The sequence below is a fragment of the Pongo abelii genome, chromosome 1, assembly GCF_028885655.2.
Source record: "Pongo abelii isolate AG06213 chromosome 1, NHGRI_mPonAbe1-v2.0_pri, whole genome shotgun sequence".
Taxonomy (NCBI): domain Eukaryota; kingdom Metazoa; phylum Chordata; class Mammalia; order Primates; family Hominidae; genus Pongo; species Pongo abelii.
This window is the reverse complement of record NC_071985.2, coordinates 82218739-82507096: the sequence shown is the minus strand read 5'-3', so window position 1 is coordinate 82507096 and position 288358 is coordinate 82218739. Positions and strand designations below refer to the sequence as shown.

The 288358-nt window shown below is 43.5% G+C and overlaps 4 protein-coding genes and 2 non-coding genes across 8 annotated transcripts; 3 read left to right on the top strand and 3 right to left on the bottom strand.

Moving 5' to 3' along the window:
- The first annotated feature begins 2789 nt into the window (after positions 1-2789).
- Positions 2790-78291, top strand: RCSD1 (RCSD domain containing 1). Of its 2 annotated transcripts, XM_002809832.6 has the most exons (7): positions 2790-3629; positions 57137-57238; positions 58665-58754; positions 62203-62274; positions 66237-66440; positions 69264-70007; positions 76719-78291. In XM_002809832.6, exons 1-7 carry the CDS (start codon positions 3624-3626, stop codon positions 76749-76751), a joined length of 1251 nt encoding a protein of 416 aa, XP_002809878.1. In that variant the 5' UTR covers positions 2790-3623; the 3' UTR covers positions 76752-78291. The 2 variants fall into 2 exon arrangements, with proteins under 2 accessions (XP_002809878.1, XP_009239566.1); XM_009241291.3 differs by lacking the exons at positions 57137-57238; positions 58665-58754 and having other exon boundaries at positions 3432-3629.
- An 8469-nt stretch (positions 78292-86760) lies between these two features.
- Positions 86761-86832, top strand: TRNAP-CGG (transfer RNA proline (anticodon CGG)). The gene has a single exon. It is a non-coding gene; the product is annotated as a tRNA-Pro (tRNA).
- A 685-nt stretch (positions 86833-87517) lies between these two features.
- TRNAP-AGG (transfer RNA proline (anticodon AGG)) lies at positions 87518-87589 on the bottom strand. The gene has a single exon. It is a non-coding gene; the product is annotated as a tRNA-Pro (tRNA).
- A 5274-nt stretch (positions 87590-92863) lies between these two features.
- Positions 92864-163155, top strand: MPZL1 (myelin protein zero like 1). Of its 2 annotated transcripts, XM_002809830.5 has the most exons (6): positions 92864-94263; positions 138987-139153; positions 144564-144777; positions 145525-145657; positions 148356-148458; positions 160127-163155. In XM_002809830.5, exons 1-6 carry the CDS (start codon positions 94173-94175, stop codon positions 160226-160228), a joined length of 810 nt encoding a protein of 269 aa, XP_002809876.1. In that variant the 5' UTR covers positions 92864-94172; the 3' UTR covers positions 160229-163155. The 2 variants fall into 2 exon arrangements, with proteins under 2 accessions (XP_002809876.1, XP_024105073.1); XM_024249305.3 differs by lacking the exon at positions 148356-148458.
- A 15358-nt stretch (positions 163156-178513) lies between these two features.
- Positions 178514-287187, bottom strand: ADCY10 (adenylate cyclase 10). The gene is made up of 33 exons (XM_024253687.3): positions 286031-287187; positions 277068-277273; positions 275962-276066; positions 274069-274107; positions 273715-273858; positions 271469-271674; positions 268940-269036; positions 266178-266266; positions 255811-256002; positions 252903-253021; positions 252527-252603; positions 250850-251039; positions 247542-247597; positions 242605-242758; positions 233148-233340; positions 232081-232167; positions 228434-228708; positions 222160-222296; positions 216321-216449; positions 213930-214208; positions 213508-213798; positions 204948-205017; positions 204013-204244; positions 201680-201787; positions 200701-200876; positions 196978-197134; positions 192368-192572; positions 192193-192289; positions 190718-190833; positions 189735-189852; positions 187132-187327; positions 179812-180000; positions 178514-178896 (listed from the first exon to the last, which is right to left on the bottom strand). Exons 2-33 carry the CDS (start codon positions 277213-277215, stop codon positions 178735-178737), a joined length of 4833 nt encoding a protein of 1610 aa, XP_024109455.2. The 5' UTR covers positions 277216-277273; positions 286031-287187; the 3' UTR covers positions 178514-178734.
- On the bottom strand, positions 223035-227264 carry LOC134760803 (collagen, type I, alpha 1a-like). Its single transcript, XM_063720705.1, has 3 exons — positions 226415-227264; positions 224447-224773; positions 223035-223558 (listed from the first exon to the last, which is right to left on the bottom strand). The coding sequence occupies exons 1-3, from the start codon at positions 226771-226773 to the stop codon at positions 223318-223320; spliced, it is 927 nt and encodes a 308-aa protein (XP_063576775.1). The 5' UTR covers positions 226774-227264; the 3' UTR covers positions 223035-223317.
- Positions 287188-288358: the final 1171 nt, after the last annotated feature.

Below are 288358 nucleotides of genomic sequence, written 5' to 3'. Positions count from 1 at the left end.
ATTTTACTTTATTTTTTTAGAGACAAGGTCTTGTTCTGTTGCCAAGGCTAGAGGGCTCACTGCAGCCTTGAACTCCTGGGCTCAAACCATCCTCCACCTCCCAAAGCACTGGGATTACAGGTGTGAGCTACCACCTGGCCTCATTCACTAAATATTTATTGAGGGCCTTCTATATGCCTGGCTCCTCCTCATACGCCCCTCCCCTGGCTGAGCTGTATCTCTGGTGTTCTTGTTCTTGTTTTTTTGTTGTTTTTTTTTTTTTAGATGGAGTCTCACTGTGTTGCCCAGGCTGGAGTGCAGCTGCACGATCTCGGCTCACTGCAACCTCTGCCTGATGGGTTCAAGCAATTCACTTGCCTCAGCCTCCTAAGTAGCTGGGATTACAGGCACATGCCACCACGCCCGGCTAATTTTTGTATTTTTAGTAGAGACGGGGGTTTGCCATGTTGGCCAGGCTGGTCTCAAACTCCTGACCTCGTGATCTGCCTGCCTCGGCCTCCCAAAGTGCTGGGATTATAGGCGTGAGCTACCGCACCTGGCCCCTTTTTTTTTTTTTTTTTTTGTCGGAGTCTTGGCTCTGTCACCCAGGCTGGAGTGCAGTGGCAAGAATTTGGCTCACTGCAACCTCTGCCTCCTGGGTTCAAGCAATTCTCCTGCCTCAACCTCCCGAGTAGCTGAGATTACAGGCACAAGCCACCATGCCCGGCTAATTTTTGTATTTTTTTAGTAGAGATGGAGTTTCACTATGTTGGCCAGGCTGGTCCCTAACTCCTGACCTTGTGATCCACCTGCCTCACCTCCCAAAGTTCTGGGATTACAGGCATGAGCCACCACGCCCAGCCTGGTGTTTTTATTGTTAGTTACCTGATGATCTCTACTTATTGCGTGGCTGGTGCTGGCTGTCAGGATATATGAAGGGGAAGGCCCAGGGTAGAGTGAAGGGAGTGGTTCCGTGTTAGCCAGCCAGACCTCCAGAGACAGAGGGGAACCAACAACTCCTCGGAAAGTCACTTTCCCTTCCCCTTGGGCTGTTGTTTCCTCCCAGCCCCCAGAGCAGCCAGTTACAATCCCAGATAACCCAGCAAACCCCGGTGTTTATCAGCAGAGTTACTGCTATTCTGGCTCCTGGAGATCTTCTGTAGGGACAGAAGAAGAAGATAAGGGGAGCACACACACCACACCTACTCATGGCTGCCTAAACACAGCTCGGGGCTACCTCTTGGTCCCTCCCTCCCCGTTTTCCACCCCCTCACTCAGGAGAAGTCCCAGTCTGGGGCCCAAATAGCTCTGGAGCAGCATTAAACTCTGCACTGGGGACCCAGGAGCATGGTGGAGGCCAAGCTTGTTTGCTTTGTGGTCATCTGTTCTCAGCCAAGGGAGGCCTGAGCAGGGCGTGGGGAGCAGCTGCAAGTCACCTTGGGTGACTGTGATGTTATCTAGGCCTAACGGTTTCCTCTGGGTAAGCACTTCCGCCCTCCTGTTTGTGAAGCCAGAAACCTGTGCTGGGGCAGCCCCATTCTGAGCACAAAGGAGGAATAGGTAGAGGGAGAAAGGAAAAGGCCCTGTGGAACAGACTTAGAAGACCTGGTAGTACACTATGCAGTCATCACTATGTCCTGTACCTTTAAAAAGAAGAAAGGAAAAAAGCACAAGCAAAAGTGTGCCTTGCAGGTTACCAGTAAATACCCTTCCTTACTGCCGACTCTGCTCTAGAGTCTTCACCTGAGCAGCCATGTGGCTGGACTGGGAGGGGCCTCACTATTAATTCCTGGGAGTGAGGGCTCTTTTCACTGGGTCCCCGAGTGCCTGTCTCTAAATAAAAGAAATATCAGTCTAGGCTCTTATTCATCTGAAGCTTGTACATGGGGCTAAGCATGATAAAAACAGCCACTCTTTGCAGAGTGCCTACTACATTGTATAGGTGAGGAAAATGAGAATCAGAGCAGTTAAGTGACTTGTCTAAAAAATACAGCTAGAAAGTAGCAGAGCTGGAATTCAGCCCTCAATCTCTCTGTTCCTAAAACCAGGGGTCTTCCTCTATGCTTAGCTAAGCTAAAGAACTAGAAGCCACTCTGGCATTAGGGCTGCCAGTGTTTTAGAAAGTTGGGTCTTAGAAAGTTCTAGGACAGGAAGGAGGCCATATTTCTAAGACTGGTACCCAAAGCAGCAATCTAAGTGCCTGAAAGTGCAAAGATGGTGCCAGGATAAGCAGAATCAGGGTAGTCTTTGTAGCAGGAGCAGACTCAGCCTTTTTTCTCTACTGTTTCTCCCCGTGTCTCTTCACAGGGCTCACCATCACCTGTCCCATTGCCCACCTCTGATGGGGCTCCCCTCCCCTGGTTGAGCTCGGGTTGGGCGGGTGAGAATGCTGTGGAATAACCCAGAGGTGTCATATACCCAGCCAATACCCTGGCACTCACAGGTCTCTGAAGGCATTTTCCTGTTTCTCTCTGCCAAAGGGTCCGAGGAGGGCCGGGATCCGGGTAGCAGGGAGCGACCCTGGTGCAGATTCCAGTCCCCGCATCCCTCCCACGCGGTCTCTTTGCTGCCCAGCCGGGATGGCCCTAAAGGAAGGTTGCTATGCTGGGCCCTATGGGAATCAGATGTTGAGCATCTTGCCCTTTACTATATTTAACAGGAATGGAGACGAGGACCTTTAGCAAGCAGCTTGTGGGAGCCAAAATTCCCACAAAACCGAATGCATCAGTCAAAGCAAGCTTTGAAGAAAAGATTTACCACTTCAGGGAGCTTGGAAAACTTTGCGTGGATTCCTGATTTTCCTCCTCCTCCTCCTTCTCCTCGTATACAGATGATAGATGGATAGATGGATAGATAGTGGTTTCCTGGAAGGTGGAGAGGAAAAAAGGTGAGAAGGGAAAGGTGGTCCCGTCGGCGCCACGCTGAGCTCTGAAGCCTCCGTCTGAAGGGCTCCTCTTTTGGGAGAACACAAACGCCTTCCACCAGGGAGGGTCCTCGAACTCCACCCAAGAACTGCAGGGAAACCAGGTATGACAGTAATGCAATTTTGAAAAGAGGAAGAGGAAGAAGGAAAGCAGGAAGGATGGACACAAAAGAAGGAAATCGAAAAGAGAGGAAATAAAAAGAATTAAAGGACCACTCTAATTCTTGAAGGGCACGAAAAAGAAAAAAGGCGCATTAAGGGAGAGAGACGTTGAGAAGGACTGAGACCGTGGCAAAGCCCAGGGTCCTGAGAAACTTCGCGAGACAGAGGGGCCCGGCGGCTGCCCATCCCCATGTTTGGGCACATGGAGTCGTGGCTCCCGCTCTTGAGTCCTGCCCTGGGAGGGACAGTATCTGTTTAGATTTGCGTCTAAATTTAAACCCTGATCGTCGGCCTCCCTCCCCGCTCCCCACCCTCCCCTCCCCTTCCCTCCCCTTCCTCCCTCCCTCCCTCCTCCTCCTTCCTCGTTCTCTCGCGCAGGGCCCCCGCGGCCGGGGCAGTCCCGCAGCCGAGCGCAGCCGGGCGCGCGCCGCCGCCCACTCGCCCTGTGCCCGCCGCAGCCCGAAACTGGCCACGGCCGGGAGCGGAGGGGACAGCGGGGATCGTGAGCTCCGGCCCGAGCGAGCGGGTGCGTCTGCCGCGGAGTCGGCACCTGAAGGACATGGAGGTAAAGGACCCCGGAGGGAGACGCGGGGCTGAGCGGTGAGCGGTGTATCGGGCGCCCCTTCCCCGGGCGGCTGCTCCTGCCCTGAGCATGGAGCACGCGGCTCATCGCTGCTGCCAACTAGAAGGGCAAATGCCTGCTGTTCCGACGCCTCCTTGACCAACTCCGAAGGATCATCCCTGGTCCCACCTAGGACACCCGGGTTGGGAGGCTGGGGTTGGTAAGGAAAGACCTCAGAGGGAGAGAAAAGGGCTTTCCTAGAGGCCCGGGTATTTTGGTTAGGAACTTAAATGCTAAAAAAAAAAAAAAAAAAAAAAAAAAAAAAAAAAAAAAAAAAAGTTAGGTGCAGCCAAGGTTTGTAAATGGGTAAACGTGTCAGCAAAAACTCTGCAAGAAGGCAGAAGCCCTTGAATCTGAAGAGATGGGTATTGAAAGAGAAACAGAACTGGCAACACGAGGCCAGCACGTCTTCGTGGGTCTGTGGGCTTCCCTTTTCGCTTTCGGAGTGGCATTTTAGAGAGTCCAGTTGTCCTCTTGCTTCTGAAGTCCTTCCTGTGTCTGTCGCATCTTCTTCCATAACTTTCTGAAAGCTCCCCTTACCGGTCAGTCGAATGACATTATTTCTGATAAAACTTAAGACTCCCTTGGACACCCCTGCCTCTGAAGCTGTGTGTATGGAGGTATGCTGGCCACATCTGCAGGCTGTGCCAGAGGGAGGCCCCGCACTTCTCTGCCTGCTGAGAGGAGGTCTGGGGACTTTCCTTGTTCTGTTCCAACTTCAGCAGAGGAGTGGTTGGGTGTATTCCCCACATCCCTCTCTTCTGCACATCTTGAGGCTTCCCTATGTTTCCTCCTTGAAAATGAGACCTGATATGTTGCCCTAAGTCAATCTTAGTAGGACCTGGGGATTTTGAGAAGATGCAAATGTTATATAGTTTTAAAGGTGATTCCCACTCATATTCAAAAGGAAACCTGTGTTGCTCACTAGACTGTGATCAGTGCAGTCAGGATTCACCGTTAACTCCGCTATCTCTTCCCCATTCCAGGCTCTGTGCCTGGGCCCTGGTGGTCTTTTTATTTTTTTCTTTTGAGACAGGGTCTCATTCTGCTACCCAGGCTGGAGTGCAGTGGCACAATCTCAGCTCACTGCAACCTCTGCCTCCCAGGCTCGAAGGATCCTCCCAACTCAGCCTCCCAAGTGGCTGGGACTACAGGTGTGTACCACCATGCCTGGCTAGTTTTAAAATTTTTTGTAGAGACAAGTTCTCACTATATTGCCCATGTTGGTCTTGAACTCCTGGGCTCAAGTGATCCTCTAAGCCTTGGCCTCCCAAAGTGCTGGGTTTGCAGGCATGAGCCACACCACTCCTGGCCCTGGTTGTGTTTTCTAAGCTAGACTCTGCTTGCCGGCAAAGCTTCATGACTTCTCTAAAGGGGCAATAAGTTTGTCCTTTAGAGAAGTCAGGGAGCTGTATTTAGGCATCCAGCCCAACCAGTTGTCTTCAAGAAACAGGGAATCACCTTCAAGGAGACTTTGTAGACTGCAAGAACCACTGGAGTCTAAGATGGACCCTCCACAGAAACATTTGCAAGGCCAGGAAGCTCCGGCAGATTAGGGCTGGCGGTGAGGCACGCACACAGCAAAGCTCAGCAGGTGGTATGCACACATCCACCCAAAGATCACACAAACACAAAACGACAGGGTTCTCTCTGAGCTGGCCAGTGCTTCAGGTCAGAGGAGGGAAATGGCCCAGGCAACACCCAGCTTCTTGGGTTGGGTGAAGGCTCCTCAAGAAATTGTTTTAGAAATGGCTTCCCTCTTCTGGAATTGTACAAAGTGCCTTAGGCCCCAGGCTGCAGATTCACTATGATGGATGGCCTAACCTCTTGAAGAAACGGATTGGAGATAAGAGGAAAGCAACTCTTAGACTTCAAGCAGGTTGCTACTGGGGGGCCAAATGCAAGTGTCAAGTTTGTTCTAGGAAAACAAGGAGGGTCTCCTTCCACAGAGGCAGTTTCTCCCCCCTCAGTTGAGGAAGGAATAGTGTGTGGCAGAGGCCCTGAAACTATCAGCTGAGCAACTTCCTGTGTGGCTTGGGAGGTGGAGGGGATTGCAGTAAAAGAGAAGGCCCTCCCTTATTGAGATGTGTAGTAACTTATGCAGGATTCCACCAAGATACCAAAATCACTCCCATGCTAGGGTTTGGGAGGGATGCAGGGAGGGAATCGCTCAGCCAGCCAGAAGCCTGACAAATCACCCTGCATCTATTGCAGGGCGTCAATTTGCTGGTTGGACAGTGGCGGTTTTTGAAGTTTCTTTGTCTAAATGCCTGGAAAACAAAAAACAACAAAAACAAAACAAACAAAAAAATCAACATGCAACTGCTAGTGAAGAAAGTAAAGAGGAAACCTAGGGGCCAGGGAAGTGACCATTCTTAGCTAGGAAGTAAACTTTTCATGGTGAAGCATGATATGCAGGAGTTGGATTTGGGGGTTTCTGAAAATCTCAGAGTAAAACCCTCTTTTGAGAGGTGAAACTCAGTTTTGGGACATGAAAGGCCTACTGTATCTGGAAAGAAATTAAGTTATATTACTTCTCAGTACTAGGAATCCAAACCAGACCAACGAGGGTTACTCAATATTCATTTTCTAAAGCTCATGTACCTATTGGAAGTCTTTGAGAGATCTTTTTTTAAAGTCACTGTTACCATTATCAACAACATCAATCTTCATCCCTCATAAAGCCCTGTGGAATAAACAAAGTATAGATGCCATGTCATCCCTGCCTTTTAAAAGCTCACAACCCAATAAAGGGACTATATCCTGTCATATATATAATCTTCAAATGCATAAATGCCAGTTGAATACTGCTGCAGATCATGAGTTCTGCAGGAGTTCAGACTAGATTAGGTTCAGAAGAAGCCTTGGAAGAAAGATGTGGGTAAGGAGGAGAAGGTATAAGGAATGGGCACAGGGAGAACATGCCAGCTTTGTCCAGCTGGCTGGGAAGGAAGGTAGGAAAGCAGTAACAGAAAAAAACGAAAGTAATAAGATAAATCCAAGGTCACTGAGTATAGTAGATGCCCAGCTAAGTGGGTGAGTGGGAGCTGAAATCCAAGTCACTTGGAGGAAAAGGTTACTTTTTGTTCATACAAAATCTCCTTGCCTAGTTGAGCCTCAAACGGGTGGCTTTTTCTAATTCATGCAGAGGCCATCTGCAACCCTTGAAGGCCAGAGTTGTATGGCCCTGGATTCTGCTCCATGGACAGTAGGAAACTCTGAGAGGTGTTGAGGCAGCTGGCAGCAGTGATGTAGCAAGGATGATACAGCAAAAATGCCACTTCATGGAGTGAGCAAGGGAACCAGGTGAGAAAGCATCTTTTCCAGTACAGGTATATTCTGACTTCAGGATACGATAAGAATGGAGAAGATGGAAAAGAGTAAAGACCATGCGCTGGAAGGGAAGTCAGAAATCACCAAGCTGCCCAGAAGAGTGAAGTTCTCTATGGTGCCAGTGAAAATGGCAGTACCAACTTTTACAGCTCCATACAAAGCCTTTTGCAGGCAGATTGTCTCATTGGTCTCTGAGTCTCCAGAATGAGCACAGTACCCAGCATATAGTCATATAATTTCTCAATAAAAGTTTGCTTGATAAATGATTAGCAGAAATAGGGAACTCCTTCCCCCTCTCGGTCTGCAGCTCAAACGTCTCCACCTCTGGAAGGCTTCTGTGAAGCCCCCAGACTCTACAGCACTCTCAGAGCACTTTGTTCAAGCCACTATTAGAACACTAGGCAGAACTGGAACTGTCAGCCTCCCTAACTGTCACCCCGGAAGGCTCCTTGAGGGTAGGGGCCATGTCTTATATATTTAGAGCCTAATGGGCACCAAGAAAGGCTTGTTGCATGAGCAAATATTGAAGAGGGAAGAAAGATCAGGGTTTTTTTTAACAAGCAGTGTTTAGATATGTTGGTTTTGATTGTTCTAAGCAGAATGTCCACCACTCCCTAAGAAATACAAACTTGTTATGATACAAATGTGATTCTCCTCTAGAAGAGATAATAGGTAATGCTATTGTGGATAGGAACCCAGAGGACAGAGGTGTGTAAAGAAGGAGCTGGAGGCGTAGGATGTCACATATAAATTAATATTCTTAGTCACTTAAATATAAATTGTGTGCACTGCCAATAGCCTGAGGGCACTTGAAAAAAAGTATAATTTTCACTGACTAAATCCTTTGTTTGTTCAACTAAATTGTAGGCACATCATGGCACTGAAAAAATCATGAATTTCTAACTTAGGTGGAGTCAATAAATGAATCCTTTTCTCTGGAGTAACTGCAAATCTTTCCCAGGTATTATTTATCATTCATGGACCTACTCAGTATTTATTAGGCCCTTATTACATACCAGATCTTGTATTTTAAATGTTACTTAAAAATTATGGAGCTCTCATGTCTTTACATTCTCACAGACTGTCAGTATTACTATGATGAGAGTGTGTGTGTGTGTGCATGCGTGTGTGTGTGTGTGTGTGTACACATTGGTGTATATAATGTGTTTGTTTTGTGACCTACTTTTTCATCCATATCTTTTTACTTCAGTAAACATTTTCTACCACATTTTTTAAAATTATGGGACTAGGAGATAGAAGAGAAACATGTAACGAATCCAAGTCTTAAAAAGATTATTTTGATATTTCACCGTGAAACACTAGGAGAAACACCCACAGCCTCGCTGTTTTTTGACCCACCCACCCTCTCCCTGAGCCATATGTTGGCTGCTGGTTGGAGCTGATGGGCCGTAATTAGGAATTGCACAGCCTGTGAAGCTAGAGTTTGGCTCGGTGGACTTGTGGCATGCCCAAATACCCCACATTCCTCTCTGGCTCCCACGTGCTCTGTGGGACCCTCGCCATCACACTGGCCCCCACTCAGCAGACATCTTCCATTTGTTGGACTGCGACGACAGGGGGAATTTAGGGAGTGAGACTCTAAGGGCCCAGCCCAGGCCCTATCACAGGAGGGGGTGAGTGTGCATTCCTGGAAAGGAGTCGGGTTTCAGAGCCTGATCCGCAGCGTGGCTCCTCAGAGCACTGCGAGCCAGAGCTTGGCGCGCGCGGTTCCGTGGGAAATCTGAACACTGGCGGCTCAGCAGCCCGGTAATCTTATCAGGGCCGCAAGAGAAAGCATTTTGGTTCCAGAGAAATCTGAAGACAGCTCCGCTTTTCTCCAGTAATAATATTTAAGTCTGTGGAGCCAGCCTGACCACCCCTATTCAACTCATTAGAATCTAAAAATCTCAGAGCTCTGGGTGAAATAAAACAATCTTTAACTGCCGTCTGCCATATGGTAAAGGAATAAACCAACTTACCAAGAGGTATCTTGAGGATTTAGGCACTATTGGACTTTTGGAAAGCCAACAGCTTGCAATTTTTCTCTTACCTGGGGAGTAGTTCAACCCAAGCCTTCAGAAGTAAGACAGAAGAATGGTTCTTGTAGTAGCAAAGTTTCAGTAATGCTTCGGACACAGGATGAACACTGAGTTGGCACCATCAACAGGATTGCCCTAGGAATCTCCTGAAGCTCATCACCAGAGCCAGACCCGAATGAACACTGTCCTGGTTCTTTGGTCTTCTGGGCAGTCAGCCTCCCATTTTTTTCCTTTGGGGCTTCCTGAATACCCATCTCCTGGGAATTGTGGAAACAGATGGCTAAACCCATGAGGCTCACCCTGTAGAGCCATTTATTTGGATGGATCAAATCCTATTCCATGGGAAGGGCCTCCAGTCAGTGCAATTCCAAGTCCCAATTAGTCCCTAAGAGAGGTGCACGGCCCTTACCTCTGTAAGAGACTCCTCTGAGATCCCATTAGAGCCTATGCTTAATGAATAGTATTAGAAGCCTCCAAGCTAGAGCAGTCAGGTGGGGGCACTGAGAAATTCTGGACATCGGAACAGACATTATCCCCAGCCAAAAATTCGAGTCAGCATCATAGATGTCTCCAGCCCTTTGTTTTGAACCTGTTTGTACCATGTCAGGGCCAACCTCCTGGCCTCAGGGTAGCAATCACTACTCTTTCCCAGGCTGAATCTTTTATAATTAATCATTAATGATTCACAGCATGCCATGCACTAGCTTCTTTTTTTTTTTTTTTTTTAAATGGAGTTTTGCTCTTGTTGCCCAGGCTAGAGTGCAATGGCACAATCTCAGCTCACTGCAACCTCCTCCCAGGTTCAGGCAATTCTCTTGCCTCAGCCTCCCAAGTAGCTGGGATTACAGGCATGCACCACCACACTCGGCTAATTTTGTGTTTTTAGTAGAGATGAGGTTTCACCATGTTGGTCATGCTGGTCTTGAACTCCTGACCTCAGGTAATCCACCTACCTCAGCCTCCCAAAGTGCTGGGATTACAGGCCACCATGCCTGGCCCATGCACTAGTTTTTTAGTTAGATTCAGTAAGCACACACTGAGCCCTTACTGCCTGCCAGGTACTGCAGATCTAAAGGGGTACATATCTACCAGCTTGCTGACCCCTGAAGAACTTGCAGTCTAAGAGGGGAGACAAACACCTAAACAGACTATTGCAGAGCAGGGATGAGAGCTTACACCCACAGAGGAGGGGCATCAGCCTGGGGCTCAGGGAGGGCTTCCTGCTAAAAATAATTTCTGAGTTGAATCTTGAGGGGTGAGTAAGAGTTAACCAAGGGCAGAAAATTGGGAAGAGCATTCCAATCAGAAAGAGTGACAAGAGCAAACCTACTGGTGCAAGAAACAGCATGGTGTGCATGGGAAATAATAAGTAGTTCATTCCTGGAGGATAAAGCAAGATAAAGATATTTGAGGACTAGATGGGGAGTACAGGAAATGTAAGTTGCAGTTCCTGCCCTAAAAGGAACTCTATTCTATTTGGGGAAACAAGATATACCCAAATGACATGACATAAAAACATGCAAGATAGAACCTTGATAAGTCCTAAGGTATGTGGGCGTTCAAAAGCTCCTCTAATACAAGGTAGAGAAAACTGGCTTCCTGTGCTGGGGATTCCTCCACAAGTGCTGCTCTTCCCCCACCTCCTGGCAGCCCTAGGGTGCAGAACACACAGGAGACCTCAATCTAACGGCAGCACGTGCCTGCCTGGGGCCTGCCCCAAAGGCTCCTTCTAGAGAAGTTGATTTGAAATAGGCTCCAGATCCCAAGGGAATGCCTTTAGTCAAGCTCACCAAAAGCCACCCCAAGTCCTCCTGCCTTCTCTGACAGAAAGAGGACTCTAGGAATAGACTACACACACACACACACACACACACACACACACACACACACACACACACACACACACACCTTCTGTTCCCACTCTCACTTCCACCTGCAGCCCCGCTCATTCCTTCCACTATCACCACACATCCTGTACACCCCCTGAAAAGTCAGCATTTCTCCTGCTTGCCCAGAGGCAGACAAGGGACGCACCAGGGTGGACTGTAGAGCAGCAGCCAACCATATGCATCAGCCCAAACCCAGTAAGCAGTGCCGCTGGGCCTTGTGGCTGCTTTGCACAATCCAGGCACCCACGCCACAGGTCACAGAGAATTTGCATCTCACAATGTGCCGCAGCAGGCTTTGGGCCTCCTCTGAGCCTCCCTGCTAGGCCCTCCACCTTCAATAGTTCATTCACAATGCATGAGCTAAATGTACGCTTTTCCCACCCTGCTGGGCTGCCCACCACGACCTCCATCTCTGAAGCACATTCCCAGGCTTCAGGTTCCTGGCTTGTCATCCTTTACAGATATGTTTTGATGAATAATGGGAAATTCATTTCTGAGCAGCCACACTGATGTCAGTGTGGGAGAGACCTAAAGCTTGTTGTCATGGTAATTACTACCACTTGTTGAACGCCTACTATATATAGATGCTGTGCACAAATTTATTTCTTTTAATCTTCATAAAGTCGTATTATGTCAGTCTTCTAGGAAAGGATGCTGAGGCTTTGAGATGCTTAAATGATGTGCCCAGGGTCTAGAAGATAATTACCAACCTTCTAACATTTGAACCTACCCTATCGGGTGAGATCCTGTCCCTGTTCTTCCTCTTGCTCTGGAGAAACTCTGGCTTCCCCCACAGCACCTGTATGGGCTCTCAGGGAGGCAACATGCCCCTCAGCCTGGCCAGTCTTCCACCAGCTCAGGCCAGGCAGCGGTGGAGGCCAGCCAGCTCAAGGCTTGGCGCTTGTAAGGCCTGGCACAGGTTTACTCTGAGCCCTCCTCTGCACAGCTAAAAGACTTCTGAAAGGCCCCAGTTGTGTCTCTGGTTGAAACTGGTGCCCACACCTAAAACAAAACAGGAAGATTTTTCCAAATTCATTTTTAGGACTTTGGAGTTTTGAGAGCAAGAAAGAACCATAGCAATTTCTTCCATCCCCTTCATTTTAAAGACGACGAAATTGAACATAAGTGATTTACCAATGGTCGTACTTAAAGTCAGTTAGTAGCCAAGTCAAGAGTTAAAACCAAGGTCCTGGTCGGGGGCGGTGGCTCATGCCTGTAATCCCAGCACTTTGGGAGGCCAAGGCGGGCGGATCACGAGGTCAGGAGATTGAGACCATCGTGGCTAACATGGTAAAACCCCGTCTCTACTAAAAATACAAAAAATTAGCCAGGCGTGGTGGCAGGCACCTGTAGTCCCAGCTACTTGGGAGGCTGAGGCAGGAGAATGGCGTGAACCCGGGAAACGGAGGTTGCAGTGAGCGGAGATCGCGCCACTGCACTCCAGCCTGGGCGACACAGGGAGACTCCGTCTCAAAACAAACAAACAAACAAAAAGCAAAAACAAAAACAAAAAAACAAGGTCCTCTGACTCCCAGCACACTAGGGCGCCTTTGATCCGCATGTTCAAATGAACTCATAATGACTTTATTGATTTCACATTTTTGTGTATTGTCTTCTTGGCTCTCTGAAATCCTCCACACAGTGGTGCTCAGCTCTCTAGGTCTTCCCTAGCAAGCACCACTATCTGTGGGGATAGGGTGGGTAGGGAGAAGAACCATTTTCATTCTCATTGTTTTTTTTTTTCTTTGTTTGTTTGTTTTGAGACGGCGTCTTGCTCTGTCTCCCAGGCTGGAGTGCAATGGTGCAATCTTGGCTCACTGCAACCTCCACCTCCCAGGTTCAAACGATTCTCCTGCCTCAGCCTCCCAAGTAGCTGGAATTACAGGCACCTGCCACTGCGCTCAGCTAATTTTTGTATTTTTTAATAGAGACGGGGTTTCACCATGTTGGCCAGGCTGGTCTTGAACTCCTGACCTCAGGTGATCCACCTGCCTTGGCCTCCCAAAGTGCTGGGATTACAGGCATGAGCCACCATGCCCAGCCCATTCTCATTGTTTTAACAAATGCCAAGAGACCCAGAGCTGAGGCTAAGAGGGCCCAGCTACCCTAGCTGCAGCGCCACACCTTGTTCTACTAGGCTTACTTTCTCCGATGCCCTCAAGGGGTCTTTCTGGGGGAGCCCCTTGGCCCCTGTTGTCCAGTCATGCCTGAATCCCCTCACAAAGGCCTGAATTTAAGTACTGGAGAGGAGAAAAACAAGGATGATTCCAAATGCTTGTTTTCCTTGGGGAAACAAATGGGAGACTCAGAGATGCCTGGCACTCCAGGCTGCTATACAGTGCGGAAGTGCTGCCCAGGTGGAGAATCTGATGCCAGTGGAGTTGGCAGGTGTGTGAGTTTGCGAGGGCTGCTGCTGTAACAGATTACCACAAACTGGGTGGCTCAAAACAACAGAAACGTCTTCTTTCACGGTTCTGGAGGCCGGATGTCTAAAAGCAGAGTGTCAGCAGGACCTCATGCCCCACTAAGGCTCTAGGGGTGGCTCCATTCCATGTTTCTTTTGGCTCCTGGTGGTTGCCAGCTTCCTTGACTTGTGGCCACATCACTCCAGTCTTTGCCTCATCTTTGCCACACCTTCTCCTCTGTGTGTCTCTTATAAGGACCTGTGTCATTGAATCAGGACCTACATTGATAATCCAGGATGATCTCTTCATCTCAAAATTGGTAACTACCTCTGCTAAGACTGTTTTTGCACATAAGGTAACATTCACAGGTTCCAGGGATTAGGAAGTGAGCGTATCTTTTTTTTCCCCCCTCAAGACAGGGTCTTGCTCTGTTGCCCAGGCTGGAGTGCAGTGGCACAATCATGTCTCACTGCAGCCTCAACCTTCCAGGGCTTAAGTGATCCTCTCACCTCATCCTCCTGAGTAGCTGGGACTATAGGCGTGCACCACCACGCCCAGGTAATTTTTGTATTTGTAGTAGAGACGAGGTCTCACTATGTTGCCCAGACTGGTCTTGAACTCTTGGGCTCAAGGGATCCTCCCACCACAGCCTCCTGAAGCGCTGGGATTACAGGCGTGAAACACTGTGCCTGTCCAGGAAGTTATCATATCTTTTAGGGGGTCACCATTCACCCCACTATCACAGGCAACATGCTATCCATATAAAGGTAAAGGACTTGGGGATTGGAGGAGTGAATCCTGGGTTATTGTTAAGCTATATTATAACCACCCCCCTGAGCCCCTACTAGTGCCTTGGGTGCAAATTACCAAGGAATATTTATTGACACCTGTTGTGTGACTAATTTCCTGCCTCTTAGGTAGCCCGTATATACAGCTGTGTCATCCATACCCCTAGTGCGTGGGTCTCAGCTATAATTCTCTGTTCAGAGAGCTGCAATTGGGAGGGGAAGTCTATCTCCAGGCCGCTATGGAGCATTTCCATGAAGCCATGAGGATTACCCCCAACTCATCTGGTCACTTTTCAGGGAGATAACTATGGTGTAAGCAGGCTGGGAAGAACCACTCAAGATTATCTAGGATCACCCACCACCATTGTAAAGGATCACGCGTAGCAAGATTATAAAATCCTATTCTTAAATATCTTATTCTTTCATTAATCCCTTCATTCATTTATTTAGAGACATGTACCAAGACGCTACCAAATGCAAATTAATAAGACCAATCCTGGCCGGGTGCAATGGCTCACTCCTGTAATCTCAGCACTTTGGGAGGCCGAGGCAGGTGGATCACTGAAGGTCGGGAGTTTGAGACCACCCTGACCAACATGAAGAAACTCCGTCTCTACTAAAAATACAAAATTAGCCGGGCGTAGTGGTGCATGCCTGTAATCCCAGATACTCAGGAGGCTGAGGCAGGAGAATCGCTTGAACCTGGGAGGCAAAGGTTGCTGTGAGCCGAGATCACGCCATTGCACTCCAGCCTGGTCAACAAGAGTGAAACTCCGTCTCAAAAAAATAACAATAAGACACAATCCTTGCCCTCAAGATTCATACAGTCTGAAGGTAAAGAGGGGACATAAATGAAAGAAGTAATTACAAAACAGTGTGATTGGTTCCGAAAAGGCAGTGAGTAAACAGTCCTGTTGCATAAATAACAGGACAGGCTAGTGTTGCTGTAACCATGCCACAATCTTAGTGGCTGAAAACAACAAAGGTTTACTTTTCACACCTGCTGCAAGTCCATTGAGGGTTGACTAGGGGCTCTGCTCTGGGTCATTTCTTGTCCTCCCTCTGAGACCTAAGCTGAGGGAGCAGCTACCCCTTTGCTTGTTGTCATGGCAGAAGGAAGGAAAGTTCTGGAAGACTTGCGCTGGCCATCAAATGCTCTCTTTTGGAAGGTTCCTAACTATCCACGTGGCTCCACTTAACCATAGGGGCAGGAAGTACCATCCTCTCATGGCGTCCAAATGATGAGAGCTGGAAGTACTTCACAAACATTGTTAGTGGCCTGATAGAGTCTTAGAAGCCTTCACAAAGCAGACGATCTTTGAGCTGTGTCTGGAAGTAAGACTGTGTCTTTCAGGCTGACAAGAGGGGGAAAGCCGAGGGAGAAAGCGTTTATCTGCACCACTCAGGGCTCATTCGCTCAAGTCTTACACAGCTTTTGTGGTCGGAGATGTTCTTGCAGATTGAAATGAAAACTGCTTCACAAGCACAAATAATGTTTTCAATGGTGTCAACTGTTCTTCATGCTTTGGGGGTGATTGAGAGAGGCAAGTAGGTTTGAACAAGAAGCTGAGGGTGCAGATATGCAGGCAAATGTATCAGAGAAATATAAACATAAGCATTAAGGGCATCTGTTTAGACTGTTTCTCAAGCCTCTTAGCCCTGGAACAGCCAATTCCCTGGAGCATGCCACTGGGAGTTGCAACTTATAGCCTAAGTGGCTCCTGGGAGGTGGACTTCTTTGTTGCTATGTGAGCAGCATAGCAACATAGTCCATGCCTTTGGATTGGAATGCGCTCCCCCTTGGTGAAAGGGAATCTATGCCTTTTTTCTACATGCAGTTACATAACACTTAGAATCACCATTCTTTCCCATAAGCCTTGTACATAAGCCCTACCTTTTGTCCCTAAGGAAGGAGTTGGTGAAAGTCAGCCTGTGAGTAACATTGGAATTAGGCAGTAGAATTTGAAGAAATGGTAGCAACAGACTGCCCTCTGCTCCCTTAAGGCTTTCTTTGCCTGATTATTGAATTTGTAATAGATCAAGGGGGATGCCATGCAGAGAAAGACCATCAATCCTGGGTTTTAGGTTCAGGGTCAGTTACCAGCCTCAGGGTCCCGATCAGTTCCCCACTCTGTAAAACCGATACCTGCTTTACCTACCTTCCAGGATTATTTTGAAAAGGAAGTAAGATCATGCATGTAATAAATATCTTATGAAAGTACCTTGAAGGGTTCAATTATTTCACAAATGCATGGTGGTGGTGTTATTAGTATTTATTAAACTGATATTGTGAAAAATTGTAACAACCCTGAGTGTGTCTTCTGTAAGAAAGCACTGGTCCTCTCTGTGCCTAGTGGAAGATGGCAGAAGGGAAGGCAAAGAGGGTGACATTGGTGCATATGAGCAAAGTGAACCTTTCCAATATAGGACAAAGAGGCTTTTTATAGCATAAAGGAGGTTCTAAGCTGTGCAACAATAATAGGAAAAATACTTTACAATTCTACCACACTTTATTTTCAAAGTACTTTCCCGTATCTGTTCAGCTAAACTGTAAGCTCTGCAAATCCCCATCATAGGTCCTAACATCCAATGATGAGCATAATGTATGTTCAACACATCCTGTGAGTAGATGCAGGAATGCAGGCTTCATATGCCGCATGGGGAGGCAGTGCAATGGCTTAAGGGCTAAGAGCACAGAGAGCCATATGGCTGGGTTTGGGTTTGACTTTGCCATTTACTAGCTTGTGACCTCTCCACGGCTTGATTTTTCCATTTGTAAAATGGAAATAATGATAACACCTACCTGATAGGGTTGTTATGAGGTGTAAATGAGTTAGTGGTTGTGTAAAGTGCTTAGTGCGTCGCACATATTAGGTGTGATGTAATTGTTTGATTAAGGAAAGAGGCTTTTGTAATCATTTAGAAGAGAACAGCCTCCTGCGCTTTTGGCGCAGCTCTGACTGGGACACAGGATGGACAAGAGGACATCTGAAGTTCTCCTCCAGCCTGAGAGTTTGACAGAGGGGTGGTTACTGCATCCTACATGCAAAACTGCCGCTAAATCTCTCTGGGCTTCTGTAGGAGGCTGGGTCTTGGGGGCAATGCTGGAACAGTATCCCACATAAATCCACGCTAGAACCTGGGAGACTAGGGGAGCCTTGGCCATAGAATAGCAAATCCAAGTGTCAGGCTCATGGGCAGCCAAGACCTGCAAGAAAAAGGGAGTCTCCTTGGCTCAAGAAATACATTTTGGCTGGGCGCGGTGGCTCATGTCTGTAATTTCAGCACTTTGGGAGGCCGAGACAGGCCGATCACCTGAGATCAGGAGTTTGAGACCAGCCTGACCAATATGGAGAAACCCTGTCTCTACTGAAAATACAAAATTAGCTGGGTGTGGTGGCATGCGCCTATAATCCCAGCTACTCGGGAGGCTGAGACAGGAGAATTGCTTGAACCCGGGAGGCAGAAGTTGCAGTGAGCCAAGATCGCACCATTGCACTCCAGCCTGGGCAACAAGAGTGAAACTCCGTTTCAAAAAATAAATAAATACATACATACATACATACATTTCAAAGAAAGGGAGGGAAGGAGAGCATATGGCAAGTGTATTTTTTGGGTTCACCCTGGTAGATCAATGAAACGAGGAGGTAGGAAATGGGAAGGAGAGCAGTCTGGAGTAGAGCTTCTCTTCCACTTCCTCCCCCCACATACCTGGGTTGCCTGTACCCTGACAATTCCTTACCTTTCACACCTCTGTGGGGAGGCCCCTGCCTAGGGAGCTGAACAGGGCGGGATTCGGAGACTGCTAAAACAGCTGCAGGGATTGGACAGTAAGAGCCTAAGCATTCAAACCAGAGCCTCTCTCCCTATCTAAGCTGACCTCAGTCCTGGTCTTTCCAACTGGGCTTAAGGAATTGAGTGCTTTCCTATGCCAACAAGGGTATTCTGATTTCTCACGTGGTCACATTACTTGTATTACAAAGGATTTTTTGACAAGATGTATTCAGTGCAGGTTGAACTACCTTGCCCAAAGTATTTTGATTAAGGACCCCAGGTCTTTTCTGAAGAAAGTCTCCAGTGGCAGGCCACGGGGCTCTATCCTTGGCCCTGATTATTAAACATTTTTGTTAATGACTTGGATGAAAAATAGAAAGAATCCAGTTGACCCACAGCTGGGATAGTTAATATGCTACGTGACATATTCAAGTTCAAAATGATTTATATAGGATGGGATGCTGGGCCAAAACCAACATAATAAAATTAAACAGGGATGAATGTAAAATCCTCTGCTTAACTTTAGGAAGATTTCATGCACCAGCATAGGACAGACCTGGCTTGGAAATATTCATGCATTTGTTCCACAAATATTTATTGGGCCTACTGTATGAAAGATGCTGTCTGGATTCCTGGAGGGAGTAAAATATAAAGACAGTATCTCAATAAGCTGGAGGTTTAGTAGTGGTGGTGCCAAGAGATAAGATGTGTCCCCAGATAAAGCAGGGCACAGGGTATGCTAAAGTGTTATATAAGCAACAAGACCATGAGGCTGGGGAATTTCACAGAGAAAGAACATTCTCAACTTGTTCAATTGAAGAAGGCTTATTGGGAGAGGGTGACATCAGAGTGGCCACCAAAAACTAGGAAGAATTTTTTTAAACAGGTGGTAATAATGAAGAGGCAAAGAAGGGGATGGTGGTAAGAAGCTAGTGTGATGAGAAGAAATGAAGGATGCCCACGGGGAACTGTGAGTGCCCTAAGTGACTAGGGTGGAAGACCTCTTAACCCACATGTGTGGGTGTGGGTGCACATGTGTGTGCATAGCAGATGGGGAGAGGGTGGGTAAACACTGTTGGAAGGACTGGATGCAGTGAGGTGGTGCACACATTAGGGAGACAGCACTGATGCTGCCTGCTTCCCTCAGTCTGTCATGAAGGTCCTTGCAGAGTGGGGCTCACGGGATGGAAGGAATGGAAGGAGCACTGGAGGGCCATTAATTAATCTAGAAGCTGAAATACCAGTTGAGAGGCCAAGGCACCAGTGAGAGGTGGCCTTGAGAATGGAAAGGCAATGAAGCTGCAAAACCAACTGCGGGAAGAATCCACAGTGCAGATTTGGTATTTGGTTGGAGACTGTCACAGGGGCAGAATTAGAGAGAAAGTGATCAGAATGACTGCGTTTTCCATCTAGGAGCATAGAGAATTTTACTCGTTGGGGGTGCGGAAGAGGCTGAGTTTTGGTTGAGGCATTGACAGGACACCCTGTTGGAAATTCAGAAGTGGAGTTTGGAGGGCTTTGGGCCAAGGCACAGCTGGGTGGTCATTCCCGCAGCAGTGGTTCACCGCAGGCCTGGGTGGTGAGCAGCGGCTATAAGGAGAGAAGCAGGCCAAAGACAGCTCGGGACAGCCCTCACATTTAAGGAATGCCAGGAAGACTAAGGACAGTGAAAGAGGGCTTGGGAGTTATAGCCGACCATAAGCTAACACTTTTCTAAAAAAAAAAAAAAAAGAAGAAGAAGAAAAAAAAGAAGTAGAAAGACTCAATTTTGTGTGAGACTTAGAGATTTTTTTCTTTTTCTTTTTCTTTTTATATTACTTTAAGTTCCAGGATACATGCGTGCAGGTTTGTTACATAGGTATACATGTGCCATGGTGGTTTGCTGCATCTATCAACCCATCATCTAGGTTTTAAGCCCCACATGCATTAGCTATTTGTCCTGATGCTCGAGTTTCTAATCCTGCCTAGGCATCCTCCCCAGGACTCTCCTTTGTGTGACCCCCTCCTTTCCAGAGCTCTTTCTCAAGCTCAGGGAATGGACGCCTCAAGAGAAACAGGATCCTCGGAACTTCCGAGGCATCACCCAAAAGCTGGGGTAGTGGAGCCAGGTAGAGAAGCGGGTAGAGGCCGCTGTGGTGGCTCATGCCTGTAATCCCAGCACTTTGGGAGGACAAAGAGGGTGGATCACCTGAGGCCAGGAGTTCGAGACCAGCCTGACCAACATGGTGAAACCCCATCTCTACTAAAAATACAAAAGTTAGCCGGGCATGGTGGTGCATGCCTGTAATCCCAGCTACTTGGGAGGCTGTGGCAGGAGAATCGCTTGAACCCGGGAGGCAGAGGTTGCAGTGAGCCGAGATCGCACCATTGCATTCCAGCCTGGGCAAAAAGAGTGAAACTCCATCTCAAAAAAAAAAAAAAAGAGAGAGAAGGGGGTAGAGGCAACAGAATTACTTGTCCATTAGGGACATGTCTTTAAGTGCTTTTAGTGATACTCGGGCTGCAGTTTCCACAGCAAGCAATTTATAACCCACAGCCATGCATTGGGAAGGCCTGCATGAGGCATGTTCTTATTTTTAAAACAAGGGGCCAAGCACGGTGGCTCACACCTGTAATCTCAGCACTTTGGAGGCTGAGGCAGGGTGGACTACTTGAGCCCAGGAGTTCAAGGTCAGCCCGGGCAACATAGTGAGACCCCATCGCTAAAAAAAAAAAAAAAAATAGCAGTGCATGGTGGTCTACCTGTAGTCCCAGTTATTCAGGAGGCTAAGGCAGGAGAATTGCTTGAGCTTAGAAGTTCAAGACCAGCCTGGGCAACATAGTGAGACCTCATCTATAAAATAACTAACTAAATTAATTAATTAATTAATTAATTAAAATAAAAGCAGTGCACGGTGGTGCACCTGTAGTCCCAGCTATTCAGGAGGCTGAGGCAGGAAGATTGCTTGAGCCTGGGAGATGGAGGCTGCAGTGAGCTGTGATCATACCACTGCACTCCAGCCTGGGTGACAGTAAGACCCTATCTCAAAAATAAAATAAAACAAAACAACGATAAGAGTACAACCAATAAAAATTCTTTCTAGAAAACCGTAGGACTGTTCAGGACATTTTCTCTAGTTTCTAGTCACTTTGTTTTAAAATATTAATTGGCTAAAATTAAGCTAATCTTAAATATTTTAAGATTTGAAATTCATCATCTTAACACAACTATTTTCTTTTTCTTTTTTTTGCTTCCTTGAAATCCTCAATTATATCCCTTTTATTGTTTTTTAAAGTTGGAATAAAAAGACAATCCTGCATAATATAACTACTTCGAATTTTCCACATCTTTATTATTTTTAGCCAAATACATAATTCTTACATAATTGTAATCAGTGTATATACAACTCTGTACTCTATCTTTTCTCTTAACATTATTTCCAGGTCAGTATTCTTGTTCCTCATAGTCATATTTTCATTGTAAATGTCTTCATGACACTCTGTTATACAAATATATCATAATTATTTAATCATTTTTCTATTTTGGAACACGGCATTTGCTTTTACTTTCTCCTTATTACAAATAACATAGCTATAAACAGTACATGTATCCTTTTTCTTCTTTTGAATTATTTCTCTAGAAGCAATTCCCAGGAGTGGAATTATTAGGTCAAAGGATATGAATGTCTCTGGACGAGCATTGCCAAATCGGCCCTGGCCTTCCTTCCTTTTGCAAAGACTCACTGTGTGTATCTGGTGTGTACAATTGTAGGCTCAGCGAGATGTGCCAGGTAGGAGACATGAGGTGAGAGCCCTCCACTAAGCCTGTTTAGCAAAGAGCCCTTTCCTCCCAGTGCCTTCCAGCAAGTTCTGTGGTTCCCCCTCCACCAGCAGGGAGCGGACAGGAGGGGAGCACAGGAAAGGGGTGTGGACACCCTGGAAATGAAGCAATCATATGGTAGTTCCCGCTGGAGCAGCTGCAGATAGGAGGAAGTTACATACCAGTGACGGGGTGCAGGCAACAGTGAGCCCAGGGACACCGGGACACCAAGAATCTCACCCACCAGTCAGGGATGGAGGTAGAACACCAGAGGGTTTGGGCTGAACTCTAGAGAGTGATGGGCTTGTCCTCTAGGAAATCCCTTGAAGTCCTGAGCAAGAGTGGCCTGAGTTTGGGAGGAGAAGCAATCACTCACTCGCTTGCTTAATAAGTATTTAATAAGTGCCCACTGTGTCAGGTTCTGTGCTGGGAATTCTGGACACAAAAGGTAATAAAACTTGGATCCTGCCCTCAGGGAGCTTGCAGTCTAGTAAGACAGTCAGAATGATAACAAGTGATTGAAACAGTTTGGTTAAGTATTCTAAGAGATCTGTGCTCAGAACACAGATCTGAGTATGACCTGGGTATCTTGCCCAGAGTGGGGAGGGGCTGGGGGAAAGAAAGGCTTCTTAAAGGCAGTGAAACCTGAGCTCAATCCAGAAGGACAAAGAGGGAATGGATAGTTGAAGGGTGAGGAGGAGGGTGTTCTAGCTGGAGGAAGTAGCGTGAAAGAGGACAGTGTGCGGGATCCAACCAGATGGAGTTGGTAAGCCAGGCAAGACCTCGAGAACCTCTTCAGGGCTTGATCTGGGAGGTGCCAGGATTTCTACACAGAAGGCGCTTGGGGCTACAGTCTAATTGCAAGGGGAGAGTCCAAGGGGCTAGCCTTGACACTGTTATTTGTATAACAAGCATACTTTTCACCTAAAACGGAATATGTATTTGGTGTGGCTGATGATATTATGGGGTGTTACAGCTCTCAAAAACCACAGCTTGGCCTCACCACTTGTTTTATTCCCAGAGTGATGGGGGGGGCAGAAAGTTACATAACCAGGCTTGAATTTCAGGAAGTTGGCTCTGGCCGTGGTTCAAGGAATGGATTGGAGAGAGCACGGTATGAGGCCTTTAGGAGACTGGTCATTCATATGGACTAAAGACCAGGAGAGCTGGGCTTCAGAAGGGACTGTGGGGGCAGAGAAAGAGAAAAGGAGTTTAAGAGGAGGATTCTTCCTCACAGGGACAAGAATTTTCTATTTAAGGCCTAGCTGACGACTAAGGGAGGGGACAGCATTGTTCCAAGGGACCTGTGTGTTAATGGGGATGCCTAGGTGTAGGCATAACATTTAAAGGACAGACAGACCAGGGCCCTGGTGTCTTGTGTCCATAATAATAAACAGCTCACCTGTGCCTCTGGGGCACCTGTAAAGATGCACTGTGTGTGTCCCTGTGTGTGCCAGAGGGGAACCAAGCAAGTGTTAACACGTTGCAGGAGGAAGCTAGGCAGAGTGGCCAACAGGAGTTCAAGGCTCTGGACCAAATCCCATCACTAAATTGCTGTGGGATCTTGAATCAGTGGCACAAGATTTGGGGGCCTCACCAGGATGATCATCTCATCCCTGCCTGGTTTATTGGGAGGATTAAATGAGATAATGAATTCAGAGTTAAGGATTTGGAAAGAGTATAAAAGACTCCACAGATGCAAGGTGTTGTCTCCACTGTGTTTTGGAAAACACGGGGAAATGTCTGCAAACAGCTTGGTCCCTCAAAGAGAAGCAGGTGCTCTGGAGCCTGGATGTGCATGTGTTGGGGTGGGGGCAGGGTCAAACTGTGAGGCGTTCACCTCCCCTCTGGCCTCTGCTTCCTCCTCTTCTTGTGGCTTCCCTTTGAAGCTCTGAGCAGCTGCTACAGATGAGAGGCCAGGCTGGGCCAGGCCCAGACCACTCACTCAGAAGCAGAGGCTGTGTTTGAAGCCACCAGCCAGAGGGTAGGCAGGATTTCCTGACTCTCGAGTGTTTGGGTCCAGCTCTGGCCTAGTACCCTAGAGGCCTACCAGGACGCCTGTGCTCTCTAACCAGAAGGACCACCGCCCATCCCTTCAGCCAAGATCTCTGTTCCAGCCACAGCCAAAGCCAAAGTCCGGGAGCTGTAGGGATTGCCCTCTGTCTGGTTAAGCATTTTGAGTTTCAGAAACAAAAGCACCAATCAAGCACAAAGCAGGGAGTGGAGCCAATGGCTCTGCTTGTGTGAGGTTAGCAATGGAGTAGGGAGAGGGGTGAGAGGAGTGTGCATGGTACGATGGGGTAAGGAGGGGATAAGGAGGGGGACAGCCCCAGAAGCAGCTTCCCTGAGGCCAAGTTCAATGCCTTTATTAGTTCGGTAGCGCTGCTGTAACAAAGTGCCATGGACTGGATGGCTTAGACAGCAGAACTTTATTTCCTTGCAATTCTAGAGGCTAGAAATGTGAGACGGAGGTGTCAGCAGGGCCTCTGAGGCCTCTCTGCATCTTCTCCCTGTGTCTTCACGTGGTCTTATCTCTGTGCGTGTCTGTGTCCTCATCTCTTCTCATAAGGACACCAGTCAGGTGGGACCAAGGCCCATCGTAATGACCTTATTTTAACTTAATTTCCTCTGTGAAGACCCTACCTCCAAATACAGTCTCATTCTGTGGTACTAGGGGTTAGGGCTTCAACATGGGAATTTCAGGAGACGTTTCAGCCCAGGACAATGCCGCCAGCCTGGAGCTTCACTTCCAGCTGTGGGTGAGAATGGAAAAGTCACAGCAGAGGTTACCACTCCCAACCACAGGATGCCGCAGGCTCTGAACACCTGATCTGTACTGGAGTTCTGGGTCCCACCTTTCCCTTCATGCCTGGCTCCTTCTGTCATGCCTGCCCTGGGCCACATCCTAGAAAGAGCGTCCCAGGCACCAGGGCACACTGCATTCCGCCCTGGCACTGTTGCTATGCAGCTCTCCTCACACGCCGACCTGGGCCCAGCTTCCCTTATGTCACCTCCTTCTGAGTCGATAAATTCGTGTCACCCCTTTCTAACACAGAGTGCAATGCTGTGGACTGTGACCAGGTGTCTTCCTGCCCTTCCATCTTCTTGGCCTGTTGCTCCTGCTGGTCCCTCTACCTGCAACACCTCCCTGCCTCTTCCCTGCCATCCTGCAAGTAATTTTGTTCCTGTTGAGCTCTCACCCTCCCAGGATTATTCCATTTGGGGTGCTAGGTCTTCCCAGCCAAGACAGAGGAAAAGAGGGTATAGATACAGGGAAAGCACGGCAGGGAACAGGGTGGGATGAGCCTCTGATAGGCCTTCTCCCCGCTGTTCTTGAGGGGGGCTGCATTCCTCCCCGACCTCCACCATTATCTGGGGGTTGGATCCAGATGTTTCTTCTCACCCAAACAGTCAACAGTGCCTTTTCCCACAGAAGGGCAGAAGCCCTGTTTCCAGGCCTGAGATGGGAGGAGGTTCCCCCAGCCCAGGCTCCTGCCTCTGTTCATTTTTTTTTTTTTTTTTTTGAGATGGAGTCTTGCTCTGTCACCCAGGCTAGAGTGCAGTGGCACGATCTCAGCTCACTGCAATCTCTGCCACCGGGGTTCAAGCGATTCTCCTGCCTCAGCCTCCTGAGTAGCTGGGATTACAGGCATGCACCACCATGCCCGGCTAATTTTTGTATTTTTAGTAGAGATGGGGTTTCACCATGTTGGCCAGGGTGGTCTCAAACTCCTGGCCTCAGGTGATCTGCCGGCCTCAGCCTCCCAAAGTGCTGGGATTACAGGCATGAGCCACCACGCCTGGCCTCTGTTCACTTTTCATTCCTCCTGGAGCCATGATTCCCCTCTTAGCATCTAGCCTGAGAGGATTTAAGTTTAAAAGGAACTGGGCCCTTTAAAGATGAAACCTCACCGGCCCCAGATACTTGAGTGTATTTTCAGCCAGAGGCCTAGGTAAAGATACAAGCAGTTGTCAGGCTGGAAACAGGCCTGCTGCTCCCTCGAGACAGACCAACAGTTGCTGCCCCAGCAGAGGACACACATTTTCTGAATACTATTTTCTAATTACGAGAAAGTCAAACAACTTTAAAGCTAATGAACAGTACCTTTTTTGCCTGTCAGATGTACCTCCAGTCTTTGTGAATTTATATTGATTTGCTGTTATGTGACTCATCGCGGGGCACAAAGCATGGGGGATTTTTTTTTAGCCTTTTTCTTGTTTCATACACATCTCCATGTGTGAGAAATGTTGGATATTCATCATTTATAGTGGGAGAATAATGTTTTATTATGCTCCAGAATTTACTTTGTGATCCATAATTTACTTCAACTAGTCTTCAAAATTCAGTATTTAGATGGCTTCTAATTTTTCACTTTTATGTCATGCCACTGCTACAGACAATTTTGAATAAACTGCATTCTTCTCCTTTATTTTCTTAGTGTAAATTCTAAAAATGGAACAAAGACTTCTCGACCTTTGGTTACACAGTCGCAGATTATTGTCCCAAAACAGAGTAGAATTAATCAAAGTGTAATGCTAACAGCAGTTTTTAAGGGAACAATTTTCGCCATAATCCTGGCAGCCTTTTATCATTATTACATATTTCTGCCCATCTCACAGTTGTGCAACGATACCTTAGAGTTACTTTGCATTTTATTAACGACTGTCAATGTCATGTGTCTTCCTAAAACCATAATTTTGGGTTGGTATTTTCTCCTATGCTTTGGAAGTTTATCTCCTTTAGTTGCTTTCTGGTGTTTATTTTACACAGATTTCGCATGTATAAACATGTTGTGTAATTTTCCTTAGCAAGCTTCTACCCTGGCAGCCCTTGCCTCCACAAAATCTGCTTTAGATGAAGGCAGTGGTTCTCAACCCTGGATTCCTGTTAGAGTCCTGTGGGGAGAGTTTCTAAAATTTCAACACCTGAGGAATTGAGCAGACTGCTAATCTTATTTAACAGATGGAGATCCGCCTAGGCATAGTAGCCCAGTTACTTGATCCAGAAGACAGAGCCTCAGTCTTTATCCAGCGGCTGATGTCTTTAAACCCACAAATATTGCACACCTATTACGTGTTGGCCACTCTGCTAGGAATATGGGGATGTCAAGGTAAAGGCTAGGGTACCTGCCTTCAAGGCGGGCTCACACTCTGTTAGAGAGACAGACAGTTCAATGTAGCAAGATAAGTGCTATGAGAGAGAATTGCATGGAGTAGCTATGATGGCATAGCCCAGGGGAGAGGTCCATGAAGGCTTCTTAAAGAAGGCAGGAAGGAGCTGGATCTTGGATGATGAAGAAGAACTGTCCAGGTGAAGGGAATAAGGATCAAGGCATTTGAGGTAGAAGAACAGCATCTGCAGACACAGAGGCAGGAAAATGCATAATAGGTTCGGAAGGCTGCAGGAAGTCCCTGGTGGGAAGAGCAGGGGCCTGGAATTGGACTGCCAGGGTTGAAACCCCAGTTCTGCTGCAGCTTTGTCACTTTTGTCATTTTGCTTCTCTGAGCTCCAGTTCCACCATCCACAGCATACGGATCATAATGCTTGGCTGGTTCAAAAGGTAGTTTTGAGGATCAAATGAAATAATCTTCATTAAGCACTAAGCATGGTACTGGGCACATGATAAATGTTTAATAAGTGTTGGCCATTATTGAGGAAGTGTTACTGTTTGGTGAAAGGGCCATGTACACAAAGTGGCTCCCAAATGCAGAAGGAGCTGAGCGACAAAGAAGTCCAGCTTGCCATTGGAGGGTGATTTTACTGGGGAACGTATGGACAGAAGTATAGTCTTGGGTGGCTGCACCATTACCCCTCAGACTAGGGATTATATACCATAGGGAAAGGGTACACGTGCTTCAGAGGGAATGGGTAGGAATTTGATCTAAGGTCAGGATTTAAGTCAGTACAAGTTTATCAAGGATGATTTTATGTAAGGGCAGGATTTACAGTAAGTTTGTGCTCTTACGCAAGGAACAATACTTAAACTGGAAATTTCAGAGGCATTCCTGTAGCCAGGGTTAAGCAGAAGTCAACATAGTGCTGTGTTAGCCTCCATAGTTACCTTTCAGGAAGGAGAGATTGACAGGGGCCTTATATTCTCTACTAAGATGTTTTGATTATTTAGTAGGTAGTATATAAACCGAGAAAAGTCGTGATGAGACTTATATGTGAGAAAGGTTATGTGGGCAGGAGAGGGCAGAATAGACAAGAGGAAGGAGAGCAGAAAGAAATCAGTTAGGTAACCATAATCTCTCCCCACAGTCAAGAGAGAGATGATGGCAGCCTGAAGTTCAGTAACTACAGTGAGGATGAAGAGTCTAGACCAGAAATATATATACAGAAGACAGGACTAGGCTTAGTGACCTACTGGATGTGAGAAGGCAGGGGAGACAGAATCCGACGTTACCTGATTGCCATCCCCAAATCTGCTCCTGTGTTCAGCTGGGTCCTGTAGACCCAGCCGTCATGTCTTCTCCAGATGGGCCTGTCATTGCTGCTCTTCATGGCTCCCAGAGACTGACTTCCTGAGGTTGAGAAGGCTGTGGAGGAAGAGCACAAGGGCCTCTTGTTTCCGAAGCTGGATGGAGGCTGCACCTCTCCCGAAGGAAATGAGCTCAGCTTCCCCAAACCTCCCTCCTGCAAAAGAAATCTTAAGTTTGGACACTTGGAACCTGCCCCAAGACCCTCACTGACGATCACCCTTAGGCATCCGGATAGCTTGTTAAAGCGTCTGGTCCAGGCCCATCTCTGCCTGGGGAGGGTTGGCCCACAGGAGAGATGTGCTTTGCAGAGAGGAAATGGCTCAAACCAGATATCGCTTTGTTTGTTTTCCCTGTGAAGAAAAGAGAGCATTTTTTCTCTCCTCTTTTATTTTTTAGGGATCGGGGTGTATTTTTAATTCCTCTAGTTTCCTGCTGTCTACAGGTGTTTCCTGTGGTGTTGCTGTCAGAAAGGTCAGAGCTCGTCACATCATCAGCTTTGTTCCTGAGATTATCAAAAAGTCTCCCTGCTATGACCTGCGTGTGCCATCCCAAAACCCCTCTGGGCAAGGTGAAGGGAACACACCACTGCTGCATAACCTGCTCTGTGCCCTCCACCAGTCACCCTGGGGTGCAAGGCAGGGCTCTCTCTTAATATCAGCTGATAAGAGGTACAAAAGCAGAGATTAGGAGAGCAGGAAGCCTTTGGTCTCCAACAATACAACAATGGTTGTTGAGTTCCTAGCTACTGCTAGGCAGCTCCAATAGAATCTTCTTTGCTTCTCATACATAAGACAACTCTCCCATCCCAACCAGAGATGACAGCCCTATAGAACAGGTGAGGATGCCTTCGCTATTGAAAAGGCAGAATACTTGTTCATTTAGGCAAGAAAAAATGTTATACATAAACTAAAACTTTGGGAAAAACACCATGTTCTCCTTGCACTAGAGAAGCCCATTATGGGAAATCCTCTTATAAAGTGAAGAAACTATTAGTTAAACAACATAATCTTTCGAAATGTATCTGTTTACAATATACATGGATTTATGGAGCCTCACATCTGTCTTTTAGAAGCAACAGAACAAATATTTATTGAATATTTTAATTATACAGCCTATCTTTTAAAACCCTCACAGACATTCTGTGAGGTGGATATTGTGGACTCGTTTAAGAAACTACGGCTCATGATGGTTAAGGGGTTGAGTAGCTGCTGAGGTGCAAGCGGAGGACTTGAACCCAGGTCTTTTCATCCTGTCTCCAGTTCTGTGTCACAATCCTCCCTAGAATTCAGTGAGGAGGTAATGATACCTTTGATATTATTTCATAGTAAGAACAATGGTATAATGATATGCATATAATAATTAAAAAGAAATTAATATATTAAACCAAGAGACACCTCCTGTCCAGGCAAATGGAATGCTTTTATTGGGATAAAATGCAGCAGGCAAACATTTTCTCCACTGTTGAGGTTCTTCTTTGTTTTTCTTTTTTAATTGAGCAAATTTTAAAAATCAACAGATTGCACCTTATCTGAATTTTAATCTTGTTTTGAAAAATCAGATCATTTGGTGACACTGGGCCTTGAATGATCTTTTGAAAAATGACCTAATGTAACACAGGCAGAGAGTGGGCTAGAGCTGAAGAACAGCAGCTCCATTCATTTGGGTGGGGACAGGACAGGACGCCTTCCACATACTCATTTACGTTGCCTGCCCGCCATCTAAAGGCACTGGAGTTAGCAACGCCTCCTCTAAATGATGGGAGAGGGAGGCATGGAAACAAGCTACAAAGCTGGGCCTGGATGAAAATGGGTCTTGCACATTGGGAAGCTCTCCCTTTTCCGTCTGCTCTAAAGGGGGTCATTGCTCCCAAGAGTCAAGCTGCAGTCTCAAAATAGGAGCTGCTGTTCAGAATTTACATCACTGACATAGAGTAGAAAGAGAGTTGATAGAAGGGAGGATAGCTGTGTCTTGTTAAGAGCCATTCTGGGACACATTTTGAACCCACCTTCACTATGCCAGCATGTGACCCTGGTTGGGAAAGCCACTTTACCTCTATGCTTCCCTGTTAGATGGGACTGATAATACAATAATATCTACTTCATAGGGCAAGTAAGAGGATTAAGTGAGCCAGTGTCCATGATGTGCCTTGCACATAGTAAGCACTCAATCTATAGATGTTGATTCCTGTCCTCCTGGTTTTTTTCGAAACTGGTGAATACATGACTCCTTTGGAGATACAATCTGTTTATCACCAGGGATATAGATGGATCTATGCTGGTTTGTCCAAGACCTACAGAAAATCAGGGGTGTGGGGCCTAAAGAAAATCACCTGTGTTCCCTTTCTCTTTCTTTTGTCTTGTGATGTGGATTTTTAAGAGTATATGCTGAAATGACAGGGCCCATTTTGGCTTCAGATTGATCATTTGCTTGAGCAGAAAGCAGTTGCCAATAGCAAAGGGACAGCATTTTAAAAAATACGTTTAGGGCTGGCTGCAAATGGGGCAAATTGACCTAAATTTTAGTAAGCCTCATACTTCCTAAAAACAACTTCAAGGTGCATACATTTAAATTTAGTAATGAAATATCCTTATGGGATTATTAGTAATTTCACCTCCTTCCTCCCCTCCCCTCTGGGCATCTGTGCCCAGTCCCCAGACACCCAGGACTTGGTTTTGATATTCTGAGAAGACTGACTGCTCACTGCAGCATTGTTTTCCAGGTATTTGTTCCCCTGCTCAAATCAGACGTCCTGGAGAGCAGAGCTTAAAATTCTCATTTCAGCATTAAAATTTTTTTTCTTTATTTGATGTTTTCCATATTATATATCTTGACAACTTGCTTCCTTTTCCTTGAAAATATATCATGGACAGCCCTATAAAATCAGTTCTAGTTTACTCATGCACACACACACACACACACACATGCACATTTTATTTTTGTTTTAATTTTTTAGAGACAGAGTCTCACTCTGTCACCCAGGCTGGAGTGCAGTGGTGTGATCCTAGCTCACTGCAGCCTCAAGCTCCCAAGCTCAAGTGATCCTCCTGCCTCAGTCTCTTGAGTAACTGGGACTACAGGTGTGCACCACCACACCTGGCTACACACACTTTTACATAACTGAGATGGTATGAGACACACTGGGTTTATGCAGCGGTGCTTTTCTTTTGGTTTGCTTCCACCAGATCAGCCCCCCTCCCTGTGTCCAGCCTCCAGAAACTTCACATATACCTTCCTGTAGGATACTTTATATTCACATAACTATATAAATAATTACATATACATTGTGAGCATATGTGTACATAGAGATACACACACATAAGGGGTAAGTTTTTTGTTGTTGATTTATAAAACTAGTGTTATATTATATAAACTTATCTGCATCTTACAATTCTCACTTTACAATTTTTCCTGGAAGTTTGGAGTTTTTTGTTGTTGTTGTTGTTTGTTTGTTTGTTTTTTGAGATGAAGTCTCGCTCTGTTGCCCAGGCTATAGTGCAATGGTGCAACCTTGGCTCTCTGCAACCTCCGCCTCCCAGGTTCAAGCAATTCTCCTGCCTCAGCCTCCCGAGTAGCTGGGATTACAGGCGTGTGCCACCACGCCTGGTTAATTTTTTTTTTTCTTTTTTTTGGAGAGACAGGGTTTCACCATGTTGGCCAGGCTGGCCTAGAACTCCTGACCTCAAATGATCCACCCTCCTCAGCCTCCCAAAGTGCTGGGATTACAAGCATGAGTCACCATGCCTGGCCTAGTTCATTCTTTTTAATGGTTTCCTAATAACCTGTTATGTGGATGGGCCATAAACCATTTCCCTTTTTATGGTATTTTTTTTTTTTTTTTTTGTCTCTAGTGTTTTGCTGCTGTAAACAGTACTACAGTTAGCCCCCATGGCTGTGTACGCTGGCATTTATGTCTATGGGGTAGATTCTCAGGAGTGTAGGGTGAGCTGAAGGGTTTGTGTAATCTAATTTAATCGATGTTGCCAGATTACTTTCCCAAAAGGCTGTAACAAGTCACATTTACTCCAGCAATATATCAATATATGAGGTTCCTTATCTCCATATCCCCAACCGCAATTGCTATTTTCCCTCCTCTCTCTCTCCCTCTCCTTCCCACCGCCCATCATCTGATAAGCATAAAAAGAAATCTTAGTGTTAATTTAACTTGCATTTCGCTGACAAGTACTGTAGTAAGTTTGAGCATCTTTTTATGTTGATTGGCGTTTTGAATTTGCTTTTCTATGAATTGCCTATTTATATCCTTTGTTATGTATTTTTCCTGTCATTATGCGAGAGTGCTTTATATAACAGACATTACCTCATTTTCATCTGTGTTAGAATACTTTTCCAGGTCTCTAGTTTTCTCTTTACTTCTTTGATAGTATTTCTGTATGTAAATAAGTTTTACATTTTCCTTTATAATCAGGAGGTTTTGTTTCCTGGGGTTTTAAAATTGTAAGTTTCTGGGAGTTTTCCCTTAGTTAAAAAAGGGAAACATTTATTTTAACACCTTTTTGGGCACACTCTACACTCTGCCGCTGCATCCTATGTTTCAACTAAGTAATCTCAATTTGCCTTCAGAATGCCATGAACTGCAGAGCCAGGCGTGGGAATCCAGCAAAGCATGCTGGGAACTGTGATCACAGGCTCCCCTTGGACCACGTGTCCATTCCCTGGCCAGATGTTATAGCTGATACCAGTCTGGAATTTTTCTAGCTCCAGCTTTTAGCTTCTGTCATCTCTTTCCTCCCTTGTCAGCCCCCTCCCCCATTTGCTCCTTAAATGGAAGTTTTACTTCCATTTTCTCAGCTTTCTTCTATATTTTACCCTTCTCTCTGGTGGGATAGATGCGGAATGTCCCTGAACTCACCATGCCCCTGCTCTAGGGCCTCCCAGGGTTACAGGGTCTTTTCCTGCCATCTTAGCCAGGTCACTCACCCTTCCCTGGACATTGAACTCTCTCTCCAAAAGGATGTCTGCATCACTGTGGGGGCTGCCCACGTGCCTCTTTTGCAATCTTGGTTTGCACGTAAGAATTCAGGGCAAGTGTTTTCTCTTAAACTCCTCGTCATATTTACCCCTTCAGGATAGATTCCAAATACCTTGGCTCCATGCTTAATAGCCTGCATTTGTTGAACACTTGTTTGTGTGCCAAGCTCTGTGTTAAGCATTTTACATGTGCTCTCTTGTTTGATTCTTATGTGAGCCTATGACATTAAGTGTTCCTATCCTCACTTTTAGATGAGGCCCCTGATGCTTACAGAGGTTGTTACTTGCCCAAGGTCACATAAGGAACAGAGTGGAGATGTCAATCAGACACTCCATCTCCAGAACACTGTCTGTATCATGTTTTGATCACATCTGACCCCCATCCTTACCCCATCACTTCTCCTTCCTGGGCCCATAGCCACAGCCACAATTACAGCCTGTGCTGCTCCTTGGGCTGTGAATCATGCCCCCTACAGTTACAACTTCTATACCATTGGCTCCTTAATTCACTATTTTTTTTGTTTTGTTTTTTGTTTTTTGTTTTTTTAGAAACAGGGTCTTACTCTGTTGCAGGCTGGAGTGCAGTCATAGCTCTCCGCAGCCTTGAAGTCTTGGGCTCAAGTGATCTTCCCACCTCAGCCTCTTGAATACCTCTTGAATACGTAGGACTATAGGTGCATGCCAGCATGCTGGGCTAATTTCTCTATTTTTGTGTAGCAATGGAGTCTCATTTTGTTGTCCAAGGTGTTCTTGAAGTCCTGGCTTCAAGCAGTCCTTCTGACTTGGCCTCCCAAAGTGCTGGGATTTCAGGTGTGAGCCGCCGTGCCCAGCTTTAATTCACTCTTGCATTTGATATACCCTGGTTTCATATTTCCCTAACTGGTCTGTCAGCTTCAATACAGAGGAACTTAATTTCTCTATAAACTCCTCCCCACCACCAAATTGTTGGTTGATTGTTTCTTATTTTTCAGGAACTTCCTTTGGCCTCCACCAAAATGAGGTTTAGCTAAGAATTCTGTAGGGAGACTGAATCTTCTTAAATCTCATTGCTTTCAACTAGGGGCCTACAGAAGTCCCTGCTCGATCTTGACTATCAAGCAGGTTCTATCCCCAACATGGGCCAGCCCCCAACCAAGTAAAATCAGTTGAAAATAGGAATAATACATGTTGGGATTTCCTTATTTTTAAATAAACATTGGTTTATAAGGCACTTACCATACACATTGTGACTTATCTTCATTATGATCCTATGTAGTAGATATCATCCCCATTTTATAGAGGAAGCAAATGAAGTCGAGAAAAGATAGGTAGCTTGTCCAGGGTCCCTGCTGTGAAGTGCAGGTCTGGGACTAGACCCTGTAGTTCTAACTCCACATCCTCCCCTGGTGGAGTCCCAAGTTCAGGGCCTAGTTCTGGATCTTTCATGCCAGCCTGTGCTTGGATGTTAGGCTGATCGCAGACAGACCAGCATGGGCCAGTCTGACCTCACTGCCAGCACTGTGCTGACCCTGGGGTGGAAATGAACACCATTTCTGCTCTCTGCTTTCTGTGGGGATCCAGAAGGTCCTTTTGCAATCCTGGATCCTCTCTGGGTATAGTGGCTGGAAGCCACTAAGAGTGGAGCCACCTCTCCTGCAAAAGCCACAGCAGCCACCATCCTGGGCTCCTGGAGGCCACTAGGAAGTAGATGTGGATGTGCTGAGGTGGTGAGATAAAGTACTGCCTGGGCTGTCCACAGTTCTGCTGTCGATTAATATATATAAAATCTTGTGAGTCATCTGCCCAAATAACTACACAAGAAGCAGATTGGCCAGTATCCAAAAAGAGATTCCTCATGCATTTGGTGGAGGATAGTACAGATGCTGATAGGAGTGTAGCAAGAGGAGATTGGCTTATATGTATCTTAGATCTTGTATGCATTGCTTCTTGGGCTGGGTGGCCATTATATTTCTGTGCTCACTATAAGGAGGACCCTTCTTGGGTTTCCCATGAGGAATATAATGCACCGATTGATCTGTGCAGCAACCTTGTATGTTAACCTCTGCTTAGAGGCTGGGAGCCCCCTGAGGGAGGGAGGAGGGCCCCAGTCACTCACCCTAGGGGATTAGTGAAAAGCCCTGTCTGTATCTATTCCAAAAGCTTCCCTAGATGACCCATTCTATTCTTAGAGCCCCTGCTTCCTGCCTTGACCCTTCCTGCTTCAGAACCATGAGGCTCTCAAGCTGGCCAAGGGGCTGGGCCTGTGCCCTTGGTGTAGCAGATGGCAAAAAAAGTAACAGGAAAGAAAACAAAATCTTCATTCCATCTTTTATGACTTTTCTGATGAAACCAAAGTGAAGGTTATTTTTTCCCTAGCTGGGTAGCAGCAATCCCCTGGGGTGTTGGGGGATTGGGGTGTGCAGGCAGCACACTCGTGTGTGTATGTGTGTATATGCAGGCTCTCTTGATCTCACTCTCTCTCTTTCTCTCTTTCTCTTTCTGCCTCCTCATTTCTTTTTTTCTTTTTCCTGTTCACAATTATACTTCTTCTGGCCTTGTGTCCCTTGATCATCTTGGTCACTGTTCTTCATTACCAGTTTTTCATCCACTTTCCTCTATACTTGCTTGTGGACACCTCCTAGGCTATTTGAGCCATGCCATCTGCTTTCCGGAAACTCTCCTTTTTGAAAGAACGGCTGGCCTCAGCTTGCTAACTTGGAATAAAAAGACCGTATCATATTGTGCATTTTATTCCTGATTTAAGAAAGGCAGGGAGTTCCACTCCTAAAATCTTCTTAGGAAGGAAGAGGAGGAGGAGGGATAGGATTCTTTACTTGGAAGAGCTGAGTGTGAAGATGTCGGGGCTGTAGCAAGCACTGGGTTTGCTTGGCATCCCTGAGTTTCCTGGCAGAGTTTCTTCCGATTCTGCCTGAACTTAATTAGGTTATCCATTATCCACCTCTATTTTCATCTACATAAGAAAGATAACCCAAGTTTTCCCAATTTCCTTCTTACGTTATGTTAAAAATGAAGAGCGAGCCAGCAGTGTGGGTCTTAGGAAGCGTGCTTTGCAAGCCCCTCATCTCACAGATGAAGCGGAAGGTCATGGGGGCCAGTGAGTTCACGCTGCTCCTCTGACTGCTGGGTCAGTGGCCTCGCCTGCCTCCCAGCTGCTCAGCTCTTGAAATGACTCATCTGGATCTTCCCTTCTAACTCTGCAGGACAGGGCTTGTCTGCTCAGAGACTTAACCCCGTAGTCCCACTCCCCAGACCATTGCGTTCCCTGGAGAATTACTCAGGCTATTCACCCACAGAAGCCTTTGAGAGCCCCTGCCCTCACTTGAGAAGTTATCCCCATCAGGCCTAGACCTGCAGGGACAGGCACAGCCCTCAAACTGTGGCCACACCCCTGAGGCCAGCTGCACTGGCCAGCTGCACTAGAGTTGCCCTTTATGGCCCCTTCATACCATACGCCTGGGTAACGGCAAGACCCTCCCCAACCTGCAGAAGCCAGAGCAGTCTTCCCTCTGAAGGCTGATCCTGACCCATTACCCTACCCCACAGCCTGGAGACATCCAAATGACCCCAGCACACGAATGGCCCTTCTCTGAGTGAGTGTCTTCGTGGCTGGAGGCCAGAATCACACTCCAGCTAGCTCTTGTGGTTCCAAAGACTCCCATTTGTAAATTCCTCTGACATGAAGATGCAATACCAGCCCATCTGCTCTGCCAACCTATTCTGCAAGATGGGAATGAAAATGACTTGGCAATAGCAGATCCCTGCCACCCCCTACAATTCTTCAGGGCCAAACTGGCAACAGCCTGGTATCTCTACAAGGAGTGCGAGGGAGCCCACATTTTGACTAACACCTACTGTGTGTCAGTTGGTGTCTTAGGTGACAACAACATTAGCTAAAATGAGGGGAGAGCTTATTATGTGCCAGGCACTGTGCTGGGGCTTTATATGCAATATCTCATTTGGGCTTTATCACAATTCTAAAAAATAAGTGCTATTATAAATGTTTATTTTACAAGTGGGGAAACTAAGGCTCAGTAAAGTCAAGTGTCTTGCCTAAGATCACACATCTAGTAAAAGGCAAGGTCTGGATGTGAACCCAAACTGTCTAATCAAACACCATCTCCTAGTATCCCCATGACCTTGTAGGGGGTGTTATTATCCTCATTTTACAGATGAGAGTCTGAACAGTAAAGTCAATTGCCTAGTATCCCACAACTCATCAATTATAGAGTGGGATCCAAACCTGGTCTTGTCAAGCTCCAAGTTCTGTGCTGTCTCCACTATCTTGCTGCATGAGTCCTGGCAGCCGCCCTGGGCTGGAGAGGAGTGGCTGGATGTGGCCTGCTCCCAGCAGCTGCCAGAGGCTGCCAGCCTCCTGCAGCCACAGCACATTCCTGCTCACGCCCTGAGGCACACAGAGCTGGCATCCTGAGACTAAGCCAGGTTCCTAGCCTTAGGGCAAATGAAAGACCTCCTGCAGGCTGAGTGCACCTCAGCTTTTGTATTTGAACTATCATGAGCACTTTAAAATGTTTTAATCACCTTTTTCAGGTAAAACATATGTACAATAAAATTCACCCATTTTAAGTGTATACATTGATGAGTGTTGACAAATGTATACAGTCATATAGCCACCACCACGAGATGTAGACCATGATCAAGGTATAGAGCATTTCTGGCTGGGTGTTATGGTTCATGCCTGTAATCCTTGCACTTTGGGAGGCTGGCAGATCACTTGAGGTCAGGAGTTTGAGACCAGCCTGGCCAACATGGCAAAACTCTGTCTCTACTACAAATACAAAAATTGGCCCGGTGCAGTGGCTCACGCTTATAATCCCAGCACTTTGGGAGGCCGAGGCGGGTGGATCACCTGAGGTTGGGAATTCAAGACCAGCCTGACCAACCTGGAGAAACCTTGTCTCTGCTAAAAATACAAATTAGCCAGGCGTGGTGGCGCATGCCTGTAATCTGAGCTACTCAGGAGACTGAGGCACGAGAATCTCTTGAACTCAGGAGGTGGAGGTTGCAGTGAGCAGAGATCGTGCCACTGCACTCCAGCCTGGGTGACGAAGTGAGACTCTGTGTCACAAAAAAAAAAAAAAAAAAAAAAGAAGAAGATATAGAGCATTTCTATCACCCCAAAAGACCCTTCACACTCTTTACAGTCAATTCCCTGCCCCCACCGCTGGTCCCACGCAATCAGTGATCTTCTTTCTGTTATTATAGTTTTGCCTTTTAAAGAATGTTTTGTAAATAGAATCATACGGGAAGTCATTTCTATCTGACCTCTTTCACTTAGCACAATGCTTTTCAGATTCATGCATGTTGCTGTGTGTATCAGTAGTTTGTTCCTTTTTGTTGCTGAATAGTATTCCATAATGTACGTATAACACAATTTGTCTGTCTACTCACCCGTTGATGAACATTTGAGTTATTTCTAGGTCTCAGATATTAATAATAAAGTTTCTTTGAAGATTTGTATACAAGTATTTATGTGAACATATGCTTTCATTTCTCTTGGGTAAATACAAGTGAGATTGTTGGTAGGTGTAGCGTAGGTGTATGCTTAACTTCACGAGAAGCTACCAAAATATTTTTCAAAATGACTATACTGTTTCACATTCCCACCAACAACATAGGAGTGATCCAGTTGTTCTGCAGCTTCACCGTCATTTGGTATTGTCAGTTTATTTTAATTTAGCCATTCTTGTGGGTGTGTACTGGTATCTCTTTATAGTCTTAATTTGTGTTTACCTGATGACTAATGTGCTTATTAGTGATTCATATGTATTTTTTGGTGAAGTGTCTGTTTAAATCCTTTGCCCATTTTTACTGTTGTCTCATTATTAAGAAATTTGATGAGCACCTTTTTTTTTTTTTTGAGACAGAGTCTCACTCTGTTGCCCAGTCTGGAGTGCGGTGGCACAATCTCCGCTCGCTGCAACCTCCGCCTCCCAGGTTCCAGAGATTCTCGTGCCTCAGCCTCCTGAGTAGCTGGGATTACAGGCGTGTGCCACCACACCCAGCTAATTTTTGTATTTTTAGTCGAGATGGGGTTTTGCCATGTTTGCCAGGCTGGTCTCAAACTCCTGGCCTTAAGTGATCGGCCGGCCTCAGCCTCCCAAAGTGCTGGAATTACAGGCATGAGCCACCGTGCCTGGCCAGATGAGCACTTTTTAATCCCAAAATGTAAACTCTCTATGCTTTTCCTGCTGGAGGCAGTGTGGAGTTGTGGTTGGGAGCACAGGCTTTAATAGACCAACTGAGCATGGGTTCCAGATCTCCCATCAGTAGCTCCGCAAGCCATAATTCAGTTACTTGGGCTCCTGAGTCTCAAGTCTCTCATCAGTAAAAAGGAGACAATTATGAATCCATGGCACAGAGGTGTCATGGGGATTAAATGAGATCATCTTAGCACAGTACCTGGCACAATAATCATTCAGTAAATTAGCTGTTTTATTATTGTTGAAAAATACATTACGAAAGCCTACTATTACTCATTCAAAACCAGTTTCTAAAGAGAGACAGTGAGCAGGAAGGAAGTGTAGAGAGAATTCCTGAGTATGCGGATGATGCTACTTAGAGGGGACTTGAGTGCCCGGCAGCCACTCCCCACACACGGGTCTGAATTCTTATGGGACCAATGCCCTGGAATGCTTTCCATCAGCCCTGGGAGGGGACAGTAACCGTGAATCAGCCCAAGGCCCAAAGGGAGCATCCAGAGGAAAGGTTGGGTGGAAGAGAGAGGGCTGGCCATCAGCAAACCTCTGCAGGCTGAACACCCAACAATCTTCCCTGCCATGCCAGGAGCCTAGCTGCTTTGCTCTGTAAAACCCAATAGAACAAACTTGTCCAACCCACGGCCCATTGGCCACATGTGGCCAAGGGGGACGGCTTTGAATGTGGCCTAACACAAATTCATAAACTTTCTTTAAACATCAAGAGTTTTTTAAGTGTATTTTATGTGTGCCCTAAGACAATTCTTCCACTGTGGCCCAGGGAAACCAAAAGATTGGAGACCCCTGCAATAGAACTTTCAAGTGAAGCAACTCAACTCAGCTGGATGGCTTTTGTTTCTTTTCCCTTTTTGCAGCAGGCTGGTGAGAGGAGATGGAAAAGTTTATTTTAAAAAGTCAGCTCCAAGACTCCTTTTGGTCCCATTGTAGCTGAGTAGGCTTCAAGGGAGGGGGCGCCTCATTGTAGCTGAGTAGGCTTCAAGGGAGGGGGCGCCTATCCCGTACTTTGGATGGAGCCCTCTTGATATGCTAGAGACTGTGGAATCCTACCTTGAGCATCCCTGGGCTGCAGAGGAGCCCTTGGAAGGGGCCTGGAGGCATGGAACCTCTCCCTTGGTGACTGAAGGCAGATGCTGAGACCAGACCAGAGATGTGGACTTCAGAACTGGGGCAGACACCATTCTACTATATTCATAATACATTAATTCTACCTTCTGCATTATATCTTTCTTTTCTTCAAATTTTCTCCTTGCCAAAATGGATCTGAAAATATCAAGCAGCCAACAGATATAGTCAATCACTCTAGATAAAGAAACAAATTTTAAGTATTTTTGATGTGTCATGTTCTAGGATAGGTTGGGTTGTTAAAATTGGAGAAGACAGATACCCATGGATAGAGATATGGAATTTTAATAGATTTCATAGCTCCAAGTAGAGACAGGAGGCTCAGATTGTTAAGTAATGGCTTGGGCAGGAGAAAGCCTCATTCTTTGCCCTTTGGTTACTATTTTAGGGAGCTTGGACAAGTCACTGAACCTTAATGAAAATATTCAAGGCTGGTGCACTCAGAGCCTCCCTGGATGACAATTCATTTCCATTTTCGCTTCAAGGTCCTGATCTATATTTATCAAGCCCTCACAATGTTGCCCCAGTGGTATTGGTTTATGGAGGCATCATTCATTTATTTGTTCATTCATTTACCGGCATTTACTGAGTACCTACTATGGGCTAGGGGATGGAGCCATGAATAACACATGGTCTGTGTGCTCAGCAATTACAGTAGAAAGAGAAAAACATGAAAAATGTGGGTATTTTAAAAGCTCTCAGTCCAGGTGCGGTGGCTCACGCCTGTAATCCCAGCACTTTAGGAGGCCAAGGCGGATGGATCACCTGAGGTCAGGAGTTCAAAACTAGCCTGGCCAACATAGTGAAACCCTGTCTCTACTAAAAATTAAAAAATTAGCTGGGTGTGGTAGTGGACACCTGTAATCTCAGCTACTCGGGAGGCTGAGGCAGGAGAATCACTTGAACCCAGCAGGCGGAGTTTGCAGTAAGCTGAGATTGCACCACTGCACTCCAGCCTGGGCAACAGAGCAAGACTCCGTCTCCAAAAAAAAAAAAAAAACTCTCTGAGTTCAAGCCACATCTTCTTTCAGTTCCTCAAACACCTCCTGTCTCTCCTCCAGGAGGTTTTTGTGTAAACTCTACTCGAATGCCCTTGGCTACCTCTGGCCACCCTCTGACTAACCCTCCTTACCCCTCAAACTTCACACTTTGCCTGAATCACTTCTACCGACCTCAGTTTAAATGTCACATCTTTGGGTCAGATTTTCTTGTCACATGCTCTCCTAGAACCCTTTTCCTCTTCAGCATTTATCACCCTAATAAATAATAAGCTGGAGTTAAGATAATAATGGCTATGGAGTATATGTCTCCCGTACTAGACTGTAACCTCCCATTATGAAAGGACCCTTTTGATTTGGTTCATTCCTAAACCCTGAGCACCCACTGCAGGGCCTGGAATACAGAAATAATAAATGAATGAATATGTCCAATATGTACTTAAAAAAAAAAAAAAAAGAGGGAGCTTCCAATACTGCCTGAATGGGGGAAGGTGCATGGTGGGGAAGGGGAACTTCACAGGGGGTTTTCTGGAAGTGCCCAGGGTGAAACTGTGCTTGAAGGAAGCTCAGATGTCAGTTTTTCAGATTGTGCTCTCTGTATATCTTTCTAGAACTTTGTGTAGTGTTTTGCAAATGTAGTTAAACAGATTTGTGAATTCAATAATTTATAAAAACTTAAGCTTGTGTTCTTCTAATGTTCTTCTGAATCCAGTTATTTCTCTTCTGCTTCTGAATTAGACACTTCCCCTATGCATTAATTCCAAGTACAGTCAAAGATTAAGTAAGGAAATGATGCGCATGAAAAAATTTCTACATGTTTGCTGATAATCTAATGACTGTGACATCTAAACACTGGAAACACCTTGATTTATGGATAATAGGGCTATCTAGAATTTTCAAGGGATCATGGACAAATAATAATAGGCAATTTGATCAAGTGGCCATGTAAGACCATTGGTGCAGATGCAGACTGATTAAAGTGGAAAACGTTCTTTTTTCTTCCTAGCTTCCTGCTCTGCCATTACCTTGATAGTGTGAGCCAAGGCCTATTGGCCTCCATAGGACAAGCCCTAGGCTGTACTCTGGGCATGCTTGAACCTGCCTGACCTATCACTTCAAGGCCAGCCCTGAGCCTCTGAGAATGGGCCTGGGAACCATCAGAAATTGTGTCTATTTGCAGCAGGCAGGGCCTCCTTTGGTCTCCAGCATAGCCCTTGCCCCATCTGCTCTTTTCACTTTACATGGGGTACTAGGCAAAGTGGCTTCCTCTTTGGGTTTTGTTACATACTTTAACCAAGACTGTGCATGCAGATGGCCTGGCATGTACTCGGTGCTCAGGATGTTGCAGCTACTGAATTATTATCATTGATTTCCTCTGCATGTGACCTGGATCCACAAGTCAAATGCAAAAATTTGTCTTGACTGATGGTCCTCTCCTGTCTCCCTCCAGTACCCCCTCGTGAGGCTTGCAGGGGCAGGGACCAGAGGGTCCAGCACCATGTCCTGCTCATGCTCACTCCTGATTGCAAGGGAGTCAGGGTTGGGAGACGCTGTAACAGGAGAGGCTACAGCTGACTGGGACGCAGACCGGGGGCTGGGTCCTTAGGAAATTTGTTCTAATCTTAGAAGGTATGCCCTGGCTTCCTGCTGCAGCCTGAAGGACAAGTGTCCCAGACCTCAGGACACACATGCACATGCACACTCACACTGTCACTTGACTCCTGCCTGGGAGGCAGGAATGGCCCCTAGTGAAGGGTACTTGTGTGGGCCTCCAGGTGGCTGTAACATATCCCAGGACTCCAGGCAATCCTGGAAAGGTGGCTCCTGGAGCCCAACCACCCTTCAGACTCAGAGGAGCTCTCTGTGAAGTCAATTTTATTATTGAACTAACCAACAGTAGAGAGTCAGAGTAGTGCATAACAGGGAGATTCTGAACTTACCTTGGAGAGTAACAAATCGTACATTTACTTGTTGGCTTAGGTGAGTAAATCCATCTAAATCACCCATGCCAGCTATGAAGAGACACGTCTTTCCCACTCTTCCCCTTTGCAAAAGAAAAAAAAAAAAACCACTCGAGCTGTTCAGAGGCTGCCAGACTGACAGGGTTGAGTTTGATCAGCAGCTCTGCCCCTGCATGCCTGCTGGTGGGAAAAGGAAAGAGAAGACAAAAATGGTTGTGTGTAACCCCCTGAGGCATTGCTGCCTTCTGCCTCTTCATCCCAGCACCCTCTCCATCTCCTTTGCAGCCTTCGCTCACCCTTCCTGTCTTCAGGCTCTGCCATCACCTTGTAATTTGAGCCAAGATTCACCTTTAGGTTTGTCTGACTCCACAAATCCCAAGCAGGTGCTTCAGGGTCTGCCGTGGGCCCTCCACTCTGGCAACTCACCCTTTCTGAGCACTCCTCCAGTCCTGCTCCTCCCCTCGGCTCCCCGTCTCTGTAAATGACACTCCTCTTCACCCAGAAGCCAGAACCAGAAATCCGAGCATCATCTTGACTCCACCCTGCCCCCATCCATCAGTCCCCAATTCTGGTCAGTCCTTCCTCCTAAATTGCTTTTGAGTCCTATCAATAATCTCCCCTCCACTAACCATACCCCCATCCAGGCCATCATCCTCTCTAGTTTTAAAGACTCCTGAAATCAACAGAATATTGACTCCAACCCTGTGGATCCAAGCCATCCTTAAGATCTCTACTTATTTTCAGATGGACTTATCTGCTCATGGTCACCACTGGGCCCAGTTTTCTGCCTCTGCTGAATCCCTGTTCTCCATTCTCTTATAAGGAGGGAGCCTCATCTGCTCTGCTCTGATGAATCCCTAGAGCCTGGCCTAGGGTCTGGCATGTTGTAGGGTCTCATTAATAGCCACTGAGTAGTTCATTCAATAAACTCCACATCTTGAAGCCATTCCTTTACTCCTCTAAATGTGGGCTATGCTCTTGATTCTCACTCTACATGTCTAAAAAGCACCCACAAATAGAAGGCTTCTGCACACAGTTCAACTTTTACTGAAGGTCTGCTGATACCACACAGCTAACAATTCTAAATCAAGCATTTGAGATCCTGATCTTCACAGTCCTTTCAGCCATCCCATTGCCAGAGGTTCTTTCTTTCTTGCCATTTCACCCCGGAAGGGGCCAGCCCTTATCCATTTCTCAGCTCTCCTTGCTCCTGCTCTCCTCCACACTCACCCTTCCCAAATGCAGCTCCCAGTTCCCTTGGCAGATCCAGACCCCACAAGAAGCTGAGCCCAGTGAAAAGATCTTCTGCCACCTTCTGCAGGAGGCAGCATAGTTGCCAACTTGCTCATTTTTTACCTTCCATGATAGTTGCAATGGCCTCTAGACTGGGCTCTCCACCTCCTGAAGCCCACTCCTGAACCCCAGCCCACACATGTCTTACCCTGCAGCCATAGGCATCTTGCAAAAATAAATCTGTGGTTTTGCTTTTTGCTTAGAACCCTCCGGTGACCTCAGATGGCCCTTAGGCCAGAGTCCCAACTTAGGCAGCCTTTCATGCTCTGGCCTCATCTTGCATGCATGCCTACATGACAGAACTTGTCATTCCCTGAGGCTCCCCTGGCCTTGAACTCCTCAACTGTGCAACTCCCTCTTGACAATGACCAGCTCTGCTTACCCTTCAGGCTTGGCCAGTTTGTTACTTCCTCCTGGAAGTCTTCCTGGGTGCCTCTGGCCAGGTTGGGTGGTCCTGCTGTGCATTTCACCATGTCCTTCTGCAATCATAGCACCTGCAACTCAATGTCAACTCCTCCTCCTCCTCCTCCACCTCCTCCTCAGAAGGCTTCTTGTGACCTCCCTTGCACAGGTGGAGGCTGACACTCTCCATATTAGCACCACTCACATACTATACATTCACTTGCTTATTTGTTTACTGCCTAGCTCTCTCCACTGGAATGTGAGCTCCAGTGATAAGCAGTGAGTTTCTCTTCTTCCCCACTATGTTCTCAGAACTCAGAACACATTGTGGATGCTTGCAAATACTTGACCGACTGACTGTATTAGTTTCCTATGGCTGCTGTAACAAATGTCCACCAACTTAGTGGCTTGCACTATATGAACTTATTATCTTAGAGTTCTGGAGGTCAAAAGCTCAAGATGGACTAAAATCAAGTTTTTGGCAGGGCTGCATTTCTTCTGAAGGGTCTAGGGAAGAAACCATTTTCTTGCCTTTTTCAGTTTCTAGAGTCTGCCTGCATTTTTGCTGGTTTGTGGCTCCTTCCTCCATCTTCAAAGACAGCAATGGTGGGTAAAATCTTTCTTGCCTCCCATCACTCTGACTCTCACTCTTCTGCCATCCTCTTCCACTTTTAAGGGCTCTTGTGATAATATGGGACCCACCAAATAATCCAGTCAGCTGACTGGCAGCTTTAATTCCATCTGTAACCTTAATTCCTCATTGCCATTTAATCTAACATATTCACAGGTTCCAGGGATTAGGATGAGAACATCTTTGAGGGCCATTATTCTGCTACCATACTGACTGACCTATCATCATTTACATACTTGCTTAATTGTCCCTGTTCCACAGTAGGCCATAGACTCCAGAGGTACAGACCGTGCTCATCCTGTCCTTCTCTGTGCACGTCTCATCCAGGGTGCTTTCATTCATTGTGTCTTTAGAGCCTCACAACTATCCCATGATAGTTGGGGTAGGCAAGGCAGGTATTTTGATCCCATTTTACAGATGAAGAGGCTGAGACTGCAAGAGCTCATGTGATCTGACACTCACGAAAGAGGCAGATCCAAGACGATGCTCAGGACTAACCTTGCGTTCTTACCAGCAAGCCTCTGAGAGCTCCCTGCATTAGGCCATGGGAGAGCATATGAAAGATAGCAATAAGCATAATTATAAGAAGAAGAGAAGAAGAACAAAGAAGAGAGGAGGAAGAAGACATGACAACGATTCCTTTTTAATAGCACTGCCTTAAAAGAGTAGCAGCAGATTCCCTCCATTTGCCCAAGGTTTTCAGAATGGATTGAAACATAGATTGATAACTATCTGCTTCCACGTAATCCTTCTAAACAGCAAATCAGATAACTTCCCTCATCACCCCGGCTTAAGAAATGAAGTCCACGTGTTGTAGCACAGCCTCAGTATAACCACTTTCACCAAGCACTTCCCATGTGCTCAGTGGGCACTTGAGGTATGAGCCGGCACCGAGGAAGCTCACAGTGAGTGTTGGCTATGATGGCTGTTATCATCTTAGATATTCATCACCACACAATGACACAGTTATTGCCCACCTGATTTTACAGATGTTGAAACTGAGACTCAAGAAATCAAGTGACTTACCGAAGGTCACCTAATAAGTTCTGGAGCCTGAATTATAACTTGTATATGCCTTACTCTGGACAAGCCACATCTTTCAATTTCTCTACCTTTCTTTTTGCTTAGATCATATTGAACTAAAGTTTCCCATAGACACCATGCTCTTCCATGCTTTTGACACTTTGCATGTACCAGCCAGCCCCTGTGCCTACAACATGCCTTCCTCCTTCTCCCCTCATACCCGCCTTCTCTCCTGGCAGGCTGTTATCTGTCCTTCAACACTCTGCGTAAGCATCACTTCCTCTGTGAAGCATTCCCTGATTCACCTAAGCAGGTTAAGTACCCCTTCTCCTGAGCTTCCATTGCAGTGTTATGCATTTCCCAGTTGTAGCAATGGCCTGTTTTCATTCTGATAGTTTTATTGCAAATCTGCCTTTCAACTAGAGTAGAAGCTCATTGAGCTCTAGGACCATGAAACTTCATCTTTATATCCCCACATCTGACAAGTGTCAGGCCCATAAGGTGTTCAATAAATATTAACTGAATGAATGAATGAGTGAACAGCCATGGACTGAGTGTCCCCTCAAGCCAGACCCTTCACAGGTACTTGACATGAAACCCACTCTGTCTTCCTCGCAGACCTATAAGCCCTCCCAGTGGTGGGTTGGAAGAGACTTCTCAGATGTGTCTGCAGCTGCAAGGCATGCTGGAGGCAGGGAAGGGCTGAGCCTGTGGGTGGAGGGTGCTGAGCACGAGGGAAGGGAAGTCACGAACATGGAAGCAAAACCAATTTCCCTCCATTGGCCCCTCCTACCCACAATCCAACAGACTGGCTGTAAGGACTTGACAATTTTGAAAATAACAGTTTTATTGAGATATCGTTTACATACATGTCACCTATTTAAAGTGTACAATGAAATACTTTTTGGTATGTTCACAGACTGTGCAACCACCACCACAGTCAATTTTAGAACATTTTCATCACTGAAAAAGAAGAAAGCCTGTAGGCTTTAGCTATCACCCCACCTCCTGTCTTCCCATCTTCTCTAGGCAACTATTAATCTACTTTCTTTCTCTCTGGATTTGCCTATTCTGGACATGTCATAACAATGAAATCACATAATATGTAGGCTTTTGTGATGGGCTTCTTTCACTTAGCATAATATTTTCAAGGTTTATCACATTTACTATATATTAGAGCTTCATTCCTTTTTATAGGTGAAAAATATTCCACTGTGTGGCTGTGTCACATTTTGTTTCTCCATTTGTCAGTGAATGGACATTGTATTAGTCTGTTCTCATGCTGCTAATAAAGACATATCCGGCCGGGCACGGTGGCTCACGCCTGTAATCCCAGCACTTTGGGAGGCTGAGGTGGGTGAATCACAAGGTCAGGAGATCAAGACCATCCTGGTTAACACAGTGAAACCCCATCTCTACTAAAAATACAAAAAATTAGCTGGGCATGGTGGCATGTGCCTGTAATCCCAGCTACTTGGGAGGCTGAGGTAGGAGAGCTGCTTGAACCCAGGAAGTGGAGGTTGCAGTGAGCCGAGATCGCACCACTGAGCTCCAGCCTGGATGACAGAATGACACTCCATCTTGGAAAAAAAAAAAAAAAAGCATACCCAAGACTGGGTAATTTATAAAGGAATGAGGTTTAATGGACTTACAGTTCCACATGGCTGGGTGGGCCTCACAAGCATGGCAGAAGGCAAAAGAGAAGAAAAGACATGGCCTACATGGCGGCAGGCAAGAGAGCTTTTGCAGGAGAACTCCCCTTTATAAAACTGTCAGATCTCGTGAGACTATTCACTATCACGAGAACAGCATGGGAAAGACCTGCTCCCATAATTCAATTACCTCCCACCTGGTCCCTCCCATTAAACATGGGAATTATGAGAGCTAGAATTCAAGATGAGATTTGGGCAGGGACACAGCCAAACCATGTCAGACATGGACTTGATATTTTGGTTCAGCTGTTTGACTTGACCCAAGCTCTGGACAGCTGGGATGTGTGAGTATTCAAAACCCTTTTCATGACCCTAAAAGCCATAAAATGAAACTTAGCTGTATTTATTTTTTAATTGCTAGATACCAAGCACATCCATCTCTCAGGGATGATATGAGCTCACGGATGGGGTGAGAGTGTCTGTTAAGCTCCTGCCTTAGTAATAAAATAGCCCACCAAAATCGCTGAGTCCAGATGGTCCATTCTTGAGCAAAGAATGGCTGCAAGCAGCAGGGAGCACACTTAGCTAGCTGGGGCTCTCTCTGGGACTTCTGTATCCAAGAGGGAATGGAAGGACAGGAGAAGATTAGACATCTAGGATACAAGCCTAGGCATCCCTCAGAGTATTCAGGAATGCTGCTAGCTCCATAGCCAACATCCAGTATATAGCTAACAATTATCAAACACTTCCTACATGCCAGCCCTGTTCTAAGCATTTCATGTACAAAAACTCATTAAATCCTTCCAATGAGCCTGTAACATAACTACTATGATCATCATTCCGTTTTACAGATAGGCAATCTGAGGCACAGACAAGTTAGGTAACTTGTCCAAGGCCATAGAACTAGTAAATGTAGAGCTGGGATTTGAACTCAGACAGTCTGGCTCCCTTCATAGAGCTGTGCTTCCCTTCATAGAGCAGTGTAAAGCATAGTGCACCCTCCAGGGCAGACAGTGCATCAGCCTCCTTCCTGTGCTTCCCTTCATAGAGCAGTGTAAAGCATAGTGCACCCTCCAGGGCAGACAGTGCATCAGCCTCCTTCCTGCCATCCATGGAAGAAGGGCTGTGCCGCTGCCAGAAAACAAGATGAGTGTTTGCATATTGGGTTGAACCAAAGGATGATAGATGTTAATGGCCTCATTTATAAACAAGGAAACTGAGACTCAGAGAAGTTCACACCCAACATATATCAGAAGCAAGACTGAAACCCAGATCTGACTCTGAATTTGTTGTTCTCTGTGCTTTCCCACCCCCACCAGACTCAAAATAATTTCTTTTCTTTCTTTATGCTTGTACAACAGTTAGCACATTTTAGAGACAAATTTCCCACCATCATCTCCCAAATTACACTGATAAAATCCCGTCACTGCAATGGCATTCTGGATGAACATCTCCCTCTCCTCTATGGTCCCCTGCTGGCATCTCGGAATTTGCCCAGACACTAGCCATCACTACTAAACCCACAGACCTCCACCTGGAGGACCCCCCCGGGCACCAGAGGCTGTGAACTATGCTGATTTTAAAACCACTGAAGCAGCCAGGACTGTTTCCCACAATGTGAGGACAGCTAAACCCTGTCCGGACTATTGGGTGACAATGCCAAGTCCTGGGAGCAAATGGGAAGCCCTGGAGGTTCCAAACAGGGACACACTCCCGGGCTCAGTGTGGGTCCTTTGTGTGAGTGGAGCACCTCCTGGGATTCTCCCTGGGAGCCAGTTGCAGAGACCAAGGACCTGCCATTTTCAGATCCTTAAAGCCTACAAGTGGTTAGGTAGGGGACATCTGGGACTTTTTTGGTTTTGTGTGAAATATCTGATTACATGTATTGTTAATATATGCTTGTTTCAATTCCTCTACCTTATCTATTTCTTGCAGTTCTTCTTTACCTCTCTGTATTCTCCTCACCCCTGAAAAAGGCTGTTCACTCCTTAAGGGCCATCACGGTTACCCCAATGCATTCTACAGTGTCTATAGATGCTCAGGAAGGGGTGATTAAATGACCCAACAGTGTGGATGGGGCACGCAACATTCATGAGTGACATTCAGGATTTCTTACCCTCTATCACTTTAGCCAAAGAAATCTTCTGGCTCTAACCCATGTAAACCAAAAGTATCTGAGACAGGTCTTTATTTAGAAAGTTTATTTTGCCAAAGTTAAGGATGTGCCCCCAGGAGGCAGGTCTGTGCCTTTCTCCAAAGATGATGTTGAAGGCTTTAATATTTAAAGGGGAAAGGATGAACATTGGGGAAACAGGAAGAAATTTTTAAAAGGAGTGGGTAGATAAGAGACAAATGGTTGCATTCTTTTCAGACTTTGATCAGCCTTTCACCAGATACACAATTTACTTGTGAGAGATGAGTAAAGGAAACAGTCCACCTATTGCCTCCATAGCTCAGTGAATCTGCATTTTTACATCAGAGGAAGCAATCAGATATGCATTTGTCTCCGGTGAGCAGGAGAGTGACTTAGAGTTCTGTCTTTTGTCCCACACTTGTGAAGATAAGCTATCAATTTACACTGTCAGGGTAAAATTCAACAAAACTGTTTTAGGGTAAAGATCTTGAGGCCCACAAGGAATTTTCTAGTGGGAAAAATTATGAGGGGGGTATGTCGCTTCTTAATCTTTGTCTATCTTATTCAGGAGTAAAGTGGGACGCAGATTTGCCTGATGCATTTCACAGCTTGACTTTTCCCTTTGGATTAGTGATTATGGGGTCTGAGGTTTATTTTCCTTTCAAGCCCATCCCATCTGCATTCTACACCAAAATGCCCTCTAGGCTGCCACTGGAATAACAGGACCAGTCCCCTCACATTGAGAATGAAAGGCAGCTTAGGGTGACTAAGGAGACAACCCAGACCTCAGTCTTTGGGCCTCTTCTCTTCCCTATTCTCTGTTTCCTCTGACTTTATGCAGTCTTGTAACATCAACTACCATCTCTAACTAGTGACTCTCCAAGTTTGGTTTCTGGCCTGAAACACTTCTCTGAACTCCAGACTTGGGTATATATTCAACCTCCTGCGCTGCATCTCCACTTAGACGTCTAATAGACGTGTCAGACTTTCATGACCAAGGAAGAACTATTCATTGCCCACCTAGGCCCACCCATCCCTCTCTCCCCAACATGGCTTTCCAACCCAGAAGCAAATACCCTATGCATCCTGTTATCCAAGTCAAACCCTCAGGAGTCATCCATGATTCTTCTCTTTCCCTTGCTCACACCCATGCATCAGTAATTCCCAGCAGCCTGACCTTCAAATCCCATCCCTCTGCACAAGCCCTGTTCACTCCCGCACCCAATCTCAGCTGGACCGCTGCCAGCACCTGCCTCTGCTCACCCTCTTCCACTCCTGTCTCTCCTCCACAGACAGCCCCTTGATACGTGATTCAGGTCACATCCCTCCTTGAAACCCTCCAAATGACATCCTGCTGGCTCAAGATGAAACACGAACTGCGTACTCTGGTCCATGAGGCCCAATGTAGCTGGCCTCACACCACCACTCGCATCTTCCTGCCCCCTCTTGTCCCTGCCACCCTTCTCTTTTCTCTGCTCCTCAACCTTTGTTTCTGTCTGTGCTTCTGCTCAGAACAATTTTCCTTTTCTGTTTTCCCCAACTGGGATTCAACTTATGTGCTCTCTCTTCAGAGATGTCTTCCCACATTCCCATAAAATAAGTGCCCTGTTTTATTTTCTTCATAGCATTTAACAAAGTATCTTATGGTTTCACTGTGTACCTGTTTATTGCTGAAGTAGCAACTTCTGAAGGGCAAGGACTGTCTTGTTCACTGATGTGTCTCAGGGCCTAGACCAGCAAATGCCTATTAACAACAGACTAAGTTAACTCTTCCAGTAAAGGCATAGACTTAGTACAGCATGTTGGTGTGGAAAGAGCTAGAACTTTGGAATCCAGAAAATTCTCATGCCTGCACTTACTGACTTGAATAGTAACTTACTTAGCAACTCTGGGCCCCAGTTTCCTCTTTTAGAGAGGTAAGAATTACAGAAAATATATCAAAGGCTGTAAGGACAGTGCCTCCCACAGAGGAGGTACTCTCGTAGATGAGTAGGTCAAATGGACCTACCTGGTTCCCAGTCCAGAACCCTTTCCATCCTCCTAGGATGGTAATGGTCAAACACTGGGATAAATTGAAGAACTATGGATAAGTAAGGAGATAAAGGAAGATTCTAGAGTCATCGCAGTGTTTCAGAGAGATTCTATGGTGGTCTTTTTGAAGTGATGATTTAAGCATGGTCACACTAGAAGGGGTGGTCCCCTTCAGTTCTGGAGGAGTGAAGAAGCAAACATACCTCAGATCTTTGAGGTTCTGGGCTCTGGCCTATTTCTGGTGAGAGGGAGAAACTTCCTTTTGGCCAAGAGCATAGTTCTTCCAGCCCCACACTAGGCTCTCTCACTGCATCTTCTCTTAAGCTGTAGATGATGAGGCCTTCCCTGGTGCCTTGTTTCCCTAAACCATAGCCCAAAGGCTGGGAGATACTGACACCTTGGACCAGCGTGGAGGGTGGAGAGACAGGGCAGAGCCTGGGAAGCAGGTAGAGCCTAGTCTGGCCTGTACATAAAGGTCTCATTATGTGGATGGTCAGCAGTATCCAAACTGTGTTTACGCAACATGGCAACAGCAGAGGGGAAGTTCCATGCTGTCCAGACACAGGGGCTCCTCAGTTCTCAGAAGAAAGTCCCATAGAAATAGAAAGTAAACATCAGAGATGATTTTCTCCTGGCCTTGGCAAAGTCAGGCCAGACAGTAACCACAGGTATGGTTTCTGCGTTACCTGGCATGGCCCAGCTGGAAGGCAGCAGGGAGGGCTTCGTAAGCAAGACCTGGGCCCAGGAAGATGGAGTGCAGGCCTCCGATCTGTAAAGACAAGTGTGAGCTAAAGCAGGGCACAAAGGGAGATGAGTGCAGAAAACAGATCTAAGACATGGAAAATGGCCCAAGAAGAAAGGACAAGCTGAAGTCAAGGCAATGACCAAGACCTAGAGGGTAGATGCTGGCAGGGGAGGGACTTCCATCTGGGTATGGTCCATAGGGGTGAGTTGAGGGTGTCAGTGACTCTGTGAGCAGGTACCCAGGCCCTGACACCAGCAGACCAGTTCGGATGGGAGGAGGAGGAGGAAGAAACCAACCTTAGATGAGCCCTGTTTTTTTGTTTTTTTTTTGAGGCAGAGTCTCTGTTGCCCAGGCGGGAGTGCAGTAGTGCAGTGATGTGAGCATGGCTTACTGCAGCCTCAACCAACCGGGCTCAAGCGATCCTCTCTCCTCAGCCTCCTGAGTAGCTGGGACCATAGGCACACGCCACCACACTAGGCTAATATTGTATACAGATGGGCTCTCTCTTTATTGCCCAGACTGGTCTCAAACTCCTGAGCTCAAGAGATCCTCCTGCCTTGGACTCCCAAAATGCTGGGATTCCAGGCATGAGCTACCATGCCCAGCCAAGTACATGCTATGTTTCAGGCTCTGTGCTAAGTACTTTATGGACATCACAGGAACAGAGAAAGAACATTTAATCCAGAGAGGCTGAGGGTGTCTCAGGAAAGTCTGGGAATAGGTAGAGAAACTGAAGTTCTCAGACCTAACAGTCAAGGTGAGGGTATGGCCTTAGCGGGACTGCCATGAAGAGCTCCTGGCCCATGTCTGAGGTGGTGTGGTGCTGAGCACACCGGAGGGGGGTTAGCAGCTGTACCTGCCAGAACTGCAAGGCAGAAATCCAGGCAAGGCGTCAAACAGGCTGAGCCACCAGCCCCGATTCATCCCCAAGACCACACTTCTTCCATTGCAGCTATGCAACTCAGAGGCTAAGAATAATGTTGAGATTTGTATAGCACTTTAGAGTTGCCAAGGCATTTTCACAAATGATGCTACTTAACTGATATCCATTACTGGAGTCTCAGGAGTTGGAGTCAGATGTTTCACAGATTATCCTGTTTGGCCTGTTCTGTGTGACTCTGGCTGTCACTTGCCTTCTCTGGGTTTAATGTGCCCGGAGGGCAGACGGTAATAATCAGTCAGTCTTCTGCAAAATAGGATGGGAAGTGTCTGGAGAGGGGCTGATGGTGAGAGGATCTGCCAAGCTTCAACAAGCTCTGGAGTCCTTAGTCTAAAGAAAAGCCATTCACTAGGCTCCAGGAAAACAAACTCAGAGGTAATAGAATCTTTCCTTCAACCCAGCTTTTAAGCCCTAAATGCTTCCAGAAGCCTCAGAGTTCTCTCACTTCTGAGCCCCTTGCCAAGGCTAGTTTTGAGACAGGGAAGTAAGGGAGGAGCTTTTGATTCCTATACAGCTCTATTTTTAACTGGAATTTATCTTCCTGCTCTACCAGTGATTGGCGCCTTTGAAACTGAGGTAAAGCGCACTGTCAGCAGGACCCAAGCATAAATAGCAGGGGACAGAGAGACTGATCTGTGATGTGGGCAGGAAGTTAGACAGATGGACAAACCAATCAGCCAGTGTCTTTGCCAAGAACAGCTCAATTAATCACACACTGTCCCCAAGCCTCTCTCTCGTTCCATTCTCTGACTTCCTTATGTGGCAAGTGTGAGCGTAAAACGGGTCAAGTCTAGGAGCCCTTCCCAGTGGGGAACTCACCAGGGTGGAGCCTCGCACTCCTCGGCTTTCCCCCAGCATCATATGGGAAATCTGGCATCTTGAATAGAGGTGAATCCTTTTATATCTTTATGTGAAATCAGCATTTGGTGTTTAGGCTGGGATGGAGATGAGCTTGAATTATAGCAACCCACAGTAAAGGGGTACCTGTCTTTTCCTCCAGAACAGCCGTTTGCAGATCGGAAAGTCCATGGCCCCAGCAGTTCCTTCAAATCCCTAAACTAAGCCTTTTTTTTTTTTTTTTTTTTTTTTGAGACAGAGTCTCATTCTTTTGCACAGTCTGGAGTGCAGTGGTGTGATCTTGGCTCACTGCAACCTCTGCCTCCCAGGTTCAAGCGATTCTCCTGCCTCAGCCTCCCGAGTAACTGAGATTACAGGCGCACACCACCACACCCGGCTAATTTTGTATTTTTAGTAGAGATGGGGTTTTACCATGTTGGCCAGACTGGTCTCGAACTCCTGACCTCAAGTGATCAACTGCCTCGGCCTCCCAAAGTGCTGGGATTAGAGGCGTGAGCGACCGTGTCCGGCCTGTCAAAGCCTTCTTCTCAAAGCTTTGCCCCATTAACTTAACTTCCCTGCCGGAAGTGGCTGGGGGGTGAGGAGATCTGCCCCTCCCTTGCTCCAAGGGGACAGCGTCTTAGAATGACTACAGTTATTTACTTTGGAGGGAGCACCCAAATAAGAAAGCTTGGAGACACCACTTTTAGCACAAAAGGAGGCCCATGGAAGAGTGTGTGTGTGTGTGTGTGTGTGTGTACAAGGGAGTAAGCTCGCTGCTGGAGGGAAGCATCCTTTGTTTTTGTAGACCACGAGAGCCAGGGAAAGGCAGAGATGGACTTTCTCAGACAAACTGCTGCTCAAATCCTCCCATTTTCAGACTAGACGTGAGGAGGGGAGGTGAAGGGGGAGTTCGAAGTCTGTGTAAGAAATGCTGCCATCATGGTGACAAAAGACAAAAACCTAATGTCTCCGGGACTGGACATGTAAAAAATCTTATTCAAACCAAGTGGTTATGTAGGCCTCCTGTAACAAGGCAGAAATGAACTGTCCATTTCCAGCATCACCGACTTACTCTGTGCGTCTTGGTGACAAATGGTACGTGAGAATAAATGGTGTCCTGGGGTGCATCTTGTCCTCTTCAGGGAACCTGGGGGCACCTCAATGGAGGGACAGCCACGGTAAACTGATGACCGCACTGGAGGCAAGACTTATCGCCAGTAACAATAACAACCACCCTTCCAAAGCACTTGCGATGAGCCAGGCCTTGTCCCAGCACTCTGGGTATACAGCAAATCATTTAATCCACAAAACAACTGATGAGGGATGTGCTACAGCCATCCTTGTCAAGGCACAGAAAGGCTAAGCCATTTGCCCTAGGTCCCCAAGCTGGTAAGAGATGGAGCAAGTCAGGGCTTGAATCCAGGCAGTTTGGCTGCCATCCACTGTGCTATCTGCTCTTGTGTCACTTATTTATTAATTCCACAAATATTTACTGAACACTTCTTTACCCATGGCACTCAAGTAGGGAACATAAGACACATATATATGTGTTTCAAGTTCAATAAAGGGCATTTGCTCACCCTCGTTCAGGAGGTAAGGAGACTTGTACACTGTCGCAGACATTGCCCTTTGCCAGTGGGGTCTTTGAGGAATGAGAAAATTGGACCTGTACTGCCTCTGACATCCCTGGGCACCCCTCCAGGATAGAACCACCTTTTGTTTGTCTCCAGGTCCCCAAAGCCACACCCAGGACCAAGAGCATTGTAGATATTCACTAAATGTGATTGACCGAATTTTTTAAGTCCTTGAATGCAGGAGCCAGTTGGATAATGCTGTTAAAATACCTCACTGGCACAGCAGTCCTGCTTGCGGCCACAAAACAAGTGCCTTGCGTGGCATCTGGTACCCATTTGCTGATTAACTGTTTCTTCTCCTCGATTTGCCAGGAAAGACCGGCAGAGACCAATGCCAGTGTGGACAACTCGGCGTCCCCCTCGGTGGCCCAGCTGGCCGGGCGGTTTAGGGAGCAGGCGGCTGCAGCCAAGGAAGTGAGTCAGGCCGCTTCAGAGCAGCCTCTTCGGCAGGGGGCAGGAGGAAGGGGAAATCTGGTCAGGCCCAGCAGAGAGGGAGGGAGGAGGCTTGGTAGTTACCAAATTAGGAAGAGAAGCCAGGGGCTGGAGGGGTTTCTCTGAATGTGAGGAATGTCTCACTGCTGCTGTGCCTGGGCAGAATCTGTCCCCACCAGGGTGAGGCTTGCACTCTGGCCAGGAGGAATCAGACACAGGGCAGAGATGGGCAGCTGTATCCATTTCCATCTTGATCATCCACCTATACAGACTTAGATCTCACACAGCTGTGCCAGGCCTGGACTGTGTCAGAATAAAGAAGTTCCTACAGCCAGCTCCTACCCTGTAGCCAGAGCAAGGCAAGGCTGGGGCAGACTCCAAACTGAGAATTGAGAAAGAAGAGAGGACTTGAAGGAAAGCACATTCAGATAGGAAACCAGGGATCAGGAAGGAAGAGCGTCCGGTGACCAGTAGAGGAAAGTGTGACAAGGGAGGGTCTTAACTTTGGAGAGATTTGGGCTAGATTTTCTTGAGTCATGCAGTGTGAGAAGCTCATTAGAAGTGAGATGAGGGGGCCGGGCACGGTGACTCACGCCTGTAATTTCAACACTTTGGGAGGCCGAGGCAGGCAGATCACTTAAGGTTGGGAGTTTGCGACCAGCCTGACCAACATGGAGAAACCCCATCTCTACTAAAAATACAAAATTAGCCAGGCGTGGTGGCACATGCCTGTAATCCCAGCTACTCGGGAGGCTGAGGCAGGAGAATCGCTTGAACCCAGGAGGCGGAGGTTTCAGTGAACCGAGATCATACCATTGCACTCCAGCCTGGGTAACAAGAGCGAAACTCAGTCTCAAAATAAATAAATAAATAAATACAAACAAGTGAGATGAGGGAAGGGTGTCCCAAGGTGGAGAGAAATCTATCGTGGCCCCTTGGGGCAAGTGAGTACTTATTTGCCTTGCATTTTAAGTGCACTATTTTGGGGTTTTGTTTTCCCATCTGAAAGATCAGGTTCATAATTTCTAGACAGTATAGGCATGTCATAAAGGATAAAGAAGATAGCATTGATCTCAGATGCTGGCACTGCCTGAAAACTGAATGTGATTCAGGTCGGGGAATCTCAAGTAAAAGAGGATGTTCTAGCAGGAAAGGAAATGGAGCGGAGAGGGTGAAAGTCAAAATGGGTAGATGGTAAATAGAATTAATTTAAATAATAAGCGGGCTGTCCCAAAGACACGCCGTTCCCTTCCTCCATTCTTAAATATTCCTACACTTCCCTAACATCTTAACATTCCTAAATCCCTAAACCTTCCTGAAACCAGTTTCCACTTCCTTGCTCTTCCTCCCTGTTGCCTGATCAGTGCTCTCTTTTTCTCTGTGTGTCTGTCTGTCGCCCTCCCTCCAGACACCAGCCAGTAAACCAACCCGAAGGAAACCGCCCTGTTCCCTCCCCCTGTTCCCTCCCAAGGTAGACCTGGGCCAGAATGGTGAGGAGGTAAGTGCTGCTGTTGGGGCTCAGAGGATGCTGTGATGGGTTTTCTTTCCCCTTCTTGGAGGAGGGGGGACCAAACTCATACTTTAAAGCTCAGACTCTGTGCAGGGAATTTCTCCATTTCAGAGTGAATCTCCTCTTAAATGTTTTGTGAATCCTTTACTTTGGAAACCAGGCTCTTCCCTGCTCCTTTTTACTGAGGCTCCTTTATGATTTCTCAAGGACAGGAACACTATTTTCCAAGCCTGAGAATTTTAGCAAAGAGAATGGGTCATATATTATTAACAGACCCAATTCAGGAGCCAGGAATGTTCTGTTTTATTCCCAGGTCTGACTTAGGTGATCCTGGAATAAGGTGTGGAGAAGGTACCTAGAAAGGGGGCTACACTTACATGGGTCAGGACAGAAGCATGAGAAAACCCCGTGGTTCTGCAGTATCCTTGTAAAGCCTGGCTATTGTTCAAGATCACTGGAAGAAAACCAGAGCGCACAGGAGGCCTCGTTGCCCTCAGATATAAATAGCCAACGTTACCAACATAATAAAGGCTCTGGTATCATAGATCATAGCCAGTAATAGGTTCTTATTCTGCATATTCTCCTATCTTTATTTATCTAATTGTAGCTGCAGGAGTGCCTTCTCCACACCTTATGCCAGCAACCCATGAACCTTCACTGTGGTCATAGTCTGTGCCAGAAATGGATTTGTATGTTCTGTCATCTCACCTGGGAGGCCAACCCCAAAATACAGCAAGCAAGCCAAAGACAATGTCATTCCCGAATCCCACTTCAACAACCTCTTTATTCTCCCCTTCTTTTTGGGGGACCAGCATCCTGACAATAGCCATTAGGTGCCCTATGTGAACTTGGGCAAGCAACTTAATACCTACATTTTCTCATCTATAAAGTGAAACAGCTGAAATAGATCAATGGTTTTCAAGCCTTTTTGTCAACTAAGGCTTATAAGCAGAAGCCCACAAGATAAAGCAGAAACTCATCGTTGCCCCAGGTCAAGTGAGATGGGGGAGGGGAGGCCTGGAGCCCCAAATGCTCTCAGAATACTCTCTCCCCACTGACCAAGGGTCTTATTCTTGGACGAGAACCCCAAGGAGCACAGTTTAAAAACACTGAGGTTTTCCTTGGGTCTCTTCAAGTGCCAACAATATGATTCTGTGGCTTTATGGGGTCATCAGCCAGTGCTGTGACCAAACACATACCAACAACTTCTCTTTCCAGAGGATCAACGTCTCCTTGTAATCTTCAACCTCTGGGCTCGGTGTCTCCGCTGCTGTGCAATGGGTTGAGGTTATGGCCACTCAGAGCTTAATGTGAGGCTGCCCCCTGATAGCCTGGGCTTGGCCCAGGAGAAGTCACCGCACCATACCGAATCGGTTTTCTTATTTGTGAAATTGAGGACAAAAACACTAACCAGATAGATCAGGGAGGCTAGCTAGGGAAATTTCATCCCCTGGAGTAAAAGCAGAGGGAGTTAGGCTAGTGATTGGGTTAAACAGCTCCATCCTGGCAGCTCTGTGGAAATGCATTCACAGGTTTCACCCCATGGGGCACATCACCCTGAAGTTAAATGGCTTATAATGGCCAAGGGCTGGATAAGTCCAAGGGTGGATTTTAGAAAGTCCTGCCTGGAGTGACAGGCTGCTCGCACATTGAAAGGACACTACCTCCAGGGATCAATGACTTTTCGTGGGCTTGAAATTCACATAGAAGCAGGGCGTAGTGGCTCACACCTGTAATCCCAGCACTTTGGGAGGCTGAGGTGGGCAGATCACGAGGTCAGGAGATTGAGACCATCCTGGCTAACACGGTGAAACCTCATCTCTACTAAAAATACAAAAAATTAGCCAGGCGTGGTGGCGGGCGCCTATAGTCCCAGCTACTCGGGAGGCTGAGGCAGGAGAATGGCGTGAACCCCGGAGGCAGAGCTTGCAGTGAGCCAAGATCGAGCCACTGCACTCCAGCCTGGGTGACAAAGCAAGACTCCGTCTCAAAAAAAAAAAAAAAAAGAAAGAAAGAAATTCACATAGAAATAAAATGAGCAGCCTGCTTTGTCTGGCAGGGCTAATTGGAGGCTGCTGTCCACATTTCTCCTTCCATACTCCTGTAACTCAGCCTGCAGAATGCTCTAATGCTGGAAACCTTGGGGGCCTGCAGGGAGGGCCCCAGTCAGGCTACCCCTCGGTTCCCAATGCACAGTGCCAGGAAGGGTCATTTTATCCCTGCCCCGCTATGCTTGCTCAGGTCTGAGACAGTGGGGTCAGCCCCCTGACAGCACCTGCTGACTGCAGGGCCCCTCCTGATGGCAGGGTGACCAAGAGTTACTCCTCTCTGGAAGAACCAGCCAAAGGGGTGTTTAATGCAGCCACAGATCCTGCCTCCTCTACTCAGAAAAGGCTGAAAAGCATTCCCATCTGGAAATTAGTCCGTAGTTTCTAGACGTGGTAATAATTTCATGTAAATACAGCTATATATATACATATATAGGGATGGAAGGCTGGTTTTTCTCCACCGGATTGTTAATCTCAGCCACTTGCCTGAAGCCCCTTGTTAAACCGCAAAGGAAATGATGCCACCTGCTGTCGTTTCCAGGAACTGCACTAGAGGCTTTTTGGATTCTTTCTGCTTTGCAATTCAAATCAATAGGGTTTTATGGAGCATCAGCTGGGTCCCCAGTGCTGTACTGTGGTTAAGGGGCAGGGTCCACTGAATTTCCACAGACTTCAGAAATCAGTGGTCAGCTGGGGAAGAGAAGAAATAATATTACTTGAAGTCAGCTTTATCAGCAAAATTGTTGCTGCAGTTTCTAAAAGTTTCTCTGAAAACCCCAGCCCATGTGAAATTTCCTTGTAAAGCACAGAAACCAAGGGCACTTCCACTGGGGCTGGAAGCTCTTTATACTCATCCTAGATAAAAAGCTCCTTGAAAGACTGCTATAGGAACATACCCGACAGTGAAGACACATGGAGGCAGAGGCAGCAGGAGTCCTTAGAATCATTTATTCCCGCCCGGCTGCATCTTGGTAGAGGAGGCTGAGGCCAAGGGCATCATCTGGCTCCTGCCAAAACTAGAATTAGAAGGAGTGGGGATCCTGTAAGTCCAGCCCATGCTCTCCCTTAGTGTTGGGCTGTAAACAGATCACGAGGAGTTCAGTTGAGTGAGCCTCCCTCCTTCCATCACTAAAATACAATCATCTCACATTATAAATATCTCAGAATCTTCTCTGATTCTGATTCAAAGACCTTGCTGTGGTGGGATGGGGAGGGAGGGGGAAAGCTCACCTTGCCCAGGCCCTAATGAGGTATGTGGGCTGCTGAACTAATGAGAAAGTGGCAACACCAACTTCTCTTCTCCTTCTGCCTGTTGCTTTTGGGTTCCAACCAGAACCCCACTTTCCTCACCTTACTTATCTGGTTGTTTTGGTTGATTTGCTCCATAGAAATCACCACCCAATGCGAGCCACCCTCCTAAATTCAAGGTCAAGAGCTCGCCTCTGATTGAGAAGCTTCAGGTAAGTGCAGAATTCATTGTCTATTGCTACCTTTTATCTAACTCCACTTCTTATCCAAAATTTGCATGACTTTGAGGCTCATAGGGGTAGCCTATGTGTCACCTGGATAATTGGCCCCAGTAATCAGCCAGTGATCAAATTGCAGTAAACGATAAGGATCTCACAGCCCTGCCTGAGGGAAAAGAACTAACATAAGGACCACATCAAGCACAAGCTCATGTATTTGACATTTAGTGTGGGGGTTGATGGACAACAGGATGCCTCAAGAGTCTGTATGGGACTGGGCTCACCCCTATAATCCCAGCACTTTGGGAGGCTGAGGCTGGAGGATCACTTGAGCCCAGGAGTTCAAGACCAGCCTGGGCAACATAGTGAGACACCATCTCTACAAAAAATTTTAAAATTAGTCAGGCATGGTGATGTGCACCTGTAGTCCCAGCTACTCTGAAGGCCTAGGTAGGAGGATCGCTTGGGCCCAGGAGGTTGAGGCTGCATTGAGCTGAGGTCGCTTCACTACACTCCAGCCTGAGTAACAGAGCAAACTCCTGTCTTCAAAAATGAAAAGAAAAAAAAAAAGAGTCTTACAGGAAAGGACACCATAGTCTGAAATAGCCAAGCCCTCTCTCCCAAGGCCTGAATGTAGCCACAAACCATTTCAGCCCTGCACAGGGCTGGTGTTCAGCTGCTGCACCCTGCACCAGTATGGACAAATTTGTTGTTTGGGAAGCATCCTGTCCAACCTCTCCACCAGTAACCCTGTGTGCCCAGAGCCCTCGCCTACCATGCCCAGGGCTGGCTGGCTCCCTGGGACTATAATTAAGCAGGAGACACTGGCCCTGAGCTCACAGTCTTGTGGAGACAGAGCTTTCACAGGTGATATAATAAAAGGAGCTAACGCCAGAGATCTCTACTGCAGGTCACTGCCCAGCTCCTGCTGCTCAAGACCAGGGTTTCTCAGCCTTGGCATTACTCGAGCTGGATAGCGTTGTTGCAGGGGCTGTCTCGTGAACTGCAAGATGTTTAGCAGCATCCCTGGTCCTACCCACTGATGCCACTAGCACTCTCCAACAAGTTGTGACAATGAAAAATGTCTCTAGGCATTGTCAAATGTACCCTGGGGGCAAAATCGTCTCCTACCCCTGATCCCAGGTGAGACTCACCATTCTAGAATTTCAGAGCAAGAAGAGAGTGGAGTGGGCCAGAGTAATTAATGAATGTTTTATGAAACACCTATGTCCTTAGCCCATCCTTAAGGGATGGGTGGCTGAAAAGGAGGGAGGAAGATGTTCCCCATTGGGGAATGACAGAAGCTAAAGTGCAGAGGAAAGGTAGGCATGTTATGTCCAGGTGGGGGCTGTAGGAGAGGCTCCTGTTTTCACCCCACCCTCTGTCCAGCCACCCAGGAGAAGGAACAAGGCTCTTGTGCACCATACCTCCCATCCAGGCCCAGCTAAGAGCCCTGGCTCACCAACTTCATTCTGAAGGCATCAGAGGTGTCAAGACGAATAGCCACAGCCTCTGTAGTTCCCAGCCATAGGAGAGCCTAGGGATTTGGATCCCAGCCTGATTGGGGGTTAAGGCAAGCATCTCTGGTTTCTGGCCATAAGCCTACCCTGTGGAGGGTGGGGAGGGCTCTGCAGTGTCTACCTGAAATTTAATTCAAACTGAGAAGCCCTGATTCCACCCAGCTGCAAGAATAGGGTGGTGCTACCTGTCACTCCAGGAGGCTGCAGGGCTGCTAAATAAGTAACAGGGGTTTCTCAGAAGGGATCCCAGAACTCCAGCACCCCTCCTAGCATCCAGCTGAGGGATGTAGCCCCAGACTCCTATCTCTGCCTCCCTGTAGCCCACCCTACCCCTCATTCAAGTACCAGAAACCAGTTACCAAATGTTCTGTACCCTGTAGTTTTGGACCCATTCCTTTTTCTAGTCATTAATGAGTCTTTTGGGGAAACACAACAACTTGAGAATGTGGTTTGGATGTCTGGTTGTTCAATCTCATTAAGATTGTCAGCAATAGAACGACAACTTAGCCAAATCCCACAGGAACCTTTCTTTGTTGGGAATATGTGGGAGAAACAGCTAAGAAATGCATCGCCAGCTAGATTTTCTTCTAACTATTCTACTGAATGAATTATGAACTGGGGATTTTCTTTTTTAGGATAGCCCAAAATTCACAATTCAACTTTTCTGCTGACTATCAACGTCCATTTTATTTGCAAGCAGTCTTACAGAGGGAATTTCTCTGCTTGAAATTTAGAGAAGAGCATTTCCTTTAAGGTCCAGTGAACCCCCTCTGCCATGAAGCCCTCTCAGCCATGCCAGCATATCAACCTGCACAGCAACTATGCTCCAAATCCTCCCCTGGGTACCCCCCATATGCTGCTTTTTTTTTTTTTTGAGACAGGGTCTTGCTTTGTTGCCCTGGATGGACTCAAAGTCTCAAACTCCTGGGCTCAAGCAATCCTCCCACCTCAGCCTCCTGTGTAGCAGGGATTACAGGCACACACCACTGCACCCAGCTTCATATGCTGCTTTTTGACATGGCTGGGGCTAGTATGCTGTTTAACTTTCATATTTTATATATTGAACTCTTACCATGACTCAGTCTTGTCTGTATGATACCTTCTTTCTTAAGATCACAATGAAAACACTAACACCCTTCTAAATGTGTGCAATGCTTTCAAGTCTGCAAGTCCTAAAGTATACGTAGGAGTTCTCCAGGACAGCAGAGTCTGGCTGGTGGGAGGTGGGAAGGTGGCCAAGGGGAGCCGGGAGGGAGAGGGTGTGAGTGTGGGGTAGGAGAGAGTACACAGGGACCAGATAGAAAAGACTTTGGAAGTCAGGCCAAAAGGTTTGGACAGACAAAGAATCTGAGATTCAGAAAGGCTGTTGGACTTGCTGAAGGCCTGAAGGTCACACTGCTATTAAGTGAAAGATCCAGTATTTAAAGTCAGATCTGTCGGTATGGAAAACCCATGTACTTCCCATTGCACCGTCTGCCCCTCACACTCCATCCCTTCTCTGTGAAGTCTCAAAGCGGCTCTGTCTCCTGGCTCGGCACTGCCACAGAGTCTGCAGGACGCAGCTCTGTGGTGATTTGGGAATGCAGAGGGCAGGAGAAGCAACCTAGATGGCCTTAAAGAGGATCAGACTCTCTCGCACTTTCTCCCCTTGAACTCCTTCAGGTATCTGGGACCACCTGCCTCCTCCCCAACCAAACTCAAGACTCCCTGAGGCTTTTGTTACCTTTGGGTGACTCTCCCATTTGGCTGCCTTTCATTTTGATCAGGTCACACCTGTAGCTTGATACCCCAAGTGGTGGTTCATACTATGGTGTGTCCTGCTGCCTTCTTCCTGGAGCTCAGTGGCCCACTGTGTCCACCACTCTGCCGTCTATTAAGAGGGAACCTGATACCTGGAGGCTGAGGGAGAATCAGACCCGGTGTGAATCTCAGGGCAGATCCCTTAGCCACTTTCTTGATTGTGCAATGAGAACAAAGCTGAATGTGTGGGGTTGCTGTGGAGGACACAGCTACACGTGCCCGGCAATAGTAGGCATCCAGTGGGAGTGAGTACAATTGACTCTGATGAGGAGGCGATCACAGAGCCTGACTTCCTGTGAGATCCTGGTGCCACAGGTGCTCCTGGCAGTTGCTGCTTTGCCACTTTGTTGATAAGTTGAGCTTGTTCCGGGACATTTTTGTTGGATCCTTGTCAGTGCTGGCTGAGCATTTTGGAATGCAGCCTGTGGCAAGCCAGGTAGCAGAAGGAGGATAGAGTAGGCAATGCTGCCAAGAGCAGGCCATAATGGGACAGTGGATAATGGGTTGGGAAGTAGCATGAAAAGCCTGGTGTTACCTAGTCTCAACCAGGCCTGAGGCCAGGTAACCAGCAAGCTAAAGTAGAGGCTCTCATCTTCTCCCTAGTCCTATTTGAAATTGTTCATCTTTTCTTGACAGGCCAATTTAACCTTTGACCCAGCTGCTCTGCTGCCTGGGGCTTCACCCAAGAGTCCTGGACTCAAGGCCATGGTGTCGCCATTTCACAGCCCACCTTCTACCCCCAGCAGCCCTGGTGTGCGATCTCGGCCCAGCGAGGCAGAGGAGGTGCCTGTCAGCTTCGACCAGCCCCCTGAAGGCAGTCATCTGCCCTGTTACAACAAGGTAAATTCTAGCTCCAGTTATGGCAGTGTGTCTGTGGAAATGTGGGCACTGGCACCCCTGAATTTTCTCTACCCTGTTGTCCTGGAGAAAGGAGGAAACATTCGGAGTTACCGTCAGAGCTGCGTGTTAACCCAAGTGAAATTTTTCCTCTCCTTTGCAAGTGATTCCTGAACTAGGATCACCTTCTTCCTCGACTGACTGGCTCATCTCCCCTCGCTGTAACTGTGCCATTCAACCCCAAGACAAGCCTGGGGGATGGCGTGCTCTCTCCTTTGTGGAGAAAGGTATGGAAATTCAGGACTGATCCTAGCTGCATAGTTCATTAATGTCAAAAGCTGAACGCAAAAGCTAAAGGCCTGATCAGTGATTTGCACAGAATGCTGGGCAGCATCCCTAGAACTCCAAAACGTCCTGTCTGGCCTGGTGTGAATAGTCCTAAGTGTCCCAGTGCGGACTCAAATCATTCTTCCTGCAGCTTGCCCCAGTTAAAGAACATCCAAACTGTTCCCTTTGCAAAAATGACATGGCAGGGTGCATTTCTACAGATGCAACCTGGTCCTCTGTGTGAGCTTTCATCACATCCCTGGCCCTGCTGGGAGGAGGTAAGGATCAGAGATAGGGGACAAGCAGGTAGCCAACAAATGTGGGCCAGGGCCAAGCAGGGCCCAAGACTTCCGGGGGTCTGGTGCCAGGGAATGCTAAATGGGTGTGGCTTTAAAATTAATGATGGAGAAATGAGATCTTCTAGGCCATTCTAGGAAGTCCAGCTAGCAAAAAAAAAAGTCAAATGTGTAAAAACAGGGAGGACTCAAGGAAATAAGCTAGTGGTAAGGAGGGGTTCAGGCAGGCTTGAGCCTGCCAGCTAGGGCCAGAGTGGAAGTCCCCCAGCCAGGGTGATGGAGACCCCTGAAGGCAGAGAGGAACCTTCAGAGAGAGCCGCATCTTCTCACAGCGTGAGGCAGGGAGGGAGGAGCTGCTGCCTCGTCATAATGCCTGGAGGCTTCAGCCTTCTGACAGCAGCAAGGGGAAGTTATTTTGGAACCCTGCTGGTCATGAGGGCTGGGGCCTTGATACCTTCCAGAGCTGGCCCAATCATGGTCTCAGGAAAGGGCTTGGGAGGCCCTGATAAACCAAGTATTCATTCCATACTTCTTAGATGGGGAACTAGGATTGATGAATACCAAAATGTAAATCAGTGGGAAAATAACATTTACAAAAATTTATTTTACATACTAATTTTTTTTTTTTTTTTTTGAGGCAGGGTCTTCCTCTTGTCACCCAGGCTGGAGTGCAGTGGTGCGATATTGACTCATTGCAACCCCCACCTCCTGGGCTCAGGCAAGCCTCCTAGTAGCTAGGACTACAGGCATGCACCACCACGCCTTGTTTCGTATTTTTTGTAGAGACAGGGTTTTGCCATGTCTTCAACCAGGCTCCTGCAGCTCCTGGGCTCAAGTGATCTGCTGGCCTATGCCTCCCAAAGTGCAAGGATTACAGGCGTGCACCACCACGCCCAGCCCACTTACATACTGATTTTTAAAGGATGCATCACTCTAGTAGGTAGGGTATCTGATGTGAACATTTCCATTGCACCTTTGACTAAGGCTGATGAGCTGAGAAGAGGCCTGATTCTGAGATTCACATGCTTCCCAGAGAGATCACCTTCAGGCAGCTCTGCTGGTACTCCTGAGAAACAGCTTCTGACAGTGGTGGACCTGAGTTCTAGAAGCAAAGGAATCTGGCTGCTCAGGTTTCCCAGTATCAGCCAGCTTCATGGGGGACGGGAAGGGCAGAGTTAGGCAAGAGAGGAAGCTGGTCACCAGGTCTCCAGCTCAGCACCCCAGAGGTCCCTGCACCAGGGCCTGGCCATCAGCAGGTCTCTAACCCTCTTCTCAGTGCAATTCATCTTTGTCAAAGTATAATTTTCAAAAGTACAATTTTCAAATTTTTCAAAATTTTACAGTGCAATAAAATCATAAGTTATCTTTTTTACTGAATGGAAAGCATTTTGCATCTTCACAAGATAAAAGTCTGACTCTTATGCAAAATAGAGAGAGATTTTATTCAATATGTCAATTTATGAGGAAACTTGTAAGATGGTAAAACTTACTCAAACAGCATTTGAAGAACTGGTTATTTATAGACAATTAGACAATTTCTTTTTTTTTTTTTTTATGCAGGGTCTTTCTGTGTTGCCCAGGCTGAAGTGCCGTGATGTGATGACAGCTCACTGCAGCCTCAATCTCCCAGGCTCAAGCTATATTCCCATCTCAGCCTCCCAAGTAGCTGGGACCACAGGCATGCACCAGCACGCCCAGCTAATTTTTCTTACTTTCAGTAGAGACGGAGTCTCGCTATGTTGCCCAGGCTGACCTTGAACTCCTGAGCTCAAGCAATCCTCCTGCCTCAGCCTCCCAAAGTGCTGGATTACATGTGTGAGCCACCATGCCCGGCAACAATTTTTTTTTTAAGTGTCAGGATAAAATTGCCAAATTAGACACCAAACTGGTCAATGTTTTACAGTGCAATAAAATCATGAGTTTTTGTTTTTGTTTTTTACTGAATGAAAAGCATTTGCATCTTCACAAAATAAAAGTCTGCAGGTCACCATGTGATCTCACAATCCTACACGACTCTAACCTATAATAAATAGCAAACAATGATTCGTTCTCCTGGAAAATTAAATAGTCCTTGCGTGGACTTGTGAAGCAATGCACCAGACTAACACTGAAAGTGCATACAGTCCTTCTCTTGGCCTTTTTTTTTGGATAATTTTTTCTTATTAAAAGTTTTTGGATAATTTTTCTTAACACTTTCTTCTAGGTGCGGACGAGGGGCTCAATCAAAAGGCGCCCTCCCTCCAGGCGATTCCGAAGGTCACAGTCAGACTGTGGGGAACTTGGAGATTTCAGGGCGGCGGAGTCATCTCAGCAGAACGGTGCTAAAGAAGAGGATGGGGATGAGATGTTGCCATCTAAGAGCAAGGCCCCAGGATCCCCTTCGTCCAGTGAGAGAGCAGCAGGAGAGGGAGTGAGAACCCTGGGACCTGCTGAAAAGCCTCCTCTGAGGAGGTCACCCAGCAGGAACGAGAAGCAGGAGGAGGACAGGGCCACAGAGGAAGCCAAGAACGGTGAAAAGGCCAGGCGGAGTTCAGAGGAGGTGGACGGCCAGCACCCGGCCCAAGAGGAGGCCCCGGAAGCACTCCAGACCTCTGGCCCAGAGGAAGAAAATAGGTGTGGGAGCCCCAGGGAGGAAAAGCCAGCTGGAGAGGAAGCAGAGATGGAAAAGGCTACAGAGGTGAAGGGGGAGAGGGTGCAAAATGAAGAGGCAGGACCTGAACATGAGAGCCAAGAAACAAAGAAGGTGGAGGAGGGAGCTGCAGGGAAGGAGACCCCCCATAGTCCCCCAGGAGGAGTGAAGGGCGGAGATGTCCCCAAGCAGGAAAAAGGCAAGGAAAAACAACAGGAGGAGGCAGTGCTCGAGCCAGGCTGCAGCTCCCAGACCAGCCCTGCCCAGCTGGAGACCAGCAGTGAGGTCCAGAGCGAGCCAGCAGTCCCCAAACCGGAGGTAGGTGGCCTGGCTCATTCACACACAGAAGGCAGTGCCAGGGCCAGTGTGTGCCTCTGTCACATGTCCTGTTCCATACAGTCCCTTCATAAATCAGTTCAATATGCAGAAACAAAGGTGCCAGGCTCCTGCCTCGTGCCAACTGGTTGGAGAAAGGCTGTCGCTGAGGCTGAGGGGACAAAAGGACACAAAGGGGAAGTGTGTCTTCTGCTCTTGCCAACTTCTCGCTGACTTGGAGTTCTGGCAAGCTTCTGGGTGTGTGTAGAGTGACCGAGCCTTGGCACGGCTCAGTAACTGAGGCCTGCAAGCATCTATGGAAGTCTGCTGAGTGCAGGAGCCTGGGCGTGCTGCTGCGGGGGATCCAGAGATGAAAAAGAAAGGGGAGCTCCTTTCTAAAAATCATCTCAGTTTAGCACATGAGACCAGCAGCTCTTTCACGTGCATGAACAAGGTGGAATAGGGCAGTGGACAGGGGGCATTCCTAGGGAAGCCCAAAGTGCAAGGGTAGCAGAAACAATTTGTGTGTGGATGGGACAAAAAGTTGGGGATGCTTCAGGGCCAAGGTAGCATTTGAGTTGGCCCTCAGAGAAAGAGGCTGCATGTGATGTTGGGACGTTCACTCTCTCAGGAATTGGGCATCTGCTGCACATGAGGAGGACGGGGTGACTCCCTGCCTTCCTGCCCGGGCCTGCACTTACTGGCCCTTTCCCCCACACCTGTCTGCTCCCCACCAGCTCCCAGGAAGCCTATCTTGAGCTCACCTATCTATGCTTTAAGAGCAGAACCAGCTCTGCAGAGTCCCTAACAATCTCATCAAGTCAGTCACCCACAATTGTTTCCCCCTTCGCTTTTGTTAGTGCATTCATTCATTCATGCGTTCATTTACTCACACCACTATCAGCTTCCTGCTACAGTAGCCTCTTTTTTTTTATTTGTTTGTTTTTTGTTTTTGTTTTTGTTTTTTTTGAGAAGGAGTCTCGCTCTGTTGCCCAGGCTGGAGTGCAGTGGCGCAATCTCCGCTCACTGCAAGCTCCGCCTCCCAAGTTCACGCCATTCTCCTGCCTCAGACTCCCAAGTAGCTGGGACCACAGGCGCCCACCACCACGCCCGGCTAATTTTTTGTATTTTTAGTAGAGACGGGGTTTCACCGTGTTAGCCAGGATGATCTCGATCTCCCGACCTCGTGATCCACCTGCCTCGGCCTCCCAAAGTGCGGGGATTACAGGTGTGAGCCACCACGCCCAGCCTTACAGTAGCCTCTTTTCTGGCTTCCTGCTTCCACTTTTTTTTCCCCTTGCCTATATAATCCATTCTCTGGACAGCAACCAGCAGGTTTGGTTTGTTTTTTAGATCAACTGCTCTTTGCTAAAATTACTCACCTCTTGTATTAGGGTCGCCATAAGGCTCAAAACAATAGAAATATACTTTCTTACAGTTGTACAGTTCAGGCCTTCAAACTTAAGTTGTTGTCTGGGTTGGTTTCCTCTAGCAGTTCTGAGGGAGAATCTGTTCCTCTCCCCTAAGTTCTGGCAGCTGCCTGCAACCCTTGGAATTCTCCCTTGCCTCCTCTGGTTCCTGGTGGCTGCTGCAGTTCATGGCATCTCTTGGCGTCTAGATGCACCACTCCAGTCTCTGCCTCCATCTCCATCACATGGCCTTTCACTGTTACTGTGTGTCTCATAGTCCGCCTCCTCCCCCTTGTAAAGATGTCAGTCATTAGATGTAGAGTCCACCCTAAATCCAGAATGATCTTGTCTTGAGATTCTTAGTTACATCTGCAAAGAACCTTTTTCCAAATAAGGTCAAATTCACAGGTACTATGGGTTTGGATTGGATGTACCCACCTCTCCCTGACTCTCCCCCTCACTGTGCTCCAGCCACGCTGAGGTCTTTTGTTCTTCAAATACAGCAAGCTCATTCCCACTTCAGAGCTCTATCCTTGCTGTCTCCTGTGCGTGGGACATTCCTTCTGATCCTTACAGGGCCGCTTCTTACCCACGGCTCGGAACTCAGCTCAGATGGTCCCTTCTCACTGAGGCCTGTCTGTGCCACTCAGTCTAAGCGGACCTCCCTCCTCCCATCAGTTACTCTCTCCCAGGATTCTGCTTTTATCATAGAACACATCACTATTTGAAATTCTCCTCTGTATTTTTTAATTGTATTTCTCTACTCCTTTTCCTCACTGCATCTCCAGCACCTGCTACAAAACCTGGAACATAGTAGGTTCTTTAAAAAATCTTTGTTGAATGAATAAATGAATTTTAAAAGAAGACAGAAAATTGTCTGACCCAAAAGAAATAATCTCTAATGACAGAAGTACAGGTATAAGAGGAATTGATGTGTTTAGGGGATCTCCTGGGGCCCTCACATTATTCTCACTCATTCTAGATCAGGGAGAAAAATGTGTGAGTCCCAAAGACTCATAAAGTATGACTGAGACCCCTGGGTTAAGTTGTTAGGCAGAGGTGCTCCAGATTTCTTTAACACCTTCCATTCTAGTGCCGGGCGTGGTGGCTCACACCTGTAACCCCAGCACTTTGGGAGGCCGAGGCGGGCGGATCACGAGGTCAGGAGATCGAGACCATCCTGGATAACACAGTGAAACCCCATCTCTACTAAAAATACAAAAAAAAATTAGCCAGGCGTGGTTGTGGGCACCTGTGGTCCCAGCTACTTAGGAGGCTGAGGCAGGAGAATGGCGTGAACCCGGGAGGCGGAGCTTGCAGTGAGCGGAGATCGCGCCACTGCACTCCAGCCTGGGTGACAGAGCAAGACTCCGTCTCAAAAAAAAAAAAAAAAAAAAAAACACTTTCCATTCTAAGTAAGCAATCTTTAGTTTTAGGACCTTCTGGAACTGAGAGATTCCACCAGGTCTAGAGAAGGCAAATACATGCCCCAACCTGTTAGTCCTTTTTGAGGATGAAGTCACTGGGTCCAAGTAGTCACCTGCCAGTGGTTGCAACATCTTATTTTCAGGTTAGGAGACACCTGCCTTGCCAAGAGACCTCCCCATCTCACTGACAGCATCTTCCAATCCTGAAGGGTTGAAAAGTCACTTTGGCTGAAAAGCTAGTAGGGAAGAGGGCTGTTTCAGGGAGGTCTCAGGTAGAAGAAGTCTTCCGGCAGGAACTCCAGGAGCTCTGGGACAGGCTCACTGGTAATCTCTCAAGCCTTGCCACTTCCATATTCCCAACAGAGCCTTGGGCAGGGGAAGAGACTGCCCAGCAACCTCAAGAGCACGCTCCTCCCAAACAGGCAGCTCAGGTGGAGAAAGAGTAGCTCCACTTCCACCTCTGAATGGAATGAGAGGAACGCTTTTCCTTTGACACCACTTAACCCAATTGCCTAGTTTCTTTTTTTTTTTTTTTTTTTTTTTTGAGATGGAGTCTTGCTCTGTCACCCAGGCTGGAGTGCAGTGGCACAATCTCAGCTCACTGCAAACTCTGCTTCCCAGGTTCAAGTGATTCTCCTGCCTCAGCCTCCCAAGTAGCTGGGATTACAAACCTGCACCACCATGCCAGGCTATTTTTTGTATTTTTAGTAGAGACAAGGTTTCACCATACTGGGAGGCTGGTCTTAAACTCCTGACCTCAAGTGATCTGCCCACCTCAGCCTCCCAAAGTGCTGGGATTACAGGAGGGAGCCACCATGCCCAGCCTAGTTTAGAGAGAGAAAGAAACCAAGGCTCCAAGAGAGGACAGGAGTTGTCCACGGTCACAGAGCTCAGTCAATGTTGATATATTAGGCACCTGCCCAATCATCAGAATAAACTGCTTACAAAGCACCTGTGCACGTGTGCATAATTTGTTTAATCTGGAAGACGGCACTCTCTCCAGTCCTCCCTGTTCCTCTTAAACCAGGTCAAGGTCAGAATCAAAATGCCTGAGTCACTAGTGCAAAAGGAATCATCAGTAAGAACAATTACAAGGTTGACCCCTTGAGTTACGGGCTTCTTCAGGCACCCATGTCTGTCCCAGGTCTTTCCTGGATCCCCTAGAGGCAGCACACATCTCTAAGCAGTTTTCTAACCCCCTAACCTAATTCCCATCTTGTTCCTCTGTTGGTAGAAATAGATTGATCAGACAAACTAATTATGGTTGCATTCATGCAATCAGCATTTAACAAGCACCCGTTATCCCTACCACTATGTGAGATACTTGGAGTCAAAAGTGAAAAAGACAGAGGCATAAACAAATAACGACAAGGCAGTAGAATAAATGGGATTCTGCCCTAGAAGGGTGCTATGTGAAGCACAAAGGCTGGAGCAATTTGTTCTTCGAGAGAAAACAGGGGAAAGTTCCAAAAGTATGCCAAAGGCATCAGATGTGTGAAAGCACTATAAAGGGTCACCTTACTGTTAGGTTGCCCCTCACAAGTGTTTTAACATATCATACTGAAAGAAGGAGCCATCCTGGGGATTTCAGTCATAGGCAAGCTGGACGTATCAAGTCACTGCACTTAGGATTCTGTTTATAAGGAAAGGTCGCCCTGGAAAGAGGGCACAGAATCAGATACAACTCTAATACTTCAAATAAATTTAGCAAGTGTTATCCGGGCTCGGTGGCTCAAGCTTGTAATCACAGCACTTTGGGAGGCTGAGGCAGGCAGATCACTTGAGGTCAAGAGTTCAAGATCAGCCTGGCCAACATGGTGAAACCTTGTCTCTACTAAAAATACAAAAATTAGCCGGGGGTGGTGGTGCGTGCCTGTAATCCCAGCTACTCGGGAGGCTGAGGCAGGAGAATCGCTTGAACCCAGCAGGTGGAGGTTGCAGTGAGCTGAGATCGAGCCACTTCACTCCAGCCTGGGTGACAGAGACTCTGTCTAAAAATAAATTAAATAAATAAATAAATAAGTAAAAATTTATCAAGTGTTTCTCAAACACTCATTTTGTATCCAGTATTGTGTAGGGCACTCAGCTATGCCACAGACTAACTTACCCAAACAAAGACATTCGAAATGTTTGGACATCAAATCTGAGACTTTGCTGTATTAACAATAAGTGCTGACTTCTTAATTGCCTGATTCAATTGCTTTCCAAGTCATTCCCCTTGGTTTCTCAACATTTGATTTGAAATTCTTTTCTCCCTGAGCTGATGAAATACATCCTTCTCTTGAGAATCCCCTACCTTTGTGACTTTGTAGTGTTAACATTTTTCTTTCTTTCTTCTCCCTCCTGGTTAACTGGCAGGTCAACAGACTCAGTTCTTGGCCCTATTTCTTCTCAGTTCTTTTGGGGACACACTCCCTGCATTCCCACCTCAATCATCCCTCAGACACATTAACTGTCCTTGCCAGAGATCACTCTGTCTCTCCTCCTTCTCCCCTTTCCCACCCTCCGCTCCTCCTTGATCCTCCTCAGCCCTGAGCATGACCAGCGCTTTGTGGGAGCTCAATCAATAATGGAATTGTGGCCAGGCACAGTGCCTCACACCTGTGATCCCACTATTTTAGGAGGCCGAGGCACGAGGATCGCTGGAGCCCAGGAGCTGGAGACCAGCCTGGGCAACATGGCACAACCCCATCTCTATGATGATACCAGTGCTAGCCTTTCTTTTCTATCTCTACAATCACAACTCATTCCTAACAGAATTCCTGGTCTCCAGACTCACCCTACACATCATTGCCAATTCCTCTTCCTATAAATACCATAGGTTGTCTGCTCCCCTATCCCAACCCCTTTGATACTGCCCATTGGAAAATGGAGTTCATGCTCCTCCATGGGCTGGGCTTTGCCACATGCCTAACCTTCACTGTCTCCATGCTCCCCAATAGTGGGGCCGGGGCTCCAGCCAGCCTGCACCCTCCACCATTCTGCAGTAGGCAAGGCATCTCCTCACCCACTCCCACAGCCTCTTTGCCCAAATGCCTGCACTGTGGGCTGAAATTGCCTGCAGCCCACTTTAACCCAGCCCTCACTGGTACCTGGAAGTCCTCTCACCACTCCTCTATCTTCCCCTCCACAGGCCTTTTCTGATTGCTCTGAGGACAAATGCCCCCCTGCTCAGTATAATCCATTAGGATGGTCCACATCACACCCCACCTTGTACTGTGGTTACATTCCCAAATGTTTCCATTTCTCAGCTAAAGAACTGATGGGGACGAGGCTGGAGTCCTGGTACAGCTCCTAGCACAGAAGGATCTCAAAGTAATACCTTCGGAATGACTGTTGAATAAATAGCTACTTTACTGTCCTTTTACTCAAGTATTAGTCTTTTATTTTCAACTCTTTCTGTCCTTTTTCCATTTGTATGCTGCCTAAGAATCTTGAGCAGTGTTTCAGGAGAGCACATTGAATGGGAATGAGTGAATAGGTAAGAGGCCAAGATAGAGGGAACTCAGGCATCAAGAGGTAGGCAGGGTCACTTAGTACTTGACAACTCAAGCTCTGATCCCTGGGTTAAAATCCTGACTTCACCACTTACTAGCTGTGTGACCTAGGGGAAATAACCTCTCTGTGCCTTCATTGCCTCACCTGTGACAGAGTTAATAAAAGTACCTACCTCATATTGCTTTTGTGAGGATTAAATAAGTCAATGCATTAAAAAAAAAAAAAACTAAGTCGGGCACATAGCATTCTTATGACTATCATTCTTACTATTACCCCTACTGTTACTATTATTGCCTGATCCAGCATCCCCAAGGAGGGATGCTGAGTGTCAGGATTTCCTCACCATTTTCCTAATTAATTCTTTCCTCCCCTGTTCACAGGATGACACTTCTGTACAGGACACTAAAATGTGAAGAACAGCTCATTGTGCCCCAGTGATAAAGTTGCTGGACACATCCCTTTGCAAGTAGCAGCAACAGTTGTAGCAGCAGCAGACGAAGCCATTGCAGAGCTAGAATATGCTGAGTGTCTGGAGTCAGCCTGAAGACACAGGGTGGATTGTTTCCTGGCCTCCACATCAAATGTTCCCTTGCAGATGGAGACTGAATCTGAGGGCAGCAGACTTTTATCAGCTTGAGTTTATGTCATTTGATGGACTTGGTTAAACAACAACAACTTACTTAAAACAATGTACTGTGGCTATGAGTCCCCAGGGGCACTGGTCAGCCTGTGGAGCCCTGGATGCTATCCACACCCACCTATCCCTGCAGCCGACCTCCAAACTGAGCTCTAATTTAGCTGATCAGATTTTGCTTGGGTAAAGTTCCCTTTTATTGTTCTAAAGTGTTTACGGTTCTCAAATATCAGTTAAAAACTAATTTTAGGTGGCCATAAACATAAAATAGAAATCCTGTAAGTTACAGAAGACCCTAAATTGTATCAAAACCCTAGAGACAACTTTTCAACTTGATCCAAATTTGAAGTGGCCAACCAGTCTTTAAAACATTGGACTAGAAGAGATAATGATTGAAACATTAAAAAAAAAAAAAAAAAGTGCTCCATTCGCAGGAGCTTTTCCTGCCCTGTGGTTTTCCAGTTGGTGACCACCATGGGAGGTCGCTGGCTCAGCTCACTCCTTTCTCCCACCCTTGAGAATGTGGAGAACTGCCATGGAGAGGCAGAACAGCAGGAGGTTTCATGTCCTGCGTTGCATCTCCTCCTGAAAGAAAAGCAGTGATACCTGAATAATGCCGGCTCTCCGATTGATCCTGTGAGGCTGAATTTGCATTTCCAGAATCCTTGAGCATGGATTAGATGTTTCCTGGGAGGTGCCTTGAGTGCCATCTTGTGCAAGCTACATAATTACAACATTTTTCTTAGTTTCCCTGGGAAGCTTTTCTTGACTCAACAGCCCAGGTTCTTCTGCCCAACACAGGAGGAGTGAGTTGTGGTCTGTAGTCTCTTCTCATTGGGTAGCTCTTGCCTTAATATTCTGTTTGGTGAGTATAGGGGGTTCTGCAAGGGACAGGGGGCCTGACTACCCAGTCTTTGACTTATATCCTCTCCCCTCTTCATGCACTCCTGCTGAAAAATGTTAATCCAAATACACATTTAAACTTAGGGTCGGTCCTTATTCTGATTTGAGTATTTTAATGTCTCAATGTGCTGATTTGGTAGTTGGAAGAATTATTCTTCTGGAGGTCTGTTAGACTACATCCTATGCTGACTTCAGAAAACAGTCTCTCAGACAAAAAGGCCTTATGTCACCACTGGTACCTCAGTTTCCTCATCCCATTTACAGTTTTTCTAACTCCAGGGTAGTGTTTAGTGTTAATATTTGGGATATATTTTTTTTCAAAACTGTTTTTAAGTAGTTTGTAATTTGTAACAAACTTGTAACCTGGTTGGGACTGATATTGTCATAGCTATGATAAACTTTGGATATTAGCAGAATTTGGGAGATGTGTGTGTCAATTATTTTGAGATCTATAAACTTGTCTGTCTATCTATCTAGCTGGCTAGCTTCCTATCAATCTAGCTACTATCCATTTATTGACAGAGAAGTCTACCCCTAAACAATACTTGGTTTTATTTATATATGTCTTTGGGTTGTTTATACACATGCACTATCTGGGCAAGTACTTTGTGAATATGTGCATGATTGTGAGTGTGTGATGAAAAGGGCCACTTTTCTTTACTTGAGGAAGGCATGGAACAGAAAGTATGGGATTTAGATATGAAAAATGAAACTGCATTTTTCTTCTGGAGGGTCTAAACATAGGAGCAGATGAGAAAGGGGCAGTAAAAATGACAAGAATGTGACATTGCGGGACCATGCTTGTGGGCATCAAAATACCTTTCTATCCCCCAAGTCTCCTGTTAGTCACATTATTTGGTGTATTTTGTGAAAAAAATAGAGGCCCCATTCCCAGGGCTTGTTCATTAATAAAGGGGGCTCTTGGCAGGGAACTCATGAAGTACAGGGACTGATTTTTGTTGGTGCTGCAGCCCCACTGCTTAAAACTCTCCTTTCTCGAAGCAACCATGATCAGGTGTTTTATTTGTATGGTTGATACTGGAACTTCTAAATTTGGGATTAAAGACATTCATCTGTGTCTTAGGTAGCATAAAGTTATTAACAGGCCAGGAAGACCTTGTTTCTTTCAGGCTTCCATAATGGGTTTGAAAGAAAACACGGATTCTTCTATAGCAACAGAGTTAAAGAAATAATCATAGTCATTCTTCCAGGATCTTTGTAGTCTAGCTTGAATTTCAAACTGTGTCCTTCCTTACTCCAGAGACGGAGCAAGAAAAAAAACCTGGATGCTTTGAAGGGATCTGCCACTATTTAAAAGGGGGTTAGGATTCTGTTTCAGCTGCATGTGGAACTAGGTAAGCTTCAGTGGCCTCAGAACTCCAGGCCCCTCACGGAGGTCACCCTGAACAATGCCCAGTTTTTCATGCAGGTTTTGTCCTATGACCAGTTAACTACATGTTCAATAAATATATGTCAAAGAAATAAATGCGTGAAAAGGCAACCAGTTCATCATCTTCTGATTAGGTTTTCTTGATTAGGGATGTGTTTAGTACAGCTGAATGAATAAGTTCACCCAGCTGCTGGTGACAGAAACCCAACTCAAACTAGCTGATGAAAAACAGAACTATACGGATCAATGAGTCTCTCCCCCTTTTTCAGTTTCATAGAACTGAAAAAAACAAATGTAAATACAGTCACCCAAGTGATGTCAGGAATCTCTTGTGGTATTGGTCTCTGCTTTCCCTCGTATTGGCCATATTCTATTTTTTTCTTTTTTAAAAAATTATTTAATTAATTTTCCTTAATAGCTGCAGCCAAGGCTGTCTCTTTTTTCTTTTCTTTTTTTTTGAATGAGACAGAGTCTTGCGCTGTCACTCAGGCTGGAGTGCAGTGGCACAATCACAGCTCACTGCAACCTCTGCCTCCTGCATTCAAGCAATTCTCGAGCCTCAGCCTCCCAAGTACTGCAATTACTTTTGCACCAACCTAATAGCTCAGATTACAAGTATGCACCACCACGCCCAGCTAATTTTTGTATTTTTTAGTAGAGAACAAGTTTCACTATATTGGCCAAGCTGGTCTCAAACTCCTGGCCTCTAGTGATCCGCCCACCTCGGTCTCCCAAAGTGGGATTACAGGCATGAGCCACCATGCCCAGCCGGTCATTTTCTTAAGCAGGTTCTTCCCAGCCTGCAAACCCAGTGAAAGGGCTTACTCTTTCCCCATTACTGTGGGGAAAAAGTTCTGTAGAGGCTTTCCATAGGCCCTGTGTGACTCATGTGTCTATACCTGAATCAATTGTTACAACCAAGCCGATGCAGAGACTGTATGCCCTCTCCTGGAGCTAGGAGCTAGGTGAGTCAATCCTGCACTGTCTCTACAAGGCCTGCAAAGGCGAGCAAGAAGATTCCCCAAAGTGAAATCAGGCTGCTGTTACCAAAAGAAGCTATGCTGGCAGGCAAAAAACAACAGCTGTTTCCCATAGGAAAAAACCTGAAACACCCAATTACTATCCCATTGTTTGCTTCAGAATTAAATTTTGTTTGACCCCAACCAGTTCTAGTCAAGTTTTTGCTCGATGGACCAGGTGAAAAAAGGATAAACAGTGTCTCTATATAATGCATGATCAGGTGGTTTATGAAGATGTCAAGAGCACTGAACAAAATCCAAATACTCACATAAAATGGGATTAGGTTTCATAAGCCACCCAAGAAAATCAGTCTCATTATTTTATGTAATAATGTATTACTGTGCCCAGAGCTAACATGTAGCTCTAGGGGAGTACAATGTGTTTGTATTATTCTTCATTGTACACAGTGCCTCAGATATGGTAGGTACTCAATAAATATTTGTTAACTAATGAATGACTGAATTGATTTCAGAGCTGAGATGGGATTATTTTCAACAGTCATCCCTGCTTAACACCTCTTTTATCTGATAGCAGACACCTGAAATGTCATCATTAGCTTCCTTCAATATGCAAATACTTCTGAGAGAGATCATTATTTGAAGCCTCCTTTGTCATTTATACCTTGGTGTGAGAAGTTTCTTGAGACCCTTCCCAGAGGGGGTTACAAAAGAGGAGCAAAGTGCACAAAATTCTAGGGTCAGGAGACACACTTTTCTGCCTTCCCAGTTTTGTTGGGGTAACCCAGGCTCCCCACGAGCCCTGTGCTAGATGTCCTGATCACAGTGGCTATGGATGCTGACAAGAGACCATTATTCCAGTTTTGCCCTCAAATCCCAGGAGAGCTGTGCGAATTCCAGCAAAGTCCCACTGTGGTCAAATGGGGCAGGAAACTGGCTCTTTGAGACTCCTCAGAGGAGGAAGAGATGATGAATGTATTACATGCCTCAGAGGGTAAATGAAGCCAAAAGAGTAAAACCACCCAGATCCAAAACAGGAACTAAGAGATGTCTTACACATCCTCCTAATCCTGAAAAACTGTGGGGCTTCTCCATGGGAGCTGAACACCCTGCGCCTGGAGCAGCCAGGAAGATACTATGAGGGAAGCAGGATGCCGAAGGAAGAGGTCAGAAAAGGCTAGGATTCTGGGCAGGTATGGTGGCCTGTAATCCTAGCACTTTGGGAGGCCAAAGCAGGTGGATCACTTGAGGCTAGGAGTTCAAGACCAACATGGTGAGGTCCCGTCTCTATTACAAATACAAAAATTAGCTGAGCCTGTTGGTGTGCCTGTAATCCCAGCTACTGGGGAGGTAGAGGCAGGAGAATCGCTTGAACCCGGGAGGCGGAGGCGGCAGTGAGCCAAGATCATGCCACTGTACTCCAGCCTGGGTGACAGAGTGAGACTCAGTCTCAAAAAAAAAAAAAAAAGAAAGGCTAGGATTCCCCCTCAGTACTCCTGTAAGTAATATGACTCTAGTCCTTCATGATGTAATTTTATATAGAAATTTGAGAAGGTGGCCGAGTGCAGTGGCTCACACCTGTAATCCCAGCACTTTGGGAGGCCGAGGTGGGTGGATCACCTGAGGTCAGGAGTTCGAGACCAGCCTGGCCAACATGGTGAAACCCCGTCTCTACTAAAAGTACAAAACTTAGCTGGGCATGGTGCCGCACACCTGTAATCCCAGCTACTCCGGGGGCTGTGGCAGGAGAATCGCTTGAACCTAGGAGGTGGAGGTTGCAATGAGCCGAGATTGTGCCATTGCACTCCAGCCTGGGTGACAGAGTGAGACTGTGTCTCTAAAAAAAAAAAAAAAAGAAAAGAAAGAAATTAGAGAAAGTTACTCTAACTTGGGTAAACCCCTAAGTCAGTTACCACACTTACCAGTTGCTTCTGTTTTAAAGAATGAGTGGACTGAATTGCACTTTAACCAGCATGCAGAAACAAAATTCTAGAATAATTACATGATTGGTACTCAAAGGATGGATATTGCCAAGACACAGATACTCATTCCCCTCCAAGAAAATAATAGCCTCTTCAAGCAATAGGACCTCCAATACTAGTCGCTGCTGTTTGACTATCTAAGGAAGCCACACATGCTAGACAGTGCCAGGCACATCCCCATCACAGCTGCACCTGGCCTCCCAGGAGTGATACAGACAGGCTTATTGACCACCTCTGGAAGCAGAAGGGATGGAGAAGCACAAAAGGGCCTGCTTTACATTGCTTCTAATTCTGTGTCTCCATTCTACCAAGAACAAAGAAATGCAGTTTTAAGACCCCTGTTTTCTTTGTGGCTTAAAAATGTTAATTATCCTTATTCTTTTCTCATTGTAAAAGCAATGCATCTTTATTTTAGAAAACTGGTGGAGGGGAAGAAAAAATTTTAAGAAGCAAATAAAAAAGTATTTTTAAGTCCACTATCCAGGGATAACGAATGTTACTATTTTATGGATATTCTTCTTTTTTTTAGCGCATTATATACGTTTTGTTTTAATTCTTGGTTGGTGCAAAATTGGGATTTTACTATATCTAATTTTCTCTTTCTTTTTTTAACATACTCTCATGAGCATGTCTTCATAAAGAATCACAAGTTTGATCATGAAAACGATACACTTTTGTGTTAACCAGAAACATCTGACCAGAACTAGGTCTATATAAAACAGAGGGTAATAAGATGAACAGGTAATAAGATTCCTTGGTGAAAGTGAAGGTGTCCCAGCAGAGAGCAGTTCTTTCACAATCTACATCTGAGATTCATATTACCCCTCTGACCTCATGTACTCTCAAAACTTAAAAACAAGCAAAACCTTTTGAATGAAAAATGAAGAGGCTGAGGCAATTCCAAGAACTCATTAATAGTGATTCAATGAAGGGACTGCAAAATTCAGAGGGACACATGATCTAAACCTCATAAAAAGGATCACTGAGGGAAACCAAATAGAAATATGTTTAGTAAAACGTAGCTGAAGCTTTTGCTGGATATTGGACTAGAATCTGGAAAAAGACACAAATTTTCAGTCAGATCCAAGTTTCTGTTTAAATTGGAGGAAGGCTTGCTGTGGGTGACACAAGCCTACCAAGACAACTGCCATGGCTTTCTAGTCAATTAGTACATAACCCCACAAGCAGCAAACAAGGCTCAGCATATGAGCATGAGGCCAGTCTTGTGTGCCAAGTTAGCGAGAAGGTTCCTTGGAGTGGTGAACCCATGTAATTAATTGTATTCTCATTCCTAAGGACTGATCTTGCTAGACAGAGCCAAGTCTGCACCACTTAAGCCTAAATTGGGTAAGAATTCAGTGGCCAGCAAATCTTAGTTATTAAATAGTCACTGAATTCCCATTACAAGTGATTTAAATGCCCATTCACAGTTTCGATAATGTCATCCCAGAGTTACTCTAATCATCTCCTAATGGATTTACTAGTTTTCTAATTTCTTTTACTCCCTTTTATGCATCTGACCCCAAGTCAAAATTGTTGTCGTCAATAATACTTTTAACATTATCACCATTCTCAGAAGCTTTGATGCCATCAAAACTCTTAAATGAAATTAAAAGATCAAATCATGAGCTTTAAAGTTATCTAAGAGCCACTGGTCCTCTTCTTCCACGTTTCCATCTTACTTGTTAACCAGCCAAGCCAAGCTCCTTAGCACAGAATTGCATCAAGAGTTACAAAAGTGGCCAAGGATCAGTGTTTATCTCTGTGACCAGGCCAACTCTGGGAGTGTGTCCTAAGGAAATAATCCAAAGTACATGGAAAGGGGCAGGGTGCAATGGCTCACGCCTGTAATCCCAGCACTTTGGAGGCCGAGGTGGACAGATCACTTGAGCCCAGGAGTTGGGAGACCAGCCTGGGCAACATAGTGAAACTCCATCTCTACAAAAAAATACAAAAATATTAGCCAGGTGTGGGTGAACTAGCTGGGTGTAGGTGGCACATGCCTGTCCCAGCTACCTGGGAGGCTGAGGTAGGAGGATCACTTGAGCCCAGGAGGTCGAGGCTGCAGTGAGCCATGATGGCACCACTGCACTCCAGCCTGGGTGACAGAGTGAGATCCTGTCTCAGAAAAAAAAAAAAGTATATACACAAAATTTCAACAAAATGTTTGACACCACTTACTTACACAGTGGAAGAATAATTAAGAAAAGATGTGCCATTATCTTGATGGGATACTATGAAGCCATTACAAACTACTTAAAGGAATGGAAAAGCAGACTTGGGAACTTATTTTTATTTTTTATCCCTCTCCCCACGCTTGGGAAATTAAAACAACAACGAACAAAAACAAACAAAAAACCCTTGAGAGTGTATACTCAGCAAAGATAGAAGTGTCCACCTCTGTCATGTTCCACGCACATGGTGAGTGGCAGGAATGAGTCAAAGCTCCCAGGAATGGGATACAGCTCAGGCAGGGCAGAGAGAGCCCCAGCGAAGGCACGCATACTCTCAAAGGGAAGGAGGGCGACGCTTAGCTGCTCAGGACTTGCCCTAATGAAAACTCTCTCCCCAACCTTCCCCACCCTTGACCCATCCTCAAACTACCAAACAGTGTGTTAAAAGCAATACCCAGCCGGGCGCGGTGGCTCAACCCAACACTTTGGGAGGCCGAGAAAGGCGGATCACCTGAGATCGGGAGTTCGAGAGCAGCCTGACCAACATGGAGGAACCCCCGTCTCTACTAAAAATACAAAATTAGCCAGGCGTGGTGGCGCATGCCTGTAATCCCAGCTACTCGGGAGGCTGAAGCAGAAGAATCACTTCAACCTGGGAGGCAGAGTTGCGGTGAGCCGAGATAGCGCCATTGCACTCCAGCCTGGGCAACAAGAGCGAAACTTCGTCTCAAAATAAAAAAAGAAAGAAAGAAAAGAAAAGAAATAAAACAATATCCAGTTCTCACACCTTAGGTAAGTAGAAGGAAGAAAAGCGGTCTCAGACAAGGAGAGGGTGTCAATAGTTTTACACACTTCCAAACAAATAGAAGGCGTAGACAGGGCTGCCCACCTTAGACCTGGCCCCTGCACCAGCCAGCGACAGGGCTCTCTACATCGCCAGAGTGGGCTAAAGAAAGGTTTTTCAGTGCTCGCTGTTTGTTCTGAGGTGTCTTCACTGCATTTCCCCTGTTACACTCCCCACCGGCATGAACCCTGGTCCTGACCTCCTATCGCTAAGTGTCGTCCCAAAAGCTCACTGACATTAAAAGGAAGAGAGGGAGAGAGAGAGAAAAGAGCAGAGAAGCGGGTGCACGTGGGAAGCTCTCGGTTAGCAGGTGAGAGGGCAAAAGCACCACCAGGACCTGGAAGAACGTCTGACCAGGCTACAAAGCAATGGATTCCTTTTACGCTGAACTGAAAGTAGCCTAAGAATGCAAGAGTGTTTTAGAAATAAGGGACCTCTGCAACTTGGCCACAGACTGCAAGGAGCCGGAGTGCAGGGTGGCGGGCTGGGGTCGTGAAGCGCGGGGAAGCGGTGAGAGCAGTCCGGAAAGCAGGCAAGACGAGCTAGACCCCAGGCCGGGAAACCACACCCGCGGGAGACCCCGCACTCGGACTCCCGCTCGTCTGGGCAGAAGGGCCGTAGGGCAGGCTCACATTTTCTGCTGGATGGGAGGGAGAAGACCCAGCCCACTGCCACTGCCCTGTCTCCTCCAAGCTACCGAGGTACCAATCTTCTCCCCCACTCTCCAGTCCCTTTCACACGCCCCAGCCCCCAGTTCTCCCACCCTCCAGGACCTCGGGAGTTCCTAGACCAGCGCCACCGCCAGCTCCTAGCCCTGTGGATTTATGTGAGCGACTTAACATCTCTGAGCCTCAGTTTCCTCATCTGCAAATAGAGATACAATGGCACCTAGGGGACTATTACGAATATCAGGTGAGTTCAATACAAGCAAAGGGCTTACAAGAGTGCATTATCCCCAAATGAAGGTTCGGGGAGTTAACTTAATATTCACTCCTATGGGATTTCGTCTCCCACCACCCCTTTCTTAGCCAGGATTCGGGTATTCCCTTCCCTCGCTCGGACTCCCCGTCTTCATTCACCGACCCACTCGCGGAGCGAGCAGGCCCAGCTCTGCGTGCACTGACGGGCTGGGCGCGGGCGGGGCGCCGCCGGGACCTGGCACGGGCTGCGTCCTGAGGCGCCCTGCCCCGCCCCGCACTTTCCTCAGCCCGGGCGCCCGGGCGCCCGCCAACACTGCGAGTGGAACCGCCGGGGCGAGCCGGACTCCGGAAGGCGGCTTCCGGGAGCGCGTGCGAACGTGGAGGCCCTGCCGGCGATGGGGGGTTGGAACGGCCGGACTAGGCAAAAGCCCGTCCCTCCCTGCTCCTCCACGCGGTGGGGCGGTAAGCGCTCCTGACCCGAGGCTGAGGGAGTCAGAGGACCCGCAGTAGAAGGGTCGCAGGTCGTGGTTATTCGGAACACGAGATGAGAGGCGGAACAAGGCTGAAGGGAAGCACTGGGAGCGCACTTGCCGAGAGCGGCTCGTTGGTCTAGGGGTATGATTCTCGCTTCGGGTGCGAGAGGTCCCGGGTTCAAATCCCGGACGAGCCCTGGCTTTTACCCCCACCTACACCGAAAATTTAAAAGCAGATTTTTTCCCCCTCATTCCCCACATATTCCATTCAGAAAATTAAATGAAAGCATACTGCTCCCATGAGCTCAAATGTTGAACTCCTTTGTTTTTTGAAGCAAGGGACCATGTGAGCTCAATTAATAACAACATATGGTTATTGTACGCCCAAGGGCAACGCATTCAAATTGCTTTGTACCATGTAAAACACACACTCTTGAAAAACAGACGCCTGGTGCGGAATCCTGTGCACGCCTTTAACTCCTCCAAACGAGCAGGGGGCGTCATGGATTAGCAGGTCCCGGGGTTCGGGAATGAGCATTTCCGAGGAAAGGGGCGCTCAGGAGATATCCCCACCCCCGATGAGGGGCACTGTCGTGGATGAGTTTAAACCACGCCATAGGCAACCAAGAACGGAGCTCCCGATGGCCCTGTACACGCGCTGCACCCAGGAATAGACAGCTAGGAGCAATGTTTTCATAGTACAATACTACATTACTAGCAAACTTTTTACATTTTCAAAATGAGGCCTTTTAACGGTATTTCAATGTAGAGTGTGCTCTAAGTTTCCAAAATTCTCAGTTTTGTGTTTCACTCTGACCAACCTGTATTTACTAGTCATCTATCCCCCAAAAGATGCACTTAAGAGATTGTTACCCCAAAATAGGGCTCGTCCGGGATTTGAACCCGGGACCTCTCGCACCCTAAGCGAGAATCATACCCCTAGACCAACGAGCCGACACAAATTGTTTCTGACCGTCATCGCAAAGGAATGCATAGCTATTTAGTCCCGCGCCCTCACGTGGTTGGTTGTTCGCATGTTAGGATTCGATCTTTCGGTTGTGTTTGCTTTCTGTAGATACCGCGTTCTCAATTTTCTTTCTTTTCTGTTTTGCTTTTTGAAAATCAGTAACACAGAAGAAAGCAAAATTGTCACTATCAGTATAATATCGACTTCTTATTTCGAAAACTGTAATTTTATTTCTATTCATGGCTAATAAATGGCTATTAGTGTGGGACAATGTCACTGCGGCAGATTCCAGACTCTCTCCGTTACTGAGTTCTGGATGTTTCATTCGTTCTCTTTCGCACTTTTCTATAATATTAAAATCTCGGTTTCTTGCTGATATTTTTTATTGTAATATTCAAAGCCCTACCTATCTAGCCTTGTGAATTCCCATCTCTGTTTTTACTCGAAGTGTTCTCTTCAGCTGTAAAAACTGTTTGCTTTTGGACAAATCCCAAACTCTAACCTTCCCAGAAAAAGATCCTTTAACATATCAAAACCAATTGTATGTGGTAAATAACTGGGTTTCAGTCTTATCTCCTCCAACTGTAACTTCTTAGAGCGCAAGACACCTACACCAACACGAAATTCTACTGTAGAATTGGCAACCAATTGTGTGATTGCTGTTCGATTGTCCCAATATCTTTAATTAGATATAGTAGGCATGGCTTCTCAACTATACTTTAAATTCTTTTTTTTTTTTTTGAGACGTTGTCTCGCTTCGCTCTTTCGCCAGGCTGGAGAGAAGTGGTGTGATCTCGGCTCACTGCAACCTCCGCCCCCTCCGCCCTCCAGGTTCAAGCGATTCTCCGCCTCCCGAGTAGCTGGGATTACAGGCGCAGGCCACCACGCCCAGCTAATTTTTGTATTTTTAGTAGAGGCGGGGTTCACCATGTTGGCCAGGCTGGTCTCGAACTCCTGACCTCAATTGATCCACCCTCCTGGCCCTCCCAAAGTGCTAGGATTACAGGCGTGAGCCACTGCGCCCGGCCTAATGCTTTTTTTTTTTTTTTTTTTTTTTTTTTTTTTTTTTCTGAGACGGAGTCTAGCTCTGTCGCCCAGGCTGGAGTGCAGTGGCGCGATCTCGGCTCACTACAAGCTCCGCCTCCTGGGTTCATGCCATTCTCCTGCCTCAGCCACCCGAGTAGCTGGGACTACAGGCGCCCGCCACCACACCCGGCTAATTTTTTTGTATTTTAATAGAGGCGGGGTTTCACCGTGTTAGTCAGGATGGTCTCGATCAGTTGACCTCGTGATCCACCCGCCTCGGCCTCCCAAAGTGCTGGGATTACCACCGTGCCTGGCCCTAAATTCTTAAATACTTAGCATTGAGGCTTATCATAAGAAAGCTAGTGCTCAATGAATGATTCTGAATGATTACAATTTGTCCCAAATTCCTTAACAATACAAATTTTAGGTGTTTTTTGTTTGTTTGTTTGTTTGTTTGATACAGGGTCTCACTCTGTCGCCCAGGCTGGAGTGCAGTGGCATGATCATGGCTCACTGCATTTTAGTACTTTTGTTGCGGGAAAAAGGGGTCTTCACCCAGACCCAGAGAGAGGGTTCTTGGATCTCGCGCAGGAAAGAATTCAGGGTGAAAGAAGCAAGTTTATTGGAAACTACTCTGTTACAGAGCGGGACGTTCTCAGAAAGTAGGAGGAGAAATACCCTGTCCTTAAGTTTTTCTTATATAGTGATCTTACCTATGTAAAAGCTAGGCTAAGCTGTGCCTACATACGGGTGAGCAGACAACATGACAAATTTTGTTACTCTATTGATTTAAAGAAGACAATTATTGACATTTTAGTGTGGGAATACGTAAAAGCATAACTATGATTATCTTAAAGGCATATATTGTTGTAGATATTAGGACATTTGGACTTCTTGCTGTTGTAGGAGTCAGTCCTAGTTATCTTCAGGCTGTTTCCTTAATTATAAACATCCCATGACTATGGGTCGTGGCAGGCAAGGAATGTGCCTTGTTTGTCCTAAAATGGAGCCGAACTTAAAATGGCATTATTCTAGCTTTCCTAGGCTGCTGCTTCCCTAACACGTTGACAAACACATTGACAAACAGTAATTGTGAATTGTCATTCTAGCAAATAACCAACCAGATAGGAAACAAGTAGACAGAGTAACTATCCTAAATAGATCTATTCATTAATTTTATTTCATATGTCATGCATTCATCGGTTTATTCATTCATTCATTGCTCATTCTTTTTTATTTTTTTCCAAGACGGAAGTCTTGCTCTGTCACCCAGGCTGGAGTGCAGTGGCGCAATCTCAGCTCACTGCAACCTCTGCCTCCTGGGTTCAAGCAATTTTCCTGCCTCAGCCTCCCGAGTAGCTGGATTACAGACGGCGGGCACCAAATGTATTTTTAGTAGAGACGGGGGTTTCGCCATGTTGGCCAGGCTGTTCTTGAACTCCCGACCTCGTGATCCGCCCGCCTTGGCCTCCCAAGTGCTGGGATTACAGGCGTGAGCCACGGCGCCCGGACTGCTCATTCTTCAACAAACACTTAACAACAAGTACTATGTGACTGACTCCAAACTGTCAACTTTCTTCCTATGGTTTGACAACAGAAAATTATAGAAAATCTAGCACTGTCTTCACCCTTCTTTGTTTTATTTAAAACTGCCCTAACTTGAGTCTTCAGTTCTTCTTAGGGCTCCAGGAAAGGAGGGAGGATAAGAATACCTTGTACAATGTTAATAAGTTCTAGATTGCCAGGATAGTGTATTCATCAAAATCTAACTGGAAAAAAATATGCCCTAGACACCTAAGAAGTTTATACTGCTTTTCTCCTTAAAATGAGGAAGCTGTAGAATATACCTGGTTAGAGAAAATAATATAACCACTTCAGATATCTGAAAGCCTCAGTCTCAAGAAGTCTCCCTGCTCTCTCTCTTTTCCCTTTTGAATTTACTATAGCTATTATCATTTTAGATTTTTCCCCCCAACTTCTACTTCTATCTAATCATTAAAAAGGAACTTGTCTTTCACTCGGCAGGCCAAATACTTGAGTATCTCATTTGACTGTCATAACAATGATGCAGAAAGACTGACAATAACAAAACTCAGAATATTAATTGCTTCATTGACAGTGGGAAATATCCCTATTTGGTAGGAGGAATGCCTGTGCTATCTGTCCAGGCACATGCTTCCCTAGAATTAGGTCCTTGTGAAGCAAATGTAGTACACAGATGGTTGCAGGGCCCAGGAGGCCAGTGTATCTTGAGGAAAATTGTATCCCAGCTACAGTGAATTTAGAAATCTGGCAACACAGCCTTCTCCTGTAAGAATTAACACCTCCCTAAGGACCCTTTTACCCTCATTCCCCCAATTTGGTGTCTCTGTGCCAAGGGGAAGGAGACACTAGAACTCTAATTTTCCAATTTTCAAAATTTTGTAGCAGCAATGCTTCTGGATTAAGACATTCGTTGTGAAACTGATTTGGCTTCAGGCGAATCTTTCTCAAGGTGACCTGGGATTCCTCTTTGAATCTATCTGATTGTTATCCGCGAGGAGTCAAATTCTCAGGGTTCCTGGGACACTCACATTCCAATTTTCCTCTGGCAACAGATCTTGAAGACAAAGATAGACAGGCTAGAAATTGGGACTCTTTTTCTCTTGATTATACTTCTCATCCAATTTATACCCAGTCCTGTAATTCTTTTCGTGAAATGTCTCTCAAATCCTGTCTTCTCATCCCCACTATCAATACCTTATATCTTGCTCTCTTCATTCTTGCCCTGCTGCAGTGGTTACCTTTTTAAAACACAGATCTGAACTTCTTACACCCCTTTCACCACTCTCCACTGCCTCCAGAAAAAACACAACTCAAGGCCCTTCAAAATATGACCGCAGCCTCCTTTCCGGGCATTCTCTCTTCCCCTTTCCCTCACTCCCCTCAAGTTGCAGACCACAAAGGACTCACCTAATGTTTCTCACACTTGATAGGTGATTTCATTTCTCTGAATGTACTTTTCCTGTTTTCTCGGTTCTCTGAGTTTGGTTTTCCTGTTTTCTGTCTGGTGAATTATTCATCTTTTAAAGTTCACCTTAAATGTTTTATCCTTGGTGAATCTTTCTAGATGCTTCTTGGGCCAGTAGATTTTGGGAGAGCGAGGTATATGTGGCTGAGGTACATCACAATCAGCAGAGAAGCTTTAAACACTGCTGAGAGTCACTGTCCCTGCTGGCCTTGGGTTTCTTCTTTATTCACTCTTCCTTTTTTTGAGACAGAGTCTCGCCCAGTCGCCCAGGCTGGAGTGCAATGGTGCGTGATCTCGTCTCACTGCAACCTCTGCCTCCCAGGTTCTGTAGCAGGATGAGCCGCAGACAAAACTCCTCAGACACGGAGTTAAAGAAGGAAGGGGTTTATTCGGCTGGGAGCATGGGCAAGCCTCCTGTCTCAAGAGCCTAGCTCCCCGAGTGAGCAATTCCTGTCCCTTTTAAGGGCTCACAACTCTAAGGGGGTCCACGTGAGAGGGTCGTGATCAATTGAGCAAGCAGAGGGTACATGAATGGGGGCTGCATGCACCGGTAATCAGAACGAAACAGAACAGGACAGGGATTTTTACAATGCCTTTCCATATAATGTCTGGAATCCATAGATAACATAACCGGATAGGTCAGGGGTCGATCTTTAACTACTAGGCTTAGGTCAGGCAGGCCCAGGCCTGGTTTCGGGTCTGGTTCTTAGGCGCCGGGCTACCTGCCTTTAGTTTCGCTTCTCTTTCCTTTTCTCAGTATAAAACAGTATAAAACAATATGAGAGGTTCTGTCTCTCTTCTCTCAGTTCAAGCGATTCTCCTGCCTCAGCCACCTGAGTAGCTGGGTACAGTCACGCGCCACCATGCCCGGCTAATTTTTTTGTATCTTTTAGTAGAGACGGGGTTTCACTACTTTAGCCAGGCTGGTCTCGAACTCCTGACCTCGTGATCTGCCCGCCTCGGCCTCCCGAAGTGCTGTGATTACAAGTGTGAGCCGCCGCACCCGGCCCTCATTTTTACAAATGTAATTGAGTACTTGTTTGTGTACACTAGTAGATGATGTGCTTCCTGAGAGTAAAGCCCAGGTGTTCTACATCCAAGGTTCAATTAATGCATTGGTATCTTTTCCAACCTATGGCATTTGAGATACGACTTCAAAAGGATCTGCTGACAGAAACAGGGCAAAGTGGTTCTGGTATTTTTTTTTTTAAGTTTTTTTCTCACTAATGTTCTTATGATTTTGCTGTACTACAATGTTAGCTAAAACAGCACAGATATCAGGAATGGCATTGTTAAGACTGACCTTAGACAAAACCCTGAAGTGAGAGGTTGCATTTTGGGTTCTCACCATACTCTTCCCCTGCTCTTGTCCTAATTGTCTAAAGCTTGCTTCCCTTCCTCCTCGTATCAGCCTCCCACCTGAATCTTCCCTTTTCCTCCTTCACACTCATCTTTCTTGTGCCCCTGTCCCTCCATTTTTCCCTTTTGTAAGCCATTTTCATAAGTATCCTTCCTTATGATTGGACAACCCGTAGGGTGGCAGACTGTTCTGGGCCAAGGCAACCAAGTTGAGCAGGGCCAGCAATCAGTGTCGGGAACTTCTGCAGGGCACTTCAGAATCAGTGTCGGGAACTTCTGCATTCTATTTTTCACGGACACAGACAGGAACACTGACATGCAAAAGCAAAACAATCAAAAAGCATTTTCATTTGTTTTCCAGGTAGTAGGAAAGAGTTCCAGATTCCCATCCTTCTGCAGCCAGGAGGGAGGTTCCTAAGAGGAGGTTAGGGCAAGATGGAGACTTCTTTTTAAACTAGTAGATTTCGCAAATTGCAACACATACATTATCTAGTCCACGCAAAGGACAGGCCTTGGGGACAGGGCACGGGGAACGTGTTCCACCTGGACGACTGAATCAGAAGTCCCTCCCCCATCAATTGAACGCCTCACTATTTTTCTTTCTGTCTTTTCTTTCTTTTTAAGGTAAATGAATTGCTTCTTTTTCGTTAGGTGAGGCCGGCAGAGAACAAGAAGAGCTGAAACGGAGGCGAGGTTAGTACCCAGCAAAGACCCGTGGCGAGGAGAGACAATGAAGAGGACCATGGGACTGAACCCTGAGAAAGGCAGAGGAGACGCTGGCTGGCGGGGCCCGCAGGCGGACAGCCACGCAGGCAGGCGGAAGGCTCGGCTAGCCCTGGGACCGCTGCAGACCCGGCCTCCGCGCGGGGCCAAGGCGCCTGGGTGGGACCGAGGAGGTGGGGCCTTCCCGGCGGACGGGTGATGGACAGCCTGTGTCTCCAATCGCGTTCTTAAAAGGGTGCGGGAAGGCCAATGAGCGGACAGCGAGGGCCGGAGCGGGGTTGAGGCTTGGGTGCAGAGCTGGAGAACCGCGGCTGGGGCCGGAGTGAGGAGCGCGGCGTGGAGGTGCCACCCGCGGGTGGCGGAGAGATCAGAAGCCTCTTCCTCAAGCCGAGCCAACCTCAGCGGGGACCCGGGCTCAGGGGCGCGGCGGCGGCGACTGCAGCGGCTGGACGATGGCAGCGCCCGCCGAAGCCGGGGCGGTGATTGCAGCCCCAGACAGCCGGCGCTGGCTGTGGTCGGTGCTGGCGGCGGCGCTTGGGCTCTGTAAGTGATGCCAGGACCAGGGCTGGGGCCGGGGAGTGGGGCTCCCGGGCCCGGCACACGCCCCTCGCGGCGGTCGCAGGCCAGGCGGGCGCGCTGAGAGCCGAGGTGGGGAGGGGGCGCGGCCTGCGCTCTCTGGGGCTGAGGGGACCCAGCCCATGGGGAACGCGGGCCCCCGCGACTAGCCGGGAAGGCGCAGAGCGTCTTTCTTCTCCTTCCTGGATCCTCGAGTGCAGAGGAGGAGGGGAGAGTGCTCTACCTTGCTCCTTCCTGGGGGCGGTCCAGGGGAGCTGGCCCGGCGGGCGGCTCCGGTGAGCCCTCGCGGCGCCCCCTGCCCTCTCCTCATGGTGACTCTGGATCGTCTGGGCCCTCCCGGATTCTGACTCAGGAACTAGGGTTCTGGCGTTCTCCACCTTTGGGAGGTGGCGGAAGGTTGCAGGTTTTTCATTTGTAGGGCCTTTGTTGTTTTGTTTCCTGTTAAGCCAGGGTTTTGTTGTACTTGTAAGTTCCCTTTCCCATGCTCTCATTCAGTTTTAAGTGTCCGTAATAAAAGAGTCTCATTTCCGTGGTCTGCAAAATGCCAGTAAAAAAATATTGTTACTTCTAGGTTAGAATGCAAAGAGCTTGGAATACCAGTGAGATGGCCTGGCTTAAAAGAATTTGGTCAAATCCATCATAATTCCAGACGTAGCCACCATAATTTGACAAGACATAGAACATTAAAAAGCATAATTTTCCTAAAGGAAAAAAAAAGCTCCTTTTTCTTACCAAATATTGTGACTCAAGCTTAAGGTAAACCTCGGGCTCAATTTATGGGAATTGGATGAGTTGTTTTATGGACATCTGAAGTGGTATCTGCCACAGGACTTTTCTGTGTTGTTGTTCAAAGCAAAGTACTTGTTGCTGTCTCCGAATTTAGTTAAATAATAGTTATAAAGAGGGCCAGCTGCTAAGAAACCACGTAGATTTTTTTCATTCCCTTTGTTTTCAAAATGTCAGTTGCATCACAGTATCTGAATACCAGAGTTTACTCAGTAATTTCTTTCTTCATGGGAAAGTTCTTAATATAATCCTTGGATCAGGGAAACTAGGTGAAGTTCTGTTGGATCACCAACTGTTCCACTTAAACAGTGATTCCAGGGGTTGTAAAGCGTAAGTGTAAAAGTCTCCCTACCCTCCAGGGGTTGACAGATGATGACACACTTTGTATAAGACACAATCCATTCTGTATTTTGTCTTAGAAAAAAAGGTTAAAAGTGTGTTTATTGGTGGTGGTATTTGTGTTTAATCAAACAAGTAGAAAATAGCCTAAAATTAAGGTTTATCAGAAATATATGCTTCAGACAGAATTGTTATGCATGACAGGTCAGACGTTGCTATGGAGGACAAAGCAGTTAGGGTGATCTTAATTAAAATCAGGTTGTTAAACGTAGGAGGAGTGCAAAACTACATAGTAGTGAAAAGATCACTAGAGTAATAGCCCCATACAACTTGGTCGTAATTCTTCAGTAATGAAGATGAATGTTGATATGTAAAAATCAGCAGCTGATGTTATTGGTTCAGTTTAGAAAATCATTGAATCTAAAATTCTTGCCAAATCACCTTTTTTCTGGTCATAGATACTGCACATAAGAGTTCATCTTTTGCAGGATAGCTTCTAAAGTTTTATCAAGACAGTTACTCAGCAAACATTTACTAAGCACCTTTTAAGTGCTTAACACTTAAAAGGTGGGAGGTTGGGTCTCACTGTGTTGCCCAGGCTGCTCTGGAACTGAAACTCCTGGGCTCCAGTGATTCCTCTGCCTTTTCCTCCCAAGCAGCTGGGGCTACAGGTGTGTGCCACTGTGTAGGGTCAGAAGCACATTGGTAAAGATGTACTGTAGGAGCTTGAAGGAGGGTCATTATCTCAGACTGTAGTTCAGGCTACTGGAGGAAGGGAGTTTAAACTGGGTAGGCATGGGGGAGGGGCAGAAGTACATACAGAGTTATGAATGAACCTGTTGGTAGTTCAGTATAGTGGGAGGTTGGACTGTATATAAGGGGGATGGTGGGAGTTGAGGCAGGAGAGCCTGCCAAGGGCACCAACTTACAAAGGGCCTTCCCTGCCACACTTAATCCAATGAGGATTTCTCTGTCTATTGAGATGTGAAGGATGGGTTAGAGTGGGGCGAGGCTGAAGCCAGAGAAGGCAGAGGACTATTGTAATAATCCCGGGGAGGATGATGAAGATCTGAATTCAAGCATTGGGCTATGAAGAGAGAACACATGTTCATGCGCCACTTAGAAAGTACGTTTGATAGAGCTTGGAAACATTGATGCAGGCTTGAAAGAGGAGGTGGATAAAATGATCATAGGTTTTGGCCTTGGGAAGCTGGGCATATTTTTGGCCTTTTCACAGATGGGGAAATAGGAGTCTTGGGGGAAGAAGATGATGGAGATACTTTTGAATATGTTGAGTTTGAGATGCGGGTAAGACATTCAAATGGAGATGGGCAGAAAACAATAGGATAGACAGTTCTGGAGGTGAGGAGAAAGTTCTGGTTGGAAATGGAGATTTAGAGAGTTATGTGGCTAATAGTTAAAGCTTGGATTGTTTGGATGAGGTCATCCAGGGAAAATGCACTGAAGAACATAGCAGAGAGCCAAAGACAGAGTTCTTGGGTATATGAAACCTGAGAAAGAGTCTCTGTGAGTAAGAGAAAAACCAGGAGAGTTTGGTATTTCAGCATTGTCAGATGAAGAGAGATTAAATGTGATAAGAATTCACTGAATTTGGCAATTGAAATGAGCACACAGTATATGAGAACTAAATCTCAGGAATTTGTACCATCCATGTCAGTAAATGGAACCTCCATACATCTAATTGTGCAGGCCAGAAACCTAGGGTCCATGCTTGATTCTTCCCTGTCCTTCACATCCAATCAGTTCTCCCGTCCTTAAAATGCATCTAGAATTGATGTTTTTTCTACATCCACTCCTAGCCTTTTAGTCAAAGTCACCATAATTTCTTGCCTATATTACTGTGATAGCCTCCCAGCTGCTCTTCCTCTTTTTCCTCCTCTGGAGTCTTGCTCTGTCTCGCCCAGGCTGGAATGCAGTGGCACAATCTCCGCTCACTGCAACCTCTATCTCCCAGATTCAAGTGATTCTTCTTGTGCCTCAGCATCCCAAGTAGCTGGGACTACAGGCATGGACCACCATGCCTGGCTAATTTTTGATTTTTCTATTTATTTTTAAATTTATTTTATTTATTTATTTTTGGGGGGATGGAGTCTCGCACTGTTGCCCAGGCTGGAGTGCAGTAGCGTGATCTCGGCTCATCACAACCTCCACCTCCCTGGTTCAAGCAATTCTCCTGCCTCAGCCTCCCGAGTAGCTGGGACTACAGGCGCGTGCCACCATGCCCAGCTAATTTTTGTATTTTTTAGTAGAAACTGGGTTTCACTATGTTGGCCAGGCTGGTCTCCAACTCCTGACCTCGTGATCCACCCGCCTTGGCCTCCCAAAGTGCTGGGATTACAGGCGTGAGCCACCACATCTGGCTGATTTTTTTATTTTTAGTAGAGACAGGGTTTCACCATGTTTGCCAGGTCTAGAACTCCTGACCTCAAGTGACCGGCCTGCCTCAGCCTCCCAAAGTGCTGGGATTACAGGCATGAGCCACCACGCCCAGTACTCATCTTGGTTCTTTTTAATCCATTCTTCACAAAACTGCAAGAATGATTTTGTTAAAATGCAAATCAGATCATGTTGCCTTCTTTTTTAAAATCCTTAATGGCTTCCCATTGCACTTGGAATGAAATCTAAACTTCCCATGGCCTAAAAAGCTCTTTGTGATCTGGTTTCTGCCTACCTCTATGACCTCAACTTGTACCACCCACCACCCCTTTCTCACTATATTCAAGCCACACTGCCATCTTTCTGCTCTGTGACACTCATTCCCACCTCCCGGCCTTTGAACCAGCTGTTCTGATGTTGCCCAGGGCTGGCTCCTTTTCATTACAGGAGGCTCTAAGTTTCACTTCTTTAGAGAGGCCTCTCTGACCACCTTATTCGAGGGTACTTACCTGTTACTATTTGCTGGTTTGCCATTTACTTCCTTATTGTAATTTCTATATGGTTTTTCTTCTCTTTTTTTCCTTCATCGGAATCTAGGACAGACAAATCATCTGTCTTGTTTATAGAAGTATTCCTAGTGCTTAACATAGTGGATATGGTAAATGCTAAAAATATTTGTTAAATGGCAGTGAGGCATAGGCATGTCTTGACAACAGTTTGTTAAGAGTTTGCAATATGTAGTTATGATTTAGCATGGTATAGTAGGTCCTCAATATGTGTTTATGCAAGAAGAATATTTTTCCCAAGTGTGATTTCATGCATTGCTTATTTCTCATTATCAGTTCCCTTGGCCTTTTACTTATTTACTAGTCAGGATAGTAAAATAGAAACTTAGTCCTATAAAATATATATATATTTTTACTCCAACTCCAGGATATCCACTAGGCTTGGATGCTGCCGAAAGAAAAAGATAAATATTAAGTGAAAGACAGCTATGTGCAAAAGAACATAAAATGCAAGTTTGTGTTTTCATTAAGTCTAATTTATTTACTTATTCAACATAAATGAACACCTACTGGACACAAGGCACTGTTTATGTATAGGATGCAGCAGGGAGCCTAGATGCTAGTGAGAAGTGACAGACAGGAAACATCTACTCAAATAAATAATACCAAAGGACAGATTAAATTCCCAACAGTCACAACTTTTAAGAAAATATGATTGATCTAATATGTAAATTTGCAGCAAATTTTTGAAAAATGGAACATCTTATTTGTATTACAAAATATTTTTAAAACTTATAAGGGATATGTTGTAGGATTTCTTTAAAGATTGATCTTTCCCACTGAGTTTTAAAAATGTGGTTTAATTGGGAAAAACATCGCTTTTCAGAAATATTGCTGTTTCCCCTCTATCCAGTAGATGCTGGTCTACCTACTAAATATTTCTCACCATCCACTTTGCATCCACACTGGAGCTAATATAGTACAGCCACAGTCACGTCTCTCCTGGATGATTAGAGCATTCTAACTGGAGCCTGACTGTTTTTGAGTTATATCTTTTATCTGAGAATTTGAATTATTTGTGTAAGACATGCATCTCATGTGTACCTCAACCTTGGAAAGATTTTTAATCTTGCTCTCTAAGACCACAGATGTCATTTTAAAAGGGAGAGTAAAATGGTAAGCTTTGGCATATAATTTATTATAGATTAGTCTTTAGCCCCATCGAAGACAGTATAATTATTAGAAGAACTAGAAGCATCTCCTGAGATCTCAAGTGTCATATGGCTCTGAGACTTGACCCCTAAGGCTGGTGATATTAAGCCTTCATGTGTCTTGAATGATATTCCTTTTTTCCTTTTCCACTCTTACTTTGCTAAGTCGTTTGACATTAGCAGTGCCCTAGAGTCCAGACAAAAGTCTTTGGAATTTTTGCTGCCGTAAGAAAGCAGAGGTCAGTTGGCTCCGTTCACCATAGTGCATAAATTGATAAATTGTGGTTGTCTCCTGGGATCTTTATATCTTTGCCTTTAAACCCCTTTGTTTATTCGTTATCTTTTTTCTTTCTTTTTCTTTTTCTTTTTTTTTTTTTTTGAGACAGAGTCTCGTTTTGTCGCCCAGGCTGGAATGCAGTGGTGCAATCTCGGCTCACAGCAACCTCTGTCTCCCAGGTTCAAGTGATTCTCCTGCCTCAGCCTCCCAAGTAACTGGGATTACAGGCATGAGCCACCACGCCCAACTAATTTTTTTTTTTTTTTTTCTGAGGCAGAGTTTCGCTCCTGTTGCCCAGGCTGGAGTGCAGTGGTGCGATCTCAGCTCATTGCAGCCTCTACCTCCCAGGTTCAAGCGATTCTTCTGCCTCAGCCTGCCGAGTAGCTGGGATTACAGGTGCCTGCCACCAGGCCTGGCTAATTTTTTTGTATTTTTAGTAGAGATGGAATTTTGCCATGTCGGGCAGGCTGGTCTCCGACTCCTGACCTCAGGTGATCCACCCAAAGTGCTGGGATTACAGGCATGAGCCACCGTGCCCTGCCCCAATTTTTTTTCTTTCTTTCTTTCTTTTTTTTTTTTGTATTTTTAGTAGAGATGGGGTTTCACCATATTGGCCAGGCTGGTCTCGAAGTCCTGACCTCAGGTGATCCACCCGCCTCGGCCTCCCAAAATGCTAGGATTACAGGCATGAGCCACCGTGCCCAACCTATTCATTGTCTTTTTCAATGCATATGGCTACTGTAATTTTTTATTCACTTATAATTTTTTCTTGATCCCATTAGGCCTTTATCCAAGATGATTTCATTGATAAATCCTCCTTCAGTAGGTTTCTTCTTCTAAACTCAGAGTCTCTAGAAACTGTGATACCTTATGACACCTTTGATCTTATTGTTAGAACATAGAGCTTGAGTAATTTTTTAGCAACAGTGATACATTGAATCCAGTACTTAGGTTTAATTGATTGGAGTTAGAAATGCAGTATGTCTTTGCCTATCCTGTGTATTGCAGATAAGATTGCCCCATAGAATGAAATCCATGATTTAACGTTTTGTTAGGAGCATGCTGCAACCAACTGAACAGACCTTGATGAACTTGCAATGAAGATTTTTTTATACTGGGACCCTGATATTCTACTTTGGGATCTGGGGAGTTTATTATGTGCATTTTAAAAGATGCTGTTATCGGCCGGGCGTGGTGACTCATGCCTATAATCCCAGCACTTTGAGAGGCTGAGGCGGGCGGATTGCCTGAGCTAAGGAGTACAGGACCAGCCTGGACAACATGATAAAACCCCCATCTTTACTGAAAATAAAAAAAAAAATTAGCTGGGTGTGGTGGTGCACACCTATAATCCCAGCCACTCGGGAGGCTGAGGCATGAGAATCGCTTGAGCCTGGGAGGCAGAGGTTGCAGTGAGCTGAGATCATGTCATTGCACTCCAGCCTGGGTGATAGAGTGAGACACCCTGTCTCAAAAGAAAAAAAAAAGATGCTGTTATTAAAATTAAGAAATGTGTTCTTTTCTCTCCAAACATTAAGTTTACAATGTGGAGTTATATACATTTAACATAATCATGTGCTTCTTCCAGATAACACTTGGTAAACTTGAAAAGATGAAAAGTTATAAGGTGTTATATTGTCAGCTTAGCTTCAATCAGAACCTAGTGACCCTGTGGCCAGACAGTGTCTAATAGTTATTCTCTAGTCAAGTCCAGGTTATCATTGCTATATACCTTCTTCCAAAGGGTGTTGCTGAGAATTAGGAAGCATAGATAGAGGACTCAGGTTCCTAAAAGAAATGTGGTAAAATGCAAATATTTGAAATATCCTAGATGTCTGAAAAGAGCAGAGAAAGAGAGTGAGTGAGCAGTTAGGGAGATGTTTTAACTTCTCCCTCTCCCTTTTCTGTTTCTTAGCCCTTAGAACTTAGGGCATAGAACTAGGTTCATGTTATATCTTCTGCTCTGCTCTCATTTATTGAGTGCTTACTATGTGCCACGCCTCTGCTAAACGATTTACTTATATACCCCTCACAGCTCTGTGCAGTAATTATTTTTATTAATTTTATAGATAAGAAGAGTAAGTTTCAGAGAGATTGTGTAACTTGTCTTAAGATCACACAGCTAATATATGGTAGAGTTGAGACTCAAATTCCAAAGCACATGTTTGCAACCACCCTGCTATATTATAGAATTTTTTCTTCAAAGTCTCTAAACATTTTGGGGAAGATTCTGGAATGTCTTAAGTGTTTACAGAGTGGCTTTTTAGCTGTCCTGGGGCATCCAGATTTCTTCTTCTTTGGGGTTATGTTTGTGCCAAGATCCCTCATGCCTTGATGCTGCTGACTCTGTCAAAGAGAAATAAAGCTGCCGTGTTGAAGCCATCCTCACCAATCATGCAGAATCTGTTTGTGCCACCCAATACTCTAAATGCTCCTCGGGGATTTTTAATGATGTTGTTCTTTTTTTTTTTCTTTTTCTTTCTTTCTTTTTTTTTTTGAGACAGAGTCTTTCGATATGGCCCAGACTGGAGTGCAGTGGCACGATCTCCACTCAGTGCAGTCTCCACCTCCCTGGTTCAAGCGATTCTCCCACCTCAACCTTCCTAATAGCTGGGATTACAGGTGCCTGCCACTATACCTGGCTAATTTTTGTATTTTTAGTAGAGACAGGGTTTCACCATGTTGGCCAGGCTGGTCTTGAACTCCTGACCTCAGGTGATCCACTTGCCACAGCCTCCCAAAGAGTTGGGATTACAGGTATGAGCCACCATGTCAGCTGATGTGGTTCTTGTAGGTTCTTCTCACTCATACCTCTCCCACTATCGAGAGCACAAGCATGAATCCATTATACTGAGTGATACCATACTGGGCTCAGAATGGTTCCTTGCCCCTCATTAGACATTACATGTGGAAGAAGCCACTAAGCCTTGACTTTCTTCCTTTGAGATGAGTTCTTCTCTGGAGGCTGTGCAGGTCCTTTTGCCATTAGACTCCTGGCATGCTTGCCTTACAGAATGTCCAAACAGGCCCAGGCATCCAAACCAGAGACTCCTCACTTGTACCTCTTCTTGGCTCCTCTGCCCCATTGACAGAGGTTCTGTAGCCATGTTGTCTGCCACAAGTCGGAGGTCTAGCACTTGTCTGTTAACTCTTGGGAACTTTGAGTCTTGATCATTTTCAGCTATTAGGAATTTAATTCTTTTTTTTTTTCTTCAGTGACTGCAAATTTAGAAGAACTGCAGTGAGGCTTGCTGAACCTTGCACACTAATGAAATTGGTGAATGGATTAATAATGAACAGAGGTGATGCTAATTTGTAATCAGGTTGAATAATATGGATTTAAGACCAGAAAATGGGCCGGGTGCCGTGGCTCGCGCCTGTAATCCCAGCATTTTGGGAGGCTGAGGCGGACGGATCATTTGAGGTCAGGAGTTTGAAGCCAGCCTGGCAAACATGATGAAACCCCATCTCTACTAATAATGGAAAAAATTAGTTGGATATGGTGGCACACACATGTTATTCCAGCTATTCGGGAGGCTGAGGCATGAGAATCGCTTGAACCTGGGGGACAGAGGTTGCAGTAAGCCAAGATTCTGCTACTGCACTTCTGCCTGGGCGACAGAGTAAAACTGTGTCTCTTTTTTTAATTTTTTTATTTTTTTTTTTGAGATGGAGTCTCGCTCTGTCGCCCAGGCTGGAGTGCAGTGGCGTGATCTCGGCTCACTGCAAGCTCCGCCTCCTGGGTTCACGCCATTCTCCTGCCTCAGCCTCCGATGTAGCTGGGACTACAGGCGGCCGCCACCACACCCGGCTAATTTTTTGTATTTTTTCGGTAGAGACAGTGTTTCACCATGTTGGCCAGGATGGTCTCGATCTCCTGACCTCGTGATTCACCCGCCTCGGCCTCCCAAAGTGCTGGGATTACAGGCGTGAGCCACCGCGCCCAGCCTAAAACTGTGTCTCAAAAAAAAAAAAAAAGGGATCAGAAAATGCTAAGGAGGCAGGAGGATCACTTGAGGCCAGGAGTTCAAGACTGGCTGGGGCAAAATAGCAAGACCCCATCTCTACAAAGTAAAAATAAACCAAAAAACAAGTTATAGGTCCACAGTTTTTTATCTGTAACTGCAAAGCCACAAAAACTTTGAAAATTAAGTTTTTTCCTAAGTTTGATACAAATTCTTCGGCTGCAAAATTCAACCTGAAGTAGTAAGATACTGTTTACAACTGTGATCCTGTTTGGTATGACTAATTGTATTTTTCACTGCAGAGATATTAATGTGTTTGATTGTGGGATGCTGCCCTATACTCTCTTGGGACTACTACATAATATATAGTATAGGTATTGTATTAATTTTTTAAAATCTGAAAAATTCTGAATTCTGAAATACACCTGGCCTTAAGAATTTTCGATTAGCTTGTTGGCTTGTACAATATCTTATCTCAGAAATTTCCTTCTACTCTTGTAAGTACTAAGAACTACAAAATATTGCCTGGGCAACATGGCGAAACCGCATCTTTGGGAAGATTGCTTAGGAGTGGAGGCTGAAGTAAGCCATGTTTACGCCACTGCACTCCAGGCCGGGCAACAGAGGGAGACCCTGTCCCAAAAACAAAAACAAACAAAAAACTACAAAATACAGTTTAGTTATTTATTTTTTCATTTTTAGAAATGTGGTCTTACTATGATGATCAGGCTGGAGTGCAGTGGCTGGCAATTCACAAGTATGATCAAAGTTCCCTGTAGCCTCAAACTTTTGGGCTCAAGTGATCCTCCTTGTCTCAGTCTCCAAGTACCTGGGACTATAGGTGTGTGCCACCAAACCCAGCTCATTTTAGTTCTTTTTTTAAGATGAGTCTAGCTCTGTTGCCCGGGTTAGAGTGCAGTGGTGCGACCTCGGCTCATCACAATCTCTGCTTCCTGGGTTCAAGCAATTCTCTTGCCACAGCCTCCTGAGTAGCTGGGATTACAGGCATGCACTGCCATACCTGGCTAATTTTTGTAGAGATGGGGTTTCGCCATGTTGACCAGGCTGGTCTCGAACTCCTGACCTCAGGTGACCCGCCTGCCTTGGCCTCCCAAAGTCATTTTAGTTCTTTAAATGTTTTGGTCCATAAAGCTAGTGTGCTTTCCACTTAAGAGCTTTCATTGAAACTCCTTTAGAAATTTATGCTACTTTGGACTCAGCCTGTCTTTTATTCAAGGAATTCTAAATCTGTGTACTGGCACAAGTTTGGGAATTGATTGAAGGGTCCTGACTTTCTGTTTTTATGATTCACATTAGACTTTTGTTCACTTGACCTAGAACTTTTCTGTTTATCTAGATCAAGTAAGAATTTAGTAGGTTTCGTATCTATTTCACTTGTAGGAATACCGTGACTAACCGATCAATGCCATAGATCTGTGAGAGTCAGACTTCCAGCTGTGCATTGACTCTGCTGTCCATCATGGTAATCATGCCTACCTTGCTTTTATCAGTTCAGTGCTGCCACTTGGTCCCTGTCATCCCATGATCCAATTATTCCCACTGCATTTACGTGTCCCAATTTAGTGACAGCAGTTCCCACTGTAAGTTCTAGGCTATAGATAAGAGTGTCACAAAGTTCTTTTAAAATGCTGGGACTCCCCTCACAGATCTACTTTTCACAGTCATGTGGTGAAAGGTGTGTCCTCTGGCTGGGCATGGTGGCTTATGCCTGTAATCCCAGTACTTTGGGAGGTTGAGATGGTTGGATTACTTGAGGTCAGGAGTTCGAGACCAGGCTGGTCAACATGGCAAAACCCCATCTCTACCAAAAATACAAAAATTAGCTGGGCGTGATGATGCGTGCCTGTAATCCCAGCTACTCAGGAGGCTGAGGCACAAGAATCGCTTGAATCCAGGAGGTGAGGTTGCAGTGAGCTGAGACTGTGCCACTGCACTCCACCCTGGGTGACAGAGTGAGACTCTGTCAAAAAAAAAAAAAAAAAATTAGCCAGGCTTAGTGGCGTGAGCCTGTAGTCCTAGCTACCTGAAAGGCTGAGGCAGGAAGATTGTTTGAGCCCAAGAGTTCAAGGCTGCAGTGAGCTATGATTGAGCCACTGCACTCTAGCCTGCAACAGAGCAAGACCCTGTTTAAAAAAAAAAAAAAAAAAAGATATGTCCTCTGGACACTCACAGGTGAGTAAGTAGATCTTAAAAGATAAACCCACTGTAGGCCGGGTGTGGTGGCTCATGCCTGTAATCCCAGCACTTTGGGAGGCCGAGGCGGATGGATCACGAGGTCAGGAGATCGAGACCATCCTGGCTAACATGGTGAAATCCCGTCTCTACTAAAAATACAAAAAATTATCTAGGCGTGGTGGCGGGCGCCTGTAGTCCCAGCTACTCAGGAGGCTGCGGCAGGAGAATGGCGCGAACCTGGGAGGCGGAGCTTGCAATGAGCCACGATCGCGCCACTGTGCTCCAGCCTGGGTGACAGAGCGAGACTCCGTCTCAAAAAAAAAAAAAAGAAAAGATAAACCCACTGTAACACTCCAGTCTCCCTAGGCCTTTGAATGCCTTCCTCCATAGTAAGCCGAGGCAGGCCTGGCATTTCAAGTTCATTTACTGAGGGCCACATTTTGGTCCATGTTTCAGCCAGCAAACCAAACTGTTAGAGCCCTTTCTAACACCCTGAGTTGCGCAATATTAAATGCAGACTCTCTGATTAGTGGGCCCATATCAGTAAATTTGGCCTAACCCAACTTGACGTTCCCTCCACTGTGATCCCATACCCTTAATATCCATTCCCACACATATTCCCCAGATTTCTGTTTATATAAATTAGAAAAATCAAATAGTTTTTTTAGAATATGTGCACCTTCATGGTTCACATTTTGTACCTCACCTTTAGGAGCCTCCTGAGACTTAAGTCTAGTTATAGATCTAGAAGCAAAGAGAGGCGTTGGGGGTAGGTCCTGAGGAGAATCAGCAGTGTCTTGCAATGCAGCTGCCTCAGGGGAGGCCATTAAAGTTTCCTCAGGCACAGCAGGTTTAATTTCCTCAGATGTGGGTGAATGGCTGCTTCCACTGGCTAAGAAGACTCATAAGAATTTAGGGATTCAATGTTTCCAGCTCCGTAAGGGAGTTCCCACATTTCTCCATTCCAATATTCAGGATCCCTTTCCTTCCCAATCAATGCCCTCACTTTAGTAGTAGACACCCTGCAGAGGTTGGGAATTCAGTTTGTGCTGTAGTTGAGTCATTTGCAGAATAAGATTCTGGATTTGATTTTCAGCAATCTCAGCTCTGTGGCTAACAGAGATAAGGGTATCTTTCAGACATAAAGTTTTCTGTTCAGATGTGTAGTGCTCAAGCTGGGAATTTGAATCCCTGAGCTCATCCATTTCTTTTCTCACTTTGTCCATTGTCATTAGGAGTAACCAACAAATCTCATTATACTCATTAGTTTGACAAAAATGTTTAAAGGTCTAGTATATGTGGTCACCCAGAACCTTATTCTTATACGTGTTTGATTAAAAGTACCCAATGGTGACATTTTGCATATCTCCATTGCCACATCATACCCATAGGTGCACTCTTTACTACTGGAAACAGTCATTAGTGTCCTTTAATCCAGTTAGAGAGCCAAGTCCTGAAACCCTAGAATCAATTCAGAGAACTCATCCTTAAGATTCTGCTCCTTTAGAGCCACTCTCAAAACCAAAATTAGCGTTCTCCAGAGAAACAGAACCAGCAAGATGTGCGTGTGTGTGTGTGCGCACTCTCTTTTTCTTTATATAAACATAGATAGATAACCTATCTATATCTTGCTGGCATAGATAGAGAGATAGGAATTTGCTCATATGATTGTGGAGGCTTGGTAAGTCCAAAATCTGCAGGGTAGGCTGGCAGGCTGGAGACCTAGGGAAAAGTAGCAATTCAAGTCCAAAGGCGGTCTGCTGGCAGAATTCCTTCTTTTTCAGGGATGGTCAGTCTTTGTTATTGTTAAGACCTTCAACTGATTGGATAAGGCACACCTACATTATAACGGAGGGTAATCTGCTTTACTCAGAGTCCCCCAATTGTAATATTAATCTTATCAGAAAACAGCTTCACAGAAATAACTAATGAATTTTAAAAGATAAGCCATAGTGGAGATCTCAAATTGTGGTTTCCTATGATCGTAAACAGTTCTATTCTTTGTTGTCTCTATTTTAGCACTTTCTCTTCACATCTCAACTTGGTGCTATCTGACTTCCTCCTCCTCTCACTATTTGACACTTTGATAAAGGCCATCTGATATTACCAAAACTTTCTTTCCAGACCTTTTTGCTTTCCTTAACATTGTTGACCACTTTGATCTCATTTCCTTTGCCTTTGTGACATTACTCCTGGTTCTCATCTCTCTTCCCTGTCTTCTTCAAGTGTTCATCCTCTGCCTGTGCCCCAATGTTGATTTTCCTTAGGCAGGTTCTGCTCTCACCCCTTTGCTAGTCTCACTGCAAGCTTATCTTTGGTAATTTCATCCATTTTTGTTTGTTGACAGTGAATATGTGGTGGCTATAGGCATTCAATACATATTTGTTGAATAAATGGTGACTCCCAAATATATCCCCAATGCTCTGAACTGCAGAATCTTACCAACTGACCATTACATACCACTGGACATACCCATTTGAATGTCCAGAGGCACCTCAAACTCTGTATGCTCAGAACTCAACTCCATATGTCTGTCCTCTTCAAACTGTGCTTCCTCCGGCACGCCACTCGCTATTGTTATTGCTTGCTGCTGTCCTATTTGTCTTTCCCTCAAGTCAGCCAAGCCAAAAATTTGGTCTTCATCCTAGAATCCTTCTCTTTCCTCACCTCACCTCCCTGGATTTAATCAGATCTCTGCCAGTGTTTACCTTTTAATTTTGAACCCACTCCCTCCTTTCCATTGTCCCAGGACAAATGCCAATCATTTTAAGTTCATGTTACTGCAAGAGGCTCGAGACTCCTAGATGGTCTCTCTAATGCTAGTCATCTTCCCTTCAGGTCTGCCCTCCCAACTGTTGCCAGAGGGATCTCTCTCGGGCAAATTTAATTGTACCACTCTTCTGCTAAGATTCTCCATCTCTCCCCATTATCTCTGGGATGTACTTAGGTCTGCCATCCCCTTCCTTGTGCTTTATTGATTTTTTGCAACATTTCTGCATCATACGGCTGTTTTATGTCTCCTTGAATTTGCGTATGATATTTTCACTCTTCTGATTACCCTTGTCCTGTATTTACCTGGCTAACTCCTATTTAGCTTTCTCATCTCAGATGTAATCTCAAGGCCAAGCACTTTGCCTCTAAGCTTCCTCTATCTCTTTATCTAAAATTATGTTTTTATATGATTGTCTCCCCAAATACAGGAACTATGTGTCTTATATACCTTTGGGTCTCCAATGCTTAACATAATGCCTGGAACATAGAAAATGTTTAGTATATATTAGATGAACTGTTGAACTGTACCCAAGTGGAAATTAGAAACATCAGAGCAGAGAGTGAAAATAAGGAAGCAGAACCTCCCAGAACTTAAGATCTTAAGAGCAGGGTAGTAATCAGTCCTCAACTTTGTACTCTAGACACTGGATTTGATAATGATGTGGCTCAGGGCCAGGATGAGGCTGGGGAGAGAACTGGGCCAAGATCAGGAAGGAGTTGAGGGGTGGTGTTCAATAAGATTGTAACATCAGTTAAACTTACAGTTTAACTTTATAAACGCTGGGGGGCTAGTATATTTAAGCAGATTGAGTTGTTAGTACATTTTCTCCCTGTGCTGAGATAGATTGTTCTAACAAGATTGCCCAGGGAATATGGGATAAGCCCAGTAGATGTTTATTGAATGACCTCAATGGCTCTGGCCATCAAGCTATCATAGCCTAAAACACCCCTTTCTTCACAGTAGGAATATAACTGACAGGTGCATTGGATTAGTTACATCACCTCTTCACTGGGCAGTGATGCAGTGTGCTGACAATGACACTTTAGATATGAGGATATGGCCTAGAAACATTGATTGGACTTTTTCTGGATTTTAAAGAGATTTCCTGGATGGAGAGCCTGTCATTTAGAGTAGATTATCTCTACAGAGAACCAATATCATCCATTGAGTACTGAGATTTCTTTTTTTTTTTTTTTAAGTATTTATTGATCATTCTTGGGTGTTTCTCAGAGAGGGGGATGTGGCAGGGTCATAGGATAATAGCGGAGAGAAGGTCAGCAGAGAAACACGTGAACAAAGGTCTCTGGTTTTCCTAGGCAGAGGACCCTGCGGCCTTTGGCCTTCCGCACTGTTTGTGTCCCTGGGTACTTGAGATTAGGGAGTGGTGATGACTCTTAACGAGCATGCTGCCTTCAAGCGTCTGTTTAACAAAGCACATCTTGCACCGCTCTTAATCCATTTAACCCTGAGTTGACACAGCACATGTTTCAGAGAGCTCAGGGTTGGGGGTAAGGTTATAGATTAACAGCATCCCAAGGCAGAAGAATTTTTCTTAGTACAGAACTAAATGGAGTCTCCTATGTCTACTTCTTTCTACACAGACACAGTAACAATCTGATCTCTCTTTCTTTTCCTCACATTTCCCCCTTTTCTTTTCGACAAAACCGCCATCGTCATCATGGCCCATTCTCGATGGTCGCTGTCTCTTCGGAGCTGTTGGGTACACCTGCAGAAAGGCTGTCACTTCATACTTGGAAGACTGCACAGCGGCCAGGCAGAGGCGCTCCTCACTTCCCAGACGGGGCAGCCAGGCAGAGGCGCTCCTCACATCCCAGACGATGGGCGGCCAGGCAGAGACGCTCCTCACTTCTTCCTAGACGGGGTGGCGGCCGGGCAGAGGCTGTAATCTTAGCACTTTGGGAGGCCAAGGCAGGCAGCTGGGAGGTGGAGGTTGTAGCGAGCCGAGATCACGCCACTGCACTCCAGCCTGGGCAACATTGAGCATTGAGTGAGCGAGACTCCGTCTGCAATCCCAGCACCTCGGGAGGCTGAGGCGGGCAGATCACTCGAGGTCAGGAGCTGGAGACCAGCCCGGTCAACATGGCGAAACCCCGTCTCCACCAAAAATACAAAAACCAGTCAGGCGTGGCGGCGCCTGCCTGCAATCCCAGGCACTCGGCAGGCCGAGGCAGGAGAATCACGGGAGCCTGAGGCAGGGAGGTTGCAGCAAGCTGAGATCAGGGCAGTACAGTCCAGCCTCGGTAACAGAGGGAGACCGAAGGGGGAGGGGGAGGGGGAGGACTGAGATTTCTTGTGTGTGTTTTTTTTGTTGTTTTTTTTTGGGTTTTTTTTGTTTTTTTTGTTTTTTTTGAGACAGAGTCTTGCTCTCACCCAGGCTGGAGTGCAGTGGCGCAATCTCGGCTCGCTGCAAGCTCCGCCTCCCGGGTTCATGCCATTCTCCTGCCTCAGCCTCCAGAGTAACTGGGACTACAGGCACCCGCCACCGTGTCCGGCTAATTTTTTGTATTTTTTTAGAGACGAGGTTTCACAGTGTTAGCTAGGGTGGTCTCAATCTCCTGACCTCGTGATCTGCCCGCCTCAGCCTCCCAAAGTGCTAGGATTATAGGAGTGAGCCACCACGCCTGGCCAAGATTTATTGTTTTAAAATTCATTACCTTTTTTGTTTTAACTAAATAATCAGGTCTCTACCAGATTTCAAGATGTTTAGTATGCTACTGTTAAATTGAAAGAACCTTGGACTTGAGTCAGAATGCACAGAAATGAACATGAACACAACAAATACTCATGTCTGCTAACAACATAGTGATACAAATAAGATGTCCATGTAACTACTAACCCCATTATTTACTGATCTCCATTGCTGTGCTTTGTATTTTTCCTACTATTTATAGCTGGAAATATATTGATATGGTTTGGATCTGTGTCCCCGCCCAAATCTCATTTTGAATTGTAATCCCCAGTGTTGGAGGTGGGGCCTGGTGGGAGGTGATTGGATCTTGGAGGCGGGGATTTCTCATGAATGATTTAGCAGCATACTCTTGGTGCTGTTCTTGTAATAGTGAGTGAGTGAGTTATTGTGAGATCTGGTTGTTGAAAAGTATGTAGCACATCCCTCTTCTCTCTCTTGCTCCTGCTCATGCCATGTAAGACATGCCTGCTCCCCATTCACCTTCTGCCATGATTGTAAGTTTCCTGAGGCCTCCCCAGAAGCCGAGCAAATGCAAGCATCATGCTTCCTGTACAGCCTGCAGAACCATGAGCCAATTAAACCTCTTTTCTTAATAAATTACGTAGTCTCAGGTATATCTTTATAGCAATGTAGAATGGACTAATACACATATTTTGGTTTTTCGGAGTTTTTTTGAGATAGGGTCTCACTGTTGCCCAGGCTGGAGTACAGTGGCTCAATCTTGGTTCACTGCAACCTCCACCTCTAGGTTCAAGCGATTCTCCCACCTCAGTCTCCCGAGTAGCTGGGACCACAGGTCCACACCACCATGCCCAGCTAAGCTTTATATTTTTTGGTAGAGACAGGGTTTCACCATGTTAGTCAACCTAGTCTTGATCTCCTGACCTCAGGTAATCTGCCTGCCTCAGCCTCCCAAATTGCTGGGATTATAGGCATGAACCACTGTGCCCAGCCAAAGGGACTATATATATATATATATATATATATATATATTTTTTTTTTTTTTTTTTTCTGTTTATTCTTTCTTGGCTTTTCTGCTGCAGTATGAATCTCTGCCAAGGCCCAGAAAAGTGACTGGGACATAGAACGAATTCAGGTGTTTGTTGAATGAATTTATTGGTGGTATGCAGAGTGTTACCATGCTTTGTTGGTTTGTTAATTGAAAGTTTTTAAGTAGAAGAGCTTTTGAATTTTGAAATAATAATTAAAGCTTTCAAAAATTATAAGATGTAGTTTACCTTATACAGATTTAGAAATTGAGCTCTCAAATTCTCTGTATGTGCTGCCTTCCCATAAACATTAAACATTGCCATGACACCCAGAGAAGCCCCAGGGAGCCTGGTAAGCAGCCATATACCTGGGGAATATAGCTAGAGAACTTTTGTTTTATGCCTCACTCTCAAAAGTGTCTGGATTTGCCCCCTCATTTGTCATATCCCTGTTAACTACAGTCACTACTGTAAACATCTACTTTGGCTCTCTTTCCTTACCCCTCTTATCTGCTCTGAACCTCATTACCAGAAAATGTAGCAACTCCAAAATCTTATACCACCCTTCAAGCACCATCTCCTTTTATAGTTTCACTATGACAGTTTCTGGAACTCATCAAGGCTTCCCATCCCTCCCTGCTTTTGTTTTGCATTCGTTACTTCCTGGCTGCTTCCCTCTACCGCTCCAACTTGGAGTCCATAGTTCATTGTTATAATTATTCCTTTGTAAAGGCTCCTACTTCCCCAGCCCTTGTGTGCCATCATTGCACTTACCTGGCAATCCCTCAACCCTGGGAAAACCCTACCATCTCTTTTTACATCCTTAAGCATTTGTTGCTTTAATTATTGCCCTCTTTAGATCATTCTTACTACAATACAAACATGAGCTAGAATTTCTAATCTTAAAAACCTTCTCTTGGTTCTACAGTCCTCTTTAGCTACATTTCTGGGCCGTAACTCTTAGCAAATTTTTACAGATATGGACTATACTCCTTTCTTTGTATGTACACCCTCTCTTCCCACTTTCTTCTGTCCAGCCATCCCACAGCTGCCTCTGCCACTCCATTGAAACTTCTCCTGTCAGAATCACCAGAGGACTCCAGGTTGACAAACCATATTAGTTCTTCACTGTAGCCACCTTATATGACTTCTCAGTCCCTCCTCTCTTCTCTTGGCTTTACTTACACCACATTCTCTGGTTTTCTTCCCCTCTCACAGTCTGCTCCCTTTCTGCCACATTTTCAGGGTCTTTTCTCCCTCCCTGACCTTTATAGTTTGATGTCTCTATGACTTAGGCTTGGCTCTCATCTTCCTCTACATTATTTTCTTATGTAATAGCATCTTCTCCTGTAGTTTAAAATACTGCCTGTATGCTGGTAACTTCCAAAATTTGTATACAATTCAGACCTCTCTAAACATCAGACCTGCATATCCGGTTACCTGCTTAACCTCATTTAGAGGTCTCAAGGTCTCATTGACATTGCAAACTTAACATTTCCAAAATGGCAGGTTGCTTTCTATTCCTTCTCTCCAGTTAAATCTATCCAGTTGCTCAAGCTAGAAACCTAGGAGTTACTCTCCATTCATCCCTTCTCTTCGCTCCCATGTCCAGTCTAATAGCAAGAAGTCCTGTATGTCGCCCCTTTCTCTCACCATCTCCTTGCCTCTAGTCTAGGTCATGACTGCAGTACACAGCACCAGAATTACTGCAGTCACTTCTTTGGTTTTTGTTTTGAGACAGTCTTGCTCTGTCACCCAGACTCAAGTGCAGTAGTGTAATCAAGGCTTACTGCAGCCTTGAACTCCTGGGCTCAAGTGATCCTGCTGCCTCAGCCTCCTAAGTAGCTGTGACTGTAGGCATGTGCCACCATGCCTGGCTAATTTTTTTTTCTTTTGGTAGAGATAGGGGTTTCGCCATGTTGTCCAGGCTGCTCTTGACCTCTTGGGCTCAAGTGATCCTCCTGCCTCAGCCTCCCAAAGTGCTGGGATTACAGGCATGAGTCACCACGTCTAGCCTGCAGTCACTTTTTTTTTTTTTTTTTCCTGACAGGGTCTCACTTGTCACCCAGGCGTGCAGTGGCATGATCTCGCATGATCTCGGCTCACTGCAACCTGCAACCTCCGCCTCCCAGATTCCAGCAATTCTCGTGCCTCAGCCTCCTGAGTAGCTGGAATTACAGGCACACGCCACCACACCTGGCTAATTTTTGTATTTTTAGTAGAGCTGGATTTCACCGTGTTGGCCAGGCTAGTCTTGAATTCCTGACCTCAAGTGATCTGCTCGCCTTAGCCTCCCAAAGTGTTGGGATTACAGGCATGAGCCACTGTGCCTGGCCTGCAGTCACTTCTTAACTGCTTTCCCAATTTCAGTCCGTATTCCCCTCCACTCCATTTTCTACATAGCAGCAAGAACTATTTTACATCAGGTGCTGTCATTTTGTTGTTTAAAACCCTTCAGTCTTGGCTGGGCACAGTGGCTCATGCCGATAATCCCAGCACTTTGAGAGGTCAAGGCAGGAGGATCACTTGAGCTCAGCAGTTCAAGACCAGCCTGGGCAACATGGTGAAACCCTGTCTCTACAAAAAATACAAAAGTTAGCTGGGCCTGATGGCTCATGCCTGTAGTCCCAGCTACTCAGGAGGCTGAAGTGGGAAGATTGCTTGCGCCTGGGAGGTTGAGGTTGCAGTGAGCCATGATCATGCCACTGCACTCCAGCCTGGGTGACAAAGTGAGACCCTGCCCCCAGAAAAAAACCCTTGTTGGGAGGCCAAGGCAAGTGGATCCCCTGAGGTCAGGAGTTTGAGACCAGCCTGGCCAACATGGCGAAACCCCGTCTCTACTAAAAATAGAAAAATTAGCCAGGCGTGGTGGCCCTCACCTGTAGTCCCAGCTACTCGCGAGGTTGAGGCAGGAGAATCACTTTAACCTGGGAGGCGGAGGTTGCAGTGAGCAGAGATCATGCCACTGCACTTCAGCCTGGGTGACAGAGCAAGACAAAAAAAAGAAAAAAAAAATCTTTGATCTTATCAAATTGTTTTTGTTTTCCATAATATCAAAAACCCGGAATATAAATGTATAACAAGTATAAGAGTGTATCGCCTAATTATATTATGGGCAGATACCTTAATAGTATCTTTCAAATAAAAAAGATACTTGCCAACTTTTAAAATAAATATATATGGAGTGCCTGAGGGAATTTCCTAAGGAGTCCATAGTCTATCATCAGTCTACCATAATCAGAATAGGAACTATAGTTTATTTTGGAATGGATTGTGAAGATTTTCTCTCACTCTGTGGGTTGTCTGTTTACTCTGCTGACTGTTCCTTTTGCCACACAAAAGCTCTTTAGTTTAAGTCCCAGCTATTTATCTTTGTTTTTGTTGCATTTGCTTTTGGGTTCTTGGTCATGAAGTCTTTGCCTAAGCTAATGTCTAGAAGGGTTTTTCCAATGTTCTCTTCTAGAATTTTTATAGTTTCAGGTCTTAGATTTAAGTCCTTGATCTATCTTGAGTTGATTTTTGTATAAGGTGAGAGATGAGGATCCAGTTTCATTCTCCTACATGTGGCTAGCTGGTTATCCCAGCACCAGTTGTTGAATAGGGTGTCCTTTCCCCACTTGATGTTTTTGTTTGCTTTGTCAATGATCAGTAGGCAGTAAGTATTTGGGTTTATTTTTGGGTTCTCTATTTTGTTCCTTTGGTCTATGTGCCTATTTTTATTACAGTACCATGCTGCTTTGATGACTATGGCCTTATAGTATGGTTTGAAATCAGGTAATGTGATGTCTCCAGATTGTATGCAGGCTCTTTTTTGGTTCCATATGAATTTTAGAATTGTTTTTTCTAGTTCTGTGAAAACTGATGGTGGTATTTTGATGGGAATTGCATTGAATTTGTAGATTGCTTTTGGCAGTAACGTCATTTTCACATTTTTTTTTTCTTCGAGACAGAGTCTCACTCTGTCGCCAGGCTGGAGTGCAATGGCGTGATCTTGCCTTACTGCAACCTCTGCCTCCTGGGTTCAAGCAGTTCTCCTGCCTCAGCCTCCCAAGTAGCTGGGATTACAGGCACATGCCACCAAGCCCAGCAAATTTTTGTATTTTTAGTAGAGACGGGGTTTCACCATGTTGGCTAGGGTGGTCTCGATCTCTTGACCTCGTGACCCTCCCACCTCGGCCTCCCAAAGTACTGAGATTATAGGCATGAGCCACCGCGCCTGACCTTCACAGTATTAATTCTGCCTACCTATGAGCATGGGATGTGTTTCCTTTTGTTTGTGTCATCTGTGATTTCTTTCAGCAGTGTTCTGTAGTTTTCCTTGTAGAAGTGTTTCACTTCCTTGGTTAGATATATTCCTAAGTATTTTGTTTTACTTTTTTTGCAGCTATTGTAAAAGGGGTTGAGTTCTTGATTTGATTCTCAGCTTGGTTGCTGTTGGTGTATAGAAGAGCTACTGATTTGTTTACATTAATTTTGCATCTGGAAACTGCTGAATTCTTTTATCAGTTCTGGGAGCTTTCTGGAGGAGTCTTTAGGGTTTTCTAGGTAAACAGACTTATCATCAGCAAACAATAACAGTTTGACTTCCTCTTTACTGATTTGGATGCCCTTTATTTCTTTCTCTTGTCTGATTTCTCTGGCTAGGACTTCCAGTACTATGTTGAAGAGGAGTGGTGAGAGTGGGCATCCTTGTCCTGTTCCAGTTCTCAGAGGGACTACTTTCAACTTTTCCCTATTCATTATTATGTTGGCTGTGGGTTTGTCATAGATGGCTTTTATTACATTAAGGTATGTAATGGACAGGCATTCTTCTAAGCCCTTTACAAATATTAACTCATTTCATTCTTGTAATAACTCTTTGAAGTCGGTGCTATTAGAATAAACTTAAAAGTATGAGAAACTGAGACATGGAGGTCCCACATCATTCTTTCTTGTCTCGGGTAACCTTGTGATTCACATAGTTGCAGACCACATAGTCACACCGGAAGTTTTTCAGGAAACCTTTCTAGACATCTTGTTAAAAACTTACAAAGGGGACAACTTTTGATGTGTAAAACAATTAGGAAGCATGTCCAGAGTCTAAGTGTTCTTTAAAAACCAAATAAAGTCCGGGCACGGTGGCTCATGCCTGTAATCCCAGCACTTTGGGAGGCCAAGACGGGTGGATCACCTGAGGTCAGGAGTTGGAGACCAGCCTGGCCAACATGGCAAACCCCCGTCTCTACTAAAAATACAAAAATTAGCGGGCCATGGTGGTGTGCGCCTATAATCCCAGCTACTCGGGAGGCTGAGGCAGGAGAAACACTTGAACCCGGGGGTCAGAGGTTGCAGTGAGCCGAGATTGCACCACTTCACTCCAGCCTGGGCGAAAGAGCGAAACTCCGTCTCAAAAAAAAAAAAGAAGAACCTCCAAATAGACAGCGGTTTGCCCATTTTCTCCTTCTAAGTTCACATATAGACCTTAATAAAAGTTATAGACTCCAACAACTAGTAAATATTTTTATCCACTTGTTTCATTAAATTTATTTCCATTAAATTGGGAGTAAGATCAAAACAGAATAATGTTTACTGTCATCAGTTTAAGAATAAATGTTGTGCTTACTCCGCAGAGGCGGATGGATCCACTGCTTCTCTCCCCACTGCAAAATTTGGTTAAGATGTGGAAACTGATGATACCACATGTGCACCAGGACAGTACAAAAAGGGTTTATGACTCACTTACTGAGGCTTTCTGGGGAGAGCAGGGCAGGCTTCCCATGCAGGTACAAGAATGGCTTGAGAAAGCAGGAAAGGGAGACTGGCTCTCCTTTTATGGTGATAAGTTGCTGAGTCTGGAGTGAAGGTCCTTATATGCCCCTTCAGCCAGGTCTTGGTTTGAACTTCCCACCTGTTCCAAAGGATGGCTCACTTGGGCTTTCTTATTAGCTTGCCCTGAGGAAAGAGGTACAGCTTGAAAGCTCTTGGCAGTCAAATATCAAAAATAATGTCAGACTCTTTATTACAAATATATTTTTAAGTGCTTGTCATTGTTTATGTTATGGGGCAAAAATCTTGCATTGTACTAAACACCATGTCACTAATAGTGTGAATAGAAGATTCAGCAGACTAATGTCAAGAATGTTTTTGGAACCTTGAACACAGGGAATATGCTGTGTGTCTTTTAAAAACACTGAAAATACTTAACATCTCTATTTTGTTTGGGTTAAAACTGATGATGCTGAAATGTTGGGTATTGATTGCCTGGGTCACTATGGGCAAAGAAGCTTGTTTTGTTTTTGTTTAGTTTTATGATATTACTGATTTCTGTGTTTTGTCATATTCTTTTCGTATTTTATTAAACATGTTTTTAATAAATGGGCACTCTTATTTTCAAACTTAATAAATAGGACTCATTTTACTATGCATATCCTGGGTTTTAAATTCTGAGCTAAGAAACAGGAGACAGAAGAACCAAATTTGGGTAAAATTCAGAGTCTTAGATGCCAGAAGCCAGGGAGATGCTGGAAAACAATTATTGAGATATGTTATAGGTTAACTGATAGTTGGAAGACAACATGCCTTTCAGGTTTGTGGTTTACTGCCTTTCATTAATTCTGACACAGTTTTTAACATTTTAATAGCTCTGATGTTGGGATATGCCTTACGATTGTTGGCGAGTCATAGCCAGCATTTTTATTTCTTGGTGACACAGAAAATAATGTGTCTTACCCTCACTGGTGTCTTCAATTACGTGAACTATGACAATTTTTACGCCTTTATAAGTCTTTTAAAATAAAAAACTCATTTATACTTCAGAAAAAATACCTGTGATTAGACCACGAGTTAGGGAAGACTTTGCAGTGGTGATTGCCTTGGAGTTGCCTTGAAGGAAGAGTGGGAGTTGGCCCAACGGGAGTGGGTTGGTGGAGAAGGCATTCAGACTGAGAGATAGCATATGAAGCATATTATAAAGAGTGTGCTGTGTTGGGGAAAGGGCTAGAAGTTTGATGTGGCAGAAATGTAGGCTCTGGGGTGAGATGAGAACAATAAACTGGCTGGAATGGTAACCAGGAGCCAGCCTTTGAAAGGCTCTGTGTGCCGTGCGAGGGAGTTGAGGCTGTCTTGGCATGTTAGGCAGCATTGTAAAGCAGCTCTCCCTCCCTGTTTGCATCAGCAAAGGGGTGGGCAGCATTGGCACCAATAACAGAAGAGTGAAGACAATACATATGTCGAATAAGATCTCTAGCACAGAACTCTCCAAAATGGAAAGGTCTGCACCCTGGAATCAGATGGAAGGGAGAACTTTACCAAGGGGGTGCTATTTCCTTCTGCCTCTGTTGTGAGTGGAGTTGGGGTTCAGTGGCCTGTTTTAGAAGCCTGTTTGTGGGCAAGCTGTGTGACAAAGTTGTTGAAAAATGAGGAATGGCTTTCAAAGGGCAGTATTAATCCATTTGGATGGAAATTTAGGAGTGGAACATGTGTTTCTAAGCTGTTTTTGGCTTTTTTCTAAGGGCTATATATTCTTAAATTAAAGGTGATTTATCATTCTTAGTTTCCTCTAAAATATAACTTTTTGTAGAGGGAGGCTTTATCACAAAATTTAAGAAAATATAGGTTTGTTATTCTTGCTGTGGTTTTATTTTTATAAGAAATTTGGGAATTTGATCCTTCATAGCAGAAATTAGTTCAGTTTGGGTCTCCAAACAAGAGACACAGAAAATTTGTTCATCAGAGAGCCACTGAGATATATAGAGAGTTAGAAGATCAATTAGGAAACATTAGAATTACACAATAGAAGAAGAAAACTGTACAAATATTTCTGTTGTTTCAGCCTAATTTGAACACTCATTACAATTTGCAGCCCATAAGTGTATTGTTTTGCATAGAGCCTTGCATTGGTAAGCCAGTAGAAGGAACTAGTCTGTTAAAAACATTTTCTAATTTCGTTGCCTTTTATTTTTGAGACAGGGCCTCACTCTGTCGTCTAGGCCAGAGTGCAGTGGTGCGATCTCAGCTCACTGCAGCCTCAGCCTTCCAGGCTCAAGCAATCCTCCCGTCTCAGTCTCTCAAATAACTGGGATTTACAGCATGAGCCACCATGCCTGGCAAATTTTTTGAAAATGTTTTGTAGAAACAGGAGTCTCACTATTTTGCCCAGGCTGGTCTAGAACTCCTAGGCTCAAGTGATCCTCCTGCCTCAGCCTCCTAAAGTGCTGAAAGAGCCACCACACCAGGGTTTTTATTTCACATTTAAATAAAAATGTTAAATAGTAGTATGTTGACATAGTTCCAAAGTTAAAAAAGAATACATGATAAAAAGTCTTCCTCCTAGTCCTCTGTCCCTTTGCTGAGGAACCCAGTGTTAGTATCCTGTGTATGGTTCCAGAGATATTTTATGGAGATGTGAGCAAATCCATAAGTGATAGCATCCCATACACATGGTTCTACAGCTGCTTTTTTTTTTTAACAGAAGTTTTATTGTGATATAATTCACATACTATGGAATTCACCCATTTCAAGTGGGATTCAGTGGTTTTTCAGTGTATTCACAGTGTGGTGCAGCCATCATTACTTATATAATATTAGAACACTTTCATCACCCCATAAAGAAACCTTATATCCATTAGGGCTTAGTCCCTCTTCCCCTAGCAACTACTAATCTACTTTCTGTTTCTGTGAGTTTCCAAGTTTTGGAAATTTTATATGGATAGAATCAGATAATATGGGGCCTTTTCGGTCTGGCATCTTTCACTTAGCATAATATTTTCAGTTTTCATTCATGATGTAGCATGTATTAATATTTCATTTCTTTTTATAGCCATAATATTCCATTGTATGAATATACCGCATTTTGTTTATCTGTTCATAAGATGAGGGACATGTTTTTCTCTTGTGTATATACTTAGGATTGCTATTGCTGAGTCATCATAACTCTGTTTAACCATTTGAGGACCTGCCAAACAGTTTTTCAAAAGGCTGTATCATTTCTATTCCCATCAACAATGTAGAGAGTTCTAATTTCTCTACATCCTCTCCAGCTACTGATTAGTGCCGTCTTTTTGATATAGCCATCCTAGCGAGTGTGAAGTGGTATCTCATTGTGGTTCTAATATGCCTTTTTGCTAATGACTTAGTGATCCTTGAGCACCACTAAGTGCTTATGGACTGTGTATATCTTTGGAGAAATGATATTCATGTACATTACCCATTTTAAAATTGTTTAATCTTTGCATTGTTGATTTGTAAGTGTTCTTTATATATTTGAATACAAGTCTCATATATGATTTGCAAATATTTTCTCTCATTCTGTGGATGTCTTCTTGCTTTCTTGGTAGTTTAAAGCAAAAAAGTTTAAAATTTTGGGTAAGTCCAATTTACCTATTATTTCTTTTGTTACTCGTGCTTTTGGTATGATATCTAAGAAACCATTGCCTAATACAAGATCACAGAGCTTACTCCTATGTTTTTTTCTAGGGGTTTTATAGTTTTAGCTCTTACATTTAAGTCAATGTTTTGAGTTAATTTTTGTATATGATGTGCTTTACATTCTGTACTTTTCATTTAATAATGTCTTGGGAGATCATTCTATACCAGCACTAAAGAACTTCCTCAGTTTTTCTTATGATACTATGGTATTCTTTTATGTTAACAGTCCCTCATTGATGGAGATTTACACAAACATTTGGGTTTGGAAATTATCTCAAAATGACATTGTGGCTTGAAAGTTGTTTCATATCACCCTTCTCAAAAATGCAGTTTCATCCATTTCATGGATTTGGCTGTTCCAGGCAATTCTTGCCTTTCAGAGCCCTGGAATAAATCGCAGTCCTTTGGGTAGAATGACCCCAAGGAATTCAAGATATTTCATTCCATTAAATGTTTACAGTAAGTCAGGAAGCAAAAGCTTCTTTCAGTTATCTGAAAATATATGGAAAAATACTTTTGGAGGGACAAGGTGCTCTGAAATTTTGTTGTACTGTCTAAGCTACAGTCAGTTTCAGATGACTTAATGGCATGTGTTCTTTTACTCTTTTGTTGAATTGTTGTCTGTGTATATAAATCAAAGCGAGTAGTAATCTAAACTTCAGGCAATACAGGCAGCCAACTCAGTAAGATATAAAATATCCAGAGATTATGAAACATGTAGGTTTCTTTGTTAAAGAGGAGGCTTAGGGGAAAATATTGAAATACATCAACACTTTCCTAATCTGCAGAGGCATATTTGGCCACTCGAAAGTAAACAAAAAAAGGCTAATAGGAAGCTAAGATTAGTATCGCAAAACCCATTCCTTCAAGTTCTTGAGCTTTTACCTGTAACACAGTTCTTCACTAAGAGACTATTCTTATTTTATACACTGATCAAATCAGTGTGATATCACAAAAAAAGAACTTCGAAATTGTTTAAATCCTGTTTCTGTTCTTTATGATCTGGATACCTTCAATAAGTTACTTTCCTTTTTTGGGCTATTTTCTTTCTTTCTTTTTTTTTTTTTTTTTTGAGACAGAGTCTCGCTCTGTCACCCAGGCTGGAGTGCCGTGACACGATCTCGGCTCACTGCAACCTCCGCAACCTCTGCCTACTGGGTTCACGCCATTCTCCTGCCTCAGCCTCTCGAGTAGCTGGGACTACAGGTGCCTGCCACCACGCCCGGCTAATTTTTTGTATTTTTAGTAGAGACGGGGTTTCACCGTGTTAGCCAGGATGGTCTCGATCTCCTGACCTTGTGATCCACCCGCCTTGGCCTCCCAAAGTGCTGGGATTACAGGCGTGAGCCACCGCGCCCGGCCGGGCTAGAGTATTTTCATCTGTAAAATGAATGTGAACTAGATGAGTTTTCAAGCCTATAATAGAACAATTAATTAGAGGTGAAATAGAGGCTACTGGAGGCAAGCTGCAATCAGCAGTGGCCACAGCTGGCCTGATCTGCATGGAGTAGACAGTAAGAATGTTAAAAGCATTTACAAAAGTTCAAAAATAATCATGGCTGGAGACATCTGTTTAGGAGCAAACAGTCCGACATACCTGAGTGGCCCCAGAGGGCACACTAACTTATATTACGTTCCTAATGTCCACACAAGTTCTGAGCTACCAAATAAAGGTTAAATGGAATACTGTAGTTCTTTCTTTTGCAGTTTTATTTTGATATAATTTCTGATTTATAGAAAGTTTCAGAAAGAACACAAAGAATACCATCTATCCTTCACCCAGGTTTTTCTTTTCTTTTCTTTTCTTTTTTGAGATGGAGTTTCGCTCTCATTGCCCGGGCTGGAGTGCAATGCTGCAATCTCGGCTCATTGCAATGTCTGCCTCCCAGGTTCAAGCAATTCTCCTGTCTCAGCCTCCCAAGTGGCTGGAATTACAGGCGCATGCCACCAACGCCCGGCTAATTTTTGTATTTTTAGTAGAGACAGGGTTTCATCATATTGGTTAGGCTGGTCTCTAACTCCTGACCTCAGGTGATCTGCCTGCCTCAGCCTCCCAAAATGCTGGGATTACAGGTGTGAGCCACTGTGCCTGGCCCACCCAGGTTTTTCAGATGTTAACATTTTATTACATTTGCTTAAATCTTTCTCTCCCCTTCCTCCCCCTCCCACCTTGTATATGTGTTTCTGTACCACATGAGAGCAGTAAAAATGCCGTTCCTTTATTTCTAAATAATTTAACGTGTATTTCCTGAAGACTAAGGACATCATGTTATATAACCACAGTGTAATTATCAAAATTAGGAAATGAATATTAAAACAGTACTGTTATCTAATATGTAGAGTTTATTTAGATGATGCCCACTGATCCAATAATGTCCATCAGAGCAGAAGAAAATCCAGAATCATGTGATTCACTTAGCCATCATGTCTCTTTCATCACGTTTCGTCTGTAGCATTTCCTGAGTCATTTTCTTTAAAGTTTTACATTATTATTTGTAATGCATATTATATAAGCCAGTTACATAGTAGATTGCCCCTCATTCAGGTGTGTGATGATTTAGGCTATCCATATTTGGCAGGAACACCACGGAAGTAACGTTCTGTTCTTCTCAGTGCCTGATCTAAGGAGAAAGGTGCTGCTCATTTGTTCCACTGCTGGTGATGTTGACTTTGATCCTTGGTTAAGGTGTTGTCTGCCATGTTTCTCCACTCTAAAGTAACTATTTTTTTCCCCTTTGTAATTAATAACTATTTTGCGGGTAGTTCTTTGAAACTAGGCAACTATCATATTTCTCCTTAAACTTTCACTCACCATATTATCTTTTTATGAAGACAGAAGGAAAATAATACATTTTAGTAAGAGTCCCATCAAAATGGTTGTGATGTTTAAAAAAATAACTTCAAGGAACATGGAGTAGTCATTTAACAAATGACATTTAACAAATATAATTATGTAGAATTACTTACTATCAGAAATTAAATGTATGCGCTGGGCGCGGTGGCTCACGTCTGTAATCCCAGCACTTTGGGAGGCTGAGGCGGGCGGATCACTTGAAGTCAGGAGTTCGAGACCATCCTGGCCAACATGGTAAAACCCCATCTCTACTAAAGATACAAAAAATTAGCTGGGCATGGTGGCTCGTGCCTGTAATCCCAGCTACTCAGGAGGCTGAGGCAGGAGAATCACTTGAACCCAGGAGGCAGAGGTTGCAGTGAGCCGAGATGGCACCATTGCACTCCAGCCTGGGCAACAGGATGAGACTCCATCTCAAAAAAAAAAAAGAAAAGAAATTAAATGTAGGCAGTACTTAGTTTTTAAAAAAATCCCTCACATATCTAAAGTCAGTTTGCAGGTTTATACATGTAAACATAATTTCATTTGTTAGTAGTATTGTTTTTGAAAGATTTAGAGATGAGTCACTCGTGGAAATTTTTCTATTTTTCCAGTATTGGAGGCAGAATGAAACTAACAAAAATCCTGTGGGAAAAAATTATTCCAATAAGTTTTCCAACAATTATTCCAAATGTCTCTTCTTTTCCTCCCTTTTTTGTGTATCTTTACAACTCAGCAAGTCCACTGTTACTATATCAAGCCTGCTTAAGAATCCTCCGTGATGCCCACTTCCTACAGGATCAAGTTCCAGCTCATCTGAATTCAGACTACCTTTTCATCTTAAAACTTTTCCTCTATTCCAGCCAAATTAATCTTCATAATTCATCTTTAAACATCATCTCACATTTTTCTGCCTCTGCAAAATGCCCTTTCAATCTATTTGGAGTCTTCTCAGTATACCAGATAAAATTCAAGTGCATCTTTCATAAAATATTCCCTGACCTCTTCATTTTTCAAATTTTGACTTTAATTAGCTACCTGTAGTCTATTTGCTACTTTAGGGGGATGGTTTAGTAGGGACTTATCTTAGGGAAGATAAGGTGGCATAAACAACAATAAGATACAGACCAGTAGTGCTGACTCCCTGCTTGGAGGACCATTTTCCCACGCCCTGCACTGTGCCATACCCTGCACACTGTAGGGACACGAAGTTTGTTGTACACATTCTTGTGTGTATTTCCATGTACAGTATCTAATGAGACTCATCCCACTTAGAACTTAGGACTTATTATCTATTCAATAAATGAATTGTTCAATTGATACTGTCTTTTAAAAATTCTGATAAAGCCAGCATCTCAATAGGAAGCAGGGGCAGATGTTTCCATTCCTCCCTCATATTTTAGTTTCTGTTCAAGGGTGAGTGTTTACACTTTGAACTCTTTCTGGCAGTGACGAATCAGTGCTGATTAATCTATACTCTTCTGCCAGATTTTTCTAGACGCCAGAGAGAGCTTGACTGGGGTTAGGCATCCATTTAAGGGCAGGTTGGTTTCCTTATTTTAGGAAAAAAAATAGTGCTTATATGTTTCATTAATCATAACTTCACTTTACAGGAATCCAAAAAATTGAGTGTTATCTGTTCACTCCTTTTGAAATGTTCTTTGAGAGCTCTCTGACCACCAGGAAGTGTAGTAGGTGCTGGGCACACTGAAGCCAAGTAAGGTGTAGTTCCATGGCTCAAGGAGTTGTGAGTCTAACAGGGGAGCTGGAGTTAATTGCAGGGGAGATTGTGCTTTTCACTGAAAGGTGTGTCTTTGGTAGACTACAGCCATAGAGTCATGTGAGAATTACTGAAGAGTGTGGCAGAAGAAGAGGTGGTAAGATCAGGGAGGGCTTTAGCAAAGTCACGTTCAGGTGGAGTCTTGAAATTCTGTAAGCTTTCAGAGGTGGGTCTGGTTCCAAGCTGTGTGAGTATAGCCCCGAGGTATGCTGGTTGCGTGGCATGTTGAGGGAAGTGAGAGCCAGCTGATACCAGCTCACCACCAACAGCCTTTGCCAAATGTAAAGCAGGAAAAGGAGGGTTACTTTGAAAAGCCTAGTATGCCGTGCTGAGAATTATGGACTTTATATGAAGCAATGGAGGAGCTTCTAAATGTGTTTTCAATAAAAAATTGTCATGGACAAATCTGCATTAAATCTCATTAGATCTCATTAAGAACGTGTCCAAAGGATAACTCAACAGTAAACACATCTCGAAAGTACCCATGGCTGTAAAAAAGGCGAAGTATTTCTTTCTCCATTTAATTTACCCTCCCCTGGGTGATTGGTTTGTGGTTAGGCCGTTTGTCCAGCTGCAGCAGACTGGTTTTACACCCTGAAGTAAACTTGAATTTTTTTTTTTTTCTTTTTTTTTTTAGACGGAGTCTCGCTCTGTCACCCAGGCTGGAGTGCAGCGGGGCAATCTCGGCTCACTGCAACCTCCGCCTCCCGGGTTTAAGCGATTCTCCTACCTCAGTCTCCCAGGTAGCTGGGATTACAGGCACCTGCCATCACGCCCGGCTAATTTTCGTATTTTCAGTAGAGCTGGGATTTCATCATGTTGGCCAGGTTGGTCTCGAACTCCTGACCTCAGGTGATCCACCTGCCTCAGGTTCCCAAAGTGTTGGGATTATAGGTGTGAGCCACCACGCCTGGCCTTTGAATTTCTTAAAACCAAGCAGAACAGTGATTTTCAAGCTCTCTTCATTAGATTCTAGCAGCTGGACTTTATTTATTTCAGACGGTCTCGCTCTGTCGCCTAGGCTGGAGTGCAGTGGCGTGATCTCCGTTCGCTGCAACCTCTGCCTCCTGGGCTTAAACAGTCCTCCCCCCTCAGCCTCCCAAGTAGCTGAGATTACAGGTGTGCGCCATGAGGCTCGGCTAATTTTTTGTATTTTTGGTAGAGATGGGGTTTCACCATGTTGCCCAGGCTGGTCTTGAATTCGTGAGCTCAAGCAATCCACCCACCTCAGCCTCCCAAAGTGCTGGGATTACAGGCGTGAGCCACTGCACCTGGCACAGCTGCACTTTAGAGCTTCCAAATGCTTAGTGCATATTTCATTTGTTTCCAAAGTACATTTTAAACCATTAAAATCACAATAAAAAAATAGCACACACACTTGTGGGTGGTTATATAAATAATTTGTGGACTTTGGACACCAATTTCATGTTAACTCAGGCTGCCAGTGCAGTCTTCAGGATAAAGTAGATTTTTGTAATTTCTCTGCCAACATGTAAACTTATGCAAGTGTGTTATTGATTAAGAAGCTGAGTAGAGCACTGCCCTGGTATTTTGAAAAGTTCAGGTTCATGCATGTGCACTAATAACGTATTTTACAAGTGAACATACCTATACCTACAGTCAATCAAATGCCAGGCAAGGCGTGGCTCATCTGCTTCAGGCATGGTCTTATTGTATAATAGCATCATAAGTGAAGTCCCAGCATCTCATTTGTATGCTGGGTAGTAATTACATGTTTCAAATCACCTGGGGGCCTTTTAAAAATCCTGATACCCAGGCCATACCCCTTACCAATTAAATCAGAATTCCTGGAGATAGGGGTGGGACCCAGGCATTAGTATTCTTTTAAGACAGACTGTTTAGAGCAGTTTTTGGTTTACAGCAAAATAGAGCAGAAGGTACAAATTTCCCATCTATCTCCTCCATGGCCTCTCCTATTAACGGTATCCCCCACCACAGTGATACATTGTTACAGTTGGTGAACCTACAGTAACACATCATTATCACCCAAAGTCCATTATATTTACCTTAGGGTTCGTTCTTTCTGTTGTACGTTTTATGGGTTTCAACAGATGTACAATGACATATATATATTATTATAATATCATATAGAGTAATTTAGTATTTTTCAGTAGTTTTAGTAGGCATCAATATTTTTAAATTTTTAAAAATTTTTGCTGTATTTTGGAGGAGAGGAATATACTCTTATTGCCATCAACCATAGGCATATTCTTTCCAATCTCTTGTTCTGTCCTTGTAGTAATAATTGTATTGGCTTTTCTGGTTTCAGTTAAATTTTGGTTCACATATCTTCAAACATACTATAAACCTGATAAGATTTGAGAGCTCAGAAAGATAGATTTAAGGTACAGTGGTCTTTTTCCTGAAGAGCAATTTTAATACGCCATTTCAGCACCTGGGAAGTGTAAAATATGTGAGAGTGTTATTTTCTTATGTATCAGATCTGCCTCCAGAGCTTTCAACATGTTCTTTATGTTAAGCATTTTAGTCCACTGTACTCTAGCAGAAGTAAAATCTGATTTTTCCTACCAAAAGTTCCTTATTTTCATCTGCTTGCTAAGAACCGAGAAATATTTGGATGCTTTATGCAGATGATACAATTCAAGCTAACTGCAACTGGGGCATTTGTGTTGCCTGCTTCGTGTTTTGAGCCTTTAGTATTTAATGGAAGCCCTGCACTGTGGAAGGTCTCCTAATAGCACTTTGTGCATCCCAGGGGCCAGGCACGGTGCTTCTGCAGCCGTACTGTAGATGTTTGTTTATGTGTCTCCACTAGGCTGTCAGTACATTTAGAGGCTGAGTCTCAGTGTGTGTTTGAAAGAATGAATGGTTGATTGAAGAAAGGAGACCATTTGCAGGAGAGAGAGAGATGAACAGTACATATATAGAGGAGGGCAAGAAGAAATCCCAGGGCTTTCGAGTCAAGTGATTAGTTCAATGACTGGCCTGATTCAGGACCCTTTGAGCATTTCTCATTTGAGAAACAGAAAGATCTTTGTTGGTACAAAAAAGGTTAAGGATAGATATGTGGCCAGCTGGACATCGATCATGAGCGGAAGGAATTGACTCTGAGAGGGATTTGGTAATCTTGTGTGTTAGTAAAAGTACGTGGATTTTTTTTTTTTTTTTTTTTTTTTTTTTTTGACAGTCTCACTCTGTCACACAGGCTGGAGTGTAGTGGCACAATCACAGTTCACTGCAGCCTCAACCTCCCAGGCCCAGGCAGTCCTCCTATCTCAGCCCCCTGAGTAGCTGAGATCACAGGTTTGAGCCATTATGCCCAGCTAATATTTTTTTATAAAGACGAGGGCTGGTCTTGGAACTCCAGGGCTCAAGCCATCCTCCTGCCTCAGCCTCCGAAAATGCTGGGATTACAGGCGTGAGCCACCTTGTCTGGCCAGATTTTTTTTTTTTTTTTGGTAATCAAATATTTCAAAAGGTGAGTCTCCTTTGGGATGATTCTCTCACACAGAAAGATGATTCTTGGAGGAAACATATCTAAGCGTCCTCCAAGGTAGTGTCAGCATTCAAAGCTGACCCTGAATTATCTCTGCAGACACTTTTTGTATTGGGCATTATGCTGAAGCCATTTGTTGTAGAGCAAGTTGATTTTCATGGCTGAGCTTATCTGAGTTTAGTTTGATATATTGTATTCTTTATTTATTCATTCATTCATTCACTGATTCATTCATTTTTCCTGACATTCAAACAAATGTTTTTTGAACACATTGTGAAAGGGCCAGGCATTTGTCAGGTAATGAGGGTATAACAGTAAACAAGGTAGACACAGCCCTTTGCCCTCTTAGGGGTGCAGCAGCCAGTCATATAAGTGGGGTGTGAGGAGAGCATTGACAAGGAAAGGACAGGATGTCGGAGAGCACAGGGTGGGGAGTGTGGGGCAGACGCTAAGAGGAAGTCCCTTGAGATTAAGGCCTGAAGCATAACTTTAGACAAAGAGTGCAGAAGAGTGTGTTCCTGACTAATGAAAAGCTTATTTTATTAATACTTAGGGCTTGTTGAATGGAGGATATTTTTGCAGCCTTCTCCTACTTTGTGCCATCCAGCCAAGAGAGGTCCACAATAGCAGCCCTGATTCGTGGGAGGAAAGAGCCCACTTCAGCTGCAGGGTGGCCCTGTTCCCAGGAGAGATTTGAGTCTGACCCCACAGTGGCAGCAAGGCAGCTCTGTGCCTGTGTTATCTCCACCAGCACACGTCACTGAGTCAGCTTTACTTTATCCAGCCTGATTGTAGAAGTCATAGTAGACACTGTGAGGGAATCATGTGTGGAATTTTCACTGGAGCATTCTGAAACTTGAAAAGTAAATCTTTTATTGCTTTACTAATGTCTTCCTGTGTCTCTCTTTTTAAAAATTTTTATTGTAAAAAGTAAAATATATACCAAAGAGTGTATGTGTGTACAGTTTACACTATCAGTATTAAAATGAGCACCCATGTACTCATGACCAGCCTAGGAAATAAAACATTACCAATAGTGTGTACCTTTCACATCCTGCCTCCTCCACCCTGTTCCAGTTGTAACTACTACCCTGAATTTGTATTTAGTGTTCTCTTTTGTTCCTCTCTTCTAGTATGTTTTAAAAGGTCATATTTATGCTTATTAGGAGATATTACAATATCAGACTCTTGCTGTGTACCAACAGAGAACAAGAGATAGGGTCAGAATGCTGTTTAAATAAATTGCTTGATTGTACTCTTTTAAGCAGGAGTTTATGCTGGTAACATCAAAGTGCTTAAAAAATTTCAAAACAAAAGCCTTTTTCAATTTCAAGGAAAACCTTAACAAGGTGTGTTAAAAAGATAAGGTTTTTAGGGGTCGGGTGAGGTGGCTCACACCTTTAATCCCAGCACTTTGGGAGGCCAAGGTGGGTGGATCACTTGAGGTCAGGAGTTCAAGACCAGCCTGACCAACATGGTGAAACCCTGTCTCTACTTAAAAAGAATAGAAAAATTAGCTAGGTGTGGTGGCGCGCGCCTGTAGTCCCATCTATTCAGGAGGCTGAGGCCAGAGAATCACTTGAACCCAGGAGGCAGAGGTTGCAGTGAGTTGAGATCACTCCACTGCACTCCAGCCTGGGCAACAGAGCAAGACTATTATCTCAAAAAAAAAAAAAAAAAAAAGATAAGGTTTTTACAAACCAGTATGCTATAAATCAACCCAGTAGTAACATGACATGGAATTGCTTCAACCAGTAACAGCTTCAAGATCCCTGCCTATGTTCCCTGCTGTGAACATGTTTATTTGTTCCTAATAATGCTGCCACAGTGTATTTCAAATTATTTTATGGTATAAGAGTTTGAATTTACTTGGAGTAAGATCATCTCGGCATGTAGTTGGGAGACATTATTTACTCTATTGTTTCAGTAATTCAGAATATTGAAATATGTCAGTCATGTCAGGAAATAGCCTCTTAGGTGAACCATTCTTAAATTTGCCTTTTTCTTTGTGATTGTGATGGATATTGTTTTGTTTTCTATCTTTGCTTTTTTTTTTCTTTCTGAAATGTTCTGGTTGTCCATCCAAATTGTAAGAATATTACATTTTGAATATCCTTTGATTATTGTAAAAATGACCCCTAGTCAGATGATTCCACAGACTTTTTGATTACTTGTCAAATGACTTTGCAGGCTTTTTTCATTTGAATTGATTTCCTATTTTGAGGGTCAGTATCACTTCATTGCTAAATGATATCTTTGAGCAACGTGGTACATTTTAGAAACCTTATTCTCCAGAGTACTCTAAGAGAAGGGTTGTTTGGATTTTATTTGTTTATATTCTTGCCCTTTAAATTCTAGCATAACTCAGCAGGATTCTCTACTCCTTATAGAACCGTTCCCCAGAGAGAAAGTAAGCTCAGCTCTCATTTCCATGTTGAAGTTTGTATGCAAGTTTACATGGAGCTCAGAATCCAAAGTTGGAAGGATATGAAAACGTTTGTATGTCATTTAATCTATTTTATTTCATTTCATTTCTGTGTTGTTATTCCCAAAGCAATTGGTTTTATTCAGGAATCAACAGACTTTTTTTAATCCATCTATGAGTTTTTGAACCAAAGCTTGACTACATTTCACAGCCATTTTTGCCACTATGCCATAATTATAAATCCTCGGCCTCAAAGAAACCTATTTAATATCTTATTCAGATTGAGATTCTAGTCTTTAGTGACATGGAATGTAGATTAGAACAATAGTTTCTGTATATCTCAGTGGTCTTTACATTTGCATTTTTAGCCATTTTTAACTAGCCCCTAAAAACTCTCTTTTATGACTCTGTGGATGAGCTATCTGAATTCAACAATAATTTTACTATGTATTCCCATAATACTCCTAGTCATTTAAAAAAAGGCAGGGGAATGGACAAAGCAAATCATTCCCAATTGTTTAAGAAACCAGTGAACTCATCCTCATCCCTTGCTCGAACTGCATAGAATACAGCCCAAGAGGGAAACCTGTGATTTAGTTTCTCTCTTTACCCACACAGGAGAACACTTCTGACAAGATGCCATTCGTGCTCATCGTAGTTGGTCAGAAACTGCGGCTCTGTGCTTGGCAAAAGTTAATTTGGATTTTAGATGCTGTGTGTAAGGAAACCATGTGCAGTTTTAAGCAAGGATCTTCACTGAAATTTCTCCCTACAATCAACTACGCAGAGCTCCCAGCTCTCAGCATTTGACACAGTTGGCCACTCTTCCCTTGTCTCTCATGGCATCGTGATTTCCTGGGATACCTTTGGTCTCTTTGTCCATAGCATTCTCTATCTGGGGTACACTCAACATAGGCAGAGGAAAAACATGGTAACCAGGGTGGCTGCTGCAACATATTTGAGGGGGTCAGGGTAGGCAATGAGGTCCGAGAGGTAGCCAGGAGTTAGCTCATGTAGGACTTTGTAGGCCACATGAGGACTGGCCTGATCTGGCTGACGGGAAACCCATAGAGGATTTTGAGTGGAAGAGTGATATGATCCAACCTGAATTTTAACAAGATCTCTTTGGCCTCTCTGTGGACTAGTTGCTGTGAAGTGGGGAAGGCTGAAGGAGACAGACACCAATTAGGAAGTTATCAATACTTAATCCAGGTGAAAGATGACAGTGGCTTGGACCAAGATGGTGACACCAAATGAGGCAGAGAGAGATCAATTTCTAGATAGGTTTCTTTTTTTGTTTGTTTTGTTTTGTTTTTTGAGACAGTCTCGCTCTCTCGCCCAGCCTGGAGTGTAGTGGCGCGATCTCGGCTCACTGCAAGCTCTGCCTCCCGGGTTCACGCCATTCTCCTGCCTCAGCCTCCCGATTAGCTGGTACTACAGGCGCCCGCCACCACACCCAGCTAATTTTTTTGTATTTTTAGTAGAGACGGGGTTTCACCATGTTAGCCAGGATGGTCTCCATCTCCTGACCTCATGTTCCGCCCACTTTGGCCTCCCAAAGTTCTGGGATTACAAACGTAAGCCACCGCGCCCGGCCCCTCTAGATAGGTTTCTAAGTAGAGATGACATGTGTAGCTGACAGCTTGGAGGAAAGTTGTGCAAAAGAGAGGAGTCACAAAACAGTCCAGGGTTTTGGTCTCAGCCACTAGAAAACCGGTGTTACCATTTACTGATTTAGAGAAGACCATGGAAAGGAAGTTTGGGGGGTGGGAATCAGGAGTTTAATTTGGACATATTAAATTTGAGTTGATGCCAATTACATCCAAGCAAAGTTGAATAGGCTGTGTGTGTGTGTGTGTGTGTGTGTGTGTATACAGGTGTCATCAGCATTTGAAACTGAATGAGGTCACCAAGAGAAGGAATGTTAAATAGATAAGCAGTCAGAGAAATGATCTGGGCTCTTAATCATATAGAGGTCAGGAGAACCAGGGAACGAGCAGTCAATGAGATAAGAGAATCAAGAGGGAGAGGCATTCCGAAAGCTAAACTGTTAAAAAACAAAACAAAAAAAGTTTTAGGAGGGAGTAACTTTCTAAGGTTTTAGATAGGGCAATAAGACAAGATTTGAGAATTAACCATGGAGGTCATTGCATTCCTTAACAAAAACAGTTTCTATGGAGTAACAGAGATGAAAGCCTAAATTGGATTTATCCAAGAGAATAGAAGAAGAGAGAAATTGGACACAGTGTGTACAGACAGTTCTTTCAAGATTGGTAAAATAAAGGAGGACAAAAGCTGCAGGGAGATGCAGGGTCAAGATTTTTTTCTCTAAACTTGGGATATAAATATAAATATGTATGTTTATATTGCTGCTGGTGGTAATTCAGTAGTGAGTGAAAAATTCAGAAGAGGGAGAATTTCTGGATCAATGAATGTCCTTAGGTAGGCAAGAGATGAGATGCAATGTGCAGTGGAGAGGTTCATCCTGGAGAGGGATGCAGACAGGCACTTTCTACATAGGAGTGCAGGGAAAGCAGAATGGGCACAGATGCAGGGAGGTGGGTAGCTATGGTGTCTGGACATAGGGAGGTTCTCTTCTCATTGCTTCTGTTTTCTCAGTGAAATAAGCAGCTCAGTCATTAGCTGGGAGTGAGAAACCAGAGGAAGTGGAAATTTGAGGTTAGAGAGGAAGGTTTAAAACAGTCCTCTAGGGAAATGGAAAGCAAATGGATTAGGGCAATGTGGATGGATTGCTAGACAGCATTAAGAGTCCGTTTAAGGTTAGTGACCATACATTTAAGGCGAAAATAGTCAGTGGGATTGTGTGCTTTTGTCCAGCTTGGTCAGCCACCCTGGTGGAGATGCACAGTGGATAGAGAATTGAATTTAACCAGGATAGAGGTTCCAGGTGAAGGCCCTGAAGGGAGAGGCAAGAGAGCTGATTGTGTATGCAAGGGGATGAGTATAATGGTGGCCTATGGGGTTTAGTCTGAGTAAGGCAAATGAAGACATGCTGGGATTTTAGTTTCTGATGCAGCTTAGGGATCAGTGAACTCAGGGTTTTGGAGGATATTGGAAAGCTAAGAGGTGGTCAATTAGGGAGTAGAGAAGCCTGAAACTACGATTCTGGAGTGGGTGCAGGTACTGATGATTGGGTCTAGAGCTAGTGATTCTCAACCAGGGGGATTTCACCTCTGAGGAGGCATTTGCAATGTGTGGAGACATTTTTGGTTGTCACAACTGGAGGCAAAGGAGATACTGCTGTTATCTAGTAGAGGCCAGGGGTGCTGCTCAACATCCTACAAGGTATAGCACAGTTTCCCACAACAAAGGATTGTCTGTCGCAGTTGTCAGTAGTGCTGAGGTTGAGAAGCCCTGGTTTCTTAAAAGAAAAACTTCAGCTGAATTAAATCTAAAGGAGTTTAATTGAACAAAGAATGAACTGCGAATTGGGCAGCCTTCTGAGTCAAGGTAGGCTCAGAGACGCCAGCGCAGCCACGTGGTGGAAGAAGATTTATGGACAGAAAAAGGAAAGTGATGTACAGAAAACGGGAGTGAGGTACAGAAACAGCTGCATTGATTATAGCTCAGCATTTGCCTTATTTGAACACAATTTGAACAGTTGGCTACATTTGATTGGCCAAAACTCGGTGCTTGGCACAAGGTGATTGGCTACGGCCTGTTTACACCTATACTTGTTATAGTTCACAGTGTACAGAAAAACCCTTAGGCTGAACTTAAAATATGTAAGGAGGCAGCTTTAGGCTAAACTTGATTGAACAGGTATGACCATAGAAATGAGTGGCTGGAGTAGGCCTGATCTTACCCAGATTATTGGAGAAGATAAACAGACTAGGGTTTTAGAAGGTTTATCTTACAACTGATGAAATCTCCAAAAATGATGACAAGAGTAGTATTAGAGAAAAGCATAGATAGCCAGGGATGGGAGGAAGTTAATTTCTCAGTGTGTGGCGTCATTTTCTTTTTCTTGAGCTAGCTGGTGGGCTAGCTTTGGATTTCATAATCCTGGCTAAGAGCTAAACGTTCAAATTAGCCAAAGAGTGTTGTGTGTTTTTTAAAAAGCCACCTGTTTATTACCTAACTTTGCTATAACGAAATCTGTGTCTTAAATAGATGCCTAAAAGCCATTTGGGAATTTGGTTAGTGTTTTTGCTCAAAATTCTGTGACTGTAAGCTTGGACACTTGGTCTAATTCCATCTTTAAATAATGTCTCAGGAGGACAAGTCTTGCAGCCAGGCCTTGAGGATGGGATCTGGTTTAAGAAAATCCTTGAAGAAGGCCGGGTGCGGTGGCTCACGCCTGTAATCCCAGCACTTTGTGGGGGCCGAGGCTGGCGAATCACCTGAGGTCAGGAGTTCGAGACCAGCCTGGCCAACATGGTGAAACCCCGTCTCTACTAAAAATACAAAAATTAGCCGGGTGTGGTGGTGGGTGTCTGTAATCCCAGCTACTCAGGAGGCTGAGGCAGGAGAATTGCTTGAACCCAGGAGGCGGAGGTTGCGACACTGCACTCCAGCCTGGGTGACAAGATTGAGACTCAGTCTCAAAAAAAAAAAGAAAGAAAGAAAAGAAAATCCTTGAGAAACCTTATTTATAGACTTTCAGAGACTGTGGCTTTCCAGTGCTCATCACCATGGAGAAAACTAGTCAAAATCACACAGAGTGAATAAGGGTTGCAAGCCAGTGCTGCTTCCTGGAATAAGCTGGTCCACTAGTCTAGTCTTGTGCTTTGTCCTTCATTTTGAACTCAAGTGCCCTGGGGCTGCTTTTCTGCCTACCCACAATAGCAAGGAACTCTTTTGTTTGCATCTCCTCTGAAAGAAATGCTTGTTTTGAGGTTTGGACCACAAATAATAATCTATTGTTCCCTGTAATAATAATCCACCCTCTTTAGCAGAAAAAAAAATCTGCTTGATGCAGTATGGCTATCAGTTTATTTAAAAGAATAGCCAAAAGTGCCCATTGTGTCCTGAGAATAAACATTTGCAAGATGGTTGGGAGGAATGGGGGAGTACTCTTGTTCTCCTTGGCTGAGAGTCAGTTAAGTCTTCAAGGAGAAAAAATTCTGAAAATGACCATCAGTCCTGGCTGACAATACTCTTCCTTATTCTGCCTGTCTGTTACATTCTAAGAATTATTGCAACACTGCAGATATTTATTCCAAACGATTTCTTTAAAAAAAATCGAAGATGGGTATTTTTAAGTTACCAATTTTGGTCCAAATAAGTTTTTTTTTTTTTCCTGACTTTCATTTTGTCTGTGAAAGCATTTCTTTTATAGCAGTATGTTCAAATTAGCAATCTTTAAGAATTTGGCAAATACTTTTAACAGCAATCCTTAACAATTCCTGCAGTTGCCTGTGATTGCAGATCTTGAAAAAGGAGCCATTTTTATATTCCGAGTGGTAGACACATTTCAATTACTATTTCCTGGGCTTAGGCTAACTGACAAAACTTGATGGGTGAAATGAAAATGTGATATACAGTGTAATCAGCTGTTTACTTACCTAGCACAGTGAAATCTTATGGTAGGTATGATTTCACTACCAAAACCAAAATATGCATTTTTCTTCCTTAAGTTCTTTATAAGAAAAGGATCAGTTAAATAATAAGTGTGGCTAATTGCATTACATATGGATGATGAGAAAAGTTCAGTGTGATAACAATTGCGTAACAGATGAGCATGAGAACTACTTAAAGAAATAAAAATATGGCCATCACCTCATTAAAAAATAGACCATCAGGGAAGCCACCAAGAAGTCCTTCAGTAGGTGAATGAATAAACTGTGGTACATCCATACAATTTGTATATTATTCAGCAATGAAAAGAAATGAGATATTATGCCACAAAAAGACATGGAAGAAAGTTAAGTGCATATTACTAAGTGAAAGAAGCCAACCTTAAAAGGCTACATGCTGTATGATTTTAACTAGATAACATTCTAGAAAAGGCAAACCTATAGAGACAGTATAAGGTCAGTGTTTGCCAGGGGTGTCGGGGAAAGGAGGGCAGGAATAAATTGGTGTAGCACAGGGGATGCTTAGGGAGTGAAACTATTCTGTATGATACTGTAATGGTGGAGACGTCACTATACACCTTTGTCAAAATCCATAAGATCTACAACACTAACGCAAATCCTAATGTAAACTATGGACTTTGGTTAACAATGATGTAACCATATTGGCTCATCAATTAAAACAAATGTATAAGACTAATGCCAGATGTTAATAATAGGAGAAACAGGTTGGCCGTGGGGGAGTGAGGGAATATGAGAATTCTACCTTCTATTCAATGTTTCTGTAAACCTAAAACCGCTCTTTTAAAAAGTCTATTAGTTTAAAAAAAAATTCAATATAGCCAAACTAATAAAAATGTCTTAACTAAAAAGCAATACAAACCTAAACCGTCAGCAATTATTCTGTTTATAGTGCTATTCTGATTGAACTTAGCTATAGAATATTCTGCCAGAAATATGTAATGGCAGTGAATTACTGTATATATCTAGTAACTTTGCTGTATCTTTTCTTGTCTGGCAAAAATGCACAGTGGTATTCATGCTAAGTCCTACTTTTAACTACCCTTATTCCTTTCTCTTCAGTGACAGCTGGAGTATCAGCCTTGGAAGTATATACGCCAAAAGAAATCTTCGTGGCAAATGGTACACAAGGGAAGCTGACCTGCAAGTTCAAGTCTACTAGTACAACTGGCGGGTTGACCTCAGTCTCCTGGAGCTTCCAGCCAGAGGGGGCCGACACTACTGTGTCGGTAAGAATGCTTGACTGCTCTTGGCTAGTCCTGCCTCACAGGTTTCTTTACTGCTGTATAATTAGTGATCCATTTTTCTGATGGTTCATTTCCAAAATGAGTGTATTTTTTATCTATTATAGCCTTCAAGGCCCTTCTCTTGCTTCAGGATAAAATAAGTTCAGCATCTCTTAAATGCATCTGGTTTCCTTGTCTTTGCTCAGTTCCTCTCCACTGTCAAATCCCATTCTGAAATTGATCTTAATTGACCACACTGACTCTAATCAGGATTTATCCTGCATCTTTTAATCTTTTATTGCCCCATATTTATTGATATGTATTTTGTGTATTACCAAATTTTATATATATATGTATGCACCTTCTGATTTGATTATCTTTTTTTAATTTAGCGTATAGTCCATCTGATTTAGCAATATTGATTTGGGAGCTTACTCTGTAGTGGGTTATGTAGGGCCTTCAAAAATGTCTAAAACAGAATCCTTGCTCTCACCCAGAGATGATTAGGAGGAAGGCTGATATATAGATGACTTTGGAGTAAGATGAAGGATGTAACAGAAATACAGCACCAGAGGGTTGAAAAAAAAGTTAGTTAGTAACTAGTGGAGTGCTGGTTATGCAGTGGGTATTTATTAAACATGAACTGACCATCTTGGTTCTGGTCTGTAAAATGGAGACGATAAAACCTCCCACACAAGGGTGTTAGGAGGATAAAGTAAGATTATACAAGATAAGTGCTCAGGAGAATGTCTAGCTCTTGAGTTACTAAAATACACAATTTGTTGTTACTGTTGCTCTCCCAGCATGTGGAATGCCCTTCATATATTGGCACATATTTTAGTACTGTTGCATGTTTCAGGTTGTCAGTATTTAGCAAGGACAGTCTGTCATCTATCTTTAAGAATGCCCAATTCTTCTTCTGAATGGTGAGTTACATTGTTGATCACCACCTAGATGTTGGGCCCATCATATGCCTATGCCATTTAATCTTCACAGCTCTATGAGGAAGACAGGGTGGGGAGGATGGGAGACACTGACTAAAGAGTTATTCACCCGTGGCCACACCACACAGGTTAGAATTGTTTAAACTTCAATACGGTATGATTTCCCTTATGTATTATTTCTCTTTCAGGTAGAAAAATCTGCTAATAATATTTACGGCCTCATAGGTTTTAGGGATTACCTAAGGCAGTGCTTCTCAGTATTTTTTAAAATTTATTTTTAAAAGGAGCCTTTTCACATTTTTTCTTAATCTCTGCCCCCTTCCATGAAATTTTAATATTGTAGATATCCTCTGCAACTGTTTTACATATAAAAGAGTAAGATTTTCTCAAAGCTTCCCACCCAAGAGCCAGTGTTTGCTCCCTCGGGGGAGAATCTCCCCTATGGAGAATGCATAGTCTAGAGGTCTTTATAAGAGAGGCCTTCCCTTACAGTAGCCGTAAGGGTGAGCACAGGAATCCATACAGATACCATGGAAAGACATACAGAGGCATTCTCTGCTTCACATAAATATGGCATCAGCATAGAACATACACTAATGTTCCCACAGAGGCAAGATTAAACACGTAAGTTTACTCAAGAGAGTCCAAAGAACTATTTAAACATTTAAAGATTTCCCACTGAAGTCTTCTGCAAGAGTGGGTGTGAGAGCCATTATTTAAGTCCATAGAAAATGAAGCAGTCATCAGGAAGACACCCAGAGGTAATAACTTTCTTTTAAAGAGCGGTTCCATTTATGCTGGAAACAGTCTTGTCATGTGGGTCCATGAAGGTTTACATAACTCAAAACTTAATATTAAGAACATGCTGTAATTCTGATTAATATTTTTAGCTAATCAACTTATACTTACACACAAGTCTGATTGCAGTTAATCCCAGCATGTTCAGTTATTGACATAGGATCCTTTAATTCCAAAATGTCAGGACACATTTAATAAGATGAGTGGGTTGCTTTTTTGTTTTTATAGGTTTTACAGGAAAAGTATATTCAAACCCAGTATATTCAAAAGCCATACTGTAGATGGCTTTTTTGGCCCATGGCCTTGGGATCCACATGTCTGAAACTGAACTCATTTTTTCTCCCTTCTGTTTCCCTTTGCTGCTTTTTTTTTTTTTTTTTTTTTTTTTAGGGTAATTGTGTTCATCTGCAGATGAGTTTTGTAATCATTTTGTTTTGTTTTTTCTGTCCTTTGCTTCCCTGTCCCTTACCACTTCCCTTCTGTCCCCAAGAAATAAGAACCTTTGCTGGTTCTTCCTACTTTGTTTCTGACGTCTAGCTTTTTGTCAGCCTTCCTGTGTCTCTGCTGTCTATTGAGCAGTGTTAACTGTGTGCCTGGTCTCGTGCAGTAGCCCCTTGTTATTCTTCTGCTTCTGTTTTTTTCATCTTTCAATCCAACCCTCATATGCCAGCAGGTGCGTAGTCTTAGAACAGCCCTTTCACCTTGCCACTGCAGGTTGTCAGAAACCTAGATTCCCACTGCGGACAACATTTGTCTAGAATTAAAAGCTCATTACATTTTGGCCCAGCCTACCACTTTAGCCTCGCTTCTGTTCTCTTACGGCATCACTTCCAGTTTAGTAAAAATGCTTTGTGCTTTGTTTTCCTACTTCTGAACACTTGTCATGTAAGCTGTACCCCATTTTTACCCTCTGTCTCCTCCATAATGCCTCATTTTTTTTTTTTTTTTTTTTTAACCTTTTAGTACTTAAAACTCACTACCCTTATCTGGGCCATTCCTATAATACAGATCCCTTAATATGACAATTTTCCTCTTCTTCTTCCTGAATATGGGTGTTTTAAGAGGACATGCCTGTCTTACATCTTTAGTATACCTCATAGCTTTAGCACCATGGCTTGTACTTTAAAAATATTGATTGATAATGATTCTAGTCTTTTCTGTGAATTTTTCACTGTTTTATTTCCATCTCTCACTGCTTTGACCAAGACGTTATTCCTCAGTTTGATTCAGCAAACTATGTAGTTCCTGCTGTGTCCACAGTGCTAAGGAGTACAGAGATAAATATATCTTATCCTCTGCCTTCAAATGGCCCCCAGTCAATGAGAGAGCCTGACTGAGGGAGCTGTCTCAGACCCAGTGCTGAGAAACAGCATCATGTAGCTCATCCCCGCTGGTTCAGAAATGCAAGGCAGGGAATATGTAGAGATGTTGTGGGAAGGGAAGGCAGAGAGCAGGTGATGGAAGGATTCATTTGCAAAGCTGAGAGTTTATGGTTCATTTTCTAGTGAAGAAGAGAGAGTGAAGGACTTTGAACAGATAAGACATGAGCTCACCTGAGAGGCATTAAACATTGGAAATAGCATAAGCTTTGAAATCAGAGCTGAGTTTGAATTCCATCTCTAAAACCTGTGACTTTGGGAAAGTCACCAAGGTTTCCTGAGCCTCACATTCCCTATTTATGAAATATCAGGTACGCGAATCTCACCTTGCAGGGTGGTTGTGAGGGCTAGAGAGTTGTTGGGAGACAGTTTTCTATGGGTCTTTCACGTTTTTGCACACCTTGCTAGCAAAGGCACTGGCTGCCTTTGTTCTGGACTTTTTTTGTATAGTAACTAGCTTTGGAAGGCACAGATGATGTTACCCTCTGGAGCAGAGGACAAATTTGTGTATTCTTGAGTATAGTAAAGGTAGTGTCTCCTTTCAGGGCTAAAGTCAGACATGTCTTCTGCCTCTTGTAAGACAATTGTGTTCCCTGAGCTTGGGGTTCCTCCGCTGTGATGCAGTACCTCTGCCTGCACAACATCCATGTGAGCCCCTCCATGTCATGGCTGTGGGACTTGCGGGGCAAGAGGAACAAACACATGCTTTCTGCTCATAAGGTTCTTTGTTTCTGAGTCTTCTTCATGAGAGTGAAGATTTCACAGGAGTCCGTGTCTTCTGTCAGCATCTATGAACCTGTGGCCAACTAACTTTGTTAGCTTGTAAGTAGGGTAAAATCTCAGACCCTTCACGGTTCTTAACAAGCATTTAGGTCATGTGAAATGCAGGGTAAATATTTGTTAAATATTATAATAATAACCATTATTCTTTATCAGTGATCATTTAGGCATTGTGGAAGATGATGAGTTAGACATACCAGTTAAGAGGCCATAGTCCAAGATGATGAAAACATAAAAACAGATATTGTCAGTGGGAACTGAGTAGAGAGAAGAGAGAACTGAGAGAAACTAATGAGACAAATTGACAATATTGGGGGATTAACTGGATAGGAAGAAAGAGAATCAAGGATTACTTCAAGATTTATGGTTTTGGAAAGAAACAGTAGCCATCAGTGAAGACACGATACATGAAGAGGGGAACACGAAGTTTATAAGAGAGGTTGACAAGCTTGGGGGAGAGGGGCAGCCAGGTGGTAAAGTGAGTAGGCAATTGGGCAAGGAGTCTAGAGCTTGGGGGATGCTATTGATGGAGAGAGAGGTTTGGGAGTTAAGAAAATCTAGATGATCATTAAATCATAGGAATGGATGAGTCTGCACCGGAGTTTTCAGCGTGCTCAAAGGGTTCTGAAAATGTTCTGTTTGAATTGCTAATAGAGCTGGTTTCTATCCCCAGCTCCACCATCACCCCGTCCATTAACCAGAACAAAGACATCAGGCCTCCAGCATAGCTGCTTGGATTAGAGCCAAGTGTGAGGATAGATCCCCTCCCACTGGGCCTTAACCCTGCTTCCAGGTGCTGACTTTGACAAGGTTTACTTTGAGAAGACAGTTCATTTGCTGAAAGCAGGACTGAGGAGAGACTGAGGAGTGGAAAGAGAAAGGGGCCAAAGGCTGAACTTTCAAAAGCCGGCAAGAGTATCTTGTGTTATCTGGGCTTTGTTCCTTTCACACACCCATGACTTTTCCATAGGAAACCAGAAGGAAGAGGGAGAAACTCAGATTAGCCGATCTGAGATATTTAGGATTCTTTCCTTTGTGCCTCTGTGTATCTTAGTGGTAAGCTAACTCAACACTAAGCTTTCTGAAGCCTTGGGAATCACTGGGCTCAATCATGGTGCTATTGGAAGAACATTGGCTTTGAAGACTCAGATGGGCCTAAATTTTACTCTGGGTCCCCAATTTACTATCATTGGTACCTTGGGAAAATGGCTTCTCTTAAGTCTCCATTTTGTCTTTTATAAAATTATGGGTGGTGATAATTATATCAATGAAATATTGAGAGGATTAGAGATGATATATGAGTCTGATTCTTCCATTGAAACCTGGCAGGGTTGAGTCCCATGATCTCTAAACTTCTGTCTGGCTTAGATTCCATAACTTGTGATTTGTAATATGATGTTGCATTTCTTTCTGTATGAAGTCTTTAAAAGAAGCTTTCATAGCATGCACATTACAGAGTTCAGGAATTCTGCCTTTGAGAATAGTTCATGTGTTCCTTTTTTCTAATTGCAGTTTTTCCACTACTCCCAAGGGCAAGTGTACCTTGGGAATTATCCACCATTTAAAGACAGAATCAGCTGGGCTGGAGACCTTGACAAGAAAGATGCATCAATCAACATAGAAAATATGCAGTTTATACACAATGGCACCTATATCTGTGATGTCAAAAACCCTCCTGACATCGTTGTCCAGCCTGGACACATTAGGCTCTATGTCGTAGAAAAAGGTACTTCCTTGAGTATTTTGGCAGTAATAATGCAGTCTCCTTTATCTCATGTTTGGTTGGAGAACATGAGTTGCATTTCATGGTGGGTTTGGAGGGAGGAGTTTTGCCATACAGTTGTGCTCCCTGTTGCCGCGAACCTGTGGCTCTACCAAACATGCTTGGAGTTGGGGAACTTGTTGCTCATTCTGACCCAGAGTGGCTGTTTTCTCCATTTTTATTCCTACCGTCTGGTGCCTATTGGTTTAATTTCAGGAGTATGAATTTTTCAGTGTTAATTAGAAGAAAGGCCAAATTCATTATGTTTGGATGTGATGGGCAGTGGGAAAGAAGGAGATTCATATTGTTTTATATTCTCCAGGAGAAAGCTTTCAACAACAGCACAGTTATTTCTTCCTTTTGATTTTGAGAACAAACAGGAAATGCAGGTTCTGGTGTCTCATTTTTGAGACAAAGTCTGCTTTGTCGGAGAGTAGATCCAGGTAAATTCACACCTCCGGTTTTTCTTTAGAGCACTGAGAGGGATTGTAGGTGTAGAAATGCTTAGTTCCATAGTTCATTCTTTCTCATCTAATATTCGCATGTCATGAATTACATAGGAATAGGATAGATAGTAGGATCTCATAATTTGGATAATAAAAGAGGGTACGGTAACTGCTAAATGAAGATACTTGCTCGTTAATTTAATAAAATTCCATGTTTTCTCTCTGTAGCAATGTCCCTTAAAACTATTTTGTTCTTTCTCTCTAGAGAATTTGCCTGTGTTTCCAGTTTGGGTAGTGGTGGGCATAGTTACTGCTGTGGTCCTAGGTCTCACTCTGCTCATCAGCATGATTCTGGCTGTCCTCTATAGAAGGAAAAACTCTAAACGGGATTACACCGGGTAAGAAACACTGTTTTTTTAGGGCAGGGGTGGAGGGAGGGAATCAGGGTTTATAGAAACTTCTGTATTTAATGAAAAAAGGATTTTAAAGAATTAACTACTATTTTCTTTCATGTCAGAATCAGGCAGTCTCCTTAGGAGGTGTTCTAACATGGGCAAGTGGAAATCAGTGGGCCTGCTATTAAATGTGGAATATGATTCTAATCTCTGTTTCAGTTTCCTTCTTAGGTTTGGTGAGATGAGCTGCTCAGCAGCCTGTGCTCTGTGTTTCAATACCATCCACTATGCAATTAGTATTCTTAAGACATCACTTACCCAATTTAAGAGTTTAATTTCAATTTCTTGCTAATAAACTCATAAGGTGGTTCTTTCCAGTTAGGAAATATAAAACCCTAATTAAGAAGTTGTGAGCTGAAATTAGTGGCATGTGCCTGTAAGTCCCAGCTACTTAGGCTGAGGCAGGAGGATTGCTTGAGCCCAGATGTTTGAGTCTAGCCTAGGCAACATAGCAAGATCCTGTCTCTTAAAAAAAAGAAAGAAAGAAGAAGAAAAAGCAGTGGTTTTAATAAACTACCTCCCCCAGCCCAGTGTGATGATGGTGCAAGGCTTTTCCTTTTTGTAGTTCCCCTACCCCACTCCAAGCTTAAGTAGCTTTATTGCTTTGATTGTTCTTAGCTAGATTCACCCAAAACGGGATAATAAGAGTTGATAACAAAATATATCAACAATAAAGAAAAATAGACTTTCTTTTTGTTTATGGCTTCTCAGATGGAACACGTTTAAGCATAGGGTGCGTATCTAATTAAAGGACCTTCTCTTTTCCCCACTCCAGCTGGAAAGCTAACCCATATAAGCTATATAGAACTCACGTGGTAAGACTGGGAGCAGAGGCTGGATTCAAGTTGATATAGCATGAGCAGTGTTGCAGGTGCACAGATCTAACTTTAACCATCCTGAAGGGACTCTGATGTGAAAGGATTGCATGTCCTGAACTCTCTTGCTGGTGGATGGTGGGAACCTCTATCTATGGGCTCTGCTGATCTAGAGTTTTTAGGAGTGCTGTGTTTTAACAAGTTTGAGTGTTCAAATTCAGATATTACTTGCATGGAATGCTTCTATTCTGCTGACTGTATCTGCCACCCTTGCATGGTGAGTGTTTTATGATTAAATATAGCTGGACTATTGGCTTCAACATGAGACTAATCCAGGATGGTGACATGCCGGTCTTTGTAGTTCTTGCTTCGGGGTTAATGAGGGGCAGGAAAGAGTTCCTTAGATTCCTGCATGGCATCATGAATGCTGCTGTTCTTCTTACTTTGGTTTTTTTCCTCCTCCTCTACCTTTTCTACCTTGGTGTGCTGGGATCAGATCCTGCTTATCTTCCACTTCTTAAGAAAAGCTGACATAGAAGACACATTGGGACTATAACAGGGCTGGGTCTCCTCTTCCACTCCCACTAGACACATGGTAACTAATCACATTGCCCGTTGCTGTTAATATTCCTGTGTATGTATTCAGCCCCTCTCCCTTGTTGATGACTAACCAGCTAGCTCTGAGCTAACCCAACAGCTATTATGATTTGTCCATGAATATGTCACATGTTTGTATTGGAAACATGTTGAGCATACTATGTGGGGATGAAATTGGATTGTCAAATTACATAGAGTTTTTATGCACATCTGAATATTTGTGCTCTTCATGTAAAATGCCATTGTGTATGTGTGTGTGTGTGTGTGTGTGTGTGCATTAGTTTTCTTTTATCATACATGTATTATGTTTTCAATAATTAAGATCCTGACTGATTATGTATTAGAATAATTAAACCATTTTGGTTCAGAGCGTGTAGCCTCCCACTTCACAGAAGGAACAGTTTGCAGAATGCATGGTATGCTTTGGTCTTAGTAATGACACTTTAAATGTGATTCTCCCCAACTCCTAAGTTTGAAAAGTATATATCAAAAGGCTTTAAGCTGTACTGATGACACATCTCATTGGAAAATCCCTACGCTGTACCCCAGCTGTCTTACTTCCTGGCATTCACATTCCCTGATTCATTTATGAGATAGTGCTTGTTGTTAAAGATTACTGTCACTGTGAAAAGGTTCAGCCTGTGTGACATGGCATTCCCTAGTTTCTCATTCATGACTTCCTGGGTTTTTGGGGGGATTTGACTGTGGTATTGGTAGGGAATAAAAATATGGAGAGAACAAGATAAGCCAAGACTTGCCTGGATATATATCTGTAATTTAAAACATACATTCAGAAGAGGTTTGCCTTTGATTATAACAAAAGTGAATTGCCATTAAGCTATTAAAAGGTACCATAGAGCTTGTTCCCTTAAACCTTTATCCCAAAGGAGGGTTGATGGCAGGGGGAAAAGACAAACAGCAAAAGGATAAATGTGTATTGTAACTAGAATTCCAATATGATTTTTGTAAACTGGGTTGAAGAGGTTGTACCACATTTGTTTCTGTGCCTCCCCCAGTGATGAGTTCATTGACTTAGAAGAATGAGTGAGTGTCAGGTATAGCAAATAGTTTAAAAACATGTGATTGTTTTGATACCCATTGTTATGTTGTCTTTTGTTTTTATATATCTGTTGCTTCATCTTGCCGTCGCTTGCATTTCTATATTTTTGTTTCTATTTATTTATTATTATTATTTTTTACATTTGTTCTTCAAATTGCCAATTCATCAGCTGCAGTACATCAGAGAGTTTGTCACCAGTTAAGCAGGCTCCTCGGAAGTCTCCCTCCGACACTGAGGGTCTTGTAAAGAGTCTGCCTTCTGGATCTCACCAGGTAATGGCTGATTGCGATTCTGCCCACTGCACTGTTCCCTACAGCTTGGTGCTCTGTCACTTCCTTGGGTGTGGAAAAGAATACTGAGCTATGAGAGACAGAGACAGAGACAGACAGACAGACAGACAGAGACAGAGACAGAGAGAAAGAGAGAGTGGGAGTGAGGAATTAAAGGGCTGGCCTAGGAAGACCACAGGAAAATATGTAGTGAAGAATCTGCTTGAGTAAAGATTTCCATGAAACCACCAGTAACATAAATTGTTTACTAACAATGTGGCTTCCTTGCCCCAAGCAGAATTAGGAAATGGCTTTGTCAGTAAAAGATTATTTAATTGCCCAAGGAAATGAATCTAGTGAACGAGATTCTTTCTGTATTGAGGTACTCTAAGATAAGAAATTAGCAGGGAAAAGTTGGTATTCTTAGTATTGATAATAAAACCAAAATTATTTTCTATGGATTCTTTAGAAAAAATGGAAAGTAAGCATTTATCTGAATAATTAATAGGCTTGATGAACAAGGAATGGTTTTGGTTTCTACTTGTAGAAAGTACAGAAGAGAAACAGGTTTTATTTGGAAGTTAGCATATAATCTAGCTTTGTGTGTTTTGGCTATAGTATTTTAATTATAATTGTGACTTGGCAAAAATTCCATAGCTTAGTTCAGTTTGATTTTTCTGGGGTAGAAAGCATGCTAAAGAATTTGGCCAGTTATAGCTTTGTCCTAAAAAGGTGTTAGCTGGTGGGAATGGATTTAAGAGGAAATAAAGAGAGTAACAGTGTTTTGTGGGAAAAGTACCCATAGTCTTATTCCATAGTTGTCATATGTGGTGAGGAAACTAAGGCATTGTGATGTTAAATTACTAAAAGCACACAGCCAGTTAGTGACAGAACTGGGGCTAGAACCCAGGTGTCTAGATAGCATGTTCTGTACCACAGCATCAGGCTCATTACTTGTTCCTATTCTATCTGTCTGTCTCTCTCTCACATTACATAATATATGTCAGATACCTCAGTCTGCTAATTTGGGTTGTTAACAGGAATAGGGTTGTAAATGAAGACATGAAAGTTACATACACATAGGCATAGCATCTAAAAAAGCATTGGAACATTTTCTTCCGCCCTTGAAGCACTATGGAAGTTGCTTTTTTGCTGAAAACAAACCAGAAAAAAGAAAAAGAAACTGGTTTTCAAGACAGTGGAACACAGATTATGCAGCACTGTCATCCCCAAAAGAAAGGAAACAGACAATGTGAGCCGTGTTATTGCCCCAGTGTACTGCCTTGAAGCAGTTTCCACACTGCAGTGTAGGTGGGGAAAATGGAAACTGGGCCCAGCTGTCTCACTGAATTGAGAAGGCAGAAATCAGAATTTGGGGAGGTCAAGGAAGCTAAGATTTATAAGGCTGAGTACCAAAGAAGGAACCATAGAGAGCATGCTAGGATGAGCACGAGCACTTCAGAGATTTGGAGCGGGGTCCCCTTGAGTCTTTGTCTGATTACAGAGTTGTATACACATAGGAGAACACTCTCTGAAACCAGGGGAAGAACTACCTGAAATGCAGTAGGTTGCACAATGCCTGGTGCTCACACAGGTTTGGGACCAGTTTGTGTTCCTAAGAGCCAGAGTAGAAAGACTTATAATACACAGGGTATTGGTTGGGTTTCTCAAAATGGTCATACCTAAATGGGCTAAATTAGCACCAGAATAAAGGATGCTATGGACCCACCATAACAAAGCTTAAAAGGAAGCCTTTAAAGAATCAAACTAATCCAAAAGTAATTTAGTTGCATTTTACAACAAAATCCAATACTCTTATGCTACAGCAAAATTCAGCACCCAACAATGTAAAATTTACAATGTCTGGCACCAATCAAAAACTACCAGGCATGGCCGGGTGCGGTGGCTCACGCCTGTAATCCCAGCACTTAGGGAGGCCAAGGTGGGTGGATCACGAGGTCAGGAGTTCAAGACCAGCTTGACCAACATGGTGAAACCCTATCTCTACTAAAAATACAAAAATTAGCCAGGTGTGGTGGCACACACCTGTAATCCCAGCTACTCAGGAGGCTGAGGCAGGAGAATCACTTGAACCCGGGAGGCAGAGGTTGCTGTAAGCCGAGATCATGCCACTGGCACTCCAGCCTGGGCGACAGAGTGAGACTCCATCTCAAAAAAAAAAAAAAAAAAAAACTATCAGGCATAAAAAGAAACCAAAAAATAAAACACATAAGCCAGATATAGTGGTGTGTACCTGTAGTCCCAGCTACTTGAAAGGCTAAAGTGGGAGGATTGCTTGAGCCCAAGAGTGTAAGACCAGCCTGGGCAATATAGTGAGACCCTATCTCAAATAAATAGATGGGTGGAAGGAAGGAAGGATGGATGGATGGATAGATTAAAAAATAATAATAATAATTTAATAATTAATTACAATAAAAAAATCAGGAGAAATCAATCAGTAGAAACAAATTCAGAATGGACAGAAATGGTGGGATTCATAAACAAAGACCTTAAAATGAGTATTATAAATCTTATTAGTAAACTTAAAGATGTAAAGGAAAGCTTGAACATAATGAGGAAAGAAATACATATCTAAAACAGACCAGAATGGAACTTCTGGAAATAAAAAAAAAATTGGATGGTGTTAACAACAGATTAGACACTGCAAAAGAAAAGATCAATCAACTTGAAGACATAGCAATAGAAACTATCCAAAATGAAGCCCAAAGAGAAAGACAGATGGAGGGGTGAAAGTGAACAGAGCCTAACACGGTGAAAACCCATCTCTTCTAAAAATACAAAAAATTAGTTGGGCATGGTGGCACACGCCTGTAGTCCCAGTTACTCAGGAGGCTGAGGCAAGAAAATCACTTGAACCTGGGAGGCAGAGGTTGCAGTGAGCTGAGATCATGCCACTGTACTCCAGCCTGGGCAACAGAGCGAGACTCTGTCTCAAAAAAAAAAAAAAAGAAAGAAAAGAAAGAAAAAAAAGAAAGTGAACAGAGCTTCAGTGAACCACCGGACAATATCAAGCAATCTAATTAGAATCTGAGAAGAAAAAGGGAGAGAAAAAAATATGTAAAGAATAGTGAAATTTTTAATAAATTTAATGAAAAACATAAACACACAGAAAGAAATAGTGAAAATTGCTGGGCACAGTGACTCACGCCTGTAATCCTAGCACTTTGGGAGGCTGAGGCGGGTGGATCACCTGAGGTCAGGAGTTCGAAACCAGCCTGGCCAACATGGCAAAACCCCATCTCTCCTAAAAATACAAAGATTAGTTGGGCATGGTGGCAGGCGCCTGTAATCCCAGCTACTTGGGAGGCCAAGACAGGAGAACTGCTTAAACCACAGAGGCGGACGTTGCAGTGAGCCAAGATCACGCCACTGCACTCCAGCCTGGGCAACAGAGTGAGACTCCATCTCAAAAAAAAAAAAAAAAATTGACTCTTTACAGCAAAAATAATGACAGCATTTTATGAGGCTATAACATGTGGAAGTGAAATGTATGACAACAGTAGTACAAAGGATGGGGTGGGAGGATGAAAGAATACTGTTGTAAGGTCCTTATATTATCCATGAAATTATAATTTGAAGGTAGACTGTAGTAAGTTAAAGATATATACTGCAAATTCTAGAGCAAACACTGAAAAAAATAAAAGAGATACATACAGCTAACAAGCTCTATCTCCGAATGGCAATACTGATAAGAACAAAATTCTGACATATGCTACAACATGGAAAATGGTAAATGTGGATGGTAATAATATCAATGTTGGCTTCAGAGCAAGAAATAGAACCAGGGATAAAGAGGGACTTTTTATGATGATAAAGTGATCTACTTACAAAGAAGACATAATCCTAAATGTTTATATTTCTAATAGTAGAGCTTGAAAATAAGTAAAACTGAGAGAATTGGAAGGAAAAATTGACATATTTACAATCATAGTTGGAGGTTTCAACAAGAAAATTTAATGTAATCATTTCAAAATACTCAGTTAATCCAAAAGTGAGCAGGAAAGGAGGGGAAAATGAGCAAAGGGTAGATGGGGCAAATAGAACACAAATAATGAAGTGGTAGATTTAAACTCAACCAGACTGATGATTGTATTACTATAAATGGGCTGAGTGTGCCATTAAAAGGTGGAGGTGGACAAATTGGATAGAAAAGCAAGAACTAATTATATGCTGTCTGCAATAAACCACTTTAAATAAAAAGATCCAGGTAGATTAAAAATATTAATACAAGGATGGAATTGAAAGCAGTCTTGAAGAGATATTTGTACATCTATGTTCATAGCAGTATTATTCACAAGAGCCAAAATACAGAAGCAACCCAAGAGTCTATCAGTATACAAGTGGATAAATAGAATGTGGTATATATATACACAATGGAATATTATTCTGTCTTTAAAAGGAAGGAAATCCTGACACATGCTACAACATGGATGAATCTTGAAGATATGCCAAGTGAAATAAGCCAGCCACAAAAAGACATACTATGTGATTCTACTAATATCCCATACCCTACAGTGGTCCAGTTCATAGAGACAGAAAGTAGAGTGGTAGTTGTTGGGGAAGGAAGAATAGGGAGTTGTTTAATTGGTACGGTTTCAGTTTTTGCAGGATGAAAATATCCTAGAGATTGATTGCACAGGGATGTGAATGCACTTAACACTACTAAGCTGTACACTTTAAAATGGTAAAGATGCTAATTTTTATGTTATGTATATTTTACCACATTTTTTAAACAGTAAGAGGATGGAAATGATACGCTACATTAACACTAATCAAGAGAAATTTGGGTGGTAATAATATCAGAATAGGCTTCAGTACAAGAAATAGAACCAGAGATAAAGACAGACTTTTTATGATGACAAAGTGATCTACTCATAAAGAAGACATAATCCTAAATATTTATACTTCTAATAATAGAGCTTGAAAGTAAGTGAAGTAAAACTAAGAGAATTGAAAGGAGAAATTGACATATTCACAATCATAGTTGGAGGTTTCAACACTCCTTTCTCAGCAGTTGGTTGAACAGGTTTACAGAAAATCAAAAAAGATGTGGAAGACTTAACACTGAAACCAGTTTGAGCTAATAGACATTTATAAAACACTCCTTCCATCAAGAGCAGAATTCTTACTCTTTTTAAGTACACATGAAAATTAACCAAATATAGACCATATTCTGGGCCATAAAACAATTCTCATTAAATTTAAAAGGGTTGGAATCATATAGAGTACGTTCTCTGGCCACAATGGAATTAAACAGAAATCAACAGAAAGATAGGAAAGACTCAAATATTTCAAAATTGAACAACCCATGAGTAAAACAAGAAGTCACAAGAAAAATTAGAAAATATTTTGAACTGAGTGAAAATAACAACATATCAAAATTTGTGAGATATAGCTAAAGAAGTGCTTTGAAGATTTGTAGCATTAACTGTTTGTATTAGAAAAAAATAAAGGTCTAACATTGATGATCTAGGCTTCTGTCTGAAGAAACTAGAAAGAGAAGAGCAAATTAAACCCAGCATAAACAGATAGAATTAATAAAGAGAAGAGCTGTGGAAAAATCAGCTGACATTCTCATTGTTTCCCTGTAGGTAATCTGTCTCTTCTCTCTGGCTGCTTTTCAGATCTTCTTTATGCCTTTGGTGTTTGGCATTTTATATACTATTTAATTATAGATTATCCCTTGTTGCATCTGCTTGTAATTTCACTGGACCTCCTGAGTCTTAAGGTTGATGTCTTTAATAAATTCTAAAAAATTTCCAGTCACAATCTCTTTGAATTTTTCCTTTCTGCATTTTATCTATTTATCTTTTTATGGAACTCTGATTATATGTGTGTTATACTTTCTCTATGCTCTAAGTCTCTTAGCCTCTCTTGCATATCTTTCATTGTATTGTCTTTCTGCCATTTTCTGCATAATTTCTTCATCTGCCTTCATTCACTAATTCCTTAGCTGTGACTAGTCTACTGTTTAGCCCCTTTTTAAAGTTTTTAAACTTCAATTTCATATTACAGGTTTATTTTCTAGAAATTTTATTTGGTTCTTTTTTAAATATACCTGGCTAATTTTGATAGTTCCTTATAACTTCATATTTTCAACTATCTTATTTAAGCATATTAAATATTCTTATTTTATACCTCAAAACTGATAATTCCAGTGTCTGTAGTCTTTATTGATCTGACTACGGTTTTTGTCTATATTTCTTGCTAATGGTGGCTATTTTCTCATCTCATGGGTGTTTTATAACTTGAAGACTGTATTTATGTTCTTGGCACTTTGTACGAATTGATTGAGTCTTCATTTAAAATATATTTACTCCTGAGGTTTGTATTTCTTCTGCCTGTGTCTTGGATACTACCAACCCAGTGAGAAAAAATGCACAGGAGGTAAAAAAATTCTGAGAACTTGAATGGTAGACTGTATAATGGCCCCACAAAGAGGTCCACATTCTAATCTCTGGATTCTTTAGGATATGTTATCTTACGCATCAAAAAGGACTTGGCAGATGTGATTAAATTGCCTTGAGATAGGGAGATTTTCTTGGGTTATCTGGGTGGCTCCATTGTAACCATAAAGGTCCTTAGAAGAGGGAGGCAGAAGGGTAAGCATCGGGGAGAGACTGGAAGATGCTATACTGCTGATGAAGTATATGAAGGACTCATAGCCAAGGAATACAGGCAGCTTCCAGAAGCTGGAAAAAGCAAGGAGACAGATTCTCTCCTAGAGCCTGTGGAAGGCACGCAGTCCTATTGACACCTTGATCTTAGCACATTTCAAGTCTGAAACACATTTCAGACTTCTGACCTGTAAAACTGTGAGATAATTAATATGTTTTTAACACCTTTAAAATTGTCTTTATTCTCCTCCCTCAAACTTGATCGCGAATCTGGTGGGATAGGATTCCAGGTTGGAAATCATTTTCCTTCAGCATTTTGAGTCATTGCTGATTGTTCTGGCTTCCAGCATTGTGGCTTAGAAGCTGATGCCATTCTGATTCACTCTTAGGGCAGAGGAAGGTGGGGTCATCTACCTGAGCAAAGGGAGAATAAAGACCAGAACCAAATTAGGGCTCTTCCAGCCAAGTGGAGTGGGAGGCTGGGTTGGGAAGGTGTTAGATAGGCACTACCTAGAGTTTAGAGTGTTAAGGCACTGGGGAAAAAATAAGAAAAAATTTTTTCTTTGTGAAGCTTGGTTTTGAATGAGATTGGTATAAAGTAATTTTTCTATATGTATTTGATGAATAGTTGGTTTTCTAGATCCTTTTCTGGATATCGTTGATGCTTTGTATGCAAAAGGTAGGTTTTCGGGTTATGTTGTTAAACAGTGATTGAATGGAATATTTATGTATTTGTCAACTATAGTGCATAGCATAGATAGGGTAATGTTTCAAGAAGTAGTTATGTGCGTTTTTCCTTTAGTCCTCACAACAGTCCTCCAGGGTAAGTTCTTCTGTTGTCTCTATTTTACACATGAAGAAACTGAGGCTTAGTTAGGCAAGTCACTTGCTCAAGGTCAGTAGTTAGTGGCTGAGCCAGATCTGTCTGGTTCTAAGGCACATGTATATTTTATCCTGTCTGTTCAATTTTTTTCACCTCCACTTTGATAATCAGCATTTGTCTCATTTATCTCAAAGAAAGTCATAATACATAGCTGTGTTTCATATTTATATTTTACTTAAAAAACAGTGAAATAAATACTAAAAAAAGGTGTTCTGTCAGTAGTCAATGAGCATATGGTAAAAATAGATGTTCTTTCTTAGTGATTTGTGCTAGGATGTTGGGGATGATTCCTCTAACACCTGAAGGACTAGAATCAAATCAAGTAGGGCTACAGGCTACAGAGACTGTGAAAGGTGTGCTACAGGACACAACGTAATGACTCCTGAGCAGTTAATTTGTAGTTAGAAGCAGGTCTGTTTGCTTTTCTAGAATCCTTTCTTCCTGGACCTTCTCCCCCAACCTTCACCAGTATGGTTTTTTTATTGGAATAAATAATTAATTTTGGTACAAGTGAACTTCAGAGGTAATTTTATCTCTAGTTGTAACTAAAATAATAGGCCTATATTAAGCAATGTGTTTCTTGAAACATTTTCAATAGCTAAGGCCTATTCATGTAGAAAGTAGTTGAAAACATGTTCAGACCAATTTTTCACTTTATTGTTGTAATTCTTTGTGTAAAAGCAAAGATAAATAAATAAATAAAGTGGAGGGTGGGGAGGGTGAGTACCAAGAGATAGAGTAAAACAGCTAGGTTAATGTAGGTTTTGTTGTTGTTTTCCTTCTTTATTATACCCAAAAGTGAACGTCTTAGCAATGGTGGGTTCATTTCAAAGTTGATCGTGGTTCAGTGGATCCTCTTGAAGTCCTGAGCAGCCTCATTTGCCCTCAAAATCGAGGTGCTGAGGCATGTTCCATAGAGACTCAGGGCTCCTTCCACCTCTAAATAGCACTCAGAATCAGACTTTATAGAGGTGTTCTAGATTGAGCTAGATCTGTCAGCAGACCCCAATCTCTACCTACATCCGCAATTTCTCTGCATCCTTTCTTTCATCCATCCCTTCATCTAGCACCTATGTTCTGCCAAGTTCTAGGAAGTTAACAAAGTCCCTGACTTAAGACCTTATTATATTCTAAGGGGGAAGAGGAATGAGGATAACATCAGGCAGTGGTAAACAGTTTGAAGAATACCAAGTCAACCAGCAGGAAGGGATTTCTTCAATGTTTTCCCATTTACTTTCAAGAGATAGTTGTATTCTTTTGACATGAAAGACAATACTGTCTCACATGAAAGACCTCATTGATATTTTAACATTTATAGACTAAACGATAATTCTATGTTCTTTTTCCTCTTTACTTTCTCTGTTCTCATTCTTTTCTACTCACATAGTGTATCAATTATCTACTGTCACATAACAAACCCCCCAAAATATAGTGGCTTAAAACACGCACTATTTATTTGGCTCCCCATTCTGTGGATTGGTTGAGCAGATTCTGGTCTGGATGAGCTCAGCTGATCTCTGCTGACTCACTTGTGCATCTGCAGTGGCTAGAAGGTTGACTGGTAGCTGGACAGTCTACAGTGGTCTCACTTACAGTCTAACCATTGGCAGGCTGTTGGCCAGGCAGACAGAGGACATCTGGGCCATGTGTCTCTCATCAGCCATCAGGCTGACTTTGGCTTCTTCACATGGTAGTGGTGGCTGTGTGGGTCCCAAGATCAGTAAGAGAGTGGAAGTGGTGAGGTCTGTTGAGGTCTGGGTGTGGAAACTGCACAGCATCGCTGCTGCCTTATTCTGTTAGAGCTGATCACAAGATCAGCCCAGATTCAAGGGGTAGAGAAACAGATTTCTACTCTTGATGGAAGGACCTACAGCATTATGTTGCAAAGAGTAAGATGCAGTGAAGGAAAGAGTTTGTAGCCATTTGTGCAGTCAGTCACACATTGTAAACCCCTTCTCCCATGAACATACCCTAAAACTCCTAGTGAGTTTTTAGGAATTATAATATGGGGTTTTATTATCTAAGAATTTATATAATTTAATGTTGGGAGGTCTGTCCTATTCTTGGAAATAGCTGTTACCAGGGAACAGTTAGTTTAATTCTGTTCCTAGTAGAAAACAGTCTTTTTTGTGTGTGTTTTTGAGACGGAGTCTCGCTCTGTCACCCAGGCTGAAGTGCAGTGGCGCGATTTCAGCTCACTGTAAGCTCTGCCCCCTGGGTTCACACCATTCTCCTGCCTCAGCCTCCCGAGTAGCTGGGACTCCAGGCGCCCGCCACCATGCCCGGCTAATTTTTTTGTATTTTTAGTAGAGATGGGGTTTCACCATGTTAGCAAGGATGGTCTCGATCTCCTGAACTCATGATCCGCCTGCCTCGGCCTCCCAAAGTGCTGGGATTTCAGGCGTGATCCACCGCGCCCAGCCGAAAACAGTCTTTTTAACTTCCTTTTGTTTTTTGGTGGGGTTAGCATTTAACTTGCAGCTTTCTGAGATGAATATAGAGGGTCTGTATGATTATTAACCATGTGATCTGTTAATATTACCTATGACAGCCATTGTAGACTAAAGATAAACACACAGAGTTTGACTATTTAATTTACTTGACCAGTTACCTCAGTGCATTTTAAAGTATGTTTGTGTAACAAGACATTCATAATAATAACTAACATGTATTAAGTACTATCTGTGAGACACTGCCTAAGTTATAGGTATCATCTTATTTAATTTTCATAACAACAAAAAACAAAAATGTAGATATTATTAGTAGTACCATTTTAGAGATGAAGAAACTTGTGCTTAGAAATTTACAAATGTGCCCAGGGCCACGTGACCAGTGCTCTTCTCTAAGGTTCAACAAAGACGATATCATAGTTCAGACCGCAGATCTGCCAACATTCAAATGGATCTAGTCCTCGAGTGTTATTTTCTAACTCCGCTTTTAGATGCACCATTGTATAGCCCTTACAACTGGGCCTGTCCCTTCTGTAGACGTTGGAGTACCTGAACTCCACAGAACCCCAGGTTACATACTAAGGACACAGGTTGTTAGGGCTCCTGGATGAGGGTAAGTGTGTTTATTTTAAACCATGTGCTTTTGGCTACTGAACTTATGATTTCAAAGGTGAAAGCTTAAGCACATTATTAGACTTCTCAAGGAGAGTTCCCCTAGATTGGGAGAAAAGTTGACATTGGGTAATATTAAATTTTTCTTTTAAAACCAGGGCTATTTTGTTGTTGTTTACAATTTTAAGAGTCTGGACTGAAAGAGTCATGAAGTGCAGCCACCTATCTGACCTCTTCCCCCAACAGTTAGGGAATTTGCTCTGCCCCCAGGCCACCCAACCTTCCCTTGCTCTCCTGAATGGGACCCTGACAATTCCCTGGAATTGTAACCTCTTCCTTACTGCTGAGGCTAAGAAGAGGATCTTTTCTACTTTACTCCATTTAGGGTTTTTCTTTATATCTGTGTAGATTGTGGCTTTTTGTTTTTTCTTTTTAATTTTATTTTAAAACAGGAAGAACAGTTATCTGATATTAAAAATCAAGGAAGCAATATTTGTATTGGTCACAATAGGCTCAGACTAAAAGAATTATGCTGTAAGTAGTTGTATTGAAGAATATTTGAAATGCTTTTAAACTATTTGTTTAAAACTATACCTATTTGTATAACGTGACCAGATCAAATTGATTGTATCTTTGGGTGGCACCAAATATGTTGGTTTCTTGCATGGATTGATTATTCTGAAGCTCATGATTTCTGTAGGTCTCAGGTGGGTGGAAGTTCCCATCTTAGTCCTTAAGACTCTTATCCCAATTATAAGAGCTGAGGAATTCTGTGATAGCTATTAAGATAAGAGATATTCCTAAGAAGGAATATATTATTACAGAAATTTTCAAACATCAAAAAGGTTTGAAAGAATAATGTAACAAAGCCCCATGTACTTGCTTTAACTATTGTCAACGTATGTCCAATCTTGTTTCAAAGTCAGTCCTGGACGTATCATCCATAAGAAGTCTTCCTGAAGACATTCAAGAGGGAAGTCTTTGATTTGGAACCCTGATGTGATCACGTTAATCATTGCTTCTATGCCTGTAGCTGAAGGAACCACCAGCTTTTTCAGTCCTCTAATCCTTCTGCTTCCCTTTTCCAGGGCCCAGTCATATATGCACAGTTAGACCACTCCGGCGGACATCATAGTGACAAGATTAACAAGTCAGAGTCTGTGGTGTATGCGGATATCCGAAAGAATTAAGAGAATACCTAGAACATATCCTCAGCAAGAAACAAAACCAAACTGGACTCTTGTGCAGAAAATGTAGCCCATTACCACATGTAGCCTTGGAGACCCAGGCAAGGACAAGTACATGTGTACTCACAGAGGGAGAGAAAGATGTGTACAAAGGATATGTATAAATATTCTATTTAGTCTTCCTGATGTGAGGAGCCAGTGTTGCATGATGAAAAGATGGTATGATTCTACATATGTACCCATTGTCTTGCTGTTTTTGTACTTTCTTTTCAGGTCATTTACAATTGGGAGATTTCAGAAACATTCCTTTCACCATCATTTAGAAATGGTTTGCCTTAATGGAGACAATAGCAGATCCTGTAGTATTTCCAGTAGACATGGCCTTTTAATCTAAGGGCTTAATCAGTCTTAGCATTTATTGTAGTTGGAGGATGGAGATGCTATGATGGAAGCTTACCCAGGGTGGCCTTTAGCACAGTAACAGTACCATTTATTTGTCTGCAGCTTTTAAAAAATACCCATTGGCTATGCCACTTGAAAACAATTTGAGAAGTTTTTTTGAAGTTTTTCACACTAAAATATGGGGCAGTTGTTAGCCTTACATGTTGTGTAGACTCACTTTAAGTTTGCACCCTTGAAATGTGTCGTATCAATTTCTGGATTCATAATAGCAAGATTAGCAAAGGATAAATGCCGAAGGTCACTTCATTTTGGACACCGTTGGATCAATACTGATTAAGTAGAAAATCCAAGCTTTGCTTGAGAACTTCTGTAACATGGAGAGTAAAAGGTATCGGTTTTGTTCTTTGCTGATGTCCTTTCTGCTTGAAATAACAGTCACCATACAGCTAAAGGAGAGGAGTTTCTTTCCTTCTAAGTAGGCAGAAATGGGATCATTATGTTGCCACTCTCCAATCTCCCAGGGCTCGCTCTCTAGAGAATCACCTTCTTTTGCCTTTTTTTTTTTTTTTTTTTTTTTTTGAGGTAGAGTCTCACCATGTTGCCCAGACTAGCCTTGAACTCTTGGGCCCAAGTGATTCTCCCTCCTCAGCCTCCCAAGTAGCTGGAACAAACTAGTTGCACCACTGCAGCTGGCAAGAATCACCTTCTTTATAAAGCGTCAGTCATGCTTCCAGCAATAGGCAGCATCAGTCATGGCTTTATAACAGCTTCATGGTGCCTCAAAGACTGTTGAGGTTAATGAGAGACTAGATTAGACAGTTTGGCTGTCCTTCCCTAAAACTTGTTTTCTCCTATTCACTACTCCCCACCCCACTTAAAATCTATGAGTTTTTACTTTTTACTGGGAATGGAAAGTGTGGTGAAGATCATTCAACACTTAGGTTGTCATTTTTCCCATTTTCTGAATTTTGTTTTGTTTTTTTTTTAATTTCCCCCCTTTTAAAATTGTCCGAAAGCCCACAGTTATGGGAAGAATACTGTCTAGATGGTCTGCAGAACGTGTTTGGGGTGAGTGGGAGTGAGGGGCAATGTTACTTTTTCTCCCCTCTAGTTTGGAGTCCATTATGAGCTGCTGCTTTTTCTTCTCATCTTGTCATCTTCTGGGGATGTTTGAAGGCTGAGTTCCAAAAGAATTCATAAAGGGAATAAAACAGGATTGAGATTTCGAGGTGTGCACAAGGTGGTAAGATAAAGGGCATATGAGCTTCAAAACTAATGCTGTCCCACACGTGAAGCCTTTTGTTTTTTGAGGAGCTATTTTTGTTATTCTTGTAACGCTCCACCTTACATGCCACGTCTGTGTGAGTCAACAGGGATCAGGTTTGGTCACCACACACATCTGAAGCTGGGCAGCGTCTGCTCTGTGTTCTGTGTGTAATGGAGAAAAAAATGCCTGCCCTGCTGCCTTCCATGTTCATAGGCCCAGCCCAAGAGAGTGACACACAGTGACACAGTGCTGGCCCTGAGACATTTCCACAAAGTGGTCAACTCTGCCTTGCATCCTAAAACTTTTTGGGCATCTATTTTGAAAACTATAGGAGCCTTTGGAAGCCCTCGTATGTGTGTTTGGAGGGGAAGGGTGTTGAGATTGTCACCACCCTTCAAGCTGAGACTCCTGGGGAGCCTTTGCCACCGCGAAAACCACATAGCTGACCAAGGTTGTGCTTCAGGTACAGAGGACACACATTGTAGACAGGCCTGTGTCATGTTTCCTTACAGTCGTTTTTTACAGAGAAAAGGGGCATTGTTTTTTCACTCGTTTCTCAACAGTTCCTGTGAATAAATGAAACATTTCAGAGCTCCCTGAGAGCAAGAGCCTTCGCTTCTTCTTGTGGTGCCGGGACCATGTGTTGGTGAAGCTGGTGCTGTGGGGGCCACTCAACTCGAATGACGCCTGGAGGCCTTTTCCTCCCTTACCACTCCCTTCCCCAGCCCGAGTTCTTGGTCTCCTGCCCAACCAGACACCTCAAACTCTGTCAGCGCCCTGGCATTCTGGCAGAGAATCCTCACCAGTTCTCACCAACCTTCCCCCCAGGCAAGGGCAGCTGCCAGCATGGCACTCTGCCAGGACAGGTTTCCCTGAAGGAAGCTGCTCACACTGAGATGAGCCTCTCAGGGCAGGACCTCTTCCCAAGCCCCGCACACCCACCCCTGCAGCCCTTTTGTCTCCCCTTTTGCCTGTGCCTCAGCACTCCTTGCCTGGTTGCAGATAACAAACTAGGGTTGCCTAAAGGGCAGATCTGCCCTCTCCATGTCTTCGTCCTGGCAAAAAGGGTCGTCTTAAAATTATGCGCTAATTTTGTACGGGAGCACTCAAAAGGCATTACTTAGAGATTGAAATTTCAAACTATCTGTAGTTTTTCAATGGAAATGTATCAGCTAGGGAAAAACCATCAAGCTCATTATTATTTTTTGATCTTCAGTTGTATTTTTGTGAATATTTTAATACATCTTTTTCAATTTCTGGATTGTGTTGTGTGCTCATTTTGACCAGAATAGAAAAAGAGATATGCCTTTCACTCATATCATTCCAGCTACACCTGCCTTCTTTTCTTCAAAAATGCCGTCCGTGTGCCTGCTTCTGGGCCGTTGCACATGCTGTTCCCTGGGCCTGAAGCACGCCTTCTGCCGATATTCCTGTGGTTTGCTCTCTGACTTCCTTTAAGCCTCTGCTCAAATGTTACCTCCTCAGGGAGACCTTTTGTGATATATAAAAGAGCAAGCCCCCCACCCCACCACCTCAGCCTTCCTGGCACCCTCAATTCTGCTCTAGTTACTCTGTTTCTCTCGCTCTTTCCCAGTACACACTTGTCTGTTCTCCCCCACTAGAACATAGTTAACAAGAGGCCAGAACCTTGCTGTTTTGTTCACTGCTCCGTCTGCAGTAAGAGGAACAGCACCTGGCACTTAGCTGCTCAATGCATGTTACCTGGATGGATGAGTGGGTGGAAGCATTCATCCATTCAGCAACCTACACTGAGAACAATCCTGTGCCAAGCACTGTGCTAAGCATAAAGAAACAAAACAAAGAAGATAACGCTCCTCCAGGAGCTTGTCACAGGGTGGAGGTGACACGTGACATGAATGGAAGTAACTAGTAGTTACCAAATACTTGGTGTGAGCCAGGCACTTTGCATTTCTTGCTCTATTATTTCTGTGAGTTAATAGTAATTGTACTAATCTTAATCTCATTGTTTGAAAGATTATATGGCTTACCCAGGGCCACTTAGCTAATAAAGGAATAGAGAAGAGGGGCTGGGCCTGGGGCCGCTGTTTGATCCAAAGCCTTGTTCCTAACCACTATGCCCTGTGGCCTCTCACACCAAAAGGAAGTACCAAACTGCTTCCTTACTCAAATAAATGTGCTGTGCTCCTGAAATGCAGTTGCAATTTTCTCCCAGTCCCTTAGGAGCTGGTTAGGGAGTCCCTTAGGAACTTGAAAGGGTAGTGTAGTCTGGGTGGTAGGCACAGATGTCTGAGAGCTTTAACCTCAGTCTGGAAGACAATATGGTGACTTAATTTGCTGAGAACTATGTTACAAATAATGTGTTACTAATAAAACATTGAGGCTTTGCAGTGACTTCGTAATTTTATAAATTACCATGGATTCACAATGAGCCCCCGCCTTGCATAACTTTGGGCTTGCAAAACCTAATGCGTTCTTGAGTGGGAGAGGACGAGTTACAGCTGGCCGGAACTCCCCTGGGAGTAATTCTCACATATGAACAGCATCCATCTTGCGTGATGTGACAAAAAGAAAAGGGATGCTTCCTTCAGCACACAAGGGCAGCAGTGAGTGATGGAATCACATTTTTGTCATCTCTGCAATTCCATCCAAGTCAGCACTAACTGTCGGAGGGCATCCACCTGCTGGGGCTTTGGTTTCCAAGCTACACAAGGGCCTTGCCAACCAAAGATGGACTTATTATTTATGAGAGCAGCTTCCACCCCTGAGGGAGCTGAGTTGAGCAGTGTTTAGAAGAAACTCAGATACTCTCTTACCCCAGTTGGCTCCCTTCTGACCCCTCTGGGTAGTTCCTGTGCTAACTGGACTGGGGAACCACTGACTTAACCCTCCCACTGTGTAGGGAAGGCAAGGGAGCAGCCACGGAGAGGAAAGTGGCATCTGTGGCATTGGTAGAGCTGGTGGTAGGAACCAACCATCTGCTTTTATGGCAGGTTCTCCCCTGCACTTTCCTCTTGCATAGTCAAGATATTTTATGAACAATTTCAATATATTTTGTTTTTTTGTAGAATTACTTTAATGAAATTACCCTTTGACATAATTTGAAAAAAAATTTTTTTTTAGACAGTCTTGCTCTGTCATCCAGGCTGGAGTGCAGTGGCGTGATCTTGGCTCACGGCAACCTCCACCTCCTAGGTTCCAGCGATTCTCCCACCTCAGCCTCCCCAGTAGCTGGCATTACAGGCACGTGCCACCACACCTGGCTAATCTTTTGTATTTTTAGTAGAGATGCCCACCTCAGTCTCCCAAAATGCTGGGATTACCGGTGTGAGCCACCATGCCCACCCCCTTTGACATAATTCTATCAGCCTACATTGAAGTATGTCATAAAAAAGAGTCCTAGGAAACTAGCTACTTATTGTACTTTACTGCCAGCATGGCTTTGAGAACGTTGTTCCCTGTCATACATTTTTCAATTTTATAAAGACCCACAGCACAAATATCTCTCTGGATTTAATACCAGATGATATGGTTGAGATCTGTGTCGCAGCCTAAATCTGTCGAATTGTGATACCCAGCGTTGGAGGTGAGGCCTGGTGGGAGGTGATTGGATCACAGGGGGTAGATTTCTAATGAATGGTTTAGCACCGTCCTCCTTGGTACTGTTCTCGTGATTGTGAGTTCTCACGGGACCTGGTTGTTTAAAAGTATGCAGCACCCTCCCACTTTGCTCTCTCACTCCTCCTCCCGCCACGTGAGACGCCTCATGAGAAGCTTCACTCCCCCTTTGCCTTCCGCCATGTTTGGAAGCTTCCTGAGGCCTCACCAGAAGCCAAAGACCCTATGCTTCCTGTGTAACCTGCAGAACGGTGAGCCAATTAAACCTCTTTTCTTCATAAATTACCCAGTCTTGAGGTTTTGTTTTTGTTTTTTTGTTTGTTTGTTTTTTGAGATGGAGTCTCACTCTGTCGCCCAGGCTGGAGTGTAGTAGCACGATCTAGGCTCACTGCATTCTCCACCTCCTGGGTTCAAGCGATTCTCCTGCCTCAGCCTCCTGGGTAGCTGGGATTACAGGCATGCGCCACCATTCCCGGCTAATTTTTTTTTTGTATTGTAGTGGAGATAAGGTTTCACCATGTTGGCCAGGCTGGTCTCGAACTCCTGACCTCAGGTGATCTACCCGCCTTGGCCTCCCAAAGTGTTGGGATTACAGGCGTGAGCCACCACACCTGGCCTTCAGTCCCAGGTATTTTTTATAGCAGCGTGAAAACAAGTAATACACCAGGAAAACTGTTTCTTATGAAAATTTTGTTTGGTACTAGTCGTGTGCACTGACTTGTCACTGATTGTATTTGTCTCTTTGCTTTTGCTACTCTCTAGGTCCTAGCCAAATTTGTGGGTCACTTTCTACCACTGTATACAGATTGTACACTCCATATACACTTTGTACATTAACTTTACTCATAGCTTTATGTGTATCTTGGATTATGTTCAGCTCTATGATCTGTCTCAGTTTTTTCCAGTGATACAATAATAGATGTATCCTGATTTAGATAGAGAAAGTAGGTAGGCAGAGATTCTGGCCATGGCATCAGAGAGATTCATAATGCCAACCACAGACTTACTCTTGACTCCACAAAAACCATTTCACAAATTCCTATGGTTGCCCAAAAGAGGTGAAAATAAAAGTATATGACTGGCTGAGTGTAACAAAACTACATGACAGGAATTACAACTCACATACAGCCTAGAGTCACCTTTCTGTTACACCTTGTTCATCAGTGATGGAAAGCCAGGTTCCTATGTGCTGAAAGTTCATCTCTGTTATTGCAGGTATGATTTTCACTGGTATTAATGAGCTTGAAATATGAAGGCCACTTAAATTTCCCAGAGGTGTCAAGTGATGTGGGGATTTCAGAGCATGTATCAACTCACTTCAGCAATATTAGCATTTTTGTTTGAAATACCCAGTTAGACAGGAAACTTGAAAGATAATTGTTTCAATTATTTGTATCATCATACTGAAAATTGCTGAAAATGTTCTGGTTGTTCCTTGAAGACATTAAAAGAATAGATCCTATTATGCCCCATAGGTTATTTGATCCTTTTGGAAATGAAAAGATTGACTGATGATTGATTGAATTTTCTACTTTTTATTAAATTGGTGAGATGGTAAAAAAAGAAAAATGTAAACATATACAAAAGAAGAGAGAATAGTAAAATCAACCTGTATATACTTACCTTCAATACTTATTTTATCCAGCCCCTTTTTTCTTTTTTCCTCTTTTCTGAATTATTTTAAAACAAATCCTAAAATCATTTAAGTGCACCCCTACATTCTTCACTGTGCATCTTTTTAAAATGTGGACATTTTCTTACATAATCACAATATCTTGTCACATTTAACAAAAACCTGTTCTAAAACACATTTTTTAAAAACAAAATCCTTGGTTTTATATATTATTACCCAGTTAGTATTCAAGTTTCCCTTGTCTTAAAAAATGGCATTTTACAGGCGGTTTCTTCCAGTCAGGATCCAAACATAGTTCTGGTAAAGTTTTTTTTTTTTTTTTTTTTTTTTTTGCGTATTTTTAAACCCAAAATGGGATCATGGTGCTCTGCAGTTTGCTTTCTTCCCTTAGCATTATGGCAGAGAAGTTTCAGCATGAAGAACTAGGTCATTAGATAATAGCACCTACAGGACTTTGTCTTTTGTAGATGCGCTGGAATATTTTAAACCATTTCTTTTTTTCTCTCTCTTTTAAACAGAGTTTCGCTCTTGTTGCCCAGGCTGGAGTGCAATGGTGTGATCTCAGCTCACCACAACCTCCACCTCCCAAGTTCAAGCGATTCTCCTGCCTCAGCCTCCCAAGCTGGGATTACAGGCATGCGTCACCATGCGCCCTGCTAATTTTGTATTTTTAGTAGAGACAGGGTTTCTCCATGTTGGTCAGGCTGGTCTCGAACTCCCAACTTGGGGTGATCCGCCCACTTCGGCCTCCCAAAGTGCTGGGATTACAGGCATAAGCCACCGCACCCAGCCTTTGCATTTTAAACCATTTCTGAACTTCTGGATAGGTTGTTTCCAGTTGTTTTGTTATTGTCTATTACAAGTAGTGCTGTAATTGTCATTTGCCTTCATGAGCTATTAAGGAAAAAACGCCAAATAATTTGCAGGCTCAGAGAAGCAACCCAGAGTCAGTCACATCCTTGGCCTTGGAAATGGGATCTAATATCTGAGAGCGATGAAAGTGGCTCGCAAGCTCCCCTGCCCTCCTCACATCCTTCCTAAAGCCATCAGGAGCTGGCCACAGAGCACACTGGCTGCTCTCAAGTTTGACTGAGTCTTGGGTTGTTAGAAAAACAACTGGGAGTGGAAGGCAGGAGGGAGCTCTAGAATCCACGGGAGACCTGGCTGTGTTTGCAAAGAAGAAAACATAGATGTAAAGCTCAAAGGGGTCCGTAGGGAACTGCTGCTTCCAGCTTCCATTTCCTCCTGCAAACAGGATGTGAAGCTATTGTCCCTTCTTGGCTCAGGCTTTTGGATTTGTTTGTCCATCCATTTCTTCACTGTGGGCTTTGTGGAGCTGGCCTTTAGTGTTCCAGAATATAAGGAAGGGCTGGGTTGGTTTGTTTGTTTGTTTGTTTGTTTTTTAAAATCTCCCTACCTCTGTGAAGAGGATGTTGTGCAGATTTGCTTTCAAGCCTTGCCCTCTGTGCTGTGGGGCTGACAAAATTCTGGTTACTTTGCCCTTTGGGGCATTAAGTAATTTCAGGTATTTATACCTGAGTCACTGCTCTGCTATGGGAGTGGGGAATAGAACAGCTAAAAACCATCTTAAGGCCTGAGGTTTCTCATTCTCTGATAAGGACTCCAAGGAAACTGAATTTCAATACTAGAGTACATTCTTGGTTCTTTCTCTGCCTTTGAATAGAATTATTTTTTAAATTACAAAGTTTCCTTTAAAAGAAAGAACTTTTAAATATATGTTGTAGGGAATCTCTTAGAATGTACAATAGACTCATAGGAATGTGGAACATTTGGCCGGGTGCAGTGGCTCACGCCTGTAATCCCAGCAATTTGGGAGGCCGAGGCAGGTGGATCACTTGAGGTCAGGAGTTCAAGACCAGCCTGGTCAACATGGTGAAACCCCATCTCTACTAAAAATACAAAAAATTAGCCGAGGGCGGCGGCACGCTCCTGTAGTCCCAGCTACTCGGGAGGCTGAGGGGGGAGAATCCCTTGAACCCAGGAGGTGGAGGTTGCAGTGAGCTGAGATCGTGCCATTGTACTCCAGCCTGGGCGACAAGCGAGACTCCGTCTCAAAAAAAAAAAAAAAGAATGTGGAACATTTTACAAAACCTTGTCCATGATCTTGCCGGCCCAGCAGAATCCCCTGTCTAAAACAAACAAACGAACAAAATTAAATGGCCACATGTAGCCAGTGGCTGCCATATAGTACAGTGTAGGTCTGTGCCTATCTCCATTAACCGTAACATGCCAAAACAAAACCACCGAAGGTTGAACTGAGATGTTTCTATAGCACAGAATGATACCAACTTGGATGAGAAGGGAGTTACTAATATATAAGAGAAAATATATCAGGCTGGAGAGGCAAACGCTTTTATCAATATGTAGTTATCCAATTCTTGTGATTCCAGGATGTCAAATTAGTGCTTAGTAACAGATTAGATATTAGTCTAATGCACAGGTACTACATTGGCTAAGCTGCTCCTATTTCTCTATCCTCCTTCATATGACCTCTCTGTCTCTACCAGAAGAACCTGCATTTTGCCGTGACTTTAATGCATGCCTACTGATGGGAGGAGGAGGTGTGATGGGTAGCCATAGAACTATAATCTAAAAGCTTGAAATTAATTTGAATTAACACAATTTACAACAGAAACCACAAATTTTTTACTTTCTCTTATGGTATTTTTTAGAGAGGATATGGAAGAAGGCCAGTTATTTCCAGCCAAGTACAAGCTCTCCTCCTAAGTTTATTTCATGTATCTCCCTCGGGTATTTTTCTCTCTTGCTCAACCTCAATTAGTCAGCATTAAATGATTACCACGACCTCCTCTCCAAGAGCCTGGTGTGTCAGAGGGACTCAGGCAGCACTCAGCAGTGTGATCTCCTTGCCAGTGAGGCAGTGTTGTTTCATCTTCCTGTAACCCCATGAGCTCAGTTCAGCTTCCTTGGCTGCAGGACACTGAGCAGTGTGGGACTTGCTGGCTGCTGGGAACTGTGTGTTCCACAGATGCTTGACATTTTTGGGATCCAGGTACTTGAGCAAGCTTTTCAGAAAGTTTTCCCCTGCTGAGGCAACCTTCTTCAGGAATAGCTTACAAGTAAAAGACTAAGGCTTTTTCTCAGATAGGAACATCCAGACGCGTTATAGACAAACATCTGGTGGGTAGACAGCATACACTCTTTACTCACTCAATATAATTTATAGCCTATGATGTCCCACACATTGCAAAGTGCTACGATGCATCTGAGAACAAGATAGAGCTTGCTGAAGGTCTTCTAAGCTTTGACCTTATGCCAAGTTCTGGGATATAAAGATGAGGGCTGGCTGGGCATGATGGCTCACGCCTGTAATCCCAGCACTTTGAGAAGCCAAAGTGGGAGGACTGTTTGAGCCCAGGAGTTTGAGACCAACCTGGGTTACATAATGAGGCCTCTACCTCTAGAAAGAATTTAAAAATTAGCCCTAGCTACTCAAGGATAGTGGGCGGTGGGGGCTGGGGGCAAGGGCGGGAGGGTGAGATGGGAGGATCACTTGAGCCTGGGAGGTCAAGCCTACAGTAAGCTATGATCATTGTGCCGCTGCACTCCAGACTGGGTGACAAAACGAGACCCTGTCTCCAAAAACTAAAAATAAATTAAAGATAAAGATGAGAGCAACAGAATCCCTGCCATTGATGAGCTCAAAGAGGAGACAGCCCCAAACAGTGGCAGTCCTGGAAGAGCCTGGGGGAAAAACAGGGACCAACTGATAAACCCAACCCATAGCAGTCAGAAGCAGGCGCTTTGAGGCAGAAGCATGTGAAAGACTCTGGCACAGACATTCCAGCTGGAGCAACGGGTCACAAGGGTTCAGGGTAGGAGAGTGGGGCCAGTGTGGTTGCAGTATGGGGATTTGGGTTGAGCCAGGCCTTAAAAGCCCACCTTCCAGGCTAAGAAATCAGTATGTAACCTGAAGGCCAGATTTGAAGTACGGTAATAAATGGGGATTGGTATTTTAGCAAGCTTATCCTACCAATGGCTGAAAATCTGAAATCAGATGGAAATTTGAAATCAGGAGACCACTTAATTATGTGGCCATTCCAGAGCTCAGTCAGAGATGAAGGAAATGGTTTTTCAGCAGCAATGGGAATAAGAGGATAGGAGGGATGTAAGAAATATGTAGGAAGATGTTCAAGAGCATTGGCAAAATATGACTGGCTCTGGGATTGGAGGAGTCTTGACCGCAGGGGCTGGTACCATTAACAGATAGGAAACGTCATGAGCAGGCAACCGGGGAAAGGTGGGGGTGAAAGGCTGGGGTTCGGAGTGCAGCAGGAGGGACAAACATAACAGTCCATTTAGCAAGTAACGAGAACCACGCAAATGCTTGAAATTGTTCAGTCCTTAGTTTACTTAGCCTCTCTGAATGTGTTTGTTAATTTTGAGCATCCTCCTTAAAAAGTCCACCTCTGATTTCAATATGTTCTTCTTCCATTATCTGTCAAATCAACGCCTTCATCTCTGTCTCCACTGATACTTCTTTCTTGCAGGCCACCCTAATTCCAAGCTTGCAACAGCAACTATCTCCCAGTCTTCATCTTGACTCAGCTGTCTTCTAACCCATTCTGGATAAAGAATGGTGGTCCTTCTACTTTTTTTTTGTTTTTTTTTTTGACGAAGTCTCCCTCCGTTGCCCAGGCAGGAGGGCAGTGGCACGATCTCAGCTCACTGCAACCTCCGCCTCCTGGGTTCAAGCAATTCTCCTGGCTCCCAAGTAGCTGGGATTACAGGTGTGTGTCACCACAGCCGGCTAATTTTTTTTTTTTTTTTTTTTTTTTTTTGGTATTTTTAGTAGAGATAGGGTTTCACAATGTAGGCCAGGCTGGTCTTGAACTCCTGACCTCAAGTGATCTACCTGCCTCGGCTCCCAAAGTACTGGGATTACAGGCGTAAGCCACCACACCCGACCGTACTTTTTTTTTTAATGAAAGAGATGGGGCCTCACTATGTTGTCCACACTGGTAACTAACTCTTGGATTCAAGCAATCCTTCTCAGCCTCCCAAATGCAGGGGTTATAGATGTGAGCCACCATGCCTGGCCAAGAGTGATAGGCTTTCTAAAACAGAAATATGGTCCATGCACTTCCTTGGGAAAGTCATTCAGTGCCTCCTACTGCTGGCAGGATAAGGTCCCAAACTCTACCACCTGGCCCATAAGGCCTGAGGGCATGCAGCTCCTGTCCACCCTCTAGTCATCACACACACGTCCCCCTGCTGAGGAGAGCTCCAGCCAGACCAAGTGGGAGGACCCAGGCTCCAAAACTTCTCCAGCACCAAACGCTGTGTCCCAAATCTGTAAAGCTCTTCACCTGGCTGAGTCCTGTTTCCTCTCTCAGGAAGCTTTCTCCAGCCTTCTAAAGCCAGGTTAGGGTGCATGCCAGGCCTCTTCATAGCTATGCGTTTTAATGATCTGTTCCCCCAGCGGAATTCTGAGTGCTTTACCTGTTGTATTAATCCATTCTTACACTGCTATTAAAAACTATCTGAGAGGAGGTAATTTCAGAACAAAAGAGGTTTAACTGACTCACAATTCCACAGGGTTAATAGGAAGCATGACTGGGAGGCCTCAGGAAACTTACAATGGCCGAAGGAGAAGCAAGTACCTTCTTACCATGGAAGACCAGGAGAGAGAGAGTGAGGGTGGAAGTGCCAAACATTTTTAAACCATCAGATCTCGTGAGAACTCACTATCATGAGAACAGCATGGGGGAAACTTGCCCCCATGATCCAATCACCTCTCACCTAGCCTCTCCTCCAACACTAAGGATCACAACTCGAGATGAGAGTTGGGTGGGGACACAGAGCCAAACCTTATCACCCTTAACCCACAACAACCTTATGAGGTGGATACTATTATTATCCCCATTTTACAAACAAGGGAAAGAAAGCACAAAGAGGTTAAATAACTTACCCAAGGACACAAAGAAGCAGCAACTGGATCCAGTCCAGTGAGGTCCCAGGCCCACATCGGTAACCACCATGCAGAGTGTTTCTTACTTCTCATTGTAACCCTAGTGCAGAGCCTGACTAGTATAGTTGATGTTAAGTAATTTTTGTTTACCTCCATATTGTTTACTCATTCAATAAATATTAGGTTTCTACTTCTAAGGTAGTCTGTAAGAGTCAGCTTGAAATGATCAAATGAAAATATTATTGGCCAGGTGTGGTGGCTCATGCCTGTAATCCTAACACTTTGGGAGGCCAAGGCGGGTGGATTACCTGTGGTCAGGAGTTGGAGACCAGCCTGGCCAACACGGTGAAACACTGTCTCTACTAAAAATACAAAAATTAACTGGGCATGGTGGCACACGCCTGTAATCCCAGCTACTCAGGAGGCTGAGGCAGGAGAATCGCTTGAACCTGGGATGCAGAGGTTGTGGTGAGCCGAGATCACACCATTGCACTCCAGCCTGGGCAAAAAGAGCGAAACTCCATCTCAAAAAAAAAAAGAAAATATTATTTAATGAACTTATTAATTTACACTTTCTGAAGACTTACTGTTTATGCAGGCACACTGGTCTTAGTGCGAGAAATACAGAATGAGAACAATACCTTTACCCTTGAGTTGACAGGCATGGGGGTCGTGACAAAAATAAATATTTTTAAAAGATCATCACTTTTTTATTCCTGTTCCTGAAGCCTTCGTGGATTATTTATGTCTGCCTTCTCCTAAAAATAATTCTATCCAGGATGCCCCGAGGACGTCATGCTGGAAGCTTCCTGTAGGTAACGAGGGGCGCCGCAGTGGTGCTAAGTGCTGAGGCTGCAGGTCTGAAGACAAAAGCCTCCAGAGCGTGACCAGGAATGGTTCGTTTGGCTGCAGCCACAGTAAGGAGCCAGTGCTGCCACCTGCTGGCCAAGAGCAGGTTCGCCCACACCCATCCTGTTGTCAGAAGGCTGAATCACAGCCAGATGGAGGAGGGAAGGGATTTTTATCACAACTCGCTTAGTTTAGAAATGAGGAAACTGATGAAAAAGGGACTTGCCCAAGGTCACATAACTGGTTTGTGGCATAGTCAGAACCGGAACCAAGTACAGGGTTCCTGCAAAACCTGGTGCACGCTCCTCTGGATTCAGGCACATGGAACTTAACCTTCAAATTGCAGTATAGTCTTTTCTCTCTTTTTCCTTTCTCTCTTCCCTCCCCTCTTTCCCTCCCCTGCTCTCCTTTCTCCTCCCCACTTACCTCCTCTCTCCTCCCTTCCCCCTCCCCCCCATGCCTCCCCTCTCCTCCCCTTTCCATTTCTCCTCCCCTCTGCTCTCCTCTTTTTTTTTTTTTGAAACCAGTTCTCATCACTGCACTTCCAGGACAGGGGAAGCACTGGGGAATGAGGCATCCTAGCTCTGTGGAGGGAAAGGGAGCTGGTCAACATATGCTTTAGGTATTTGTGGTTTTGTTTTTAATTAATAAACTTTATTTATAGAGCAGTTTTAGAGTCATAGCAAAATTGAGTGAAAGGTAGAGAATTCCCATATAGCCCCTGATCCTACATACTCACAACCTCACCTGCTAACAGCATTCCCCACTACAGCAGTACATGTGATACAATTGATGAACCCACATTGACACGGCATTTTGACCCAAAGTCCATAGTTTACATTAAGAGTCACTCTGCTGTTATACATTCTATGGGTTTGAACAGATGTATAATGATGTGAATCCCCCTTCAGAGTAATGTACAGAATAGTTTCACTGCCCTACAACTCCCCTAGGTTCCTCCTGTTCATCTCTCCTCCTCCCACCCCACTGGCAACCACTGTCTCCATAGTTTTGCCTTTTCCAGAAGGTCACATAGTTGGAACCACAGAGCATATAGCCTTTTCAGATTGGCTCCTTTCACTCAGTAATGTGCATTTAAGGTTCTTCTCTGTTTTTTCATGGCTTGATAGCTAATTTCTTTCTAGTGCCGAATAACATTCCATTGTCTAGATTTACCACAGTTTATCCATTCACTTACAGAGGGACATCTTGGTGGCTTCCACGTTTGGGTAATTATACAGTTGCTATAAATGTCCATGTGCAGGGTTTTGTATGGATATGAGTTTTCAGTTCATTTGGGTACATGCCAAAAAGCACAATTGCTGAATTGTATGGTAAGAATATGTCTGGTTTTGTAAGAAACTGTAAAACTGTCTTCCAAAATGGCTGCACAACTTCACATTCCCTCCAGCAACGAGTGAGAGTTCCCATCACTCCACGCCCTTGCCAGCATTTGGTGTCTTAGATTTTGGCCATTCTCATAGGTGTGGTATGCTTTAGTTGTTTAGTAATTTGGGAGATGAACTATTAGTTTCAGAAATCCTCACACTCATTAGCACTATCTACCCATAGAATCAAAATCACAGGGAAGCCTGGTGGTGTTGACTTACAGAAAACGTGAATACTTGCCTGCAGTTCACAAAGGGCACAGGGGTGAGACTCATGCTTTTGGCAGCTGTCGGGCAGCTGAGTATGAACCAGACTAAGGTGGTTGGGGCAGAACCCCAGAGTACTGTCCCCTGAGCCTACGTTCAAGCAATGCAGAGTGGCAACCAGAGGATGCTAAACTCGAAGGAGATGACTCGACTTTATCATGATCACTGCCTGCAGTTACCACCAGGAAGGCCTAACACAGGGTACAGGATATTTAAAGAGAAGGAACAAGTATAACCCAATAAGGAAGGCATAGGCTAGAGATAAAGGCCACCATCCATAGAGAGTGCCCAAAGGCCTACCTTCCTTTGCCCATCAGTATTTAGACTTATGTTTTAGTTTACTTCTCTCTCACTGGCTAATAGCAGACCACAGTGGGCTTCTTTGTTTCCTGTCTGTACCGTCTGTTCTCTTTAAAGTAAAAAAAACAAACTGTCTAAATACAGGATGGGGAGAACTTGTTAGAATACATGTGACAGTATTAAAGGCTAATGCTTATGGATCTCCTTCTGTATACTAGGCAGTAGTTTTTTTTTAATTTAAAAAAAAATTGTTTTTTGAGATGGTCTCACTCTGTTGCCCAGGCTGGAGTGCACTGGCATGATCTCTGATCACTGCAACCTCCGTCTCCCAGGTTCAAGCAATCCTCCCACCTTCACCTCCCGAGTAGCTGGGACTATAGGCGCATGCCACCACACCCAGTTAACTTTTGCATTTTTGTTTTTTTGGTAGAGACAGGGTTTCATCATGTTGCCCAGCCTGGCCTTGAACTCCTGAGCTCAAGCAATCCACCTGCCTCAGCCTCCCAAAGTGCTGAAATTATTGTTGTGAGCCACTGCGCCCAGCCCTAGGCAGTGTTTTTCATGTAATTCTTGAAAAAAAGAACCCCACAAAACTCCATGCAGTATGTACTACTATTATTTCCACTTACAGATGAGGAAACTAAGGCACAGAGAGTAAGTAGCCAACTTGGGATTATCTTCCAGATAATTGGAATATGTCCACAGTGACTCCAAAAATGGCTGCCAAAAAAGTGAAGGTGCATAAGTGGTTTTAATAGGACTCTTCTAGGTAGAACAAAAGAAGTAAGAGTCCTCTCCTATTCCACATTGGCCAATCTATAGCTCATATATAAGAGAAATAGAGATAAATTTGAATATATTCAGAGACAAGTGACCAGGATACTGAGGGAACCGAAAACAAGGAGCTGGTAGGAGAAGCAGAAGGAACCGGAGATATTTAGCTTGCAGAAGGCTCAAGAGAACCATGAGAGGTATGTTCAAGGGTTTGAAGGGGTCAGTGAGGAACAAGTTTAAATTTATTCTGTATGATTCCAAAGAGTAGAACTAGGTCCATTTTGTGGAAGCTAAAGGGAACTTGAATCTTTAGACGGTCAAAGCGATTTTTAAGACAGAAAACACTGTTTCCTGATGGTTTGCACAGACAGAGAGCCAGAAAAAGTGGACTTGAATATGCTTCGACAAGGGCACACAATTTCTGGATTTAGGCTCCAGTTCAGCCACTTACTGGCCAGATGATCTCAGGCAAGCCAAAGCATCTGCCATTCTCACCATTCAGGGTTTACAGGGAGAAGATAAGAGCAGGTCCCAGAACTCTCTGTGTCTATAAAGAGTTGTACAAATGTAAGGAATTGTTATGATTAAGGCATTAATTTATTATGACAATGCAGTCAAAATGAATCTGAGCTCAGAGGCTGTTCCGCTGAGTCTTCAAGATGTCCAGGTTTTGTATGTGTCACTCCTTCCACCATGCAGAATTTGAACACAGCTCTATTATATTACAGTAGAATGGGCTCAGCGAGGTTTACATGTGCATCTGTTTTTTCTATTGGACATGTGAGCTTGCTGAGGTCAAGAATTGTGCCCTTCATGTTTTTATATCTTAATCTCCAGTACTTAGTCAGGGATTAGTATACAGTAATGAGTTGGAAAACTGTAGTGGGGTGAATAAGTGAGAGAATGAATAAAGTACAAAATAAGGCAACTAGAAAGCAAGGGATTTCTATATTGCAGCATGGGGTGAGCATGCAGCTTCCAGGATGACAGTTTTGAAGAGGACAATACTTAATCGAAGTTTAGTATTTGATGTGTTTATTTTAAAATCAGTCATCTAATATTAGTTTGTTTTTATTTGTATGGCACATAGTAATTTTCAACACTTTTTAACCTTCACTATCTTATTCAATATTCACAAATGTACACTAACATAGGGAAGTTATGTGGATCAGGCAGGGTATATGTATCAGGCAGGAATAAAGTGTGCTTATGGCAGAGCTCATGTTAGAACCTAATGTTCTGATTTCTTAGCTTGGAGCTCTTCCCTCCATGCCAGGCCACCAGGCCTCTGTGGCTAACCTCGTGGTATCATCTAGGTCTTTCTAAACTCGTTTGTGGAACTCAGTTATGTGATTAGGAGAAAAAATGCACAGTCTTGCTTTTGCATCTGGGAAATGATGAAGAATGAAAGTTGTTATTTCTTAAATATAAAAAAACATGCAAACTCTAAATATGTAAAAGATACCCATGTAAAAATTATTATTTTAATTTTTAAAACTTGATCTTTATTTTATATTAAACATATTTATCTGATATTAAAATTTTATTTGATATTTGATGCATGTGGTTAGAGGGGCTAAGACATCACCCTGGCTTTGGAAGCTGCAGTCAGGCCCTACAAACATGTATCTTTTCTAATTCTGTCTTTGTAGACCATGACAAATGTTTGCTATTTGTAATATTGTGCTACCTCCAAAAGACTTAACAATTGGACATTTAAAAATAAGTATTTTCGTTAATATACTAACTAGAAACATGTCTTTTGCAACACACGATGTCATACCATCTTGAGATTAATAATTTCTAATATGATACAGTTTTGCATGGGCTGAAATAAACAGGTCAAGCTAAAACAACATGAATGGTAAAAGCAATTTTTTGTAACATTAGGAAGAAGTAAACCATGACACTCCTGACCCTTTTAGGCCCTCCAGAAAGAGGAGAAATCAATATGTCTGTTTCTGTGTCTGGAACAGAACAGATTGTGTAGGAACCTGGAGCGGGCCAGCCACGGAGAAAGGTCAATAATAGATAATCACAAGGACATAGTGCTTATTAAAATCTTTTTTCTTTGACATGTTAGAAATGATTGTCCACGGTATTAGCTCTCATCAGGAATTTGTTTTTTTGAAGATCCTGAATGTTTACCCTGCCTGCTACAATTTTTTCCCATGATGGGAGACTCAAGATCGTCTGAAGCCATTGGTCTTCTTTTAACTCAGAGGTTGAGTACCACGATTCCTGAGAGGAAAGAAACAGAAAAAAGAAATCATTAGTGCTTCTTGACTTTTGTAATCAAGGTTAGTCCAATATCAAACAAGGCAAAATGTCTTTGAGCTTTCAAAACCATGTGAACCCATAGACAAAAATGAATCTTGCTGTCCAAACTAGGATACTGACACAGCCCTCTTGAAATACACACATATACTCATACATTCATTCATTTATTCAACAAAACTGAGTATAAGGCTCTGTGCTAGGCACTAAGTGTGGTTTTTGCTTTCAAAGAATTCACATTCTCGAGGAAAGGAAAGACACGCAGACAGATGTAACACAAAGTGGAAAGTGGCCACAAAGAAGGGCAGAGAGAGAGCATGCTAAGGGGGATTTGGATGAGGGAGAGAGACCATGAGAACTTAAAGGGGAAGAGGAAGCTCACAAACCTGAACTATGGACATGTCACCCTTTCTGGTAAGAATCCAGAAAGGCCTATGGTGACTGCTATGGTCTGAATGTTGGCATCCCCTGAAATTCATATATTGAAAATTAACCCCCAAGGTAATGGTATTAAGAGTTGGGCCTTTGGGAGGTAATTAGGTCATGAGGGCTCTGCCCTCATAAAAGGGCTGGAGGGAGCAAATTTTCTTTTTCCATCCTTTTGACATGTGAGGACACAGCAAAAGGCACCATCTGTGAGGAATGGACCCTCACCAGACAGCGAATCTTCAAAGCCTTGATCTTGGACTTCCAGCTTCCAAAACTGAGCAGTAGGTTTCTATTGTTTATCAATGACCCAGTCTAAGATATTTTGTTAATGGCAGCCTGGATGGACTAAGACCTTCCATGCCTGGTGAAACCTAACCAGGCAGTAGGCTTCTGGGCTTCTTTATATGGGTGAGCATCCCCCACCCCAGTTTGCTAGCTGATGATACATACTTTGTTCATGTTCAGCCAGCATTTCTCCAGTATATTCCCCTGTGTTTCAGAGAGCCGCAAGGCTGTGTTCAGGAAGAGGCCACATTTCTGCCCATCTCCCATTAATATACAGACGTAAGCCATCAGGTGGTAGAGCCTTGGGCAAAAGACAGGGCCAGTGGTATTTTGAGCCACCAGATTCTCCAAGTTCTAAAGAAAAAAACCCACAACAGTATATTAGAATTAAACAGGGGTCCTTGACTGTAAGTTATTTCCTTTGCAGATGATTTGGGAACATTTCAAGGATTTAAGCAATCAAGTGAGAAAATACATTATAGAGACATACACAGTAGGTATTGGAGATAAGATAATAAATGTCAGGCGGAGTGGCCCCCATGGTCCACTGAGATCAGGAATTGACCTGAGAGATCCCATCATTACTTCTCTGCAATAACTTTTTTTAAAAAATTATTTTGATTATTATGATTATTAAGGCAGTACAAGGTAATTGTTGAAAAATTAGGGAAAAAAAATTGGCCATTTCTGCATGTAATGAGCTTGGAAATAACCACTTGGTCCTAGAAACAAGTAAAAAGCTGAACAGGCTGGGCGCAGTGGTTCACGCCTATAATCCCAGCACTTTGGGAGGCCGAGGTGGGTGGATCACAAGGTCAAGAGATCAAGACCATCCTGGCCAACATGGTGAAACTCCGTCTCTACTAAAAATACAAAAATTAGCTAGGCATGGTGGTACGTGACTGTAGTCCCAGCCACTCAGGAGGCTGAGGCAGGAGAATCGCTTGAACCAGGGAGGCAGAGGTTGCAGTGAGCCGAGATCGCGCCACTGCACTCCAGCCTTGTGAGAGAGTGAGACCCCATCTCAAAAATAAATAAATAAATAAAGCTGAACAGACTGGAAGATCAACAACTATTCTTGGATCCATAAGAGAGGTGAGAACACAGGGCAAACTGCTGCCCCTAAGACTGGAGAGACAAACAGATGGAGACTCACAAGTGGAAACCACCGTGGGAACCAGTGCCAGGCTAAAAAAGCTGAACTGTAATTGATGAATTGCTAGAAACTCAGAGTGGACCAGTCTGGGAGTTAAAAACTCTAGGGAGAAGAGGATTCTGGAGAGATGGCAGAGTAGGAAGTACCAACTATCTGTAGCCCCACCTAGAATCTGTCAGAATGTAACTATTTTAGAATTCTGGAGTCTACTGAAGGCTTGTAAATACCAGAGGAAGGCTTGGATGGTAAACTGAGGTTAATTTCAGTTTCAGCTCTTAGCAAAGCTGCCTGTCCTCCAACCTCAAAACCTGTGGCAGAGAGTTGTTGTGCACATGCTCCTGAAGAACCTGCACACAACTTGTGGGAACAAGGGTGGGCAAAAAGGACCCTGTCTGAGATATCAGGGATCTGTGCTCTGATCACCAATTGCTGCTTCTGATGGAAGAGGTAGGCAGTCATTGTTGCACCTCTCCCCATCATTGCAAGCCCCTCCCACTCCAGTTGAAGTGACTTCCAGTGGATTTAAAGGGCTATTGCCCTTTCCTCCCCCGACTTTATTTTTCTCTCCACCCACCCTTCACCACCTTGACAGCCAGACATTAAATACTAAGACATTCAAAAGCAACTGCCTATAAAAGGAAAATTAGTAAGTGACTGTGCATGCCTAGGGAAAGGCACAGGCTCAGAAAAGATCTGGGAAGACCTTAAGTTTGCACCTCAGGCTGATCCTTGGCATAGAGACAGCCTACAACAATAAAAAACAAAAACAACAACAAAACCCATAAAACCCTGGGGAAGAGGGAGAATTTGATATCCAGAGCTATCATATTATTAGATTCAAAGGTCTAGTTTACAACAACAACAACAACAACAAAAAGGCATACCAAGAAACAGGAAAGCATGGCTCATCCCAAAGGGGAAAAAATATCAAGAGAAACTGTCCCTGAAAAAGACCTAATGGCAGATATCCTACACAAAGATTTTTAAACAACTCCAAAGATAATCAAAGAACTAAAGGAAAATGTGGATAAAGTCAAGTAATTGATGTATGAAAATAATGGAAATATCAGTAAAGTGACAGAAAACCTAAAAATATACCAAAAAGAAATTCTGGAGGTGAAAACTGCAATAACTAAAATTAAAAAAAATCACTAGAGGGATTCAAAGGCAGAGTTAAATAGGCAGCAGACTTGAAGATAAGACAATGGAAATTATTGAGTCTGAGGAACAGAAAGAAAAAAGATTGAAGAAAAGTTAACAGAGCCTAAGGGACTTGAGGAACACCAAGAAGTGAACCAATAAATGTGTTGTGGAAGTCCCTGAAGAAGAAGAGAGAGAGAAAGGACTAGAAAGAATATTTGAAGAAATAATGATTGAAAACTTTCCAAATTTGATGAAAGACATGAATATAAACATCCAAGAAGCTCAACAAACTCCAAGTAAGATAAACTTAAAGAGATACACACTGAGACAAATATAATCACTTTTGAAAAGTGAAAGACACGAAACTTGAAAGCAGTGAGAGAAGCAACTAATCACATACAAGACATCTTCAATAAGATCACCAGCAGATTTCTCATCAGAAAATGTAGAGGTCAGAAGGCAGTGGGCCAATACATTCAAAATGTTAAAAGAAAAAACCCCGTCAACCAAGAGTCTTCTATTCAGCAAAAGTGTCCTTCAAAGATAAGGGAGAAATTAAGACATTCCCAGACAATCAAAAACAAAGTTAATTACCACCAGGACTTTCTTCCAAAAAATGCCCATGCCTTAAAAAAAAGAAAGAAAAGAAAAGAAATACCTAAAGGAGCCCTGTAGGGTAAAATGAAAGGACAGTCAAAGCTCTAAGAAGAAATAAAGATCTCAACAAAGGTAAATACATGGACAATTAAGTGTTATTGTAATAATAGTTTGTAACTTGTTTTGTTTTCTACGTCTTTAAGAGATTAATACGTTTTTAAAATTTAGTAGCCCAAAAGCTAGTATTATTGTAACTTTGAGTTGTAACTTCACATTTTGTTTTCTACATAATTGAAGAGACTGATCATTTAAAATAATTACTCATTTATGTTTTGGGGCATATAATGTATAAAAATGTAATTCTGTGACATCAACAACTGAAAGGGGTGGGAAGCTATTAAAGGAGCGGAGTTCTTTGTGCATTACTGAAGTTAACTTTAGGATGCTAAATGTAATCCTCATGGTAACCATAAGGAAAATAGCTATAGAATATATACCAAAGAAAATGGGGAAAGAACTTAAATGTTCCACTATGAAAAATTAAATGCAAAATAAGACAGTAGTTCAGGAAATGAGGAATGAAAAAGCAGTAAGGCATATTGAAAACAAATAGCAAAATGATACACACAAGTCCCTCTTTATCAGTAATTACTTTAAATGTAATTGAATTAAACTCTCAACAAAAAAACAAGTTGGCAGAATGGATTTTTTAAAAACATGATCTAATTACATACTAAAAGAGACTCACTTTAGATCCAAAGACACAAATAAATGGAGAGTGAAAAGATAGAAAAAGATACTTTATACAAATAGTAACCCAAAGAGAATAAGGGTGGCTATACTAATGTCAGACAAAATAAACTTTAAATCAGAAAGAAACTTACAAGAGGCAAAGAATAATATTATATATTAATAAAAATTTAAATACAGCAAAATATATACAATTATAAACATTTGTTTTATAATTATATTTTTAAAATAAAAATATAACAATTATAAACATTTATGCATCTAATAAAATTGTCAATATATATGAAGCAAAAACTGACAAAATTAAAGGTAGAAATAGACAGTTCTATAATAGTAGTTGGAGACTTCACTAACAGTCAATAATGGATAGAACAATTATACAAAAGATAAGACATACAGGATTTAGACAACACAATAAACCAACTAAATCTAACAAACATACACTTAATGGGTATAGAGTTTCTGTTTTACAAGATGAAGAGAGTTATGGAGATGGAGGGCAGACATGGATACACAACATTATAAATGTATTTAATACCACTGAACTGCATACTTAAACATGATTAAGATGTTAAGTTTTATGCTATGTGTATTTGGATCACAATAAAAAAAATTAGGCCACACATGGTGGCTCATGCCTGTAATCCCAGCACTTGGGGGGGCTGAAGTAGTCAGATCACCTGAGGTCAGGAGTTCAGGACTAGCCTGGCCAACATGGTGAAACCCCGTCTCTACGAAAATACAAAAATTAGCCAGGCATGATGGTGGGTGCCTGTAATCCCAGCTACTCAGGAGGCTGAGGCACAAGAATCACTTGAACCTAGGAGATGGAGGTTGCAGTGAGCCGAGATCGCGCCATTGCACTCCAGCCTGGGCGACAGAGTGAGACTGTCTCCAACAACAACAACAACAAAAATTAGACAAAAAAAATCCCAAACACCTTCAGGTGAACCCCCACAGTTTTGTGTGTTTTACCTCCAGAAGCTCAACCAGGATCTTTCAGTAAATATTGGAGGAAAAAAATCTCTCATTCTTTCAGCAGAGGAAGAGGAAAAGGAACCATTTTGAAATATGCCAGAATACTCCATTTTTCTAAACAAGGTGTGCCCTCAGGAGAAACTATGTAATCAGAGCCTAACCTCCAGGGGTTTTATTAGAGTCTAACTGATCTTGGAGAAGAGGAATACCCAACTAAACCCAGCTCTAGCCATTATGTCTCACCTAAGGAAGAGGGGACTGAAAAGCACTTGTGAAGTTCTTAGACCAGAGGAATAGGCTCACTAAAAGACTGAGACCTAATCATAGGACTGTAGAATGCTTTCCCTCTCCTCACAACTTACCATCACATTACAAAAGACTTATTTAGACAAAGTCTTTTTACCTGGTACATCATATCTGGCTATCAAGAAAAATTACAAGGCATACTAAAAGGCAAAAACATAGTTTGAAAACACAAGTCAGAACCAGACATGACAGGGATGTTTAAATTATCAGACTGGGAATTTAAAATAACTATGATTAATATGCTAAAAGCTCTAATGAATAAAGTAGAGAGCATGTAAGAGCAGTATAAGCAGAGAGATGGAAATCCTAAGAACAAAAAATAAATGCTAGAGATCAAAAACACTGTAAGAGAAATGAAGAATGCCTTTGACAGGCTTATTAGTAGACATGACCCAGCTGAGGAAAGAATCTCTGAGTTCAAGGGCATATTAATAGAAACCTACAGAACTGAAAAGCTAAGAGAACAAAGACTAGAAAAGAAAAACCATAACAGAATATCTAAGGATTGTGGGATAAGTACAAAAGGTATACTAGGTGCATAATAGAAATATCAGAAGGAGAAGAAAGAGAAAAGTAACATCAGAAATACTTGAAGCAAGAAAGACTGAAATTTTTTCCAAATTAAGGTCAAACACCAAACCACAGATCCAGGAAGCTCGCAGAACACCATGTAGGATATATGCCCCAAAACCCCAACACATAGGCATATAATTTGTAAACTACAGAAAATCAAAGATAAACAAAAAATTTTAGGTCAGGCACGGTGGCTCACACCTGTAATCCCAGCACTTTGGGTGGCAGAGGTGGGCAGGTCACTTGAAGTCAGGAGTTCAAGACCAGACTGGCCAACATGGTGAAACCCTGTCTTTACTAAAAATACACAAATTAGTCAGGCGTGTTGGCAGGCGCCTGTAATCCCAGCTACTCAGGAGGCTGTGGCAGGAGAATTGCTTGAACCTAGGAGGTGGAGGTTGCAGTGAGTCAAGATCACGCCACTGCACTCCAGCCTGCGTGACAGAGTGAGACTATTTCAAAAAAAAGAGAAAAACAAAAAATTTTTAAAGAAGCCCAGGGGACTTCTATAGAGGAACAACAACAACAAAAGAATTGCCTTTCACTTTTCCTCAGAAACCATGCAAGCAAGAAGACAGTGCCATGACCTGTTGACAGGAAAAAAATCCCTAGAATTCTTTACCCGGTGAAATTATCCTTCAAAATTGAAGACAAAATAAAGACTTCTCAAACTAAAATTGAAGGAAGTTGTTGCTAATAGCCCTGACTTGCAAGAAATGTTAAAGAAATTCTTTAGAGAAGGAAAATATGTAGTTCAGAAACTTAGAGCTACATAAAGAAAGAAAGCATTGAAGAAGGAGTAAGTGGAGGTAAAATAATTTTCCTTTTCTTATTCTAACAGATGACAGTTTGTTCAAAATAACAACAGCAACAATGTGTTCAATTATTCAATTATGTCTACTTATGTAAATACATCTCCTAAGCAGAGATCCCAGACCAGACCACCCAGGCTTTGGACCCGCCAAACTGTGAGTTAAGAAGTGGGTGTTGTTTTGGCCTTGGCATGGTGGCTCACATCTGTAATCCCAGCACTTTGGAAGGCTGAGGTGGGTGGATCACTTGAGGTCAAGAGTTCAAGACCAGCCTGGTTAAGGTGGTGAAACCCCCATCTCTACTAAAAATTCAAAAATTAGCCAGGCATGGTGGCACGTGCCTGTAATCCCAGCTACTTGGGAGGCTGAGGTAAGAGAATTGTTTGAACCCGGGAGGCAGAGGTTGCAGTAAGTCGAGATTGCGCCACTGCACTCCAGCCTGGGTGACAAAGCGAGGCTCTGTTAAGAAGTGGGTGTTGTTTTAAGCTGTTAACTTTGTGGTAATGAGTGACAGAGCAATAGAAAACTAATACACCTGTGCTCAGTGTTTACAAGAACAAGGCAAATGTGTCAACCCAACACCAGAGATTTAGCCCTTTATTCTCTTAGGGGACTTGCCCATGCCAGGTTGTAAACTCTTGGAGGTGTTTAATTTGCTCACTCTTGCACCCCAGCACTCCTGTATTAATATGCTTAATACATACTTGAATTTTTAAAATCGTCGTGTGGAATGATTTGTCTACCAGGATGCTTTATCACAGCAATAGCAATAAAATCATACAGAAAAGTTCTATCCATAATTAGGCCATACAATCATATATCTGTAAGATAAAGTACCATGCTTCCTTTTAAATCGTGATGTGAAAAACAATTTAATGACAGAAAATTATTCATAATATATTTAATAGCAAATTACAAAATAGAGAAATGTGCATGCACACACACAGAAAAATACTTGAAAAGTGGGATCTCAATATACAAAAAGTACTTATCTCTGAGTAGTAAGGTTATGGGCAATTTATATTTTCTTTCTTACTTTGGGGAAGTGCCTTCAAAAACTTCTATTATAAAAATATATGAATTCTATAATGAGAAAATAATTAGCACAGGAATTAGATAGAGATCCATTTAAGGTGTATTTTATATTGGAAACTGGAGAATAGGCCTCACCTTGAGTAGCTCCTCCCCACTGGCTTGGGCATTCTCTGACTGTTCTTTGATTTGTTTTTGAAGGTGAAGAACTTGCCCCTCCATGTACCTAGATATTCCATCATAGTAATTAAGTGTCATGGTTCTTCTTGGCAAAAGATTTTTAGCTCTATTGGAAAATTTATAAAAGTTGTCCCATTCCTGAAGTCTGGCATACCTGCATTACCACAAGAGAATAAGAAAAATCAGTATCACCCATTAGGAATAGGCTGGCTTTCTGAAATGGCTCTCTGGATGTGCAGCTTCCTTTACCTGGGTCTCTGGAAATGTGTAGTCTCCTGCCTACCCCTGCTTCACACTCCCTAAAAAAGCAGGAAATTATGTGATACAGAGCAAGGAAATAATAAATTTTTTTGATGACTTGAGATGAATAGAATCCTTGGAAACACTCAGGTAATATTAGCCACCATTGAACTCTTTGGCTTTTTTTCTTTTTTTGAGACGAAGTCTTGCTCTTGTCCCCCAGTTTGGAGTGCAATGGCGCGATCTTGGCTTACTGCAACCTCTGCCTCCTGGGTTCAAGTGATTCTCCTGCCTCAGCCTCCCGAGTAGCTGGGATTACAGGTGTGTACCACCACGCCCAGCTAATTTTTTGTATTTTAAGTAGAGACGGGGTTACACCATGTTGGCTAGGCTGGTCTCGAACTCCTGACCTCAGGTGATCCACCTGCCTTGGCATCCCAAAGTGCTGGGATTACAGGCTGAGCCACCACACCCGGCCACTTTGGCAAAGTGAGGGAGATCAGACACTTGGAGCTGTAGATTCTGGGGCTTGAAGAAATTGTTCAAATACCAAAGAGAGATGATTTAGCCTAGTACTGCTCAAAATGTGGTCCACAGATTGGCATCATCAGTATCACCTGGATTCTCATTAATGCAGGTTCTCTGGTTCAGTCCAGGTCTACTGAATCAGACAGGCTCTGGGGGTGTGGCATCTCTGAGTTAACAAGCTCTCCAGGTGATTTTTATGCCCACTAAAATCTGAGCAGCATTGGCCTAGGACACAGCTGTTTAAAAAACTCTCCTGCTGAGATAGACAAGAAAAATAAATTTGGATGATTTCTGGACTTTAGATTCCTTAACCTTTAACTCACATTGGTAAGTTATTTGATTTTGAACTTTAATTGGCAAAAGTAATTAATTTTTGGATTTTAATTTCTCCTCATTAATTTTATAATAAGAGGGGATTTCTTGCCAGGTGCAGTGGCTCATGCCTGTAATCCCAGCATTCGGGAAGGCTGAGGTAGACAGGACCTGAGCCCAGGAGTTGGAGACCAGCCTGGGCAACATCACTACATTCCATCTCTACAAAAAATTAAAATTAGCCAGGCGTGGTGGTATGTGCCTGCAACTCCAGCTACTCAGGAAGCCGAGGTGTTTGGGAGGATCACTTGAGCCTGGGAAGGCGAGGCTGCAGTGATCCGCGATAGTACCATGGGACTCCAACCTGGGTGACACAGCAAGACTCTCAGAAAGAAGGAAGGGGTGGATTTCTATTCAAATTTGGAGCTGTTCTAACTTGTAGCATTTTATATAGGAATGTCTTCATATTGTCATTTAGTCTCATCACAAACCTCTGATAGACCATATGGTTGCATATAATTTAATTAAGATAGGAAATAAAATAATAGGGGGTGATTTTTAGTCTTGGGGATAGTCATGGAAATAATTTAATGAATGTTCTGTTCTGACCCATTTTAGAACCTTAGCATTCATCTCCTTCCTTAAGGGTATGACCATAATAGCAACATGCTTAACTGAGTTAAAAAACGTAGTAGGTTAAGGAAATTGAGCCTTAGGCTTAATGAGTTAATGAGGTACAGGGAGAATGCTTCTTCCTCACTCCTGAAATTTCCTTCCATGTGAGGGGCCTCTATTTGGTGCAAAGCACCAGAACTCTTTCCCTGCTTCACTTGCCCCTTCAATGATAAGGAGAGATCTTTCTGGTGATTTGGGAGAGGAATTGGGCAAGTATAACTCCGTCCGTGTCTCTCTCTATCTTGAGAGCCAGTGAAGCCAACAGGGAATGTGATACTGATCTCTCTGCTACAAGAGGCCTGCCTCCATGTGAGTAGACCTACAGTTTTCCATAACTGCCTGCTGCTGAATGGGTTAAGTCTAATTCCAGGGCTCAATATTACGAAGCCCACTTTCGTGAAGATATAAGCCATGTCTTCCAACATTGGCTTTGTCAATCCATGTGATTAGATATGGGCAGGTGCCGGGTGGGCAAGTGGTGCTATTCATTAGTCTTCCTCAAACCCCAGCGCCCCTCTGAAGAAAGCAATCTTTTCTTATTTATCCCTGTATCACCACAACATGATATGTTTGCAATAAATGTTTATTGCATGGAATGTAATTGAGATAACTTTGCTTTTCTGTCCTTGGCCAAGGGGGATGAACTAGTTGATCCCTAACATGTCTCTCAGTGTAAATATCCTCTGACACCCTTAAGCTGTCTCAGGTATAAATTGTGAATACTTTCTAAAAGATTTTTCAAGAACTCTTCCTTAGGATTCAACATTTTCACTTTGGGAATTTAGTGATATGCCACACATTGTTACCAGATAGCTACAGAGGAATAAAGTCCCAGGAGGAGTCCACTCTGGAACTTGAGGATTCTGTTGTCTTCATATTGGTGTATGAATTCCAAACATTCTTCAAATGTTCTATAAACAAAACCTAAGAGAGAGGAATGGGTGAGAGTTATTAGTAGGTGTGGGTGATCATCTTTCTAGCCTAGTCGCTCTCGGTTGAATTTCCCACTGCAGGGAGAGTTGCCTCTGATTATTGTATGAATCCAAAGGATCCCGTGGATTGCAACAACCTCATGACTGGATTTCCCTGTGTTTGCTGAATCCTACCTATTGGGGAGTGTTACGGATATATACTACAGTTCCACAGTACTGACCAGGCAGGTGTGGGGTTTAAACTAATGCTTCCTGGCCTTAGTGCAGCCTAGGACTTCTCTGTCTCCCCACACGTGCTTCCTTTGTTGGTGGCAACGTCTGCATCCCCTTTCAAGATCACGTGTGGGGAAAACAATTCCCAGGTTGGTTCCTGTGGTTTAGTGTGTACACTTCAAGTGACCTACTTGGTGTCACTTGAAGGTTATCAGGAAGTAACTTCTTTTCCAAATCACCAATAGCTACCAGCCTGGAACTCTCACCTCAAGCAATCTAGTCCTTCATTCTAAAGCATGAAGTCTCTAAGTACATCCTGCTAAAAGTTAAAAACCCCTAGTAAAAGGCACATAGTAAGACAGTCAGCCACTATCACTTAGGTGCAAATTGATCTGACAGTTTAACTGGCAGCTCATATCCATCAGGTTCCTTCAGACTTAATTCTCCTTCTTGCCGTGCCTTTACAATCTCGGCACCTGCTAGACAGTGCTTCAGCTCACACAACCAGCCTCTCTCCATCCCTGCCATGTAAGTCCACCAGCTAGAAACCTAGTGGTCCCAAAGCCCCAACCTGAGAACTGCCACACCACACCAGCAGAGGTGTCACACCCCCAAGTTATTTTACATTCCAAACCCACACTTACCAGAATAAAGCAGGATGTCCAAGCAGACAAAATAGAAAAATGCCTGGCTGAAGATGTGTTCCTGTGTTACAGAAAGCTCCCACAGCTGCCCCAGCACCTGGATCAATTGTGGGTATCTATGGAAAAGAAAAGGTAGTGGCCATTAAAAAGCGGTGGATATTGTAATCCCAGCACTTTGGGAGGCTGAGGTGGGTGGATCACGAGGTCAGGAGTTCGAGACCAGCCTGGCCAACATGGTGAAACCCCCGTCTCTACTAAAAATACAAAAATTAGCTGTGCATGGTGGCGGGCGCCTGTAATCCCAGCTACTTGGGAGGCTGAGGCAGGAGAATCACTTGAAACCGGAAGGCGGAGGTTGCGGTGAGCCAATATCGCACCACTGCACTCCAGCCTGGGCAAAAGAGCGAAACTCCATCTCAAAAAACAAACAGACAGACAGACAAAAAAAAGCAGTGGATATAATGGACTTTGGGGACTTGGAGGGGAGGGGAGGAGGGAAGTGAGGAATAAAAGACTACATGTTGGGTATGTGTACGCTGCTCGGGTGACAGGTGCACTAAAATCTCAGAATTCACCTCTATAAAATTCATCTGTGTAACCGGAAACCATTTATACCCCCAAAGCTATTGAATAAAAAAAGCAGTGGATAGGATGAGGTTCAGTAAAGTCCCTTCCTGGTCTAGTCTTGGTCCTTCTCAGTAATTCGGAACCAAATATACCTCTTAAACAGATTTCAAACACACCCCTATCCAGGACTAAAACCTCAATCTCAAATTGGCCCTTTTTTTCAAATTGCTCTTTCCTGGGTCCTCTATATCAGGGTGACCTGAGTCACAGCAAATTGGCCTTGACCTCTAGTCCTGGTTGCTATTCTCTGGCCATTTGCCTCCCTGGAAGACTTTTCCCTTTTTCTCCACCTGACAGAAGTGGAGGCCTGATTCCCACAGCTGGGATGACTGTCTGACTACCCTCTGATCACTGGCCAGAGCAACCAGATTAGAGGTGATGCATGGCAAAGAATTCTGTTTAAAATAAAAAAGACAAGGCCTGGCACAATGGCTCATGCCTGTAATCCCAACACTTTGGGAGGCTGAGGTGGGTGGGTCACTTGAGGTCAGGAGTTCAAGACCAGCCTGGCCAACAGGGTGAAACCCCCTCTCTTCTAAAAAATACAAAAATTAGCTGGGTGTGGTGGCACGTGCCTGTAATCCCAGCTACGTGGGAGGTTGAGGCAGGAGAATTGCTTAAACCCGGAAGGCAGAGGTTGCAGTGAGCCGAGATCGCACTACTGCACTCTAGCCTGGGAGACAGAGCAAGACTCTGTCTGAAAAAAGAAAAAAGGATGACTATTATCAGTTACATTTTCTTACTGCAAACTCTACTCCCTTCCCCACCCTAGGACCAGGCTAAAGTTGAACCCAGAATACTCAATAGCCTCCTCCCCCTAATTTTGGAAAATGCTTTAAGATAAATACCTGCCGTTCAGAAGGAGACATCTGCTAAGTCTGCAGAGGGACTGATAGTGTCGGTTGGGATTCTGGAGCAGTGCCCACATCTGAAGGGCTCGGGAGCCTGGGAAGAAAACAATTCCAGTATATTATGGGGCATTCCTTGTATCCTCATGTCCCATCTTGCCCAGCCAGCCCTTACCTAACTCAATGGCCAAATCCAGGTGTCCCATTATGAGCTTGTTGAAGACCAGTGTCTCGGCCACGTATGCCACGATTTCAATGCCCTCACCTTTCAGGGGGAGGTTGAAGATGTGCTCCATGGCCATGACTTCATATTTGAACCACACACCTTGGTAGCCAGCCAGGTGGTGGTATAGCGAATAGTCTAGGTAAGCCTTAATGATCTGAAATGGCAGAGTGGAGGAAGAGTGAGGCGGAACGCAAAGCAGAAAGCTCAGGAACATCACTCAATGTCTGCCAGTAAATGTTTGTTTATTAAGCTTGGGAATAGAGCTGGACATTTGGCCGAAGCCATGGGCTTAGAAACAGAAATCAAATTGGGTTTCTGCCACCTGTTTACTGAGTCATTCGGGATAAGCTTGATGGCCCCTTGCCCATGTAGTCCTTAAATGAAATATAAAAATTTTAATTTCTGTGAAAAATAAAAGCAATAGCTTACATATTAGATGTATAATTGCAGAGCAAAAAGCCTGCAAGGATACACTCCAAAGTGTGAACAGTAGTTATCTATTTGTTGGGGGTGGGAGGAGAGATTTTATTTTATGCGCCTCTGTGATGCTTGTTATAACAAGCATGTATAACTTTTGTAATTTAACAAAAAAGAAAGAAAGGTTGGTTTGGTTTGTTTGGCTTTTTTTTTTAAATAAGGACTAGTTTTAAACCTAATTTGGAGGTCAGGTGCAGTGGCTCACATCTATAATCCCAGCACTTCTGGAGGCCGAGGCAGGAGGATTGCTTGAGCTCAGGAGTTCCAGATGAGCCTGGGCACAATAGCGAGACCCTGTTTCAATAACAACAAAACAAAAACTAGCCAGGCATGGTGGCACATGCCTGTAGTCCTACCTACTCAGGAGGCTGAGATGAGAAGTCACTTGAGCACAGGAGTTTGAGCCTACCCTGGGCAATATAGTGAGACCTGATCTCTACAAAAGATTTAAAAAAAAAAAATAGCCAGCATGATGACACAAGCCTGTAATCCTAGCTGCTCAGGAAGCTGAGGTGTTTGGGAGGATCACTTGAGCAGGGGAGGTTGAGGCTGCAGTGAGCCATGATCACGCCACTGCACTCCAGCCTGGGTGACTGAGTGAGACCCTTCTCAAAAACGAACAAACAAATAAATCTAATTTGGAGATTTAAGAGAAACTGGTTACTCTAAACAACTCTTTAAAAAGATAAAGTTGCTTCAGAGTATACACGCTTAGAGAATAGTGAGGAGAAAAGAGTTCCTTCTAAAGAAGCAGTTTTATTATATATACAAAAACAAAATAATACATGTAAACTACTTTGAAAAATACAAACAGGAAAAATAAAGTATCTCTAGTGGTGGGAGTATTGGGGTCAGGGAAGTATTTTAGAATAGAGGCTTTTTTCTTGGAATTCCTCAGATGGGACAAAATAAGCAGCCTACAAATTCTGTGTTATAGGCAGGTCCCTGGATACTTAAACCACAGTCAGTCTTAGAGAATTCCTTTCTTCCTGGTTTGGAACATGTTCCAGATAATGCTACCAGAAGGTAAGGATAGCCAGAAATGGTGGTGGGGGAGAGAGAAGTGTTGGGCACAAGAAATCCAAGGCTGTAATAAAGCCTAGGACCTCTTGGATTTGGGCCAAGAGAATGGAGGTCCAACTGCTTCACTTTACAGAGAAAATATAAAGCTCCTTGTTTATGCGGCTTGCCAGTGGTCACACTGCAGATAGGCAGAGTCCTGGAAACCACCCTCTGGCTCTCAGTCTGGGTCTTTCCATTCTCCCATGCTGAGTCCCTCACCTGCTTTTGAGCACTGAGGGGAGCGCTTCTCTGCTTTCAATCCCAGCCACCTTGATGACAAATGTCGTAGTTCACATTCTATCCTGACTTTTTATTTTCCCCACCCCAACTCTACCACAATTCTTAGGATATAGCTCCAAATGTGGAGAAGTATTTCAGTCGATGTAAATTTCTTGAGCAACTGCAAATGTTCTAGAAACTTAGGATGTGAACAATACAGCTGAAGAGGTCCTTGCTTCCATGGGATTTACACGCTGGTAAGGGAGAGAGACCAAGAACCAATGCAGGAGCAGACAAGAAATTGTCAAATGGTAATAATACCTATTAAAACAGAGTGACAAGTTAGAAAGTGAATGGGTGGCCATGACCAGTTCCCTCCAAGCAGAGGAAACATCCAGTGACAGATGGGATTAAACTTCTGTGTTTGAGGAACCAAAAGAAGACCAATATGGCTGGACTTGTGACTACTTCATGGCCTACAGAGCTAGAAGAGGATGGGAAATAGGCAGGGGTCAATCTTGATGGGCTTTATAAATACTTCTGTATTCTAGGAGAGCCAGCCTAAGTTCACCGAAAGGAATTAATGTAGAGGACAGACTCCAGGTTAGGAATCTAAGCTCCTCCAACATTTACGGTGCTACTTGACCCCTTCTCTTAATTCCTGACAATTAACGACTCCAGGAGGAAGAAACCCAGACTTAATGTACTTTTTTTTTTTTTTTTTCTGAGATGGAGTCCTGCTCTGTTGCCCAGGTTGGAGTGCAGTGGAGTGATCTCTGCTCACTGCAAGCTCCACCTCCTGGGTTCACACCATTCTCCTGCCTCAGCCTCCCGAGTAGCTGGGACTACAGGCACCTGCCACCGTGCCCGGCTAATTTTTTTTCTTTGTATTTTTAGTAGAGACGGGGTTTCACCGTGGTCTGGATCTCCTGACCTCGTGATCTGCCCACCTCGGCCTCCCAAAGTGCTGGGATTACAGGCGTAAGCCACCGCGCCTGGCCTGCTGACTTAATGTACTTTTATAAAGGAGCAAGGTCACTCTCATTAGATGAGTTTGATTTAGCTTAATAATTTCTTGATCATGTCTCCTGATATCTTCTTCATCTAGTCAAAGGCTTCTTTGGTTATGACCTAGACTAGTGGTTCTCCCAATTCATCCTGGGAGCCCTAGGGATCCCTGACACCTTTTCAGAGACCACATGAGGTCAAAGCTAGTTCCATAATATCCAGGCATTTTAAATTAAAAAAAAAATTTTTTTTTTGAGTTGGAATCTCGCTTTTGTCATCCAGGCTGGAGTGCAATGGCATGATCTCATCTCACTGCAACCTCTGTCTCCTGGGTTCAAGCAATTCTCCTGCCTCGGCCTCCTGAGTAGCTGGGATTACAGGCACCCACCACCACACTCAGCTAATTTTTGTATTTTTAGTAAAGATAGAGTTTCCCCATGTTGGCCAGGCTAGTCTCGAACTCCTGACCTCGCGTGATCCGCCCACCTCAGCCTCCCAAAGTGCTGAGATTACAGGCGTGAGCCACCACGCCCGGCTAATATCCAGGCATTATTTGTGACAGGAAAAATAGTGAAAGACCTTAAAATGGTCAAAAACACAACTTAGTGGGGGTCCTACCTAGCTTACTAATCAAAGTTATCTCTATTTCTCTTTGGACTATCTTACAACTATGTTGCAGAAAACTGATAATAATATAAGTGATATGATTTGTTATTCATAGAAATGTAAATATTCAGTGGAATACAAGTGATTATTATGCTGTTACTAGACAAGTTTTGTATCCATTGGTAAACAGAATTCTCCTTGGAACCACTTGGTTCCAATCTTACTAATTTCAATTGACTCAGCTCAGTGAGTTAAATAAAATCTTTGATGTGTACTTTCCATATTTGTTATCAGTTATAATTCTACCTTTTTAAAAAAGAATTATCCTTTAACATTTTTCTCTTTCACCCTCATTCTCTCATGAATATACACTGGAGTCTTCCAGAGGCAACATACGTGATACTGCAACAGTGAAAGCAGAAGCAGATGTGAGAATCTAGTTGTCTTCTATGAAGCCAGATGTTAAAATATTGGCAAAAATTTAATACAATGCCACATTTCCCATTTTTTGTTTGCGGAAAAGAGTTTTAAAAAATGAAAATGGTAATTATGTTAATATGTAATAGGCTTGTTATCTTTATTTTAAAATAATATTTTAGGCCAGGTGCAGTGCCTCATGCCTGTAATCCCAGCACTTTGGAAGGCCAGTGCGGGCAGATCACTTGAGGTCAGGAGTTCAAGACCAGCCTGGCCAACATGGTGAAACCCCGTCGTTTCTAAAAATACAAAAATTAGCTGGGTGTGGTGGCGCATGCATGTAGTCCCAGCTACTCGGGAGGGAGGATGAGGCAAGAGAATCTCTTGAACCCGGGAAGTGGAGGTTGCAGTGAGCCGAGATCGTGCCACTGCACTCCAGCCTGGGTGACAGAGCAAGACTCCATCTCAAAAAAAACGCAAAAATAATAATAATAATATTTTAGAATTTTCTCGGATTTTGTTTCTTATATGATATCAGTAGATTCAACCCATATAAATAAAAGCTATTTGGGATCTTCAATAATTTTTAAGAGTGTGAAGTGATCCTGGAGCCAAAGTGTTTGAGAACTGCTGGCCTTGTCAAAACAAGCCAGTCAGAAAGCCTTCTATTATTATATCCTCAGAATTTTGAATCCTAATTGGCTTTCACTAGGCTGTTCTTCCCAAATGAAATTCAGAAACTTAAAGGAGCAGCTACAAAAATCCCCTACCTGGAAACAATTTTGAGTTTCCAGTGCAGTATTCATTTGCATCATAACTGCCAGGTGGGCATAATACTTGCAGTGAAAAAGGTAACTGTAGCTATAGATGCGCCACAGCAAGGAAAGGCAGACAGTTTGCCGGTAAAGTTGTGCCAGCCTCTTCTTCCTATTGGATAAAGTAAACACAAAGGGAACATAAAAGGTATCAACATTACCATGATTTAGGGGAGCACAGGTACATGGTGTCCTCACTATGGGCCTGGGAATCAAAACTGACTTGAATTTGAGGCCTGTCTCCATGACTGACAAACAAGCACATTAATTTTTATGGAGCACGTTTTCTCCATTGTAAAATGGGAATCATAATACCTACTTTATAATGATTAAGATAATTTATGTAAAGCATCTGTCCTGTGTCAGGTAATTGCTAAGTGAAGCTATTTAAAAAGCACATTGATATTATTCATCACATTTGATTCTGATGACAATCCCGTAACAAAAGAGTGGAGTAACTGACTCCATTTTACATATGAGGAAGGTGAGACTCAGGTTAAGTAATTAAGGCAAAGACACATAGCTGGAATGTGGTGGTGCCAGGATTCAAACTCCATCTACCTCCAGCCCAAAAGCCCAATGTATTATTTTCTCCATTGCACACTGCTTTCAGGAACTACTTCTCAGCTCAACAAAGGTGTGAAAGGAAAATAAAAACTCAGGATCCCAATTCACTATGCCAAAAGGAAAAAATTAAGCTGAAAGCTGAGTCATGCAAGAAGTTGCCTTTCCTTTTGTTCCTTAGCAGACAGCTACAGATAAAAAGTTAAGTATCTGCACAGGTAGTTACTCTATGTCCGCCTTATCCTAGTTAAGTGCCTATTTACTGAGTGTGAGACAATACATAATTGACTATTCCCCTAGCTGCTCCTATTCTCTTGCAACATGTGGGTTATTATCATGCCCTCCGTCATTTTCCTCCAGCCCACTTTTCCCCATTAAATACTGCAGTCTCAAACAGGGACTGTTTCTGTGGTTTTGTTTTGTTTTTTTTTCTTCTGGGCATGTCCTTAACCTTGGCAAAATAAACTTACAAATTGATTGAGACCTGTCTCGGGTACTTTTTAGTTTACAAAAAAAAAAAAAAAGAAGAGGATTTTTTGTTTTTTGAGCCTCGCTCTGTTGTCCAGGTTGGAGTGCAGTGGCATGATCTCAGCTCACTGCAACCTCTGCTTCCCAGGTTCAAGCGATTGTCTTTCCTCAGCCTCCCCAGTAGCTGGGATTACAGGCACACACCACCATGCCTGGCTAATTATTTTGTGTTTTTGGTAGAGATGGGGTTTCGCCATGTTGGCCAGGCTGGTCCTGAACCCCTGACCTCAGGTGATCTGCCTGTCTCAGCCTCCCAAAGTGCTGGGATTGCAAGTGTGAGACACTGTGCCCGGCCGAAAAATTAGCATTTTTAACTATTGCATTTTGAAAGGAAAATATCTTGGGCCCCCAAAATCACTAAGGAAAACTCAAGCTGGAAACTGCTTAGGGCAAACCTGCCTCCCATTCTATTCAAAGTCACTCCTCCGCTCTTTGAGATAGATGCATATCTGATTTGCCTCCTTTGGAAAGGCTAATCAGAAACTCAAAAGAATGCAACCGTTTGCGTCTCACCTATCTGTGACCTGGAAGCTCCCTCCCAACTTCCTGCCCTTGCTTCAAGTTGTCCCACCTTTCCAGACCGAACCAATGTACTTCTTACATATGTTGACTGATGTCTCCTGTCTCCCCAAATGTATAAAACTAAGCTGTGCCCCGACCACCTTGGGCACATGTCTTTAGGACTTACTGAGGCTGTGTTACAGGCGTGTCCTCAACCTTGGCAAAATAAACGTTCTAAATTATGATGTGGAAATGATTTTTTTAAAAGGTTCTAAGGAAACATGGACAGGGTAAAATCTTTTTTTTTATGACGGAGTCTCGCTTTATTGCCCAGGCTGGAGTGCAGTGGCGCGATCTTGGCTCGCTTTAACCTCCACCTCCCTGGTTCAAGCAATTCCCCTGCCTCAGCCTTCCGAGTAGCTGGGATTACAGGTGCATGCCACCACGCCCGTGCTAAATTTTTTTTGTATTTTTAGTAGAGACGGGGTTTCACCATGTTGGCCAGACTGGTCTCGAACTCCCGACCTCAGGCAATGCGCCCGCCTTGGCCTCCCTAAGTGTTGGTATTACAGGCGTGAGCCACAACACCCAGCCCCGGGTAAAATCTCTTATAGGGCATTCATGAGGGTCATGGACACTCTGACATTAAACGTTGTTCCATGTCATACTCATTTTTGAGATGAGAACCTTTTGACCTGCGGATATTTTAAGCCAACAGCTCCTCAGTTTTTTCTTCTTCAACACTTTTCTACCTTTTCCCTTTGTGTAGGTACTTCTTACTCCTTTTACAAAATGTGAAATCTGTAAATCACCTGTTTTAGCAGATGAAAATACAGGATGCCCAGTTAAGTTTGAATTTTAAACCTAATAATTTTTATGGAATGCATATGTCCTAAATATTTCATATGATAGATGTATACTAAAAAAAGTATTCACTGTTTATCTGAAATTCAAATTGAGGCATCCTGCAACCCTATGTGTAATGCAAAGACCACTGCCTTCTCAGAGAGATCTCTGCTGAACATCTCCCAGCCCTTCCTCCTGGGGTTTCCAGGAACAGCCAGGTATTCCCAGGAGCCCACCTCCCAACGTGCACAGGAGCTCAGCTCCATTACATTTCCTTTTCACCTCAGGATTCCCTACATTTAAAGGAATATGTTTGGAAGCTGGGGAAGGCAGTTTTTGATGGGGTTGCAAAAGACTTGTAGTAGCTTGCTCATAGGAATAGATGTTTGTATCTTAGGCAGAACCTATACTAATATAGCTACTGAGCTCCCCCAAGATGGAAGAGGTGTCCTCTGTCAGCTCTCCAGGTACCCAACAAGGCGGCATCTCCTTTGGCATGAATTGCTAGATAGGTGGAATATTTTTGCAAACATTTATTATAGAATAATTCAAGCATACACACAGCAAACGAGTATAATGAGCGAAATGCACTCAACACCTACCTTCAACAACTAGCAACATTCTTATTTCATCTACCTCTCCACTCACTATTTCTTCCCACTCATTATTATTATAGTTATCTTATAGGTAGAATTTATATATATTGAAATGCCCAAATCTTAACAGTACAATTTTGACCAACGGATACCCCCATGTAACCCACATCCCTATTGAGATTCCTAGATGGGTGGGAGTTTTGTCCTTTGGCAAATGTCTTCAGGGCTTGCTGTTTTTCTTTGGGGCGGGGCAAAACCCAGTGTCTTAGCACCTAATGGAAGAGGGCTTGTGACTGAGGTCCCAGGAGCAGTGTTGCAGGTTCCATCCAATGAGAACACGGATGGCCATGGGGGTTAAAGGGCTAGATGAGTTAGGACGGACCCTAGAACGTACCTTAAAACGAGGTCCCTTATGTTTGTGTCATCAAAATTCCCTTTGGCAAAAACTGCCCGTAAAGTACTTTGTGGCAACCCTGGTCTGGGAGCGCCTCCCACACTCGCTCCCTCCCCAGTGAATGGTCAGAGCCAAACAGGAGTCCTTGTGCCCCCTGGAGGCCAGGCTTTGGGGGCTGACTTGGATTATGTGTAGGGATCTCTGGGGAGTGAGACTGAAGAGTGTGCTCTCCCCAGCTCCTTCCCTTACCCTGGAGGTGGGCTCTCTTGGGCCTGCCGATTCACATAATGAAAGTGTCTGTTTTTCTCGATATGGATATGGAGAAACAAGGAGATTAAGTTGTAAGGAAAGATTCGGTTGAGGAGCTTCAGTGCCTTCCTCAGCATTTTCTTGGCAATCACTATCCGGCCCATATTGAAACAGACCTACAGGGAGGTGGGAGGGGAGAGAGGTAAAGAGGAAAAGCGATGATTCTAACTTAATCAGTAGGTCCCAACGATCCATATTTTTGGGGATTCTTATCAAAAAAGGTAATTTATGGACCAGAAACAAAATCTTCCTGTGCCTGGCATAATAGAAAATGTCTATTGGATATATGCATGAAGGATGGTTGAATGACTAGGATTTAGCATCTTAGTTGTGCATTGTCTACCTCTGAGACAATGTTTACCCATTCAGGTCCATTTTTAGAGATTGTAACAAAAATATTTCATAAAGGTGTCAACCTGGGCCGGGCATGGTGGCTCACGCCTGTAATCCCAGCACTTTGGGAGGTCAGGGCGGGCGGATCACTTGAGGTCAGGAGTTTGAGACCAGCCTGGCCAACATGGTGAAACCCCATCTCTACTAAAATACAAAAATTAGTTGGGCGTGGTGGCACATGCCTGTAATCCCAGCTACTTTGGAGGCTGAGGCAGGAGAATCACTTGAACCCAGGAGATGGAAGTTGCAGAGAGCCCAGATCGTGCCACTGTATTCCAGGCTGGGCAAAAGAGCAAGACTCCCTCTCAAAAAAAAAAAAAAAAAAAGATGTCAACCTGGAAGACAGGGAAGATCTTGCTGGTAAGCCGTTGTGAGGAGGTTGGAGCCCATGGATTTGAGTTTCTAGAGTCTTGGCTAGAAGTCTGTGGCAAGAGATGGGAGGAGGGTGTAGAAAGTATAGGGATGACTTCTATGGAAAGGCCTAAGATATATAACAGATAAATTCAAGTCTTTAATGGTTTCTTACCTCACCTTTGAGGCTGTAAAAGGTGGCAGACTCAAATGTCTGGCTCCAAGATTTGTCCTTCTTGAGAGTTTTTAGCAACCTCTGTCCTTCATTCAAATACATGTATGCCTGTAACCAGCCCAAGGAGTACAAAAGTGTTGGTTCAGCAGGGATTGAGCCCACAGAAGGGCCATTGCCCCAGACTCTACTGAAGTAAGAGATGCAGGAGCCATTTCAGTTACCACCTCCACTTCCATCCCCAGCTCCACTGATTAAAATGGGCCTCCAAATTCCAGACACGAGCTGATGGGTAAAGATCTCACCTTCATGCTTGCCTTTGTCTGCTGGATCACTCCATCAAGAGAATGAATCTGGAAATCTCTACCTTTCCTCACGCTATCATCTAGGTTGCCTTACCCGAAGTTTCCCTCAAGCCAATTTCTTCCTCTCAGTAATTCTATCCCCAACCTCCCTATTCCCAACAACACATCCACTTCCCTTGAACAGCATCCCCACATCTGTGAGAAGCTGGTCTTCAGTTTTGAAATGAATTATGAATCACCCCCATTTCCTTTGCCAGGATCATTTTGGGAGGTGGATGAGGAAGTAAGTCCCTGCACAACTCTCATCACTTCATCTTCACCTCCCAACATCATTAGGCAAATCTTAGCACGTGTGCACATCAAGGTAAGATCACACTTGAAGAATAAAATAAGGTGAGGCAATATCTCCCAGTCTCATGCATCCTGTTGGGTATGTGTGGGAGGCAAAAAAAGAGGGAGACATGATGAGTTGGCCACCAGCCCCAGTCCCACTGGAGTTTGATGGGAGAGGGGGTACAAATGGCACATTCTGGGACCTTGCACTAAGGCTGTGCTTCCAATCATTGTCTTATTGTCGAATGAAACGGGGTATGCGTAGGTTTTAGAAAGTTGGCCCCCAGGGCTACCTAAGCCTCCTCCTCCTGGGACTCATTGGCTACATCCCCATCATCACCTCGAATATGTGCATGAAATATGCAGGAGACTTTCATTCTTAACATAAATGCTTTCAAGGACAGGAACTTAGTGACATTTTTAATAGTTTAATTTTATAATTTTATATAAATCTAAGGTAGGAGGATTGATTAGGCTGCTGTGACCAGTAGCAACTGTAAATTATGGAAGGTCTGTGAAGCTCTTCCTGAAGCTGGCTGAAGTCAGATGAAACAAGGGCCCAGAAAGACATTTCCTCAAGTGAGTTCATGGAAGGTTAGCCCAGCCAGCTGCTCCATGAAAAGAGATCTAAGAGCAAATCAGTTTGAGAAACACAGTATGCTTCAGCCTAGCCTGGCCTTTACCCTTCTGTGTCCTCTGAACAGATTTATATATATCTCAGCATATCAAAGGCCCTGAAGTATCTAAAGGCATCTATTTACCTGTATTCAGCTCAGTGATTTCCAACTTACTTAACAATGAATTCTGTTTATTTCATCATGTGTATCAAATCCCCTCATTTCTAGGGGCATAGTGCCCTGGAACCTTATTTATAATTACCCTAGAGAAACATTCACTTGAGCTTTGGTGGTCTAATGGTATGTGTGATAATCTAGCACGCATTGCATGATGACGAAGGCAGGGAGAGCCTCTTTGGGGATCACAAGATTAAAACCAGAATTGGCTGAGCACAGTGGCTCACACTTGTAATCCTAGCACTTTGGAAGGTCAAGGCAGGCAGATCCCTTGAGCTCAGGTGTTCAAGACCAGCCTGGGCAACATAGTGTAACCCCATCTCTACCAAGAACACACAAAATTAGCTGGGCATGGTGGCACACGTCTGCAGTCCCAGCTACTCAGGAGGCTGAGGTGGAAGGATGGCTTGATCCCGGGAGGTAGACGTGAGCAGAGATCATGCCACTACACTCCAGCCTGGGTGACAAAGACTTCATCTCAAAAACAAAACAAAAAACCAGAATTGCATTCATCCAAAGACCTACAGGTGTTTTGTGCTCACAGGTATTTTAGGCTTAACAGAGGGTAAATGCCACTTGAGGAAGACTATGCTAAGAGTCCTCTCTGCATCATTTCGGGAATGAGATGTGCCCCCTTACCTCCCATACAGGTAGACAATTCATGGCAAATTTCTAAAGGTGGCAATATTTTAAATAATTTACAATGCTAGTTGCAATGTATTCCAATTCTCTTTTCTCAAACGTAGATCATTTCCCTTCTAAGCAATGTGATTTTCAGTGGAAAGGGGTGCTGTCAGGAATATACAATGTGAAGTAATCAGAAAGCATGCTGGAGCTTCCCTTCTGGCTCTATGTTCTATGAATTGTCTCTAGGGTGGAGGTGGTCTGGGTAGAAACAGCTTACCCTGTAGTTATCACGAAAGATGAGATAAGCAGATGCAATTTCTAAGAAGTAATATAAGGCTTTGTTATTTTCTCCTAAAGCCAGAAAATGGTGGGCCAGAGGCAAGATGACAATCTCTAGGATTTCTTCACACTGGCAAGATTCCAGAGGGATAATGTCTTCGTCAGATGTCTTCATTTTTGTTAAAACATGGTCAAAGAAATTCAAGATCTTTTCTCTTATTTCTTCAGGACTGTCCATATGCAGAAATAAATAATAGTAACTTATACAGTATCACTTTTGATATTAAAATATCTTTAGGCCGGTCGCAGTGGCTCACGCCTGTAATTCCAGCACTTTGGGAGGCTGAGGCCGGTGGATCACCTGAGATCAGGAGTTCAAGACCAGCCTGGCCTGGTGAAACCCCGTCTCTACTAAAAATACAAAAATTAGGCCAGGTGCGGTGGCTCACGCCTGTAATCCCAGCACTTTGGGAGGCCGAGGCAAGCAGATCACGAGGTCAGGAGATGGAGACCATCTTGGCTAACACGGTGAAATCCCGTCTCTACTAAAAATACAAAAAATTAGCTGGGTGTGGTGGCAGGCGCCTGTAGTCCCAGTTATTCAGGAGGCTGAGGCAGGAGAATCACTTGAACCCAGAAGGCGGAGGTTGCAGTGAGCTGAGATTGTGGCATTGCACTCCAGCCTGGGCGACAGAGCGAGACTCTGTCTCGAAAAAATAAAAAATAAAATAAAATGTCTTTAAAAACAAAAGAGCACGATAATAAAACCTAGTGTGGATACTACTGACTAAACTCACCATGCATACCCCCCAAAGTTTCCCACTTGCATCTAAGAGGTCAAAAGTACTGGCCAGACAAATGATTCTAATAGTGTTCTGAATTTAATGACAATTGTTTATGCTCTACTTCCTAAACAATGATATATGCCTCTACCTGCGATTTTCAGGAAAAAATGCAGATGTCTCAGGAATCTCTGATTTGGACAAGATAAGCTTTTCTTCAGCTAGAAAATAAACAAATGAGTTGTATGGGTCATTGAAATGTTCTCTGTAGTGGAGATATCTGCTGTCTACCCCAGACTCTTGTTCCCTTTACGGAGTTGTTGCTGCCCAGCCAGAAACCACATTGCCCACTCCCCATTGCATCTTAGGTGAAGCCACATGATGAGTTCTCACAATAGAATTAGATCAGAAGTAATATATGTCACCTCTAGGCTGAGATGGTTATGTGTTTTCTCTGCCTTCTCTTTCCACAAGAAAGCAAGTAATTCTAAGAACCTGAAGGATAGCAAACCCACAAGTTGGGAGGAGCCTGTGTCCCTTGCTAACTGCATACAAAGCCATTGGTCAATACTTGCATTGGATTATTTCATAAGGTGAAAATAATCACTCTTGTGTTAAGCCACAGAAATGCTGGGGTTTGTGATAGCTAATAACATTATCCTAACTAATTTATTCTGCAATAAAAACTATGAATTAAGCCTGAAGAAAGTGACATCAATTTCCAGTGGAGAAATATAGATAATTAAATGAAATACCCCAAAAGGTTAACTGAAGGGCAGAGAATCTTAAATTAAAAGTCTAAGCAGTCTAAGCTTAGACTTGAACAGTCTAAGCTCAGTCTAAGCAGACTTGAACAGGTTAGAAAATTCCATAATGATCTTAAAACAGAAAACAAATGAGGCTTGTCTAGTCCAGCCATTTCTCCCTTCAGGCAGAAGAAAGAATCCCAGAGAGGGGAAGGAACTCGTCTCAGATCATATATCTGTTAGTGGTGGAGGCAGGACTAGAACTTAGGTTTTCTGGCTCCCAGGCTAATGCATTACTCCATACATCTTATAGATGCAGTCTGAACATCTAAGAAGTTACCACCTTCTTCTGAAAGCCCTCTGTGCCCTTGCCCCCATAGATAAGTACCCCAACTCCTGTGTGCCCGTCAACCCTGTGCAGACCTGTATCATAGTCCTTATTGTACTGCACAGAGATCAATTTGGCCACCTCTTCTCCTAGATTACTATTCATTGATTCCTTAGTGACTAGCAGCTGAATATATTGAATTATGACCCTGTCCCCCTACTTCTCTAAAACTGCTCTTGTTAAAGTTACCTGTGGCCACCATGTTGCCAAATCCAAAGGCTGCATCTTTGTCTGCACTTGATTACCTCTCAGCAGCATTTAATACAAGTGACCACTCTCTCTTTTCACTGATTCTTTTAGCACACATTGTTTTGTGTGTTATAAGGGAATTGGTTGCCTACTTAATTGGCTACTATTCTTCTACCAACGTTCTAAATGTTGGTAAACCTCAGTTTGGTCCTGGGCGCCATTCTGCATTCACAATTTCTACTAGGCAGTTTCATCTGCCCATGACTTTCAATTACATTCATATGCTAATGGATTTCCATTTTATATATCTAAGCCTTGACATCTACTTTAACTACAGACCCATATATTCAAATACCACCTTGGCAACTGCCATTTGAATGTGTAATAGGCATTTCAAAATTAACATGATTCAAACAGAAACTCTCGAATCTCTCCTCCAGAAACTTATACCCACTTACAACTTTTCCTGTCTTAGTAAGCATCACTGTCATGTATCCATTTTCTCAAGACAGAAACCTGCGCAAGATCCTTGATTGTTTTCTTTTTCTTACCCCGTTCCCTATTCAGTCCATCAGAAAGTCCCATTGACCATACCCAAAAACATATCTGAATTCATCGTCTTCTGTCCATCTTCATTCACTACTGCACCACCTCAGTCCATTACCAAAATTTTACCTGGACAACTGCAAAAAACTAACCTCCCTTCTATCTCTATCCTTTTCAATCTCTTTCTGTAGAGAAGGCAGTACCATTTAAAAAGCATGATTCAGATCTCTGTGGCAGGAACTGCCAGTTTCCCATCTCAATCTCCATTGTCCCTTTTCTCATTAGTAATAGACAGCGACATTCTTCAGCTTCCCTTGCAACCGAATATAGTCATGTGAGTAGGTTCTGATCAATGGGATGTAAGAAGAAATACTGGGTAGGACTTTTAGAAGATCCTTTAAAAGGGAGGAGACATCCTTTCATGTTTTGGCTTCTTTCTCCTTCTGGCATTAAATGTGCTGGCTGGAGCCTCAGCAGCTGTTTTGGACCAAGGACCCTGATGATCATGAAGCGTCCATACTAGTCCCAGTGATGAGGCAAGCCTTTTACGTGAGAAATACATAAATATAATACATTTAATAATAAATAAATTTAAGCCACACTAGCTAGGTCCTTATTATATGCAGCCAATACTCATTCTAATTGATATATTTCCAATGTGTTCCAATTCACTTAGACTGAAATTTAGACTATTTATCAAAGTCTACAAGGCCCCTTGAAGATTTTATTACTTAATCTGTTCATTGTCTGTCAGTTGCCATTAAAATTCAAATTTGTAAGAATAGACATGTCTATCATTAATAATAAAATAAAAATTAATAATAAATGTCTATCACTTTTCACTACTACGGTCCAAATATCTAGGTCACTTCCTGGCACATGGTAAACGCTTAATAAATGTTTGTTGCATAAATGCATGTTTGTTGAAAATAGATCAATCAGTAACATGAAAATGCTATTCCTCCTTCAACATTCTATGTATTTTTTATGTTTAAAGTTGTAATGGTGGCCAGGCACAGTGGCTCATCCCTATAATCCCAACACTTTGGGAGGCTGAGGTAGGAGGATCGTTTGAGTCCAGGAGTTTGAGACCAGCTTGGGCAACATGGCAAGACCTGTCTACAAAAAAAAAAAAAAAGAAAAAAACATTAGCAGCATACGGTGCCATGTGCCTGTAGTCCCACCTACTTGGGAGTCTGAGGTGGGAGTGGGAGGATGGCTTGAGCCTGGAAGTTTGAGGCTGCAGTAAGCCCAGATCACGCCACTACATTCCAGCCTGGGCAACAGAGCAAGACCCTGTCTCAAAAAAAAAAAAAAAATTGTAATGGTGATAGAATGGGATGCAAAGATTGGATAGATAAAGCAAATAGAATCAGGGCATATGAGGTATGCTCTTTGTCATTATGTCATTCATTGCTTGGGTGAATCATATTATTATTACTTTTTTTTTTTTTTTTTTGGATGGAGTTTCACTCTCTTGCCTAGGCTGGAGCACAGTGGTGCGATCTTAGCTCACTGCAACCTCTGCCTCCTGGGTTCAAGTGATTCTCATGCCTCAGCCTCCCGAGTAACTGGGATTACAGGCCCGCCCCACCACACCTGACTAATTTTATATTTTCTTTTCTTTTATTTTTATTGAGATGGAGTCTCATTCTGTCGCCCAGGCTAGAGTGCAGTGGCACGATCTTGGCTCACTGCAACTTCCGCCTCCCGGGTTCAAGCGATTCTCCTGCCTCAGCCTCCCAAGTAGCTGGGACTATAGGTGTGTCCCACCATGCCTGGCTAATTTTTTGTATTTTTAGTGGAGATGGGGTTTCACTGTGTTAGCCAGGATGGTCTCAATCTCCTGACCTCGTGATCTGCCTGCCTCGGCCTCCCAAAGTGCTGCAGTTACAGGCATGAGCCACCGTGCCCAACCAGAATCATATTATTTTTGATTCTCATTTTTTTCATTTACAAAGGAGATATTATATTAAGAGTTTCCTACTACAAGGAGAATCTGTAAAAATCAAAAGAAAAAAAGGTACAAAATGCCTATAGGTTCTCAAACGAAAAGAGAAAAGCAAAGATATCATCCGCCCACCTTATGGTTTCAAAGAACTAAAAATAAGACTTTAGGTTCAAGACATCAGACTACCTCTTGGGTTTCTCTTCTGTCTCCCCAGGTTCAGGACATTTTACCTAACTAAATGAGAATAAAATGATTTTTTTTTTTTTTTTTTTGAGACAGGGCCTTGCTCTGTTACTCAGGCTGGAGTGCAGTGGCGCAATCATAGCTCACTGCAGCCTCAACCTCCCTGGCTGAAGTGATCTTCCCACCTCAGCCTCCTGAGTAGCTGGGGCTACAGGCACCTGCCACCACATCCAGCTAATTTTTTTGTATTTTTTGTAGAGGGAGATTTCATCATGCTTCTCTGGCTGGTCTTGAACTCTTGAGCTCAGGGAATCCACCTGTCTCAGCCTCCCAAAGTGCTGGGATTACAGGTGAGCCACTGTGCTTGGCAAGAATAAAATGATCTCTAAAAGTATAAATTTGACATGTATAGAATGGAAGGGCCACGCTCCTGTCTTAGGGTCACTGCATTCACTACCCCTCTCCCTAGAATAGTCCCTCAGCCACTCACACAGCAAAATCCCTCACTTCCTCTGTCTTTACATGAATCTTGCTTTGCAGTGAAGGCACCCAAATGGCTCTGCGCTCCTTATCTCCCTTGTCCTACCCAACATTCTTTTCTGTTTTTCTCCATGGGATTTATCACTTATGCTATATGCTTTCCTTTTTTTTTTTTTTTTTAAGAGTTGGGGTCTTGCTTTGTCACCCAGGCTGGAGTACAGTAGGGTGAACATGGCTTACTGCAGTCTCAAACTTTCGGGTTCAAGCAATACTCTTGAGTAGCTGGGACTACAGGCACAAGCCATCACACCTGGCTAATTTTTTTTTAAGAGATGGAGTCTTGCTATCCTGCCCAGGCTGGTCTTGAACCCTTGGCCTCAAGCCTCCAAAGCCACTGGGATTATAGGCATGAGCCACTGCACCCAGAAATTTACTTCTTTATTATGTTTTTGTTCTCCACTGTCTACTTTTCTCCAACAGAATGCTGTTTTGTTCACCGATGCATTTCAGATGCCTAGAGCAGTAAGCAATGCCTGGCACATAAATACATAATTGTGGAATGAGTAAATGAAATGCTGAATGAAAGTTCAACATGTCTACAGAATATAAAGGAGTGAGAAGAGTAGTCATTGATGAAATAGGTGGAAGAAGCTGAAGGACAGCGCCCAGGAGGGTAAACCGTTGGAATGAATCAAGACTTAGAAAATAACAGTTCTTAAGATGAACATGAGGATCAAAAGAGAATTCAAAGGGAACCAGCTACCAGCTTCCTCCCTATCTGATTCACACATAATGCAGTGGCCCTGAATCTCCTCCAATTATGTCTTTTTTTTCCCTTTTGGGGAGAGCAGTGGCCATGATCACGGCTCACTGCATCCTTGAACTCCTGGGCTCAAGAGATCCTCCCACCTCAACTTCCTGAGAAACTGGGACTATAGATGTGTGCCACCATACCTGGCTAATTTTCTTATTTTTAGTTTTTTGTAGAGACAGAGCCTCAGTTTGTTGTCCAGGCTGGTCTTGAACCAGCCCTGGCTTGAACCTGGCTTCAAGTGATCCTTCCACCTCAGCTTCCCAAAGTGCTGGGATTACAAGCGTGAGCCACCACACTTGGTCCCAGTTATGTCCTTGACCAGTATTGCCTAAAGGTTATACTCCACACTTTGGGAGATTCAGGGATAATGGATAGACAGAGTATCTATCTGTCTAGGATAGATTGAAGCAAGATATTTTAAGGAAGACATTGCAAAAAAAAAAAAAAAAGTTTCCTAGTAACCCTAGGAAAAATAAACATTTGTCAAGAAATCTATTCACAGTAAATTACTTGGTTTGTAATGGACAATATTTACATAGTCTTAATAATGTAAACACTTCATTGACTTATCTAATGCCAGTTATATGACAATATAGGGGAGAGGGGCCGAGGAGTGGTGTAACAGAGTTAAATCCTCATCTGCCATAGCCGGAAAACAGATGTCAGAATTTGATTTGTTTAAAAATCAGTAAAAGCAATGTTAATATGCCATGTAGTATATGGAGGTAATGACTAGAAAGAACAACTAAATTAAAAATGTTTGCCCCTGACTGGAACTACTGAAGGTGTGTGGGATGGTGAGCCATGGGATTACTGTTTTATGATACAACATTTAGGGAATTTACAAAGTCTCTAAAGTTTGTCGAGTCGATAGCCTTCTGAACAGGTGAAAAATTCTGATAAGAGAAATAGTAGAGCTGTGGCCTCACTCAGGTGGAGGTGCTGATGGAAGGGATACCAGCAGACATTATTCAGAGACATTTGGTCACATATGCTCCAGAGCTGAACTGCCAGTTGATTGGAAAATCTGCAAATAACTGAAACTGTTTGCTTTGATGACACTAGTCAGCCTGCTCAAGGCCAGCTGCTCAAACTGACCTATCTTCTAGCTGTCAGTGTATTTTAGCTTATTTTATCCCCCAAAATAAAACATCAATCTGCCAAAAAATGCATCTATGTATATGTACATGTGTGTACATGTGTATGTGTGTGTGTATACGTATGACTCACTGGCCCCACACAGTCAAATATTCTTCTTTCCCCTTTCCCTCATCTCTTTCCATCATTTCATCTCCTACTGATACTTTCATTGGTTCTTTGAATAGGGCCCTGTGTGGGATCCTTCACTAAAGCTTCCTTAATTCAGGCAGCACATCTTCTCGGTGCTCCAGTCTGTCCCCCTTATCCCTGTCTCATTCTAGCAGTCCACACCCAAGGGTCTTCTTACCCTCCCAAGGGCACCCTGGGAAGAACTTAAAATGGTTCCAGACTGGCTGTTTCTCCCAGGTGGGTTTTATCTGATCCATGAGAAACCCTCACACATCCTTTCCCACAGTCTGGGATGGCAGCTTGATCCCAATGCAGCCACAGGCCACTTCAGCCTTCTTAGGCATGAGATGAGGCAGGCCCCAGTGTTCTATGTCCTCTGATTCTAAGGAAGACACCTCACTAGGCTTGAGGTGATGAAGTAAACAACCCACTTGAGGAGGGCGCACAGCACCTCATCAGTTCTCACCAAAGAGATCTCTTCACAAATCCTGACTCTCTACATCCTCTTCCTCATTTCTATGTCTTAGATCTGGGCGAAGGATCCAAGATTATAACTGATTCTCAGCTATTTCCTTTGTAAATTCTGTATATCCGCTGCCTTAGTTTGAAATGCAGCATTCGTTGTATCTTGGTGCTCTGGCACAAATTTCAATTTCAGCATCATATTACACACATACTACTTTTGTGATAATAATATTACCAATTTTGTAAAAATATAACAGACGAGAGAGAATTTAATAAATGCTAGTAATAGAACTAGACTCAGGTAGGTGTACATTCCCTTGACATCTTCCCTGCCCAGTGGGGGTGAGACTATTGCTGAAGTCTTATCCTCTTTGTACTCAAGCTCTCAGAGGACTAGAAATCTTCAAGGTCCAGATCCTAAGGCTCTGAACCTACAGCCTGATTCCTGTTTTCCAAAAAGGGAGATGGACTAGTTTTAGTGCAGTTTCAACAACATGCTTGTCCCACTGTGCAAAGCAGCAACTTTCTCATTCTCTTGATTTCTACTTCATGCTGTGTCTATGAACTTCCTATCTTCTGGCAAGTATTACCTAAAAGTCCAACCCCACATTTGGGGGAGCTCAGGTATAATGAGCAGAGGATGAACTTAGGAATTAGACTGATGGCAGATTGAATAAAGCCTGTCACTCATTCTGTGGTATTGAGTAAGTTACTTAAGCTTCCAGAACCACAATTTTAAAAATCTATACAATGAAAATAACCCTCATCAACCTTAAAGGGTTAATATGAGGATCCACTGAGAATGCACATGAAATGGAGAACGGATGAGAAGAAAATTTTGTTTTGCACCTGCTATGTACTAGGCAGTTTAGATATATTTCTTCCTGATTTTTAATATCCTTATAATATAGGAGTCCTCTACCTGTAGCCTCTGACTTCCCGACCTGATTTAGCCATAGTCACCATAATCCTCTGACTAGGGTAGGCAGCCCATTAGGAACTCCCCGGCTACCATGAATGGGGGTTAGAATTGGTGATGTTGCTCTGTGTCTGACACCCATCATGCCCGTAGTGACTGAGTCTTTGGGTCCTTACATCCCTTGAATCCTCTGCTATGTTTTCTCAGATCACATGGCTAGTTGGTGTTATTGGTTTGTAACTTTTTAACTTTTGCTTCTCAGATGATCTTGAATTCTTGCCCTGAAACCAAGCCCTCTTTTCTGGAGCCCTGACCTGCTTAGCCCTGGCTAATTCTCTCTCAATCATATTCTTTACCCACTGGAACCTGTTTCAAACTAGACCAACAAAGCAATAATATTCTTATCTGCCAAGAAACATCATGTCATCATGTCAGATTGTACCCCCCTTTGGATTCCATCCTTTGGTGTGAATTAAGTGGGATATTTCAATTTGAGTTCTGGTCACACCCCATTTTGCCAGAGCCCCTATCCCCAAACCCTCCCTGACAGTTATAGTGAGATTGGTTCACTAGACTCAATACAGGTACATTCCCTTACTCTTCTCTTCCCCATTGGGCTAGGCTGCTGAAGTCTCATCATTCTTTGTGCCCAAGCCGCTTACGAGACTTGGAGCCCTCAAGGTCCACACCCACTCCTTCTAGATCTTAGTCTCTAGATTTCCCAAGAACAGTTAGGATAATTTTAAAATGAAGTAGGTTACTTTTAAATCCATGAGACATAGCCATCTTTTTAATGGCATCCATGTCTAAAGCGTTGAGCCGAATATTCACTGTGAAGTGATGATAGGGAATGAAGTCCCTGCCTCGGCAGTGGTCACATCTGTGGGCATCTTCTTCTAAAAAGCGGGCACATTTCAAGTGCATGGCTTTTCTCTGGTCCTTGAGCCACAGCTCGTAGGCTGTTTTCTGCATCATAGGGCTACAGAATCGAATCCTGTGGCACTCGATCACCTCACTCTCCAGTTCACGAAGCTCTTCCTCTTCACCATGATCTGGAGAGAGCAAAAAGGGTTTTTCAGCCAGGCAGTGGGCAACAGATCAGCCCCTTCTACCTAACATAGGTCAATTCTTTGATCTAGATGGGTCCTTAAGAGGAAATTGGGTCACTCCAGGTGCTACTTACCCATCCCTTCACTGGGCTTCAGAGACAAGGAACGATAGTGCACCTCAAATGAGGCATCATTCTGTTTCAGGGACTTTTGAAGCTCCTTGCCATTCCGGAAACAATAAAAAATGTTAGATTCCACTAGGGTTGCCAGGGTCTTGATCATCATCTTCATATTCCAACAGGGGAGAATCTCAAACAACAACTCAGTGGTGAAGGTCAGGCCAATGATGGCAGCACATCTCACCAGCATTTGGTGGGAAAGTCTCATGCTATCCAGCTGGATCAGAGAGATTTCTGCAGGTAGAAGGCCACACAGCAGAAAACTAGTTATTTATCTTTATCAAATATGCTGTATTGGATAAACAGCAGGTGGACAACCATCCTGCTCTACACTTCTTATTGAAAGAAACTCAGCCAAGCTAAGTCAAAAGAAGTATTTGTTTAGTACCTAATTTGTGGATAGCACTTGTGCTGGGAGTACTAAAGATGCAGGCTTATGGCCTAGAAAGACACACGGCACAATGACCTGACAAAATTAAGATCTATTTCATGGTGTTCTGATTTTGTGCTAAAGTGTGACAAGTGTGTGTGAGGAGAGGAGAGGACATTGTAATCACTATTGTCAGAAGGAGCAGGCCCTGCCATTCCTGTGCTTTGTTGACTTCCTCAGCTGGTCCTTTCGTATCTTCTTCTCTGCCTCCCCTTTCTCCTAGAAATTCCTAGTTTCTGTCTATCTGCCCTAGAAATTTATGTATTCTCATGACATACATTATCATCTCTGTGTCATGACCAAGTGTCAGAGAGTTCACAGCTCCTATCCCAACTTTTCATCTAAGCTTGAATATCGTAGCTCATGTGGCTTTCTGGACATTTTGACCAGGATGTCCTTCTGTTAGGGACAAAATTAGAACTTCTCAACTTGCCCAAAAAACACAGTAGAAACTAAGCTAGTCCACCCTCTTTTTTTTTTTTTTTTTTTTTGAGATGGAGTCTCACTCTTGTTGCCCAAGCTGGAGTGCAATGGCCGATCTCAGCTCACTGCAACCTCCGCCTCCTGGGTTCAAGCGATTCTCCTGCCTCAGCCTCTTGAGTAGCTGGGATTTAGGCACCCACCACCATGCCCGGCTAATTTTTTGTGTTTTTAGGAGAGATGGGATTTCACCATGTTGACCAGGCTGGTCTCAAACTCCTGACCTCAGGTGATCCACCTGCCTCGGCCTCCCAAAGTGCTGGGATTACAGGTGTGAGCCACTGCCTTCTTACATTAGTAGACACAGCAAATGAAACATAAATGGCACTCTTTTGAAGACTGAGGACCTTGAGATGTCCCTAGGCCACCTTTCTAAACATTGAAAGTTGCTTATGGATGGCATGAATTGGAGCTGAGTTCCTACTAAAACATTCCTTGGAAGTCATTTTTCTTTAAAAGAATAATAATACATCTTTCTTTCTTTTTTTTTTTTTTTTTTGAGACAGAGTTTTTCTCTTGTTGCCCAGGCTGGAGTGCAATGGCGTGATCTCGGCTCACTGCAACCTCTGCCTCCTGGGTTCAAGCAATTCTCCTGCCTCAGCCTCCAGAGTAGCTGGGATTACATGCATGCGCCACCATGCCCAGCTAATTTTTTTTTTGTATTTTTAGTAGAGACGGGTTTCTCCATGTTGGTCAGGCTGGTCTCTCGAACTTCTGACCTCAAGTGATCTGCCCAACTTGGCCTCCCAAAATGCTGGGATTACAGGAGTAAGCCACTGTGCCTGGCCAATAATTTGTCTTTCATATAAACTCGTTTGTCATTTCTTTCTCATAAAAGTGGATGACAGGAAGTATCTCAGTATTAGATTTTCTCCCTCATTATTTGGTTTCTGTTTAATTGAAAATGTACAATATTTCATTCTTTTATTCAGATGCCAGAATATACACAGGGGGAAAGATGGCTCTTAATTAGGAGAAAAGCCAAGCCTACTCTGGAGCCTTCTCACTGCTCCAGTCAGTACAAAGCAAACAGACAAACAACCAATGTTGCTGTTTTTCTTTTTCCTTTTAAAAACAGACATTCTAGAGAAAGCCAAAGTGGAGTTTAGGGACTAGAAAATAAATACCAGGTCAGATTTTCTTTTTTTTTTTTTTTTTTTTTGAGATGGAGTCTCACTCTGTCACCCAGTCTGGAGTGCAGTGGCTCACTGCAACCTCCGCCTCCCGGGTTCAAGCAATTCTCCTGCCTCAGCTTCCCAAGTAGCTGGGATTACAGGCATGTGCCTGGCTAATTTTTTTGTATTTTTAGTAGGGGTAGGTTTCACCATATTGGCCAGGCTGGTCTCAAACTCCTGACCTTGTGATCCGCCCGCCTTGGCCTCCCAAAGTGCTGGGATTACAGGCATGAGCCACTGCGCCCGGCCAGATTTTCTTACCTTTTAATGACGTTGGAAGTGACAGATTTTTCAGTCTGACACCACTTGTGAGGTGACAGAATTCTTCACTTTCCTTATCACTATGGAGAGTAACCGTGTTTAACTTCTCTGTTACCTTAATGAAATACTCTACAGGGGTATAAAAGGGAAGAAAAGTTGAGTCATTATCCTGTCTTATAAGGTCTGATTTTCCAATGAACTTTGAGATGGATCTCATATGAGGAAGACTGGGCAGAGATGTATATTGGCTCACCAAATATTCTGGAAACCTTTTTTTTTGTTTTGTTTCGTTTTTTGTTTTTTTGAGTTGGAGTCTCTCACTGTCGCCCAGGCTGGAGTGCAGTGGCGTGATCGTGGTTCACTGCAACCTCCGCCTCCCAGGTTCAAGCGATTCTCCTGCCTCAGCCGCCCAAGTAGCTGGGATTACAGCCGCCCACCACCATGCCTGGCTAATTTCTGTAGAGATGGGGTTTCACCATGTTGGCCAGGCTGTTCTCAAACTCCTGACCTCAAGTGCTCTGCCTGCCTCGGCCTCCCAAAGTGCTGGGATTGCAGGTATGAGCCACACTGCACCAGGCCACTGGAAACCTTATTCTAAGTAAAACTGATTCATGAAAATCTAGATGTACTCAAAAATGTTTTGTCTCCCTCTGCCTACCCTGCCCAACCAAAAGAATTGGCATTATTGATGTCTTCCATAGGATATAAGGCTTTACAAACATTAGATTAACAGATTATCAGAATGTATTATATATGTATTATGTATATACGTAATGTATATCAGAATGTATTATGTATATATATACATAAACATATATTTGTATGTATACATTTACATACCCACATTCAGTTACAAACACATTCTGTGAGGCACTGTACTCTAATTAGGACATAGCTACTATCAGAAAGAGATATTTTAAATGGTGAAGTTTGAATAGTAAATGTGCCTAGTAATTTGGTTTCCTAGTACTCCAAAATGCATTATTTTTCTAACCCTTCAGCCATTCATGTAGTCCTTGGTAGCTGCAAGACTGTGCTAGGTGAGGTGGAAATAGGAACGTGAATAAAACCAAGTTCCTTATTTCCTAGAGCTCTAAGTCATGTACACAAAGAGCTGGACTGCCAGGCAGTAGATAAGTGCCATGTGACTGGGCACATACAGTAAGCACCAGAGTTCACATCACATACAGGACATACTTATTAAGGACTTTCTGTGCATCATATCCAGTGAAGGTTATAAATGTGAATAACACATGCTTCCAGCCCTCAAGAGGCTTAAAAATCTGTGGAGACAGATATATAAGTTACTAATTATAACACCAGGATGAGTGACTTAAGAGCTAAAGAGCAAAGAGTAACATGTTGTGGGAACAGAAAATAACAATTAAATCAGACTTGGTGGATTCAGAAAGGCTTGATAGAGGAGGAAGTACTTTGATCCTTGAAGGATGAAGAGATATGCTAAGCGGAAAGTGGAGGAGAGGACAACGCAAAGGCACAGGAACCTCAGAGTACTTAGCGAGTTAGGGGACTGGAGCGGCCCAGCGTGACTGAAGTGCAGGAGCTGGAGTGCTCAAGTGCTATATGGGAGACGTGTTTGGAGAGCTAGTTTGGGAGCAGAGCATGGAGGGCATTAAACACCATAATATGAAGACTGGACTTTATAGACAAGAGGGAAAGATCACAGATTTCTGAAGAGGAGATAGTAGTAATCCAACTAGTCATTAGGAAGGTAGCACTGGAAGCAGCACATGGAAAAGGCGAGAGACTAGGACAGGGAAGACTATGTAAGGAGCTATAACAATGGAATGTCAAGAAGTGAGGATGGATAGAACCAGGCAAGTGGTTCAGCAAGGAGAAAGCAAATACTAAAGATATGGAGGAAATGGGGCCTAAGCAAGACAGTAATAGAAGTGACAGAGACATGGAGTACAGAAGGAGGGGTGGTTGAGAGGGAGGATAATGCATGAAGTTTTAGATTTATTAAGTTTAAGGGAATCTGTGGAATAGTTCAATGGGCAATTGGAAATATGGGTGTGGAATTAAGGGTGAGGTTAGGGTTTGACACACACACGAAGGCTGAGAAATAGATGAGTAAATGAAAACAACTGGGGAAAGAGTTGTTTCCAATTCTGGCAAGCTAGCAAAAGGAAAGGGTTAAGGACAGAACTTGAAGAATGTCCCAGGAGGAGTAGACCCAGGGAGAGAGCCAAGGATTATCTGAGGACTGGTCAGAGAGGGGAACAGGAGGAGTGTGGGGTCAGGGAAGCCAAGGGAGGATAGCATACCAAAAAGGGGGCCGCGTGTGTGTGTGTGTATGTGTGTGTGTTGGGAGTAGGAGAGTGGGGCTCAAGGGTATGATGTGGTCCATGCTGTTTTATGCTTATTTCCCCTTCCAGGACCTAGCATCGAGACAACCATTCTTTCCATCACTCAATCAGTATTAACTGATTGCCTCTAGGTGCTAGGAATTTTCCTAGGATTGGGGATTCAGGAGAGCACAAGACTCCATGCCTCATGAAGCTCACATTCTAATGGGAGACAAACATTAAACAATAGATAAATACATTAAAAGGATAATCTCATAATGTAATTCAATTGTGTGAAAGAAATAAAAGGGTGATGGACAGAATGTACTCCCTACTCAGGTTCGCCTGTTGTCAGCCTTTGCCCTATTTACTATATCCTAGGTTCCTTCTATGTGTACATATTTTTCTGAAGCGTTTGAATATAAGTCACACACATCACACCCTATACTCCCAAATACTTTACTCTGCATTTTCTAAAAATATTGACACTCTTTGTTTGTTTTGTTTTTTTGAGACAGGGTCTCACTCCTGTTGCCCAGGCTGGAGTGGAGAGGCATGATCATAGCTTGCTGCAGCCTCAACCTCCCTGGCTCAAGCAATCCTCCCACCTCAGCCTCCCAGGTAGCTGGGACTACAGGCATGCGACACCACACCCGGCTAATTTTTGTATTTTTAGTAGAGATGGGGTTTTGTCATGTTGCCCAGGAAGGTCTCAAACTCCTGGGCTCAAGCGATCCACCCGCCTCAGACTCCCAAAGTACTGGGATTATAGGTGTGGGCCACTGCACCTGGCCAACACTCTCTCATATAACTAGAATATAGTTATGTTCAAGAAACTTAACATAGGTCGGGCACAGTGGCTCACGCCTGTAATCCCAGCATTTTGGGAGGCCAAGGTGGGTGGATCACAAGTTCAGGAGTTCAAGACCAGCCTGGCGAAGGTGGTGAAACCCTGTCTCTACTAAAAATGCAAAAAAAATTAGCCAGGCATGGTGGCAGTTGCCTGTAATCCCAGATACTCGGGAGGCTGAGGCAGAGAATTGCTTGAACCCAGGAGGTGGAGGCTGCAGTGAGCCAAGATCGTGCCACTGCACTCCAGCCTGGGTGACAGAGTGTCTCAAAAAAAAAAAAAGAAATTTAACATTGATACAATACTTTAGTCTACTGTCTATATCCCAATTTTGTGAATTGATCAAATAATATCCTTTAACATTCTCTTTTCTTCCAGTATAGGATCCAGTCCAGGATTATGTATCATATTTATTTTTTTAATTGAAGTGAAATTCACCTAACATGCATTTAACTATTTTAAAGGATACAATTCAGCGGCCTGTAGTGCATTCACAATATTGTGTAACCAGAATCTCTCCTTAATTTCAATTTTTTAAAATTAAGACACAAAAGACACTGAAGGGTTTTAAATAGAGAAGACACCTGATTGTGTTTTAAAAGGCTCATAACAGGGCCAGGTGTGGTGGCTCACACCTGTAAACCCAGCACTTTGGGAGGCCGAGGCGGGTGGATCATTTGAGGTCAGGAGTTCAAGACCAGCCTGGCCAACATGGCAAAACCCTGTCTCTACTAAAAATATGAAAATTAGCTGGGGCGGTAGTGGTGCATGCCTGTAATCCCAGCTACATGGGAGGCTGAGGCAGGAGAATTGCTTGAGCCCGGGAGACGGAGACTGCAGTGAGCCAAGATCGCTCCACTGCACCCCAGCCTGGGCGACAGAGTGAGACTCTGTCTCAAAAAAAAAGCTCATAACAGGTACTACATAAACATTTATTGAACAAGTAAACAAAGTAAACAAATGTATAAAATTTAGAAATAGTATTTACTCTGCAGTATTTATATTTACATATCGCTTTCCTTTAATCCATTGGCATCTTAATATTATTATAATGGAAGTATTTAGTCTAAAAATAATAATCATAGCAGCCATTATCTATTTAGTGATCCATTATCATCTTTAAAACTAATTTGGCCAGAGAAAGTCTTCTCTATTTTTTCATCACAATCATCCAGAAAGAAAAAAAAAAATTGATCTTTTCTTAAAAAGCAAGCTAATGTTTCTTGTTCCTTAAAAAAAAAAAAGGTGGAGCTTTGCCCTGTTCTCTCAGACAACCATCTGTCTCATTTCTCCTACAGATGTGCCATCGGGGGCCACAGGGTCCTGTAGTCATGCTATTGAACAAGAAGTGAGAGGCAACAGATGCAGCACAGAGTGAAACATGGATAGGGACATCTGAGCATCATTCATTCACCCAGGAGGCAGGGGTTTTTAGGAAGCAAGAGGAATCTTTTTTATGAAATTTCCCTCATTGCCACCTTTAGGTGGTGATTTTCTATCCTGCTACATAGAGACAGCAGCACCATAAGTCCTTTATTGCACCATATTCACCTCAGCATGACACTGATCTCATATCTATATTCTTGTCTTTAAATTTAGTCACAGAGGAATAAGTTTTGACCCTCTAGGTTTAGTAATATTCATATACGTCATGCTTATAGCTGTTAAATCATCTTATTACTTAATTTGAGTCACAAAAAAATGAAGAGGCTTCCAATTCCAGGAAGAGACAGTTGGTATGTTTTTCCCTATTCCTCCTGCTAAATATAATTAAAACCCCTAGACATTATGTGTAAAACAAACAGAAGATGACATTGAAGGTGGACAGAAGTCAGACCAGCTAGGGCCCTTAGGACCCAAGGAAAAACGTGGCAGTGGTTCCCATGGCAGGGCTTTCTTTTTGCCTCACATGTTCAAGACTTAGAGCTTAAGAATCTAGCAACTCACAAACACCAAGGGAGTGCAAACAAAAAAAGTCCCAATTAAAGCCTGCTCTATCTAGCCTTAATTCTCTACTTTCCAACTTGTATTCTCTGGCCCCCACCCTTTTCCCTGCAATAAAATTATTTTCCTAAAAATTCCAACGGCCTCCTTCATGCCATCACTTCAAATTTCATCCCTGTGTATATCTGTGTAGCATGGGATCTTTTGTTGATAACTCACTTTGTACTAGCAATTTTACCTCTGGCAAAAAAGGAAAGGCTTTTTGAAGATAACATCAAAGTGGCCCTTCAGTGCTCACTTCAACCTCCACCTTCCGGGCTCAAGAGATTCTCCTGCCTCAGCCTCCCGAGTAGCTGGGATTACAGGCGCCCACCACCACACCTGGCTAATTTTTGTATTTTTAGTACAGGCAGGGTTTCCCCATGTTGGCCAGGCTGGTCTTGAACTCTTGACCTCAAGTGATCTGCCCGCCTCGGGCTCCGAAAGTGCTGAGATTTAGGCGTGAGCCACCGCGCCCAGCCATAGTTATACAATCTTTAGCCGAGTCCAGTGAGTCGCAGGCAATGTTAAGTTCTCTTACAATCTGGAATATCAGATCCAATAATTCCTGGCTCCCCAGAACCCTCTGACTGTACAGGAAGCAGCCTGTGGAATAGCCCATTTTTGCTACCTTCTCTGAATGAAGACTTAAGTTAGGCACAACAGAGTAAGAAAGAACCATCACCGCGGGACTTACTGAACAGGTTATTCCAGGTCCTATTTGTCTTTTCCTCAGACTCCATTTGTTGGAAAACGAGTACCTCGTGGTGTTCCAGGTTTTTAAGCAATTCTTCACAGTAAAATGGAATCCCACAGCTTCCCTCCACCAGGTACCTGTCGTGAAAACAAGGCAATCTGTTTACATTGAAGATACATCTTTTAGGAAGGAAAAACATTTAAGTCTTCTCAATCACTTGAAAATAATTTCTTGTCATTCTTCATTTGTTTCTGTTTGTTTTCAGTTTTGATGCATTGCTTTGTTTTCTTTTTCTTTCACTTATGTGTGTACACAATAAGTGTGCACACACTTTATTTATAGTTTTTAAAACAGACATTGGAAGGATAAGCCAAAAACTAATCAAAATGGTTACCTATAGGATAAGAGAGGGAAGCAAGACTAAGGATGTACCTTTTTGGCTTTGGAAAGATATACATGTTCTATGTAATTTAAACAGAGAGAGGGGGAGAGAGAGAGAGAGACCGACAGAAAGAATGAGTGCCAAATTGGTGCCTGGAGTTATCTTAAATGAGCCTTTGTTTGAGACATCTTTCTTCCAGAAGCAGGGCAACCTCATTGCAGATACTAAGATGGGCTGTAAACAGCCAGCTAAAGAAAAAACATTCTCGTCTCTCCCTCTCTGGTTTCCCTCTCCCTCTCCCTCTCCGGTCTCCCTCTCCCTCCCCCTCTCCCTCCCCCTCTCCCTCTCCCTCTCCCTCTCCGTCTCCCTCTCCCCTTTCTTCGGTCTCCCTCTCCTTCTTTTTTCGGTCTCCCTCTGTTGCCGAAGCTGGACTGTACTGTCGTGATCTCGGCTGGCTGCAACCTCCCTGCCTCGGGCTCCTGTGACTCTCCTGCCTCGGCCTGCCGAGTGCCTGGGATTGCAGGCGGGCGCTGCCACGCCTCAATGGTTTTTGTATTTTTGGTGGAGACGGGGTTTCGCCGTGTTGACCGGGTTGGTCTCCAGCTCCTGGCCTCGAGTGATCTGCCTGCCTCGGCCTCCCGAGGTCCGGGGATTGCAGACGGAGTCCCGCTCACTCAGTGCTCAATGGTGCTCAGGCTGGAGTGCAGTGGCGTGATCTCGGCTCGCTACAACCTCCACCTACCAGCCTCCTGCCTTGGCCTCCTAAAGTGCTAAGATTACAGCCTCTGCCCCGCCGCCACCCCGTCTCGGAAGTGAGGAGCGTCTCTGCCTGGCCGCCCATCGTCTGGGATGTGAGGAGCCCCTCTGCCCGGCCGCCCCATCTGGGAAGTGAGAAGCGCCTCTGCCCGGCGGCCATCCCGTATAGGAAGTGAGGAACGTCTCTGCCCGGCCGCCCATCGTCTGGGATGTGAGGAGCGCCTCTGCCCGGCTGCCCCGTCTGGGAAGTGAGGAGCGCCTCTGCCCGGCTGCCCCGTCTGGGATGTGAGGAGCGCCTCTGCCCAGCTGCCCCGTCTGGAAAGTGAGGAGCGCCTCTGCCCAGTCGCCCAACGTCTGGGAAGTGAGGAGCGCCTCTGCCCGGCGGCCCGTCTGGGAGGTGAGGAGTGCCTCTTCCCGGCCGCCACCCCGTCTGGGAAGTGAGGAGCACCTCTGCCCGGCTGCCCCATCTGGGAGATGAGGAGCACCTCTGCCCAGCTGCCCCGTCTGGGAGGTGAGGAGCGCCTCTGCCTGGCCGCCACCCCGTCTGGGAGGAAGTGAGGAGCGCCTCTGCCCGGCTGCCCCATCTGGGAAGTGAGGAGCGCCTCTGCCCGGCCACCACCCTGTATGGGAAGTGAGGAGCGCCTCTGCCTGGCCACCCCGTCTGGGAGGTGAGGAGCGCCTCTGCCCGGCCGCCCCGTCTGGGAGGTGAGGAGCACCTCTGCCCAGCCGCCACCCCGTATGGGAAGTGAGGAGCGCCTCTGCCCGGCTGCCCCGTCTGGGAGGTGAGGAGCGCCTCTGCCCGGCCGCCACCCCGTCTGGGAGGAAGTGAGGAGCACCTCTGCCCGCCGCCCCGTCTGGGAAGTGAGGAGTGCCTCTGCCTGGCCGCCACCCCGTCTGGGAGGAAGTGAGGAGCACCTCTGCCTGGCCACCCCGTCTGGGAGGTGAGGAGCGCCTCTGCCCGGCCGCCCCATCTGGGAGGTGAGGAGCGCCTCTGCCCGGCTGCCCCGTCTGGGAGGTGAGGAGCGCCTCTGCCCGGCCGCCACCCCGTCTGAGAGGAAGTGAGGAGCACCTCTGCCCGGCCGCCCCGTCTGGGAAGTGAGGAGTGCCTCTGCCTGGCCGCCACCCCGTCTGGGAGGAAGTGAGGAGCACCTCTGCCTGGCCGCCCCGTCTGGGAGGTGAGGAGCGCCTCTGCCCGGCCGCCACCCCGTCTGGGAGGAAGTGAGGAGCACCTCTGCCCGGCCGCCCCGTCTGGGAAGCGAGGAGCGCCTCTGCCCGGCCGCCACCCCGTCTGGGAGGTGAGGAGCGCCTCTGCCCGGCCGCCCAGTCTGGGAAGTGAGGAGCGCCTCTGCCCGGCGGCCCCGTCTGGGAGGAAGTGAGGAGCGCCTCTGCCCGGCCGCCCCGTCTGGGATGTGAGGAGCGCCTCTGCCCGGCCGCCCCGTCTGGGAAGTGAGGAGCACCTCTGCCCGGCCGCCCCGTCTGGGAAGTGAGGAGCGCCTCTGCCCGGCCGCCCCGTCTGGGAGGTGAGGAGCGCCTCTGCCCGGCCGCCACCCCGTCTGGGAGGAAGTGAGGAGCACCTCTGCCCGGCTGCCCCGTCTGGGAGGTGAGGAGCGCCTCTGCCTGGCCGCCACCCCGTCTGGGAGGAAGTGAGGAGCGCCTCTGCCCGGCTGCCCCATCTGGGAAGTGAGGAGCGCCTCTGCCCGGCCGCCACCCTGTATGGGAAGTGAGGAGCGCCTCTGCCTGGCCACCCCGTCTGGGAGGTGAGGAGTGCCTCTGCCCGGCCGCCACCCCGTATGGGAAGTGAGGAGCGCCTCTGCCCGGCCGCCCTGTCTGGGAGGTGAGGAGTGCCTCTGCCCGGCCGCCACCCCGTATGGGAAGTGAGGAGCGCCTCTGCCCGGCTGCCCCGTCTGGGAGGTGAGGAGCACCTCTGCCCGGCCGCCACCCCGTCTGGGAGGAAGTGAGGAGCACCTCTGCCCGCCGCCCCGTCTGGGAAGTGAGGAGCGCCTCTGCCTGGCCGCCACCCCGTCTGGGAGGAAGTGAGGAGCACCTCTGCCTGGCCACCCCGTCTGGGAGGTGAGGAGCGCCTCTGCCCGGCCACCACCCCGTCTGGGAGGAAGTGAGGAGCACCTCTGCCCGGCCGCCCCGTCTGGGAAGCGAGGAGCGCCTCTGCCCGGCCACCACCCCGTCTGGGAGGAAGTGAGGAGCACCTCTGCCCGGCCGCCCCGTCTGGGAAGCGAGGAGCGCCTCTGCCCGGCCGCCACCCCGTCTGGGAGGTGAGGAGCGCCTCTGCCCGGCTGCCCAGTCTGGGAGGAAGTGAGGAGCGCCTCTGCCCGGCCGCCCCGTCTGGGAAGTGAGGAGCGCCTCTGCCCGGCCGCCCCATCTGGGAAGTGAGGAGCGCCTCTGCCCGGCCGCCCCGTCTGGGAGGTGAGGAGCGCCTCTGCCCGGCCGCCACCCCGTCTGGGAGGAAGTGAGGAGCACCTCTGCCCGGCTGCCCTGTCTGGGAGGTGAGGAGCGCCTCTGCCTGGCCGCCACCCCATCTGGGAGGAAGTGAGGAGCGCCTCTGCCTGGCTGCCCCATCTGGGAAGTGAGGAGCGCCTCTGCCCGGCCGCCACCCTGTATGGGAAGTGAGGAGTGCCTCTGCCTGGCCACCCCGTCTGGGAGGTGAGGAGCGCCTCTGCCCGGCCGCCACCCTGTATGGGAAGTGAGGAGCGCCTCTGCCTGGCCACCCCGTCTGGGAGGTGAGGAGCGCCTCTGCCCGGCCGCCCCATCTGGGAGGTGAGGAGTGCCTCTGCCCGGCCGCCACCCCGTATGGGAAGTGAGGAGCGCCTCTGCCCGGCCGCCCCGTCTGGGAGGTGAGGAGCGCCTCTGCCCGGCCGCCACCCCGTCTGGGAGGAAATGAGGAGCACCTCTGCCCGGCCGCCCCGTCTAGGAAGTGAGGAGTGCCTCTGCCTGGCCGCCACCCCGTCTGGGAGGAAGTGAGGAGCACCTCTGCCTGGCCACCCCGTCTGGGAGGTGAGGAGTGCCTCTGCCTGGCCGCCACCTCGTCTGGGAGGAAGTGAGGAGCACCTCTGCCCAGCCGCCCCGTCTGGGAAGCGAGGAGCGCCTCTGCCCGGCCGCCACCCCGTCTGGGAGGTGAGGAGCGCCTCTGCCCGGCCGCCCAGTCTGGGAAGTGAGGAGCGCCTCTGCCCGGCGGCCCCGTCTGGGAGGAAGTGAGGAGCGCCTCTGCCCGGCCGCCCCGTCTGGGATGTGAGGAGCGCCTCTGCCCGGCCGCCCCGTCTGGAAAGTGAGGAGCGCCTCTGCCCGGCCGCCCCGTCTGGGATGTGAGGAGCGCCTCTGCCCGGCCGCCCCGTCTGGGAAGTGAGGAGCGCCTCTGCCCGGCCACCCTGTCTGGGAGGTGAGGAGTGCCTCTGCCCGGCCGCCCCGTCTGGGAGGTGTACCCAACAGCTCCGAAGAGACAGCGACCATCGGGAGCGGGCCATGAGGACGATGGCGGTTTTGTTGAAAAGAAGGGGGGGAAGTGTGGGGAAAGGAAGGAGAGATCAGATTGTTGCTGTGTCTGTGTAGAAAGAGGTGGGCATAGGAGACTCCATTTTGTTCTGACTAGGAGAAATTCTTCTGCCTTGGGATGCTGTTGATCTATGGCCTTTCCCCCAGCCCCGTGCTCTCTGAAACATGTGCTGTGTCAACTCAGGGTTAAATGGATTAAGGGCGGTGCAAGATGTGCTTTGTTAAACAGATACTTGAAGGCAGCGTGCTCTTTAAGAGTCATCACCACTCCCTAATCTCAAGTACCCAGGGGCACAAACACTGCGGAAGGCCGCAGGGACCTCTGCCTAGGAAAACCAGAGACCTTTGTTCATGTGTTTATCTGCTGACCTTCTCTCCACTATTATCCTATGACCCTCCCATATCCCCCTCTCCGAGAAACACCCAAGAATGATCAATAAATACTTCATAAAAAAAAAAAAAAAAAAAAAGAAAAAACATTCTCTATGTTGTTAAGGTGACTGCTGTCAGGACCCCAGGAGAGCCAGGCTCAGTGGCTCACGCCTGTAATCCCAGCACTTTGGGAGGCCGAGGAGGGCGGATCATCTGAGGTCGGGAGTTCAAGACCAGCCTGACCAACATGGAGAAACCTCATCTCTACTAAAAATACAAAATTAGCTGGGCGTAGTGGGGCATTCCTGCAATCCCAGCTACTCGGGAGGCTGAGGCAGGAGAATCGCTTGAACCTGGGAGGTGGAGGTTGCGGTGAGCCGAGATCGCGCCATTGCACTCCAGCCTGGGCAACGAGAGCGAAACTAGGTCTAAAAAACAAAAAACAAACAAAAAAACAAAGAAAACCCCAGGAGAGGAATCACTGAAAAGCTCAGAGAGCACTCACCTGTGAGTCAGCTTTCCACATCTGCCATAGACAGAGAACACCAATACCAGACCACACCATTGCCAGCCAGGTAAGACCTTGCTTAGTGACAGGTCATGGTCTTTAATGCTTACCAGTTTGCCTTTCCTGTCACTTGCCCATAACAATGCTCTTAGTCACTGCAGGTTAAAGTGAGTATACCCATACCCCCCATGATGAAAGGGAAATAGAGCCTTTCACTAAGCAAAGTTTAAGAAGGTGTAATAGGGAGATAACATGGAAAAGGTGAGCAACATCCATCCTGCCAAGTATTATGAATGGCCCCTTCAAAAGGTGGACCAGACCAAGCATGGTGGCTCACGCCTGTAATCCTAGCATTTTGGGAGGCTGAGATGGGAGGATTGCTTGAGCCCAGGAGTTCAAGATCAGCCTGGGCAACACTGTGAGACCCCATCTCTACAGAAATAAAAAATTTACCAGAGGTGCACACCTGTATTTCTGGTACTCGGAAAGCTGAGGCAGGAGGATGGCTTGAGCCCAGGAGGTCAAGGCTGCAGTAAGCCATGATGGCACCACTACACTCCAGCCTGGGTGACAGAGTGAGACCCTGTCTCAAAAGAAAACAGAAAAAAAGAAAAGAAAAATGTTTTAAAAGGTGGGGCCAGGAAAGATACTGAAATAGGCACATCAAGACACATACTAAGAAATCTGATGAAGTCTGGACCGAGGGAATGTATGCAGATGTCAAGAGTTCAGAATAGAAAGAGGTTACTTACGAGTCCAGTTCTTCGGAGATGCAGCTCACATTGAGGTCAAGACGGATCTTGTTGGAGATGTCATTAGGCTGTACTGCACCAACGATGATGTAGGTGGTGTTCCTGTTCTTCATTATGGCACTGGCAGCTGCACAGGGAATGTTAACGAAGGGACACAGGGACATAATGATGAAGATAGGAAGAGTCCGGATAAGCTTCTCCATAAATCTCCAGGAGGTCGAATCCACAAACTGGGCCTCATCAATGATAAAAATAATCCTTTCCTCTTTCACTGTCTGGACAATATACAGAAAGAGAAAGAGAAACACCATAGGATGTCAGGTTTTTTTACACGTGTATGGGTACGCATATGTATCCATTGAGTTTCCTGGTTTGCTTATGATGCAGCGAAAGAACTAAGTTCCATCTTTTCTTTCCAGTAACTTTGCATTAATTTATATTCCATTAACTTAGAATTTGTGGCTATTTGGACAGAGCTGGCTGGAATGGACTCTTACTTGGTCAAACCTTTGTGTAAAGATAGTGCAAATTTGGAGAATAGATGGAGTTTTAGGGGTACCCACAAAAGCTAACTGAAGTGCCCATTACATAAAAATAACTGGTTTGTTAATTATGAGTCATTTTAATCTATTGAACAATAAAGTTCTCCTGGGGAAATCTACTTGACATTTATGCAACCAACATATATTCAACACATGCTTACTGAGCACCCCCTGGGCTAGGGGCTAGACAAAACTAGTCCTCGCCCTGCTGGCAGCTGATGCTATTCTAGTTTGAAATGTGGTATGTGTTACACTTAAAAAACAGATCACGTGTCCCTTTTCTCATATAGACTACCCTCCCCTAAGTAGTCTGAATTATTTATTCACTCATTAAGCATTTATTGTGCATCTATCAGGGTCAGGTGCTGTTCTAGGTACTGGGAATACAGTCTCAAACAAAATATGGAGCCTACATTTTAGCGTCAACCACTTACGTAGCAGGCTCTGCCTTACCACTGTGTAAGGTGTCACAATGCAGAAAACTGGCTCCCCAATTCTCACTGCTCCAGACTGCTAATGGTTGCTTTTTGTTTCCCTCTGAGAAGAGATTGAGTTAACCCATTCTTTCTCTTTGTGCTTGACAGTCATTATAAAGTGTTATAACCTGCCTTGTTCACACATACCTAAGTCTACTCCTACAGCCCCATTCTGTCACCAAATACTTAGCCCTTTGACTAGCCCTGAGAACAGTTTAATTAATGAGGAGGTCAGCACTACATTGTTTTGATTTTGACTGATACCTTTAAAAAGATGGGGCAGATAGAAATTTAAGTTTTAATCTTGGGATAGCCTTGTTAATGAATTATTCATAAATTGAAGAGAATAAAGCAGGAACAAAAAAGCATGAATTCAATAATAAAACATTGGCCTGGTTTCTTCCAATTTAAAATGAGGATTGGGTTCTTTCTAAAGTGAAAAAAAGCCAACACTTACATTATACTTACTATGTTCCAAGTACTGCGGGATGCTCTTTACATAATTAACTCTTTTAATCCTCACAGCATCCATATAAAGTGGTACTATTGAATCTATTTACTGAGAAAATTTGGGCCCAGAGAGGTTAAGTAACTTGCCCAGGGTCACACAGATAGCTAATGGTCCAAAGACTTGTCAGTACATAATCAAACACAGCTTTGGTAGCAGTTTCCAAACAAGATTCTGCTTCAGTACCAACTGAAAAGTTTTAAAACAAAAGCAAACAACTAAATACGTTCCTAGGCCCAATCCACATCCTACTTTTTTAATCTTTAGAGTTAGAACTCACAAATCCATATTTTTAAAGGAGCTTCTTGTAAATACTTGTGATGCAAACAGTCTAAAGCCTGACACTTAGAAACTACTGATATTGTCTTGCCTATGACCTGAAGTGCAGAAGAAGAAAGCCGTATTATAAATATAATACAATGCCACCAACTTATATCGATCATTTATTATGTACAATTATGAGGCACATTGCTCATCAATAGTGATACGGAAATGTTAAGAGACTCTCTGTTCTTAAGAAGCTCACAGGCTGGGTGTGGTGGCTGACACCTGTAGTCCCAGCACTTTGGGAGGCTGAAGTGGGCGGATCACAAGGTCAGGAGTTTGAGAACAGCCTGGCCAACATACTGAAACCCCATTTCTACTAAAAATACAAAAATTAGCTGGGTGTGGTGGTGCGTGCCTGTAGTCCCAGCTAGTCGGGAGGCTGAGGCGGGAGAATCGCTTGAACCTGGGAGGCGGAGGTCTCAGTGAGCCGAGACCGCAGGATTGCACTCCAGCCTGGGCGACAGAGCGAGACTCTGTCTCAAAAAAAAAAAAAAAAAAAAAAAAAAAAGGCTCACGATCTCCTGAGGGAGAGAGAAACAGATATATAAGTAATGAATAGTGATATGCCATAATAGTATAGAGTGTATAGTATAACTAGAAATGTGTTCAAAGCCTTACAGAAGCCTGGTGAAAGAAGAATTAGTCATGTCTAGTGATCTGGGGAAGTTGTCACCAAAAAGGTGACATTGAAAGATGAGCACCATTTCTCTAGGTTAAAAAAAATCTTTTGGCTGTTATCTTATTACCACTGGGACTTATTTCGAGAGTATAAAGTATGGGTTGGTGTGATTTGCATATACTCTGAGAATTATATGAAGGATGAATTGAAGCAGAGAGGTGTGAAGCACAGAGTTTTTTGGAAATCTATGGAACTAGTCCAGGAAAAAATGATAAGAGCCTGAACAATGGCAATAGGAAGGGAGGACAAGGAGATTCCAGAGACTGAGGTAAAAATAGTAGGACTTGGCAGTGAGTAAATGCGGGAATGTGGGTGAAAAAGAAGGCAAGGATAACTTTAAATAATACAGAATGGCATAATTTGCTATTAATGAAATCAAGGATCAGGATCAGGATGAAGAAGAAAGGGCACTATAGTAAAAAAATGAATTTGGCATTAGACACTCAACTCAGCGTGAGTCACTACATCCAAGTGGAACATATACAAGGCTCTTAGGAATATGGTTTTGGTGTTTATAAGAGAGGTGGGGACTGAAATATAAATTTGGTGATCAATATATAGCAGACAGTCATGATATTACTGGGAGAGAGACAGCTAACACTTGTTGAGTGTTTCTTATGAAAGAGGCACTGTTCTAAGTGTTTCTACATATAATCTAGTCATTTAAACTTACATCCCAGTGAGCTATGTACTATTATTTTCCTCCATTTGATAGATGATAAAGCAGAAACATAGGGAGGGTAAGTCACTGCTCAAGGTTGCTCAGGTAGCAAGTGATAGGCCTGGGGGTTCAAACCTCAGTGGTCTGACGACAGAGCCTGCATGTGTAACCACTTTGGTACATTATATCTCAACAAAGGATGAAAAAATGAGTGCTGAGAGAGGCCAGACTCCTAGGAGTAATGTTAAGGGACTCTTTTCAAGGCATCTAAATTCTAAACAGACCTTTAGCTTGAGGTTTGGAAGGATGGAGGAGAATGAAGCACTGTAGGATAAAGCCTTCACATACTTCAAAAGCCTCTTGCCGATGCGGTCTGAACTCCTCAAACCACCTGGCTTTGTGGTGATTTGCCCAGTTTTTTTCACCCTACTTCTTGAACCACAGATGCTCTTACCCGCTTCAAGATCTTCATAAACAATATTTCCAATTGTTTTTGCTTTTTCAAGGTGCTCATCCTGGAAATCTCCCGAGAAATAGGGAACTGTACAAAGAATTATGAGAATATTAAGTATGGGAAAATAGCAAAGGGAACTACTGGCTGTGCAACTTTGGGCAAAACACTTAACTATTCTGTGTCTTAAAATCCTCATGTGTTAGATAAGTGGTCCCAACCTTTTTGGCACCAGGGACCAGTTTTGTGGAAAACAATTTTTTCATGAACTGGGGCAGGGGGGATGATTTTGGGATGATTCAGGTGCATTACATTTACTGTGCACTTTGCTTCTATTATTATTACATTGTAATATATAATGAAATAATTATACAACTCACCATAATGTAGATAGAATCAGTGGGAGCCCTGAGCTTGTTTCCTTGCAACTAGATGGTCGCATCTGAGGGTAATGGGAGCCAGTGACAGATCATCAGGCATTAGATTCTCATAAGGAGCATGCAACCTAGATCCCTTGCATGCACAGTTCACAATAGGGTTCATGCTCCTATGAGAATCTAATGCTGCTGCTGATCTGACAAGAGGAGGAGCTTAGGTAGTAATGTGAGCAGTGGGGAGTGGCTATAAATAGAGATGAAGCTTCACTTGCTCACCCACTGGTTACCTCCTGCTGTGTGGTCTGGTTTCTAACAGGCCATGGACTAGTACCAGGGGTCGAGGACCCCTGTGTTAGATAATCCAGGAAAAGACAGGGCACAGTCTGCACTGGCATCACTTGTAGGAACAGAGTGACTTTGTGTCCCAGAGTAGCTAGTATAGCTATGATAGAAAGGTAAGAAAAAAATTAGTCAGCAGGTGGCCATTTGGATTTTCTTGAGCATGGTATTTCAAGATACCTCTAATATGTCAAGAATGTGGATGCACATCCAAAGAGGATTGGGAGCCATTTACTCACCATCTGGATACTCCAGATATACAGACCAAAGAGATGCTAAGTCACAATGCACCAGAGAGGAGTTGCTGTGCCTGCCCATGGCTATTTGTGCAGAAGTCTAATACTAGCTAGTTACCTGAACATGGAAAATGTCATTAAGAAGACAGTAGGACTTTTCATCCAACAGTGTCATGACTTTATTTCGAAGGTTGGTCTGTCGTTCTTTATAATGTTTACAAGTGTCCAGGCCTAGGACATTGGCCATGAGCATCTGGATGGTATAGAAAGTTTGATGGAAGCTGATCTTAGTCAATGAAATGGCAATAATCCTGTTTGTGAGAAAATCAAGAATCAGAAGAGAGTTTTTAAATATATAGTTTTGAAAATAATAAAGGTTGAAGGAAAGCTCTGTCTTCTCATATTCAGCTATAATGATGGAGATTTTCCAAGCTATCTTGCAATGGTTCTTTATTGCTGCTTCTGATATACTCCCTCTTCTCCTGTTCCTAAGCCCTGATTAATTTAACCTAGCTAATTCTCTCCTTTCTAGTCCTACTGCCACCCTATACTACCACAATAGCAAGCCACTACCCCCATTCCAGGTCATGACCCTCTGACTGGGAGCTCCCATTGCCTAACGGCATGAACCCAGGCTTCCTTTATGTGACACACAAGACTTTCCAAAGCCTCATTCTATCCTTTCTTGCCACTCTCTGCCTAGTGATCTACTCTTCACCAACAGCAAGCAGGTGAGAGTTCCCTGCACACCCAGAGCTGTTTCTCTTCTCCATGCCTTTGCTTGTGCTGTCTCCTCAGCCCAGAGTGCTATCGCTTCTCATTGCCCCTCATTTGAGGTTCATCTTAAGTCTCAGCTCAGGTGTAGCCTCCTGGAAACTGTCATCAATGTCCCAAGGTTGACTACATACCCTTTCTTCTCTGAACTTCCACAATTCTCTATTGCATGACTCTATCACTGCCCTCACTACATTCAACTTTTAATGTTATCTGATATGGTTTGGCTCTGTGTCCTCACCCAAATCTCATCCCGAATTGTAACCCCCGAGTGTCAGGGGAGAGACCTGTTGGGAAGTGATTGGATCATGAGGGTGGTTCCCCCCATGCTGTTCTCATGATAGTAAAGGAGTTCTCATGAGATTTGACGGTTTAAAAGTTTGGCACTTCCTCCTTTGCTCGCTCTCTCCTGCCGCCATGTAAGACACGCCTTGCTTCCCCTTTTCCTTCTGTCATGATTATAGTTTTCCTGAGGCCTCCCCAGCCATGTGGAACTGTGAGTCAATTAAACCTCTTTTCTTTATAAATTACCCAGTCTCAGGTAGTTCTTTATAGCAGCGGGAAAACGACTAACACATTATCTCTCTCCTCCTCTTCTGTGAGAAAACGACTAACACATTATCTCTCTCCTCCTCTTCTGTGAGAGCTCCTTGAGGGCAGAGAGCAGACTTTATTGATATTCAGGGCTTTGGCACTTGTTGACACATGTCCCCACAAAATTCATATGTTAAATTCTTAGCCTCTAGGACCTCAAAGTGTGACCTTATTTGAAAAGAGAGTCGTTGCAGATACAATTAGTTAAGATGAGATCATGCTGGAGTAGGGTAGGCGTCTAATCCAATATAACTGATGCCCTTATAAAAAGGAGAAATTTGGACACAAACAACACACAGGGAGAATGCCATGTGAAATGAAGGCAGAGATTAGGGTGATGCTTCTACAAGCCATCTTTGGAACACCAAAGATTGCCAGCAACCACCAGAAGCTAGCAGGTGGGCATGAAACAGTTTCTTCCTCATGGTCCAGAGAAGAAAAGATTCCTTGATCTCAGACTCCTACCCTTGAGAACTATGAGACAAATTTCTGTTGTAAGCCATCCATTTGTAGTACTTTTTTACAGAGGCCCCGGCTAATGAATACAGCACTTAGTAGTTCCTGAACATAGTAGGAATTCAATAAATGATTGAATATATGAATAAACAAATGTCTTCTGACTGTTGTGAATTATCCCTTCAGCAATGGTAAAGATATTTTAAAACTGGCCTTTCTCAGGCCTAACTTTAATGGGGGATAGAGATAACAGCTAAGAATATTATAAGATTAACAAGCATTTTCCCCTCACACTGTTTAGGTCAGATGGGGAAGGGATATGAGACACCATCATTATTGTCCAGGTCATCACCACTGTTATTGAATACCATACTATCTACTTCCATGAGGAAGCAGAATGGATTGTCCCAAAGATAGCCTTCATCATATTCCTTGTATGAAAATAAATAAACAACATGAGACAAGTATATTAGATCTGTCTTCCAGGGAAAAATCCAAAGACCTCTTATTCTTTATCCCCAGTCTCAGGACTAAATGGTTTGAACTAGTGATTCCCTGTTGAGGGAAGAGACAGACCCTCTCATATTGTTTTATATTGTTTTATACTAAGAAAAGGAAAGAAAAGTGAAATTAAAGGCAGGTAGCCCGGCGCCTAGGAACCAGACCCGAAACCAGGCCTGGGCCTGCCTGACCTAAGCCCGGTAGTTAAAATTCGACCCCTGACCTAGCAACTGTTGTTATCTATAGATTCCAGACATTGTATGGAAGGACATTGTATGGAAGGACATTGTGAAATCTCCTGTTCTGTATTTCACTGTGACCACCGGTGCCCCTGTCACGTACCCCCTTGCTTGCTCAATCGATCACGACCCTCTCATGCGGACCCCCTTAGAGTTGTGAGCCCTTAAAAGGGACAGAAGTTGAGTATCAGATGAGCTCGGATTTTGAGACGCTAGCCTGTCGATTCTCCCAGCTGATTAAAGCCACTCCCTTCACTATCTCGGTGTCTGAGGGGTTTTGTCTGCGGCTCATCCTGCTACATTTCTTGGTTCCCTAAGTGGGAAGCGAGGTGATTAACAGATGGTTGAGACAGCTCCTTAGGCAGCTTTAGCCTGCCCTGTGGAACATCCCTGCTGGGGACTCCAACCAGCCGGAGCAATGCGGATCCTGAGAGCGCTCCCGGGTAGGCATTTGCCCCGGTGGGACACCTCACCAGAGCAGTGTGTGGCAGGCCCCCATGGAGGATCAACACAGTGGCTGAACACCGGGAAGGAACTGGCACTTGGAGTCCGGACAACTAAAACTTGGTAAGACTAGTCTTTGGAACTTGCCCATTCCATTTGAGCGGAAGCGTGGCCTGATCACCCACGGCGTGCCTTTATCAGCACTTTGGTTTTGGTTTTGACTTGGTTTGAATTGCTTGACAGGACTGGTCTTGGGAACTTGCCCACTCCATTTTAGTGGAAGCATGGCCTGATCACCCACGGTGTGCCTGTACCGGCACTTTGGTTTTTGTTTTTGACTTGACTTAGATTGCTTGATACTTTGGTTTTGGTTTTGACCTGGCCTGGATTTCTGGATACTCTGATTTTGGTTTTGATTTTGGTTTAGTGTAAACTGCAAAAGTGTGTGTGTGCCCTTTTTAATCTGTTCTTTGTTTTGTGGTGTGCATGTGGTGTGAGAGTGGTGTTTTGTCTCGAAGAAACATGGGTCAGGCATAAATAAGTCCACCCTACTGGAAACTATGTTGAAAAATTTCAAGAAAGGATTTAAGGGAGATTATGGTGTTACTATGACACCAGAAAAACTTAGAACTTTGTGTAAAATAGACTGGCCAGCATTAGAGGTGGGTTGGCCATCAGAAGGAAGCCTAGACAGGTCCCTTGTTTCAAACTTATGGCACAAGGTAACCTGTAAGCCAAGGCACCCAGACCAGTTTCTGTACATAGACAATTACAGCTGGTTTTAGACCCCCTTCCCCCCGACAGTAGTTAAGAGAGGCAGAAAGAGAGGAAGAAACAGAGGCAAAAGGAAAGTCAAAGAGAGAGAGAGGGAGAGAGAGAGAAAGTCAAAGAGAGAAAGAAAAATAGAAAGAGAGAAATATACAAGTAGTTGAGAAAAAAATAGTATACCCTATTCCCTTTAAAAGCCAAGGTAAATTTGAAACCTAAAATTGATAATTAAAGGTATTCTCCGTAACCCTGTAACACTCTAATACCACTTTGTTGTCAGTGTAAACAAGGGCATGTCCCGAAAGCGCTGAGGCCTTCCTATCCAAAATCCTTAACCCAATTAAAAAAAAAAAAAAAAAAAAAAAAAAATCCTTAACCCAGTAACCCACGGATGGCCCAGATGCATTCAATCTGTAGCAGCAGCTGCTATGCTAATAGAAAAAAAAAAAAAAGGGCTGGGGGAAGGCAAAATTTATGTAAAAAGAGTGTTATATGGTATATTCTTGTCTTGAAATAAATTAACTGTTGTTTAAAGAAAGAAATGTTTGTAATAAGTCAGAAAGTTGAGACATGTCGAAGAATTGTCTGCGGAAGTCGTAGAAAACAATGTTATAAAAAAATTTATGCAAAAAATATTGTATAATTTAAAAGTAATAAGGCCTCCTGAGTACTATTGAAGAAACAGTTTATGTGCAAGGTGCATAAGAAAAGTAAAATATATTTTTGGTAAAAAGATTAGAAGGAGGCATAAGAATGTGGATTTTTACCTACATTAAAAGGTTAAAAAAATTATTGTTTTGAAAGTTTAAGCAAGTCTTAAAACATTAATTGTAAAAAAAAATTCTGTGTGTAAACTTATTAGCTAAAGATAAAAAGGCATCATCCAGTTTTTCTGTGAACTGGACATTAAAGTAAAAACGCAATAGGTTTTTCTTAAAGCACCAACCTGCTCTTTAACAAAAGTTATAAAAGGTTAAAAATAGTCTGTAGAAACTTACCTTATGGTCAAACACGAAAAATTGGATAAATATGTCCACAAGGTTTTATTAAAATTAAGTTTAACATTAACAACACACTAACATAAAGGTAAAATTTAGCTTATCTGGTATATAAATCATACAAGAAGCATTATTAAATATAAAATGGTGTTTAGCTTTCTTTGGTCTAAAAACTAATAAAAATAGGTCCTAAAGGAAACATTCATTTTACTAGAGGATCATAGAAGTTAAAGACTTAAAACAAACTTTGGCAATTAAGATAGCATACCAAGATGCAAATGCCTGGTTGAAATGGATCAAATATTCCATCTGCACATTAAACAAAAGCAGTTGTTACGCTTGTGCACATGGCAGGCCAGAGGCCCTGATTGTCCCCCTTCCACTAAGGTGGACCTCCAGTCGACCAGGCGTGGGCTGCATGGTAGCTCTTTTCCAGGATTCTACAGCCTGGAGTAATAAGTCACGCCAAGCTCTCTCTGCTATCCCTGTGGGTCAGCCCCCGAGGGCCATCCAACATCTGTCTCCCAACACTAAGTTCACTTCATGTCTCTCACGACAGGGAGGAAACTTAGGATTCCTTGGAGACCTGAAGGGATGCGATGAGCTTAAGAATTTTCAAGAGCTTATCAATCAGTCAGCCCTTGTTCATCCCCAAGTGGATGTGTGGTTGTGTTGTGGTGGACCTTTACTGGGCACTCTGCCGAATAACTGGAGTGGCACTTATACTTTAGTCCAATTGGCTATCCCTTTCACCCTGGCATTTCATCAACCAGAGGGAGGAAAAATAAGACATCATAAAGCGAGAGAAGCCCCCTTATAGGTCTTTCGACTCTCACGTCCATTTAGGCGCAATTGGAGTCCCATGAGGAATACCAGATCAATTTAAAGCTTGAAATCAAATAGCTACAAAATTTAAGTCAATATTTTAGTGAGTGACAGTTAATAAGAATGTAAATTAGATAAATTATATCTATTACAACCAACAGCAACAAGCTTTTCATGAGTTAAAAGAAAAACAGGTCGGCCCCAGCCCTGGGGCTACCTGACCTGATGAAACTTTTTGTACACTCTATGTGCCAAAAAAAAAAAAAAAAAGGGCCATCTATACCAATTCTAAGTTAATTTAGACTAAACAAGGTCTTACTAATAGCAAAGGATAATTGAAATCCCAAACTTACAAGGTTTTCAACAAAAGTAAAGTTTGCTCAAAGTTAACAGTGTAACATGTATTATAGTAACTTCTAATCTTGTGGCCTTAGACAGTCTAGTCCACAGACATAAAGAAAGTTCACTTAAAAAAAAAAAAAAAAGAATGGTTATCTTCAAAAAAAAAAAAAATGGCAGTTGGAGTTTTAACCCAGACTGTAGGGCTCTGGCCAAGGCCAGTGGCCTATCTCTCAAAACAACTAAATGGGGTTTCCAAAGGCTGGCCCCCATGTCTAAGGGCCCTGGCGGCAATGGCCCTGTTAGCACAAGAAGAAGATAAGCTAACTCTTAGGCAAAACCTAAACATAAAGTCCCCCCATGCTGTGGTGACTTTAATAAATACCAAAGGACATCATTAGCTAATGAATGCTAGACTAACTAGATACCAAAGCTTGCTCCGTGAAAATCCCCACATAACCATTGAAGTTTGCAACACCCTAAACCCCGCCACCTTGCTCCTGGTATCAGAGAGCCCAGTTAAACATAACTGTGTAGAAGTATTGGACTCAGTTTATTCTAGCAGGCCCAACCTCCCAGACCATCCTTAAACATCAGTAAACTGGGAGCTGTACATGGATGGGAGCAGCTTCACCACCCCCTGCAAAGTGACTCAGAAAAAGCCCTGCTCCAGTCACACCCGGAAGCTGACTGGTCCACACACGGCCGAAGCGTGAGAAAACTCATCGCGGGACTCATTTTCCTTAAAATTTGGACTTGTACAGTAAGGACTTCAACTGACCTTCCTCAGACTGAGAACTGTTCCCAGTATATACATCAAGTCACTGAGGTAGGACAAAAGATTGCTACAGTCCTATTATTTTATGGTTATTATAAGTGTACCAGGACTCTAAAAGAAACTTGTTTGTATAATGCTATTCTATCCAAGGTATGTAGCCCAGGAAATAACCAACCTGATGTGTGTTATGACCCATTTTAAGCCTCCAATGATCACAGTTTTTTAAAATAAATTAAGGACTGGTCCTTTTCTAGGCAACACAAGTAAAGTAATAGCTAAGACAGAAGAAAGAGGGGTCCCCAAGCATATAACACCAAAATTTAATGCTTGTGCCACTATCAATAGCAATCAGCATAGAATAAGATGCAGTTCTTTAAATTGAAAAAAAAAAGTTACACGGCAGGAAATAAGTATATCTGCCATGAATTAAGCTCATGTGCAAATGTGTGTAATTACTGGTCTTGTGTCATCTAGACTACTTAGAAAAAGGATGAAAAAGACCCTGTTTAGCTCCAAAAAGGAGAAGGCAGCCCCTCCTGTACGAGTGGAAGCTGCAACCCCTTGAAATTAGTAATTACAAATCCCTTAAACCCAAGGTAGAAAAAAAGAAGAACACGTATCTCTGGGCATCGATAAAAAAGGACTAGATCCTAGAGTAAATATCTTAGTAAAAGAGGAGGTTTGTAATCTCTCTCCGGAACCAGTATTTCAGACTTTCTATGATGAACTAAATGTGCCAGTACCAGAGACTCCAGGAAAAACCAGAAATTTGTTTTTGCAATTAGCCGAGCAGGTAGCCCAATCTCTAAATGTCACCTCATGTTATGTTTGTGGAGAAACTGTAATAAGAGATCAATGGCATAAGAAGCCCAAGAATTAGTGCCTACAGACCCAGTTCCTGATGAATTCCCGGCCCAAAAGAATCACCCTGATCATTTCTAGGTTCTAAAAGTCTCAATTATTAGACAATATTGCATAGCTAAAAAAAGAAAAGAATTCACTCATTCTGTAGGATGACTTAGTTGCCTAGGACAAAATCTGTATAATGGTACCACAAAAACAGTTACATGGTGGAGTTCAAACCACACAGATAAAAATCCATTCAGTAAATTTCCAAAGTTGCAGACCGTTTAAGCCCACCCAGAATTCCACCGGGACTAGACAGCCCCCCACTAGGCTATACTGGATATGTGGACATAGAACCTACACTAAGCTCCCTGACCAGTGGACAGGTAGTTGTGTTATTGGCACTATTAAATCATCTTTCTTCCTACTGCCCATAAAAATAGGCGAACTCCTGGGCTTCCCTGTCTATGCTTTCCGTGAAAAGCGAAACGTAGCCATAGATAATTAAAAAGATGATGAATGACCACCTAAAAAATTATACAATACTATAGGCCTGCCACTTAGACACAAGACGGCTCATGGGTATACCAGAACCCCATTTACATGCTCAACCGAATCATACGGTTGCAAGCTGTTTTAGAAATCATCGCTAATAAAACCAGTCAAGCCTTGACTATTCTGGCCTGGCAAGAAACTCAGATAAGAAATGCTATCTATCAAAATAGATTGGCTCTCGACTACTTGCTAGCAGCTGAAAGAGAGGTCTATAAAAATTTAACCTTACTAATTACTGTCTACACATAGATAATCAAAGGCAAGTAGTTAAAGACATAGTTAAAAATATGACAAAACTGGCACATATGCCCATACAAGTGTAGCACGGATTCAACCCTGAAGCCATATTTAGAAGGTGGTTCCCAGCACTAGGAGGATTTAAAACTCTTATAATAGGAGTTATAATAGTAATAGAAACCTGCTTATTGCTCCCTTGTTTGCTACCTGTACTTCTTCAAATGATAAAAAGCTTCATTGCTACCTTAGTTCACCAAAATGCTTCAGCACAAGTGTACTATATGAATCACTATCAATCTATTGCACAAGAAGGCATAAGTAGCAAAAATAAGAGTGAGAACTCCCACTAATAAAAAGTCAGAGTCTCAAAGGGGGGAAATGAAGGAAGAGAGAGACTCTCTCATATTGTTTTATATTGTTTTATACTCAGAAAAGGACAGAGAAGCGAAACTAAAGGCACGTAGCCCGGCGCCTAAGAACCAGACCCGAAACCAAGGAACCAGACCCGAAACCAGGCCTGGGCCTGACTGACCTAAGCCTGGTAGTTAAAATTCGACCCCTGACCTAGCAACTGTTATCTATAGATTCCAGACATTGTATGGAAGGACATTGTAAAATCTCCCATTCTGTTCTGTTTCACTGTGACGACCAGTGCTCACAGCCCCTGTCATGTACCCCCTTGCTTGCTCAATCGATCACGACCCTCTCATGCGGACCCCCTTAGAGTTGTGAGCCCTTAAAAGGGCAGAAGTTGAGCACCTGATGAGCTCGGATTTTGAGATGCTAGCCTGCCGATTCTCCCAGCTGATTAAAGCCACTCCCTTCACTATCTCGGTATCTGAGGGGTTTTGTCTGCAGCTCCTCCTGCTACACTGTCAGGTAGCTGGATAAACTTAAGTGTTTGTTCTGCAGACTGAATCTAGCCTTGATCTCAACATCTATGCCAATTGTTCTCAATCTGTCTGAATATTGGGATTACTTAGGAAACTTTAAATAACCAAGCCCTACCTGGCATTAAATCAGGATATCCATGGGTCAGCCCAGTTTCTCTTTTTCTTAGCTCTATATGTTTATTGTTATCTATTTAGCACAAGGGTCATGGCATCCAATAATTGTAGGTTATAGATAATTTACATAAAGCAAGTTATAGGAAGGAGAGGAGCATCAAAATAAATCAGGATTCTATGGGTTCACCCAGAACAATCATTCAAAAACACTCACCTGTGGTTCTTACCTTGGGCCAGGTACTTAATTGTCATAAGTATCTGGCTTTTTCCATATCCCGGTAATCCCTCATACGTTAAGACTTGGCTGCTGTTAGAAATCAAAAATTTCTTCATAGTACACATGAAGTAGTTGATCTCTTTATTACGTCCTGTTATTTTTAGTTTTAAAAAAGAACAAACTCAATCAACATAAAATAGTCTAGAGATATAAAAAGTCACACAGAAACACTCCTTCTAAAAATATCCTTGGACCAGGCGCTGTGGCTCACTCTTGTAATCCCAGCACTTTGGGAGGCCGAGGTAGGCAGATCTGCTGAGGTCAGGAGTTTCATGACCAGCCTAGCCAACATGATGAAACCCTGCCTCTACTAAAAATACAAAAAAAAAAAAAAATTAGCCAGACTTGGTGGCGGGTGCCTGTAGTCCCAGCTACTCAGGAGGCTGAGGCAGGAGAATCGCTTGAACCCAGGAGGCGGAGGTTGCAGTGAGCCAGGATCGTGCCATTGCACTCCAGCCTGGGTGACAAGAAAAATTCCATCTAAAAAAAAAAAAAAAAAAAAAAAAAACTTGGAATTTCCATGGCATTGTTCACAGACTTTCTTCAAGCCTTATGCACTTTCAAAATTGTTTAAATCTTCCTGGGAGCTTTTTAGCTAACCATGTGGTTTTGCAGTTTTATTTGATTAGAAGCTGTGAGGGAAAGTATTCTTATAATGCTCATTATAATGTTTAATTATAGTGTAGAAAACTGAGATTTGCTTAGATTACACAACCAGGAATTAAGCCAAGGCTATCTAACCCTAAAGCTTGTTTTTTTTTGTTGTTTGTTTTGTTTTTTTTTTGTTTTTTGTTTTTATTCAACACACTAGAAGTAACATGTAGACTATTACATTAGGAAATAAATTTATTAAAGTTAGGTTTCCTACATTAAACAATTATGGATAAAATATTTTTATTTCTGATTCTGTGATAAAGGAAATTTGCCCTCTGTAAATGAAGATTATACTTAATTCAGGGCTACAAAAAGCATTACCAGGGATAAAATTCAATATGCCTTCAGAAATCATGTACAGATTATTTCTATCATAAGAGCAACTTAAATTCTTACTGAAAATAAATTGTAGGTTTTTTCTGATTATAAAACTAACATATGCTTACTGTAGAAAATATGGAAAACTTGGAAAAGGAAAAAATAAAAATCACCTTGGGTTACAACCCTTATTTTTCTTGTGTGTTTTTAAATACTGTAACAGCCCTGGATGAAATCTGAAACCCCACTCACAGTCTTTGAAATCTGGGTGGACAGGAAGGAGCTGTAAGAATTGTAATTTCTAAGCAGTGAGCAATTTCTGTCAAAAAAAGTTGGAGACTCATTGAGAGCCAACTATTCCTTCTTTGCTGGGCAGATGAATGTGGAGGCCCATTTTGTTATTCACTGATAGAACAAATGAATATCCAGGTATTATCTAATGTCTTTGTTGAAGGACCATTAATTCAAGTGTAGACATTTAATAAAAAGAAGCTAAATGCTTTGCTTGGTAATATACATTTCTGAGTATGGCTTAGTGAGAACTACTTAGCAGACTGTATTGCTTCTTTTGGGTGAAATATTCCCTTTCTGAAAATGCATTTGAACCTCAATTTTGTGAGATGTTTTGTGTTTTTCTTTGGCCTGAATGAAGCTCACATAGGAACTCAGAAGATGAGGCTTAAAAGGCTGCGTAGCTGCACACCAACATGGCACATGTATGTACATATGTAACAAACCTGCACGTTGTGCACGTGTACCCTAGAACTTAAAGTATAATAATAAAAACTAACTAAATAAAAAATAATAAAGTTTCTAGGCTGGGAGCGGTGGCTCACGCCTGTAATCCCAGCACTTTGGGAGGCCGAGGCGGGTGGATCCCCTGAGGTCAGGAGTTCGAGACCAGCCTCAACATGGAGAAACCTCGCCTCTACTAAAAATACAAAATTAGCCAGGCATGGTGGTGCATGTCTATAATCCCAGCTACTCAGGAGGCTGAGGCAGGAGAATTGCTTGAACCTGGGAGGCAGAGGTTGCAGTAAGCCGAGATCGTGCCATTGCACTCCAGCCTGGGCAACAGGCTGGAAGATGGAAGAAACTCCATCTCAAAAAAAAAAAATAAATAAAGTTTCCTAAAGAAGCTTAAAAAAAAAAAAGGCTGCATAGCTGACTCTTCCAGCTCCCTGTGTTCTATTCATACAGAACACCTACCAGTAGAACCTTATGGATTATCTGTAGCTGGATTCTAAAATGAGATTGTCTCCTTAACTTGAAATGCATGCACCTTGTTTCTATCTAAGCAAAGCCTCAATATCGGAGACTGTTGTATGCAGTTTTTACCCTAAAAAGCCACTATTTATTTATTATAGTTTTGTTGTCAACCATGCTGTTGCAATTTCATTTATAGCAGCCCTTGTAAAAGAAGGGCATTTCCCATGCTGCTAGCCTCTGACAATCTGTGTTTGGTTATAGCTTGAAGGAAAGGTATGTGGACCTGATCTTTATGCCATACTGGTGGAATCAGGGCAAAAAGGCAACTAGATCAGACTGAGAAATATACATATAGGCTGCATGCAGTGGCTCACGCCTGTAATCCCAGCACTTTGGGAGGCCAAGGCGGGCAGATCACGAGATCAGGAGTTCAAGACCGGCCTGGCCAATATGGTGAAACCCCATCTCTACTAAAAATACAAGAATTAGCTGGGTGTGGTGGTGTACACCTGTAATCCCAGCTACTTGGGAGGCTGAGGCAGAAGAATCGCTTGAACCCGGGACGCAGAGGTTGCAGTGAGCTGAGTTCACGCCACCGCACTCCAGCCTGGGCCACAGAGTGAGACTCTGTCTCAAAAAAAAAAAAGAAATATCCACATAATGTGTTCTAATGTGACTGTCATGTTGGGTCTGCAATCTTGTAGAAAGAAGGTTAGGATTCTGTTGCTGCCAATTATTAAAATAAGTATATCCTAGGATGAAAAGTAAGGCCTCAGAGGAGGGTGAGAGTGGGTATTCCTTCTCTCTAGCTTCAGGAGTTTTGGAATCTGGACTTAAATGAAGTGATTGGCTTGAAGACCCTGAAAACTACCTGAAAGCAGTGAAAGTGAGGCATTTCTGCTGGCCCAAGTGTTTTTTTCAGTTCTGGAACTGTTGTCCTCCTTCAGGCTCTGCTGACACCAAGATTGTGGCCTGATATTTCTCCAAAGTGTGAGACGGAGCCTCCTCTTAATTGCCTTAACACAGTTAGGACCAAGATTTAACTTATGATAAGACTTTTGGGGATGTTTGTGTCTGACAGAAGGAAATTACAAGTGCTGCTAGAAGTGGCTGCCTTCAGAATCCACAGGTCAATCTTTGTTGGGTCTCTTCTCTCATAGGTATATCCCTGCCTCATTTTAGGTCTACTCGCCTGTCTAATCTCGAGTTATCTTTCTTACAATAAGGTTCCTATCACCAGGAATCACAAAAATATCACTTCCAAATGGATTGTAGACTTAAATATAAAAGGTGAAAACAAAATTTCTGAAAAAAATGCTAGAAAAAGATCTCCATGATTTTGGGGTAAGGAAAGGTATACAGAAGCACTAACTATAAAAGACAGGTAAATTTGATTACATTAAAATTAAGAATTCTGTTTATTAAATGCATAATTGAGAGTAAAAAGGCAAACACAGAGTGGGAAAAGTGATATACAGTAAAAACAAATGACAAAGGACCCATCTCTAGAATGTGTAAATAATTCCAAAAGATAATCAAAATACAAGCTGGTTTAAAAATAGGTGAAAAATTGTACAGGTACTTTAAAAAAATGTCTGGGCTGGGCACAGTGGCTCACGCTTGTAATCCCAGCACTTCGGGAGGCTGAGGCAGGCGGATCACTTGAAGTTAGGAGTTCAAGACCAGTCTGGCCAACATGGTGAAATCCTATCTCCACCAAAATACAAAAATTAGCTGGGCATGGTGGCGGACACCTGTAATCCCAGCTACTCAGGAGGCTGAGGCATGAGAATCACTTGAACCCAGGAGGTAGAGGTTGTAGTGAGCCAAGATCACTCCATTGTACTCTAGCCTGGGCAACAGAGTGAGACTCTGTCTCAAGATAAATAAATAAATAAATCCAAATGGCCAATAAACTTATGAAAAAGGAGCTCAACCATATCAGGGAAATACAAATGGAAACCATAATAAGATACCACTATATACCCAACAGAATTATTGAAAGGATAAAGATTGATAAAACTAAGTTGTTTCCAAAGATGAAGAACAACTGGAACTCTCTTAACATTCTCAGTCGGAATATAAATAAATACAACCATTTTGGAAAATTGTTTGGCATCATCGACCAAAATTGCACCCTTTGTCCCAACAATTTCGGTCCTATGTTTTACTCCTACATTGTACTCAACAGAAATGCACACATGCATTCACCAAAAGACTTGTGTAAGAATGTTTATGGCAATACTATTCATAAGAACCAAAAACTAGAAATAACCCAAATGTTGTACAGCAACAGAATGGGTAAATTGTTGTATATTTATAAAAATGGAATACTACATAGTAATGACAGAGAATGAATTACAGCTACACCCAACAATATGGATGAATTATATGACATACCATTGAGTAAGAGAAAGTATATATGAGGCGTATATAATTATACAATGTATGATTCCATCTGTATCAATTTTTTAAACAGGCATAAGTAATCGAGGGTGTTAGAAGACTTTGGGGAAAGGAAGAAGGAAAGAGCAATCCTGGTGTATTGCTATTTTTCTATTTCTTAACCTGGATGATGATTATATTTTCATTTTGTGATAATTCTTTAAGCTGCACACTTATCATTGATGTACTTTTCTGCATGTTTTGTTATAGTTCAATAAAGAAGTTTAAAATCAAGGCCTACTACCTACCCAGCAAAGGGTAATCCTCCTTTCTGTTGCAGATGAGGCACGCCATACCAAACATGCTGAAAAGAAGAACAAAAGAACAGATGCTAGATTCAAAACAGGGAAATATTGAGAGCAAGAGTGATTAGTTCTTAGTTCCCAGAAAGTTTCCTTCTCAATTGCTAACAAGAGTCTATCCCCTGACTCAAGGGTTGCAAACGCCAAAAGAAGGAGAAAGGAGGAGAAGGTCTGACTTGGTAGTGGAGAATCCAAAGAACTCAGGTAGCATCTGTTTCCATAGCATCTGGCACATTGTTCAATAAATGCTTGTTGAGTCTGCACTGGTAGAGGAAACCCCTTTCTGGGGAGATCTGACACCTGATATATGACCCAGTAGATTTCAATGTGGTGCAGAGTCACACATCCTGCAAAGATTCCACCAATTGCTCAAACAATAACAGCGCGCCTTTTTTTGGAGCACATGCTATGTGTCTGGCACAGTTCCAAGTGCTTTACATGCATCATTTTCTTTAATCCTGGCAAAAACACTGTTAACAAGTACTACTTGGCTGGGCACAGTGACTCACGCCTGTAATCCCAGCACTTTGGGAGGCCGAGGTGGGCAGATCACGAGGTCAGGAGATTGAGACCATCCTGGCTAACACGGTGAAACCGCGTCTCTACCAAAAATACAAAAAGAAATTAGCCGGGCGTGGTGGCGGGCACCTGTAGTCCCAGCTACTCAGGGGGCTGAGGCAGGAGAATGGTGTGAACCCGGGAGGGGGAGCTTGCAGTGAGCCGAGATCACGCCATTGCACTCCAGCGTGGGCAACAGAGCAAGACTCCATCTCAAAAAGAAAAAAAAGGACTACTGGCCAGGCGTGGTGGCTCATGCTTGTAATCCCAGCATTTTGGGAGGCCGAGGCAGGTGGATCATCTGAGGTCAGGAGTTTGAGACCAACCTGACCAACATGGTGAAAACCTGTCTCTATTAAAAATACAAAAATTAGCTGGGCGTGAGGGCGTGCACCTGTCATCCCAGCTACTCTGGAGGCTGAGGCAGGAGAATCGCTTGAACCCAAGAGACAGAGGTTGCAGTGAGCCAAGATCACGCCATTGCATTCCATCTTGGGCAACAAAAGCAAAGCTCCATCTCAAAAAAAAAAAAAAAATAGTACTACTATTATGTTCATTTTGCCAGTGAGGAAATTCAGGCACAAAGAGTTTAATTGCCCAAGACCCCATAACAGGTGGTAACACAGGATACTGACAGTATCCAAACATAGGCCAGGGTGCATATGTTTGCTCACTCCATAACACTATCTCTTGAAGAAGCCTTTTAGTCAAAATGGATTATGCCCTTCTCTGAAGTACAATACTACTTTGTTATGCTTCTCTTATAGCATATATCAAAGGTTCCCATGTAACATACAGCTAAGTTTGTGTATGTTGGTCTTCCCCACTTGATTGTGAGTTTTCTGGTCAGGAGGTAGGCCCTGTTCATATCTGTATGTGTATTTCTACACTCTTATCTGCAGAGGTGGTACAGAAAAATCATGAAGAGTACAGGCTTTGGGATCAGATAGTCCTGGGTTTGCATAGTAAACTGATTTCATTAATGGCCCCAGTACCTGTAACTGTGCCCTTTGCTGTGTAACTTGGCAGAGTCCTCTCATTCTGGACTCAGCCTTGTGAATGCTTTTGTCAATGGACTATCTGCAAACATAAGACATAGGAAGAGGCTTGAAAAATGCTTTTGCATTGGGCCTGCTCTCTTGCTCCTCCAATATTGCCAGGACAAACATGCTGGATGGAAGATGAGACAGATAGAGCCAGATTGCCCTAGTTATCCCAACTAGGTTGGCCAACAGCCTGTTGAACCCCAGGCATGTGAATAAGCGAAGACAAAATCAACCAAATCCAGCCAAGATCAATTGAACCCCACATTTGTGAGAAAAATAAATGTTTATTTTTGCACATCACTGAGGTTTTGTGATTGCCTGTAAGGCCACATTATTGTGACTGAATCTCGACTCCATTGCTCACTATAGATATGGCCATAGACAAGTCATTTAACATCTCTGACCCTCAGTTTTTGAATTTATAAAATGGAAATTATAATAGTTTCTATCTCGTATGGTCAATATTAAGACTGAATTATATATTTTGAGGTAAAGTACCTGATGTTTAATAAGTACTCACTAAAAATTATTATTCATTCATTATTCAAACTGCACTTTATTGATGGCCTATGTATGCCAAGCACAGTGCTAAGCCTCAGGAATACTGAAGTGAATAATAAAGACACCTTGACCCAACTGCAGCCCTGGTTCTGTTATCTGACTCTTGAAGACCTCGATTCTAGCTTGCTAATCTAATGAATAACAACTTTCTGCTTTCTGTGCCATTCATTTATTCATCATTATTGAGGACCTACTGTATACCAAGCACTGGGGATATAAGAATAAAGAAATAATTAGTATCTTCAAAGAGTTCACAGTGTAACAAGTGAAAACTGTAGGAAGTGAATAATTGTGATATAGGGTGAGGAGTGTTCTAATAGAGGCATATGCTATAGGAGGAAAAAAGGAAGAGGAAGAAGGAAGACAAAGGAGGAAAGAGCTTAACTGTCTAGCTGGGATGGGGAATTCATAGAGGAATGTCTATGAATCCCTCGAGCTGGGTTTCAAAAATTGACTGCGGTTTTCCCAATAGACCAGGATTAGGTGGGTGCTGATGAGGACAATCTACTTAAACAACCCAGAGGAGGGGGGACAGGAGGAAATGAGGTTGGAAAGGCAGGTGGTACTTTGTATGTCATTGCAAAGATTTTGAACATCACCATGAAAATGACTGAAAGCCATTGAAGGATTTTAAGCTTCAAAGTGACACCCATAAATCTATGCTGAGCTTTTGGGGAATGTATTTCACTAAAGACTTAGAGGAGAAATAATATCTTATACTCTTTTAACCCTAATAATGCCTCGGCATACAGTTGACATAATTAGTAAATATTTAATGGTTGGTGATTGGGCCCATTTGGGTGCAACTAGATACTCAAATGAGAGGATTTTTTGTTTGGTTTGTACAATCTTTGAAGAATTACCCTCATATTCTCAGATCTGAGGAGAGAATGGGATTTTCCACCATGCCATAGTGTCAGTCAGACGGAGGAAAAATTAAGGATTTTGAAGTCTGGGCCTTGGTCTGGGGAAAGCATAGATTTCAACTTCTTGAACTGGCTCCAAATCTTAAATGGGTGACTGCTTTGCTATCATAATTCTCCCGCTTCTTTACTAAAATATACTTCAAAATTAATGCTCCACACTCACACTTTCTCAGTATGGCCCAAATACTGATACAATGGTCCAGAATCTGCAACACCTTTCATAACTTTCTTTGGAAGCTCTTTAAAAAAGTACGCTGGTAGGTTGCTGCCATTGTAGGTGACAGAGTCACAGGTCACAATTCCTGGGTAGTACATCATCATCCTGGCAGCTAAGTTGACTTTTTGACCAATGACTATAGCAAGAAAGAGAAAGTCAAAGATCAGGGAAATAACAGGCATTGAACTGAATGTAATCTGAAACATACTGTCCCCAAATAGCATTTTTACCCGTTACTCCCTTTGCCGCTCATGAATGACACACAAGTCTAGTCTCAAGACCTATATTCAGCCAATGGCTATTAACAAAATGTGCAGGGAGTTAGTTAGCCATTAGCAAAGTTTCTGCCTCCCTTGGGAGGTCAAGAGAATGATCTGCTCAGGGATGGAAGGGCCTTGAGTATGGAGCAGGCTCTGTAAGTGGGATGGCCACAGCACTGAAGGCTCTCAGAGAAGGTGTCAGCTGGTCTTCTGCCACAAGGTGGACAAGCACAAGCTTGGGCCTGGTGTACTGATCCCCATATGAGACGCAAAATTGTGTCTGTATGCTCCTATGAATAAACCTTCATTTGGCGATTTCTCAATTTAATAAATAGGCTAGAAGAGGCGTGCATGGAGGATTGAAGCACAGGCTCTGAAGGCAGACTGTGCAGGGTCGAACACCAGCTCTACCTCTAATTATGTGCAAACTACTTGGGACAATTACCTTAAATAACTCCTCATGTCTCCATTCTCTAACCTATAAAATAGGGATGATAATAGTAACTATCTGAGAGGGTAGTTTATGAAGATTAATGAGTTAATACACGTTTATCACTTTCAACAGCGGCTGGCTGCTTGTAAGCCTTCAATTAACATTACTACAAATGAGGTAGCAAATGTGTCACTTTAACATAAACTTGAATACTTCTGAACAAGATACTCTTTTTAAAAACTATTTATTGTGGAGAAACTTGACCATAAAATAAAATATAATATAATGAATTTCCATATACCCATCACCCCATCCCAACAAGCCATTAGCCCATGGCTGATCCTGCCCCATCCTCACCCCCATACACTCCCCACCCTGTGTACTTTCGAAGAAAATCTCAGACATTGCATCATTTCAGACATAACTATCATGGTATTTTACATATATTCAGTATTTTAGATGCATTATTGCTGAAAATCTTAAACCCTGATAGGATGGAAGAGGGAAGTAATGGAGTTGTGAAATCTGGAGATAAGATTTAATTATTACTACTCTCTTTTGAGAGTATCATTATTTTTCAGTAATATCAACATTCATAATTTTTAAGGAGTTCTAGCTTATTCCAGGAATTAAGAGAAGTAACTATTTAATTTTTAACAGGAAAGTATTACAGGAGCCCCTCATTCCATCAACATATAGCCTCCCACCGCTCCCCTCTCATGACTAAATATTTCTCTACTCATACATAGCCCCAGAAATGCACACTCTGCAAGCATTGAGAGCTGCATGGCTTGGCTCCATCTGGAAGACTCTAAAGTTTCTGAGGGGAGGACTCATGTCTCACTCATTTTTGTGCTTCCTCCCACAAAGCCCAGTGGCAAGGTGCTGTGTTTGTGGAAAGAAAAGTGGAGATGAGCTGACTTAGCACACCTGTGTACTCGTGTCTCACAGTGTGTCCAACGATCCCACAGAAGACAATCCCACTGGCAACGCCGATGGATACAGTTCTGGTGCAGGGGAGACAAGATTTGTGGGGAAAGAAATAAAGATAATGAGTGTAGAGAAAGTGGGAAGGGTGGGAAATAATGCCTGGGTTGGGAAAGGGTGGGAAAGGATTTTTTCTACCCATTGGAATTAGTTTATGGCATTTCTACATGGCCCGGAGATGCGAAGGAGGAACAACAGTTTGAGACACAGGACTAAGTTCTTAATTAATTCTTCTTTCTTTCCTGTTCCCTGCATGCCCTCCCTACTTATGCCTCAAAAGGGTCAGGGACCACTGGGTGGGACCAGGGTCAATACTCACTGGATTTTGTGGACTTGAGAGCAGAAGTCAAATATATCCATAGCACATTCCAGAGCATGAGTGAGCTCGTCAGGTACCTTTTCCCCAGGGAAGCCAAAGACACAGAGGAAAGAGCAGCCCTGTCGGGGAGAGAGACAGCAACCACAGCTGATGGGCAGTGTGCTTTAAACTGGACTGGCCAGAAGGCTCAACAGAGAGCTGGTGGCAATTTTTGGCTTCTGAATCAGATTTCATCATGATTTCTCTCACAGTATTTTATTTTTAGTACACTTTAATCACTTCTACTGCATCATCAACAGGAGGGTTTGAGCCCTTGAGAAGGGCTTGTTTTGCTCCAGATACAGTGGATAGGGCTGAGCTATCTGTGTGCATGCTCCGGCCTACTGTCTCCTGTGGCCAAGGTCCATGCTGCAAAGTGCTCAGTTTACATCTATGAAGCAGCAGCACAGAGCAGTGGAAAAGCCACCAGCTCTGGAATCAGAAAGTCTCTGTTCTCAAGCCACTTCTCAACTGTGGAAACTTAGATAAGTCAATTACAATCTAGAAACTTCGTTTATCTATCTGAAAATGGATATACTGTAGACCTGCTGAGATGTTTTTGGCTACTAAAAGAATTAATGTGTTAAATATTTTCAAAAAGTCATCATAAACTATAAAGTACTTTGCAGATACTGTTATTCTTAGGGATAAAGGCTTAGGCTGTGAGTAGGTTTTCTTATCGTAAAGCTAACTGTTCCATGCAATGATTCAACTCTAAAACTTGGCATTTGTAGTATTAGTCACTTAAAAAAATGACCTCAGTCAGGTGCTGTTGTCTGTAAGAAAAGGGCGTTGTGAATAAAGGGTGATGGGTTGAAATTTTGAGTTTTTGACATGTTACATCCTGATAAAATGCAAAGAACACTAAAATACCTCAATTTCTTCAACCCTCTCCAAAAGAATTTGATCAACTGTTAGATCTTAAAAAGGACTGGGATCTGCCTTGACATGAAGAGGGAAACTCTGCTTCTAGGTACGTGTAAAGAGGGCAACCCCTTTGGGGGAAGCAGGGAGTTTTTGCCTGCAAATTTATGTAGTGGCCTGGCAAGAGCTTTTGATTCCCCCTAGCAATGGAATGACAGCTCTCATTTATTGCATGCTGACTCTAAGATAGGCATTACACCAAGTGCCTCACACATATTACATTATTTAAAACTTTCCACAATCATTTGAGGCAAATACTATCCCCATTCAAAGAGGAATAAACCAAGGCTCAGAGAAGTTCAATGACTTGCTAAGTCTCACAGCTGGGAATCTTTGGAGCCATGTCTGCAAGACACGAAAGACTGTTCTCTTAGATTCTACACTCTTTTCTTATGATACCCATGAGTCAATATTGAAGAAGATACTGGAAGTAATCCCTTTCCCAGAACTCCCATAGCACAGAGTTAGTTCGTCTCATATGGAATGCGTGCTTCCTGCCTGGTTGTCAATATGTGTGTTACTCATCTCTGCTGCCCAGCCCTAGCTTTTCGTCTTCTATGAAATGCTCAGTAAATGCTTGTTGAATTAGTGAGTGAGTGGATGTGGGGCAGTAATTAAGTGCTCTGCTTTTAATACACAAAAGGAATTGAGATGGGAAATCATTTCTCACGTATGCATCTGTGGTCATTTGTTCATCACATCACCTTTCTCTGAATTGATTAAGAACAGAGTGAACACCAGGTGCAGTGGCTCCTGCCTGTAATCCCAGCACTTTGGGAGGCCGAGGCAGGTGGATCACTTGAGGTCAGGAATTCGAAACCCATCTGGCCAACATGGCAAAACCTCATCTCTACTAAAAATACAAAAATTAGCCAGGTGTGTTGGCGCATGCCTGTAATCCCAGCTACTAAGGAGGCTGAGTCAAGAGAATCGCTTGAACCCGGGAGGCGGAGGTTGCAGTGAGCCAAGATCGTGCCACTGCATTCCAGCCTGGGCAATAGAGCAAGATTCCATCTCAAAAAAGAAAAAAAAAAGAACAGAGCGAAAACACCTGGGAGCCAGAGGCAGTCCCCTCCCTGCCATGGATGAAAATAAAAGGGGAACTGGAGGTGTTGACATAGCAAGTGGGCATTCTTGGAAACAAGCTTCTGGGGTGTGAAGGTTACTAGACTCCTGACCTGAAACCCCTGGGTAATACATCATGCGCTGGGCTGGAGACTTATATGTAGTGAGAGGTAGCCCAGCATTGTGAGCTCAGACGGGGATGGCAGACTGCCTGGGTTTGAATCCCAGCCTCCCCCTTACTAGCTTGATGATCATAAGCAAAACGTAATCTTGCCTTGTCCTGGTATCCTAATCTCTGTTTCAGCATCCTCATCTATATAATGAGGATAATGACAAGAGCACCTACTGCTCAGAGTGGTCATGAGGATGAAATGAGTCAATACAGATCAGGTCCTGAGAACAGTGCCTGGCACATAGTAAGTGCCATATCCACCATAGAAGTTATAAATAAAGACTGGCCTTCTAGGTTAAATTTCTTTTTTTGTTTAGTTGAGACGGAGTCTCATCCTATAGCCCAGGCTGGAGTGCAGTGGCGCGATCTCGGCTCACTGCAACCTCTGCCTCTCAGGTTCAAGCCATTGTCCTGCCTCAGCCTCCTGAGTAGCTGAGATTACAGGCATGTGCCACCGCACCCAGCTAATTTTTGCATTTTTAGTAGAGACAGGGTTTCACTATGTTGGCCAGGCTGGTCTTGAACTCCTGACCTCAAGTGATCCGCCCACCTCCGCCTCCCAAAGAACTGGGATTACAGGCGTGAGCCACCACGCCCAGCCTCTAGGTTACATTTCCCCTGTCTATTCTCTCTGTCTCACCAATGTGCTTGTCCATGAATGCTAACCTCAAACTATTGGTAGGTTCCCATCCCATAGTTCACACTTACCTTGTCAAACATGAAGACTTTATTGATTTGGCCTTGGAAGATCTTCAGGACAGAAGTGATGTGCATATAGGCATCCTGGATGGCTGGACCTATCTCTTCTGCTTTGTCTTGGTCTTCAAACATCAGGTTCACAAACACAATCGTCACTGGGCGAAGCTCAGACAAGTAGCCCTGAAGTTGTTTGTCATCAATCTGCAAAGTAGAGAGCAGCTTTCTGTAGGTGTCCTTGGCAGTGGATCCCTCCCCCAACACTGCCCCCACCTCATACCCGAAATCATCTAGGGAATGTCTACCTCAGAATGGGTGAGGTACAACATGACAGAGCCAGCATGCCTGAAGTGGAGCAGATGGAAATAGAATCAAAATCCCTCTCTTCCAGTGGGGACTTATGCATGTGCTAATTTTTGGCCAGCAACCACTCCATCACCCCAACTGCTGGCTTCCTCATGCCAATATAAGCCGTTGCAATAAGGGAAATAACTACTGTTCTTTTTGGCTCTCCTATTTTTAAAAAAAATTTAAAATTTTTTAATTTTTGCAGGTCTATAGTAGATGTATATATTTTTGTGTTACATGAGATATTTTGATACAGGCATGCAGTGCGTAATAATCACATCAGGGTAAATGGATTATTCATCCCCTCAAGCATTTATCCTTTGTGTTACAAACAATCCAATTATACTCTTTTAGTTATTTTTAAAATGTGTGGTTGTATTAGTCTGTTCTCTCATTGTTATAAAGAACTACCTGATACTGGGTAATTTACAAAGAAAAGAGGTTTAATTGACTCACAGTTCCATGGGCTGTACAGGAAGCATGGCTGGGGAGGACTCAAACTTATAATATGGCAGAAGACGAAGGAGAAGCAGGCACTTCTTATATGGCCAGAGGAAAGCAGGGGGAAGTGCTACACACTTTTAAACAACCAGATCCCATGAGAACTCATTCACTATCACGAGAACAGCAAGGGTATAATCCACCCCTATGATCCAATCACCTCCTACCAGTCCCCTCCACCAACATTGGGGATTATAATTCAACATGAGATTTGGGAGGGGATACAAATCCGAACCATATCAATTATTAAATTATTTTTTACTATAGTTACCCTGTTGTACTAGCAAATACTAGGTCTTTCTCATTCTTTCTCTTTTTTTGTACTCATTGACTACCCCCAATTCCTCCTCATCCCCCACTACACTTCCTAGCCTTTGGTAACCATCCTTATATTCTCTATCCCCATGAGTTCAATCTTTTTAATTTTTTTTTTTTTTTTTTTGAGACAGAGTCTTGCTCTGTTGCTCAGGCTGGAGTGCAGTAGCGCGACCTCGGCTCACTGCAACCTCTGCCTCCTGGGTTCAAGCAATTCTCCTGCCTCAGTTTCCAGAGTAGCTGGGATTGCAGGCACGCACCACCACGCCTGGCTAATTTTTGTATTTTTAGTAGAGTCAGGGTTTCACTGTGTTAGTCAGGCTGGTCTCGAACTCCTGACCTCATGATCTGCCCGCCTTGGCCTCCCAAAGTGCTGGCATTACAGGCATGAGCCACCATGCTCAGCCCAATAGTTTTAATTTTTAGCTCCCACAAATAAGTGAGAACATGTGGTTTCTCTTTCTATACCTGGTTTATTTCACTTACTATAATGACCTCCAGTTCCATCCACGTTGTTGCAAATGACAGATCTCATTCTTTTTTATGGCTGAATAGTACATCATTTTGTATATGTACCACATTTTCTTTATCCATTTCTCTGTTGATGGACACTTAAGCTGCTTCCAAGTCTTGACTATTGTGAATAGCACTGCAGTAAACATGGGAGTGTAGATATCTCTTCAATATATTGATTTCTTTTCTTTTGAGTATGTATCTAGGAGTAGAATTTCTAGATTGTATGGTAGCTCTATTTTTAGCTTTTCGAGGAACTTTCAAACTGTTCTCCATGGTAGCTGTGCTAATTTACATTCTCATTAACAGTGTACAAGGATTCCCTTTTTTCCACATCCTGTCCAGCATTTGTTATTGCCTATCTTTTGGATAAAAGTCATTTTAACTGGGGTAAGATGATAATCTTATTGTAGTTTTGATTTTCATTTATCTGATGATCCGTGATGTTGAGCACCTTTTCACATATTTTTCATATACTTGTTTGCCATTTGTATGTCTTCCTTTGAGAATGTCTGTTTCGATCTTTTTTTTTGAGACGGAGTCTCACTCTGTCGCCAGGGCTGGAGTGCAGTGGCACATCTCAGCTCACTGCAACCTCCGCCTCCTGGGTTCAAGTGATTCTGTTGCCTCAGCCTCTGAGTAGCTGGGATTACAGGCGCCCACCACTACGCCCAGCTAATTTTTTGTATTTTTAGTAGAGACGGGGTTTCACCATGTTGGCCAGGCTGGTCTTGAACTCCTGATCTCGTGATTTGCCCGCCTCGGCCTCCCAAAGTGCTGGGATTACAGGTGTGAGCTACTGCGCCTGGCCTTATTCAGACCTTTTACCCATTTTTAAATCAGATTATTAGATTTTTTTCTATAGAGCTGTTACAGCTCCTTATATATTCTGGTGACTAATCCCTTGTCAAATGGGTAGTTTGCAAATATTTTCTTTGATTTCTTCACTTTGTTGATAGTTTCTTTTGCTGTGCAGAAACTTAAAACTTGATGTTAAAATCAATGTGCAAAAATCACAAGCATTCCTATACACCAATAACAGACAAACAGAGAGCCAAATCATGAGTGAACTCCCACTCACAATTGCTTCAAAGAGAATAAAATACCTAGGAATCCAACTTACAAGGGATGTGAAGGACCTCTTCAAGGAGAACTACAAACCACTGCTCAACGAAATAAAAGAGGACACAAACAAATGGAAGAACATTCCATGCTCATGGATAGGAAAAATCAATATCATGAAAATGGCCATACTGCCCAAGGTAATTTATAGATTCCATGCCATCCCCATCAAGCTACCAATGACTTTCCTCACAGAATTGGAAAAATCTACTTTAAAGTTCATATGGAACCAAAAAAGAGCCAGCATTGCCAAGACAATCCTAAGCAAAAAGAACAAAGCTGGAGGCATCATGCTACCTGACTTCAAACTATACTACAAGGCTACGGTAACCAAAACAGCATGGTACTGGTACCAAAACAGAAATATAGACCAATGGAACAGAACAGAGCCCTCAGAAATAATACCACACATCTACAACCATCTGATCTTTGACAAACCTGACAAAAATAAGAAATAGGGAAAGGATTCCCTATTTAATAAATGGTGCTGGGAAAACTGGCTAGCCATATGTAGAAAGCTGAAACTGGATCCCTTCCTTACACCTTATACAAAAATTAATTCAAGATGGATTAAAGACTTAAATGTTAGACCTAAAACCATAGAAACCCTAGAAGAAAACCTAGGCAATACCATTCAGGACATAGGAATGTGCAAGGACTTCATGACTAAAACACCAAAAGCAATGGCAACAAAAGCCAAAATTGACAAACAGGATCTAATTAAACTAAAGAGCTTCTGCACAGCAAAATAAATCACCATCAGAGTGAACAGGCAACCTACAGAATGGGAGAAAATTTTTACAATCTACCCATCTGACAAAGGGCTAATATCCAGAATCTACAAAGAACTTAAACAAATTTGCAAGAAAAAAATCAAACAACCCCATCAAAAAGTGGGTGAATGATATGATCAGACATAAATGTCTCAAAAGAAGACATTTATGCAGCCAACAGACAGATGAAAAAATGTTCATCATCACTGGCCATCAGAGAAATAAATGCAAATCAAAACCACAATGAGATACCATCTCACACCAGTTAGAATGGCGATCATTAAAAAGTCAGGAAACAACAGGTGCTGGAGAGGATGTGGAGAAATAGGAACACTTTTACACTGTTGGTGGGACCGTAAACTAGTTCAACCATTGTGGAAGACAGTGTGGTGATTCCTCAAGGATCTAGAACTAGAAATACCATTTGACCCAGCCATCCCATTACTGGGTATATACCCAAAGGATTATAAATCATGCTGCTATAAAGACACATGCACATGTATGTTTATTGCGGCAGTATTTACAATAGCAAAGACCTGGAAACAACCCAAATGTCCATCAATGGTAGACTGGATTAAGAAACTGTGGCACGTATACACAATGGAATATTATGCACCCATAAAAAGGATGAGTTCATGTCCTTTGTAGGCACATGGATGAAGTTGGAAACCATCATTCTGAGCAAACTATCACAAGGACAGAAAACCAAACACCGCCATGTTCTCACTCATAGGTGGGAATTGAACAATGAGAACACTTGGACACAGGGTGGGGAACATCACACACCGGGGCCTGTCGTGGGGTGGGGGTAGGGGGGAGGGATAGCATTAGGAGATATACCTAATGTAAAAGACTAGTTAATGGGTGCAGCATACCAACATGGCACATGTATACATAACGTAACAAACCTGCACGTTGTGCACATGTACCCTAGAACTTAAAGTATAATAAAAAAATAAATAAATATAACAATAAATGATTAAAAAAACTCATCAATGAAACTAATTTTTTATCTGATAAAATAATTCTAAAAGAAAAAAAAAACCACTTGATGTTATCCCATCTGTCCATTTTTGCTTTGGTTGCCTGTGCTTGTGGGGTATTACTCAAGAAATCTTTGCCCACTCCAATGTTCTTGAGAGTTTCCCCAATGTTTTCTCGTAGTAGTTTCATGGTTTGATGTCTCAAAGTCCATTTTGACTTGATTTTTGTATATAGCGAGAGATAGGAGTCTAGTTTCATTAATCTGCATATGCATATCCAGTTTTCCCAGCACAATTTATTGAAGGGATTGTCTTTTCCTTTATATTCTTGGCTCTTCTGTCAAAAATTAGTTCACTGTAGATGTGTGAATTTATTTCGTGGTTCTCTATTCTGTTCCACTGGTCTATGTGTCTGTTTTTATGCCAGTACTATGCTATTTGGGTTGCTATAGCTCTGTGGTATAATTTGAAGTCAGATAATATGATTCCTCCTGATTTATTCTTTTTGCTTCAGATAGCTTTGGCTACTCTGGGTCTTTTGTGGTTCCACGTAAATTTTAGAATTTTTTTTCTATTTCTGTGAAGAATGTCGTTGGTATTTTGTTAGGTATTGCATTGAATCTGCAGATTGCTTTGGGTAGTACGAACATTATTCCAATCTATGAGCATGGAATATCTTTCATTTTTTTTTTTTGTAGCCTCTTCAATTTCTTGTGTCAACATTTTATAGTTTCCACGGTAGAGATCTTTCACTTCTTTGGTTAATTACTAGGTACTTTAATTTATTTTTAGCTATTGTTAACAGGATTACTTTCTTGATTTCTTTTTCAGATTGTTCACTGTTAGCATATAGAAATGCTGATTTTTGTATGATGATTTTGTATACTGTAACCTTGTTGAATTTGTTTATCAGTTCTAATGGTTTTTTGGTGGAGTCTTTAGGTTTTTCCAAATATAATAGGATCATCTGAAAACAAGGATAATTTGACTTCTTCCTTTCCAATTTGTATGCCATTTCTTTCTTTCTCTTGTCTGATTACATAGGACTTCCAGTATTATGTTGAAAAACAGTGGTAAAGTGGGCATCCTTGTGTTCTAGATCTTAGAGGAAAGGCTTTTAGTTTCTCTCTATTCATTATGATACTAGCGGTGGGTCTATTCTATATGGCTTTTCTTATGTTGAGGTATGTTCCTTCTATACACAGTTTTTTGGGAATTTTTATCATGAAGGGATGTTGAATTTTATCAACTGCTTTTTCAGCATCAACTGAAATGATAATATGGTTTTTGTCCTTCATTCTGTAGATAAGACATATCACAGTGTTTGATTTGCATATGTCCAACCACCCTTGCATCCCTGGGATAAATCCCACTTGATCATGATGGATGATCTTTTAAATATGCTGTTGAACCCCGTTTGCTAGTATTTTGCTGAGGATTTTTACATCAATATTCATCAGAGATACTGGCCTGTAGCTTTCTTTTTTTGATGTACTTTTGTCTGGTTTTGGTATCAGGGTAATACTGGCCTTGTAGAATGAGTTTGGAAGTATTCCCTCCTCTTCTATGTTTCAAAGTAGTTTGAGTACGGTTGGTATTAGTTCTTCTTTAAGTGTTTGGTAGAATTCAGCAGTGAATACTTCAGGTCCCAGGCTTTTCTTTGCTGGGAGACTTTTTATTATGGCTTAGATCTTGTTACTTGTTATTCATCTGTTCAGGTTTTAGATTTCTTCAGGGTCCAATATTGGTAGGATGTATGTGTATAGGAGTTTATACATTTCTTCTAGATTTTCCAATTTATTGGCATATAATTGCTCTTAGTAGCCACCAATGATCCTTTGAATTTCTGTGGTATCAGTTGTAATGTCTCCTCTTTCGTATCTGATTTTATTTATTTGGGTCTTTTCTCTTCTTTTCTTAGTTAGTATGGCTGAAAGTTTCTAAATTCCTTCTCTGTGTTATCTTGAATTTCTTTGAGTTTCCTCAAACAGCTTTTTTGATTTACGTGTCTGAAAGGTCACATATCTCTGTTTCTCCACCCTGGTGCCTTATTTAGTTCCTTTGGTGAGGTCATGTTTTCCTGGATGGTCTTGATACTTGTGGAAGTTCGTCAGTGTCTGGACATTGAAGAGTTAGGTATTTATTATAGTCTTTGACATTTAGGCCCGTTTGTACCTGTCCTCCTTGGGAAGGCTTTCCATATATTCAGAAAAACTTGGGTGTTGTGATCTAAGCCATATCTATATTACAGAGCACCACAAGTGCAGTAATGCTATGGTTCTTGCAGACTCATAGAGGTACCACCTTTGTGGTCTTAAATAAGATCCAGAAGAATTCTCTGGATTACCAGGCAGAGATTTTGTTCTCTTCCCTTACTTTCTCCCAGACAAATGGAGTCTCTATTTCTCTGTGCTGAGCTGCTTGGAGCTGGGGGTGGGGTCACACAAGCACCCTTGTGGCTACCATCACTGAGACTGCACTGGGTCAGACCTGAAGCCAGCACAGCACTGGATATTGCCCAAGGCCCACTGTTACTACTACCAGGCTACCACCTATTTTTGTTCAAGGCTCTAGCACTCTACAATCAGCAGGCGGCAAAGCCAGCCAGGCTTGTGTCTTTCCCTTCAGGGTGACGAGTTCCCCCAGGCCCCAGGCAGGTTCACAGATGCCATCTGGTAGTTTGGCTCTCTTATTTTTATAGTTAGGGATAAGAATAGCATGCTATGTGATTCAACCTTCTATTTTCATTAGGTATCTTCTGGAATGTTTTCACCTTCTATCCTACTATATGTTCAAACAAAATGAAATCAGTATTATTATCCCCATTTTACTGATTAGATAACTGATGTATGGAGAAGTAACACAACTTTCCCAAGGTCACATAAGGACACAATAAACTAGAACCCAAATCTCCAGACTCCTCATCCAACATTTATTTATTTATTTATTTATTTATTTATTTTTTGAGACAGTCTCGCTCTGTCACCCAGGCTGGAGTGCAGTGGCGCAATCTCAGCTCACTGTAACCTCCGCCTCCTGGGTTCAAGTGATTCTCCTGTCTCAGCCTCCTGAGTAGCTGGGATTACAGGTGTGCGCCACCACGCCTGGCTAATTTTTGTAATTTTAGTAGAGACAGGGTTTCACCATGTTGGTCAGGCTGGTCTTGAACTCCTGACCTGATGATCCACCCACCTCAGCCTCCCAAAGTGCTGGGATTACAGGCATGAGCCATCACGCTTAGCTCATCTAACATTTAATCTGCCACACTCTCCTGCCTCTCTGGGGTGGTATATTTCATTTAGGTCCCCTCTTCTCTCCAACACAACAGGCACAGGGAAAAGAAAGGAGAGTGTTGGGCCGGGTGCGGTGGCTCACATCTGTAATCCCAGCACTTTGGGAGGCCGAGGCGGGCGGATCACAAGGTCAGGAGATCAAGACCATCCTGGATAACACGGTGAAACCCTGTCTCTACTAAAAACACGAAAACGTAGCCGGGCATGGTGGCAGGCGCCTGTAGTCCCAGCTACTCAGGAGGCTGAGGCAGGAGAATGGCGTGAACCCGGGAGGGGGAGCTTTCAGTGAGCCGAGATTGCACCACTGCACTCCAGCCTGGGCAACAGAAAAATTCCGTCTCAAAAAAAAAAAAAAAATGAAAGGAGAGTGTTCCCAAATTATCCCTGCCAATCATCATCCCTGAATTTTGTTAATTAAATACATAGCAAACCAATGGGGGAAAATCACTGCACTTTCTCCCCGAAATAGCACAGAAGTGTCAGATTCTTCAACGACAGTGTGAAGCACATTTTCTAGATTAAAGAAGGAATTGGTATAGGGAATAATGGAGCTATGCTTCCTAACTGCCTAGAAGGTCCTGGTTTCATGTAATTTTATTCTTTTTATAAAAGAGATTTAATAATTCCTAATTAACCAATGTGCTGATTTTTTTCTTTTTTTTTTTTTTTTTTTTAGAGACAGGGTCTTGCTCTGTCCCCAAGGCTGGAGTGCAGTGGCACCATCTCGGCTCACTGCAAGCTCCGTCTCCTTGCTCAAGTGATCCTCTCACCTCAGCCTCTCTAGTAGCCGGGGCTACAGGCACGTGCCACCACACCCAACTAATTTTTGTATTTTTGTGGAGATGGGGTTTTGCCATGTTGTCCAGTCTGGTCTTGAACTCCTGGGCTCAAGTGATCCACCTGTCTGGGCCTCCCAAAGTGCTGGGATTACAAGCATGAGCCTGGCCTTGATTTTTCAAATAAAATCATTCACAAATAAATAAAAAACTTCTGTCAGACTATGTATTCTGAGTTTTGGCTTGGAAAAGAGGACTACAGTATCTTTAAGGACTTCTCTTCTTTGGGTGCAGGGTCTGGTTTTGGTAAAGTTGTAAAAGGTTGTCTTTGGTCTTGTTTTCAACCCTCTTAGCTGTACCTCTTCACCAGGTAAACATTTTTCCTACCTGGAATTTTCCCAGTGACTCACAGAGTCCATCTTATATTCCATTGCTAGAGACCTTGTTTTTGACTGGTTGCAATTAAAGAAGCATAGTGTATTATATCTGTTGAGAATGGCTAGGGGAGAATGGGGTGACTTTTTTAAGCTTCAGAAGCCATGAAGAGTCAAACAATTGCAGGCACTAGGGATAATGTTTTTACAATGGTCTGAAGGTGGCAGGGTGCATTCTGATACCTCTCCAATTCACTCTATGAAGGCAGCTACCCACTAGACAGGCCTTTGTTACAAAGATTTCCTCCAGGACACAACAGAATTTTGATGGGACTAAGTATTAGAGCAGGCATATATTAGGAGGGTGGATAGCCTGTGCAAAAATTGTAGAAGTCAGACACACCAGGGTTCAAATCCTAGCTATATCTTTTACTTGACAATCTCAGGAAAGGTTGTAGTGTTCTCTGGGTCTGAGTTTTCTCATACATATAAAATGAGGATAAAAATATCTACCAAGGACTGTAAAGAATGAATACATGAACTAGCAGAGTGACTGGCATATAGTGAGTGATAAGAGATAGTTATAATTCACATAGATTAATAAATTTGAGAGAACCAAGATTAAGAGAATAAAAAGAGAAAACATTGGAGGGTGGAGGTAGCTCAGAGTATTCTAATTACCTGCATTGTTAAATCTCAAAACTTAAGATCTAATGCAAATGACTTGGAGAAATAGTGTACCAATGTTCATCCACTTGAAGTCTTTCTGCTATGTGGCATATAGAAAGGGTGCCCACACGTTCTTATATGCTTGCAACAGCTCCCATTTGCGCAATTATATAAGGCAACGCAGTCCTATTTTATGCCTGTTGTCATATTATAATTATGAATAATGACCTCTTTGAAAGTATTGAGATTTGAATAATGAATTTCACAGTCACCTACACATAGAGAATGTCTTTTTAGGCTCAGTGTGGTGGCTTATGCCCATAATCCCAGCACTGTGGGAGGGTGAGGTGGGCAGATTGCTTGAGGTCAGGAATTTGAGACCAGTCGGACCAACATGGTGAAGCTCCATCTCTGCTAAAAATAGAAAAAGTTAGCTGGGTGTGGTGGCACATGTGGGAGGCTGAGGCGGGAGAATTGCTGGAACCCAGGAGGCGGAGGTTGCAGTGAGCCGAGATCATGCTGCTGCACTTCAGCCTGGGCGACAGAGTGAGACTCTGTCTCAAAAAAAAAAAAAAAAAAAGGAAGTCTTTTTATTTTAATGGAACATTTTACTATTTACTAGTAGCTGCTGGGTTTTTTTCTTAAATCTTAAAATTCCAGCTGTCCAGATCCCTGACATCCCCAAAGCCAATAAATTCAATTTTGAAAATACCTGCTTCAAAATGCTTTCCATCACATACTTTTGTAGGGACATCTCCAGTTCAGGATCAGGCTTCAGCGTGCATGCAAGCCTCAGGAGGTCTAAGAAGGCAGAAGGAGGGTGCAGGCTCAGAGAGGGAAGTTTGGCTCTGCAGTGCTAGCGAGAGGAGGCTCCCAGTCCCTATTCTCTTGGGCAGTGGGCCTTCCTGTCCTTACAGTTGTCAGGAGACTCTGGGACACCTAGAGGCTGAAAGGGCCAGGGGAAATCCAAAGAGGAGCTCTTAGAGGTTACGGGTTTCCCAAAATTCAGTCACATGTAGCTCAAAACCTTGTTCAAACTGACATGATGCTTTGGGACTTAGGGAGATTTTCACTTCTGAAGTTGGTTTAGAACTATTGCCACAGGAGATGGGAACAAACAAATGACGGAATGACAAGAGAGGAGCATGGTGACAGAATGAAGGGGATGGTAGAGTTGAAAGGGCAGCAGGAATAACATTAAGAAGACTGGTTTCTGATCTCAGGCTTGATACCGCTTCACTGTGTGACCCTGGAGAAGTCACTTTGCTGCCCTGGTTGCCTCCTATTTCCTCACCTGGGAAAAGAGTAGTTGAGCTTCCTGATCTTTATGGTTCCCTTCACTATAAAGATTGATAGTTTTATGCTCTAGGATAGACTGATAAGAGATGGTAGGAATGAGTTTGAGGGAGTCAAAAAATAAGGGAGACAGAAATGGCGAAGGGTTTTCAGCAGGGAAGAAAATGATAATGTGAAAAAAATGTGTGTGTGTGTGTGTGTGTGTGTGTGTGTGTGTGTTTAATTCGGCTGGTCCTGATTTGTAGCCTTTATAATAAAACCGTAACTGTAAGTATAGCACTTTGCTGAGTTCTGTGAGTCATTTCAGTGAATTACTGAACCTGAGGGCATTAAGGAGATCCCCAAATTTGTAGGTAGTTGGTCAGAAGTGCCGGTGGTCTGGGAATCCCAGAGCTTGCAGCTAGTGTCTGAAGTTTGTAGAGGATTCAACCAATGAAATCCTGCACTAACTCCAGGTGGTTATAACATCAGAATTGCACCGCAGGCCGAGCACGTTGGCTCACACCTGTAATCCCAGCACTTTGGGAGGACAAGGCAGGCGGATCATGAGGTCAAGAGATGGAGACCATCCTGGCCAACATGGGAAACCCCGTCTCTACTAAAAATACAAAAATTAGCTGGGTGTGGTGGCACGCCTCTGTATTCCCAGCTACTCAGGAGGCTGAGGCAGGAGAATTGCTTGAACCCAGGAGGCAGAGGTTGCAGTGAGCCCATATCGCGCCAGTGCACTCCAACCTGGTGACAGAGCGAGACTCCATCTCAAAAAAAAAAAAAAAAAAAAAAAAGAAATTGCATTGCAGTATTATGGTGCTCAAAGTAAGGCCTGAGGAAACCCTTTATAGAAGGTACCATTAAGACCCAGGAGATGGCATTAGTAAAGCTCAAGGAGTGGGTAATGTCATGAGGCTTTCTCCTTCATCTCTGGAGCTTCTAAGGTTCTCGGCTTTTCCTGATCAATGTTTGTACAGTCTCCCCACTCCCCACCCCACTGCCTATTGTGGCTTTGTAAAAGTACAATCTTCTATTTGTAACATCTAAAATATTCCAGACCTGTACATAAATGATGAGAAAGAATGATTCAAAGATGTTTCTGATGTTTCTCACTTGGATGGAGTTTTCAGGGAAGGGTAAGTAGCTAAAGTTCAGATATGTTAATATTAGATGCCTATTTGACATCCAGTGGAAGTCACCCATAGGCAGGGTATTTTGTTTGTTTTTTATAAATTCAGGACAAAAATCTGTCCTAGAATTCAGGACAAAAGACTGAAGTGAATTCTGGCAGTTAGGTCTGAGACTCGGGTGATGTAAGCAACTTGCAGGACCTTGAGAGTGAGTGTCTGCTTAAGTTTTGTGATACAGTCTTCTCACTTGCCTCATCTTACTCATATGGAAGTTAGGCACGAATAAATGGTTCACTAAGAAGTGAGTAGAGAAGACTAGAAGATCAAAGACAGATCCCTGAAGTCACCAACATTTAAGACATGGGAAGGAAACTAAGCAAAGAGGACTGAAAATAGGTGATTTGAGAGGTAAAGGCAAAACTAGAAAAGAATAATACTTTTGAACCCAAGGAAAAAGGAGAAGGTAGTGTCCAAGAAAAGAGCATAAGCTATGGTCAACCATCTAGGATGAGGCCTGAGAAGAGGTCATCTGGTTTGGCAAATTAGTGGTCCTTGGTGGCCATGACATAAACAGTCTCAGTAGACAGCAGGGGACCAGGGTAGAAGCTAGGTGTCAGCGGTGCAAGATTGAAGAGCAGGTGAGCACAGACATCAAGGTGCTTGCAATCAATATTTATTGGATGAATAAATAAGGGGATATGAGAACAGGTATATCTACATTTACAGGTTACTTTTCCTAGAAGTTTATTGGTGAAGGTTAGGAGGGGAAAGCAGCACGCAAAGAAGCTTTACTTTTTCTTTTATCCTAGGGGATACTTATTAATGTTTGATGGATGAGGGAAAGGAGTCAGTGCCTAGGGAGAGGTGGATGGTGTGGGGAGTGTCATACTTAGAATTGCTGTCCCGGAGAATGGGAAGTAGGTCCCCTTTGTGTGCTGGTAAGGACCAGGAGCTGTGTTGAGGAGCCCACCCACCAGTAATGAAGCTGTTGGCATTGGTATAAGACCCTACTGACCACTGGTAGAGGCAAAGGCATTTTTCCATGGTGGGTACTTACTTTTGTGCTCACCAGAAGGATAATAATGCATGAAGGTCATACACTTTGTGAAAAATTCATCAAAATTAAAATTAGGGGGTGGTTTTAAGAAGTTAACCTAAATAAAAGCAAATGAGAAGTTTTCAGTTACTCTGAGAACTGTTTAATCCTTTGAAGTGTAATTTCTTAGCAGAAAGTCAGAGAGTATGCTTTTGACCGAACAGTGATTGGCACACTTAAACACCAAAATTCTTTGATTTGTAAAATTGAAATTTTAAATTGAAAATCTAAAAAATCTTTCCAATTACAGTGTTCACTCACATCTCAATGTTTGGTATATGTACAGAGAGGGTCATTCCAAGGGGGACTAATCTTATACTTTTCTGCCCTTAGAACTTTTTCCTGCTTTTTTCCTTCATAACATTTTAATTCAAATAAAACCTGGTTAAACTGCACACCATTTCTTTCTTATAAGTGTTAAAGGACGGGGGCTGATGGCCAAAAAGGAATTAGGAGCATCACCAGTCATAAGACATCAAGATCATGAGACACATGTGATGACACACTAAGGATGGCACAACCTCATTTTTGTGGTATTCTTGGTAAAAAAAAAACAAAAAACAAACAAACAAACAAACAAAAAAAGCATAAACTTAGTCCAATAAAGAGAAAACATCAGGCCTGTAATCCCAGCACTTTGGGAGGTTGAGGTGGGCAGATTGCTTGAGCTCAGGAGTTCAAGACCAGCCTGGGTAACAATGGTGAAATCCTGTCTCTACCAAAAATACAAAAAAAAAAAAAAAAAATTAGCCGGGCGTAGTGGCACATGTCTGTGGTCCCAGTTACTCAGGAGGCTGTGGTGGGAGAATCGCTTGAGACTGGGAGTTAGAGGTTGAAGTGAGGTGAGATCATGCCACTGCACTCCCCACTGGGTGACAGAGTAAGATTCCATCTCAAAAAAAAAAAACATATATATATATATATAGAGAGAGAGAGAGAGAGAGAGAGACAGAGAGAGAGAGAGAGAAAAAACATCAGGCAAAACTAATCAGAGATATGTTTGACAAAATAACTGACAACTCTCAAGTGTCAAGGTCATAAAAGACAAAGAAAGATTGAAGTGCTGTTACAGACTGCAGGAGACTACGCAAAAATATCAACAAAATGCAATGTGAGATCATGCATACAGTCCTGGAACATTCCACTAAGGACCGCAGTGGGAAAACTGGTGACATTCAAATAAGGTCTTTAACTAGTGCGTAGTATTGTACCAATGTTTATTTCCTGGTTTTGACTATTGCAGTCCTGTTATGAAAGATGCTAACATTAGGGGAAGGTAGGTGAGGGATATATGGAAACTCTGTATTATTTTTTCAACTTTTCTGTAAGTCTAACATGAATTCAAAGTTAAAACAATTTTTAAAGGTATCAAGAATGATTGAAGAGAGGCTGGGCGTGGTGGCTCACACCTATAATCCCAGCAGTTTGGGAGTCTGAGGCGGGTGGATCACGAAGTCAGGAGTTCATGACCAGCCTGGCCAAGATGGTGAAACCCCGTCTCTACTAAAAATACAAAAAATTAGCTGGGCTTGGTAGCGGGCACCTGTAATCCCAGCGACTCGGGAGGCTGAGGCAGGGAATTGCTTGAACCCAGGAGGCAGAGGTTGCAGTGAGCCGAGATCACGCCATTGCACTCTAGCCTGGGCAACAGAGCGAGACTCCGTTTTTGTTTTTTTTTTAAAAAGAATGATTGAAGAGCATGGGAATGGGCTATTGCTATAAGCCAGCTAGGCCATGCAGGCTGGATATGTCTTGCTGGAAGAGTGAGGAGGGGGTGGTGGTGGTGAGGGTTGTAGGCTGATGCATGAGTGTGGGAGTGCCTCCCATCTTGACCAGCATCTGCACGGATTCTGTCTTTTCTTTCTTTTAGCCGCATAGTCCCATTCCTTTGGCTCATCTAGCAGCACACCTTTCTTCCACTTTCATACCCTCAAAGCACAGCTTTTTTAATCGTCCATATCCCAGGGACAGTTCTGCTTATAGTCAATCTGCAACTTAACCACAATGTTTTCTACTAGGCAGAGCCGCAGGAAGAGAAGTCTCTCTTCTATCACTGAACTTCGCCGCACTTGCTCAACCCCAACCTTTACCCTCAGTGATCCCTCATCCTGGGTTAGGAGGGTGTTGGGTAAAGAAAGTGAGGGTCATTGACAGCCTTTAAAACTATTCCCCTCTGCTCCTAGATGAACTGGCAGACCCTTCTGGTTCCTTAAGCAAGGTCACTAGCCCCTCAAAAGGCCTCGATCCCCAAATTCCATATCCTCAGTTACCCACAAAGAAGCCTAATCATTTCCTCCTCAAGCTCACCAGCCTGGGCTCCTCCCAGAGGAGCTGCCCTGGACTAAAGCCTCTGTAGCCTAACCCAGACTGACCCCGTCCCAATCTCCAGCCCAGGAGCTTTATGAAACCAGCGTGCCCAGTGACTCTTCTGACAGGGGGCCTTTGTTACAGGCTGGCAGAACTTTCTGCAAGTAGCAGCATCACACCCACCTTAACTGCTCTCTGATCTGGAATACTCTCAATTTCAATCATGCTCCGGTCACAGAGCTGCCAGCAGTTTGGTGACAGAATAACATCATTCATCTGAGCCATGTTCTGTGCAAGGCGCACATCGTCCACTGCCTGACCAATCACCAGAAAGTGGCTGTGTGTTTCATCTCCAAAGACCAATATGCTGATGTGGCCAGCAGCCAGTCCTGGCAAGAAGGCAAGGAATAGGTTTGCACAAGAAGTTCTGGATTATTTCCCAGCAGCACGGGTTCTTGGAAAAACCATAATCTTGGTGGGACTATACTATCTCAGAGCAAAATCTCACTTCTAAAACTTTACATAGGAATTATGGCATACCTCTTTTGGGCTCAGGCCTTCCAAAATTCCCCTTCTTCCAAAGCTAGAAAGTTCTACGGCTAAATTTTGCCTGTCTGTAACATTTATCTCCCTACATGGTCCTATCAGTCCCCAAAGTTATTTTTACCTTTTCTTCAATTATGTATACTTAAGGGCAACAGGGAATACCTTTAATAATTCTTATTTTGGGAGAATTTGCATTTTAGCAGAGATTGAAGCCGTAACTAAAAATAATCCCTTAGGGTTGAATTTTAGACAACAGAGGGTGGGGGAAAAGAAGTATGCATTTGACAGTTACACATCCCATCCCAACAACAGTTTCTCTCATTGTTTTTAAGTTGGTAAATGAAAGTTTTGGTACCTGAGTGACAGAAGAAGATATTGTATAATATGACATGTACACAAAATATATGTATAAATGAACTATAAGTGACACACATTTCTTTTAAATGACTGTAATACAATCAAAGTTTATTTTTTATCTTCGCTCTCTGCTATACTGATTTGTCAGGGCTGATTTCCCCCTGATTCTACATACGGTTTGTTTTCTATCTGAAACACACTGATGTTTGGACTTACTCTAAAAAAAGGTGCTGGGACCCACCTCACTAACAGCCAATCAGCATGCAAGAGGGGGCTGGGTTCCTATCATTCTCAAGAAGGATAACACATCAGACTCCTTGGGTGCTAACTTAGAGAAAATATTCAGTATTATAATAACTTTGATTTTTTCTTCAACAAAATATTTAACTTATTTGGACTTTTTTTTTGAGATGGAGTTTCACGCTTGTTACCCAGGCTGGAGTGCAATGGCGCCATCTCGGCTCACTGCAACCTCTGCCTCCTGGGTTCAAGCAATTCTCCTGCCTCAGCCTCCCGAGTAGCTGAGATTACAGGCACCCGCCATCATGCCTGGCTAATTTTTGTATTTTAGTAGAGATGGGGTTTCACCATGTTGGTCAGGCTGGTCTCAAACTCCTGACCTCAGGTGATCCACCCACCTTGGCCTCCCAAAGTGCTGGGATTACAGGTGTGAGCCACTGCACCTGGCCTTATTTGGAAATTTTTAACAACATCAAAAGCCGGCCTAGGTTAAAGAAGGCTGAGAAACAGTTAATTGTATAACTGCTGATGATCCTATCAGGTATGACATGTGAGAATTAGAATTCTAAGTTTTGCAAAGTTTAGTTAGGCGGAAGCTAACACCAACAGCACCAACCATAACTCTGTTACTCATTACTTACACCTCTCAGAATCTCATTTTTCATCTATGAAATGGATACAATGATGCCTGTATCTCAGGACTGTCCTATAGTGTGCATAATGTTTGCACATGCATAGTGTGTAATGTCTGCAAGGTAATAAGGAAATATGTGTGACTGTTACTATATTATATGTATAACTTTAAGAAGCCTTGTATAAAGCTGGAGCTGTGTTGCAGGCTGACCTGTTAAGCTTTTCCTGCACATCATTCTTATGAGGTAGGGGGTGACCAGTCTCATGTCGTTGCTGAAACTATGTAATGGCAAGCTAGTCTCTATTTTGTTTAATACTGCACAACCTTGACAAGCAGCAAGATGGAATAATAATAACAGCAGTAGCAGTAATAAAGACTATTTTATTGGGTAGTTCCTATGCATCAACTACCATACCAACTAATTTACTTTTTGTAATAGCTTATTAGGTAGATATTATGATTAGCCCAAATTCTCTCAACTGGTATGTGAGGAAGCCAAAATTCACATTCTGATTGTCCTGATCCCAAAGTTCAGGGCATCGTGGGGCTGAGCCACCGTGTTCTACTACTTCTCTTTGGGAGAGAGAGATACCCCAGGAGTCAAGACCCCTATCCCAACTGCCGTAGGATTTATTCCTTCTCAAATGCTTACCTATCTTGACTCGGATGTCTAGGCCTTCTTCACACTCCTGGGTCTCAAACAATCCGTGGATCTCCAGGCTACATTTAATTACCACTGTGATAATGTTTTTCAGCTGCTTTCGCTCCACCCTCCACAGGGCTAGCAGTGCATCACCTTCAGAGAGAGACATGCCGCGGGCTTTTGACCTGCCCTGGGGATCAATCTATTTTGTATGAGATCTGTATAGAAATTTACTCATCAAGCATTCCTCAGCCTATCTCCTGGCCACTTCCTTTTCTAGGATGCCTCCTTTGTCCCCAACACAGAAGCACAGGCACCTCAGCACTCCTTTCTTACCCCTCCTACCTTAGTAAGCCCCCATACCTGCAAATTTCAGGATGTCTCCTCCAAAAATCAACACTTCTGAGAAAAAAAACAAACAAACAACAAATTAAATCAAACCCTGATTCCTTAAAGGTAGTAAAAAAAGAATCATTCTTTCTTAGTGGAATAGAAACTAGGTCAAAAGAACAGTGATTCAGAGAACAGGCTTATACTAAAGATCTCATCCCAGACAGGCCACTTAACCCATTTGAGTCTGTTTCCTCAAGTGGAGAATGAGTACGTGGAACCAGTTTACGTCTATGCTCCATTTCTGTGAATGGGGAAAGACAGGAGAAAGGCAGGTAGGGATTCTGATGAGGTCTGAAGACAGCTGCCCTCCTCCCACGATAATGGAATGCTTTTAATTAATTTATTGATCAATATATGTTATAGGCTGGGGCTTGTGTAAGCATGGGTGGGTGGATGAATGACAGGACTCCACAAAAACTAGGAGTCAGGGAATGGGAAAATCACAACCATAGTCACTTGCATTTTTGGTTATTACCAACTTTGTATTTTGTTTATTTAGAGGGTATGGCGTAAATGGCCATTCTCTCTTTTAGTTACGCATCATCATGGATTGGTTAAGCACCTGTTGTGCCAAGTCAGATGCAGAAAGGAATCAACCATAGTTCCTGCTTTTATGAAGCATTAAATTTTGTCTAGTGGGTAACATCAAGATATTACTAAGGAACTCAGAGCCTGATAAAACACTAGGCCAGGAGTTCACCATAACAGAGTAAACCGTTGTCTTCATGGATAGTTTGAATTAACAATGCAAACAAGATGGCAGGCAGAGGTTGACAAGGGGACTAAAGTTTTCAGTTCACTCTAAGTGCTTCAGCATCCATCATTAGGAGACAAACTATTGAGAAGCTAATTATAAATCATTTATCTACTCATACAACAATCTCTTAATGACTATCTTTGGGTTATATAGATGCTGGCTTTTAAAAATACTTGGATAGGCCAGGCGTGGTGGCTTACGCCTATAATCCCAGCACTTTGGGAAGCTGACGTGGGAGGATCACCTGAGGTCAGGAGTTAGAGACCAACCTGGCCAACATGGTAAAATCCCATCTCTACTGAAAAAAAACACAAAATTGCTGGGCATGGTGGCGCACGCCTGTAACCCCAGCTACTTGGGTGGCTGAGGCAGGAGAATCGCTTGAACCTGGGAGGCAGAGGTTGCAGTGAGCTGAGATCGTGCCACTGCACTCCAGCCTGGGAGACAGAGTGAGACTCTGACTCAAAAAAAAAAAATTAATAAATAAAAATAGCTGGGTACCCTGGCTCTCACCTGTAATCCCAGCACTCTGGGAGCTGAGGTGGGCAGATCACTCGAGGTCAGGAGTTCGAGACCAGCCTGGCCAACATGGTGAGACCCCATCTCTACTAAAAATACAACAATTAGACGGGTGTGGGGGCGGGCGCCTGTAATCCTAGCTACTCGGGAGGCTGAGACGTGAGAATCGCTTGAACCCAGGAGGCGAAGGTTGCAGTGAGCCAAGATTGTGCCACTGCACTCCAGTCTGGGCGACAGAGCAAGACTCTGTCTCTAAATAAATAAATAAATATAAATATAAATATAAATACTTGGATATATAATATAACTACAAGTATTACTACTACAGTTCTTTTAAAAGCAGTCTATAATTCAGCCCTCTAACACAAAACATCCCTTCCCTCAAATAGTCTGTATTAGTGAGGTTTGATTATATTTATTTCTTCAGTTATACTATATCATATTTCAAAAAAGACTGGTTTTATACACATTTCATGGGGAAGAGGAGGAGTGCTAAGCAATTGTACTCTATCAGGTTATAATTGACAACTACAGAAAAAACAATGAATTGAAATATTCTCAAGCCAGAAACCTATGGGAACACTTACTCTCCACTATTGCACTTATGTGGTAGTTGAGGATCTCCACCAACTGCTCAGCCCCTCTGTCCATGTACATGGCACTGCTGAACTTCTCAGTCATTGCAGTAAAACCTGGAATAAATGTGCAGCTGGTTTCCTTGGCTGCTTGGGGGAATCAAACAGAGCCAGAAGAGGACTACCCTGGAAGGCAGTGGGCCTCAGCATTTTTTTTTTTTTTTTTTTTTTGAGACAGAGTCTTGCTCTGTAGCCCAGTCTGGAGGGCAATGGTGTGATCTCAGCTCACTGTAACCTCCGCCTCCCGGGTTCAAGCAATTCTCCTGCCTCAGCCTCCTGAGCAGCTGGGACTATAGGCGTGCGCCACCATGCCAGGCTCATTTTTGCATTTTTAGTACAGACGGGGTTTCACCATGTTAGCCAGGATGGTCTCGAACTCCTGACCTTGTGATCCGCCCACCTCGGCCTCCAAAAGTGTTGGGATTGCAGGTGTGAGCCACCGTACCCAGCAGCCTCAGCTTTTAAAAACAGGCAGAGTTTCTTCTTAAGGATCTCTGTGGCTGGTCAAGTGTCAGACATGCAGCCTCCTCTATCTATTATTTTAGGGGTCAGGAAAAGGCTCCAGATATCTCTTTCTTCCAAATTCTCAACTGTACAGTGATAACTGCAACTTCTTTAACTGGGAATAAAATTTTCATTCCGTGATAACAAAAACACACACATTTCAAACACTTCTGAAGAGGTGGCAAGTTTATTAGTAAGATGTAAACATCATCTAGGGAGATCATTTCCTGAGGTCAATTTTGACTGGGATGTGTATGGGGCTTGGGGCTGGGGAGGATGAGTCAGTGAAGTTGGGGCAGAGATACTGGAGCAAAGAATGGGACTTGAGCATCTTAAAGATATGCCCATGACTGGCAGTCCTGAGTAAGGGAGGATGAGAGAAAGCCAGGGCCACAAGCTATTTCCTCCCTCTTGTGTTCTCAATGGAGCACATCTGCAGTGACAGCCCAAGGACTCCAGAATGGCCTCCCTACTCTGCAATCAAGCTCTGCATGTGAATTCTCACACGAGCCTGTTGCTCATCCACATTAAACAAACATCCATTTTGCACTTGCCTGAAATATCAACAAACATCAGGACTCCGTCAAAATAATCTATAAAGGGTCGCTCTGGGGAGAAATGTCCATAGACAATGAGGTCTGGTAAATGAGCTGCTATTCTGACTATGGGCCAGTCCTGGAATTCTTCTCTTGGAGTGTTCATGTTCAAGACAAATGTTCAGGATTGTATGGTGACAGGAAGCAGTCTCCAAATAGGTCTTCTAAAAAGAAAATTGAAATAGAGGAAATCTGATATATTCATTTGCTCATTTTCCTATTGCTCTTTCTCCATTTGTTTTGTTCTAACCTGCGGCCCGCTTATAGTGGTGAAAATGCCAGAGTTGTTGAGCCACACTTCAAAAGGGCCAATTTCTATACAGAGGAAGAACCCTCCCACCCTGAACAGCTGTTGCATAAGTGAGCTTCATTACAAAGAGGCTGGGGTGAAAGAGGGTAGCTGAACAGCTCAACTCATTTGCAGGAAGGGGTAGGCCCTCGCAGGGCAAGTCCAGTTGTAGTGGGCTCTTAAGCTCTATTCACTCAGGCCAGACTTCTTTTTCTTCTGTCCTCATGTTTCCTTTTACCCTCTCTCTACCTTGGTCTTTTACTTTTTTCTCTCTTTAAAAAAAAAAAAATCAAGTGTAGATGTGATTCTTGTGTATGAGTGTATTTATATGTAAGTGAGTATTAGAGTTTTGTATATAGGCAATAGATTAAGCCTATAAAGGTATAATGTTAAATAAATAGATGAAAAGAGTTCAGAAAGGTGTATGTGCGTGTGGGGTGGGGGGGGGCCGCTGGAAAGATGGAAGACCTTAAGCTGTAAATGGAAGGAAATGCTGAAATTTCAATTTGTTGCCCAGTTAGTTATGAGAAAACTAGGATTTCCTAAGGCCTTCCTGTAGCTGCTGGGGCAGATTAAATGCTCATGCCTAAATGTTGCAAAAATCATGCTCTACCAGCCTGAACAGTAAAAGCAAACACCCTTTACTTTTTCAGAGCAATCCAAGTTACTGGAATAGGTTATACAGAAAATATAAGAGGATTTGTTTTTTTAAGAAAAGGAACTATTATTTTTGGTTTAATTCTGACCAGCAGAGAGGAACTGGTTAGTAGGTCATATTGGGATATATTAGAGTATTAGAGGAAAAAATTGAGATGGTCACTTATATCCCTTAGATTTAAGGGGAAGTGTTTAAAAAATAACTCAGGGAAAAATATTTGTACATTTAACAGACAAACTTTAAAATGTATATAGTATACATTTAAAAATGTATTTAGTATTCTAAAAAACGAGTGCTAAATGTTACATATTGGATAAGCTTTAAAAGGAAAAGTCCTGGCAACTCAAATATTAAGAAGTGAACAAAAGAAAGAAACATGTAACTAAGGTTTAAAAAAAAAGGATGGCATTAGAAATGCAGCAAAAGACCACAGCATGTGCCAGGAACAGTCAATAGATAAAATTAAATCAAATAAATAACTTCAGATAGTAAATTTGGTGCTAGATGAACTTTTAAGAAGGGTGTGAGAGGCTAGGTGCAGTGGTTTATGCCTATAATCCCAGCACTTTGGGAGGCCTACACAGGAGTATTGCTTGAGCCCGAGTTCGAGACCAGCTTGGGCAACATAGTGAAATCCCATCTCTACAAAAAAAAAAAAAAAAAATTGCTGGGTGTGGTGGCATGCACCTGTAGTCCCAGCTATTCAGGAGGCTGAGGTGGGAGGACGGCTTGAGCCCAGGAAGTCAAGGCTGCAAGGAGCTGAGATCGTGTCACTGCACTCTATCCTAGGTGACAGAGTGAGACTCCATCTCTAAAATGATAATAATGATAATAATAAAAAGAAAGGTACAAAAGAATGAAAGACTTACAAAAAATGCTAAAGTTAAGAAAACCTAGAGGGATTTTTAAAGGCTTTATTGAAAACAAGGTAATTAATAAAAGAGGAATAAGGACGAAGCTTAAGTATGGTGTACCGTACAACTTTTATTTTGTTTCTACCTTCTCCACCATGGAGGATTGAAAAGTATAACAAACATTGCTAAGAAAGAATTGAAATCCAAGATAAGTAGTGCTAAAGCACACAGTCATTTTAAATAAATTCTAGCTAGTCCCAGACAACATATATCTACAGATACTGAAAGAACTGACAGGTGTAATGTCAGTAATCTCAAAAAACCATGGAGAACAAGAGATGGGCTGGAATACCATAGATGGGCATATTCTCTTTTGAATTTCAAAAGATGAGGCTACTCATGGATCCCAGAAAACACAGACCAGTAAACATAATGTATTTGTTGAGATAATACAGGTTAAGTTCCATTAACAAATAACTTTGAAATCTCAATGGCTTGAAATAACAAAGGCTTATTTCTTGTTCATTTCTTGCTCATACTACATGTCCCTTGTGGGTCGTATGGGGTTCTCCTCTGTTTTTGCCTTCACTTTGGGACCCAAACTGGAATATTCTGGTTGTCAAGGTAGTGGGAAAGAGGATGTAGTGGAGTATACTCATTCTACTCCCAGAAGTGACGTATTTCACTTTTACTCATGGCATTGACCAAAGCAAATTACATGACCATGCCTAGTTTCAAGTAGGCAGGGAAGCGCACTCCTACCATGTGCACAATAGGAAAGAGAGTTGGAATATTTGAGAGCAGCCTCAATGGTTATTTAGATTAGCAAGAGGTGATTAAAAGGACTCAAATGGATTCAGAGCCAAGAGCAAGCCAACATTATTTCCTTTTTTTGGAAGAGTTATTAAACTTTTAAATCAAGAGACTGCTATAGACAATGTATATATTGACTTTAAGGCATTTGGCCAAATTTCTCATATCTTTGTGAGTAAAATATACAAAATTATAGGAATAAAGAAAATATAATTAGCTGGTTAGCAATCACACCTAATGGAAATCGATTAGTATTCTGGTGTCAACTCAGAGGTAAGCCTCCATGGGAATGATAGAGGACTTTGATAAAGATATAATTGGAAGTACAGCAATTATAGAAAACAATATGGAGGTTCCTAAAAAATTAAAAATAGAACTACCATATGATCTAACAATCCCACATCTGGGTATATACCTAAAGGAATTGAAATCAGTATGCCTGCACTCCCATGTTTATTTCAGCACTATTCACAATAGCCAAGATATGGAACCAACCTAAGTGTTCATCAACATATGAATGGATAAAGAAAACATTGGATAATATATACTACGGAGTACTATTCAGCCCTAAAACAGAAGGAAATCCTTTCTTGTATGATAGCATGGATGAACCTGGAGGGCCTTATGTTAAGTGAAATAAGCCAGGTACAGAAAGACAAAAATATTGAATGATCTCACTTATATACGGAATCTAAAAAAGTAAAAATCATAGAAGCAGAGTAGAATGGTGGTGCCTGGGGCTGGGGTTGGGTGGGGGGAATGAGATGTGGTGGCTGAAGGATACAAAGTTTTAATTAGACCCAGTGAAAAAGTCCTGGAGATCTAACCTAGAGCATGGTGAATACAGTTAATAAAGTATTATATACTTCAAAATGGCTAAGAGAGTAGATCTTAAATGTTCTCACCACACAAAAATGTTAAGTATGTGAGATGATACGTTAATTACCAATTATTTCATAATGTATACATATATTAAAACATCACATTGTACACCATAAATATGTACAATTTTTGTCATTTTTGCCTTAACAAAGCTGAGGGAAAATAAAATTTGGAAATATAGTGAGAGAACTAATGCACTGATGACAGAGCTAGGATTTTAATATATCTTAATCAACCAAAATAATGAAATTTCAAAAGAATAAGTGTGAAGTGCTGTGTTTAGAGTTTTTAACAAAATCAAATGCACAAGCATGAGGTGTTAAAAAACTAGATTTACTGCAAATTAATGCTATCTTTTAAAAAATTTTTATTGAAGCATAACATACATGTAGGAAAATGTACAAATCATAAGTGTATAGCTTGAATTACTCTAAGGTGAGCAAATCCATGTAATACCCATTCATAGCAAGAAGGAAAACATTACCAGCAGTCCAGAAGTTTTTCTCATGCCACCTTCAAGTCACTACCCTTCTCTTTTCCCTGAAGGTAACCTTTCTTATTTCTAACAACGTAGATCACCTTTGCCAGTTTTCAAACTTTATATAAATGAAATCATACTACATATTTTGTGTTTGTGATATTCATCCATGTTGTTGTACATCAATAATTGTTCATTTTCAATGCTATATAGTATTCCATCACCTGATTATACCACAAAACATTTATCCACTATACTATTGACCTGTGGGTTGTTCCCAGTTTTAGACCATTATGAATAATGGTGCTAAGAACATTCTTATTCACGTGTTTTGGTGAAAAGATGTATGCATTTCTCTTGGGTATACACACAGGAGTGGAATTGCTGGGTCATAGGGTATACACATGTTAAACTTTAGTACAGACTTGTCCAAGCTATGGCCTGTGAGCCACATGTGGTCCAGGATGGCTTTGAATGAAGCCCAACACAAATTTGTAAACTTTCTTAAAACATTATGAGATTTTTTTGTGATTTTTTTTTTTAGCTCATCAGCTATCATTATTGTTAGTATTATTTTATGTGTGGCCCAAGATGATTCTTCCTCTTCCAATGTGTCCCAGGGAAGCCGAAAGATTGGATACCCCTGCTTGAGTAGATCTTGCTAAACAGCTTTCCAAAGTGATAGTACCAACTTACACTCCCTCAGGCAAGGTATGACAGTTCAGTTGCTACATATCTCAGCCAACACTTATTTTGTCAGTCTTTTCAACTTTTAGTTATCTTGCTAGGTAAGTGGTGGTGAGGAGACAGGCCATTTCTCTTACTGTCTCCTGTCTCTGAAGAGAAGGAGGAAGTAAAAGCTGAAAAACACAGGAATGAAGTCAGTGGCAAGACCAGCCGGCGCCACTGATGACCAGGTCTGAGGTTAAAAGATTAACCCCCCATTCTAACCACATGTGCTATCTACAGATCTCAATCTATTATGACCCTTTCACGTGGAACCCCTTAGAGCTGTAAGCCCTTAGAAGGGCCAGGAACTGTTTCTTTGGGGACCTCAGTTCTTGAGATGCAAGTCTGCCAACGCTCCCAGCCGAATAAAGCCTCTTCCTTCTTTAACCCGGTGTCTAAAGGTTTTTGTCTGTGGCTCATCCTGCTACAATGGTATCTGTGGTTTTGTGTTTCCTTGTTGGTACTAAGGAGATTAAGCACCTTTTCATATGTTAATTAGCTATTTGGATGCAATGCAATTTTAAGATATATAAAAGTGTTCAAATCTAATCCAGAGGACTGAAGTTCATCGACCTCTTTAAAATTCATTGACTCTGGAATGTGAGGAATGATGGGAGAGACTGGAAATAAATCAGAAAATTATGACATTTTGGTTAAAATGGTAGTTGTCTTCAAATATTTGGGCTGAACTGTGAAAGTTGTGGGGTAAGTGGTGGACGTGGGGTAAGTGGGGGACATGGGTGTATATGCAAGGTATAATGTGGGACCCTGCGATCAAAGAATAACTTCCCTACCTTCTCCTTGGGGTAGAAATTTGGTTTGGGGTAGCAAGATTAAAGTTCATGGGAAATATGTAGTGGGAAAGGAAAGTTGGTGTGTTTTTCTTCAGTGGAGGGAGCTGGTTATCAAAGAATAAGTGACTGTAAACAGTATGTTCTGAAGGCATGGGTGCTCTGAAGTGGCTTCCACAGATGTGCTGAGTAGCCAGAGAACTAAGATAGGACTGAGCAGGGTGTAGCTCTATTCTTCCCATTCCTGCCCCCAGTTCACTGGCTCAACTTTGATTTCTTTAGCTACCAAACTTGTAAGATTGAAAGACTGAGCTAATAAAAACAGAGGATACTCAGTTAAATTTGAATTTTAAATAAACAACAAATTTTTAGTATAAATATATTCCAAACATTGCATTCTTTCTAGCAGCCCTACTATCAGCCCCTTCAATCTTGGCAATACTACACTCTCTTCACATGCATAGTATAGACTGTTTTGCTAACATTGTTAACACTGGATGGAAAGTGGGTTAGGTTTATTCTTTGTTGCTCAGGATCAACTAGGATCAATGACTGGCAATCACTGAAGGACAAATATAAACAATGTAAGAATGAATGTTCAAACTGAGCAGTTTTAGGAAGTGTTGAATAGCTATCTACCTGTGAGGGTAGAGGTATAAAAAGTAAAGTAGAGGTTCTTCTTCAAAGACTTTCCTCCCCGTCTAATTAGGAATAAATAGTAACTTCTCTTAAAAGCAAAATTTATTCAAAGACCTGTGCTAACATTCTTAAATATCTGCTAGCCATAATAAAGAAATCAATGTACTTTATGATCTTGGCTCCCACAATGTAGCCTAAATATTTGCCCTGGCATGCTTATACTGGTCCAAGCAAGCATTAGGTCATAGCCTGTTCGTCTTCCTTATTTAACAGCATTTTTACCTTTCTTAGCATTCCACAAGTTACTTCCTCCTTCTTTTGTTCTCCTCTACCTTTGCCTCTTTTAAAAGGTTCTAAGTTGCTAGCCAATCGGGACAAATACAGAATGTGAGGTCCCGTTCCAGCCAATGGGCAGTAGGGTGAACGTGTCAGGTTATAAATGACCCCGTCTCCTTTGTTCAGTGTACTCTCATGGCAAAACTGCTGGTGAGTATACCCTTTCTGCAGGAAGTAAAAATGGCCTTACTAAATAAATTAAATTTATGTTCAAGTGCTATTTCTTTATGGCATTGGAGAACAAGCATTTCAAACAGAGGTGATTTTAGTCAGTGTAGAGATGAATTAGATGATTGCTAAGATTCTATTGTTTTAATTAAGGTGATGTGAATGAACTTGGACAGATTTTTCTGTTTATGATGACCAAACAAGGAAAGTACGTGCATTTTGAGATTAAGATGGTATACGTAGATGTGAAACTAAAAGAAAATGATAAGTTTAAAAGGCAGGGAGATCTAAAATGAATATCTGGGAGTTTCTTATGAACACCCATAAAAGACAATAGAAATTTTCTATTTTTGAAGATATAGTTTTCTGCTTTAAGTTCTGCAACATCACAAAATGATTAGTGATAGCTGTATTTAGCTTTCTACAGGCACATACCACATCGTAATTATAATTTATTATGACCTTTTTATGTGAAGCATTCTATTGTAGGAGTTATTAGAAATTATTTTAGGCAGATAGAGAGGAAAAGGGGTCTTTGGGAAATTTTCATTTTTTAAAGCATCTCCAGAAAATTTCTTGTAAAGCCTTGGCTCTTAGAGTCAGGCTGGCAACCTTTGATAAGCAAATGAAGGCCATTAGAAACAGGGCCCACCCAACATGGCGATTCCCGAGGCCTTCTTGCCCTTGCCCCACATGTTCCTGGCAACATGGCCACCCCCACATACTCCCACCTGTGTAGAACATCATGGCACCCTGCATTTGCATATTAAAAGGCTAGGGTGAGAGGGCCAGCTTTTTCGAGGGCTTCGTGAATGACATGCCTGGTCAAACCAATCCCCTGAACCCTATGCAAATCAGACACTGCCTCCTCCAGCCTCTGTGATATATACCTAGCTGACGTCCACCCCATTGGGGGTTCCCTCTCTCGGCTTTGGAGCCCCCCTCCCTCTGTCTCTGTATGGGGGAGCTTCTTCACTCTTTCCTCTTCCTTCTTGCCTATTAAACTCTCTGATCCTTAAAATCACTCCACATGTGTCCGTGTCATTTTGTCTAAACCGGGATGGGGACTAAGAACCTTGGTGTTCCTCCACTCATCGGAGCCGTATCAGTTCTACATAGGTTGCCTCATTTAATCATCCAAACAGCACTATGAAGTAGACCTGATTTCTATAGATACGAAAACTGAAGCACAGAGATATTAACTTGCCCTAGGTTATACAGCTGGAATATCCAGGTCTGTGAGACTTGAAAGTCCGTGCTGTTTCTACTATATCATGCTATATCCCATTTGTATACGCTTTATAGCACTTTGGGGATGTATATGACCTAGAGGAAAGATGTATTTAATTTAAGAGCACTTTCAATGCATGTTGATGGTACCCTTATCAACTGTTCAGCCAATTCTATCACATCAAGAATAGAGCATGAACAGCATGGGTACTGACAAAGCATGGAAGCACCTTGGAATGAGAAATGAGGATACCTGAGTCAAAAGGCAAGCAGGTGAATGGGGCCCGAAAGATAAACCAAGAAGGATTCCTGAATGCAGAGTGTGAGTAAAGAAAACTCAGTAGTACCCAAAAATGAAAAGAGAAATTAGGGTTTGATTATATTCATCAGTTTCTCTAAATCTCTCCTCTAGAATTTCCTAATAGATTTTATATTCAACTTTTCACCTATATGTAAAGTCAGGTTTCACAAGAGTCCAAAGAGGGAGATACTCTGAACTTAAAGGCAGTGTTATCTGTCATGAAAGCTTGCTTGCCTACTCTAGCCATGGTAATTTTTCTTCTGAGCTATTATGGCTCCTAATGTCTACACTTAAGTGGCTTATTTCCCATACAAATATCCTTGATTATCTTTTGAATTGCTTCTATTTTGTCTTCATCTGAATTGTAAGCTCCCCGTTTGGAACCATCTTCTACATATCTTTGTTTACTCCACAGCACCTTCCCAGAGCCCCCTTCAAGAGGTAGGCACTTGGTAGTTGTTGACTGATAAAAAGGAGGGTATCACGTGAGAAACTGCAGAAAAGAGGCAAATAAAGAGAGTAAGCTAGAAAGACAGAGCATCCAGGTTAAGTAAGATGAGGCAATATTTAAGCCTTCAAGCTTCTAAGCTCATGTAAGGGACTGACACAGAGGTATACACAAACTTGAACACTGACTTCTAGCCCCAGGCTTTCCCACTCCTCTGCACTGCAATAGCTGTCTTCTTTCCTGACGGTCGCCCTCATCTTCAGCTCTGCAATCAATCTTTTGCTGAGACTTTTACTTCCACATACCTCCACTTCATCCAGGGCTGAGGAAAAGCCAGACCTCAATTAGGGACTAGGTCTTTTAAGACTGCAGAAGACGGGAGAGGAGGCCGGGTGACATTATTCTGAAGACAGCTGAAGTGCCATGTCTGTCTATAGCTGACCCATAAAATGACAGTTTTGTCTAAGAGCCGTTTTCCAGGCCACACCCTCATCAGTAGCTCATTGTTCCACGGGCACTGACCGTGTTTCTGATTGGGTGGCACTGCTGTCCCCTCCCCCACCAACCTGAGTGGCCTACTACTGTACAAGGACTGGCTGTTTCAGGTTCTCTTATCTGCACGTTTGAGGCAAGAGTCAGGGGAGACTGACATGACCCCAGAGTAGTTTACACAACTCTTCCCTTGGCCATGTGGAGGATGGTTGAAATTACGCAATAGTTGGTAGGGATCATCAGAAGTATCTCCAGAGCAAGCAAACACCTAATTTTAGTCAATAGTGGTTACAGCTTGTACCAGGACTATGAAGTTTACCAGTTATAATAAATTCAGTACTTACCTTCAGATATATTTGTGAGGTAAATTTTTGTTTGAAGAATTATATACCTGCCCTTTCTGACTGGTCAAGTGCACGCTTTTAATCAAATTTATCCCAAAGATAACTTGAAATCCAGTGGGCACTGGATTTGAGTTTTCTTTATCCAATGTGACACTGGAAAAATGTATTTTAAGAGGCTGGTGTGTTTTCTAACAGCTTAAATCATGTGTTGATTTTCTAAATGTTCTTATGTATATCATCACAACCACAATTATCATTTAGGGGCACAGCTTTTAAAATTAGAATTTAAAAAGTCTTATTTAAAAAGCTGTACATGTTCTCATATAAAGCCCCGCTCTGTAATTGTTTACTGTGTACTTCAAAATGTTGTAAAACACAGTTGTCTTAGGGAGGAAAACAAGAGGGTCATTTAATTATGTTTGTTGAGTGAATTTTCTGGTGTGAGTTGTGGAAACTAGTCTTATAATTAGAATCATACCTCATTTAATTAAACAATCCCCTTAGGGAGAACTATTCTTAATAAATGCCAGTGTTTTCTATTTCTGCTTCATTATACAAACAGGCTCCAGTAGAGACCTTTGTTTTACAGAAAGGAACCTTAGCTTTGAGGTCCATCCTCATTAACATTCAACCTTTCACTATGATTTTATAAGTTAAAAAAGAAAATATTTACTATGAGGAAACAGCAGCACTGACGTACCTCGGATCAAAGTTTCCTTAAAAGAGATGCCATACCACAAAAAAAGACTAAAGAATTTATCTCTTATTGAGCATTCTCCACCCCACCTCCTACTCCTCTACCCCAAGCAGCTTCTTTTCTGCTATAAAGTTACTAGTTCAGAAACCGTGCAAATAGGTTAACACAGTATATCCTTTTTGTAGTAAAATTAAAACTTCCTTTAAAGTACTTAAAGAAAAGTACTTTCTGGGTCTACCTTCAATTAATAAGATTACCATTTTCTGAACTTTCTTCTTGTTGCCCAGGCTGGAGTGCAATGGCGCGATCTCAGCTCACCGCAACCTCCACCTCCCTGGTTCAAGTGATTCTCATCTCAGCCTCCCAAGTAGCTCAGATTACAGGCATGCACCACCATACCCAGCTAATTTTTTTGTATTTAGTAGAGACGTGGTTTCACCATGTTAGTCAGTCTTGTCGTGAACTCCTGACCTCAGGTGATCCACCTGCCTCGGCCTCCCAAAGTGCTGGGATTACAGGCATGCACCACCGTGCCCAGCCCATTTCCTGAACTTTCTATATCTTCAATATTTACTGTGGACCAGGCACTGTGTTAAAACCTTATCTCAATCTTTAGAACAATCCTGTGAAGTTAGTACTATGATTATCCTCATTTTGCTCTTGAAAATATTAAAGGTCAGAGACAGAGGTTAACAAAGTCTCACAGTTAAGGTGTGGCAGAGTTGAGTTGAAACCCAGGGCTGTCAGACTTGGCATTGAGAAAGAAAACTTACATAGTGAAGCTATCAATAAAGACCTGTCAGAAAGTTGTGACAAAGAATTCAACTCAACTATACTAATCAAGTGATTTGCACCACTGTGGAAATTATTTTTATGGAGTTCAGTAACTGCATTGATAGTAAGGACTTCTAATATATTCTTACTAAGTCTTTGAGAATAGTTGTGAAACTGATAACTAGGCTATGTGTTCCAAGTGGCAATGACAGTTTTTGACAGGATACATATTGTTACTTTCTGAGATGGAGTTTTGCTCGTCCCCCAGGCTGGAGTGCAAAGGCGCGATCTCAGCTCACTGCAACCTCTGCCTCCTGGGTTGAAGT

Coding starts and splice junctions, on each gene's coding strand:
- LOC134760803 (XM_063720705.1), bottom strand. CDS start 226,773: ATGGCCCGCTCCCGATGGTCGCTGTCTCTTCGGAGCTGTTGGGTACAC. Junction 224,774..226,414: donor CTCCTCACCTCCCAGACGGG/GTGGCGGCCGGG, acceptor CTCACTTCCCAG/ACGGGGCGGCCGGGCAGAGG. Junction 223,559..224,446: donor GACGGGGCGGCCAGGCAGAG/GTGCTCCTCACT, acceptor GCAGCCGGGCAG/AGGCGCTCCTCACTTCCCAG.
- MPZL1 (XM_002809830.5), top strand. CDS start 94,173: ATGGCAGCGCCCGCCGAAGCCGGGGCGGTGATTGCAGCCCCAGACAGC. Junction 94,264..138,986: donor GGCGGCGGCGCTTGGGCTCT/GTAAGTGATGCC, acceptor CTTTCTCTTCAG/TGACAGCTGGAGTATCAGCC. Junction 139,154..144,563: donor GGGCCGACACTACTGTGTCG/GTAAGAATGCTT, acceptor TTCTAATTGCAG/TTTTTCCACTACTCCCAAGG.
- ADCY10 (XM_024253687.3), bottom strand. CDS start 277,215: ATGAACACTCCAAGAGAAGAATTCCAGGACTGGCCCATAGTCAGAATA. Junction 233,341..242,604: donor GCCCAAGGTAAGAACCACAG/GTGAGTGTTTTT, acceptor TCTCACAAACAG/GATTATTGCCATTTCATTGA. Junction 222,297..228,433: donor ATCTCCGAAGAACTGGACTC/GTAAGTAACCTC, acceptor TTTTCACGACAG/GTACCTGGTGGAGGGAAGCT.
- RCSD1 (XM_002809832.6), top strand. Junction 58,755..62,202: donor TGGGCCAGAATGGTGAGGAG/GTAAGTGCTGCT, acceptor TTTGCTCCATAG/AAATCACCACCCAATGCGAG. Junction 70,008..76,718: donor CAGCAGTCCCCAAACCGGAG/GTAGGTGGCCTG, acceptor CCCTGTTCACAG/GATGACACTTCTGTACAGGA.